The sequence below is a fragment of the Amblyomma americanum genome, chromosome 4, assembly GCF_052857255.1.
Source record: "Amblyomma americanum isolate KBUSLIRL-KWMA chromosome 4, ASM5285725v1, whole genome shotgun sequence".
Lineage (NCBI taxonomy): Eukaryota > Metazoa > Arthropoda > Arachnida > Ixodida > Ixodidae > Amblyomma > Amblyomma americanum.
Window position 1 is genome coordinate 65,956,758 of NC_135500.1, and position 288,358 is coordinate 66,245,115.

The 288,358-nt window shown below is 47.9% G+C and overlaps 5 protein-coding genes and 2 pseudogenes across 10 annotated transcripts; 1 reads left to right on the forward strand and 6 right to left on the reverse strand.

Annotated features, from left to right (window-relative positions):
* Nucleotides 1-21,926: 21,926 nt before the first annotated feature.
* Nucleotides 21,927-38,352, reverse strand: LOC144129543 (uncharacterized; annotated as a pseudogene).
* Nucleotides 38,353-41,382: 3,030 nt separating this feature from the next.
* LOC144128013 (high-affinity choline transporter 1-like) lies at nt 41,383-79,201 on the reverse strand. Its single transcript, XM_077661060.1, has 9 exons — nt 78,151-79,201; nt 76,563-76,670; nt 75,062-75,217; nt 70,421-70,569; nt 70,028-70,177; nt 69,011-69,140; nt 47,330-47,547; nt 46,240-46,955; nt 41,383-41,731 (listed from the first exon to the last, which is right to left on the reverse strand). The coding sequence occupies exons 1-9, from the start codon at nt 78,557-78,559 to the stop codon at nt 41,521-41,523; spliced, it is 2,247 nt and encodes a 748-aa protein (XP_077517186.1). The 5' UTR covers nt 78,560-79,201; the 3' UTR covers nt 41,383-41,520.
* A 25,682-nt stretch (nt 79,202-104,883) lies between these two features.
* On the reverse strand, nt 104,884-132,036 carry LOC144129544 (uncharacterized; annotated as a pseudogene).
* LOC144130147 (uncharacterized) lies at nt 111,075-119,542 on the reverse strand. The gene is made up of 9 exons (XM_077664158.1): nt 119,183-119,542; nt 119,025-119,098; nt 117,894-118,043; nt 117,389-117,476; nt 116,412-116,573; nt 115,630-115,845; nt 112,403-112,574; nt 111,829-111,914; nt 111,075-111,394 (listed from the first exon to the last, which is right to left on the reverse strand). Exons 3-6 carry the CDS (start codon nt 117,908-117,910, stop codon nt 115,633-115,635), a joined length of 480 nt encoding a protein of 159 aa, XP_077520284.1. The 5' UTR covers nt 117,911-118,043; nt 119,025-119,098; nt 119,183-119,542; the 3' UTR covers nt 111,075-111,394; nt 111,829-111,914; nt 112,403-112,574; nt 115,630-115,632.
* On the forward strand, nt 117,983-126,017 carry LOC144127658 (uncharacterized). The gene is made up of 4 exons (XM_077660605.1): nt 117,983-118,033; nt 124,162-124,480; nt 124,726-125,911; nt 126,014-126,017. The coding sequence occupies exons 1-4, from the start codon at nt 117,983-117,985 to the stop codon at nt 126,015-126,017; spliced, it is 1,560 nt and encodes a 519-aa protein (XP_077516731.1).
* A 661-nt stretch (nt 132,037-132,697) lies between the features above and the next one.
* On the reverse strand, nt 132,698-218,750 carry LOC144128014 (sodium-dependent phosphate transport protein 3-like). Of its 6 annotated transcripts, none has more exons than XM_077661063.1 (12): nt 218,477-218,750; nt 217,419-217,520; nt 208,583-208,833; nt 201,242-201,388; nt 200,003-200,158; nt 189,599-189,782; nt 189,225-189,364; nt 181,532-181,681; nt 175,693-175,822; nt 169,497-169,652; nt 161,013-161,098; nt 132,698-133,237 (listed from the first exon to the last, which is right to left on the reverse strand). In XM_077661063.1, the coding sequence occupies exons 2-12, from the start codon at nt 217,426-217,428 to the stop codon at nt 133,079-133,081; spliced, it is 1,569 nt and encodes a 522-aa protein (XP_077517189.1). In that variant the 5' UTR covers nt 217,429-217,520; nt 218,477-218,750; the 3' UTR covers nt 132,698-133,078. The 6 variants fall into 6 exon arrangements, with proteins under 6 accessions (XP_077517189.1, XP_077517187.1, XP_077517188.1 ...); XM_077661061.1 differs by lacking the exon at nt 132,698-133,237 and adding an exon at nt 141,445-148,429; XM_077661062.1 differs by lacking the exons at nt 132,698-133,237; nt 218,477-218,750 and adding exons at nt 141,445-148,429; nt 218,016-218,454.
* A 27,533-nt stretch (nt 218,751-246,283) lies between these two features.
* Nucleotides 246,284-279,580, reverse strand: LOC144128016 (uncharacterized). Its single transcript, XM_077661068.1, has 6 exons — nt 279,128-279,580; nt 263,897-264,025; nt 252,854-252,926; nt 250,996-251,158; nt 249,346-249,710; nt 246,284-247,804 (listed from the first exon to the last, which is right to left on the reverse strand). Exons 1-6 carry the CDS (start codon nt 279,292-279,294, stop codon nt 247,415-247,417), a joined length of 1,287 nt encoding a protein of 428 aa, XP_077517194.1. The 5' UTR covers nt 279,295-279,580; the 3' UTR covers nt 246,284-247,414.
* Nucleotides 279,581-288,358: the final 8,778 nt, after the last annotated feature.

Genomic DNA, 288,358 nt, shown 5'->3' on the forward strand with positions numbered 1-288,358 from the left:
AACAGGCAGGAGCTGAAATCGCAAGGCAACTCTGCAAGCGCATTACAGAATGACGCAAGCATGCATGCTGGCCGTGCTTAAAATGACATAGCTTTTGTTCCCATATCACCATGGTACATTCCTAACATCCTTCTGATAATATGCCACAGCAAAAGATGTCTCAAAAAGAATGAAGCTGGAATCGTAAATATATAAAATCTTTTTTATTCAAAATTAAATATTGCATGACACAGCGTCGAAAGCACAACCAGAAATCAATGCTTGTGTTGCCGCTGAAGTATTAATGAACCGTGAGTATTCATCTTATGCACTCGCAGGCACCCAGCCCAGCGCCGCAGGCGTCACAAGTCATGGACGAGCTTGGCTATTGCTCAGTACAAGGTTTGTCATGTACTTCAGTAGACAACAGCTTTCTAAGCATGGTGCAGGTGACAGTTACAAGCATGGTGAGACATAGCGTTTAAGCGTTGTTACAGGAAATGTGGTCATAACTATGACACTGTCAGTTGGCTAATATATCTGCTGATTTACACTGAACAAACTTGTATTTTTCAGTAAAACACCTCTGTTTTTGCAGTCATAACATTACTTTTATGCATTTATGGCCACATTGTATTGTATACTTGGCACCACATTTCAATGTATGCTACCTGAAATGGAAAAAAGTTGTCCGACCCAAAAATGCTCCTGCGGTAAAGTGAGGCATAAGACAATGCAACAGAAATGTGACGCATGTTCCAAGGCAGAGGTTTCTTCAGATTTCACCACAGGAAAACACAATGAAATTACACATATGCAGAGAACGAGGACCAGACAAGTGCGCGAGCTGCACCGCCACCAACACAACAAGCTACACCGCAACAGCAAGGTGGCCCAATCAGGCGGCCGCATGCGCTTCCACCTCACCAGCAAGACCACCCAGGCAGGGCCCAACAAAGGCACAACACGATCACCACCCTAATAAAACAAGGGCACCTGGCCACAACACAGGACCACCAGCTCCGGCAGATGACGGCAGATCTGGCACTCATTAGGGCCCACCTGGCAGGGGTAAAGTACTAAAGACTATGTTTGTTCAGTGTTTCCCTCAAACGGTGTTAAAGAACGCTTGTTGTCTTTGCAAAAAAAAGATTGAAAGCCTGCAGGTTCGCCAGGTCAACGCCGTCGTGCAGCCGGTGCAGGCCCTGCGGAACCAGGCGCCCTGTGAGAATGGTGGCGATCCATGAGGTGAGTTCAGAGGAACAGAACAGAGCACGACCTTGGCAGTCAGAGCAGTGTAGTGAGAAAATCTATGATAGGCCGTGCAGACTAAATTAAGGAGAGGCATTTTTGGCTGCTCAGCTCAAGGACGCAGGTTAAATACCGGTCACAGCAGCCGCGTTTCGATGGAGGCAAAACGCCGAAGATACTCGTCAGCTGTGTAATGACAATGCATGATCAGGAGCCCTAGGCAGTCAAAATTAATACAGAGACCTCTGCTACTGTGCCGCTTTCTGTCTTCCTGCTTTCATTTCCTCCTCCATCCCTTCGCCCACAGCACTGTTGAGGTGACCTCCCAGAAGTGGAATAGTTACTGTGTCTTTCCTTTCTATAAAAACCAAATTTCCTAGCTACAGGTGTTAAAAACATAATTCATGTCATATATGACAGACGACAGTCCTTGAAGGATAACAATGAATGATCTGAAGCGGAAAAAGAAAAGGAGAGAGCAGTGGCACATTAAGATGCTATATCAACCGTTGCACTGCTCTGACATTTTGATAACATGCTGAGCATGCATGCTGATAAAGCCAGTCAGGTGGCAACTCAATCTACAGTACAATGTGTAGCAGAGGTGTTGGCAATGTAGAAATGTGCCCTTGGGTTATAACCACGAACTTAATGGTGGCACTACTGTGCCATACAGAGGTGGTACATGTCACCAATAGAAGTAAAAACATTTCACGTTAACATACAAGTAAAATGTAGGCGACGCCTCAATACAGCAAGTGAGGTTCGTATAAGTGCAGCCAAGGCACTCCAATCGCTCAAAAGTGGCAATGAGAGTGTTTGGAAGCAACGCAAAGGTGGCAAATGCAACATGGGATACGAGGGCCACTATGACAGCTTTTCATGACATTGTGTTCATTGTGTGTTAATCAAAAACACCTATGCCCTTAACATCATTTCCTTCAATGAACAAGTAAATGTGTATACATTTCTTTCCTAGGTCATACTGCACCTGTAATGGCATTCGACTGTGGAGCACAGGCTGGCAACTCTTTAGAACTCTTTACATCTCTGATATATCGTGTCTTCCCCGGGACAGTGATGCGGAAACGGAATGAGATGTAAGGCTGCTCATTAAGGATGTGTAAAAACTACGATTATCATGCGAAACACATCAGTCAAAGTTCCTAGCATCAAGCCTTGGGAAGTCAAGCAAGTTGCAGCATTGTATAGTTGACCTCTGTTTCTAGACTGTGCTGGCTTGGCGTGCAGTGAAAAAACTGGCACAGCCTGCTATTGTCATTACAATAAGGGCAACATGTTCGCAATAGCTGGCAAAAAAGTCACAGAACACCGTTGCTAAGCGCAGCAAAATAGAGCAGTGTGCCATGCTGGTGGCTATATCGCTTCACATGTTGCAGCTAGAAAGAGAGGTGAGTGGCAGCCTTGTCAGGGTCACAACAAAGCTTTGCGCGCAACATAAAAAAGCAACAAGGACTTCGCTTCACGACAAACGGCTTGTTGGCAAATTATTGCATTCCCCACTGGGTACAAGCTTACTTGTCATAGAAAACAATGGCATAGCTAACGGTGCGCCCCCTAATCTGTTGATGCTACATTGGGTGTGTCACAAGGACTGGTTTTAGGAGCGCTGCATTTATTAAACTTTGTTAACAATCTCACCGAAGGGACCTCGTCTAATATATGCCATTTCCGACGTCCGTGTTACTCACAGATGTATCCGCAGTTCAGGCGATGCTGACATTGCGCAAAATGGTTTCAATTCTATGCCATCACACTCTGATAAGCGGGAAATATGCCAGAACACAAAGATGTACTTTTATATGCGCTTCACATGAAAGAGACATTTTCTGCTGCAGTACTATATTACTTCCAATTGCCTTCACTGTGCTCCTTATTTTAAGTAATTAGTCTTATATTTCTCTTCCTACCTCTCCAATTAACCCTGTCCTTTGCCGGATACGGTGCCACAGCTGGCAAAAGACAGGGTTAATAGGAGAGACACGAGAGAGGCCTCTGCCCTGCATGGAACAAACATATAGACCACTCAACTAACATGCTATAATAAAATCCTTCAAATGCAGCTAAACAACTGCTTCCCGGACCCTAAAAGAGTCGTTTTACCTTACAAATGTAAGCCTCATTTTAGTATATACACGTTCAAACTGAGACGCACATATGCACAACCGAAATAAGAAGCTATAACGCAACCAGAACTGTAGTGCGCGTTTTGTCACTGTCTACTATAATTTCAGCTAAAACATAACTATTAAAAGTAAGCGTGGATGACAAACCCTTGGGCAATGTTGCTGTAGCTATATGAAGTAAGTAGCTATAGGCATGGATAGATCAATGACTTAATGAATGAAGGCTGCAAGATATGCTACAAGTCAATGCTATATTAAGTTCGTGACTAGATAAAAGTACAGCGAACATTTCCTTTCCTGTCTTGCGCAAACACTTCTCTATCGGATGAAATTGCACTCTCAGAGAGATACCGTTAGCACCTTGCATCTTGTGTACTGTGCGTACCTTGTGACCTGCAGCGGTGCTGATGTAGAGTTAACATAATGCTCAAGTGGTTGCCAATGAACGGTAGCCAAAACACAACACACACGACACAGGCTCCATACTGGGGGCACTGAGTACCGGAAAAAAGTTGTTTTTTTTGCAGATGGATGGTGAATGCACAGGCTGTTCTCTTGGCATGCTGCATACATACTGACACTACACGGCAAAGATACAAACAAGTCCTTAAGATATCATTAACCTACAGCCCACATTTCAAAGAGCGTAGGATAGGCGTGATGCAAGGTCACACACATGGCCACAGTTTGCTCTAATGGCGGACGACGCCCACTTCATTTAACACTGCAATGCTGGCAAGTGCAAGGGCGACGACGGCCACTGCCACAATGTCGACTATGACAGAAGTTTCCCAAATGCTGCACATGCCACTGTAAAGAACACTGCATAGTATCAGCTTTTCACAACACTGCACCACCACACATATCTTCCCACTTGAATCACACAGCTTGAAGCTGTAGACTGCGTTTGTACAGCACCACTGAAGCTGAAATCCTTGCGGGGCACATCCTCTTGATGAAGACAACGCAATGAGAAGTAAGCAGAGGCTTCCTGCCGCAGGGAAGAAATACTATGAAGACGGCGCTCTGTGCTCACAGACACAACGAAGTATGTTGAAACAGAGCACATGATGCGGCACGAATATATTAAATAAATAGCTAGAACTGAGTTTTCACCTTAAACAAAAACTTTAAAATAAACAGTCCCACATACTTGTTGCCGTATGAAAAAAGTATGCAATAATGTCAATCCTTGCTTAAAGGGTGGCTGGTGCTGGCGATGTGGCTGGTGCAGGCAAGGTGGCTGGTGCAGGCGAGGTAGCTGGTGCTGCTGAGGCGGCTGCTGGCCGGACATGCAACGTGTCTACATACGAGGCTGGGGCACAAATGTCTGCAGTAGCTGGCCACGCTTATGTCTACCTGCCTGGTATAGAGCAGGAAAGGCACCGTTGTCATCACAGAGGTCTGTGTCACCATCAGGGTCATCGTTGTCAGGGGTGTTAAGTTGAGGCAGTCGTGAATATATGCAAACATTCTGTAACACTGCGCAAGCTGCAACAATCTTCGTTGTGACCTCCGGTTCGTGGTGCGGTGCGCGGTACCGTTGTAGACACCTGAACCGGCTCTTCAGGACACCTATCGTGCGCTCGACAACAGACCTCAGTGATGAATGTGCACTGTTGAACCGAGCAGCAGGACTGCCAGGAGCGTTTCATCCTGGAATAGGCGTGACCAACCATGGCTGCAGCGGGTAGGCGCCATCACCTGCAGGCCAATGAAGACTGACATTTTTAAAAATGCTTGCGCTCATAGGGCAACATCTGCAATTTGGGTGCATGAATTTTTCAGTCCATTATTTATTTCATCATTTATTACTATTCTCCCCTCGTTACAAAGGCCTCTATTTATGATACAATAATTATTGCTATCAATGTCATCAGCCATGATACAGGCAATTTGCCAGCCTGTAAGTTTGCTGTATACAAATGGTGACATGCACCTGTAGACATATCGGCTTTGAAGGAGAGCCTCAGCTATATCTGACCTTACATTTTCTGAGCTACAGCATAAAGAAATACCCCTTATTTTTCCACCCTTTCGGTTTACAAGTAAAAGCAAATCTGCATGTTGTGATATGTATGTTGGGACATAACTGAGATAGTACTGCTTATTGCATTGTTCACTCTTGAACATGAACAAATATTTTATTTTTTACTCACTCAATGTGGAGGGATAAGCATATATGAATCCTGTGGTATTTATGTTATTATGTTATGTTATTATGTATCTATCTTATGTTATAGATACCTTGAAGGAAAGCTTCAACTCTTCCTGACCTCCGATTTCCTCAGCGATAGTAGTTTCACTAATGCAACACTTTCGTTGACCCCACTGCTGACATGTGGAAACCCTGGATTTGCATTAATTTGAAAGCAAATTGCCTAAACTATGTGTTCACTGTACATTTGCTTAACCAGCTATATGCAACTGATGTCTGAGAACTACTGACTGGATTTAGATTTGTTCAGTGCAACTATGTGTCAGAACTTGTGTCAGAATTCACATACCTAGTAGATATTCCCCAGATTGGAGAAAATTGTGATTGCACAGTGCATGATGCACCGGTGATGCCCACCACACGAAGGAATCTTGCGCAGACCCTCGGAATGTAGCGTCAAGTGCCCTTATGCAAAGATGGGCATCACACACCTGTGAAGAAACATGAACAAATATTTTTTTTACCCGCCCTGTTTACAAGTGTGAGCCAATCTTCGTACTGTCATATTTATGTTGTGGCGTAGGTGTATATTTTGTGTTCCAATGAAACAACTTAAGCCGCCGTCTGTGTTGTTGTTAGCAGTTGCTATTTTTACATTATGCCATAGTTTTTGCTAAGAAAGACAAGCACCAAAACACTGACTTTCCTTCATTGCATTATCAACTGCACACTGGTACAGTATGTTGCACAACAGAAGACCGCGTACTAAAATCATAATACCAAACTGATTGATTGTGATGCTTGACACAGATAAGAAAAAAGAGGCTGCAACACTCACTGGACCGAGCACTCGGAATCTAATCTCACAGTGAAGTTGGAACACCCGCATCACCCACCACAACGTGTCAAAAAAACAATGAAGATAACATTGTACATGACATGAACTGTGCAAACAAGCTCATATTGTGTAATCCTTGTCCAAGAGCACCTTGTTTGTGCAACTCCCACTTCCAATGAACACTGTTCTGTCAGCAATGTGCAGTTGCAGGGCTAACAGGAACAAATGCATGGGCATGCAATCAGCTATGTGTGCAAGTGCCAGTCTACTACCTCTTTTGTTTCTGCCTTTCAGTGTCATGTTGCCAGAATATACGAACTCAGACGCAGCAAAATACAGAAAATCACAAAGGCTGCACTCCAGGCAGCTTGGAGGCTCCATGCATTGCATGTTTCTTTTTCCGAAGGCACGATTGTGCCATTTTTTTCTGCTTTCCTTTAGAGGCACAAATTTTGACCCGATTTCTCCAGCAGACCGTTCTCCCTTTAGTCTAATAAGACGTACAAGTGCACGCCGCAAAGAGTGCCGACGACGGCATGTTTCTGGTTACAGGAGACCAAAGGTCATGCACCGTAGAGCACCGCTACAAAGCTGATTGTTGTCGTTCTTACCACGATGACGTTCAAGGCATAGTACCCCTTGCGGCAGAAGTACGCCGGTCTGTTGACCTCGTCAGATGGTGCGGCTATGCAGACAAGTGTCCCATCGATGGCGCCAACGCATCCCGGGAATCTACTGTCCAGCAGCTCGAAGCCTTCGCGTGCGGTCGCCAGTTCAGTCGGAGAGCATGGGAACGAGACCCACTAGTACCCCAGGCAGTTCGGAATCGCGTCGGTGACTGCATGTATGCAGCGACTCACACTCGGCTGACTAACCGCTAAGTGTTCGTCACCTGCGATCATGCCCTGAAAACTGCCTGTGGCTTAAAACCGGAGCGCAGACAGCACCTGCTGCTCCACGGTGAGCACAGTTGCCGTGCTGACGCGCTGCCTCTCCAGATGTTCCCGCAACTCGTCACACAGCCACCTCAGCAAGTCCTTTGTCAGGCAAAAATGCTGCCTGAACAAGTCGTCGGGCATCTCGAAAGCGTCTCGATGCTCACGATAATGCCTGTCCGAGAGCACTCCCAGCCAGTCCAGTACGACGGGTAATGCCGGAAACAGCCATCGTCCGATCTTCTAGCGAACTTCTACCTAGTCCAAACGTCTTTTTTGTTGTTGCCTGAAATAGTGTCTTTGTCGTCGTGGGAGGGACGGTGCACTGATGATTCCGTAGTAACGTTTGCAAAGTTTTTGAAGCCGAAAAGTACGTAGAGACCTCCTGAGGCTCTAAATTTTTACCCTTCTTTGTATCGGTCCTTCGAACGAATAGTTACTATATAAGTTCCCTTAAAAAGCGGTTTTAATGTTTTCTACATTCAAAACAAAATTTACCTTGTCATAAATCATCACTTCAAATGGTTTATGGTGGATTTAACGTCCCAAAGCGACTCAGGCTATGAGGGACGCCGTAGTGAAGGGCTCCGGAAATTTCGACCACCTGGGGTTCTTTAACGTGCACTGACATCGCACAGCACACGGGCCTCTAGAATTTTGCCTCCATCGAGATTCGACCGCCGCGGCCGCATCACTTTAAATAAATTGGTACCAAACTGCGAAGTCAGGCGTATAATTCAGCGTTGTATAATAATAATAATAATAATTGGTTATTGGTGGAATGGAAATGGCGCAGTATCTGTCTCATATATTGTTGGACACCTGAACCAGCGTTGTATCCGCCATTTTCTTATTACCATAATCCAACCACCTCGCGGCTGTACCAAATTACGGCGGCCAAACGCGGTATTTTTCAGCAATGGTAGCATTTCCTTTGCGTCACTAAACGTCATTTTGACTTCACTGAATTATGCTTGCGTATCACGTGTGTAAGGCCGCCGAACATTTCCAGCTGCATACCTTTCCAGGAAGCAGGACGCCGGCACACGCGGAAACCTCTCCCCAGTATAAGCGAGAGCCCCCGAGTACATACGGGGAACGAAAATGGTAGCTTGACGCATAGACCTCCCCTTCCCCCCCCCCCCCCCCTAACGACGTGGGCTATCGCCGGGAAGGCAACCGCAGCGTCCCGCCGGGCCTCGTGAACCAAGGCGTATTCCCAGGAGGGCCGTGATGGACACCTGTCATGGCGGACAGGCAGTGCTCACCACGAATGTGGGAAGACAGGGGCGATCCTTAATCTGGTTTCCCGGAGCGACAGACAAACCCCTTCATGCTTATTAGCTGTGTCCCGCCGTCGGTAGCGCGGCAGCATCGTGGGCGCTTTCGCCCCCTCCTCTGTTGCTGACGGACGATGCGGACCGATGGTGGGTGGCGGTATGCCTGAGGCAAGGATTAGCTCCGAAGGGAGAGCGTGTGGATACTCTCACTTGAGAGAGAGTGGTGGCGTATTTGTTTTTTATTTAGTTTGTGTTGTTAACAAGACCCTGGGTTCGAGGCTAAGCCCAACCCAAGGGGTTGTCCCCATCTCTCATGTTATTTTTGATTGGAGAATTGATGCTTAGGGTGGGCCACTGAAAAAGATCGCCCTGAGTCCGTTGTTAATGAAGTGCTTAAAAGCGCATGTGAACGGATGCAGTCCAGTCTGAGCTGGGCCTCCATGCTTAGCATGTAACGTGTTGCTACTTAGGCTTTAACCTGCCCGGTCGATGAGTAAAGTAGCGCAGTTTGTTTTTTTGTAAATTCAGTTCTGCTTTTTCCAGTTTAACTCTCTGTATATGTATGCTGTAAATATATGCTCTGCTGTCATCATCTACAAGCTCGCCTCCTGTTCATCTTCCAAGCCGAACCACACTAGAGGAAGGGTTTTTGAACCATTCTCAAAGAAACGAACGACCTTTGAAATTCTACTACGAGATTCTCGTGACATTCCTCCAGCAAATCACATTATAGGAAGCAACCCTTCACAGTACGGAATCTTTTTCTCAATATAGCTAAAACGAGCCAAGTGTTTTCTTCCATGCAAGCTGTAGCTTCGTTTCCCTTCCACAGACACTTAAATTTACCAACCCGGCACCAAGTATAACTGTGCTAAAAATCAGTCTTCAAGGTCACGTCATTTTAACGTCACAGCAGAAAGCGATTTGGAAGCCTGACGGTTTCGCGCCACAAATTTTAAACTCGTGACTTGCATGTGATCGCCCTCTGAGCCAATCAGAGAGACAATATGGCGCCCAACGGCGGCCATGCGTGTCGAGAGTAGGGCCCCGGGTCTGGGCATTTTAGACAAACAAGCCTAGTGCATAGATGAGGCATCGAAGATAACCTCTGCAAAGTACACGAGACGCACACGAAAGGCAGGGAGCCGCAGGTCTTCGCCGTCGCCGCGATGTACTACGCCACTTACAATGCTATGCCGAAAATACCGCCCTTCTAACTAAAAAAGCCTATTTTTTAAAATTGTGTAAAACCTTCGGTGAAATACCCTGTATAGTGCGCTAACAAGGGGGCACTGGCCGGGCCGTGCGGTTGGCCACCGGTCCAACGGGAACCATATCCTACCGCAGTCAACATTTTCATTATCATGTCCGAGTCTGCCAGATGATAAGAGTGTAGAGTAAAACGTGTAGAAATTATACCTATTAAGGCGGTTGAATTCCCAACTTCTAAGCCTTGTTTCACGGAGCAAAGTACGATTTCAGCTCAGTGATGTTTCAGAGACTGGCTGCAGAGCGAAAAATGCTTCTACGAAATTTCACTGTCAAATCGAAGCTACTGGCGTTGTTGGTGTGGAATTTTTGATTCAGACTGTAAGCAGTGCAGTACAGAAGTGTCTTCTTTATATTTTCTATTTTCGCTGGAAATTCGGCATAGGAAAGCGGTACCGAAAAGTCTGGCGGGCAAGGCAAATTACTGTAGTCTTACCATGGAAATAAAGGAGCAGCTTAACCACCTTGGTCTCAATCATCGCTCGCTCTGCCTCGCATTGTACGATGTGCTAAAAAAGAAAAAATTGTTCTGCTTTCCAAAAAAAAAAGGAACACCTCTTGGTTTATTTCTGTCGCTGGTGAGATGTGTGACCACGTAATCACACGCCTGATTTTATTAACCATATTTCTAGAAGGCATGGCAGAGAATTGACACTCAGGGTTTGGGTAATGCGGAGCCGTGCAAGCAAAAAAATGACCGGCCGTTTAGCTTGGCGTTAACCACAAATTATCGTGTGCTGGCGCCATTAGCCGTGGTTTTGCATGGTTTACCTTGACTTTCTATACTTTCGCTCGACCTCAACTGGGCTACTTTGGTTGATATATCATATAATGTAAGTTTGCGTGATATTGCGTCATTTTAGAGCAGTACTGCGGTATAATTGGGTATTCCCTACATTCACAGATCCCTGGGAGTCCTGATTCCGCTTCCGACGCAGAAGTGCAGCGGTTAAGCTACGCGCCACTGCCCTGCGGTGGCAGGTGCTGCCATCAGGGGGCTTGTGAGACCCACGTTGTTCCTGAGAAATTTCTAGCGACTAGTAATTAATTGAACTGCCACGGTGGGCAGTCTGCGCACAGTCCGGCGGGCAGCTAGTGCTAACGTCACAACGTCATGTGATCAAGGTGGACCACTTGCTATAAGCAGGCTTCCGACAGACAGACAACCGCTTTTCGATGGAGTGGAAGCGCTAGGGTCCTAAAATGGCAGCCACAGGAATCGTTCACTCGAGACTCGGGGAGTTAGTGATTATCATTATTCAGCCCAAATGCTGCATTTTAGCGACTCGTTTGTTTTTCAAGTGGCATTAATAATGCGAGGAACACCTGCTCACGGTAAATTTCCTGTGCCTGCATGAGCTGCTTAGCACAGTAACAAGTGTCCGCGTAGTGAACGGGATTGCGATCGGAGCGAGTGCTTTTACGTCAAGGCAGCGAAATGTTCTCCTGCGAAAGCTCACTACGCATGCCGTGTTTTCTGAGCGCTGAACTGAACTTGGCATTGTGCAGCTAGCCGCATTCGTTGCCATGGTTGCAGTGACCGCATCCGAAGCGAGCTCACGACGTTGTTTCTGCTATGTATCCATCACTGATTTTGATCGCGGTTCGTGCACGTAATGTGTTTGAAAACTCACTGAAAGTTACGCTGCCTGCACTGAAATTACGCTGCCTCCAAATATGCAACGACGATTTCAGAACGACGACGCGATTATTAATGCGAATTCTCGACTGGGTCAAGGACATTCGCTAGAACAATCCAGGCTGCTAACAACCGTCCGTAATTACAACTGGCGTAATCCCGTTTTTCAAGTAAGTAAGATTACATACTTTACATCATTTGTTAGTTCTTCAAAATAGCATATTGCAAAGGTTTTACATTGCTGAACGAGAGAAAAAAATGATTGCACTCGCAGCGTTTTCCAAGTCATGCACAGTGGTTGTCACTGTAATATGTAAAGCGGCCTCCTTCCTGGCTCCTTAATGACAGCTCTTGCAAAAGACATACATTTAGCTATTCAATGTATAAGGTTCATGTGTGTCTAAACTGTGCATGCATTATAAATATCATTTTAGCACTCTGCTGTCATTTACAAACGCAAATGCACATGAAAAAATTTAGACTTTTTCAACCATTTGGAATATGCAAATTCAGCGGTAACTAAAGCAGTTCTGCGTTTCACAGAACAGTGACAAGGCAATAATACTGATTTATTTTTGTCGTGTTCTTCAGGCCACTATCAAAGCCAAAATATAAATAGCACTATGTGGCTGCAAAGCGGTCGAGACGTGCATCACTCGGCTAGTGTGCAGGACTTCGTTCTGCACAACGACAGCGGGCTATCAGCTGTCCTTTGGCAGTCTTCCCTGAGCTAACATTGCAGTTGGACAAGTCAGAATGCAGCACTGGAAACAAGTGCGGGAAATTCTGCTGGAGGTCATTCATTCTTGACATGCACAGAACTAGCTGGGACATAATCTGTGCAACTCCAAAGCATTCTCAAATGTCCCTGTGAATGCAAAACAAAGTGGGTGCGTAGTATTGCATAAAAGTTTACACATGCCGTCCTCAATAATGTAAAGATAATGAGATTTAGGAGCCAGTAAACGGTTAGATGTAGAAAAAATGCAAGAACCAATTTGGTAGGTTCACATCGCGTATATTCAGGGAAACAGGATCCCATGACCATATTTTCTGGTTACCTTGAGCAAACCCTATAATCTCAAACAGAATTTGTAAAATTGAATTTTTATTATGGGAGCTATGATGTGGCAGAATAAAATGAAACTTGAAACACTGCCCAAATCATACTTTTGTTACGCACTGGAATTGTCATCAAACTGCTTGCCGCACAGTGTGCGCAGTTTTGTGCTGACCCGTGAACTGTCAGGCACGCAGACTCCATTTGCTTACACACTATCTGGTTGCCAAACCATCTGGTGCAGCTCTGTGAATCAAGCCTGCGCCAGCCTCTCAGTCTACTACTACTGCCATCATAGCAGGCATGGACCGAGGAGGGCTGTCGTCCCCTACCTTGGTTTTCGTAGGGTTCGTCAGCCGCCTGGAAAGTGCTGCATTAAGTGTGGCTCCTGTGCTTGTTAGGGGGCCAAGACCGCTTAAGAATATTGCAGACCTAGTGCTAACAGCCATCACTTGCAAAAAATCCGCTTTTTGTGTGCTCGAAGGACATCACAGAGCCTCACAGAAGGGTCTTGCTAAAGGTTATTGTCCACAAGTTTATGAGGCCATTTTTGTACAATTTTGCCTCCGATCTGACAGAAGAGCACGCCAAGCGAAAAATGGTAAATGCCAAACCAAAATTACCCGCCGCGGTGGCTCAGTGGTTAGGGTGCTCGACTACTGATCCGGAGTTCCCGGGTTCGAACACGACCGCGGCGGCTGCGTTTTTCTGGAGGAAAAACGCTGAGGCACCCGTGCGCTGTGCGATATCAGTGCACGTTAAAGATTCCCAGGTGGTCGAAATTATTCCGGAGCCCTCCACTACGGCACCTCTTATTCCTTTTTTCTTTCACTCCCTCCTTTATCCCTTCCCTTACGGCGCGGTTAAGGTGTCCAACGATATATGAGACAGATACTGCGCCATTTCCTTTCCCCAAAAACCAATTATTATTATTATTATTATTATTATTATTATTATTATTATTATTATTATTATTATTATTATTATTATTATTATTATTATTATTATTATTTTATATTATTATTATTATTATTATTATTATTATTATTATTATTATTATTATTATTATTATTATTATTATTATTATTATTATTATTATTATTAGTTCTCTCGCCCGCCGCGGCGCCACTGCTCAGGGACAACTGCTCGCAGGGAAACGCCGCGACAGCTGCGACGGTACGCCCGGTGCCGAATGTTTGAGTGCCCTTTGTAGTTCGTCGTTGAAGACTGCATTTTTAAGTCGTCATCGAAAGTGCCGATTATGTCACAAATCACCGCGGCTGGCGGGAATTCCCCTTCTAGGGTATGCCTAATCTTTATCTATGATGGCTGCTAGCAGGATGCACGACCGGGCGAGCGGCTCTGCTTCAGGATGCTGCGTTAATGCGCCTTTAGCTTTTAATTTAGTTTTATACTCATGTATGCTTCTAGTTGCAGCGGATAACAGGATGCTGAACGAGATGGACACACACAACGCTACACATAGCCCATCTATGTAAATTATTGTAATTTAGAAACAAGAAAACGCATTAAATATAGGTGAAGTTATGTAGATTTTCTAAGCGCAACTGCATCCGATAAAACCAGAAAGTACTTCAACCAGCAGCTTGGCACTTTTATTGCACGGTCATACAAAAAGGAAGGAACTATTCACAGACGGAGAACCTTCCATGAGAGAGCTTTGTGACAAAGTCTCAAAAGTCGCTCTACTGTAGAATTAACATTCCCGGCCCAGTTAGTTATCAGACGTCGCAGCAACTTGCTTAAGAATATCTTGCAAAGCTCCTCATTGTGGGCACGATCGTTGCTTCCACAGATGAGTTGCGGGAACCGTGTAAAATAACCCGACCGCGGTGGCTGCGTTTTTATGGAGGCAAAACGCTTAAGGCGCCCGTGTGCTGTGCGATGTCAATGCACGTTAAAGATTGCCAGGTGGTTGAAATTATTCCGGAGCCCTACGCTACGGCACCTCTTTCCTTTCTTCTTTCACTACCTCATTTATCCCTTCCCTTACGGCGCGGTTCAGGTGTCCAACGATATATGAGACAGATACTGCGCCATTTCCTTTCCCCAAAAACCAATTATTATTATTATTATTATTATTATTAACCGTGTAAAGTGTGGAAGCAGTGCTGACATCAACAGCTTGCACAGGTTACTGCTTCGCCTGACCTCTGGCAGCTTCATTACCCGGTTAACAAAGATGCACGCGAGTTGACAAAGCTTGACCTCTTCCATTTTAGGGTACATCAACCCTCCATTGCCCATGTTTTTGATTAGCCCGTAAGCTGGTCCAGTCGGCTCCGGCGCCTAAAGCATAAAGCGCCGGAACATAAAGAAACAACTTGGCACTGATAAAAATGCTCCTGCTCAAACTATCATAACAGTATATACTATAAACAGTTATGCTGCACGAAGCATAATGCACAGGTTTCCTTCCAAGACCACTCAAACTAGACAAATTAACAAGGTTTGTGTCCAGATAGAGACAACTGTTCACACGTTTTCCTTACATGCTCTTGCAACGTAGCCAGCCAGAAAAGCAACTGGTGCTAACTCAAGGTCTGCCTCGGAACATAGCGTCATGAATCCGAGCTCACTGGGCAACTCCCTGGTAGCAAATTCAATGGCAGCTGGCAGGAAAGATGTTTCGGCATCCGGAATTGCCAACCTCAGAGGTGCCTCCGTTTCAAAATAAGTGGGTGCATTTCCACTTCCTACGGCTTGAAAGACACTAGCGTAATAACGTAGAAAAAAAAGAGTCAAATATGTATTATAAAATTTTTAAATGCCAATAATTTTTTTAATTTTTACCATTACTGTTGGCAGTTTCTCCGCTGTAAAAAACTGCAGTCCTAGCATCCACTCAGTCGTTGCCGCCACTGAACTGCTGAAGGCATATAGACAGTGATTCCACAGGGTGGCTGTTGGGCCGCGTGTCAAGACGTAGCGGAAGCTGCAATTAATATAATTACTTCTATAACACATTGATGTAAATAACGAAATGCTGAGCCGAAAAAAAAGTGACCTAGTTTATATGGTCAAGGAGATATTCAATCAGCGCCACTGTTGACCTTATTGTGAGAAGCGTCGCTTCGTAAGTCTCTTTGGTCATTCGCTTCGATCGGCCGCCATTCATCTGGAGATCTTCAAGGCAACAGATGAAATCTATCTCTAGCCAGGAGAGTCGTTCATCATCTGTGACGAAGAACGGTTCCTCATGCTTGTGCCCCCCCCCCCCATGCCTTCGCTGCACCGGTATCATGGAGGGCATACCATTTCGCAACCATCCTCATAAAGCTGATTGCAGCCGAGCTGTCCTTGAACTGGCCTGCATCAAGATGACAGTTTGGGTTCTCCTGAGGAAATTGGAGTGTAGCCCTTGTTGGCGCGTAAAATATTTGAGTGACCCTGCACACTTTCATTTTTTCCAAGTTGTTGGGTTCAACGTGTGCACGGGTAAGGAACCTGACTGGCTTGGCTAGCAGCTGTGATTGAATTTCAAAGAGCTTCTTTAAGTAGCAACGACCTTGGATGAGTGATTCGTCATCTGTCATTGCTCGCTCAAGAAAATTAGTGGGAATATTCTTTATAAGGTGATTACGATAAAGGACAAGAAGAATGGGTGGCTTGTCCGCAGACGGCTAAGTACGGCATGCACAAGCGTGCCATCTTCTGAGAGGCCTTTGAAAAGAGCTACGTTTGTTTGGTGGATATCGGTGACTATTCTTAATACGCGAAAACCCACATATTCGACTGCCTTCATGACTTCCATTCTCATTGTAGAGAGCTTGTAGTTCTTGAGGCACCGCGTGAAGAAATAGCCAACCGGTATGACACAGGCTGTCGACAGTCCTCGCAAAACGAAGCACAATAAGCGGTCTGCCACTTGAGGGGCTGTAATTGGTTGATCTTCGGGACCTATGTCAACAAGACCAAATATCTTGTCCACCTGTCGGTGGTATACAACTTTCTGAGCTATAGACAACTCCTCGACAATGAACGAACAGAAAGCTTCCTGCTCCACACTTAGTCATTCGTGCTCCACACGTAGCCGATCTCTTATCAATGAAGTAACTCCAACTTCGCCGGTTGAATGCCCTACTTAAGTTGGGAGCGTACCCTAGCACTACATAGGAGCTTAAAAAGGCCTCTGCTTCGAACGTGTTCATACCCTTACACATCAGTGACTGCCCCGCACACGTGCACAAAAAGCCCAAAGCGTGCGCGGCAGACACGAGTCAAACGCTGTCATTCACGCGCACACCAAAAAGTCCAAAGAGGGCACTGCAAACACAAGGAACAGAAGGAAAACGCGCTCGGACACGACGAAGCAAGGCGCGCTTCAAGCGTTCACTTCTGGGAAACCGGGCGACTTGTCCCCGAACAGTGGCGCCCTCACCGTAAACAGCGGTCGCGACTGCAAACTCCGCCGAGGCGCGCTCGCCCATTGTCGGCGGCGCGACGTGTCTGGCCGCACCTCGCTTTCCGCTTTGCATCAAGTGGCCGTGGTACTGTTTATCTCCCGACCTATAAAATGCGTGCAGTTTCATAACCAAGGGTTAGATCGGCACAAAACATGTCATGGCCTACGAGGCGCTTCAAGATCACTGCATTTTTCTGGTTACAGTGAAAACCAAGGTCCCCATTCAACTTCACTTTGCGAACCATTTGCCTAATATTGCCCGAACACCGCTATAGAAAAAAAAGAATCCCAAGAATTTTCTGAACTTTTTTCTCGTCACTTGTTATGCAAAACTTGTTCTACGAACCGTTTTGATCGGGGACCAAAGTGTTCATATTAAAGTGACACGACTCAAAATGAGTTGCTCGCATTAAGAAGCATCAGTTTCTACCATACTTTTTCTGGCAGAACATCAAGTGAAATGCTTATGAAAAACAGATGCTTGAGTTGGCACGTATTAAGAATTTTTACACTGTGTAGCACCGGTGATTTAATTGTGACAATGATTCTTGTTTCTAATGTCCTGAAAGCATGTTGCCACAACCTAAACCGCAACTACTCCCTCTGCGCAGCCCACCATCAGCTGTGTTCACTCGCAAATTCATCACGCAAATATTTTTTGCAGGCATGGGTGCACATACCCGGCAAGAAAAAACTAGAGATCACTGCGGCTACCCGCATTGGAAGAATGCGAAACCGTTAACGCCTCCTCGACACTGGTCGCCTTTTAAATTTGGCGCCACGGTTATTTTCTCGTTCACTTGATCAAATCGTTATCTATTAACTCTGATTATACCCTCGTTTCATGCTTAATTCCTCGTTCCATCCTCATTTCATCCTTTAATCAACGTTAATTCCTTAATTATCTGCTTAATACACTTCACAAATTAATTGGTTCTATAAATAACAAATTTATTCACAAATAAATCACTAATTCACAATAAATTTTCATTTTCTCACTTTCAATTCACCTTAAATCCCCCTTAATTTATCTTAATGTAGCTTTAACTGCAATTAAATCACATCCATTCACAATAATTCACAATTAATTCTCATTCGTTCACAGTTAATTAACATTTATTCACCTTGATGTTCCATTATTTTACATGTAAACAATAGTAATTCACGTTTATTCACACTTAAATCACCTTATTTCACATTAATTCACTCTTGACACTTTCTATAACCATTAATTATTGATTAGATTTCGATTAGCTGCACATTTTCTATGGTTTCATCTCAGTATTTATTTCAAACTTTCAAATTTGGCGCTACGCGTTGGCTCCGCCCACAGTTCCGGTCACGTGGTCTCACACTTCCTGCGTTTTCAAATTTGGTGCCGCCTTTAATATGGTCGATCCCGCCCACTTTCTGGACATCTTTGGCTCTAATAATTAACTGTTCATCCAATTTCGAAAAAAATTTTTCGGGCAACATCCTCACATCATCCTCTTTTGATTACAATCACTCGTTTGACGCTATCTCTTCTGAGTGCCCCACAACTTCCCTCGACACATTTTGTGCACACGATCCCCGCCGACATAGCCTAGTAAAGCTTTCGCTGTAATAAAAAAAAAATGACGCTCCCGAAGGGACACCTACACTGCAGACCGATGCTTTCACAGGTTGCATAGTGACACCGGCTAGTCGCAACCCGGGCACCCATCATCACAAAATTTACTGTACGGAGCACCAAGCCGTGGAAGACGGCGACGTTGCTGTTGTCGCGGCAGAGAACAGTCCGAAGGCCGTGCAGCCAAGATAGCGTTACGTCGAACACACGGCAGTTTTCAAACACATACCCATACAAAACGAGATCAAAATCGGTGATCTGTACATAGCGATCACTGCAATCATCGCAACGAATGCGACTAGCTGCACAACGCCAAGTTCCCAACATTAAGAAAATATGGCGTACGTAGTGAGGAGGTGCACATTTCGCTGCCTTGACGGGAAAGCACTCGCACCGATGGCAATAACTTTCACTACCGAACACTTGTTACTGCGATATATGCAGCTTATGCACGCACAGGAAATTCACTGTAAGCAGCTGTTACTCGCCCGTGTCCGCGATGGTCTTCGCAATAAGTATAGAACGCTTTAAGCGACCACAAACTGCTCTAAACAATTCGTAACATCTTCACCGCGTCTGCTTGATGACCGTTGGTCGACGCATATCGAGTATCCAACGGCGCCGCTTTCATAAGCCCTTGGACTCGACATAGTTTATGAAAATCAGGACCACCAGGTGGCCGGCGGAGAGAGCGGACGCACTTCATCTCTGCTCCGCGGATTTTCACTCGGGACGGCGGATTTTCGACGTGAAATGGACTGATACCACCCCTAATCGGTCAGTGAAGGTGTTCGGCACCCGTTCCCGCCATTTTCCATGCAATTTCGACCATTTTTGCCCGAAAAGGACTCTACCGCTCCGAGCCAGGCGCGGAACGCTAGGCCTCGCGTTGTGCCTAGCACAACAAGGGCCACCGCCGCTGCGGCCGCCGGATAGGCTTACGGCCACCGGCGCGTCTAGACTCTCCTCGCCTACGTATTAACCTAAGAAATGATGGTCTACAGCGTAGAAGGCGAAGAAATCAACCCCGAAGACTTCGCTAACGACCCGCGTTGGTCGAGAGCAATACAAGCCCGCAATGTGGTCTTCCCCAACCTAGCCACTTCGAATCCGGCTCTGAAGCAGGCCTCCCAAGCTCACGCACCCGCCGACCCGGCCACGTCGACGTCGCCCAATCAAGGCAAGACTATTTCTCCAAAACTTAAACGTCATGCTCCACTACCAAAACTCCCGGCTACGGATCTGAAAGTAATTTTCCGACCTGGTGGCGGATTGGATCTTAGGCAATGTAACGGCGGCGCGCTGCTGCCTATTATGTGCGCGGCTGTGAAGATCAACTGCCATGACGCCCGGCAGCACGACCGACTCAGAGTTAACCCACACAATAACTCATTCACAATCAGCACACCTGCCGAGATGCCTGCCAAAAACTACGTGCAGCTGCAGACGCTCCAACTGAACAAGCAATTCCCGGTAAAGGCTTACATCGCCGCGCCCGACTCTGCCGTACGTGCAATTCTCTACAATGCAATCTACAACCAAACCTAAGAAGCGATATTCAACGACCTCGTCGCACTAAACCCTAGCCGATCCTACACAATAGCAGACGCACGCCCTTTGGGCCGCACTAAATCAATGCTGATCACCTTCGTCAAACCAAGGAGGTTCCCCGTCTATAACTGCCACTCCTTCAAAGCCAAGGTAGTGGCCTGTTTTAACTGCTGGAGGCCGGGCCACCGGTCGGACGTCTGCCCGCAAGCTGTCAGCAACCGATGTCACAGATGCGGCGGCACCCATCCGGCAACTTCAACTCCCGCGTGCGAATCCAAATGTATCTTGTGCGGTGGCTCCCACTTCACGGGGTCCAAAAAATGCAGTCCGATTCCACCGGGCTGGCAACCAGAAATCCAACACCAATGCTACAACCACCACAGACAATCCCGCCGGGTCTTCATCCGCCAAGAGCACGACTAAGCAGTCCTGATCATCACACAGCCGGCTTCGGACCAACTCCAGAACCGGTTCCAGGTCCGTGGCACGGAAAAGCCAGCGCAGGAGCCGGTCCGCCTCCTTCCCGCCACTACCGGGACCAAAAGCCCAGCCCATGGACACACAGGTGAGCTGGAAGCCGGGACCTCCCTCGCTCTCTAAAGAGAATCAATAGCTCAGAGTACAACTCCGACAGTAGGGTTTAGAAATTGCAGAGCTCCGCCAACAATTACAGCTACTCCTCAGGCGAGAACAGCCTACAAAGAATTCGGTCCCCCCCAACGCAGTACAAACTATCACACCCAAGCAACTCACTCCTTCCCCGGCCTTCACCTCCTCCTCACGCGCTGCGTCACCTATTCACAACCCCCCAGTAAAGCGCAAGGCGCAAGCTGAAAACGGCCCCCACAACTCGGTAGACACAGCTGCGCTCACTCAGCTAACCTCGATAATTCAAAGCCTCGAACAAAGCATGAAGACCATTCGCACTGATACTGCAGCATGGATGGAAAACATTGCAGGCCGGATGACTGCCCTCGAGCGACGTCAAGGCGCACATGAAGCCTATATGGCTCAAATTCAGCCCCACATACAAGGACAATTCATCACCCAGCCAAACGGCCCAAATCTCATAGACCCGTCAGCCGCCCCCCAACATGGCTGCACAACATAGCTGCATTCGAGCGTGGCAGTGGAATTGCAGGATCTTCCGAGCGAAGCGCGACAACCTGCAACTTCACCTCCAAAACCTCTCAGCAGACGAGATACCTACAGTCATAGCATTACAAGAAACTCTCTGTAATGACAAGCTTCGAAACTACACAGTTCATGAGTCAACCAGCGCGCTGCCACGAACACGAGTAGCGACACTGGTTCACCGTAACTTTACCGCAATTGAGCACACTTTAGAGCTCGATGACATAGACGGCCTCCTAGTAGAACTCTCACCCCGCACACGCAAGGGCAGCAGCCTCTTCATACTAAACATATATTGCCCGCCAAAAGGCCCTCCGGCACCTCTTATTGCAGCAATGCGCTAGGCACTCACGCTCAGTGCAGACCATCCCATTCTGATAAAAAGCGACTTTAACGCCAACCACACGAGTTGGGGCTACAGTAAAAAATGTCGTAAAGGCACGTCGGTTTGGAATTTGATCCAGAACGAAGGCTTATCCCTGCTCAACGACATAGACCAACCCACAAGGATCGCAACAAGTATTCAACACAACACCAGCCCGGACCTAACCCTCTCAAAACACCTCCCCAACAGTCATTGGACAAACACGCAGCACTCGTTCGGTAGTGATCACTATATACTCAGCACCGATCTCAACCTCACAACCTTAGCCCAGGTTAGAAAACGACGCCTGGAGGTGGTGGAATGGGACAAGTTCCGTGAAATCCGACGAGACGTCCCAGACACCATCACAGACCTGGACACAAACGCTCACATAGGACGTGGCTGAGGCAACATCCACAATTCCTGACACCCCAAATGCAGAGACGGCAGGTAGTCGCTTACTACATCTTTGCGAAGCGCATGCCAGCCCTCAAAAAAGGTGGCTCGCTCACAAACACAATAGGCCACTCAAGCGGCGCATAGCCGCCTAGTAAAGGAGATTGAAGCCCATGCAAGCCAACTGGCACACCAGCAATGGGTCCAGTTTTGCGATCGTATGAGCGACAACCTCGGCCTCAAAATCGCGTGGACATTTCTTCGTTGCTTGCTCGAACCAGGAGGCACGAAAGCAATGCAAAGGAAAAATGTCAACCGTGTTCTGCACAAGCTCCCTCTACAGGATGACGTCTTGTTAACCGCTCTTAAAGCACAATACCTTACCACAACTCCACCTAGCGCGCTCCCTACTTACACCGGCGGCCCCAATCCTACACTAGATGAGGACATTTCTATATGGGAAGTTAAAGCCGCCATGGAGAAACTACGCATCACTTCGGCCCCGGGGGCAGTCTAAATCAACAAGATGCTTAGGAATCTGGACTAGCGCTCCATACAGGCTATAACAGACCTATTCAACAGGTGCTGGCAAGATGGAGCGCTACCAGCACAATGGACGCACGCCCGCATAACCTATATTCCTAAACAAGGCAGACCTCTAGATATAAAAAACCTACGCCCAATCTCCCTCACATCCTGTCTAGGCAAACTGTACGAACATGTGGTCCTGGAACGCGTACAGAACCATATCGACGATCACGACCTACTCCCCCACCCGATGATTGGCTTCCGCAGCATCTGTCCACACAGGACGTTATGCTTCAGATTTCGGAAGAAGCCGAAGAAGCTGCAATTGCCCTTGCGATCTCCCCCACCACTGCCACTCTCGTATTTACTGACTCAAAAACCACGATCAGAAACTCTGCAAAAGGGCGGACGCATGCCGTCGCCTATAAAATTATCAACTCCTTTCAGCCCTCCACTAGGCCCATTCAACTCATATGGGTCCCCGCGCACGCGGGCCATCTAGGCAACGAAGCCGCCCATGACGCCGCTCGAGCGTACGTCAACCGAGCAGGGCAAGCCGCCGAGCCTGGGAGCGCCCGTGACCGATTGATCACATACCACGAACTTTCACTCCACTACAGAAAGCAACGACTCCACTATCCTCCGCCTCACAAATCACTCACTAAATTAGAGCAGGTGAGGAGGCGCCAGCTACAATCTCGCACTTTTCTCTCCCCCGCCCTTTTAGCACTAATGCATCCAGGGCTGTTCTCTCCAGAGTTCTCTCCCGGCAAAACTGACGTCAAACGAGCCGGAAAACGAAGCGGAACACCTGGACTCCGAATTCGTCCAGGTAGGCCGATTTTCTCTAAATTTACGGCCGTTTTTTAACCCACCACGTCGGCGCCGTCGTTAAGCCTAACGGCGTCGCCAACGCCTGGCCTGGTGGAATTGGCCCTCCGAGGACAAGATGGCGACTTCCGCGCAAGAAGTGCGCGGCTACGACCCTGAGGCGATGTTGTGGACCTCGGTGCCTACCACCGGAGATTCAAATTCGACGGTTACTCCCGAAATTCGGAGTCAAGCTTTGCTTCAAGCGGCTGCACGCCGCTCCCAAGACAAAGCCCAGATGGCGGCGTTCGGCGCCGCACCGGCCGCCGGTTCGTCGGTCGGAAACGTGAACGCTCCCGCGACGCGCGCCACGGGAAGCAAGCACAAGGCGTTCTCGAAGTGGAAGCCGCGTCCGATGCCCAAACCGACACCTGAAGACTACGTCATAGTTATAAAGCCCAGAGAAAGCGTTTCTCTTCACGAGGCGTTCACAGAAACCGGCTACGGCACTGCCATTTCAGCGTACCTCGGGTTGAAACGGGCCCGCGCCATCTCCGTTCTACCCTCACGAGAAAAACCTCATCATTGTGCATACCCCGGACATCGAGGCGGCCGACCAGCTTATCGGGGACTTCGCAGTAAATTTAGACAATGGGTCGATCCCGCTTCGGGGTTACCTAAGACAAGACGGCGGCAACATGTGCCACGGCGTGATCGTGGTCCGTAACTCGGACACCACGGAAACTCCTAAAGACCGAGTGTGCTGGCGCGCCGGCACCATCCTGGAAATCCAGAAGTTCGGGACATCCAACAAAGCACGCATCACTTTCGCGGGTAAGGAGAAGCCCCGTTACGTACATTATGACAACATGGTCGTCTCTGTGAGAAACTACTACAAAACTATCCCGGCGTGCGGCCAGTGTGGGGTCGTCGGGCATCGCGCTGATGCGTGTCCAAACCTGCGATCGAATACATGTGGACTCTGCGGATTCCAAGCTCCGCTAGTGGAGGGGGTGCGGGCTCCTCACAACTGTGTTCCCCGGTGTTCTCTGTGCGGTGGCTCCCATGCCACCAACTCCCGTGACTGTGCAGCAAAATTCCGCACACCCAAGACGAAAAATAAAAAAAACGCCGTCCAAGAAGAAAAGCCGCTATCTTGGGCCTCCCGGCGATCAACATGGCCAGGAAATCTCCAACACCGAGAACCCACCTACCGGAGGTGCTGCAAAACAACCATCCAAGGTGTCGCCACCACACAGCGGACTGGCGAAACAGTCGACAGAAACGCGCGGTGATACCAGGGCCTAGGTCAACGCAGTCAAAAATGGCCACCAGGTGAGCGGTTCGGGTGGGGCTGCTTCTCTCTCCCCCTTTCCACTCCCTTTCCAAGGGCGCATAGCGCCGAGCAAGATCAAATAGCAGCACTCAGGGCCCAAAATGAGATGCTGCTAAAGAAAATTAACGAATTGGAATCTAAAATCAACCAGTCTTCTTCTGCCCCCTCGCCTCCCGCGGCTGAGGTAATGGAGAGTGAGCTCGTGGTACCGAAGGCGGTAACAAGTTTGGAGGCCGCATTCGAGGCCCGCCTCGGGGCCACAGAGGCCCGATTCGCCGCTATAGAAAATCAAATTTCAATGATGGTAAACGCCATCTCCAAATTGCAAGAGACAATACCCGCGATGATTGCCCAACAAATTGCGAATTCCTTGCGCTCCTCGCGCAGGCCCGGCGATCCCTTACCCGGCCGCCCTCACAAAACTTCCAGACGCACCCCCGAGGTAGCCGACGACGACAACTGCTCACTCTCTGGTATGGAGGATACCCCCCTTCCTGCGAGTGTTGGCTCCGGAGCAGTGTCAGTACAACCCCTCCTCAATCTAAATGACCATGGCGAGCAGCCCTAAGATCAGGCGCTCCCCAAGGACCAATTCGGCCACCCCCGTCCAAATTGTCCAGTGGAACTGTCGGGGCTTCCGTTCTCGCGCAAAGAGGGCGGATCTCCGACTTTACCTTTCAACTTTCGATTCTCTTCCCGCGGTTGTTGCCCTCCAGGAGCCAGGGAGTGGCGTCACCCTCACAAATTACATCCCCTTTCAGCAGGACCCCTCTTCCTGCGTCTGCGTGCATAAAAATTATACGGCTAATCTAGTTGACTTGGAACTTTACACAGAATATTCCTATGCGATGGTGACACTTCTTCCGTTCAAGAAACAAGATGCACCACTCCACGTACTCAACATAATACTGTTCCCCCAAATTCAAAAATGTAACGTTCGCAGCACTCTTTAGCCGCGCTCTAAAGGCTGCGGGCAGGGACCCCCTGGTGATTGTGGGCGATTTCAACGCCCGCAGTACACTATGAGGATACGTGCGTGAAGAGAAGCGGGGACGCAAGCTAGTGGAACTCGCGTCCACGCTGGGCCTGCATATCCAACGCGGCTGGGTAATTCCGTGACCCGGGATACATGTCCGGATCTCACCTTTACCAAAAACATTGTACACACAGAATGGATCAACACCGAGGAAACCCTCGGTAGTGACCACTGCCTTATCAATACCACCGTAAGGACTAAACCATTGGCAAGACCCCACGCACAAGCTCGGCTTCCAGACTGGAATACGTTCCGGAAAAACTACATCAATTCGGCGTCTATCCACGAACAAGGCTACCACGCGTGGGCACAAGGATTGGTTACACACCTTCGTTCGGTGGAAACACAAATTCAGCTCTCGGCGGCCACTCCGGAGGTGGACAACCACCTTCTGCACCTCTGGGAGGCGCGACACAGCCTCGTCCGCAGATGGCGCCGCCAAAAACGTAACAGAAAGCTCAAAATTCGTATCGCCGAGCTCACCCAGCGAGCGGCAGAGTACGCGGCCCAATTCGCCGACTCGAACTGGGTAGACCGCTGCAACACGGCGGCCAGACAAATGTCGAGCCGGAGCACGGGGCGCCTTTTCCGCGCCCTAATTGACCCGACTCAAACCCGCGCCGAGACACAAAAACATCTCCAACGAGCTATTCATAGCTTCGATGGAAATACATCAAAATTAGCATGCAAACTGCGCGACCAGTATCTTTGCACTAAGCAGGACCCCGGAGGACCCGCGTTCTCGTATGCAGGTTCAGAGAACGCGAATCTGGATCAACCGTTCCAGTTGCATGACCTCGAGGCGGCCCTAGCTAAAATGAAACGAGGAACGGCACCGGGCTGGGACAAGATAACTGTGAAAATGCTTGCTAATCTTCCCGATCCCGCCTACGAAACCCTCCTCGCTTTCATCAACTCGATCTGGCTTGGTGAGGCACCTCTACCAATTGAATGGAAGACCGCCCTGGTAACTTTCATTCCGAAAGCCGGCAAAGCCACAAACACAGACAACCTCCGCCCCATCTCCCTCACATCTTGCGCGGGAAAGCTGATGGAGACCATGGTGCGGGATAGGCTGTCTGGGTTTCTGGAAAATGAGCATACATTCGCAGACACCATGTTTGATTTCCGCCCGCAGAGGTCTGCTCAAGATGTTCTGCTTCAACTCGACCGAGAAATTCTCAACCCTGTCGAATATCCCTTCAACGATAAGGCAGTACTCGCCCTTGACTTGAAGGGGGCTTTCGACAATGTCCCACACGAAATCATCCTGCAACATCTCTCCCAAACGAACTGTGGACATAACACGTTTCAGTACATCAAGCACTTTCTCTCGGATCGACGAAGTTTCATCCGAATACAAGACGAAGAACACGGCCCATATAAATTGGGAACGAGAGGAACCCCACAGGGTGCGGCCCTCTCGCCATTAGTTTTCAATCTGGCCATGATGAAACTCCCGGCTCAGCTGGCGAAGGTCGAAGGCATCCAGCACGCGCTGTACGCCGACGACATAACCATCTGGGCCAAACACGGATCGGTTGGAGACATTGAGGCCAACCTGCAGCAAGCGGCGGAGATCGTGGACGCTTACGCCCGCCGCTACGGCCTTCAGTGCTCACCGTCCAAATCCGAATTTGTGCACATTCGCCCGTCGCTTCAGTGCGCCACCAAAATGGAACTATCTCTGGCCAGCGGCCCGATACCCGAACACGATGAGATTAGAGTACTTGGTCTCCTTATCCACAAACATCGACGGGCTGATACCACACTAGCAAAACTGCGCAAGGTGGGGGACCAGGTGGGCCGGATGGTCCGCCGGGTTTCCTACAAACGCGGGGGGTTACGGTGCAGAGACGCTTTGCGGCTGGCGCATGCATTCGTGACCAGTCGAGTCCTCTACTCGACTCCTTACCTCCACCTGCGCAAGTTTGATGAGAACGCCCTCGAAGTGATTCTCAGAAAGATGTACAAGCGTGCCCTCGATCTCCCGATCACCACATCCAACCAGCGTCTCATGGGCCTGGGGATGGTTAACACATTCGCGGAGCTCCGGGAGGCGCACTTGACAAATCAATACACAAGGCTTTCAAAAACGCCGTCGGGTCGCCGCCTATTAGCCCGACTACACATCCACCACCCAACACTTACGGAAGAGCGCGTACGCATTCCTGAAATCTGGAGATACGCCCTGCACGTACGCCCTCTTCCGGCCAACATGACACGTGACGACCACAGTGGCAGGCGCCTTGCGCGGGCGGAGGCACTGGCCCGTCACTATGGGAACAAACATGGCATCTTCTACGTGGACGCCTCAGGCCCTCACCGTGGGGGTTGGTACACGGCCGCAGTCGTCCACCAAAAAATCGTGGTGAATGGCCTAACGTTCCGAGCTCAAGATATAACACATGCGGAAGAAGTTGCCATCGCGTTATCCGCCGCAGACCAGCAGTCGCGAGTGATCGTCACCGACTCTAGAAGGGCTTGCAGAAATATTAAACAGGGGTACATTCCTCTCTTTGCGCATCGCATCCTTCAAAACAGTAACTACCTCGGGGCCCCCGCGTCTCGAACGATTGTTTGGGCTCCAGCTCATATGAGCCTCGAAGGCAATGAAGCGGCAGACGCCGCCGCCCGCGCGCTCACTCTCCGGGCAACGCCTTCAGACCCTTTGGATACGGATCCCGAACCCAATCCGGCCCTCACTTTTCGAGAAAGTACTGAATTATTCCAATTCGGCCATGCAATTTATCACAAGCCTTGTAAGGGCCTCACAAAGGTGGAGGAACGCACACTCCTCCGCCTTTACACCAAAACGCTGCTGTGCCCGGCAGTTTTAAAACACTTTGATTCTGCCTGTGCAGGAGAATGCCCACACTGTGCGGAGAAGTCTTCGGACATCTTTCACATGGTGTGGGCATGCCAGTCAACCCCGCACCTCGCCCCCAAACCCAACCCCACCCGGGAGGACTTGGAGGCAGCCCTGCTCGGCTGCTCGGACCTAGCAAGCCAGAAGGCCCTGGTCCACCGAGCCCGAGTCGCGGCGGTCGCCAATGGGCTCCTGTAATGAGGAGCCCACCTAGAGATTGCGAGAGGTTGCTCCGGCTACCACAAGCTTCCTCCCTGAAATAAAGTTTTTCACACACACACACTCCAGAGTGTACCCTATGCGGAGCCCCAAAAGCTGATTTCCATCACATGCTATACATATGCTCTGAGTTCCAGCCGCCATCAGAGTAACAACTCACTGACCTAGAGCGATGGGAGGTCGCGGTGTCCAGCTCCGACCCAGCTGTCCAAAAGCAGCTGGTGGGCTGGGCTTTGGAAGTTGCCGGACCTCACCGACTGCCGGCCACTTCCCGCGACCAAGAGCCAACCCAAGAATAGTTTAAGATATGGCTCAATATTTATTAAAGTTTACCACCAGCATGAAAATCAGGGTTCGAAAAACGGCTCGCATTCTCCCTTGCAACCACGTGTTTACAATGGCGTGGAAATACCGCGGCCGTACATGAGGCAGCCATTTTTGATGTCGACGGAAGTGACGTCGTGTCACGTGATCGTACTCCTGGGCGTTATCTGCTCGAGTGCGCCTACTGGATATGGTTTAGCAATACGCGACCCGGCACTCCGTGTCGACCCCATATCCGCGGTCTTCTCTGAGATTCTAGAGCATTTTCGCTCGCAACGCCGGCAAATACCCCCTGCTAACCATCGCCTCTGCCGTGAGGAGTCCGTTTCCCTCCACCAACTTCACACCGGTACCCACACTAACTCTGCGTGCTACCACCGCCTTCACCCTACCCGCTACCACGCCAATTGCCCTCTGATGCGGAGAGCATGCGACTTCACATCACACTGTCTGGGCCTGCCAGGACATTCGGGCTGCCCTGTTCCGAATGTAGCCGTCTGGGAGCGTGCCCTCCGGTTGCCCGACCTGGTCGATCAGTGACAGCTAGTTGCGAGGGCTGCGGCGGCCTCGAGTGCCGTTCCGATCCTGGAATAAGGGCTCCAATCTCAGACCAATATCCCCCTCACCCTCACCAATCAAGATATTGTTACGGATGAAAAGGGTTTATTTACAGATGAATGCTGGGTGGACTAGGGGAAACTGAGCAGGCATCCAAGCGAACGTCCTTAGCATGTCTTCAGCCTCGTCCTCTTCTATTGCGGTTTCCGTTCTACCGCGGCTACCGCGGTTGCTGTGTGGCACGTGACAATTTCCCCGGTTGCCGGCGACGCCCGTCCTCGAGCCAGTCAGGGTGGCCGACGGCGGTAGCCTTTGAGATGAACCAGTGTATTATAAAGAAGAAAATGATTTCGCATTCACAGCTGGTAATTATTCCGAAATGCCCTTCGCAAGTTTCCGGACTCGAGTTTATTACACAATAAGCGACTTTTACACTCATATCAGGTGTGTGTGCTTTTATTGGTTCCCACGCCCTGAACATGCCCATGGCAGCGACGAGAAACGACGCAAACAACGCGCAGACCGGAGGCGGAGCGCGTCTCTCTAGCACAGCAGTGCGCCAGCCAAACTGCGTCCATTGGGCATGCACAGGCAGGTCACACTAAAGGCTGATCGCAACTACGCATTATTAGCTTTTAGCACGACAGCATTAAAGCCGGCGTTCGGAAGAAAAGCCGTGTGCGTTGTCACAATAATTCAGGATTGGTCGAGAGGATTCTGACGTCACATGTTGACCCGTGGCATGAAAAAGATTAAAACGACTAAATTGTGACAATCAAGTTGCAGCAATGCTGAAATGTCGTTGAGGCATATAATGAAACTTCATTATGCTGAGAAGAAAACTGTGGTAATTATTAACTGAACCCACGACCCTCTGGTTGACAGTCAGAAACGCAACCCCTAGGCCACTGATGCACTTTTTGGTCTGTATTGCCAGTTTTGACAGTTTACAACAGATCACAAACATATGTTCTGCGATGCGCTCTCAAACATCAAGAGCGGACATGCATTTCACTCACTTGAGAAAATCAAAACTTTTTCAAGGAACACAACTCTTCCATCAACTCGATAACTTCATCTCCAAAGCTTAGCTCCTTGTACACTTCACGCAGCTTAGATACGTTTTCTTCGAAGTAATCTCGGACAGACCGCGCATCTTCCCCGCAGTCTGTACATTGCAAGACCACTGAGGCACGTGCGTTCGAATTGGCTAAAGGTGAGACCTTGTGTGTCTTGTCTTGTATCACGTCGTCTAGAATGGCTTCTGATATATGCTAATGAGCGCTGGTAATTAGAAAAGAGGCACTATTAAAGAAAGAAGCAAAAAAACCATAACGCTGTCGCGTCATACCCTTACGGTGGAGCTTAAGTGTTCCCCTAGATTTAGACTCAGTGCCAGCCATTGGCTTTGTTCCTAACGGTTTGAATTTTGAGCTGGACACACGTTAGCTACACTGAAATTAAAATGTCTTCGCGCTTCATGCCACTGGTAGGAAGGGGATACTTCTGAACTAACGAGACAGCAAAAGAGCGATATTAAATTTAAGTGCTAACCTGCCTTGCGCAGGTGCAGCCTGGTGTAGGAAGCATTGAATAGTGCACCAACGTATTTCTCTCCCTTTTGAACCGAAGTCAGAAAATCCTCTTTTATTGTAGTGTGCCGTGCACCACATCAGCATCACACGCTTTCCGTGAAGGGATCTCCACTCTCCTCACCCCACTCTCCTCACATTCGGCGTGAGGCCGAATGCCCAGATCGCTGAATTCGACCCGGTCAAGTAAGGCACGCCAGGGGGGGTTCCTGTTCAATGCAACCACGATAAAAACAAGCTTCGGAGATGGCCGAGTGTAGACTGAGGCATCGGCAAACGGAGCTTCTGTGAGCTTCGCCAGTGGCTCGAATCCAGCTCGGGGTTAGAGTATGTCAGTTTTGTTTCTTTTACTGCGGCAGCAGTGTAGCCTTCTTTCTCGGAACACCCGTAGTGCGGGTGCGCGTGTGCGTCAAATAAGAAAAAAGGACTCCACTTAACGCATTCAAGCAGTTCTCATGAAAATATCCTGCAGTGACTGGATTCTGCGGCGTCCTGGGCTCCGTAGTAGTAGTAATAAGGAAAGGAAAATGACATTAACTATTGCAATCTCGGTGCATACCTGAAATGCGCCGTGAGGGAAGGGGTGGAAGGAGGGACACCTGGAACATCAATCGTGTTTGGGAGGGGGGGGGGGATGCAGCCGAGGGGCATCGGTATGAATGCTGCACTTATGCCGACGCCCAAGCTTCCTAGGAAAGAACGCCAACAATCAAATGACGGTCGTCTCGGACGCCATGGACCCGAACAGCGACAGCGAGAGCAGCTATAAAGCACCCAAAAGAGAATTCAGTGTCGAGTAGTTCGAAAACAGCGTGACGAAGCCACCCGCAGCGTTTGGCATCTTGGCAGCTTAAGCTGAGTTGGTTAAACCATCAAAAAGAGAAAAAGGAATTGAATCAATATCCATGACCGGCAGTCGAACCCGCGGCGGCGCGAACAGATCTCCAGTAAGAACCGCTCAGCGCGACCACTCAACTAAGCTATCGCCGCAGCCAACACGCCTCGTGTTGAACTTCACCACACTCTCACGCTGTGCATTGGAGAGCGTCGTGTTCGTCAACTTCCATCTGCTGCGTCCCGCGGCACTGCCTGCTCACCGTCGTCTTCTACGTAGCACAAATTCGTGCTTTCGCTCTGATTCGAATGTAGTAAACATTCTCTGTAGTTTTTTTTTTTATTGGCAAAATCATTTCAGCGCACTTACATCTGGCTGCAGGAGCATATTTCTGCGTTCAATCATTATCGCATACCAGTAAGCGCATGTATTTCCGCACACAAGACTCGCTATTCTTTCCTTATTTCCGCCGCCTGCCTCAAGGGATGCCTGAATTCTGATAACAAAAAAAAACTGCAGGAATTTACACAACGTTATTTTGTAATAATAATAATATCTGGGGTTAAATGTGTCGACGCGGTCCGGGAGCTGTGATGGACGCAGCATTGTGTTAGAGATGACCCTTAAGATTAAATTAATGTTAGCAAATACGCGCTGAAGAAATGAGACGATTATGCACTCATGTGAAGGAAATGCAAAAGGATATATTTACAAAAACTTATTTACATGCCAAAATAGTTACTCGCGAATTCGCACCCGCTCGCGCACCCGCACCGTCGAGCATCGCACACACACACTCTCTGAGACACTCGTTCCTTGTCGTCCGTCTCTTCGCTGTGTCTCCTCCTAGCGCCGCAGGCTACCGCGCACTTACAATGCACCGGAAGCGCACACACACGCACACACTCACGCGCACATGTGCACGGGCCCACTTGAAAGCAGACGCCGCGCGGCTCTCCAGTTCGTACTTCGGGTGGCGGGGGCATTGCCCGCGACCCTAACGACCACACCAATTGGTAACGAAGCGGGCGACCATCGGTCCGGTCGCAGAACGGTGGGTGTCGCCAAGGACGCTCCCCGTACAGAAAGCACACGTGTGGGCACAAAAGCACGCTCGCTGCACAGAACGACACTTGCGGAAAGAAGAAACATGTGTATAATAAATGGCCCTTTCTTACACTCGGGCATTCTGACAAAACTTAACGGCCTCGTTAATAGAAGTGAACAAAACTGTACAACACACAAACACTTCGCAAACAGTCATGAAACATATACAGACGTATGAATACAACTAGAATAGAACGGATGCAGGCAGTAGACAAGTGGGTAAAATTAGTAGCACGCATCCATGGATGTGGCCTGAAAAATAGTTCAGCTCGGCACTGCGCGTTTGCGTTCCGAACGCCTGAGTGGCTGCGGGACACTCTCCACTTCTCTCGCAGTGTCTTCCTCTTCGGTGGATGACTCATCGTCTTCTAAGCGGTCTTGCGGGTGCGTTGACGTCCACCCCTTAAGCTGTGACACGTGAGCTGTAGTCGCAAAACGAGTATTCTTGCACTGATCGAGCTCTGTCACTCGATATGTATCAGAGGGTAGAGCCTGGGTTACTACCAACGGTCCTCTGTACTTACGCTGGGCCTTCGTTGGTTTCCCGGTCTGCTCAGGAGCCTTAGTCATGAACACGACGTCGCCGACATCGTAGAGACGTGCCGGGAAGTGTCTTCGATCATACGCTGCCTTGCTTTTCTCTTGCTCGGCGATGATGCGCTGTCGAACTCGTGTTCGCAATTCCTCGGGGTTTTCCCATTGGGCTTCGTCGCTGCCGACAATTCTTCTCAAGGCGGTGCTGTGGAACTCCGGCTGGTACTCGTACAGCATTTCGAAGGGTGTCTTGCCTGATGTCTTGTTTACGGCATTGTTGATGTCACGTTCTGCCTTTGAAAGTTTTTCGTCCCAATCGCGCTGCTTTGGGTCGCTCATTGAAGTTGCGATGACGGGCAGAACTGTCCGGCTTACTCTCTCCGCAAGGCCGTTTGCTTGCGGGTGGCGCGTCGAGTTAAGCACATGACGTATGCATCGTGCAGTGCAGAATTCCGCAAAGGCGCGCGACGTGAAGCAACTGCCTCTATCGCTAATAACTGTCCTTGGCAGACCTCTTTCGAGAACGAACTCCTCTAGCGCACGGAGCACATGCTTGGTTGATGTGTCGCGTGTAGCGATCAGTCTCACAAATCTTGTGAGGTTGTCGATGAACACAAGAAGGTACTGGTTGCGCTTCTTGCTTGGGACGAATGGCCCCATGTGGTCCATATGTATCACCTCGAACGGTCGTTTGCCCGGCGGAATTGGGTGTAAAAGACCTTCTCGTCTGCCAGCACGTACTTTGTTGTAAATGCATTCGAAACACTGCGAAATGTGCTTCCGGACGTAGTTCCTCATTCGTGGGAACCAAAAGCTCTCTTTGATTTTGGAAACTGTCTTTTCCAGTGCGAAGTGTCCCATCAAATCATGCGATTGCACCACAACTGCCTTTCGCATGCATTTTGGCAGTACGAATTTGAACTTCACGTTTCCGTCCTCTTCTATCTCTCTCACGAGTCTTCCCTCCCTCACGTTGTAACCCTTCGCTCTTGCCTTCTCTTCCTTCGTACGATCGCTCTCCGGTTTCTCTAGAATGGTTAGAAGCTCTCGCAGCTCTTCATCGCCTCTCTGAAGAACCATTACTTGTTCGGTAAGGTCACACGCCACGCACACCTCGAAACTTTCTTCTAGCAGGGAGTTCATCGTGTCTTGAGGAGCTTCCACAGGACCACGGCTGAGAGAGTCGACGTGGAGCATTCGCGTTCCCGGGCGGTGCTTGATTGTGAACTCGAACTCCTGGATCAAATCATACCACCTTGCGATTTGCGGCTTTTGGGTTCGCTGCGCGTTGAGGTAAACCAAAGCCTGGCAGTCGGTAACAATTGTAAAGTGTATTCCCAGCAGCAGCGGTCTGAGGCGATCCACTGCCCAACCAATTGCCATTAACTCGAGCTTAGACGAGTGGTAATTCTTTTCCGCGTCCGTCGTCTTTTTACTAACACAATAGCCGAGGTGCCATTTGTCGCCCTTCTTTTGGAGCAGCATTGCTGCTAGTCCTTTCGCACATGCATCGGTATGTAACTCAGTCTCCGCTTTCGGGTCATACAGCTGGAGTACAGGTTCACACATGAGCCCTGATTTGAGCTCCTGGAAACTTTCCTCTTGTTCAGAGCCCCATACAAATTTTTCTTCTTTCTTGGTGAGCCTGGTGAGAGGTTCGGCAATCAGAGCATATTTCGCGATGAAACGCCGAAAGAAGCTCGTCAGCCCCAAGAACCGCCTGACGTCATGAGCGTTTTTCGGTACAGGGAAAAGCTCTATTGCCTGCACCTTAGCTTCTCCGGGCTGCACCGTTCCCTCCTTGAGGCGAAAACCCAGAAATTCAACGCTGTCCTTAGCGAAGGCGCACTTGCTAAGTCTCAGGGTTAGATTCGCCCTTTTGAAAGCTTCGAGAACCTGGCGCAGCCGCACGAGTAACTCGTTCCAGTTTCGTGCCGGAGTGAGCACGTCATCCAAATAGCGCATTGCAATCGTACCCCTCAAAGGCCCCAAGACTCGATTCATCAGGCGCTGGAACACCGATGGAGCGTTTGTGAGCCCAAACGTCATCCTTTCGAACTGCCCTGTCTCATCAGGTGTTATGAAAGCTGTTTTGCTCTTTGCTTCGTCGCTGAGTGGCACCTGCAGATAGCCGTGAGCAAGGTCCAGCACAGTGTACAGCTTCGCCCCAGACAGTTTCTCAAGCTGTTCGTCCATGCTAGAGAGCGGGTACTTTTCCTTCAATGTCTGCGCGTTCAGGCGGCGGTAATCGACGACTAAACGCTTCTCGCCGTTCTTTTTTTGCACTAGGATCACTGGGCTCGCGTAAGGCGACGAGGTCTCGCTTACGATACCCTCTCTTTTCCACTCTCCAACAATCTCACGAATTGTCTCTCTCTCCGCGGCATTTGTTCAGTACGGCCTAACCGCAACAGGCGAACTTCCAGGTGACTCCGTGATGTCCATCTTAAGCACAGGAGTGTATCCCAGCTCGCTAATGTTGTTGGCGAAGCAGTCGCGATATTCATTTAGAAGGCCAAGAAGTTCAGCCTTTTGCTGCTTCGTTACTGAGGGCCCTACTTCAAGCTGCTGATCCTCGATTGGTCTGCGCTCTGTCGCAACGCAGAAAACCTTGGGCTCAGTTGCTTCGCTCTCGCTCACGCGGGCAGGTTGGTTTTGGCTGTCAGGTATCTCCACAACGTCAACCTCCATGACGCCCGAGTCGCCATCCCCTTTTCACAAGCAAGTCTTTGTCTCCGCTCGTGAAAATCGGCACACTAATCTCCCCTTCTCTCATGTCGACAAGAATTTCGCTTCCAAGTGTACTGAACAAAACAGGGCCTCACAAATCGGAATCTGATGATAAGGTTATCCAATTAATGGAGTTAGAGTGAATGACGGTCTCTCTAGTCGCTTTCACACGCAGTCTGGGCTCATTCAACGGCTCTAGGTGAGAGAACGGACATACACTTTTGTGCCAGAAACGCAAACAACCACCCAGCCTGGCGTAGGCCACGTAAGGTAGTTCTGTGTACGTTCTCCCGACAAGCAAGTCAACTGTCAAAGTATCGTCTGGCACTACAAGAAAAGGAACGTTCTCGCCTTTGACACCGTCGATCTCGAGGTCTGTGTAGCACTTGCCGATCGCCCTGGCTGAAGGAGTGCCTTAGCTGCCGAAACCGTAGAGGGCCGTGGCATCCTTCGTCAGCCTCGCACCGCAACGTGCAGCCGCAGAGGCACGCAGGAGGCATCCAGAGCTGCCGTTGTCGATCATGCCGACGAGGGTCGTCGTCCTGTTCAGCATGGCCTGCTTCAGTAGCGCTCCAGGGGCTATTTTCCGTTCGGTGTCGGTCACTGTGTTGGTCTCGTTGCTTTGGCTCATCGAACAATGACGCTGCGTGTGGCCGCTCTTCCCACAGCGTAAGCATTTCATCTCATGCTTTTCTTCTGGACAATCGCGGGAGATGTGTCCGATTCGCCCACAGTTGTAGCATTTGAACTGGCCTCTTTCGTTGGTCAGGGGTGGTCTCCTGTCCTTGCCAAATCGATCGTACGTAGACTTCCGCGCAGGTGGTGTTTCTGCAACCTGTTCGGTGGCCGCCATGAATTGCCTCTTCTCACGCGTGCCGCCAAACCTTTGCTCCCGCTCTCGGTCGATACGCTCAAATTCCATAATATCGTGGAGAAGATCGTCGTCGTCCTCGTGGGTGCGTCCAAGTAGCATAGTACAGAGCTGCCTTGAGCGGAGACCGGTCAGCACCTGCTCCCGGGTGTCACAAAAATCGAGGTTGGCCTCTCGACAAAGACGCACCTTTGAATGGAAGTAGGCTGTTGTGCTTTCGTTGCGCTTCTGTACTCGCTCCTGCATCTTCCTCCATCGTTCTGCCGCTCGTGTCTGGCCGCAGAAGGTGCGGCGGAAGTGGTAGTCAAAATTTTCCCACGACGTACTCAATTCTTTGCGAGAACGCAGCCAGTCCTTGGCAGGTCCCACAAGGTGGCACTTAGCAGTCTCCAACTTGAATGGCTCAGACCATCGGTGCAGTGTAGCGGTGGTCTGCAGGTTTCCCAGCCACTCTTTCGCCGACGCCGCATCGCCGCTGCCATCGAAGTCAGAAATATTCTTGCTGTGGTCTGATAGGTTGTTGTTGCTGCTGCCACGCCTGGCGCTCCTGATGACGCTGGTAGAGCGAGCCTTTCCAGCAGACTGGCCAACAGACGGTCTTTTTCCCGCATCGCGCTCAGGAAGTCGCTCACTGAAATGCTGTCGCTCACTTTTCCTCCATCTTGACCGTCGGTGGTGCCCGCTGTCGCTCCTGAAGGTGTCTCGCTCATGGTCGTGATTAACTACAGTTCGCTCTCTGGAATTCGCAGTCTCCAGTCCGGTTCGCGCAGTTACAATCCCACTTCTGATTAATGTTAGAGATGACCCTTAAGATTAAATTAATGTTAGCAAATACGCGCTGAAGAAATGAGACGATTAAGCACTCATGTGAAGGAAATGCAAAAGGATATATTTACAAAAACTTATTTACATGCCAAAATAGTTACTCGCGAATTCGCACCCGCTCGCGCACCCGCACCGTCGAGCATCGCACACACACACACTCTCTGAGACACTCGTTCCTTGTCGTCTGTCTCTTCGCTGTGTCTCCTCCTAGCGCCGCAGGCTACCGCGCACTTACAATGCACCGGAAGCGCACACACACGCACACACTCACGCGCACATGTGCACGGGCCCACTTGAAAGCAGACGCCGCGCGGCTCTCCAGTTCGTACTTCGGGTGGCGGGGGCATTGCCCGCGACCCTAACGACCACACCAATTGGTAACGAAGCGGGCGACCATCGGTCCGGTCGCAGAACGGTGGGTGTCGCCAAAGACGCTCCCCGTACAGAAAGCACACGTGTGGGCACAAAAGCACGCTCGCTGCACAGAACGACACTTGCGGAAAGAAGAAACATGTGTATAATAAATGGCCCTTTCTTACAATTGGAGGACTCTCCAGCTACGGTTCCTGAACGTGTGCTGGCACACGCGCTGCACATGCGCGTTTTTGCGTTTCGCCGCCATCAAAATGTGGCCGTCGCAGCCGGGATCGAACCTGCGACCTTGAGATTAGCAGCCCAGTGCCACAGCCATTGAGTCATTGTGGCGGAACTTATTTTGTATCTCCTCTCTGATATAACGAATGCATCCTACACTAAATGTTTCAAAATGTGGTTCGGTCGTTGCACCTTTGTTTCACATATTTATTGTATCATGTTAAAGGGAAGCTATTCGCACTCGGTACCTTATGAGTTAGAGCAGTGTTAACAGTTAAATTCGATTGAAAGTAACTGCATACATGTGAAAAAGACAAAAACGAAAGACTTCATATAAGACTCGTGAACGATACATTAGAATCGCCGAAAGCACAGCACCTAAGTGCCAATTAGATTTTTTTTATACGTCTTTATTTCTGCATAAAATAGGCCTAGCCTTGCGGCAGAAATGAGGGGCTTCATGGGGGTGGAGGTGGGGGAGGGGGAGGAGGGCCGGTCTCCACTTCTTCTTCGAAGTGGGGTGGTCCTGTGGGCGGCTCTGCGAAGAAACGGCCAGGCCCTTCTTCCCTGAGCGGGCACCGGCCTGGCACCATGCAGGAATGGGTCGATCCACCATTACTCATCGGATCATCGGACGCACTCCGACTCTGGCGGGCTTTTCTCCAATTAGATTTTTATATAGGCAGCAGACTTCCCCCCGTTTTGTCGTCGCACAGACTGGATGCATTCTCGCCCTGCAATGCGCAGACAGTTTTGAGAGGACAAACCTACGCGGTAGCGCATCTCATGTCTAAAAAAAATGCCTTGCTATAAAAAAATTGGGGCTGAGCAGAGTCCCGAACCGGTTCAGAAAGTTTCCTTAGAATCGTACCGGTTCGGGTTCAATTCCAAGATGACAAAAAAATACAGGCTTCGTTCGGCTCCAGTTCCGGGAAAAAATACGCGTTCAGTTCCAGTTTAGAGCTAAGGTTCGGTTCCGGTTCAACACCCTCACACCACGTGCTAAGTGTCTGTTGCACATACAGTCCTACTGACATAGTTTTCCAGCAGCGCAGGGGACAAAGGACGAGACAAGTGCACAGACACGGCGCTTCGACAGACACGGCACACCAACTTGCCCAAGCTTCTACAGTGTCCGAGTGCTACTGAGAAGAGGAATAACTCTTGGCAATGCCGGCAAACTAAGAAATTAGGCAAAAATTACGAGGACACCTAATCACCACTGTACGATGACCGTGCGTTAGCATTAGGTCTTATATGAACAGGTAACGCTGGCTTAGTGCTTTAGTGAGAGCAGGTTGCAATTTGCTGATTGGCCCTCCACTTTGCACGAAGCCGCAAGCTAGATTGTTCCTGAGGAAACCACTCTATATAAACAGCGCACATTTTAGTCCCGTTAGAGCTGAGGACTCGTTTAATGCATATGTAAATCTCAACAGCTAATATGTGCTATTAAAACTTGCATTTTCCTATTTTGCCTTCCGTTCCTATATTTCGTGCCATAGTACTAAATGTCTTAATTTTTGTATGCATTATAGTGTAATATTGATGCTGTATATCTACTATCAGCGTTGTTTCTCTTCTGCTTTACTGCAACGAGATAGTAATGTACCTCATATGTTGTTACGTGTACCTTTCACGTGTTAAAGTAGCAGCCTGTTTTTCTTACGTTCGCTACAGCCTTTTACTGGTCCCCTGGGCCTTTTTCAAGCTATGTGCGCAGCCAAGTTAGAAAAAGGTGGCTGGTCACCCAAGGTGACCAGCCAGATTTTTGATAAATTGCATTCATTGAATTTTCACATTCTTTCGACTGCGTGAGAACCTCCTCAGTCCACTGCAGTGCATCCTCAGAGTTATTTCCGTGGCAGCCACCCTCCGGCTTCTTCCCCCCCACCCAACAAGTAGAGAGGGGGACATGGCTCTCCCCACTTAGTGCGCTAGCAGCTATAGTGGCCATTCCCCGCGTTTGGCAGTTGTCTGAAGCCTTTCTGTGAGGTGCTCACCTGCCAATCGGGTTGTGGACAACCTGCGCAGATGTGTAAGCAACCCTGACATGTGATGTACACAACACTACAACGCCCGACACCGCCTTTTCTTCACGTTGGGGCTTCTACCGCTAAGTCATTATTTTAAATAACTTCCGCCTGGATCCCTGGGTCTGAAATTTCTACTTGCCCGTTCTAATAACCTGGCCGCGAGAAAAAACAGCCATTTGCTAATTTCTGCTGCCAAGGCTGCGCCTAAATATACCTAAGAATTAAAATAAGAGAAAGAACTCTTAAGCCGGGCACTGATTCGTCGCTCTCACTGTTGTCAGTACGCGTAATCCCTGTCGCCAAGTGCAGTCCCAAGTGCTGCGAATCATGCATCTACGGCTTCACGAACGAGGCCGAGCTGTCGGTTATAAATGCTATCCGAATCTAGGCGCTCAGCCTAACAATAATCATTAAACTGCCCGCAAATTCGTCGTATTTCTAGGTGCAAGGCTGAAACCAGCTCGGTCAGTGCTGGCTTTATGTCGACGCTGCGAGGCCACGAAGTGTCGAGCTCGCACAGGTTTGGGCACCGGCGGTATAGTTCGCCCTGTGCAAGCAAACGCGCAGGGTTAACACGACGACACCAGTACGCCGCGCACATTTTCTTTTATCATCGCTACCGCAACGCGGCGGCTTTCGTAATGTACGCTGCAATCGCTGCAGGAAGGGGGAGCCGCTCAGGCTTTCTTGGGCGGCTGCGCCTCGGCCTCTCCGGCGGCCGGCTGTCCGCGCGACGACACCGTGCCGGCGTCGGACTGCAGCGACTTGGCCGAGCCCGTGCTGGGGCGGCGTTTCTTGCGCTTGCGCTTCCCCGTGACATCGCTGCCTTCCTTGCTCTCCGCGCCTTGGCCGCTGTGCCGACTGCTTTTGGAATGCCGGCGCTCCTTCCTGTCAGAGAAATGTGGAACGGACGATTTGTCGACGCTTCTAGCTGCATGCAGTTAGAAGCTACCGCTAGCGAAAGGAACGGAAGCGCCGCGGCCTCGATCGTTACTGAGAAAAAGTGGTCGAAAGCTCGGAGCCAGCCGCAGCCACGCTGGCAGCTCAATGGCACCGGGCCTACTGTCGCCGACACATGCGCATGCGCGGATTCCTAATGCGACTTCAGAACGGGTTCAGAAGGGGTATACGCGCTTAGATGACAACCTGTTCGTGCTTACCCAATGTATAGAAATAGCTAAGGCGTAAAAGAGACTCTGTATTCAGCCTTCCTGGACAGAAGCGGTGCGTAAACGACAACGTGAACAGGGAACTCCCGTGGAACATATTAAAAGATGAAGGTATCGGTCATGAGGTCATTCATTTTCTATAAAGGAAATAACATGGGAAGGGATTAAGAGTACGACAACTGTCAAGGTACACAAAGGATTAAGGCAAGGTGGTCCTCTGTCACCGCTGTTGTTCATGCTTTATATGATAAATATGCAAAGAAGGCTGCAAGAAAGCAATTAAAGTTACAGTGTGTCGTGCAGATAAGGCGAAAAAATCGTTGAGCGACGGTTCCCCTGTTCAATGTATGCGGACGATTTTGTACTGCAAGCCGATAGCCTGGAAGATGTGCAAACTCTGGCTAATAGTTGTGGATATAAAAAAAGACACTGCGTTTCAGTTTTAACGCATATAAGTCAGGGCTGGTGATTTTCAGCGATTAAACTGATCAGGTGCTGACAATACAAGGCCATGATATAGCCAGAGTGGCTGAATACAAATACCCCCGGGTATGGGTGAACGAAGGAGAGGTTACACAGAAAAGCACGGAGAGTCTGTTATGGCTAAAGGGCGAAGAGATGCCGGGATAATGAAACATTGGGCATTGTGGGGGCACAAGCACAAAAACAGCACAGCGTAAAAACAGCACAGGGATGAACTATCATAGCCACTGCCACTAACGGTAAAGCACAACACATACGGCAGCGACCTTTGGAGTTAGCCAGTGCTGTTTTCATAGACTCACTAAGAGGAGGAGGAGGAACAAGTTTATTTAAAAAGAAAAATAAGACCTCAAGTGTGGGCTCCTACTTGTCCATGAGTCCGCGGGCCTGCGCCTCAAGGAGAGCTCTGTCCGCTAGCCATGTTTGGCCAGCTGGTTGAGGAGGGGGATGGGTTGGGTATGGAGGAAGAACTGCCATGGGTTGGGCGCATGCGCAAGTGTAGTGTATGAGGGTTACCTTGGCCATTCCACATTTTGAGCAGAGTGGAAAGGTCAAGGTAGAGTGGTAGTGATCAAGGACGTAGGGTGAAATGAAGCAGTTTATCTGCAGTTGCCGCCAGGCCACACTATTTTGAATCTAGTCTACTGTGAAGTGGTGGGAGGGTGAGGCGGCTGTTTTTGTAATGAGTGGTGATTTGGTGGTATGTGAGTAGAGCCCGCGAGGTCTCCTTCGTGGGTTTGGGTGTCCGACTCAGATAACAAATGTCCACTTTTTTCTTTCTGGCGGGCAATTCAATGAATAATGCTGAAGTTGCTCTGGAAACACAGATTCTGCGCGCTGACCATCATGGTGCTGAATTCTGGCAAATACGCCCGACGTGGGGCTCTGGGTCTACCACAAGTTCTTATTTTTCAAAACTCTCGCTGTCGGCAATAGAATCTTCAGAAAATGTTTTGAAGCGTGCTACAGGGTTCCTAGACAGCGAAAATATCAACTATGCGATGCTTATTTTTTACAATGGCAGGATTGCCGGAGCCGACATTTTCGGGTTGTTTGGTGTTTCACCAGGACGCTGCACGGTGCAGTGGTTGTCCGTGGCTGACTGACGGTTACTTTACTTTGTGGAATGGGCTGCACAGCAGACCTGAATATTCATGCATCAGTGTGCATATCCTGGGTGTAATTTTATAGTGAAGCTCTTTTTTTTTACTTCAAAGCCAATTATCTCGAAACATCGATCTTCACATTGGAAAAAGCTACATTTTTCGCTAGTTTGGCCCTTTTGTTCCGGAACCAAAAAAGAAAAACACGACCAACTCACACCCTAACAAAACAAACGTGGAAGTCCAATGAAGCAGAGATGTAGAAATGAATGCAGGGAATTTCGTTTCAAAGGGTGCTTATTGCCCGATCGGGCTTGAAGATTGGCAGGGTCCAGGAAAAAAATAACAAAAATAACGAATTGTTAATGTACCATGTTTTGCTTCAGTAAAGAAAGCAAGAGATCTGTCCGAACTAAAATACAGGCCTGAGGCGTTACTGACATTATCGTATAAACAACTAGAAACGCTACGCACCTTGCTCTAATGCCGTTGTGTGTTTAAATGACAGCTACGACGTTTAATGTTATTTCAGCGAATGTGTGCGAACTTCTCGATATATTATCAGCAAGTAGTGTGAAAAATAAAAAATGAAAAGCAAAAAAGCAGAACCGGCAGAAAAACACATCCCAGGATACCACTACGTTTTCCTGAAGCTCATTTGTTTTCTTTTTGTGCGTCTTTGAACTTTTAAATCTCTGAAGTTATTATATATATACACCTTACTTTCGTTTCTCCCCACAGGTAAGCTGGGCTAAAAGTTAGGCATCACAGTTGAAGCATCAGTACGGCGTCCACACAGGCTAAAAAAAAAACTACTTGCCTTTACCACTTGAAGCCTGCCACCGACCAACGAAAACGTTTGGTTTGGTTTGGTTTATGGGGGTTTAACGTCCCAAAGCGACTCAGGCTATGAGGGACGCCGTAGTGAAGGGCTCCGGAGATTTCGGCCACCTGGGGTTCTTTAACGTGCACTGACATCGCACAGTACACGGGCCTCTAGAATTTCGCCTCCATCGAAATTTGACCGCCGCGGCCGGAATCGAACCCGCGTCTTTCGGGCCGGCAGCCGAGCGCCGTAGCCACTCAGCCACCGCGGCGGCTCAACGCAAATGTAGTCTTTTCTAGATTGTTCTTCAATTTACTGTTAGCATCGCAGTTGCCACTTCCACAGCATGCGCCTTTCTTTGGTAATTGTCCGTGCTCGGCACTCGCGTACTTTGCTTTTCCTGATAACCATATTATTTGTTTTAATTTATGCAAGCGCCGCGAATTTGCGCGCATGGTGTAATATCTAGGCCTGACCTGATCAAAGCGTCCAAAACACGCTTACTTCAAAGCTGGCTGTCGTGTTGGGTGGCTTCCTTGCTTTTTGTCATATGTGTTAGGTCTGAGCACTTTTCATGATGCATGGCAGAGCACTTATGAGAACATCCGTTCGTGCCTGTCAGGTACTCGCTTTTCTTCAAATGCATTTATATAGACAATTTTTCTAATGTTCAAGTATGACAAGAAATGATGTGGACATGACGAACAGTAGACATCAACAGCATTTTCCATGTCGAAAACAGGACGTACACAGCGTTATTCGCGCACGAGCGCAGAAGGCAGGAAAAATTTCCATCGTCTCTACGAAGATTCCAGAGATGCTGCCAAAGAGCCCCACATGGCTACGAAGCGAACGTTGTGGGCTGTACACAGCTTAAATTGGGGGACCCGCTTTCGCGGCAGAAAACATTTCAGATAAATACAAAGCAGTGCTGGCTATTGTTCCTGAAAGTGGAGATTCCTGGAAGTATATCGAAGAATTAACACCTATTTTCTTCATTATATCCCCGCAGGCCTGCAAAAGAAGGGGCTCGACTTATGCCACAGCGCGGCCGCTATTTTTTTCCTGTGGAGCACTGTGAAAGGTCACCGGCGTGTCTAAAGGGATTAGGCAGTTTTACCGCACCAAATTAATCACAGCCATTTAGTTATTCCGCACTGCTGAAACTACACTGCTGTATTCTTGAAGCTAAGCACTGGACAACAAAGTGGCGCCCGTGATGAGAGCTGTTTCCAAATAAACGACGCAGATCATTTTCAACATCATCATCAGCAGCGCGACTACGCCAACTGCAGGGCAAAGGCCTTTCACATGTCTCTCCAATTAACCATGTCATTTGCCAGCTGCGGCCACCGTATCCCAGCAAACTTTCTAATCTCATCCGCCCACCTAACCTTCTGCCGCCTCATGCTACACTTACCTTCTCTTGGAACTCCAAAGCTTCTGAATCCCTATCGTACCCAAGGCACACATGCACAGAGCAACTGCGGATGTGATGTTCCTCGCATAAAAAACGTTTATTAGACCGGTAATTGAATACGCCAAAATAGCATTGCATCCTCGCAACGCAACCAATAAGGCGCAGCTTAAGTGTTCCCTGCAGTTTTGCTCACTGCTCGCCTTCCAGAAATAATTTCTGAACCCAGCAAGTTGCAGCTAAATGTAGCCGCTCTCTCTAGATATGAAAGACCCAGTCTTGTGGGCTGTCCCTAGTGTCCGTCAATGCAGTCACCATTTTCTTTTAAGCCTGTAACTCACTGCGTCCAAGTATGTTTTACGGACATTCAAAGGAAGCTGAAGCTGCGGGCGGCTTACGTGTGCATCGCCGAGTAGGCAGAGGTCGACATCTTTTCGGCTGCCGTGTCCTCCTGCGCCTTCGGAGGCGCAGGCGACGGAGTGGGTTCCGAGCTTGGCGTCGCCTCGTCCGGCGCCGCAGCCCGTGCGGGAGGAGGGCGCGAAGCCGGAGCCGCAGCTGGGGCAGGGACCAGGGCCGGGCCAGAGTCTGGTACCGAAGCCGAAGCCGTGGCAGCCGGCTGCGGAGGCGTAGCCTTCATGTCCGCCCCAAGGACCAGGGGCGACTTTTCTTCCGGCTGCGGCTGGAAGCATCGGAACAGGTCCCAGTCCAAGGACACGCGGCCGCTGGTGAAGAGCCACGTCGCGCCACCGGACACCGAGAGAAGCGTGAGGAAGCTGACGGCCATGGCGAACGTTCGGAAGGGAAAGAGCTGCAACTTCTGCTCGCGGTCGAAGAAGGGGTACTCGATGAAGGGCGGTATATTGAGGATGGACTCGCCGCCGCCGGCGCGCAGGACGCAACCCACAACGTAGGCGGCGAACGAGCCGTACGTGTTGACGTGCTCCTTGAGGTACACAACGCACACGAGCTGCGGGAAGAGGATGACGTAGACCAGGTCGGAGGACAGGTACCACAGGCCGTAGATGGACTCGGCTGTGAGCGCCATGAAGGTGGCCAGGGCGCCCACTAGCACGATGGACAGCCGCATCACTCCGATCACCTCCTTGTCCGTGGCCTGCGCCGGACGAAATGTGCCCTCTATACACTCGTGCAGTGTGCCTATGCAGTGTGCATAGGCACAAGTACTTCACGCGAACGCAGCATCCGGTGTAGCATATGCCCCTGGCGATTCCACTTCCGTGAAAAACAGCGGTTAGGCTATTGCGATGAATCGCTTTTCTTCTGACGCATGATGGTTACGCTTTCTTTGTCGTCATTGTTGCTTGTTGACTACGAAGAGTAACCTAAGTGCGACGGGGTGACTTGAGTGGCCGAATTCTAATGTGCTCATTCAGTTCTTGCCTCAAGAGCTTACGATAAGACGCGTTGTCCCGCGAAAGGCAATTCAACTTTTTTTATTCCGCGCCGCAATGAGCGCCGACCACGCACGTTCTGCCTGATGCCCAGCTTGTAGATGTTCCAAGCGAACATGGAGGCTGCGCTGAGGATGGACGAGTCCGAGGAGGACATGACCGCTGCCGACACGGCGCCCAGCCCCATGGCCGACACGAAGCCCGGCGTCAGGTACTGCAGCACCAGCGGCAGCGTCAGCGACGTCGCCTCACCCGTCAGTGGCACCGGCTTCGTGTAGCCGGCCTGCGTGAGGTCTGCGAAAGAACGGCTTCTCTGCAGTATGGTAAAGCACAGAACATACCACAAACTGAGGTATATATTGGTTCATTTGGTACATGTGCGGTTCAGTCGGTGATGTTCACACAACCAGAATGCATAGCATAATAGCTGTCCTTTATGCGGCGGCAGGATAGCGTCAGAACTGGTGCTGATGTGCCGCCGTTCAGAGGCTGGCGGGTTCAGCAGACACTGAACATATGGGCACTTGCTCGGTCTGTGCCCTACGGTCTGAACAACATATATCGCCTGCCACTGCCTCGCAAGACCAGTGTCTTCTAAGTCACGAACGACTCGAAGCCACTTGGTACCCTCGAGCGAGTTCCGTGCTTGCGGTACCTGCACGCTACCAGCAAGACAGTTAACCCTCTCCGCGCATTTCACCCGCCGTTTATGCAGCCACTATGCAGGCAACTTGTTTTGAAACGCTTAACTGGTTAAAGAACTGCACTCCGTCTTCATGTCAGTGGACCGCATCACCGAGTGCTTGTGGCACCAAGAGCTGAGGAAACTTCGAGCCGCCCAGCCCAAACAGCCCCCCACGACGAGGAGCGAGGTCAAGACCTTTGGGCAAGTTCATCTAGCAGACATCATGGATCGCATCCTCGGTCTTGGACCTAAGTTCGTCGCTGAGCCAAAGTTGAGTGCCCCGGAACAGTTGTCCCTTGTACGACGTGTGTCGCGATTTGCTGATACCAGTGAAGCCGAAAGGTGCATTTCGTAGGGGGTTGACGTGCTAAAGCGCACCCTGCCGTTTTGCTGTTCCGCAGAAGTCTAGTATCTTTATCGGTTCCGGCATATAAAATGAAATCAAATCAAATCTTTATTTTCCCACGTGCTACAAATGGAGGGGCTACGGAAAAAAAGCTGTCACTTGGCGGCTTGACGAGTCCGCAGCCCCATATATAAGGCAGCGTCTAAACCGCACGAGAGAGTGAACAAGCGATAAACGAATCAAGAAACTCGGTCAAAGCAAAATAAAAGAAAAACTCCTGAGCCAGATAAAGCAAACACCTTCAGCACCAAAGAATGAACAAGCTATAAGCATATCAAGACACTTGATCAACGCAGAAGAAAAGAAAAAGTCCTGAGCTAGATAAAACAAACGCCAGAAAAGACGAAATCACGTAAGTCAATCAGCAAACAGGTCTCGAAGTTTAACAGAGGAACAACTATATAAATCAAAAGTCAGTGACTGATAATAGTTTAAAAGAGATGGCAGAGAATAACACAAGCGCTCCATACAATAATTTAAGCGTGATACAGCAAACGTTCGTTTTTTCCACGTCTAGTATTACGACACTTCTCATTTCTTTCTAAATGTGCGAAGGCATCGAGGCTATGAATTTTTTTTTCACTTCATATTTAAACATAGCACTCAAACAGTAGCTGTATAGCTTGTGGGCTGTAATAACATGTCCACTGTGAAAGAATTCTGCAGTGGTTGCATTACTTCGTATCCTCCTTGCGCTCACGATTGCTTTTACTTCCTATTGTAAAATAAGGATGCCCAAACGGCCAAGATTGTCTGATGGACGTCTGATTAAGCTCCGCACATCCGAATCCGGACATCCGATGCAAGAACAAAGCAGATCTGAAAACAGACATCCAAACCCGGACGTCTGGTGGGCTCACGAGGGGTGTCCTACTAGTGAGCACCCTTTACTAGTGAGCACCCTTTGAGATGGAGACAGTCCTTCTACATATCCTTCCGTCTACAATCTGCGGCGCTCCGCGCGTACATTAAATCCACTGCGCGGACGGAATCTGCCCGGCGGTCTAACTGGCTGAGAAAAGGCTGCACTCAAAATTCCAGTGAGCGTTGTGCTGCATCCTCGACATCACAGGCTCCTCGATTGGCATGCCCTTTCTGCCCATGTTCCTGCCTCACTCTAGCCACAGAGGCAATGTCAGCCATTTTCTTGGCAGCTTGTTCCGGACAGCGCGACTGACATTTACGCAGACACAGCTACAACCCAAACCGCCCGCCAGATGCACGCATGTGGGCACATGCGCCTCAGCATCGAGGCTTAATGCATTCCAAAAGGTTAATTTGCGCAATGAATTATGATGGTATAGTGCCCCTGTATTCTAGAGCACTTTAATTTTGATCCATCATGTTCTTTTAGATTTATCGGATTCTTGCTAGACAACTTGAAACATGAATCCTTTGAAATGAAAAAAAAAAGCCCTATTATGGTTACGAACGTTGAAGTACAATTTGAAACACTTTACACACTTTTACACTTTATTTGTATTTGTGATTGCAAAAGAAAGTGCCAGCGTAAAAAAAAAAACCTCAACGGTAGCGTCACCAATTAGGCAAAAGAAGCCAAAGTCATCGCGAGCCGCGCTGAAGTAAACAACAAATATGGTGGCGCTCTTTGTGGCTGCGTGTTAGCGAGCTGAATTTGCAGTGTTTTTTTTTCGTCGTCAAGTGCTGTTCGCCGACGGTGTAGCTCTAGAGATTGACGAATGTGTATCTCGTGCACCTGTACGTGACATCCGTTTTCGGCAAAGAACATTCTACAACACAAGAGAAGAGCAATTTGCCATTAGGCCTCATTGTACTTTGAAGTAGGGCAGTCGTTAGTGAAGGGAAGCAAATGAGTGAAAATGCGCCCTGGCGCCGTGAACGAACACTGTTGACTGAAAAAAACTTGGAAGTTAGAAAAAATGTGCCTGCTCCGCATCGTCATCTTACGTCCGTACACCTAGCCTCGACTGCATAACTCATGTGGAATACGCGAAACGTGAGCACACTTCTCTGGAGCGCTCGAGCGGAGGAAAGAAAGCGAATTTTTTAGCTGAATTTCAGAAATAATATTCGCGCTTGAGTGCACACTGATAGGAATGCAACCCCGTGCAGGAACAAGCACTTCCGCTTCATGCTGCGTAAAGTTCCATTTAATTCGCTGTGCATGCCGCCGCTGGAGAGTTCTAGACAAACGTGCTCACCTCTTTACGTTGACAGATCACCGTGACTGTGTTTGCTGCGGTAACGTAATTTGCCGTATATGCATATTGTGCGTCTTGTTTTTGCTTCACAAGCAGCCTTCTCGTGAAAAAATTAATTTTTCGTTGCACCTATTGCTAGTTTGTTGTTCCTCATGAAAACAGTGGCCTGCCGACGTCCTGCGGCAGAAAGCATGCAGAATCCTCTTGATAACCTGATGTGCATGCTGCGCTACGATGGACTTCGGACGAACATCTGAAAGTCTTAACCGGAATAACAGTCGGACTTCCATCGGACGTCAGTGGCCGTGTAGGAGGTTAAAATGTTCAGATCATTCAGGCCTGCACTAGTTTCGCTTCTGTCATGGAAGTATATATGTAGGTTGGCCCCTCTACATTTGAGTACACTTGAGTGGATTTGACGTCGTACGAGTGAGTCCATTCAAGTGTGAGTGACTAGGGGACGGAAAAATTGCTGATGGTTTAGCTCCGGTTAAACCTAGTGTGTACGCTGACCCGAAGAAGGCGAGGCTTCGCTCTCGGCTTGTCGCTGTCCGTTGCTCCGCTTCTTGACGGCGTCGTTTGGCGAGCCGTTCCGCTCGTTGTTCCGGCGTCTCGGCCGCGCGCTTGGCATTCCTGGCATCTTGGGCTCGTTGTCGACACGCCTCATACCATGCCGCAACTTCATGATCCGTCGACGTGGCTTCCCGCAGTCGCCGTTGATGTCGGCCGCACTATACACGCGGACTTTCCGCTTCTTCACCCATCGTTCATCTGAAGAACGAGCGCTTCGCACCCACCGTTTTTAAAGTGGCCGAGCAATGACGCGCATCTGTAGCCCAACTGCGCATGCGCGACGCGAGCAGGAGGCTGCGGAATCTGCTGCGGCCACGGCGAGACTCTAACGTCACGCGCGGCGCACCCGTTTCTCGGCGCATGCGCAATAACGGCTCCGCCTCGGACCAGTGACCTTGGCTTTACATGGCGTAGTGAAGCTCAGGCTTCAAAAAATGCTCCCGGGTTAGCTTGATAAACCAAATTCTCACGGCGCCGATCTATGTCCGCCGCAGGTTGAAGGCCTGTACCAGTGATCGCAAACTGCCTCTGCTTTCGTCGAGTCCCGGTCCTTTTCTTCCAAGAAGTACCTCCATCCCTGTCGCCCTCGGAAAGTGATAGGTAATGCTGATCGCTGACCCTTGGTCGAAAGATAGTTTTTCGACTCAACTATTCGCTTTCGCGCGTACCAAGGTTTTACGAATATAAAACCCACAGGCTGGCGCTTGCTTTATTGCTGAGCGATTGTCCGACAAATCCACCGTGCCAGGGTCACATTATTGACACCGCCCATTCATCGTCGTCGTTCTACTAGAACCACGAGAGCGCGGAATGCGCACGCGAGCTGGCCTTAAAAAAAGAAGCCGAAGTGTCTGGCTGCGAATGCTCCGCTTTTGAGACTGCTACTAACGTCCGCTGCAGTCACCTACTTTGACGTATCCAACCGAGCTGTACCACCCGTGACATCTGGTGGAGGTGCTGGGTAACGCATTCCATGCCTCGGACTCCCCCAGCAAGCAGGGATTCAAGTCCTCGAGGGTCATCTGCCATCGAGGTGACGCCTGTACACCACGACAGCCGCCGGCTCCAAGGCCTTCAACCCGAGTTTGGGCTTCTGGAGTCTCGCTCAACCCAAGCGGTTCGTTCAGCGCCATCGTCGACGACCGTCCAGCCCGAAATAGGCATGCAGACGACGATTAGTTCACCTTCTGTTGTGCTGCAGCAGCCTCGGGAGCCACCGATCTTCCAAGGTTCTCCAGGCGAAGACCCGGAAGACTGGCTGGAGAAATTTGAACGCGTGGCCCGGTACAACAGATGGGCGGAAGACTCCAAGCTTCAACACGTGTTCTTTTCGCTGGAAGGCGCAGCTCCTACGTGGTTCGAGAACTGGGAGTCGTCCATAACGACGTGGAACGTATTTAAAGACCAGTTCCTGAAGGATTTCACCACGGTGATTCGAAGAGAACGGGCCGATCTGCTCCTCCAGTCCCGAACCCAGCTACCAAATGAAAGCATACTGGTATACTTCGAAGAGATGGCAAAGTTATTTCGTCGAGCTGACCCGGACATGACAGAGCAGAAGAAACTCCGGTACCTTATGCGAGGTGTCAAGGAGCAAATCTTTGCCGGACTGGTTCGCAATCCACCGAGCACGGTCGCAGAGTTTCTGTCGGAGGCAACCACCATGGAAAAGACACTCGATATGCGGTTGCGGCAATACGAGCGTCAACCTTTGGCCATGACTGCGGCAACCACGGACATCAGTAACACCCACATGCTTCGCGAAACCGTACGAGCTATCGTTCGCGAGGAGCTCCAGAAGCTGTTCCCGGCTACGCCGCCTGCGCCAACGGTTACTGCTCTATCCGAGGTTATTCGGGAAGAGGTGCAACAGGCGCTTACAACACCAGCTCCCTTTCAGCCGTCCCCAGTCCCACCGCAAATGACATACGCCGCTGTTGCTCGTCGCGCACAACCGCCCCCGAGTCGTCTTCAGGAAACCCCGGCCTCTTTTCGGCCGCCACCACCTGCTCGTCCTGCTCCATCGTATCCCCGTAAAAGTGACATCTGGCGCACTCCCAACTACCGTCCTCTCTGCTATCACTGCGGTGAGCCGGGCCGCCTGTACCGCAACTGCAGGTATCGTCAGATGGGCCTGCCGGGGTTCCCTGCAGATGCACCACGTCCGCAGCCTGGGCAGCGACCCAGAGAAATCAACGATTATCTGGCCGAATCTGCCGGTGGGACCCGCAGGTCGCCATCCCCCTGTCGTCGGTCTTACGGTGACTTTCCTCGGGGAAGGTCGCCAAGCCCCCACCAGGAAAACTAAAAGCAGCAACCTTTGAGGGGGAGGTTGCTCACCGACGAAATGTAACAGACTCTCCTACGCCGCAACTAGGTGGCCACCCGATGCCACGACCGAATGCCGTCCAACACCGTGAAACGCCGACTCGACGGGAATGCCACCTGACGTATCGAAATGAACCCGCGCCGCACCGCAGCCGTGACCGAACACCGCGCCGTACCGCCCACACGCCGTCTGCGACAGCAAACCTGAGCATTTCCCTCGACGGAACAGACGTCACTGCACTCGTCGACACAGGGGCGGATTACTCTATCCTCTGTGGAAACTTCGCCGCCACTCTGAAAAAGGTCACCACTCCGTGGATGGGCCCACAGATTCGTACAGCCGGGGGTCACTTAGTTACACCGACCGGGACTTGCACATCAAGAGTAGCAGTTCAAGGCGCAACCTACCTGGCAACGTTCGTTATACTCGAACAGTGTTCACGTGACGTCATTCTAGGGATGGATTTCTTGACCGAGAATGGAGCGGTAATCGACCTCCAGTCAAAGGCCGTGTGTTTCTCCACAGAGAACGCAATACACAGAGATCCAGACCATCCGACCGCACTTTGCATCCTGGATGACCGCGTCACCATCCCACCTCGTTCGGCGCCATGACTGTGCGGAATTTCGAAGGCGTCGCGGAAGGCAACCAGATCTTGCTTTTTGCCAGGAGCCTTGCTGTCGCCAGAGGAGTCGTTAATCTCGTCGACGGAGAAACAGAAGTGCTGATAACCAATTTCGGTGGTGCACACCAACATCTGTACATGGGAACCGTTGTGGCTCACGTTGATGCCATCGCCCATGTCCGCAGCACACCCAGTATTTCCACAATGTCGCTGTCGCAAGAGCAGAGCCCAGTCACTGGTTTCACCTTCGACGTCAATCCAGCACTCTCCCCGACGCAGCAACAACAAGTTAAAGATCTTCTTCTGCGCTACGGCGACATCTCGGTATCATCGCGTGTTGGACGAACTCACCTAGCGAAGCATCGCATTATTACGGACGATAACGTGCACCCTCTCCGACAGTCCCCCTACCGAGTGTCTCCCGCTGAACGCGACGCTATTAGCCGCCAAGTCAAAGAAATGCTCCGCGACGACGTAATTCGTCCTTCCCGGAGTCCCTGGGCAGCGCCAGTCGTCCTTGTGAAGAAGAAAGACGGAACATTGCGGTTCTGTGTAGACTACCGTCGCTTAAACAAAATCACCAAAAAGGATGTCTATCCTCTCCCCCGGATCGACGACGCTCTGGATCGCCTTTGTAGCGCTAAATACTTTTCTTCGATGGACCTCAAGTCAGGTTACTGGCAAATTGAGGTCGATGAGCGGGACCGTGAAAAAACAGCTTTTATTACTGCAGATGGCTTGTATGAATTTACGGCCATGCCCTTTGGACTGTGCTCTGCACCGGCAACTTTCCAACGCCTCATGGATACCGTCCTTGCCGATTTAAAATGGCAGACGTGTCTCGTCTATCTTGACGATGAATGGGCGGTGTCATGGGCGGTGCCACCCGTGACAATATCCGCTTTCTTAAACAAAGCTAAGTGAGATAACATATCTGAGAGGAAACATTTGAGCCCTTAACAAGAAATATATTTTAACCACGGGCTTACGATTTAGTACTGCTATGAACGGGATCCACACCGGCGATTAAAGCGAAGATTCAACGACCGGGATGACCACGTGGAAGCGGCAATTTCGACGCATCGTTGACCCACGAGGACCCCTGCGAAAAAAAGATATCTCCCGGGGAAGCAGCCGCTGGAATCTTTCCCACGCATAAGACCTTCTCTTCGCCTTAGCAAGAAGGCTCATCCAGTGGCTCTGGGCCTTGGTGAGCAGGCTCATCCCGTCACGCGACGCTATGAACTCTTAATTCTTGACTGTTTGTTCTTTCTTTCGAAAAATATGTGAAGAAGTTTCCCTAAGTGCCAGTAAACCTGTTTGTGTCTTCATTCCCCAAATTTCAGCTTCCATACTTCCTCATCCCTTCTCCGGCCAAAGAACGCTACCCTGCATAGAACCAACCGGCCATGCTACCCGATATATAACAGTACTCGATTCTGAAACATGCATAGCTTCTATCTGATTGGTTACTTTGGTCGCCCTAGCTTTCCTACACACAATATCTTAGAGCGCAGCTCTGAAGCTCGCCTTCGTGGGTTGAGCTGCGTCGCCGCCGTCTGTGTACCCGAGTCAAACCATAAATAAATAAAATTAAACATTGCCCAGACCGGGGTTCGAACGTGGCACTGCGAACAGATCACCTTCGCTGGCCACAGCACGAGAGCCCTCGGCTGTCGCCGCAGCCGACTACGCCTCGTGTCAACCTGCCGCACACTCTTCTTCTTCTTCTTCTTCTCCTCAAGTAATATGGCACATACCCACGTGGGGGGATTGGCCAAGGTATAGGGTAGAATGTCAATGAAGCATTTGCGCGGGGAAGGAAACGTCAGAAGACTGAATCAAGATAAAAAAAAATTGGGAAAAATAAAATGAATTCAAGAGGTATGAGTCATCCGGAATAGAATCAATCTAGCCTTTTTTGGACATGCGAAAGAATTTTGTGTATAGCTAACAGGATAATCGATTAGTTGCACTTATGTAATCGTGAAGGTAGCCGCATACACTGCTTAACGGGAATCCCTTGGCACTCGCACCGAACGATAGAAGAACTGTAAGAGACAGAGGCAGTCCTAGTCTCGAAAGAGGAACCTCCAGATATTGCTTTCTCTGAACCGCGAACCGCCGGCAAGAGAGGAGAAAATGATCGATTGATTCAACTTGCCCACATGATACACAAAGGTTTGTCGCAGCGAACCCGCACCTGCATAAGTACAAGTTTAAGTGAGGGATTCTACATCGCAGGAGCGTCATGGACACGTCACAAAGCCTTGACTTACACCACCGGATATTCCATGGGTACTTTAGGTGTTGAAAGTCCACGGTATTCAGCAACGGATCACTCAAAGTGGCTGAAATATGTTGGAACCGCTGGAAACGTGAAGCTGCTAACAGAATGAGGTGAGGGACGGGATATATTACAGGTGCGCTGAGAGCTGACCTTGCCAATAAATCAGCCACCTCGTTAAAATAGACGCCTGAATGCCCAGGTACCCAGACCAAACGGATCTCGCGCACTGTGCTCGGAACAAAAAACCTAAGTGAACGAGTCAAGAAAGATTTTTCCGAATTTTGGAGAGAGACAATAACTGAAAGGCAGTCTGTGAGAATAAGAACCCGTGCGACATGTCTGGGAATTTTGAGAAGAGCCAAACCAATGGCCAAAAACTCTGCGAAGAATATAGGAGTATAATCAGGGATACGAACGGAGTAGCTCCAATCTAGATCCTGCGAATATATGCCAATCGCCGCCTTCTCACAGCTGCCGGAGGCATCAGTGGAGAGAACAGTATGATGTGGAAAATTCTGTAGGTGTTCAGAAAGAAGACCATTTAGGGTATGTGCGGGCATATGCTTCGCATGGGATGGGAAAATAAAGTCGTAATAGAAGACGGGATCAGCCTGCGTGTCAGCAACTCGTTGCAAGGAGATCAGGTCAACCTGAAGCGGAGCAAACAGATTCTGCGTGAACCTAACTTGCGGAAGCTGATAACGTGGCCAGTGATTAGTCAAAAAAAGGTGTGGTTGGGATACAAAAATTGGAATACTAACGCCTGGGGCCGGGTCAAAAGACTTGAGGAAAGTACGCACTGTTAGAAGTTGGAAGCGGGAATAGAGGTTGGGGATACGCGCTTCCAGATAAAGGACAGCGTTGGAAGCTGATTTTGGGAGCCCGAGGCATAGCCGTAGGGCACGTCTTTCCAGTAAGGCTAATGGCTGCAGCTTGTAGTTCGCGCTACCAGAGAACAAGGGGCAACCAAATTCCAGAATCGGTCTCATATAAGCCTTATAGAGCAACAGTAGCGTGTCACGACGCATGCCAAACTTTTTATTGCCAACTCGGGTCAAACGGCCCAGTGCACGTTCCCCTTTAATAACATTATTCTTAATATGGTGTCGCCAGTCCAAATTTTGGTCATAAGTAACACCTAGGTATTTAACCGACTCCACCTGCGGAATTGGAGTGGAGCGGTAGGCTAGCGAGATGTACATAGGAGCGTCGGGTGGAAATACCAGCACGCCGCATTTGCTGACATTAAGTGATAAATTGATTTGGTCCAACCAGACTTCAAGAGCATTCAGATATGCCTGCAAATACCCGTAGAGCACATGAATATCATTTGCTGATGCGAAAAAAGCTATATCATCTGCGTATACATAAACTGTAACGTTAGGATGAATGGGGATGTCCCGAACTAATATGTTGAAAAGCAGCGGAGAAAGAACAGAGCCTTGCGGCACACCTCTTGATTGACCATAGGTATTAGAACAAAAAGATCCGTCTGTACAGAAGAAAAATCTATCTTTTAGAAATTCACAAACCCAGGCGTAGAGGTAATGCGGTGGTTGTAGTTGAGCAAGCTTGTTAATGAGGACTGTGTGCTCCACGCTGTCATAGGCCTTCGCAACGTCAAGCGTCACCAAGGCCGAAACTTCTCTCTGGCGCATTGAGAGTCGTATTCGGCTCTCGAGATCCACATGCGCGGACCATATGGAACAACCGCGACGAAAGCCAATCTGTGCGGGGCTGAGGCCGTTAATATGATGAACATGCTTTGTGAGGCGACTGTGTACTACTCTTTCTATTAGCTTTACTAAATTTGAGGTTAAAGCAATCGGCCGAATATTGTCTAATTGAAATCCATTGTCTGCATTTTTTAAAAGTAAAATTATTTTCGCAATTTTCCAACTGTGAGGAATCCAAGAGGTTTCCAATGACGCATTTACTATATCTAGAAGGTGAGTTGGAAAGTCGTGCGCTAAAATCTTTAACATGCCCACAGTAATCCCGTCAGATCCCGGAGCAGCAGAGTGCATCGAGGAAACAATTTGCAGGAGCTCCGACACGTCGACCTCAGGATAGTCCGAGCTGGGGGTGAGAGTGTGCAAAGGTTCTGCTTTCTGTACCTGGAAACGTAAGGCCAGCCCCTGCGCGATGCGTTCAAGGTTTTGCTTAGCCTCCTGCGGAGACATTACCATTGACCTTATGCGATTGGAGGCCGGAGAGCTGTTATTCTGCGCCATGAATCTATAGAGAGCCTTCTTATTCTGGGGTTTTGAGAGATACGTGTTTAAATTTTGATTATAATCCTCCTTTGCCTTTTTAACAGTTCGTTTGAAACATGCAGAGAAGAACTTATAATTTATCCAATTAGCTGGGCTCTGATTATAGGAAAGGCTTTTCCAGGCTGCTTTTCTACGACGATAAGCTTTCTCACACTCCTCCGTCCACCAAGGAGACGGCTGTCTGGCAGGAGCAGTAGTGCACACCGAGAATACAGAACTCTCAGCAGCATCTTGCAGAAAGGTAATTGTCCGCTGAGCTCTTTGTGCTCGACCTGAGCTAACTATGGAGGGGAGTGAGGCAGATATCAATTTTTTGTACATAATGTGGTTTAGAAATTTCATGGTTGCACCACCTTTTCTGATAGGCGAGGATATAATAGAAAAGGTTATTGGAAAGTGGTCACTAGATGTACCTGATTCTTCAGTTGACCATGCAGATACGCCAACCCCACGAGATGCTAATGTTAAATCTATGATTGAACGGGATCCTCCACGCATAAAGGTGACTGCTCCGGAATTACAGCAGCGCACTGCATTCATTGACATCCAGGACCACAGAAGCTGGCCGCAGGAGTCAGAGCGACTATCCCAGGCACTGTGGTGCGAATTAAAATCTCCTGCGATGACTGTGCTGTTTGCGCCGCTCAGTAAGGTGTCCAAACAGTCTGTCCTGTGAACACCGATTGGGAAGTAGACGTTAGCAATAGTGACTTTGGCGCACTGTGGAAGGGAGATTTCAACCGCCAACAACTCACAGTCAGGGCGCATAACTGTCTGCGAGATTGATGCCCGGTGACATATTTTCGTAGAGATCATAGTTATTAACCCACCACCCCTGCCATTAACGCGATCTACCCTGAAAACACGAAATTTTTTAAATGTGAATGATTTAAGTGGTGAGAGCCACGTTTCTTGTAAAATCACAATATCTGGATTATGTTTATGAAGAAGTAATTCAAGATCCGGTAAAGAAGAAAGTACGGAGCGACAATTCCACTGCATAACTTTTAGACCCGCCATGATTATCGACTGGTTAAAGAGGCATCAACAGCCTCCTTCAGCACATCAGTCTGGGGAATTAATTTGGGGGGTCCTTTCTTTGCTTTGACTTGCGGAACAGCTGACTTCGAGGGTGAGGAAGAAGCTCGACGCTTCTGGGAAGTGGTGAGCATTTCAACGTCCATACTACAAGGATCTACGTGAGCGACACTGTCAGGAGCGCTGTTGGCAGGCGGTACTTGGGGCACGGTAGGAGGCGACATGGAATGACTCTTACTAGCAGCACTCGGGAGTGATGCCGGCGTAGCCGCCGAAACATGTGATTCAGTAGGCAGAGATTGGCCAGCAACAAGTTGAGATAGAGCCTCGGTGAAACTGCCCAGCATTCGCTCAACCACCACAGAAAGAGCCTGTTCTACTGAGGACACTATTGAAGTAGTCAAACTTGACGGTATATCAGCAACAGAGCTTCGCGCACGGCTGGCATATGTATTACCCCTCCGATCCAGAAGTGCATAAGCATCTGCTCTGGAACATCGTTTCGCTTGAATGATATCGAGCAGGCTTTGTTCGTCGGCTCGTTTCGAGCAGTTGACATCATCAGCTGAGTGGTTGCCCTTGCATAGGCAACACTGGGGCTGATCAGAGGCGCAGCTGTCATCTGAATGCCCTTCTCCACAAACCCGGCAGCGGGTCGCCGACTTACACGCTTTACCACTGTGACCGAAACGCCAACAGTTGTTGCACTGAAGAGGACGGGGCTGCAGAGGGTCCACACGATACACTATCGGCCAAACCTTGAGTTCAGAAGGACAGGAGGAACCAGCAAACGTAGTGATAACTGACTCTGTCGCAACACGCACACCATTGAATTCTCTACTGCACCGGTAGACAGAAAGAACCCCCACACCTGCATCCTGAAACTCCTTCAGTATATCCTGCGGGGAAGATGCTGGGTCCACGCCACGAACAATACCTTTGGAACATGCGAGCTGTTCCGGGATGAAGGCTTTAACCGCTAAGGACTGAAATATTTTGCACTGGAGCAGGTCTGTGACACAATCAATGTCAGCGGACCTGCAAACAATGCCTCTCCGGCCGAACGGTCGCACCTCAGAGATCTGGAGGTAGTGGGTAGTGAGAGATCTTAGCTCCTGCTGAAGGACCTTGGGGCTTTTCATCTTGATCGTTCCCTCACCGATCGGCACGAAAGCCACAGGGATGATGTCAATTCCATTTTTACGAAAATTTTCTAGCGGCAAGCTTTGGGTGGGCAAGCTGGCAAACCAGGTTGCCGTCCCTCCACCCGGGGAGGTCAGCGACATACCTAAGCCAAACGCACCCTCAAATGCACATTAACCTGGCCTACAGACCTAACCTGAGACCTGGCCAAATCCCCCACACAGAACGGCCTCACCAGAGATGACCACGTAGGCACCACCAGGGAACCACAGTTGGCCGCACACTCGCGCCCTGTGCATTGCTCATCGTCGTCGTCTATTCATACTGCTATCGAACTAATGTACACATTCTCGCGCGCTGTGCATTGCACATCGTCGTTTTCATCAACTAATTCTACTACCGAGCTATTAGACGCTTTTAGCATACCGGAGACGTACAACAGGAGACGTATACCAGTTTACCTGTTTTATCTTGCGCATGCGCAGTGTGACATTCCGTGTGTGATACGAGGATCCACGTTCGACGGCGCGGCGTAGACGGGGAACCGTGACAGCGGCATCATCAATTGCCCAGCCATGCTCTTTGAGTGACGACCGGAAAAACCGGTCCCGCCGCCGCCCCGGGGAAACAGGCTTTGTCCTCCCCAATTTCCGGTTGCATTCCAGGACAGGGGAGCTGTCAGCGGGCCAGAGCGCGCCGTACCACAGCCGACGCTATGCGAAACCGCGAAGACGACATTCTTTCCCTCCCCCCCTTTGTCGTGGGCTATCGCCGGGAAGGCACCCACAGCTTCCCAGAAGGGCCGCGACGGACACCTGTCATGGCGGACAGGCAGTACTCGCCAAGAATGTGGAAAGACAGGCGCTAGTGAATTAGCTCCGAAGAGAGAGCCTGTGTATACTCTCACTTGAGAGACAGTGGTGGCGTTTTTGTTGTTTATTTAGTTTGTATTGTTAACAGACTCTGGGGTCGAGGCTAAGCCCAGCCCAAGGGGTGGTCCCCATCTCGCATGTTATTTTGGATTGGAGAATTGATGCTTTGGGCGGGCCACTGGAAATGACCGCCCTTAGTCCTTTGTTAATCAAGTGCTTAAAAGCGCATGTAAACGGATGCAGTTCAGTCTGAGCTGGGGCTCCATGCTTGGCATGTGATGTGATGCTGCTTAGGCACTGGCCTGCCCGGTCGATGAGTGAAGTGGTGCAAAGTTTGTTCTTTTGTAGATTCAGTTCTGCTTTTTCCAGTTTGGCTCTCTGTATATGTATGGTGTAAAATTGTGCTCTGCTGTCATCATCTACAAGCTCGCCTCCTGTTCATCTTCCGGGCCGGGCGACACTGGAGGAAGGGTTTGTGAACCATCCTCGAAGAAACGGACGACTATTGAAATTCTACTGCAAGCACGCTCAGGACGACATCGTTCGCCAAGAGGGCCTTCAGCGCCGAAGCCCGTCGGCGTGCAGCTTCTGCCAGCAACCGCTCGAGCCCAACTCCGGAGCCACTCCATCGCCCCCATGAAGTCGTCGGCACGTAAGCTCGGACGCCCCAGCCTCTGATGTATAATCTTCATCATGTGTAATTATTGAATATACCTGGCGTAGACGGGGAACCGTGACAGCGGCATTGTCGAACACTCAAAGTCACCCTGGGGAGCACCAGCACTATTGGTGGAAAAGCCAGATGGCTCGTATCGATTGGTAGTGGACTACCGCAAACTAAATGCCGTAACTCGCATCGATCCATACCCCATCCCCAATATACAGGAGACGCTTTCTCAGCTGGGCTCTGCCAGGTACTTCACGGTAGTGGACATGGCGGCGGGATTCTGGCAGATAGCAATGGATCCGGCAGAAGCCGAGAAAACGGCATTCAACACGCCCTCAGGGCACTATGAATGGAAAAGAATGCCGATGGGTCTGGCCAACAGCCCTGCTGTCTGGCAGAGAACCGCTGATGTTATCCTGGCAGGTCTTCTGGGGAGGCTGTGCTTCGTGTATATGGATGACATTATCATATACAGTGACAGTTTTTATAACCATTTGCGCGATATTGAGCAGGTTTTGGTGCGACTAAGAGCAGCGGGTCTCAAGCTGAAGCCCTCTAAGTGCCAATTCCTCAAAAACGAGGTGAAATACCTCGGGCACGTTGTTTCAGCTGACGGCGTGCGACCGGACCCTGAGAAACTAAGGTGTGTCTCGGATTTTCCATCCCCGACTAGCGTCCGCCAGGTCCGGCAGTTTCTCGGCCTGATCGGTTACTACCGAAGGCACATAGAGGAGTTCGCCAAGCTCGCTAAGCCGCTCACCGCCTTAACAGCCAAAAATGTCGCCTTTCGCTGGGACGAAAACGCGGAGAATGCTTTTGGGGCCCTGAAAGGGAAGCTAATGAGTGCACCGCTGTTGCGCCACCCGGATTTTAATTTGCCCTTCGTTATGGCCACAGATGCGTCAAAGTTCGCAGTTGGTGCCGTGCTATCTCAGGTTATCGAGGGCAAAGAACATCCCGTTGCTTTTGCTAGCCGACAGCTGAGCCCCACAGAGCAAAAGTACGGAGCTACGGAAAGGGAGTGCCTCGCCGTTGTCTGGGCAGTAAAGCACTTCAGATGCTACCTTTACGGCCGCAAATTCAAGCTAGTCACAGACTGCCATCCTCTGAAATGGGTGATGAGTGTCAGGGACCCTAGCTCGCGACTCGCTAGATGGAATCTACACCTGCAGGAATACTGCTTTGAAGTTGAGCACAAGTCAGGAAAGACGCATCTGAATGCTGATGCACTCAGCCGCACAGCTGCCGTGGCAGCTATAGATGAGTTTGTCCCCGTAGTCGACCCCGCCGAATTACGCACAGAGCAGTGCAAAGATCCGGACCTGAAGCGAATAATCGAAAGCTTAGAGGACGCACCGTCTCACCCCGAACAGCTAGGTTATTTCATTGGCAAAGACGGCACCCTGTGTCGGCGCACGAGGCCAACCAGGAAAGGGAGACCAGAGAAAACCGCTTGGGAGAGAGTCGTCATACCTCGGTCGTGGACAGAAAGGGTTCTTCGCGCGTTTCACGATGCGCCATGCGCCGGTCATTTTGGCGTAGCGAAGACACGCAGGCGTGTGGAGCGTTTGTACTTTTGGAGGGGCATGCGACAGGATGTTAGAGACTACTGTGCGAAGTGTCATTCCTGTCTCGAAAGAAAAACACCCAAGGGACGAAGACCAGCTCCAATTCAGCCGTTCCCTGAGGTTTCGGCTCCCTTCGAGCGGACAGGTATGGACATAATGGGCCCATTGCCCACGACCACTTCCGGAAACAAGTACATTTTAGTATTTGTCGACCACCTTTCAAAATACGCGGAAGCGGTAGCACTCCCAGATCAGAAGGCAGACACGGTTGCAAGAGCATTTGTCGAACAGATCGTGCTCCGACATGGACCCCCGAGGCAACTCTTGACAGATCGGGGAACGAACTTCGTGTCGCAGCTAATGAGGAGAGTTTGCGAGCTGCTTAAGATCGCTAAGAAGCAGACAACACCGTACCATCCGGCTTGCAACGGCGCGGTGGAGCGACTGAACCAAACCGTGGCCGGGTTCCTGTCGCATTTTGTTTCGCGCGACCAGCGGGACTGGGACTTGTGGCTCCCGTATGCAATGTTTGCCTACAATTCCGCAGCACACGAGAGCACGGGCGAATCGCCATTCTTTCTTCTCTACGGCCGAGACCCGGACCAGCCTAGTGAAGTGCCAGAGGGCCCCCGTCGTGTCCCATACGCTTCACTGGACGACTATAAGGTTGAGCTAGAATCGCGCTTGCAAGTGGCGAGGGACATCGCAAAGGAGTCCTTAAAGAAAGCGGCGAAGCGCAGGAAGGAGGTGCACGATCGCAGTGCTAGAGACGCGCCGTTTAATGTGGGGGACAGCGTGTACATTGAAAACTGCCAAAGGCAGATTGGGCTGGCTCGTAAGTTCCAGACGAAGTGGAGAGGACCGTGCGAGGTTGTCGAGAAGCTTTCTCCGGTAAACTTCAGAGTCCGAGACGTGAACCGGCGTTTGATAAGGATACACGCCAATCGCCTCAAGTCGGCACCGGTTCAGTATTCACGAAATGAGGAAAGGGAAAGCGCGGATTTTGATGGGGACAGAAGTGAAGCGGAGCGCGCAGATAGTTCGCAAGAAACGCCCTCTCCTGCATTTGTTCGGCAGGCGCCCGAGGTGACGGCCGGAATGCCACCGGATTTACTTCATGCATTGCTAGAAGAAGAAGCGCGCGAGGTTGCCGCGCAGATAACGCCAGGAGAGGCTCCTGCCACGAGCCCTCGCAAGTCCCAAAGCAGACAAAGGGGCACAGACTTATTTAGTATGACTCATGAAGGCCGATATCCGCTGCGAAATCGGAAAGCTAAGTCGGACTAATGGCGTAAACAGAGCGGAGTTGTGAACTGGTTAGAATTGTGTAATGCCGCAGCTCATAACATTGCTATGTGCTTATGTGTTAAGTTATCGGAGTTGGTAGTTAAACCTTTCTGTCATTAAGTAACACCTGCACAGGAGAGCATGCGGAGCGCATGCAGAACCTGCCCTACTTCCTTTCGTTATCTATATTTTTGTCTGTGCCGTGATCGTGCTAGAAGTGGGAGCTCCTTTGTAACTGTGGTAAATTTATTTTCGTCCAGTTTGGACTAGAAAGGAGAGGCTTGGGTGCTGAGTTTCATGTTTATCTGTAAAAGAAGATCAGTGCTGCCCCTGGAGACGCCAGTATTGACAGCGGAGGCATATGGTGTTGTGCAGTGGTGTTGAGTGCAGCGAAAAGTGTTTTGTCGGACGCACTGTGCGAGGCGATTCAGAAAGACAAGGGGAGCTGCGTGGACTCAAATGTTCGGAGAACATTCTTCTGGAGGGTGAGCGAGTGTGACATTCCGTGTGTGATACGAGGATCCACGTTCGACGGCGCGGCGTAGACGGGGAACCGTGACAGCGGCATCATCAATTGCCCAGCCATGCTCTTTGAGTGACGACCGGAAAAACCGGTCCCGCCGCCGCCCCGGGGAAACAGGCTTTGTCCTCCCCAATTTCCGGTTGCATTCCAGGACAGGGGAGCTGTCAGCGGGCCAGAGCGCGCCGTACCACAGCCGACGCTATGCGAAACCGCGAAGACGACATTCTTTCCCTCCCCCCCTTTGTCGTGGGCTATCGCCGGGAAGGCACCCACAGCTTCCCAGAAGGGCCGCGACGGACACCTGTCATGGCGGACAGGCAGTACTCGCCAAGAATGTGGAAAGACAGGCGCTAGTGAATTAGCTCCGAAGAGAGAGCCTGTGTATACTCTCACTTGAGAGAGAGTGGTGGCGTTTTTGTTGTTTATTTAGTTTGTATTGTTAACAGACTCTGGGGTCGAGGCTAAGCCCAGCCCAAGGGGTGGTCCCCATCTCGCATGTTATTTTGGATTGGAGAATTGATGCTTTGGGCGGGCCACTGGAAATGACCGCCCTTAGTCCTTTGTTAATCAAGTGCTTAAAAGCGCATGTAAACGGATGCAGTTCAGTCTGAGCTGGGGCTCCATGCTTGGCATGTGATGTGATGCTGCTTAGGCACTGGCCTGCCCGGTCGATGAGTGAAGTGGTGCAAAGTTTGTTCTTTTGTAGATTCAGTTCTGCTTTTTCCAGTTTGGCTCTCTGTATATGTATGGTGTAAAATTGTGCTCTGCTGTCATCATCTACAAGCTCGCCTCCTGTTCATCTTCCGGGCCGGGCGACACTGGAGGAAGGGTTTGTGAACCATCCTCGAAGAAACGGACGACTATTGAAATTCTACTGCAAGCACGCTCAGGACGACATCGTTCGCCAAGAGGGCCTTCAGCGCCGAAGCCCGTCGGCGTGCAGCTTCTGCCAGCAACCGCTCGAGCCCAACTCCGGAGCCACTCCATCGCCCCCATGAAGTCGTCGGCACGTAAGCTCGGACGCCCCAGCCTCTGATGTATAATCTTCATCATGTGTAATTATTGAATATACCTGTTTGTTTAAACTGAGCCATACGGTGTCTCTTTGCCTCTCCGTCCCGTGTGGACCTGCGCATTATGGGGGTCATCACAGCAGTGACATTTTTGGGGTGAGGGGGAGCCACTGCGCGTGCGTAGCCGGCATCCGTTAAACCGGTATACGTGTCCAGCAGTACGTCTCCGGTATGCTAAAAACGTCTAGCATTGTTGGGGTGAGGAGGAGCCACTGCGCGTGCGTAGCTGGGATCCGTTAAACCGGTATACGTCTCCAGTAGTACGTCTCCGGTATGCTAAAAACGTCTAGCATTGTTGGGGTGAGGAGGAGCCACTGCGCGTGCGTAGCCGGCATCCGTTAAACCGGTATACGTCTCCGGTAATACGTCTCCGGTATGCTAAAAACGTCTAGCATTGTTGAGGTGAGGAGGAGCCACTGCGCGTGCGTAGCCGGCATCCGTTAAACCGGTATACGTCTCCAGTAATACGTCTCCGGTATGCTAAAAACGTCTAGCATTGTTGAGGTGAGGAGGAGCCACTGCGCGTGCGTAGCCGGCATCCGTTAAACCGGTATACGTCTCCGGTAATACGTCTCCGGTATGCTAAAAACGTCTAGCATTGTTGAGGTGAGGAGGAGCCACTGCGCGTGCGTAGCCGGCGTCCGGTAAACCGGTATACGTCTCCGGTATGATAAAAACGTCTAGCATTGTTGGGGTGAGTTGGAGACTGCGCGTGCGTAGCCGGCGTCCGGTAAACCGGTATATGCCTCCGGTAGCGTACCAGAGACTATACCGGTTTGCCGGACGCCTGCTACGCACGTCCAGTGGCTCCTCCTCACCCCAACAATGCCACTGCGCAAGCGCTGGAGGGGTCCGGTAAACCGGTACACGTCTCCGGTAGTACGTCTACGGTATGGCAAAAACGTCTGTTATCGTCGCCTGACGTATCGACGATCCATAAAATCTGAACAATGAGCCTACAGTGACCGATACACCCACAAAGCTGCGCGAAAATTCACATTAGGGAGATTTGTAATAGTCCTTGGAACTTTTTCAGTTGCAAAGCCGGCTTCAGGGCGCTAAAGAGTGATAAAAATTGAGGGGGACACTTAAGCCCCGCCTTGAGTGTATGACACGATGCCGTAATGGGCTAATTAATGCTTGTATATGCAGAATAGGTCATTCTCGACTTCACATTCATAGATCCCCGAAAGTCATCATACCGCTCCTGGCGCACTGGTGTAGCGGTTATGTGATGCGTAACTGCAGATGCTGCCACCGGTGGCGCTTATGCAACCAAGGTTGGTCTTCCCGAGTGAGAAATCATTAAGATAACTGCCACCTACAACTGCGTTCAGTTTTCTCGCAATCCGATGGACAGGCTGTGATGACGCCACAAGGCAACGTGGCCTATTGGCCCACCCGGTTGCTCCTCCGGGGATTTTTCGCTCACAACGTCGACAACGAAGACACCTACAACACCGGATTTTCTTAATGAAAGCTTTAACGGTATCGAGTTAAAGATACTTAACACGACTATGCAGATCTAGGTCTGCGTAGTGTACAATCAACCTGAGTAGTTTTCTAGCTTTTCAACTGGCGCATCTTCATGTGTGATAAAGACAGCGTCGAATGGGTCATCAACGAAAGGCCCCTGGAAGGCCTGTCAGCTGCCTGCAGCGCTGATTTTTGTATATCTGCCTCACCGCCACAGCCTCAGTGTGGCATTGATTGCGTTGGGGGATCGGGATTTGTTGCAGCACTTCGTTCATGACCGCATCCTCTACTTGGTACTCGATTTCCGACTTGAAATAACATTACTGGCTTTCGCAGCCTTAATCCGTACGGCAGAATTAATATTTTAGCATCTCGATTTGCCACCAGTAGTTTTGCGTCCAATCAGTGCATCAGCCTTTCTTGCCCATTGGGTGCAACTGCTCGTCCTTCGTCGTCGGTCTAAAGAGGAGTCGGCTGCGGCCCATGGCGCTTTTCTAGGCGCCAGGTGTCAACACAACCGTGAAAATTGATTTAATTTCCTTTACAGAGATGCTTAGCGCAGCAGGTACGACTAGGCTAGAAGCTTTTCCTCGACGCGCGGCCCTCCACCGTATTTCATCTCCCCATCCCTGCATGCTCTCTCTCTCACCGCACGCGGCATCATGCTGTCGACAGTCGAATGTTTTGCCCACCGCACCGACCGTCACCCCTCCAGCGCTCCAGTGCAAAGTGCAGCTACTTACTTGCCGCCTTGGCAACGGCGCCAATGATGACGGGCGGGATGGCCATGAAGAGGCAGCCCAGCGACGCCATGTACGACAGCAGCTCGGCGCCCTCGGCCGTGCGGCTGGAGAGCACCCGCTGGAAGTACACCTGCGGCCGACCACAAGCAACGTAGTAAGGGTGCGTGGACGCTTGGCAAAGCACCCGGCACCACTTCGTTCTACGTTATACCTATACGAGAGATATATGACACGTTATATCTCTCGACCTCGGAGATAACCAACCTAAGCACACCACGACCACCAAATGCTGACGCATTCGAACGATCCATCGCGAGGATTGCCTGGGATTTTTTCTCAGCCCATTCGCAAAGGAATAATCATTATGCTTATTGCATATTCATTATTCATGTTCGAGTAATCTCCTATTAACGAGAACGGCACGCAGTAATGCTGGTAGCGAAGTACCGTCATTTTTGCAGAAAAACCAGGACTTTACGTTCTCAGCAGCGATAAAAAACGGCGGCGGGTACGTGTCGGCTCATATCGGGCCACTGCTAGGAGTTTCCACAAAAACGCGTTGTGCATGTCACTAATAAAATGCATAATTCGAGAGGAAAAACTTAGCTAACCTCGTTGTGAGAGAGACAATCCATTCCTCAGCCTCTCCTATCTCCTTCTTGAGTAATCGTCTGCAGCGCAGTATTAAAGTACAGTTGTCACGGCTAAGACTTTGATTACTGGTGATGTTGCTTTTTGTAAATCGTGACAAGTATTATGCCGTACGTGAGTTGGACGTTTAGAATAAAAATTGGAAAATGACCCGAACAAAAATAAGTGAACAAGAACTCGCGGCGGTGTTGAAGCACTGTGAAGGTGAAACAGTGGCGTTGTCGAAGTGCTTCACCGAGGCATACCGCAATATTTTGAATAGTATCGTTAAAAAGCAGTTGCTCCATTGGCTTTGGTCTTCTACTGCACCATGCCGCGGTTTAGTAATGCCACCAGCGAATGTCCGAAGATTAGGAGGTCCATTACCTGCCAGGGCACGCCTCCCATCATGAGCAGCAGCATGGAGTCCCAGTAGATGCCGAAGTCCTTCCATTCGACGCTGCCCACGAAGTCGTTCTTCGGGTAAGAGATGGGCCCCACCGCCTCGTGGAACATGGCGAACGGCACCGAGAGCCACTGCACACCCAGACACCAGCGAGCTCAAGTTCTTTTTGAGACGAACACAGCATACATGTCCTCCAAGTGTCTTATTAGTGCTTTAGGCACGAACAACGCGGGGTCGGTATCCTCTGCCATTTATGTAGCGTGCGTTTCATCATCACGTGCCGTGAGGAAAGCAGGCGCGCTGAAAGCTGTCTCATAGGCAAGGTGCCTGGCATATGCCTCCTAGCACTGCAAGCCAGAAACGCGAGGACGCACCAAGCCGAAGAAAATGGCCAGCAGCTGAATGACGTCCGTGTAGGCGACCGAGTAGAGGCCGCCCGTGAAGGTGTAGAAAAGGGCGATGCAAGCCGAAGCGATCACAGACTCGGTGCGCTCGAAGTCCATGATCACCTCCACGGTGGCTCCTGCACATGGCCCGTCGCCACCGCTCCTGTAATCCTGAGCTTTCTACGTTGAGCGTCCGCTTCTTCGCTCAGCACCGAGCCGCATCGTGATCAATCGTGAAAAGCCAGGAAGGTACAAAAGTGTGCTCACTGAAGCGTCGACGACAATGCAACACGACGCAATCGGCGCATATGTAAGAGCGTAACAGGCATCTATAACATTGTAAAGGAATAACCTTCACATGCAACATGTACACACGAAGCTCTAACATGGAAGGAAACGGTGAAGTTCCCAAATAAGAACTAATTCTGTTGTGAATTTGGAAATGCCTCAACAAGATTAAAAATAAGTCAATGGAAAGAGCACGCAAAAAAATCAGCCGGGACGGCAGCGGCCGGAGAGAATGCTTAGGCTTGTCTTCATCCCGCAGTCACGCCTTGTGCCGTGCGTCGGCGTTTACATGAAAAGTGTCATCGCGCACGTTTTGTAAGGCTCAAAAAAGCCGAGAACCACTAGTCTACAGACTAACACCATGTTACAAACAGGAGGGGGGGGGGGGGGGGAGATCGCAGGCGCCGGAGCCGGCTTTGAGTAAAAGGTGTTGTTAGGCGTGTACATGTAAACAAAATTTTCAAAGCAGTTTCCTCATTTCACAGTGCACCTGTTATGCCGTACCGTTGTGACGAAAAACGGAGCAATCGCTACAACTATAGTGTACCTAGAACTGAACTTCAAAGATGAAACGCTATTTCTAAGGTAATTCATTTTTAAAGCACCATGATACGTGCACGTAGAGCCTTCCTCTTCGCTGGGGTATGGGGCGGGCGAAAACATTCCAAAATATGTTTTCTTGTTTCACAAAGAACCCATGGAATCGGCTATTCGTGAACAGTTGGCGAGTGCTTGGAAGAAGAGTGTGCCAAAGTATGGTACGTCATTTCAAGCCGTCCTTTTAAAAAGCAACGATAAATGCGTGTTGTAAAGCCGGGCATACCCCTCAAAAGGCGCTCTAACCGCTGGGGGTTCCTCCGAGTCGAGTAATACCACTGACACACGGGACTTCTTCACGGCCTTTGCCGTAAAGTTGTCTTATTGCACTAAAGGAAGAAAACCGAAAAGGAGCAGCGACGCTGCTACACGGTTAATTGAACGATTAATAACTGGACGCCCCACTCCAGTTGTAACCAACACAGTGCTGTGCGCGTGTGTGATTTAATTCCTCTAGAATGAACTAATCACGCGCACAACCTGGACACATTTCTTATTGTGTATATAGTTTGTACATATTACTTCTCCCACTATCCTTTCTTCCTGTCCCCTCACCTCTTTCATTTCATTTCTTCATACTGCCTGCTGTCCTTTATTTCCGCTGCCCCAGCTCAGGTGCTTCAGTATCGATGGCAGATGCCGGGGCTAGCAAAAATCTTTTCCTTCCTTTTTACTATTATTTTTAATAAAACCACTACAACAACAAGCTGCTACACGGCAAATCCAAAGGAGCTAGAACGCGGCCTCCGTGAATGCCAAAAGTCACCGCTGTGTGTGAAGCGGCGCTAGTAACATTATGAAATTAAAGCAGACGGTAGCACTTCAGCTAAGAGGATAATAGTTCTTTTGTTTATGTTGTAAAAAGTAGCTATCACGATAATAAACCAGCGTTCTGACGGTGAGAAACAGATATTTTGAAACAAAAGTTTTTTTTTTTTATCGTTCCCGGTCCGACCACGATATGCGCACTTTTCTGTTCGGCTCCTCGTTGTGTGTGAGAAGCGTGCTTTGTTGCTTATGTCCTTGTGCATATTTTTAAAAAAAATTAGGTTGTGCCTGGTTAGCTTGCTGCCGCAATCATGAGCGACAAATCGCAAGACGTTACAACGAAGTGTGCAATTGCCATGAAGAGCAAACGAAGAAAAAACAGCAAAGCGAGAAGCGCAAGCACGTGTGTGTCGATGCGGCTGCTGAAAAGCGTTCAAGTCCTTTCTTAGCAGTGTAGATGTCTTAAGTCATAGCCTCCTCTACGGGAAGTGCACTGTAACGCAAAATTAACCATTAAATAAGTAAAATTAGATATTTTTCACGTTTTAAAAACTAAAAATTGCGTCAATTTTTTATTCTTTGAGCTCTCTAGCTGGCGCTGCCGCCTGGGCTGCTCCTTTAAGCAACTTTAAGGCCGCTGATGGCCGCCTTTGCGGCTACGGACCTTTTTCGCAAAGGTCTCGGCGCTTTGCCGTATAGATGCGTGTCACGCGCCTTTGTAGCAAAGGACCTTAATTCATAAGGCCTCACAAGTGCCCGTGTGACAGGGGTATAAGTTTCTCGCGTGGTCCGACATGCGGCCGCGTGCTCTGCATTTTATTGCTAATACAGTCTTTCAAACTAAACAGATAAACATGAAAACACAAAATATAAAAACATGAAAACGTGAAAAGCTAAACATGAAAACTAAACATGAAAACGCTGTCCGAAGCTGTCAATCACGGCCCGCTTCCCCCTTCGACTGTACACCGTCGGCCGCGTGTTGCGAGGAACTGCAGACAAAGGGAAGGACATCTTCCCCTCTTCTCGTGCGTGGGGAATATTCCAGCGGCTGCTTCCCCGGGAGGCATCTTTTCTCGCAGGGGTCTTCGTGGGTCAACGATCTGTCGAAATTGCCGCTTCCGCGTGGTCATCGCGGTTGTTGAACCTTCGCTTTAACCGCTGCCGGTCAATGAATCTTCGCTTTAATTGCCGGTGTGGATCCCGTTCATAACAGCATACTCGATTAAAAAAAAAAAACACCCGGTTGATAGAGCGCTTTTGGGGGTAGTCCGGCTTCACATCAAGCATTCATCGTAGCGTTTTAACTGGTAGCTTCGAAATGACGTAGCATACTTTGTAACACTCTTGAAAACACTCACCAACTGTTAGCGTATGGCCGAGCCCATGGGATACTCAGTGAAACGAGCAACAATTAGGAAAATTTTGCCTGCATCTCTTTCATTGGGTCGGGATCCCGCCCTGTGCCCCTATATACAACGTGTTTTACGTAAGACGACACAATTTTGTAGCGATAGCTACATTACGGTAGCTTTTCGAGCCTTCAGCATGGCTGCACCGCCACGCTGTCATGTGGTTGGTCACGTGGTGCGGAGCAGCTGCCGGCGGTGCGGCGCCATGGCTGATCGCGTGGTTCGTCACGTGGGCGGTCACGTGACCAAGTTCCACACAGCCAGCTGTAGATATCGCGTCACTCCAGGTTTAACCAGAGCTAAACCACCGCCAATTTTTAAAAAATACTTTTTGAGATAGAAGAGCGCTTTTTCACAGCATAGCATCTTCAACGGTATGGCACATCTGAATGCAGCTAAGACGTGCTAATTAGCAGGCTTGTTAACTAATATTGAAGTTCAATTTTTGCCTATTACTCTTAGGCTCCTTAATTACTTTGAAGCAAGGAGCCCGCCCCAAGTAATATCCATATCAGCTTTTAGAATCTCGAAAAAGCCGTTACCTTCGGCGCTCCGGACAAACAAACTTTGACCACACCGCGCCAAAATACATGCGCTTTCAAGATGGGTGCAGGCAAGGGTGCACATAAGTCGTCGAAATACCCAAAATTTGTTGGGCCACAGCGCAGAGGGTAACCACGTTTTTGAAATTCTGAAAACTGCAATCAATAGTACTTTAGGTGGCCTACGCAATTCTCAATGATTATAAGCCTAACGTAATAGTTGGAAAGATAACTATTCAATAATAGCTAGGCATCCTGCTAGCTATCATTAGAAGTAGTCTGATGTACTACACCACTGACAATGCTGCGCAGAAAAAAGCGCTCTTCTGACTCATAACGCCTATTTTTTAAAACTGTAAAGTCTGAGGTGGAGCACCCTGTGCATATATAAGGACATGACTCCCACGCGCACATATCGCGGCGTTTTAAAAATATATCGGCTTTGAAATGATGTTTCATACTCTCACCTTCAGTTCTAGAATATACTCAGCATTTGTTCACGAAGGGCTACCTCATAGGTTCCCTGCAAAATCGTAAAACTACAGTAAAAACTTTTCTTTAGATGTATTCCTTTGGGGCGCATATTTTTTTACCTGCAGTAGGCCCAGTCGGTGACCGCAGCTGTGCACAGAATCTTCCGTAAGACACAGATCGTTTTTCGTTTGTAGTTTATATAAAAAATAACCTTTTCTGCCAATTGTAGATTCTCGTCTATTTCGTCAATAAGAAGATAGCGAATATTCGATTTATTCCATGTAAGTTGTAGTGCCCACGGGTCTTGTTTGACTAAATTTTTTACAGACAGTAGCGGCTCTCTCGCTTCTCACCTTAGGGCTTGCGTGCGCTTTTCTTTTATTGCACTCTTCATACATTTTAAGTGCGGCACTAAGTTCTACCTATAAAGACATTTATGAACTCTTTCTCCTTAAGAATGGAGCTCGCTGTGCATCTTGCACTGCACCGCGATCCCGACATGCAGTGCCAGAAAGCAAGCATGCGTTCAGTGGGAGTGGTGCGCGTACCCAGGGCGGCCAGGATGGCGGCCGACCAGAAGACCTCTCCGCACAGCGCCGGCAGGAAGAGCAGGCAGCCCATGCGGGCGCCGAAGTGCTGCTGGAAGGGGTCCAGCATCGTCTTGTAGCCCGCCTTGCGCATCTTCACCGCGAACAGGTAGCCGCCTGCATTGGGCGGGTGGGTGCACAGGGTTACCACTATCATCTTCAGTGGCTGACTAGTAACGCCCCCGACGACACAGTCGACTGGATGTCATGTGGATGTACTCCTCCATGTAGGCAGTTATTAAATGCAGCGCTGTCACCGGGTCATATTATTGCAGACGGAGAAACCTTGTACGATCGCAAAGTGCCGAAGCAGTGTTTACTTTCTTGTATATGCAGTCTGAATTGAGCTCAAAGCTAGCACTATCGACAGTTACATTGGTGCGCGACCGTTAACTTCCTGATTAGCACTGATAGCGCTAACAACACGTGGAAAGGCACAGTCAAGGAATAACTGAGCAGTGATAGTCGGGCCAAAGTTGTCGTTCTGGGCCACATTTCCAGAGCCGTTTAGTTGCTGTATTTCTTCGGTACTTTGTCAACAAACATTCACAGTGATTCTTTGCAGGCTTCCCTCAGACGACAGAAGCTGTCGATTAGCCTTCTCAACGCTGCATGCGCCGCCTGCAGCCTGAAACTTATATACACTTAAGAGCGATATAACACCATCCGATTCGTTACTCTGTCTGCTAAGGCGCATCAACAATCGTTTCCAATAAATTGTGCTGCTCATTTTGTCCTCTGGTTTCGTGACCTCATTGCCTCACAGAATGACCGCCATCGAAGGTTCGTAAAAATCAACTCTCTGGGGTGTGCAGCAAGGAGAGTGCATGCGCGAGATCGGACACCTTTCACTCTGCCCCCTTGTAATGCAATGTAGCAGCAGACGCAGCAGCAAATAATCTCTCCTCTGTTGCTGAATTAACTATGAGTCTGGTGGCACAGCGTTAGGTTATTGGCCGAATAACTTACAAGTTTGCGCGACTGTCGTGTTTGCAATTCCTGCAGGTTCATCTCTCCCCGTCACTTCTCTTTTGCTTAGATCAGAAATTATGACAGAACTCACTCAAGGAACTGCATGGATATCACGGCCCTGATGTATTCGAAAATAGAGTTCAGTGCAGCTGAGCGATAGAACAGCTATGGCTCCCTCCATCGGAATTAAAATGAAGCTTCAAACGCGCATTAGACGAAGCTCATTTGAAGCGGAAGAAATGCGGTCACAGAGGTCGAGTGCCACGGCGACCGTTCCGTTCCCTTACTTAGTCCCGACGTGACAAAACAATGCGTGCCTTTGCACTCCACACGTCACGTCAAAAAATAAAGCAAAACCATTTTCTCGGCTAGTTGATATGTCGTTGCCTTTCAAAAAAATCGCCTCTTTTGGGGAAGAAACTGAGGTGGTAGATTGCGCCTGAAAAGTAAACATTTTCCAAAGACATCAACGCCTCACCCGTACTCTCACCTATGAGCAAGCTGAGCGCGTAGCCGAAGGGTGCCTGGCACCATGCCAGTCCGCTCAGGTATACCACCTCAGCGGTGCCGTTGATGTAGCCGCCTCCCACCCAGGTGGCTGAAACAGATGGAAGGATGAATCACTCAGACAGTCTGTGTCAGCGCTGGAGTAGGTCGCGGGGAACCCTCGTAACAGCTCAACAGATTATTGCACCTTTCGTGCGCTCGGACTTTCACAAGCTGCAAGCGCATTTCTGAGGGGATTACATCAATTTTTGCTCCCCGCCACTTCACTGCTCCAGCGCAGGCGGGACAGAGACTGTTACGCGGCATGATTTGAGTGACGCGATTTGATAGACGTCGCTGTAAACCCTCCGCAGGCGCGCGATTTTCAAATGGCGCGATAAAAACTCCCAACTTTGGTTTGTTTATGGTTTATGAGTGTTTAACATACCAAAGCGACTCAGGCAATGAAGGACGCCGCAGTTAAGGGCTCCGGCATTTTCGACCACCTGGAGTTCTATAACGTGCACTGATATCGCACAGTACACGGGTCTCTAGAATTTCCCCTCCATCGAAATTCGACAACCGCTGCCGGGATCGAATCCGCATATTTCGGGCCAGCAGCCGAGCGCCATAACCACTGAGCCACCGCGGCGGCCTGCTCCATGTTTGTTGAGTCACGGCGGAGAGGTTAACCGCGTTTTAGAAATTCTAAAAACTGATTTGGATAGTACATAACGTGGGTTACACGCATTGCAGTAAGTAAGCAGCCCAACAATGGTAGTTAAAAAGTTCATTATTCAAAATTGTTCAAAAACAATGTTAGAGCTGTATTCTGATGCATTGCAACGCTGGAAATGCTATGCAAAAAAAGCGTTCTTTCAACTCAAAAGCCTATTTTGGGAAACTGCAGAAAGCCTAAAAGGAAACCATACAAGTGCGGCCAATGGAGGACGCTGCACGTTGGAACTTTTCTCAAGCGTTCCGTAGAGAAAATAGGAAGGTTCATTGAGCCGAACACACACCAGCGGCATTTGCTAGCCTGGATATTTAGCATAACTATTAATTTTCGCTAGGTTACAAGTGACAAGAGTTTCAATAGAAAGGATGCATTCTGTTCAAGGGTGAGAGGAAAATTTTCTTGCACATTTGTAATTGAAGTGCCCCATTGCTTTAGACAGGAAACATCTAGATGAGGCCAGATAACTAATTCATGACTATGCCGCAGTGCATGAACAAAGCGATAACGCTAGCATGCGGTAAAGCCGCGACGCTTAGCGTAAAGAACTTTCCGTTTTCGTTTCTTCCTTTTCTTAAATTCCGAGCACATGTAACACATCCTTGCCGAATCCTCATCTGGAGCCTAGGTAGGCTATCCGAAAACTCTGCCTTGCTATGAGTCGCTGTAAATGCAACAAAACTGTTTCCAAGACCAGCTCAGCGTGCGCAGAACGTGTCGCTCGTTCTCCGCAAAAGCCAGCTATAGAGAAGGAAAGGTCCCCTCCCCTGCGCCGGGGCGCTTTCCTTATCGCCCGTGACTTCGTAGCCTGAAAGGCTATAGCATGGCAAGGGCCCAAGCAATCGAGAAAACTCACCGGTCATGGTGAACACGCCGACGAACAGGCCGATGTTCCTCCCGGCTAGCATTATGTTGGACTGCTCGCCTATGCTGAGGGACCCGGTGCCGCGGCGGGGCGCGTTGGTCTTTCGGCCAGCCCAGATGCCCACCACCAGGATGATTATGTAGAAGAATATGATGGACAGCAGGCCCGGTATGTTGATGGCCATCGCTGCGCCTTGGACAGGTACGCACTCTCGAGACGGGCAATAAAGAAAAAAAAATCTCTCGAAACGGGCAGGCACTGGTGCAGGGGCAGCGGAGGACGTGAGCTGCACAGTAGACAGCAGACGAATATGGCGGACGGCCCACTCGGTCGCTCGCGGGGCACCCGCAGCCCGTGCGACTTCTTCCTCTTTTCTCGGGCGCAGGCAATCGGCCGACATAAATCAGAAGTTGGCATGAACGCCGAGGGGATAAGGCATCTTGTGAACTTCCTACGGAGGCTTCACATTGTCTTGTCGTTTTCGGGCTTGTCTAGTGCCGCGTTTCAGCATTTTTTTTCCTGAAGTACGAACACTCCTCCTTGGTAGAAATGAAGAATGTGTGTTTCTATCCGGCGGCAATGCTATGACCCGCCATCTAGCCCAACAGTAAGCGCTGAAAGCGCGAAGTTCCCCTATCGCCATTTCCCAGCCACTTATGCTCCGCCGCCATATATACACAAGAAGTCGTGGTTCTTTAGTGAACGCTTTATTGTGCATAAATATTGGTCTCACTTGAGCGACATGTTTTTAAGCAAGCTGCCACATGGTGCAAAGATTAAATCCAATCGGTATACTTTGCAATCGCTTAGACAGCTGGTTTCACTGACTTCACACAATCGAATATGTCAATAATTGGGCTACATTGTTAGTTTTAAATTAGGTAGAAGAAGACAAACTGTGTAGAAACAAAAACTGGGGAGACAGGCTTTGAATAATTCTTTGTATGGCCAATATTCTTCACGGCTACGTGCCGTTCACCAAGGGTACAACAACATCAAAACCTGGCCGCAGTGGGAATCATTCCCTGGCTTCACTTCTTCCAACTTCTTCATTTAGGCCAGAGCCGCAAAATGGCGCACATGGCAGCTCTGCGATGTCGCTATCACGTGGTTTAGATGCCGGAAAAAGTTTCGCTGCTCGGTTACTGCCACAAAAGGGACTTTTAGCATAACGGAGTAATATACCGGTTCACCGGACGCCGCCTGCGCACGCGCAGTGATAGGGGCGCTGCCAGGCGGGCCCACTGCGCGTGCGCAGTCGGCGTCCGGTAACCCGGTATACGTCTACGCTTGCACGTCTCTGCTATGTTAAAGGTATGTAACATTAGCACACATGAGGGCACAGTGCAACCTAAGCGGCAGCGCCTGCAGCGTAACAAAGCCAACGGTCACTCTTGAGCCAGCTGCTCTTGAGGGCGCACACAATGCGACCATATTGAGCTACTTCGCCAAGACAGCCCAGCATGCGTATACATAAACACCGACCTGTAACCTGCGCTATACGCAGTGCCGCTGCTTTGCCGGATGTAGGTGCAGTACGGTCCATTGTTAAAGGGAACATGAGATCGCGTGCCCTCCGCTCTTCGCTGCCGCCGAAAGCCGGAGAGCGGGCGGCATCGGGCGCATGCGCAGTAAGAACAGTCAGCTGTGCATACTGCGTATGCGCTTTAGGCCACCGATTCTCGCCGGCTCTCGGAGCAGCGAAGCGCGGACGCATGTTCCCTTTAACAGTGGACCATACTGTATACACACCACAGGGATGCAACTAGACAAAAATTTTTCAAAGCAGCTTTCCGATTTCACACTACACGAGGTCATCCCTTCGATAACAAAGCTGAGTACATCCTAGAACAGAACATGCAAGTATGGAACGACATTCCAAAGCGCCGATTATTTTGAGTCACACAAGGGTAGGGGTACCAGGCGGAAGCGCGCGGCCCTAGAAACAAGTGTAAACTAAACTTTTCAACTAAGCTAAACCAAACTAAACGAGGTGATTTTTTCCTGCTCGTTTTGCTTCTGCCATTTATTGCAGTTTTTTCCTGCTACCTGTGTCTGTTTTGATTTCCTCTTTTTCCTTTTTAACTGCCGCCTCCCAGCTATATTGTGTTCCCTGCCTAACTTGCCTGGGGCTGCACTTGTTGTTGGTGGCCTCGATATTAATGACGTATACCCACAGCGAGATTAACCACGACCAGGCAGTGATTACCATTTTTTTGGATTGGATGCAGCAAAAATGATATGAGATCAGAAAAAAGGATGAACTCAGATTCAGCGACAGAGATTTTTGACGGTGGTAAAGGACCTAATAGACATAAATTTGTGGGAAATAAACAAAAAAGGGCAACAGAAATAGAAATATCAAAAATAAAAAAGAGGGAAATAAACAAATAAAAGGGAAAAATTAAAAATTACGATGGAAGGCGTTTTGATTCAAAAGGAAATTTTAAATGGCGGATCAAACATTTCTATTGCTGCGTCCAAGCATATCGTCAGAAGACAGGAAGAAACTGAGTTCCTGGAATCGAACTTCTGGCAGTCGCCTTCTTAATGAAGTAAAGCGGCGACAATAGAGAAGAAAGTGATCTATTGTTTCCGGCTCGGCACAATATGGGCACAAAGGGGAGATCGTGAAACCAGGTAAAAATTTAACTGTGGAACACGACAACGTAAGCCCGTGAAGGAAACTTTGCAAGATCACCAAGCTTTACTCGAGTACTCGAAGGGAACAGAATGTGCTGAATATCATCTAAGGAAATAAGCGCTGATACAGCAAATTGTCGCACTAAAGGGTACTTACGAAACCGGGCCGCCGTAATGTACTCACGCGTCAGTAGGAGATCAAAAACAACCATTCATAGATGCCTTCAATAAACCATAATCAAATTCATTGAAATCAAGGCCTCTGTGGACAGAAAACAAACTTATTCGATTGGAAAACAGGAGAGATCAGAAACTTGAGCATGTGAAATGACTCTAACTCAGTAGACGCGGATAGAGATGCGCATAAGGACAATCAGTCCGTGATTATTAATACCGCAGAAAAAAGAGTTGGACAACTTGCACAGGGCATGAACCAATGCTAGAAACTCAGCCAAATAGATACCGGCAAAAACTGAAAGACGCAGAGGAAAAGACCAGTCAAGGGAATAGGACGAAATGCCCATACCTGCGTTTTCTTCACACAGTGAGGCATCAGTCGCAATTGAAACATGGAAGCGAAACGTCGTCAAGTAGTCATGCAACATAATATTTAGCAAATGGAAAGGGATTAATTTGTCATTGCGTGGATAGATATCATCAAAGATGACGTCCACATATGAGTTGATGGACCGCACCGCAAGAATTTCAGATATTCGTACATTTAATGGTTTGAACAAGGATTGAACTAAACAGATCTGGCGGGTGTGAAAATAGAAATAGAAGCGTTGTATTTTGGGAGAATTGGTAACCCATACTTTCTTGTACAAAACTGCGCACACACCTTTTAATGTGTTCCTCTTTATGTCCTGTTTTGTGTGCGCGCAATTATTTCCAAAAAAGTGCGAAATCGGGACAATCCTACACGAAAGAATTCCCCTGGTTGACCAAGGAAAATCATCTGGGACACATGCAACTTCGAATCGCGTAACCTTAACAACGTGCGGACCGTCAGAAGGCGAAACCTTGCGGCAAGAGATGGCACCCGTGCCTCAAGATGCAAAACATTGTTGACCACAAATTTAGGAAATCTCAAACAAAGGCGGAGTGCTTTTCGCTCTAAGAGCAGGAGAGGACGCAGTTTGTATGCAGTCACTGAAGAGAATAAAACGCAGCCGAATTGAAATTTGAGGTGGATATACATTTTATAAATCATTAGAAGAGAGTGTCAGCGCGTGCCGGAGCAGGGGCTCCTCATCCTGCGCAGCAGTCCGGCGCCCGAACCCCTTTCGCAGCAACCTGATCTATATGTGTCCGCAGAGAAAGAGAGGTGTATCTAACCCGAAGATACTCAACAAAGCACACTTAAGGAATCACGCGATGCCAGTAAGCAAGCGAGGTGTTTAAGTGATGGAAAATCGGGAAAATTAGCAACGTCCACACGTTTACAATAAGCAAATGTGGATACCAGACAACCACTGGTCAAGGGCATTTAAATATGTTTGTAACGACATGTAAAACTAATGTCGGTCATCCGCAGCAACAGAGAAAGCTTTATCGTCAGCATCACGAGTGGTCGGAATGGAGCTGAGTAAGAGATTGAAAAGGACTGGAGAGAGAACTGCACCTTGGGTAAAACGTCTAGACTGAACAAATTTGGAAGAAGATACCGCGCTCTGAAAACAATAAAATTCCTTGTAGGCCAGGAATACTGACACCTATGACACATATTAAAGGGGATGTGAAGGGGGCTCTAATAAAGTTGCGGCATGCACGGGATATTGAAGAACGCCGCTTCACGAATAGTGTACAGCAAGAATTTTTTAAATGTGCTCTGTAGAAGCTGAGTTATCTGTAGCTAAAATTTGAATTCAAGTGTCTTCGCGCCTTTCCCTCTCCTCTCGTCGCTTTTTGCACGGCCGAAGGTAGGCGCTCCTTCGCCGACCCCCCCCCCCCCCCCCCCCTTTGGGAGCGAAGCTTCCCGGCCCGCCGGATCTTCTTGGCCGCGGCCACGGTAGCTGTCTGACGTCTGAAAGAATGGAACCAATGGCCACCTCTCACCATGTCTACGCAGATGCGGGGGACGGAGGAGGGCGCGAGCATGAAAAAGTCGGCGGGAAGGGCTCGCCGACTTTGACGCGGGATTGTGGGTCGTCTGCTGCATGTAGAAGTGTATTATTTAGCTCTGGTTTTCATGACAACAGTGCAGTGATTAAGTTAGTTAATGTGCTCTCCTCGGAAGGCGAGAGCCCCTTTAACTTGGAAACTTCAGGGCAAGGAATCTGTGCAGCAGGAGCCCATGCTCTACACTGTTATAAGCTTTACTGATATCAAGAGTAACAAGCGCAGCATATTCATTACCACAGTGATCTAAGCGGACGCGGCTCTCTAGGTCGGTATGCGTACACCTTACGGAGCACCTCGGAACGCCAGTCTGGAACGGGTTCAGCAGACCATTTTCAGTAATGAAAGGCATGACTCATCCGTACAGCGCATGTACTACTAATTTCACTATCGTGGTTAAAGAAAGTGGTCTTATGTTGTTTAAGACAAGCCCTTCGGCTTGCTTGCTTTTTAAGCACAGGGACATCTTATGAAAGACGCCCGACCCTCAGAATAAATGGGGTTCGTATAGAGGCGCCAAAAGATCATAAAAGCATTTATCGAAAAGAAAATTAATCATCGAAGAGGTGACACACTTAGGGCCTGGAGCCGCAAAAGGTAACCGGTTTAAGATTTGGGAGAGCTCAGAATGAGAGACTTTGACCCGCTTTGAAGAAATAAGTGATTACCCACTCTTGGGGGGGGGGGGGGCGGGAAGAATAGCCCAAAAGCCATGTATCAGGCCTCTACTAACTTCCTCTAATAACTTAGGGACCAAACAGATGAGGGAATGTTGTTAGCCGGTGGCAGCCTTTTACTAGATCTCAGGAAACGAAGCAACACTTGTCTGTTTCCTGATCTAGAGAGATAGTCATGACGCTTTTCATCATACTCTTCTTTTGCACAAGTGACTGTGCGCTTAAAGGTAGCTTCGATAAACTTGCAATCGATTGAATTGCGAGGGTATTAGTTATGAATTAGTTTCTTCCAGGCTGCGCCGCCTATAACCCCTCGTACATTCCGCGTTCCACCAAGGACTCGGTTATGTGCCTTTACCAGCCCGCACTATAAATTCCGATTGCTGCTGCGCCCGATAGCCATGACGCTTTTCATCGTACTCTTCTTTTGCACGAGTGACTGTGCGCTTAAAGGTAGCTTCGATAAACATGCAATCGATTTAATTGCGAGGGTATTAGTTATGAATCAGTTTCTTCCAGGCTGCCTTTCGTCGCCTATAACCCCTCGTACATTCCGCGTTCCACCAAGGACTCGGTTATGTGCCTTTACCAGCCCGCACTATAAATTCTGATTGCTACTGCGCCCGATTTATAGCGGAGCAATTACCTAGCGCCCTGCCAGCACCAGACAAATTCGGTATGGTTTTTAGTTCCGTAGTGAGTGAGCTTTTTTAATTATCATAACTGATGAGGGAGCACCTGATTCCGCCGATAGAGGTCCCCGGACACGCAATTCCGAAACTTATTGGAAAGTGATTACTATTTGTTGTAGATTCAACTGAAATCCAGCAGGAAACTGGTACCCCTAGGCTGAAGAACGTTAAATATAACACTAAGCGCGATTGGCCTCGAAGAAAAGTTGAAAAACCGGATTCCAAATGATTAGGCTGCTTATACAGGCCTAGTCTCATAAGCGAGAACCGCACTGATCCATTCTAAGTCCCCAAGTGGAGTGACAAAAATTGAAAACGCCGACTAGCAACACACGCGATCTGCTGATAGTAAACAATCCAGAGGACATGAACTCCAGATGAGAAAGAAACACTACCATTTGTTATTTGATGAAATGCAAGTGTAGAAAGATCCTGCAGAGATGTGTCGCACTGAAAAAGCAATTTGCCTTGGAATAAACATGAACCAACTCGCCCCCAAGCAAACGCTGCCAGAATAGAAAGATCGACAGCCTGAACTTCGCAGTGGACCTCCACACATTGAAGCACTAAACTTACCGCCGCGGTGGCCGAGTGGTTATGGCGCTCGGCTGCTGACCTGAAATACGCGGGTTCAATCCCGGCCGCGGTGGTCGAATTTCGATGGAGGCGAAATTCATGAGGCCCATGTACTGTGCGACGTCAGTGCACGTTAAGGAACCCCAGGTGGTCGAAATTATTCCGGAGCCCTCCACTACGGCGTCCCACATAGCCAAAGTAGCTTTGGAACGTTAAACTCCCATAAAATAAAAAAATACTAAACTTACCCTATCACAAAATTTGGACCAGACTAACCACAGAAGACCACCTCCCCTCGATAGGCGTTCAATCCTGTAAAGTCGATAATTTGCTCATATGAGATTCCGTTTCCTTAGATAAACAGGTTTCTTGAAGTGGTATAACATCTGATAAAATTCAATTTGAAAGACAGATCAAATCAGAGAATGATGATTTAATTGAATGGCAGTTCTACTTTAACACTCTCGGAGATCCTAGAGCAGCAGCAGCAAATGCCTTTTCCAAAATTCTGCTCTTGATGTTTGTACCTAAGTTATTCTTTTTTTGTTTTATACTGAGGGCTAGACTATCCAGCAGCATTCAAATGAGACCGGCTACGTTTTCTGGCTCGTTCATCGGGCTCCACAATGTCGACACCCTCAACAGGTGCACATGTTTTCACTTCTGAATCACAAGCTGGTGACGAGCGCTCTTTTTGCGTTTGCACTGTAGAAATAGCAGACCTGTCCACACTCTGAGCGGGAGCTGCCGCAGGATCCATAGATGACACAGGAGAGGCGTTGGCGTTTAGCTCTAGAGAGGACATCTGAGGCACCATGACCTGAGAAATGCATGCAGTGACAGACTCCACCAAACGCTCAATGACATTCGCCATAGCCTTCACTACTAATGCTCCTATAGCTTGAGTCAGGCTGGAATCCGGCATAGTAGTTTGCCACGCTTCCACATTAGAGTAACCATATGCCCCTTTAACAACCGCAGTGGCCTCGCGCATAAAGCAACGACGCTTGTCAAGAATCTCCACCACCTGTATATCCTCAGCCCTCGCAGGGCAGTTAGAATAAGTAGTACAGTGGTCACCATTGCACAAACAGCATGTCTCATCTTTTTGAGAGCATTCTTCACGGGCATTGCTTGCACTGCACGCACAACACCTGAAAATTGATCTGCAGGCGTTGGAACTTGGCCAAACGTCCAAAAATTGCGGTCGCAGTGGCTGTGAGGAAAACTGATCCACCCTACAGAGCAGGGGCCACACCTTCAACTCAGATGGACATGCTGTTCCGGCAAAAGTGGCAATAGCCGACTCTGCTGATAAGTTCACTCCGTCAAATACCCGTGTGTAGCGATGGAAGGAAATCACCTCTGCAGGGGAGTTTCTCAAGCAACGACACCGCGGACTAGTCCTTTAGAGCACGCCAAGTGCGAGAGGAAGTGCAGCGATGGCGTAGAGGGGAAGCATCTGCCTGGAGTGCGCGAGGGCCAGGCTTAGAGTCCCGGTGCCGCACAATTCTCCACCTGATTAAAAAAAATGGCTCTGGTTTAGCTCTGGTTAAACCTGGAGTGACGCGATAGCTACAGCTGGCCGAGTGGAACTCGCTAAGTCAGCCTTTCGCCGCTCCGTTTCGCTGGGCGTTCCTTCTTCATCTTCGCCCCTGGACGTGAATTCACTCTCTCCCCCTCCCCACTCGGTTTCGCCGGCAGCTGCTTCGCACCACGTGACCAGCCACGGCGCCGCCACGCTGAAGGCTCGAAATGCTAGCGTAATGTTGCTATTGCTACAAACTAACCCCGCGTGTCGATGGAATTGTATAACAAGGCCTGCTGGGGTGTGGCCCGATCTCGGTGACCAGAACCGACAACGCACGCCCTCATCAGAACACGATTTGGCCACCCTGGTGTAGGATTTGACCACAAACTCCTATACGACTAAACCAATTAGCCCTCGGCCCTAAGTCCCCAGCGGCTGCGGAGCAACTGACCAAGACGGTAAAGATGCGGAGGGTGCTAAGAATCTCTGGCGCTGGGCAGGGTGCCATTGGAAACTGAACATAGCAACGTTTAACGCTAGAATTGTAATCAGTGAGGCAAGGTTAGCAGTTCTGTTCAGGGAAATAGCTAGTATAAAAGGGATGCCATAGCGCTGGAGATGTTAGGACAGATGAGGCGTATACAGTGCTAAAGGGTGGGCACGTACAATGCAATCGCGGATTAGCAGACAGACGAGATCAAGGTGTGAGATCCCCCATCAATCCGAATATAGCTGGCAACACAGAGGAATTCGTTTTAAGGGGAGGGTGGCAAACTTAAGAGGCACAAAGTGACGGTGGTACAGTCTTAAGCCCCAACTCGATGGACAATTCCGAGGCGTACACGCGAAGCGCCTACGCGCACGAGCGTCTGGAAAACCGGTCTGCGCATGCGCGAAGCGCGAGGCGCGAGTTGTGCGCGAGGAGGGCGCAGATATCTGGCAATGTCAGATATTTGCGCCTCTGCGCGCGCCAGCGCGCGCACTCGCCGGAAGGGGTTTGCTGGTTTCTGACCGACGTGCACCAGAGAGCGCAGCTCTCCCAACATCCGGTACGGACTTTTTCGCGCCGTTTCCTCGGTTTCGCTTGGTTCACCTATGGCTGCGGCGATGTCTGAGGTTATAAATAACGAACTACTCATTGCTGCTGTAGAGAGGCGGCGCTCACATTGGCTGGCAAGCGACAGGCTGCATAAAAATAAGAACGTGAAAGCAGCACTTTGGAGAGATGTGGCGGAGGATGTACTACCGGGAGCACCAGGTAGGCATACACTTCGCTCATGATGAGCACTTCATGGTTGAAATGTGCTTGAAACTTTTCGCGCTACAATTGTGCAGAAATCGTGGACCTTGTACAAAAGCGCTGGAAATCGCTGCGCGACAAATTCCGCCGCCTGTACACGGCATGTCAGTTGGGGCGGAAGAGCGGCGCTGGCGCGGACGACATCGAGCCCACGGACTTCGTGTGGGCACATTACGAGCAGCTGTTGTTCCCCAGGGACACGATGGTCACCAGGCCGTAAGTTCATCAATATTTTTATTCCCATAACGAGCTGTTCGCTTTAAGGAACACAAGCAGTGCCGTCGTTTGCCGTGGTGGGAACGCTGCATGCGTGAAGCAAGCGCTATTTGACGTGATGCGATTACATCCGAAGCAAACGTGTTTTTTGATGCAGGACTTGTTGCAAAATGCGGCATATTCTGTGGCAAAGCTGCAGCTGCGCGTGGTGTTGGCAATTGCTCCAGGTCATAAATCCAACACAAAGTCTGCAAATGCACCCGACACAACCACCCTGTTGCTGCTTGCGCCGCTGAGCAAGAAAAACGCCGAGCCGCCGTCACACTGGCGGGAGCTAACGATAGATGTATGAAAATCAGGCACTTTAAAAGTACGCAGACTTCATATGCTGCCTTAATTGCTCAGTATTGTGTATTCTTAAACAGGCATTTTAAACAAGCATCTTGTGTTGCTTACTGGGCTTTTCATGCAACTTGAATGCCACTGACGTCCACACATTAAAAATGCAATCTCGGCATTTATTTCAGCCACGAGAGTGTTGTAAGTTTACAACATAACAGGTGGAATTTTTGCTACTGTATGGAATTCTTCCTTTCCGCGTTTTTTTTTATAACTTATATATGAGGTATTATTTTCATCCGAGGTTGAAAATCTGTTAATTTGATCGTTTTCTAATGATTTCATCTGGTCCCAGAAGGAAGCCTTCTGGTTTGCTGCTGGTTGAAATAGCCCCTGTAGGGCACAAACTATTTTTTGGCTTTAATCTACTGGTCCCAAAAGGAAGCCTCTGGTTTGCTGCTGCTTGAAATGGTTCCTGCTGGGAGCTTCTGGTTCTGAAGTGAGATCTACTGGCTACTACTGAAGTTTTTTGTTGTCGCATTTACAACTTTTTTCTGTTGTATATGTTGTAATGGTGTTCCTCAACGCACATTTTTTCATCAAAGTCTCTTCGAGGCTTTCTGCTATACATTGCATAAATAGTGCTGAAGTTTAATGAGAAAACTATGTTTATTAACTAGCTGTTCCCCGCTAACACCTGTGGGATGCCCTTAATGAGGGTGTATATAAGCATGAGCACATTAGTTTCAACCAATGTGACTGTAAGTTATGTGTATTGCCGCGCTTTGTTGCTGGCCTTGTTGGCACTCAATTGTTATGATTAAGGCTGCGTGTTCTCACTATAGGCAGATCTGCGTGGTCCTGCACGGCAACACATTTTAGTGTAGGTTGCTTCTGTTGTCCTGAATTTTTGGTGTGTGTTTATTGTCATTGAGCAACTCTTTAAAAAAACATTTTGTAACTTGTCAGAAAGGGATGAAATCTAAGGACATAATACACGGATGGTTTATCCAAGTAAATGTTCGCGCTATCAGCAGTTACTGGTTCCAGCAGCTACAGGGAATGTACTAATAAACCATTTGAACTGGGACAATAAAGAATCCCATTTGGACATTTTCACTGCAGTCCTATCTCACACTTGTAGATGCTTGTAAAGACATACCTGCAGCTCATGCTATTCTATTTGAAACGATACCCTGTTGCTCAGATTCCAGTTCATGATCAGGAATGCCAGGTGGCGGAAATAAATGCACAGATTTCATTTTTTATTTGTAGCTATTATGTGGTTGTGCGAATTAACATGCCAACCAGTATTGAAACTGTTCCCTCGCCATGAAATGCATGTGGCAGGCCGTGTAGATACGTTCAGCCAAACAGAAGTGCTGAAACTATGTTTGAGAGCATATCAGCTCCATTATTAATGAAGAAAATGTGACAATTGGGAATCCACAACAACACTTTTATGATGCAATGATCATAGCTTGACTCTTGGCTGATTAAGCAGTAAGTGTAGATCATGTTCAAAATATCACAAAGCAGCATGACCAGAAATAAGATTAATACCTTCAGCCTTACTTGCCTGTACACTTCAAATACAAAGCCCTCACAGTGAAATACTGTTAAAATGAAGAACTAGCATATGAGTTAAGACCAAGAAACACAGCAAATGGCACTGTAACATACAAAATACATTTCACATTGAAAGAAAATAACACCGCGTTGCACTGACTGGAAGCATTTAACACATCTAATATGCGACTCCAACACAAATGCTCAACATACCGTGTGCACCCAAAAGGCCTCATGAAGGTTCCATGTTTATGCATATTCATGTAGGAAAATTGGACGCTTTATGTGTACAAAAGGAACACCACTGTTTGCAATGTGCTTTGTGCATTGCAGATAAGATGTTTTTTTTTTATCATGTGCACAGTCACAGCTAAGATCTACGTGAGATTCCGTGGCACCAAACAAGAGACCAAGGCACAAGTGCTCTTTACTTCCTTGTTTCGCGCTATGGAACGGCACGTGAATTACCCACTAGCCTGAACCCTCACACTTCTAAGCTAAGGATCGTAGGCAATGTTACCAGTGGTTCATCATTATTCACTCAAAACCTCACTGCTTAATCAATCAGACAGGAGTGCCACGTTAAAGTGCAGATTTCCTGCAGCTATACAGATACTGTATAGACAAGCCAAGGTGCTGCATAATATGCTTAATGTGTAAGACAACTACTAAGTGCAATCAATGAACCTGCATATTTTATTTTCCATACATTGTGCACCAACTCTACACATATAGTTCTTTGGGTCACCACTATGCATATGTAACTCACATGTATCAGATTTTGTTTCATATAACTTCCAGTTGACAGGAACGTCTTCCTGCAACCAAGCAGTTGAAAAATGGCAGCACTTTTGTTGCATTAACTGCTCACCAAAACCTCAGAGGGTAGCACAAACACTGTGTCACCTTTATACTACTATTATGGTAGTCTTCATGAAGAGGTCAGTAGTAGTAATGCATAGCAAAAGCAGCCAAAAGATGAAGCGGTGCAGTGCACGAAACAAAAAATTTGGGCACATAAGTAGGCAAATGGCTTAGAGCAGTTTAAAAATTTTACAATAATGTATACAGGACTTTACAAGATAAAAATGCAAAAAAGCTAGGATATACAAGACAGTATTCTCAAAAAATGGTATGCAAGACACACGAGGGAACAGCATATGAGGATTCCACCGTATGTACAGCTATCATGAGCCAGAATAGGGTCAGTCCGTTCTGCAAATATCATTGCATGACTTCAAAATGATGAATGAATGTAAAAACACTCGTTAAACGTATATCGAAACATTCTTGCAAAAAGTGACTTGAAACACGCAACTTCATGGTGCATATACATGTACACTCTCATATACAGGACGTCAGGAAACTACAGGCAGCAATTAAGGGAGCCAGGTCCAAATGTCATGCCAGGAGCAAGCAGTACGCCGGCGTACCAGCACAACAGTGCCCCAGAGCCATCAGAGACCATCATTGAGTTGGAGGAGTGGCGCCTGGACTGCGCATCGCAGGCGTCACTCGTGCACGAGGTGGTGACTGACGAGCCACTGCCATCACGCCACGAGTCGCTGCCGTCACGCCACGAGTCACCTGCGTCGAGCCAGTCGGTGCCATCCCTCCAGGCACCTGTTGGCTTGCTGGAACAAGAGGCATCAGTGCTGCAGTCATCAGCGCCTAGACAGAACAAGCGAAAGAGGAGAAGAGAATGTGCTGATGATGCTCTGGCTGAACACGTCGGAAAATTCGCAGATGCACTGCAGACCTGTGACGGACATGACGAGTACGACCAATTTTGTCTTTCAATGGCCAAAATGATGAAGCGCGTGAACAAGAATCAGCAGATTGACCTGCGCGTCAAGCTGCTACAAGTTTTTAATGAATTTACTTTTGAATGAAGTTGCACTTTTTGGCATCTTTCTTTTGGCTCTAGAATATGCTTAAAATTTATGCCACAGTGTGAAATTACGATGCGCGAGAGATTTTGGTCAGGAACATATGTTTGGTTATGTGCCTGACACAGGCTATGGGATTCACGAGTATAGACAATTCCTTTACCCCAAAGAAAGAACAGAGGCCGTGCGTTTGATTGCCTAAGCACATTATGCGTAAAGAGGCGTCAATCTGTTGCGCAAGCCTCACAAAATCGCTTTCACTAGCTTTATTTTGTTCCTTTTCAGTTCACTTTCGTCAAATTCGGACTGTCCTTGGCTGCATTTGCTTGCTTTTTTTTCTTTTTAAGTCCTCAGGTGCTACAACCCGGCCTTCCTGTGCCGTGCACCTGCATTGCTAGGGGTTCCCTACTCTTTTGGCCACGTCTTAACCATTTTGTTTTTGTTCTGGTTTCTCCAGTTGTGACTTATTGCTTTTATCTGACTTTTTTTTTCTTCGCATTTTTCAGGATATGCTTTTGAGCATTTAGCACTGTTTCGTTTGCCTTAATTGGTTTCAGCTCTGTAAGCAACAGCTGCTCCGGTCTCTCTCGCCCTTTCATTTTTATTTTTTGAGAGGACCATTACAAGGCTTAAAGGGTAGCATGTGCATTTCGCCAACCTATAACACAAATATGTGTCGAAATGCTTCTTCTCAGAATGTAGAACTCAAGCTTTACAAACCTCAATGCTATTGCCAGTCGCTCATTTGGCTCCAGGGGCTCTCTCACAACATGCTGCCGTGTGATGTCTGGCAAAACAAATCCAGCACTTCGTCAAACAGCACTGGAGTCATCCGGAAACACTTTCGGAAAAATTCTTGGTCACCTTCACGCATGCGACACATCTGTAGAGGGAAAATATGTGGTTTGTTATGCCAACAAGTAGAAACCAGACAGCATGACTGCAATACACTGTGATGCGCTATTACAGCACAAATATTGTGGGTGGTTTCTGTGACTGAATGAAGCAGCCTTGTTGTGTACAGTGTCTGTGAAAAGTCTTCAGGGTCAAAGATTTTCAGTTCAGTCGCACAGTGGAGATATCACGATGCTATTAAAGTCCAAAGGGCCTTGAAATGCTAGGTTTCTTCTGATTGGAGAGAAGCTTACTTGTTGAATTCTTCACTACAAGAAGCATTCAAGGGACATTGATTGCACAAGTGAAAGTTGTGGCCTGACGACCTGAGAGCGTGTGCATACTATTTATGCCAGCTGAGTTATTGAAGTTTTTTCAAAGCTGCATCTTGTCAAATATCAGTGCTGCCCTTCTGCCTCACTAGCTTTATTATTTCAAAGTTGCATCTCTGCGATGCAGGCACTACGTTTCTGCACGAGCAGTGCAGAAACAGCCAATTTTCCATGCCCCTTGGTTCTCCTGACACTGTTTTGCAATAGCGATGTGCCCCAGAGACCACCGAGAGGAGCCCCAACTTTCGGAGACCGCGCTTATTCGTCAGTTGCCAATGTTCGAATACACTGACGTGAAACTCCTTTGCCTTTTTTATGTATCTCTGTTGGCAACGAAGAACTTTGGAGCGTACTTCATCCGAGTTGCTTCACATCTCCAACAGTGGATGATAGTTGACCTCCAAGTGGAACTCAATGCTTTTAGGTAGATAGATAAAGAGGAGGAGGAAAAGACAGGGAGTATATATATATATATATATATATATATATATATATATATATATATATATATATATATATATATATATATATATATATATATATATATATATATATATATATATATATATATATATACTCTTGAAAGCGTTGAGTTCCACTTGGAGGCCAATATCATCATCCACCATATATATATATATATATATATATATATATATATATATATTTATGAAGGGAGCCAACAGTCACCGAAACCAAGGTGCATAGGGGAACGTTAATTTTTTTTTTTTTTTTTAATGTGTTATGCTTATCAGTAGGATAATAATTCTTAGATTAATAAATCGCTTAAAGAAAATTACTTATAAAGCAGCAGAAAAAACAACCATGCCGCCGGTGGGATCCGAACCCACGACCTCCGAATATCGCGTCCGGTGCTCTTACCAACTGAGCTACGGCGACGGCTGTCCAATCTGCTGCTCTCGTGGGTATTTATGTTTACTGGGTGTAAGCGAGCCTTGAGAGTGTTCACCAGCGCCACCCTCGACCATAGCGGCGGACGTAGCACGTCCTGTAATACCGCGAGCGTGACGAAGAACGTCATCTAACGGAGAGGGCGGAAACTGTGCGAGAGCCCTCTTATACTACCTTTTGGCATTAAGACTGCCAGAACCGAGACCCTCGTTAAGCTATCAGCAGACAAGTTAAAGGAAATGAGGGGCCCGTTTGACAAATTTATGAAGGGAGCCAACAGTCACCGAAACCAAGGTGCATAGGGGAACGTTAATTTTTTTTTTTAATGTGTTATGCTTATCAGTAGGATAATAATTCTTAGATTAATAAATCGCTTAAAGAAAATTACTTATAAAGCAGCAGAAAAAACAACCATGCCGCCGGTGGGATCCGAACCCACGACCTCCGAATATCGCGTCCGGTGCTCTTACCAACTGAGCTACGGCGACGGCTGTCCAATCTGCTGCTCTCGTGGGTATTTATGTTTACTGGGTGTAAGCGAGCCTTGAGAGTGTTCACCAGCGCCACCCTCGACCATAGCGGCGGACGTAGCACGTCCTGTAATACCGCGAGCGTGACGAAGAACGTCATCTAACGGAGAGGGCGGAAACTGTGCGAGAGCCCTCTTATACTACCTTTTGGCATTAAGACTGCCAGAACCGAGACCCTCGTTAAGCTATCAGCAGACAAGTTAAAGGAAATGAGGGGCCCGTTTGACAAATTTATGAAGGGAGCCAACAGTCACCGAAACCAAGGTGCATAGGGGAACGTTAATTTTTTTTTTTTTTTTTTTAATGTGTTATGCTTATCAGTAGGATAATAATTCTTAGATTAATAAATCGCTTAAAGAAAATTACTTATAAAGCAGCAGAAAAAACAACCATGCCGCCGGTGGGATCCGAACCCACGACCTCCGAATATCGCGTCCGGTGCTCTTACCAACTGAGCTACGGCGACGGCTGTCCAATCTGCTGCTCTCGTGGGTATTTATGTTTACTGGGTGTAAGCGAGCCTTGAGAGTGTTCACCAGCGCCACCCTCGACCATAGCGGCGGACGTAGCACGTCCTGTAATACCGCGAGCGTGACGAAGAACGTCATCTAACGGAGAGGGCGGAAACTGTGCGAGAGCCCTCTTATACTACCTTTTGGCATTAAGACTGCCAGAACCGAGACCCTCGTTAAGCTATCAGCAGACAAGTTAAAGGAAATGAGGGGCCCGTTTGACAAATTTATGAAGGGAGCCAACAGTCACCGAAACCAAGGTGCATAGGGGAACGTTAATTTTTTTTTTTTAATGTGTTATGCTTATCAGTAGGATAATAATTCTTAGATTAATAAATCGCTTAAAGAAAATTACTTATAAAGCAGCAGAAAAAACAACCATGCCGCCGGTGGGATCCGAACCCACGACCTCCGAATATCGCGTCCGGTGCTCTTACCAACTGAGCTACGGCGACGGCTGTCCAATCTGCTGCTCTCGTGGGTATTTATGTTTACTGGGTGTAAGCGAGCCTTGAGAGTGTTCACCAGCGCCACCCTCGACCATAGCGGCGGACGTAGCACGTCCTGTAATACCGCGAGCGTGACGAAGAACGTCATCTAACGGAGAGGGCGGAAACTGTGCGAGAGCCCTCTTATACTACCTTTTGGCATTAAGACTGCCAGAACCGAGACCCTCGTTAAGCTATCAGCAGACAAGTTAAAGGAAATGAGGGGCCCGTTTGACAAATTTATGAAGGGAGCCAACAGTCACCGAAACCAAGGTGCATAGGGGAACGTTAATTTTTTTTTTTAATGTGTTATGCTTATCAGTAGGATAATAATTCTTAGATTAATAAATCGCTTAAAGAAAATTACTTATAAAGCAGCAGAAAAAACAACCATGCCGCCGGTGGGATCCGAACCCACGACCTCCGAATATCGCGTCCGGTGCTCTTACCAACTGAGCTACGGCGACGGCTGTCCAATCTGCTGCTCTCGTGGGTATTTATGTTTACTGGGTGTAAGCGAGCCTTGAGAGTGTTCACCAGCGCCACCCTCGACCATAGCGGCGGACGTAGCACGTCCTGTAATACCGCGAGCGTGACGAAGAACGTCATCTAACGGAGAGGGCGGAAACTGTGCGAGAGCCCTCTTATACTACCTTTTGGCATTAAGACTGCCAGAACCGAGACCCTCGTTAAGCTATCAGCAGACAAGTTAAAGGAAATGAGGGGCCCGTTTGACAAATTTATGAAGGGAGCCAACAGTCACCGAAACCAAGGTGCATAGGGGAACGTTAATTTTTTTTTTAATGTGTTATGCTTATCAGTAGGATAATAATTCTTAGATTAATAAATCGCTTAAAGAAAATTACTTATAAAGCAGCAGAAAAAACAACCATGCCGCCGGTGGGATCCGAACCCACGACCTCCGAATATCGCGTCCGGTGCTCTTACCAACTGAGCTACGGCGACGGCTGTCCAATCTGCTGCTCTCGTGGGTATTTATGTTTACTGGGTGTAAGCGAGCCTTGAGAGTGTTCACCAGCATATATATATATATATATGCACTAAGTGCCTAGCATTCAGTTCAGATGGAACATGACTGCTATTTTAGTCCCATCAAACAGCAACTACCGGCACTGCAGTTCCACCTGTACCAAAGCCTCCATTCCTTTTTGGCACTAACCCCTCCCACCCACTCCCGCTGTTGAATGTCACTTCTTATGTTAACGGTATGTGTGGACACCACTACAGAGCATTAAAACATGTATGATGGTGTATTGGTAGCTGGCTTTTTTTTCTTAACCATTACACCTCCAATCCAAGCAGTTATGTTTGTTTCAGTTTGGGTTCGTTGTCACAGAGTGGCAGTTGCTGTTCATTTTGGACACAGCTACAACAGCGGCGAACTTTTCTTTCTCACAGTGCACAGCCGGCAATGTACCTGCTGCTGGAATTCCGTCCGCACGTACCACTGCACAGTACCACAAAATGTAGCAATATTTGCTGTTGCGTGGCTTTAACCTGTTAGCTAGATCACGTCCGCTGTCGTTACGGGACATATAGGTGACTGCACAGTGTAGACGCAATCAAACCATTGATGATATAGCCCCACGGGACAAAGCATTCTTCTTTGCACAAGGTGCAGTCAAAGGCACATTTTCCAAGCAGATTAATGCAGATAAGCCGACCACCAGACCAGGGGGAAAGGATCTCTGTACCCAGTGTATCATAGTGGGTACCCGGCGGCACTGGCGACCGAACTGCGCGCCTACGGCATAGGGGTCGGATGTTTTAACCACTAAGCCGCCGAACTGTTGCGCTAAATGTCTTTTCAATACTCTACACGGCCCTTTTACACTTACAGAGGAAACGAAGATACTTACCGTAGGGTGATATCGGCCTTCTTGCCTGCGCGCCACGAACACGGGCCGAACCCACCAGCGGTGCCTCCTCCGCTGGCGACGCTCCTGCTTCCTCCTCACAATGAGCTGAAGTGCTGTTCTTATCACAAGCAGTAAAACTCGTCTTCGTGCACACATCGCTGGCATTATTGCAAATAATGATGCTTGGAGGGGAGCGCAATACCGAAGAGCTGAACTGGGATCCAAGCGATGCTATGTCGATGGTGCTGCAGATTACGCAGATTACGCTAAACACCGAAGAAAACTGCGAGGCGATGTGTGCGCGTTTGCATAAAAACCTATTGTGCAAACTACAATTCAGTTTATAAATAGATTTACTTCTCCTGCCGCTTTAAAAAGCTAAACGCTTCAAGTGGCAGTCGAAAAGTTTCGGCCGATTTTAGCCTATGCAGTCTAGCAACGATACGGCAGCGCGAGCGATACGCGAGAACAAGCGCGCGCCAGCAACTGGCCATGGAGATTCGCACCGCTTTCGACGTCCGTCGCGCCGCGCCGCTAGGCGCGTAGGCGCTTCGCGTGTACGCCTCGGAAGTGTTCATCGAGTTGGGGCTTTACGCGCCTACATACAGCCATTATGACAAAATCGTCGAAAGCTTCTATGAAGACGTGGAATTGGCAATGAACAAAGTAAAAACATAGCAAATTGTACAGTCGCGAGTAAAAAACATTAGCACGATGACGTCACCGGAGCGGCGAAAATCGCACCAAGCGGCTGGCGCGGCGCCATACTTTGCGAACGCACCTGGCACTTTTGTTATCGGCGTGTTCGTAACCGCGGCGCCGAGCGTTGCTCTGATGGCACGTCACTAGTGCTAAGCCTTTTTATTCGCGACTGTACGTATGGCTGACTAAAATGCAAAGGTAGGAATGAAGCAGGCTGGAGGCCATGAAGTAGGCGACTATGGCATAGGCTCTAGGAATAGCAGGGGGGAGCTATTAGTAGAATTCACAGAGAGAAACAATTTACGGATCATGAATGCCTCTTTCCAAAAATGAGAGAACGGGAAGTGTACGTGTTAGAGCCCCAATGGTGAGACTAAAAATGAAATCGACTACATACTATGCGCTCGACCTGGCTTCGTTCAGGATGTGGGCGTCCTCGGAAAGGTGCGTTGTAACCACCACTGAATGGTAAGCTCTCGAATTAGCTTCGACATGAAGAGGCAACGGAAGAAGCTAGTGAAGGGGAAGTCCATTAACGAGGTAGCGGAAGGAGGGAAAATAGAGGAATTCAGGATATCACTGCAGAACAGATGTGCGACTGTAGCTTAGGAAGACGACCTTAATGTTCAAGTTATGAACGATAATCTTACAACTATCATTATGGAGGGCGCAGCAGAGGTAGGCGGTAGAGTGGTTCGACAGGATACTAGCAAGCTCTCTCAGGAGACGAAAGATCCGATTAAGAAACGCCAAAACATGAAAGCATCAAACACATAGACAAAATAGAACTGTCAGAGGTATCAAAGTAACTCAATAAGCGCAAATTAACCTACATAAGAAAGTTTGATATGGATAGAATCGAGCATGCTCTAAAGAACGGAGGTAGCCCAAAAGCAGTGAACAGGAAACTAGGCGCGGAAAGAGGGCAATGACATTAACAGTATGAATAAGATAGTTAATGTAGCTGAAGAGTTCTACACAAATGTATACACTAGCCAATGTAATCAGGATGTAAATGAGATAAGAAGTACCAGACAGCAATGCTTCATCCCCTCAGTAACGAAAGAGGAAATAAAGAAAGCCTTAGGAGCAATGCAAAGGGGGAAAGCAGCTGGTGAGGATCAAGTAACAGCAGATCTGCTAAAGGACGGAGGGGAAACTGGCCACCCTGTAGAAGCAATGCATTATGACCTTGAGCGTACGAGAAGCTTGGAAGAACGCTAGCATGACATAATCCACAAGACGGGAGATGTCAGCGACTTGAAAAATTACAGACCGATCAGCTTACTGTCCGTTGCCTATAAGGTACTTACTAAGGCAGCCTCTAATAGACTCAGGAGAACCCTTTACTTATCTATCAATTGACCAGACAGTCTTTAATAAAATAATACTCGACAATACACCGTATTCACAATACGAATCGGGTGATACATAAATGTGCAGAATATAACCGACCCCATCATAGCCTTCATAGATACGAGGAAACATCTGACTCAGTCGAACGCTCAGTAGTCATGCAGGCATTGCGGAATCACCGTGTGGAAAAACCTTATGTAAAAATGGTAAATGATATATGTAATGGCTGCATAACTAGCTCCCGAAGTTCTCCATAAAGTCAGCAGTAAAATTCCAGTAATGAAGGGTGTCAGGCAGGGAGACAGGGTCTCGCCAATGGTACTCACCGCCTACTCACCGCGGGGATAAGAGGTACTAGAGAATACCTAAGTAAACTGCGATTCATACCTTGCTAACACTGCTTGACACACTCCGAGCAGTTTGGTAAATGTAAGCGACTCTCTTTTCTGGGATACCCGCTGAATTGACAGGCAGCCGATTTAAACGCCATGCCCGCTTGAGCCCGGCGTTTTTCGGCCACACTTTCAAACTTTTCACTCGAACTGAATTTAACAAGCGTAGTGGCGGAACTGAGTTCAGCTTTCGAATCTCCAACCATATGTACATACTCTTCGTGGGTTATACGTTTGGGAACCTGAAAAGTGCGTGGTTCAAGGTATTTCCCCCAAGCAGCACAGATAATCCGCTCAATGTTGGGAACGTACGGCAAAGGCCGCTCCTACAAATCACCAGGGTGATGCCATCATCGTCATCATCAGCCTGGCTACGTCAACTGCAGGGCAAAGGTATCTCTTATGCCTCTCCAATTAACCCTGTCCTTTTCCTGCTACGCCCACCGTATCCCCGCAAACTTCCTAATCTCATCCGTCCATCCAACTTTCTGCCGCCCCCTGCTACGCTTGCCTTCCCTTGGAATCCACTCCGTTAACTTTAAGGACCAGCGGCTATCTTGCCTTCGCATTAAATGCCCTGCACAAGCCCATTTCTTCTTGATTTCGACTAGAATGTCATTAATTCGCGTTTGTTCCCTTGCCCACTCTGCCGCTCCAGGTATCTTAACGTTACACCTATCATTTTTTTTCCATAGCTCGCAGCGTTGTCCTTTACTTAAGCTGAACCCTTTTCGTTAGCATCCGCGTTTCTGCCTCATAGGTCAGTACCGGTAAGATACAATTGTTCTATACTTTTCTCTTGGGGGCTATTGGCAGAAATGTAACATACTTTAAAATTTCTGCAACCCTACACGAGCATGCAGGACCGCCAGTTGGGAACCTTCATAACATATCACAACGCTTTGCAAGGACCAACGAACGGCAACATAATGGAAGCCCTGTCTGCCGCTGTCGACAGCTTCAAACAACGATGAGCCGGAGTGCTTGGCTGTTTTTGACGCAACCCATTTAACAGCTAAAGAAGTTTCTCGGGAAACGAAACGCGACTCCCATCTAACAAGCGTTTTAAGCTACGTTCTTTTGGGATGGCCAGAGCGTTGCCTTGAAGAATCGCGACCGTTTTTTTCTACGCAGAGATAAACTGTCTGCAGAACAAGGCTGCTTAACTTGGAGCAATAGGCTGATCATTCCGGAAACTTTTCAAGCATATGTACTCTCGCTGCTGCATTAAGCGCCCCCAGGAATGACTCGTATGAAGATGCTGGCAAGGGCATACGCCTGGTGGGCTCCCCTCGACAAAGACATAGAAGAAACTGCTCGGCATTGTCAAGTTTGTGAAGTACACGTTCAGCAAAGTCGGCTGGGCCTCTGGAACCTTGAGGTATCCAGGAAAAGTTTACGAAAGGGTTCACGCTGATTATGCTGTAAATGACGCTATAAACCTGCTAGTCTGCTAGTTTTGGTAGACGCGTACTCTAAGTGGATTGAAGTGCTCGCTATGAGATAAAAGACAACCGCCAGAGCCTTGGAAAAGCTGGACACACTGTTCGAAGCCTACGGCTTCTCCCAATAAATTGTTACTGACAATGGCCCTCTAATCACTTCGTATGACTAAGGAAGGTTCATGAGGAACAGGGGTATCAAACACACAAGAACACCTCGTGCTGCTTCAAATGGTGCTGCAGAAAGGCTCGTAAGAACGACTAAGGAAGCTCTCCTAAAACAGGTTCTCGAGCGATGAAAATGCTGGAGTCAAGTGCACAATACAAGAACGTTTGAACGAATTTCTGTTTTTTCATAGGAACACCCCGAACTCGATGACCTCGTGGGCACCTGCTGATGTTTTCCTCTGCCCCGAATTCCACTGACCCTTCTGAAACAAGTTCTGAGGGAGACATGGAGGAACGTCGGAAACGAGACACGGAACAACGTAATGAACAAAGAGGACCCGCGGAATCCTTCTCCGTCGGTGATGGAGTCTACGTGAAGGCCACACAAGGTGAGCCTGTGTCATGGCAAGAAGGTGCTGTTAGCCCAGTTGTTAGCCCCAGTCACATACATAATTAGGGTTCAAAGTCGACTGCAGTTCACTCATGTCGATCACTCGCGGCCAAGACAAACTACTATGTGGACAGAAGCGATAGGTCTAGAAAACTCAGAAGTTCCAAAAGGCCATTTTCAAGACTTCTCTTCTCCAGAGGTCTTTTCCACATTTCCGAATCGTGGAAGCGAGGTGCAAAGCCCACCTTCACCAAGAGGAGATCCAGCTCGGGTACCCTCACCAGAGCCAAGGGCGTCCGATGACGAGCAGACACCAAATACGTACCCTAACCAAGACCACCGCGAGATCCAACAGCAGTTGCAGGAACAGAGAATCCTGAGCTTAACAAGGCCCGTACCAGCCTCACCGCAGATGAGGAGCCTAACCCTGCACGCAACCAGTCATCAGTCCCATTAGAAACGAACAGAAGGGGATAAGAAAATACGATGAGAAAAGGAGTATAAAAAACGCCGAACAAGACTTGTGGCAGACATTCCCTCAACATGTGGCACAACTCGAAATAAAGGCAGCTACGCGCACTTCGACCAAGTGGGACGGCCTGAGAAAGCATACCTAGGCAATTGAGATTGTTGTGAGGGGAGGAAACGTGCTCAGGCAAAGGCTCACAGAGTGAAAAAAAGGAAAGAACTCTGCGGGGGAAGATACCTGCTTTTTAGGTTCATGGAAGAAAAGTATTTCGCGTCGCAGGGGCGGTCTAGGGTATCGTCGATGCGGGGTAGGGGATAGACATCTTTCTTGGTTACGTTGCTCAATCAGCGGAAATCAAAGCAAAACCGAGGATTACCATCCTTCTTCACGAGAATACGACCGGTGCTGCCCAGGGGCTCTTCGATGGCTGAGTGACATCATCGCGCAGCACTTCCTCAACTTCGTGCCGGATGGCTTTGCGTTCGCCCGTCTAGACACGCTAGGGGCTTTGGCGCAGAGGTGGGGTTTCTTCATCGGTTATAATGCGACGCTTTGCAAAAAGTGCTCCTCGGTATTTTGATAAGGCAGAAAAGCAGCCGCTGTACTCTGAAGGCGGCTGGGGATCTGGTCTTGTATGTGCCCAGGCAGCGCTGGGTTGATGTCGAAGGTAGGTGCTTGGTCTTGAGAGAGCGGTTCTATTCCAGATGAGTCGAAGAGGCTGAAGGTAGCCCATATGTCGGTAATTTGATCGAGAAATGCAATCGTCGTGCCTTTGTTGAGGTGTCTGTATTCTTCACTAAAGTTTGTCTGCAGCACATCACCTCGGTCACTGCGAAAATGGGCGATGCCTGTTGCGATGCCGATACCTGGCTCCAGAGGCAACTTCATGTTACCATCTACGATGGCCTCGAGGTTCTTGGCTTCCGTTGCACCTATGGTGACCACGACGGTTGAGCGGGGTGCTACGCTCACTTTTTCCTCCAGGACACTAGCGGCAGCTTGATGCTCCAGGGCTGTCATCATCGAAGAGATGACTTCGTCGAAAGCGCGATGAGCATCGATCGTAGATCGATGGCCGCCTGATGCTCACTAAGGAAATTCATGCCCAATATCACGTCGCCGGAACATTGCTGTAGTACTACGAAGGTCGCAGGATAGGTGTCCGTTGATGGTCACTCGCGCTGTTCATCATCCCGATGGTGTAATAATGTGGCTTCCTACAGTGGGGGATTTGTGGGCCGTCCCAAGCGTTCGTGGCTCTCCACAGCTGTGCGGTGAACGTTCCATTCATCAGTGAATAATCGGCTCCTGTGTCCGCTAGAGCGGTAACTTTACGGCCGTCGATAGCAACTTCCAAGTCGGACTTCCTGGCTCTTGGGTTGCACGTCGCCTTCGGTTCTCGGTCACGGCTTCGGTTTGGTTTATGTGGGTTTAGTCACAAAGCGATCCACGCTATGAGGGAGGCCGTAGTAGAGGGCTCCGGATAAGTCTGAACCACCTGGGGTTCTTTAACGTCCACTTACATCGCACAGTACACGGGTCTCTAGAATTTCGCCTCCATCGAAATTCGACCGCCGCGGCCGGGAACGAACCCGCGTCTTTCCGGTCAGCAGCTGAGCGCCGTAAACACTGAGCCACCGCGGTGGCCGGTCACGGCTTCGTCGCGTATGTGAATAACGGGGAGGGCGTGACATCGGTGCTTTTCTGTGGGGCGGTGTCACTCAGAAGTCGGACAGCGCCGTGGTCGAGCTGCTGTTTGTATGCGGCGGCGACGTCGTGGGTGCGGCGTCTTCATGCGGCGTGGTCGCTAGAGGATCTTTGGCGTTTCGCTAGTGAGCAACCTCACCTCCTAAGGTTGATGTCTTTATTTTCCCACACGCTGACTTGGGGACCATCCTGGTTCCGCGGCTGCTTAGTTGCGGTGTGGCGACGCGAAGCGCAAGCCTGACGGCGATGGTGAGCGGGAAAGGCGGTTCGGCACATGTCTCGACGCGGGTATAGTCGTCAATTTTTTGCGGGCGTTGGCCGAAGCGTGGCCGTGGTGCATCAATGGCAAAACCACGAAAATCGATACATCGGTAAGGGCAGTGGCCAACGTTTTTAGATAAGGACAGTTGGAAAACAGCGGCTGCGCGCCAGGAAGCAGAGAGAACCTAAACAATTGCCGTCTAGGCAGTGGCGCTGCGGTCGCTTTGGGATGGGCGCGTCGTCTTTTACTTCCAGCTTGAGGAGCGTCATAAGATTGTGACTCGCGTGCGTACAGAAACGTATTTATAAGGAATACAAACGTAAGTTGTGCCTTCATCTCTTTTGTATTATTGAAACAAGACGGCTTAGTAGCCTTTATAACCATAAACATAGCCGGGCACGTTGAAGACGCGTTAGCAAACAGCTTATCACATGCGTATTAATACGCATTCAAGAAGTAAAGCTACCGTGCTCACAGTATCGATCACTTATAGAAAATGCCTCAACCACAAAAACGATTATATTTTCATCTTGACACATTAAAACAATATAAAGTGGCTGAAGAAAAAATGAACAGGGCGTATGCCGCAAGAAAAAGAAAGAAAAAGCATTTAGTGTCTTTTTATGCTTTTGCCAGGTTTCATTTACAGACACTCTACTTTTAGTGATGTAATCAATAGAGGGAAGTTTTCAGCTTTTAACATTTCTTTTGCTTTCCTTCTGGCAGATGCAACAACTTCATATCGGAAACGCTGAACTTCTTGCAGCATCTTTAGTAGCATAGTGCATGCGTAGTATTATGTAAAAATGCAGAAGCTCTGCAGTTTTAGTATACTTGTGAGTGGGGCAGCCAACGCTTGTCACATCGCAGTCCTTGAGCGAATCAGAGGGGCCAAAAAGTGTCGGAAAAGAGGCGCTTCTCTTGCAGCATAATAATAATAATTGTTTTTTGGGAGAAAGGAAATGGCGCAGTATCTGTCTCATATATCGTTGGACACCTGAACCGCGCTGCAAGGGAAGGGATAAGGGAGGGAATGAAAGAAGAAAGGAAGGGAGATGTGCCGTAGTGGAGGGCTCCGGAATAATTTCGACAACCTGGGGATCTTTCACGTGCACTGACATCGCACAGCACACGGGTGCCTTAGCGTTTTTCCTCCATAGAAAACGCAGCCGCCGCGGTCGGGTTCGAACCCGGGACTTGCAGCATGGGCGAATTCATTTCAGTTGTGCGGAACGTGCTGTAGAGTTCCCATGACGGCTTCTTGAGGCTCCCTTTCTTGAATTCTCTCTCTAGGGTGAGAAATGCTTCTGGGCATTCTGAACTTGCAGACTGAATGCTACTGATGCACTCATGACAGTTATCATATTTGACCAATGATTTTACGAGGTAACGATACAAGTAGTATATGACGCAGTCCTGGGCTGCTGGTGTGCAATATCCATTATCGGGGCAACGCTTTCCCTGACTGGAAGATGCAAGGCGCAAGAGTGGACAGGACGAACGAAGAACGAACACGGACAAGGCCCTCACTGCAACTGTAGCTTATTGCACGAGCTCGCCTTTTATAGCAAAGTGCAAGAAAAAAGCGAACAAACAAAACACACGCATGACTGTGACGATAGCTGTGTCGACTTCAATTCATACGTTCGGCCAAATACAAAAGTTCTTTTTTTGTCAAACATACAGAGGGGGTGCTCACACATACCTCACCTGATATTTTGATTAGGAAGGGTTCAACTATTTCTCTGGTGTCTTTATGCTTACTAACGACACGTGCATTGGAAAATTTGGGAGTACAATATTTTCACCCGCTGCAGTGCGCAGCAAGGTGGCCTTCCATAGCTACTTTTTGCACGTCGTTATGATGCTCAAGCAGGCGTTCGTTAAAGCATCTTCCAGTTTGTCCGATATATTTTTTTGCCGCAAGACAAAGGAATATTGTACACAACCCCTACCTCACACGGTACAAAAGGTTCACCGTGTTTTTTATGGGGCAGCGCTTAAGTGATGCTTCTTCAGAATTCACCTTCGCGCACAGTCTACTGAACTTTACAGGTGCAGAGAACGAAATTTTCACGCCAATCCTGCTTGCAATTTTCTTCAGATTGTGGCTGACAGCATGCATGTACGGAAGGACGAATGTGTTCGACAGCTACGGGAGTGCCTTCCGAAGAAGCCCTCCATCTCCGTCGCCCGGATCTCCGCTCACTGCGTGGGAAACGTTCACCTACCACAGCACGTCAGCAAGGTCCTCCGCCAGGGACCAAAGTTCGCGCTTGCACCTAAGAAGTCGACGCCTGACCTCGCCTTGGTGAGGAGGATCGCCCAGTACAGCCTGGACTGCGAGGGTGTAAGGTTCGTGTCAGAAGGCATGGATGTGCTAAAACGGACTTCGTCTCGTGTTAACCACAAGGCGTTGAATGACACTGTAGTTTGCCTTCGAAGTGACTCGTTGTCGTTAGTCCCTTCTGATAAAGAAGGGGGCTTTTGTTTGTTGTCACGAGGAGACTATAAAGTCAAGGAAGTAGATGCCATAGATTCCACCTTCCTCAGGAAGCGTTTTTTTTTCCACAGGACAAGAAGGCCCCAAGCCTCTGCAAAAATCTAGAACTGAACGCCCTTTGCTGTAGTACTGAATCCTGTAAAAAGCTCAGCTTGAACATGTTCTCCTCAAAAAACATAAATCAGTGTCCCTTCAGAGTCATCGTTTCTGAGAATGGTTGCTGGCAAAAGTCGGTAGCATCCTTCCTACAGTCAAAGCTAAAGGTTTTACCAATGGACGATCCTTACAGTATTAACAACTATAACTAACTGGTCACATTTTTAAATGATAACTGTAAGAAAGGCTTTCATGGCTTCTCATTGGACATTAAGGATCTGTATTACTCCCTCCCGGACAAAGGACTACTAACCTCTGTAGAGGATGGCATTGACAATTACAGCGTTTTAAGCTTTTAGAACGAAACTGGTATCACGGTTGAAAACTTTTTAAAACTGTTATCGCTGTATCTCACCTCTATTTACACCAATGGGGGTTCCATCTATTTTCAAAAGCGAGGTAAGTGCATTGGCTCGTGCCTTTCCCCAGTTTTGAGCAATACCTATCTTTCTTTTTGCAATCGAAAACTTTCTATCAGCCTAGCAGGGTTGAGAATCGCAAGAATTTTTAGGTACGTTGACGATTACATGGTCTTGCTGGATGGTTACAATGTTTGTTCTGCTGCCACTGCTGCTATTGTTTCTGCGTTTAAAGCTCCTGAATATGCTTCCTAGACCTCACCCTTCGTTTCTCAACCCATCATGTCTGCTGGTGCTATGAGCCCAGAGCCAAAAAAACCGCTCCTCCCCTATAATTCTGCTCATTCCAAAGTTGTGAAAAGGGGCATCATCAGCCTGTGCTTTAGGAATGTCATTCAGAAGTCACGCCACCACCTTCAAACCCATAGTTTTGAAAGTCGTCTAGCGTCTTGTAACTGCTGGATACCAAGAACAATTGTTGTCCGCTGTGGCCTGTAGTATGTTGAAGAAGAAGCGTCAGGGAAGGGAGTCCGATCAACGAGACAAGAAGGAGGAAGACATTCGTCCTTCCGTACATGCACCCTGTTAGCCACAATCTGAAGAAAATTGCAAGCAGGATTGGCGTGGAAATTTTGTTCTCTGCACCTGTAAGCTTCAGTAGACTGTGCGCGAAGGTGAATTCTGAAGAGGCATCACTAAGCGCTGCAGTTGAATAGTTGAAGCCTTCCTAATCAAAACAGCAGGTAAGGTATGTGTGAACACCCCCTCTGTATCTTTGACAAAAAAAGAGCTCGGGTGTGAATTGATGTCGACACAGCTATCGTCACAGTCATGCGTGTGTTTTGTTTGTTTGCTTTTTTCCTGGCACATTGCTATAAAAGGCGCGCTCGTGCGATAAACTTCAGTTGCAGTGAGCGCCAAGTCCGTGTTCGTTCTTCGTTCGTCCTGTCCACTCTTGCGCCTTGCATCTTCGAGTCATACACCAACTCGCCCAACAGTTTATTCTTATGAGCTTTCCCTGACTTGTGCGGATGCGTAGATTTCAGCTAACCTCTCCTCAAGGGTCTTCTGAAGCTGCTCACGTGATGCAAGCTGTTCCTTGCTCCCAGTCTTCATCGTCTCTTCAACAGTGGCAAGAACGAGTGTTTGCTCTTCTAACACATTGCCGCCAACACAAGCGCTTATCGGTGTGTACAAATTAGTCTGTATATGTGAGAGAAGCTTGCCAAAGTAGGGTCGTCTTCATCACCTCCGTAGCTTTTGGTCAACCCCCCAAAAAACTCTGAAAATAAGATACATGGCATTTTCATTAAGATAAAACGTACAAATATGTCGTGCATCGAGCATTCGAAATCTAAGGAGATTGAAATTTTTCGTAATATGCGGAGTTTTAACTCACGGGACCATTTTCAATATAGTTTCTGTATATTCCGGATGTTCGAATTAAGTAAGTTCGACTTGACGAGTAGACTTATGATAGAAACATGCAAGAAATTGCATCCTTTAGTACTGTTTACCTCTAAAGGATCCTGATTCAATTTTGCAGTAAGCACATACGATGTTCCTTTCGATAAAAGATCTGTTGCGACGTCCGGGACTGACGCAAGAGTAACACGAATAGATTCAGTGGTAGGCTGTGGGGCAAGCATAGTAGTTCCTAGAGTAATGTGGTTCCCCTCAGTCATATTTAGCGCATCACGGAACTTCTTAATAACCTGTAAAGTGAACCAGTGGACAAGATCTGTTCACAATGTTAGAGAAAATTTGCATCCATTTGCCACATATTTCGTTTATTCTTACCTACATTTCCTTCGAGGAGAGGAGCTAGTTATCTCAAACCGAGGCAGTTTTATATTGTCACTGAGAAACGGTTGGCGTAAACAGGGCTGGTTTACTTGCTTTAATTAGACGCGCAAGGCAGCAGGCAGCACGAGAGATGAAGAAGACGAAGCATCTATCCCCGAGATGGCTCAAGGCTTGCCAACTGCCATTAAATGCAGTTTAGCCGCTGTATGGCGCCACTAGAGTAGTTAGTAGAATAGCATTGCTCCCCCTCTCTTGAAGACACCGACTCGGTGTGGTAGCAATTGCAGGCAGGACCACAAGGGTAGTTGCACGTGTCTGGCGTGTGGTGTAGGCACGCGCGAGGGGCTAGCGGGCGTGGTACGGCTTCATCCGAGCGACGTGGACAACTTCGGAGGTCGGCCGTCTAGAAGAGCGAACTGTTCCTTAACTTGACTGAGCTGGCGGAGCACCTCGTAGGGGCCAAAGTATCTGCGTAGAAGCTTCTCAGAGCGTCCCCTCATGCGGATTGGGCTCCACACCCAGACTTGTTCGCCGGGCAGGTAACGCACATTTCGGTGGCGGAGGTTGTATCGCTGAGCGTCGTGAACTTGCTGGTGCCGGATGCGCTGTCGAGCGAGTTGGCGGGCGGCCTCAGCGTAACGAACAAATCGGGAAGCACCCATAACAGAGGGGGTAGCGCTAACTGGAAGCAGCACTGCATCCAGCATGGTTGTGGCTTCGCGACCATGTACTAAACGAAATGGAGTGAAGCGTGTCGTTTCCTGGACCGCAGTATTATAAGCAAAGGTGACGTAAGGGAGTATGGCGTCCCAGTTCCGGTGGTCCGCGTCGACATACATAGAAATCGTGTCGGCGATCGTCTTGTTGAGCCGTTCGGTGAGGCCGTTCGTTTGGGTGTGGTATGCGGTTGTTTTGCGGTGACTGGTGCCGCTTAGGCGCATAACCTCCTGCGTAAGGGCCGAGGTGAACGCTGTTCCCCTGTCAGTTAAAACGATGGTGAGTACACCGTGACGAAGCACAATGTTTTGAATGAAAAAGTTAGCAATTTCATCAGCAGTACCACGGGGAAGAGCTTTAGTCTCACAGTATCGGCCGAGGTAGTCAGTGGCGACCACAATGTAGCGGTTGCCCAGCAAGGACTCCGGAAATGGGCCGAGTATGTCCATGCCAACTTGGTGGAAGGGAACCTGAGGCGGATCAACAGGCTGGAGTAGGCCGGCTGGCTTAGTCGGCGGCGTCTTGCGACGCTGGCACTCGCGGCAAGTTCTTACGTAACGTTTCACAACTGCAGCAACCCTTGGCCAGTAGTATTTTCGCCGTATTCGTGCCAAAGTTCGACAAACACCCAGGTGACCAGAAGATGGGTCATCATGGCTCGCCTGCAGGACTTCGTCGCGAAGGGCGCACACATGCATGTGCCGGATATGCATGTATGGTCACCATCCAGACATGCCTGCAGTAAAAATTCAATACAGAAAACAATGCTGACCACTTCGGTAGTAACATACACTTCGTTCACAACAAAGGCGATAATACACATCATACAGCACCTGGCCACATTTTCCTCATTTTGAGGCATGTGCGGCACAGGAAGCCTTGTATAATATGAGTGCAGGCATAGCTCTGGTATAGAAGCGTAAATGCCGAAGACACTACTATGAATCACCATGTGATGTTTGCCTATGACCACTAAGTAATTTATAATCGAATTTTTTCTGTCATGTTGTTTCAGTTTTAGCCGAACTATGGCTCAAAGATTGCTTTTGTGTCAACTGAGGCATGAAAAAATGTCCATTTAATAGCTGCTTCGTTTTAATTCACTGCTGTGCTGAAGCAAGCCTTCCTCAAGAGCTGGAATGACAATAAATGTGGAAGCAGTGATTATATTGCAGTTTTTTTCATGTCTCATGCGACCTGTAAGCACAAGTTGATGTCACAGACCTCATTCGGCTGATGAAACCGAAACAGCAGGAGAAAGAAATCAGATAAATTATTCAGCAGTCATAGGAGAATACCAGGTGGTAATCCATGTATAATAATGCCTTACACCCAACTACAAACAAGAAAACAAATACCCAAAAGTTAGGTGTCTATACTCCTTTATCACAATGCAACAACATAGCACAGAAAATCACCTCGCCTATATTTTACACACTTTTTGCAATCTTGTTCAGAAACTTTGTGGCCACCACTCTGGGTGTGGTTAGGGAAAGCCCAAGAAACAGGCGTTCTAACACAACAAGCGTGTTAAATAATTTCCGCTCGTACTGGACATTAAAAAGCCAGTAGGCCGACAGAACAGCTGCCAGTCCCTCCTCCGCGTTCTTCACCCTGAACAACTTCTCGCGGTCCACCTCCTCAATCCGCCTCCTCAATCTCCTGTCCTGTGAACACGATGCACGGTGTTGCAGGAACGCTCAAGTCCTGTGGTAGCCAGAAAATATTGCATTATTAGAAACAGCTCATGAGGTATTAATTCATTCTCATCTCTCCATGCATAAATCACCCTTTATAAAGTTATCTGTACGTTATACACTTTTTTAAAGCAATACAAAGAATGTTAACAATACAAATGGCTTTTCTGATATTTATGCATGCAATTTTAGTTTATGCACAATGTTAATTTTTGGACCCCAACCAGCAGCACTCATTTTTTAGATGACAACTTTATTAGTTTTATTTATTTATTATATTTGCTAATCAAATTTCCACCATTATACTAGAGTAATTGCACCGATATTAGAGGCTTCCCCTGTTTGTATCACAGCAAAGCTCAGAAAGGTCTTTGACCAGTGTTTAAGCAAAGCTCATTAGTACTACACACGCATTCTAGCAGCACAAAATCATAAGAAACTTGCCTCCTCTTGCACAAACAAGGCTGACAATCCGTTTAGTTTCTTTACGTTTGCAGATAGTATCCACAGAACTGCAACCGTTTGGATGTCTGCAAAAGAAAAACATTTAAGGGGAACGCTTGATTGCACTTTTTTTACTTAGTATTTTCCTAAAGTTCCCTAAATATGTGACAAAGGCTGTTTTGAAAGTGATTCACTTTGTAATCTCCTGTGCCCACAAGCAGCGGAACATTGCTGCTAGGTTAACACAATCTTATTTATCTCCGTTGCATCCTGAAGGTCATTCCCACAGGTCTAAAAATATTGTCCAGTGCTTGACATAGTGCACAATGTTCCTTTTCTACACACGTAATTGTGCTATACTACACCAGTTTTTTTCCATTCCGCACACCAAGCGACATGCCACCAAATTCTTTCCATTCATAGGACAAGATACGAGTTGCAAACCTCGAAAGAACCAGGCCTTTAACCACAGATTACTGTACTGCTAAGCCTATAAGATGAAACCCTGCAAAAATAATCTGACATGGAGTGTAGGTTTGAAATATACCAATAAAGCCTTTGTAACTCTACTCACGTCGTGTTCGCAGCCTCTCCGGTGCCATTTCTGCGGCACTTCGCAGAGAATCCAACGTGCTTGCTTCACAAGTAATAAGTTTCATTAGCGCCAATTTCATAATTTTGTTAATCCCCTCTGATATGCAGGCTGAAGGGTTGATCTTTGTCATGGTTTGGAAGTCGCTGCAAAACTGAAAAAGAAAGTATGTAAAAGTGGTTACAACAAGACCCAAACATATACAAAGTGGTGATTTTACTTTACAATGGCATCTACTGAATATAAGCCAAGGAACTGACGGATGTAAACAGTTCATATGAGCACTCTGACATCACAAAATACTAACACCACCTAATGTCTTGAGGTGTACTTGAAACTGAAAATTTCGAGTCACACACGAAAGAAAATTAGAAGATACGGTGCTGACAGTTTAATCTTGGAACAAGCACAGCCTTCATGACACACCTAATGAGTCTTTTGCCCAAATGGATTTTAAAACTAGCTTTTTCACATCAATTTTTCGGAAGCAGTACCTGAGTTTTTTGTAGTATAACAGAACATGCGTCCACAGAAGAGAGGTAAGACCTAAAGAAATTTTGGAAGCTAGGAAAAAAAGCAGTTTTGTTTTCATCCCCAGAAGAATACAAAATTTTGGGGGAAAAAACTACTATAAAGGGCATTTTCAATCCGCAAACTTATCTCGCAAATCAGAAATAAGTAAAGAATTTTGTTACATCAAAACAAAGGTGCTGCAAAACCTTTTCCGGAGAAGTTGTTGACATAATGCATACAAAGCAGTCGACGCAAATCATGACATCAGTCTACCCGGTATGACGGCTGAGTGGCTTTAGCGTTCGGCCGCCGATTCCAAGGCAGGGAGTTCGATATCGGCCGCTGTTATCGTATTTCAATGGAAGTGAAATGCGAAAACGTCCGTCCACCGTGGGATGTGAATGATGTTAAAGAATCCCAGATTATCTAAATTAATTTGGAGCCCTTCGCTACGGCGTCCATAGCCTACGACTTGCTTCATAATGTTCAATCTCTCATTAAAAGAGTATGCCGAGCTCACTGAATCTGCTTTAGTGGAGAAATGCAAAAGCATTGTGCACTACTGCTGTTTCTGTTAGTGCGTTTGTGTAACTTAGTTTGCAGTGGCCACCAAGCCGCACACCATTCGGAGCTTCTCCGTGGGTCAATACATATATTACCGTATTTACTCGAATGTAGCGCTTTATTCCCGGATTTTTTCCCCTTAATGTCTACCCTCGCGTTATAATCGAATACCGCGCTTGGATTGGTCTAGAGCAGTGTCACTGTGCAGCCATTTCAAAGCAATCAGTTTGGTTTTGGTTTCCGCAGCTTTGCGATCTTATGCTGGTAACATGGGTACCACGGAAGCCAAGTCCTCATCCATCCAAAGTCAAAGCATTGGTACGTTGTTCTCTGTCATTTTTTTTGTGTTCGTTGTGGCATTGCGCTGAACGCGTCGTCACGTCTTTTCTTGTAGCGACTCTCGTTTTAAAAAGCGATCCTGTTAGCTGAAGAGGTCGGGAATTCTGGGGCAGCTAGAATACTTGACCTCAACGAGTCAACCATCCGCTCATGGTGGATGCAGCGGGAGGGCTTTTAAAATGTGAGCCTGACCGCAAAGGATTTTGTGGGCCTCGCCACGGCCATCACGTCGAGCTGTAATAAAAAGTGGCGGGCTTTATTATCGAGCAGCGCAACCGTCTCAGGGGGTCAGTGTCGAGCTGATCCGTTGGAAAGTTAGAGACGTTGCTCGGGAGATGGGAAGTTTAGAGCATCTCGTGGATGGGCCCAAACGTTCATGAAGAGGATTGGATTCTCCCTGTGGCAAACAACATCGATACGACAGAAGTTACCACTTCGATAGCGAAAAGGAGGACTCCGAAAGCAGGGAAGATGAATAAACATGTTGGCCACGATTTCTATTAAAGGTGCTTTGTTTTGCGTCCTTAAGCCTCACGTTACATTCGTTGTTTTATTTTTTCCCGCTAGGTAGCATGTAAAGTCACCACTCGCGTTACATTCGAGTAAATATGGTATATGAACAAATGGTCATTCTCTATACTGAACGTTCATAGACGGCGGTGAGTGCTCATACCACTACCAGCGCACTGGCACAGTGGTTAAGCAATGCGTCAATGCACTGGCGGGTGGCTGTTTCTGCCACAAGCACTAGTAGGGATCGTGTGACCCGTGTTGCTCTACAACTATATGAGTGCACACTTTCTGTTGCGGAATTCGACGCATAGAAAACACTGTCATGAGCCAAGAAATGCTTTCACATTAAAAAATGGCAGTCGTTTGTTCGGCTAGGCAAAGTTGAAACAGCATGGTACTTCGAGCTGCTTTTATTGTGATATGGTTCGTTTTGTTTCACTTGGTTTTGCATCTTAAAACTTTGCCACACTAAGGTGTGTGTTGTGTGTCCTCCTTCATGGGTTACCCCGTCCCATTACCGTCCAAGCTTACAACCTGGTTACCACATGCATGGCTCTTGCTTACTATGTTGTTAGTACCTGCCCAGTGATTACTACTTAGTCACCGGATTGTGTGACAGCATAAATTACCATTGTGCGTCCCCCGCTGGAGGTAATGCAGCGAGACCTGGCTTAAGAAACAGAACAGCTACATGCAGGAACTGCTAGTAGAAGTGCAGTCATTAGTCTAACTACAGCAGTAACAAAATTATTACATCACTATGACTCATCAATGGATTAAAAAATGTATGCTTATGCACCTTTTCTTGCGTTAAGGTACAAGAGCACGTACACAATGCTTTGTATGCATTCTCCTGAACACCTGTAGAGCAGCTCAGTGTGCACATTACTAAACTGTGACCAGTTTCTGCACAGCACAGACAATGTTGAAATCAGGAGTAACCAACACACGACTCTAGTCAGCAGTTGCTTGCTACAATGACGTCATGATGTGGATGGTTGCAGGCACTTGGCTGATTTCCAAACAGCTCATTTAGACCACATTTTACAGCGTATAGTGAGGTGGTACTGTGCTGAAAACTCAGCATCGAAATTTTGGCATTTTTTCTCCAATTTTCAATGGTTTTTTCAAGGCACTCTAGTTTAGCGTGCATTAAAAATTAGTTTTCTGAGCAGTGACAAAAACTCCATTACTTTTTCAACAAATGCTGCCTCCCCAACCGAGCAGCCTAACAAAATGTAGATGCTGTCTTTCGAACATAGCAGCAAGAGTTTACTTACCCTTTAAAAGTTCATTAAGTAGGGGTATCTCTCCTTTGCCTCTTTGACTGTCGACGCTGATATATCAGCAATCCTGCGGCGGGATGTGAGCGACATCCTTTCCAGCATTTGGCATTCTTCCTCTGGAGAGGCTTTTCGGCACTCAGCCATGAGCCACTGTGTATGCATGACAAAGCTGGCCTCATCCTCTCCAGCAATCGCAGAGGTCGCAGCAGCCTGAAAGAATCAACAGCAATATAACTGACTGTGACATAAATAGACGTGTGCTATGCTAGCAACCATACAGTAATGTTTAAGCGGTACTGTCTAAAGCTGGTCTCATTAACTGTGCTTTTATGCAATTCATTTTCACAAACTCACAACCACCTAGACTTTCATGGGTCACGAAAAATGCCAAATAGTTATATTAACACTTGGCCTAGCTCCCATCTGCTAACTGGCATCCAGCCCACAAAGTACTGTGGCCGAATACCAAAAAATTTTATTAGTACCCCCAAAAAAAGGCCCCATTAAAAGGATACCCTTGCGTTTTGTTACCTTTTTGCTGTTTTTGATTTATGGCTCTTACTTTCGTCTGACTCTACCGATCAAAAATATTTCGATACCAAATAACAACACTAGACAGCTCAAAAATAAACACTATTACATTCTGAGCATAGAAAAATGTAAATATTCAAGGCATTAGCAAATAAAAAAATTGTGCTCTTTATTACTTTGCTACACATCATCCTCTTTTCAAAAAATTGAAATCAAAATGTATTTTACTGCAGAATGCCCCTCACCAGCTTTCGAACTTTGTGCCACTCAAGCTCCATTGCGCCTGCTGCCTCGCTGCATTTTCTCCGGGCTGCAAATTTTGTTCGGTTTTCACCTATTCTACCGTCGCTAGGGAGAACCCTTCGTTGGTTTTTAAACCTGTAGCGCAGAGCTACCTTCCAGGAGTCCTGGAAATTATGAGCAATAAAATTCAGTGCATTCAAATTCACACATCACTTATCACAAAAGAATACGCTGAATCCAATATTCAATACGAATGATAGAGCATGCAACTTCGCCAAGCAGTGGCAAAGGGCGCAATTTTTCTATGCACTGAAAATGTTGTAAAAACTGCGGACCAAAGCTTCATCAGACATGCATCTGAAGATACCAAGAGAGAACAGCCAGAAAATCTATGGAACCTTCATCGACACAAAAGGCGAGACCTGTGTCAGCATGCCTTCAATCACTCTTGAAGAAGAAACTGCTTCTCTGAACTCTTAAGCTCCTTCGTCTCAGAAATCGTCACACTCCCTCGGACCATGTGGTGTCCATGATCTTACTTCTTTCTGATTGGTATCTATTGCAGAGGCAAATAAAACCAATTCCAGATAGTAGTCACTGCATGTTTATCCTTTTTGGTTCTCAGTGCTGCTTTGTCTTTTTTTTTAATAAGCCAGCTAGCCGAAACTGGCATTCTCCATCAGAAGCAAGTGCAGCTACCGTTATCTAGAACAGCACACATGATAATGGAGAGAGAAAAAAGGAAGGCAGGTCAAATGCACCTCAATAGAGTTTCACTCCCAGCACTGCAAAATGGGAGGGGCTCTTCACTGTCATGGAACATGAATGCTGCAAGCTGCAAACATGCTGCAATTTCATGCAACAGTTTACTGAAAGTACCAACTAAATAACACCGTTCCTGTATATATTAAGTTGTCAGGATGTTCGCAAAATCTTAATATCCAGCTGGCTGTCACAAGTAAAATAACAATATACTTACAGCTCCACTTCCTACAACGTCTCTCAATTGTGGGTAATTTTCTAGCAAGAGCGAGGTGACTCTTGTGTAAAAATGACGAGTTGGGAACCTGAAAAATATTGACAATATTAACATTACTACAATCCACACAGAGATAGTTTATGGCTTTAGCTTTAATGCACTGACCATGAAATATTTGCGTAAGCATGTTTTCATAGTTAACATCAATGAATTTGCTAAGACAGTGTGCATTTCTAGCTAAAATTATCCAGAAAATTTCCATTACTAATTATAGGGCCATGAAAATTTTCTACAAATTACCAGAGTTTTTGAACTACCCGACTTGCAATTATCAAAGTTTTACTCATTCTCCCAAAAAGTAGAGAAATTTACAAGCATGGTGGTTAAATCTCTACACATTACTTATAACAAGAATTTTGTAAAATATATATTTAGTTCTGACTTATCTTAACTCAGCATTGATTGCTAACCTCACAGCTGCCAAAATTGGAGGGAATTTACTTACAGAGTGCTTTTCTTCATTTCTAAGAACAGCAGATCGACAATTTTGCGGAACGCTGCTGAAGAAAGTGGGCTGCCATTGTGGATGCTCTCATGGAGGCTCCCAAGAGATGGCAGCTTGAAGTTGTGGCCATCGTCATCAGAGTGTGAAGGCCTACAAGAAAGCTGCAGTTTAGAGCTCAGTTCTCAACAGACTGCTGCAGATACAAAAGTATCTGTGCCTTCCGTTGCTGATGGGGACACAGAGAAAAAAAATTCACGTTGGCTGTTTTACTGCACTCTAATTGTACACCTTCTGCATAAGATTAACAATGTCTGTGCCAGCCAACCCCAGCAATAAATTCACTGTCAAGGTTCCAGAACTCTAGTATAGACATTAGGGGGCACTGAAATGTATATAAAATCAGCAATGAACATTCGCATGGATTTGTTGGACAGGATTCTTTTCAAGTTTGCATCTATTCCAACTGCAACAACAGCCAAGGACATATTGGATGCCTATGTGAAGCGTGTCGTGCTTTGGAATATTTATGACAATCGGACTTTAGGAATCTTAGTGTTCTTACTCTGAAAAAGGCAGTGTTATTATGAGAAAAGCAGAGTTACATCCAAGCAGAATCTCAGTGATGTAATGACATCTTCAACAAATTTCGATATGATTCGAATTCGTAAAATTTCCTACGAAAAGTGCAGTGTGTAATTTCAAAATCTGAGGCGTAGCGAACAGTCTTACTTCAAACTGTGGACAATACAAACATGGGAGCGGCGAAAGCCCCAGTGAGCAATGCATTACCCTGGCATCAGCACCGCCGTCACTGCTAGTTGAAAAGTGCGCATTGCGAGCACCGAGAAACTGGGCAGCAGACATAAATGCTGTTAGCCATAACAGATAGGTGCAGTTTCATTTCCCGTGCTGCAGTTTATGGCTCGATTGTTTCTGAACCCTCTTTTCCTCTTCCCCCTCTCCAACACGGAGTAGTAGTTTGATATATAGATATGCACCACCAGGCCGACCTTTCTGCTTGTACGGTCAATTATCCTTTCTTTACAACATGGCTAACAGGTGAAATAAATATTATTTTGTGATCCTGCGAGAATCATTATTGGATTATACTGTACCACTCAACGCACTTACAGATTGAAGGACACATCAAGGTGATTTTCGTGGGTGTCTCCGCCACTCGCCACAGTACTGTCCGACAGAGTGTGCTGCAAGAAAAAACAAATAACTCATTCATGAATTCGAAACTGAGTAGAGATTTCATTGAATATGTGACTACCGAATCCAAATACCTCTGAAGATGTCGGTGCACACTGCTGAACATTGACATGTGCACGCAGTTTAACCTTTGATAAGTCGGGGATACTGTCCTCAGGACCTAGATCGACGTACTCATCAAATGTCTTGTCCAGAATCTGTAAACGGTAAATAACAAGTGGCTTTTATACTGAGCACGAATCTCAGGAAACTTCATGCATGGAAAGTTCATGCGGCGAGGACGGCCGTCACTTCCTCCGTTGCCTAGTGCAGCAAACTAACGTAACTGTGAAACAGCAGAGTTATGCATTCAGATTGAAAAACAGCCCAGTAATGTGCCCTGGATTTATTCTGATATGAGCAAAATCACTAATACGCATTTGCATGACGAGCGATCCTCCACCAACCACTAAAAGAAATCAACAAAGTGGATGAAGCGCTTGTACTGGGCATGAAATGCATTTCACTCTTGAGTGTGCGAACATGTAGCCCCACAAGAAGTGTTTTAGCCCTTCATTACTGACAGGCATAATTCTATTTTCTTTTTTTTTTTCAGCTATGCTTCACAGCCGCGGAAAATAGAATACTATGTCTATTGCGGACTATGCATGGCATCGGCGATCACAGCTAAGCTGCACGGCGCGATAACTAAGGCGAAGCCAGAACAAGTAGAAGCAGCAGTATGGCAAAGGGCTCACGTGTAAAGTCCGAGGGTGACTGCCTGACTAGCCACACTATGTACAAGTAGCATCTCTGGGCGAAAATCGAAATTTTGGGAGGCTCGGAAAAAAAAAATTCTGAGGCCACTAAGTCTGCTTACGTGCAGGAATGCAAAAACAGGGAACTTTCTAAAACACTTTTTTTTTTCATGGCACCTGTAGGCATGCATTTTTTGTTTTATTTTTCATTTATTTTTAATTGCGTTATTTTTTCTTTCACTTTTTTATTTCTTTCACATATTCATGTTTTTTGTTTAGCGTTTTAACTTTTGATTTTTTAATTTTTACAAATTAACGATTAATTACTAATTCACTAATCACCCATTACATAGTAATTGCTAAGAGTACATGGGTTATAGCAATTATGTCATGGATGTCGTCATAGTGTGACAGATTTCGCAGGCGGACGGACAACGATGAGCCATTCTTTAATAAGCTACGAAGCAAGAGACATGGACAAAACGCTTCGACGGCAACGCATCGTAGCTGACCGCCGTCGCCCTGAATCATGCACACAGGTTTCGGCCCTTATCAATTTAACTATGAAAGAACGCAAAGCCCGAAACGCGATTGAGAAACCTGAAAAGTTTACCGCCTTCGAGTTACTGTTTATTTCAACTATCGCCAGAAATATTAGCACAGTTCAGCAATGCCTGGTCTCGTGAGGCCAGTAACAAAAACAGAAACACTGCTGCATGTAATCCTTACGCATTAGTAGCGCAAATTAACACGAAGGGAGAGTACAAAGTGCGACATGTGCTCTTACACAAACAAATGTAAAAGCTGCAGCTCGGCCCGCAGCTGACAAGCGGAACACGACACGTACCAGACGCGAACATTTCAAAAAATGTGGTCCACACGTGCTATGCCATGCTTCTCTTAGTGATGAAAACACTATCCGGATTCGAACATTTGGCGAAGAGCCTCAGTTGACAGTAATTCCGCGTAACGCTACCTTACCGGGTGCCACCGCGGTGGCTCAGTGGTTATAGTGCTCGGCTGCTGACCCGCAAGACGGGGGCTCGACCTCTGCCACGGCGGTCGCATTTCGGCGAAATGCTAGAGGATCGTGTATTGTGCGACGTCAGTGCGCGGTAAATGAACCCAAGGTGATCTAAATTGTCCGCAGACCTCCACTATGGCGTCTCACAAACTCGGTCGATCGAGTGCAGCAAAGGAAACAAAGAAACACGTGCACTTGCCTGGAACGAGTACGACGCCATGTCGAACTTGCCGCCAAGAACCGGGCATGCGCCAACTGCTTCTTTGAGTGCGCTGATGGTGTCACCATCAAGCGTATACGTTCTTGCTGCACCAAGGTCTGGTACGCTAACTAGGCACCGTGGCATCGCGAGGCAGAATCGTATACAGGCACTTCCAAACAACACACTGACAGATGCAGCAACCTGATGCGGCGTCAGCGCGCGGGAAATAACACTGGTCATGTGACCTTGGCAAAACGAGAGGTAGTCGCGATACTTGTCACACACAGCATGCAAAGAATTGCAGCAGTTTAAATCAACTAGAAATTATTAAGCTTACACCGATGTTTTAGCTATCTATATATCCCGTAAACACAAAATTTCCAAATTTTTGTTTTTTAAATTGTCAAAAATACTTTTTATAATTACTCCCAGGTGGCGCAACAAATTTAAAATCTCTAAATTGATTGACACGTTAGGGACTAGTTTGTGTCTTTACTGAGAGGAGTAAGACTCCCAGTAGACCTTGCGAAAGCGCATTAGCGATGGTGACCGCTGGCGAGGGCCTCTCCGAAGTGCTTGCGTTACGTTATGGGTTGGTGCGTTGTGCTCGGTCAGTGTTGTCGGTGGCGCAGGCAGACTTGAAAAGCAAAGGCGATTCGAGCAGTACCTCCTCAGAAGGGATATAACAAAGGTAAGCGTCATGAAATAGTCAACTTTTGCTGCTTTTTGCACTGAAGCCATTTCGTGCGACCGCCATGGAGCCCCCCCCCCCCCCCCCCCCCCCCCCCCCGACTTTACTCCGCGCTTCCCGCGACGACGCCGCGAAAGCGCTTCAGCAAGCGCCTTCTTGCCCTCTGCCTCTGGGCCGAGAGCGGGAAAGTACCACCTAATTAGTGGCAGAGGCGGCAGTCGCCCGCACCGGAGACTGAACCTGCATGTCTACCGAGACCGCAACCCGAGCCGCTTGTGCAGCCGTGCCGCGCTGCGGGCGCTTAAGGCGCGCTCACATAAGCGGGAAAACGCGCAACGCAGGACGTTTTCCGCGTGCCGCTTCCCGCACAAGCCGGTTTTTCTCCCGCGGAAAGCCTGCTGTGCCGTCCCGCAGAGCGATGGGTTCGGTACCCATTTTTCCCGTGCCGCTGACGAGAACAGCCAATGGGCGCCGACCGTGAACCGTGACGTCGGTCCCAGTTCAGTGACCCCGTCGGCGGAGGCGGAGGCTGCGCGCGTCCGGCCGGCCGGCCGGGCACTCGGCGGCTGCTTTGCCGACGACGACGACGCGAGAAAAGGGTGCGCTTTCCAGTCTTCTCTGGTGTCACGTGACTATCCCCTTCTCTTTCTGCTCGTTCGGGTCCTCCCTCAGCGCCTCCTCTCCCCACATTCCAAGACAACCGCAGCGAGAAAACGCGCGCAGTGTGAGCGTCATTCTGAGGAGCTGCGAGGCAGCGTCGACGTTGACGCTGTGTCGCTGCGGGAAGCTTCCCGCTAGTGTGAGCGCGCCTTTACTCCTTTGCGGTGCGCGTTGCATCGTTGCCGTGAGCGCTTGTTGCCGAAGGCTGCGTGCGGGAAAGAGAGCAAAGCCACCGTCTGCATTCCCGGCTTAGTTGCAGACAACCATGAGACGGTCGTAGCGGAGCCAGTCGCGACACTTTACAACTTATAACGGGCATATTCTGCGCCAACCTTCTGCCACTAAAGACATTTCGGCCGCTCATGGCAAAATATAGTGCAGCGACACTTGAGCGCTCCTGAAATCGTCGCGCTTCTGTTTGGAAGAAGTTTAGGTTTTACGAGGGCATTTAATGCGCAGATTTGATGCGGTAATAACGTGCTTATCTTATTTCGCCCTTACCTGACAATTTTTTTTTCGCGCGACTGTCTTGAGAGAGGCGCGTAATACAACTTTGCCCTGATTGATAGCAGCGTGAAAATTTAAGGGCCTCCAGAACGGAGGAGCTTCACTGATGGTCCCACCTTTCCGTTTCTGTGTTTGTAGCCAGCTTGGCAGTACAAGCGAGTTTCGGCAGTGTGACTTAAAAATGAAAGTTAGGTCTGCCTTTATGCGAGTAAGTACGGTAGTAGGTAAAGCATTTTGCTACATTGCAGCACAGAAAAAGCAAAAGTAAATGTAAGTTACGCATCGCTCTGTTAATTTTATTAGTGTATGCAAGTGTTAGCATGCAATGCTCATGTGAGGTTCAGTCTTAGCTCAGTCATGTTGTGCACGATTTCGTTATTTGTATGACACTGGTGAATTTTTTTAGCAGACTATTACTACATGCATATGAAGGAAGTTGGCTACCATCGCAACCAAGGGAAACATAGCCAGATGTTTTTCTTAATTTTTGTTGTGGTGAATGGGAAATATGTGGTGGAATTTTCACCTGAAACATAATTGATTGGAAAGTAGAAAAGATGATCAGGTGCTGTTGGGAGCAGGTGGGCCCATTCCTTATTCTGCAAACGTCACAGGAAATGTTTGCTTGTCTTTTTTGCACTATGAGGCATTTATAGAAATGAAGATGTGATTAGCACTCGGTCACAGCAGCTTGCTCATGGTTCTGAGAACAAATATATAGCTGATAACAGGATTCTGCTTTGTATTGCACTAACAAATTCATTCTTGAAAATGATTTGCTTCCATGGAGGTTTCTAATCCATTCCACGAAATGGACTGGAGTTTACATTGGCAAGTCTTCTTGGTGACCAGCATAAGCCATTAAATTTTTTTTTTAAATCAAGCATTTGTCTTTTCAGATGCCAGGAATCCGCTTCTTTCGTTGTCCACGATGTGCCTGTCACCAATTCTCCTTAAGGACACTCTTTATGCACCTTCGCATTGCCCATGGCCATGAGACAAATTGGGTGTGTGGCTTGAGTGGCTGCATGCAAACATTTCGCCACTTTTTTTCATACAAGAAGCATGTACACCGAAAGCATGCTTCTTGCATGGGAGAAAAGTATTCCCGTGGCATTGTGCAGGTGGGAATGGCACGAAGCATTACAAATGCAGCACCTGATTTGCCTACATATCATGAAGAGCCCTTAGATGTGCAGGCCAAACAGCATGACTTCAGTTCAAGTGACTAGGGTTATCAACTGGCAAAGCTACTTTTCAAGTGGAAGGAAGGAAGGCGGCTACCTGAATCCACTGTGCATGAGTTAGCCAATGATATTATTGATTTCGTGGAAACCATTGCAGACCACCAGCAAACAGAACCTCTAGACGGGCCAGCCATCAGCGTAAAAGAAATTTGCAAACTGCAACTTGACCAGCTGCGGTCAAGATCAGGCCGAACAACCTATTGGAAGACGCATTTTCCATTTGTTGAATCCCGTACAGTAGTGTTGAGTGGAAATGACACCATAGAATACGTTCCCTTCTGTGAAGTGCTCAAGTGCATTCTTGAAGGCGGCTGCGTTTTTATGGAGGAAAAACGCTAAGGCGCCCGTGTGCTGTGCGATGTTAGTGCACGTTAAAGATCCCCAGGTGGTCGAAATTATTCCGGAGCACTCCACTGCGGCACCTAATTCTTCCTTTCTTCTTTCACTCCCTCTCTTATCCCTTCCCTTACGGCGCGGTTCAGGTGTCCAACGATATATGAGACAGATACTGCGCCATTTCCTTTCCCCAAAAAACCAATTATTATTATTAACATTCAGAACTTTCAAATGAGTTCAGCAATGACTCCCGTACTGATGGTTACATGTGTTCAGTATTTGATGGAAGTGCTTTTCAAAACCATGAGTATTTTGCAGGAAATACAAGTAAACTTTGCTTGCAATTGTACAGTGATGAGTTCGAAGTCTGCAACCCACTGGGCAGCAAGAGGGGAAAGCATAAAATGACAGCTGTCTACTTCTCAGTGCTAAATTTTGATGCAAAGTTGCGGTCAGCATTGTCAGGTATTCACCTCGTACTACTTGTCAGAGATAAACATATAGCCACTTATGGATTTTCTAAGATTCCTGAGCCATTCATTACAGATGTGAAGATACTAGCAAATCATGGCATAACTGTGAATAGAAACCTTGTAAAGGGATCTGTCTTCATTTTCACTGGTGACAATTTATCTAGCCACAGAATTGGAGGCTTCAAATGCACATTCAGCCAAGGAAGAATTTGTAGGTACTGCATGGCTTTGCGGACCGAAACTGACTACAAACACTTGGAAGGTGATTTTGTGCTTCGCTCACCTCAAGGGCACAAGCACCACTTGAGTATGTTGAGAGCAGGGCTGCCAACGCTGTCATTGTATGGGGTTAAGGAGCCAAGTGCTCTTTTGTGCCCTGGCTTTGATCCGACACAACACCTTCCACCAGATATAATGCATGACCTGCATGAAGGAGTCCTACCATTTGCCCTGCGGCATATAATATCTGCATTAATTGAAGAACGCTTCTTTTCACTCAGTGATTTGAACAAAAGCATTTCAGAATGGCTTTATGATCCACATGACATCTGCAACAAACCAGAGGCCATTGCTAAGCCATATCTTCAAGGAAAAGCAGTTTTGAAGGCGTCGGCAACACAAGTATTTTGCCTCTTTCGCTACCTAACCTTTTTTGTTGGGGACAACGTTCCTTCAGACAATGCAGTTTGGCAGCTTTACCTACTTCTCCGAGAAATTGTTGACATTATCATGAGCCATAAAATTCCAGTTTCACATATTGCCTACTTGCAAAGAAAGATTCATTTCTTTTGTTTTGACTTCAAGGTACTCTTTCCATCAGCATCACTTCCATGTAAAGTGCACTACCTCATACACTACCCTTCATATATTGAGAAATTTGGACCATTAAGCCTGCTATGGGCTATGCGGTTTGAGGCCAAGCACCAGTATTTTAAAGATATTGCTCGAAAAATACGGAACTGGAAGAATCTTTCTCACAGTCTTGCAGTGAGGCATCAGTTCTTGCAGAGTTTTTTTATTCGCTGCAGGTGATGACAGTATTCCCCGTAATATAGGCGTGAAGAGTGTGCTGTACGAGCACCTTGAATCCCTTGAATCCACGAACACATTGGTTGTCAAATCTGTGATTGTTGATGGCAGGACATACAGTGCAGGATGCTGCCTTGTCAGAAGTGTTCCAGAAGATAGTCTGCAAGAATTTTTACTTGTGTGTCAACTATTTTATGTGAACAAAGTGTTAATGGTTATGGCTAAACTGCTTGAGACTGTCTGTTTTGATGAGCACTTCCATGTGTATGTTGTCAGTGCCATAGAAGAGTACAGTGTTCTGACTTCATTTTCGGAGTTTGACATAGAGCCGTTGTACATGCGGGAACACAAGGGCCGGAGTGTCGTAAGCACTCGCCATTCATTGTTCTGAATCTTAATGAAATAGCACTTGCTTGTGCAAAACTGGAACATTGCAACATTAAACTGCATTGTGTAACTTCATTTGTTATGTGCACTTTTTAGTTGCCTGCATCCTAGTTTCCAGTTGACAACTGACTCACTCACGAAACTTCACTAACCACATTATACGTGCAATAATGGCTGAGATGGCAGCTTTGTTAGATTTTGTGAACCCATCAAATCTGGAAAGAGACGCTTTACCGTCCACTGTGCAAACATTTATTGCTTGTATTTGCTGCTGCTATAAATATGCATGAGTAATATGCACACATAATTGCATGCTTTTCAGACAAAAGGGAATGACAAAGCAAACTGTAATATTTTGCAAGGCGAATAAACGTCTATTTTGTACAAAGGATATTATCTGTAGTTGACGCCGTGTTATTGGTTTATATATTTGTTTATATCTTGGTTATATCAATCTGTACATTAATAAATATCCCCCTTTCCATGTACACCCTTGTCAGCCCTTCAGCACCCATTAGTTGTAGCACCCTTTTTGCTCTCTCCTTTACACCCTTCTGGTAAATGCACCCTGCTGGTAGGGTGCTGCGGCCCTATAGGGTGCTCGAAGGGTGTGAAATAGGATGTAAATTTATGGCGCACCCTTTTTTACACCCTTAAGGGTGAGAACTTGTTTAGTGTGTAGGCACGACGAGTAGATAGACAGCTTTTGTTGGACTGTAGTTTTTCTTATACAGGACGCCGTCATGTAAACAGAAAGACGACAGCCCGCGCGAAAAGATTCGCGGGGGAGACTGAGCGCTTCCTTCTAGATACTCAATGAGGGGCCGTAGTTCGCTGTCGTCCCTTTGGTGTTGAGTGAGGATGGACGTGGAGATGGCACCAAGAAAAACAGTCGTCGTCGGGGTCAGCTCGGTTATTCTCGATAGGAGCACGAGACAAACAGTCGGCATCACTGTGCTTCCTACCAGACTTATAGACGATGGTGACATCGAATTCCTGAAGTCGAAGGCTCCAGCGTGCAAGCCGTCCCGAGGAATCTTTGAGGTTCGCCAGCCAACACAGCGAGTGGTGGTCGCTGACGACCCTGAAAGGGCGGCCATATAGGTACGGGCGAAATTTTGTTACTGCCCACACAACGGCCAGGCATTCTTTTTCGGTGGTGGAATAGTTCGCCTCAGATTGTGACAATGTGCGGCTCGCGTATGCGATTACACGTTCGAGACCATCCTGCCTCTGCACAAGGACCGCACCGAGACCGATGTTGCTGGCGTCTGTGTGTAGTTCAGTGTCGGCTGACTCGTCGAAGTATCCAAGGATGGGCGTACTTTGGAGACGAGTGCGGAGGTCTTCAAAGGCTTGCTGTTGCTCCAGGCCCCAGAAGAATGGTTCGGAATCTTTCGTGAGTCGCGTGAGGGGCTCAGCTATCTGGGAGTCCTGCACAAAACGCCGATAATAGGCGCAGAGACCCAGAAAGCGGCGCACACTGCGCTTATCGGTAGGCACAGGAAAAGCAGCCACGGCAGCAGTCTTATCGGGGTCTGGGCTAACCGCTTTAGCGCTCACGATGTGGCCCAGAAACTTCAACTCTTCGAAAGCGAAGTGCCACTTTTCGGGCTTCAGGGAAAGACTGGCCGACCGAATTGCTTCGAACACAGCGCGCAGGCGTCTCAGATGCTCTTCGAACGTGTCAGAAAAGATGACGTCATCCAAGTACACGAGACAGGACTGCCATTTGAGATCGGCAAGAACGGTGTCCATCATCCTCTGGAAGGTTGCAGGAGCCGAGCACAGGCCGAAAGGGAAGACCCGGAATTCGTATAAACCGTCCGGTGTAATAAAGGCGGTCTTTTCCCGGTCGCGTTCGTCCACCTCGATTTGCCAATAGCCGCTTCGTAAATCTAGCGATGAGAAGTACTTGGCGTGGCGCAGCCGGTCCAGGGAGTCATCAATACGCGGGAGAGGATAAACATCCTTTTTAGTGACTTTGTTTAAACGTCTGTAATCAACGCAGAACCGTAGGGTTCCATCTTTCTTTGCCACTAGAACAACAGGCGACGCCCACGGGCTTGTCGACGGCTGTATCACGTCGTCCTTGAGCATTTCTTGAACTTGGCGGCGAATGGCATCGCGCTCCTTCGATGAGATGCGGTAGGGCGGCTGACATAACGGCCGTTGGTTGGCGTCAACTATAATTCGGTGCTTTGTGAGCGGTGTCTGCCTAACCTTTGAGGTCGAGGCAAAGAAGTCGCAGAAAGACTGGATAACGCTTTCCAAGCAGCATTTCTGGTTAGTTGGGAGGTTTGGGTTCACGTCAGTGTTTATGGGAGTGGTCGGTTCCTCCACTGATGCCGGGGCTCCGGACAAAGCGTGCTGTCCCGCGAATTCGTTGAGTTCCTCGAAATACGCAATAGCTGTTCTGCCAGGCAAACACTGAGGTTCACAACCAAAATTGGTCACCAAGAGTTCGGTTCGGCCCTTGTCCAGTTCAACAATTCCTCGAGCAACACAGACTTGCCGACCAAGGAGCAGCGACATGTTGGTTTCAGCAATGCCACGAATTTTGGTGCTGTTATCGCACTCTACAGTAACAAACATGCTGGATCTTGATGGGATCAAAACGTGGTCGTCACAGACGCATAACTTAGCCCTGCAGGCTCGGTGTCGTCATCTACCGGACCTTGGGTAGAAAACGACACGATTAGCTCCTGGAGGTTGATAGCGGCACCGTACTCTTGAAGGAAATCCAAACCGAGTATGAGGTCTTTGGAGCACTCGGGTAACACAGCAAAGCAGCCAGGGAAAGTAACACCGCGGATCTGGATTCGCGAAGTGCAGACACCGATCGGAGTTACCACGTGCCCACCAGCTGTCCGGATCTGCGGCCCAGACCAAGGCGTCAGAACCTTCCTCAAGACCGTGGCTAACCGTCTGCTCATTACCGAAAAATCGGCGCCGGTATCCACGAGTGCGGTAACGTCGTGGTTGTCGGCGGATACCGGAATTTCGGCGGAGGCCAGTAGGTCGCAGCGCGTCGTCGAGGTCGTCGGGTCAGGTCGTCGTCGGTCGGAGCGTCGCGGCGAATCGTCGGGTGGAGGCTCTTGACTCGGTCCAGTAGCGGCAGCCCTACCCCTTAAGGACGCCGTCTTCAGTTTTCCCGACGTGGGGACGTACCTCTGAACTGGCCAGAGGATGACGGGCGGCCGGGCGAATAGAACCGCCTTGGGGATGGCGATCGGGACTGGCGTCGCTGCGAGGTCGAAGATCGCACGTTTTCAGCCAAGTACTGTTCGATATCCCGTGGTCTTTCACCGTAGCGTGGTCGAGGTGTGTCAGGTGAAAACCCCCTCAAACCCATCCTGCGGTAGGGGCAGTGGCGGAGGATGTGGCCGGGCTCTCCGCAGTGGTAACAGAGCGGCCGATTGTTTGGCGTACGCCAAACTTGCGCTTTGCTCACGGGGGGCCAGAACTCCTGCGGCACGGAGGGTGCTGTTGCGATTGGCTCCTGCAGGTATTGCACAGGAGCGATGGGGGAAAAGGCACGCATCGCCGGCCCGGGACTTCGTAGCGCCTCGCTGTACTTCATAACGGAGGGCGCCGGGTGTGGAGAGGGGGGTGGCTGCACAACTCGTCGGATTTCTTCGCGGACCACGTCCGTAACGGCAGCGACGCTGACCTGTGGAGCTTCAAAGCGAAATTTCGCCAGTTCCTCGCGCACCAGGCTTCTTACAAGCTCCCAAAGGTCATCGGCGGGCAGCGACGTAGGCGTGTACTGGGACTGGGAAGCGGCTGCAACAGTAGCCTGACGTCCGTAGTGGGCGCCCCGTTCCTGTAAAGAGCGCTCGATACTCATTGCCTCCTTGGTGAAGTCGGACACTGTTCGTGGCGGGTCACGGACCAGTCCGGCAAACAGCTGCTCTTTTACGCCACGCATTAAGTGGCGCACCTTCTGGGCTTCGGGCATAGCAGGGTCGGCCCGATTGAACAGTCGGGTCATGTCCTCGATGAACATCGCGACGCCCTCGTTCGGTTGCTGTGATCTCGAGCGCAGGGCGATTTCAGCTTTCTCTTTTCTTTCGCTGCTGGTAAATGTCGCTAGCAGCTCTCGAGGAAAATCCTCCCAGGTGGTAAAGGAAGCTTCGTGGTTCTCAAACCACGTTTTGGCCGAGTCCTGCAGCATAAAGTAGACGTTGCGCAGCTTGCGCTCGCCATCCCACTCATTGAAACCCGCCACTCGGTCAAAGCTGGCCAACCAGTCTTCGACGTCCTCGAACCTGTCCCCGTGGAACGGTGGCGGCGATCGAGGTGCGTGAAGGACAAATGGCGGGGCACTCCCGGAGTGCTGACTTGTCTGGCTAGCCGCGGTGGATGTCATGACCCTTACCGGCGCTGTCAGTTGGCCGAACTCGGGTTGTAGGCCTCGCAGGCGGCGGCTCGCCTTGTGGACTGGTGTTGTAGCCACGCGTTGAGAGCTGACGTCAAAGGTGTGCTCGAGGTCAGCGTACATGAGCCGTCACCCAGCACCTCCACCAAATATGTCACTGAGAAACGGTTAAGCAGGGCTGGTTTACTTGCTTTAATTAGACGCGCAAGACGTTGGAACGCGCAAGGCAGCAGGAAGCACGAGATGAAGACGAAGCATCTAGCCCCGAGATGGCTCAAGGCTTGCCAACTGCCAGGAAATGCAGTTTAGCCGCTGTATGGCGCCACTAGAGTAGTTAGTAGCGTAGCAATATTTAAACCATCAAATAAACTGTTCAACATGAAGGTGAACTCAGCAGTGCCACCAAAGTCTTCCAGTCCAGGCTGTTTGAGCCGCTGGTAGACCCTTAGCCCGACTGCAGTGCTACGGCTGACTAGCTATAAAGCAATAAAACCAGCGCTTCAATGTTTGTCGCAACCGCCAAGTAGTCGTAGTTCCACTGCTGATTTGGCATGCGCTTCAGCACATTTACTTACCAGCACAGCCAGCCGGTCATTCATTTTTCTCATATAGTCTGAGCTGACATGCTCTCTTGTCAGCTTAGGCACCACGCGTAGCTGCTGTTTTCCGTCAACCTCCTGTAGTATCCAGTAGTGGTCAAAGTTGATCTTGTGGTCACCGATCTGTAAGTTTTAAATATTGAATAAAATAATCGCGTCTAAATATCAAAAATAGTACTTCGATAACCTACGTTGAATATTAGTTAAAACAAGTCTTTTGCTCACCATTGCGTACTTATCACGAAGAAGATGGTTCCTGGTGCATTTTATAATGTGCGGAACATCACACAGGAAGTCCAGATGCTGGCCAGGTTAAGACGGCTGGTCCACTCTGTGCTTCGGGGCATACAACTTGCCTGATATGCGAAACTGGGACCACATGGTCTTGTTCGTGCTGGCTCCATCCCTTATTACAGCAACAACAGCACTGTGCTTGCGAAGTTCCACAATGGCCTCCAGGCGACACCTTCCCAGGTGCTGTACGTTTTGCCGCAAAACTCACAATAGGCTGAACCGTGGAGTGGAAGAGGGGCACGAACATGAAAGCAAGTGTGTGATCAACAGCTGTAGTTGAATCGTGGCCATCGCCATAATCCACAAACCCGTCAATTTTATTAGTGTGCTTGTTGAAAGCAACAGCTTGCCGCACCTTCATTTCGTCCAGTATTAATGTTCCGCAGCGCTGCACACCTGTTCTGTCTTTCATGAACGCTGCCACACTCGCGAGAGCTACCTTATTAAAGCTGAACTCACAGGTCATCCCTTGCATGATCTGTCTCAGCCGGGTGGTTGTTGGAAGCGGCAACGGCTTCCTCTTTACCATGAGTTTGTAGGCTCTCGGACTTGAAATTCGTAAAAGCATGCATGTCACGATCTATTCGGACCCATAGCGCCTTCCCTTAGGCGTTTTTGCTTTTGAAGCTTTAAATGCTGCGCGAAAGGTGTCCCGCTGTGCATGAGGTATTTTTTGCAATGCTTTCTCCAAGTCATCTGGAAACAACCGTGAGAGCGGGTGCTTTAGAGTGTGAACATCCGTCTTCGCCTTTTCACTAAAGACAGTTGCCCTATGACTCTTTTTCTTAGGCTCTTAATTACCGAGTGTGTCTTGCATTGAGACTTCATGCCTTTTTGCTAATCTCTCACCCTGAACTTTTTCATTTTCTTGCATGCAGTACACAGGGGATGCTCAGAAAGAACCATGCATTTCTTGCTGTGCCAAACACCATCAGATTCCAAAGCGGTCGTTAAGGTTGAAATGCCGGGAAAAACCTGACTTTCACACCCGGTGCAAACATTCAGGAAATCAATGCAGTGAAGGAACGTCGTCGCGTCTTTTAGGCTCGCAAATGCAATTTTCGAAAGACTTTCAGCGTAGCTCCTTTCCGGCACAAGCACACCTCGTGCGCTGACATCAATAGACAAACTGTATCGCACAACTACATCTTTTTGAACTAGTGCAACACCTTTGCGCTTCTCCAACTTGTAGATAACGTCATCAGCCGATGATCTTACGGAGCGTGTCTCAAACGTTGGTGTGTTTTGCAGAACAGAAAACCACGTTACATTCTCCAGCGTGCGTTCGTGAGCGGCGCCCTCAGTATATTCGGCGCTCTCCGGAACGTCGAAACCGTCTTGTACTCCCCTTTTACTCTGGCAGGCTAAAACTTCGGCACAACGTATACTGATTTAACTTCCGATTATTTACTTTTTGTATTCGGTGATTGTGGCCTTGAGATATGCGCTGGACTGTTGGAGAAAATACATGGAACCGCACCCTTCTTCAGCGTCCATCTGCCTCGAGGAATCCTAATGGTTTGACCTTTAACGTGTTTGAAGCAGGAGCTGATGTACTTGATCTGAAAATGAAGATCACACACACAAGTTTTGGAAGTGACCTTGAAGCTTTTTGCGCGGAATTGCTTCTGTCCATGCCTTCAAAACTTTAAGGTCATTTGGAGGCTTGAAAAATGATTTGTCGACGACAGCACTAAAACAGATCGCTCTAGAATATTTGCATGAGAAACACGGACGCCGACTGCACGTATACACCGATGGCTCAGTGACCCCTTCCAGTTCCTCGGGCTCCGTAGTCATCCGCTAAGGACCATAGTTAAGCAAGTGAAAACATCACACCAGACTTCATCGACTGGTGCAGAACTTACTATTCGTGTCGCCATTGAGCATATCAGTGAAGAAACACCCCAGCAATAGTTTTTCACTGACTCAAAGGGAGCCCTCCAAGCGTTACAATCTGCTCTTCGTCATGGGTACCATGAAAAACTTGTTGCGGAGATCCGAGAGCTCCACCACACAGCCATCAACAAAGGGCACGATATTGTTTACCAACGGCTGCCAGGACACAGCGGCATCGCAGGCAACCACCGCGCCAACAGCTCACCATGAGGGTGATTGTGTGTCCATCCTCATCTCGAGAGCCCACGCAGCGGGTAGCATTAACACCTCTTTTTGGGCTAGCTGGTGCATACTTGAATTAGAGAAAACCTAGCGCCAATACCATGCAAACCACAAGGACGAACGACGACGAGCAGCGGGTAGGCTTAGACCACTATCGCGGGACATCAAGCTTGCCGCGTGGAACTCAGGCCCATTCTCGCATTCGCGTTTAAAAAAACCTTGGACCCAGATTTGAAGCCTCGGCTTCCATCCGGTCTACCACTACGTGAAGCAACTTTGTTGTGTCGTCTGTGGCTTGGTGTAGCTTTCACCATGCACTACTCCTTCTTATAATAGGTATGGCTGACAGCCCTGCATGTGCCATCTGCGGGCGTGATGAGACTATATAGCCCACATTCTTTTTGAATGCCCTGCCTACAGCGCCGAAAGACAGTCTCTCTGCCCTGCACTGGAGCGTCTAGACGTGCGCCCACTGACGGAAGCGAAGATTCTCGGCCACCGGACGCGGCGGTGAAGGCCTCCAAGGCAGTGCTCCGCTTTTTGAGGACTTCTGGCCTGCACGATACGCTGTGACTTTACTGAGCGCTGTGACATTGCATAGTGACTTCAATTTCCTGCTACTCTCTTTTCTCCTTCATCTTATCTCCTCACCCCTTTCCCCCGTACAGGGTGTCAAACCGGCTATTCGTCTGGTTAACCTCCCTGCCTTTCTTCCTCCTCCTAGCTGAAAAAATGCCCCTTCTCAGAACTTCTCTCTCGAAACATATCCGGCTCAGCATCCCGGTGCACTACACGTCGGCACGTTCCGAATCCTCAATGTCGCTTCCCATCATTTACTTTGTTATACAGTAGCAGCAAGGATTCGGTGTTAAACGCACAGGAAAAGACAAACGATCGACACACCAGGGGCAGAATCCACGAGACGGTTTGCTTGGGAATCAGCTCTTACCCGCTGGCCACCGCGCGCAATTGACCGCGTCACCGCGTGTCGTCAGCCGGCGACGCTTTTTGCCGGTCAACGTTGTCAGATAGGACCCTATCTTAAAAAGGTGGCCGGTTCCAAAGTGAACTACTTCGTGGATTCGTTGGTTCGACCCCAGATGCCCAACGGTTAATTCCGAAGCAAAACCCACCGCAGCTCGTCGCCTATGGGAAGCGCCCGAAGGCTTGCAAGCCGTCAGCCCCGTCAGCATTTCGAACGAAAAACAGATGGAAAAGGACTGAAGGCAACTACGAAGCAAAGCTGGCAGCAATACCGAGCATAGCTGAGCGGTTCTGAAAAACGTGGCGGGAGGGGTTTGTGCTAAGAACAGGACAACGTTTGCATCAACCACACTGAATGAGTGGGAGACGGGAGTGTTATGGACAACCGATTCATAAACACCTAGAAAGAGCGGGGATGGCGACATGGTAATGCAAGGAGGACGCATGTTGCACTTCAAAACACGACTGAGAACAGAAGATTAAAAAAGGGGTGCGTCACAGCCGGAAACTGGCATGCAAGAAATACGCGTATGTAAGGAATAAAACGCGGTTCTCGTCTCTGCCGTTTTCACATCGAGGTTTTAATTGCATTTCAACAAGTTTTATCGGAGCACATTAAATACGCGTCGGCAAACGGTCGTTGACATATGCTCATGAGATGCACATTCAACAAAATAGACTGCTTTCAATAGCTATCGCTTTACTTAAACAACCTGTTGCAACTGGCATCCCCATTATGTTTCTATCTTGAGGTGTTAGGAGAGGAGGGGTACTGAAATAAAGGGCGTATTGGCCGGAAAATGAAGAGAAATGGTCTTATTTTTTCCTAAGTTTCCGTTACAGCGAATCGATTTACTGAAAACTGCTCAAGCTTCAAATAATCAAGAATACACATCTATGAGCAGTTCCGTCTCATACCGTATTCCGATGTGGGTGTTTGTTTTCAGCTATTTAGCGCTGCAGCCTACCTTTAAAGAAGGTACGCACGCGCGAGAGCATGGCCGAAGGAAGCAGAAAAAGGTGAAGAAAGGAGCACGTGCGAAAGGTAGCGGTCTCTCTTTATTGGTTTTGTGAGAAGCGTTTTCTTTATGCACTATTATGGCCAGGTTCTTCAATCGCGGTTTTCTTCCATGCATGATAGCATACCAACAACCTGACATCTCAAAGCTACAGCTTTAAGTTTGAAATTCTGTAAAAATAGTGTTTTCACTCTAAAAGCTGGCCGTGACTTCCTATAGCTGTGCAAACTTTCAGGGAGCCGATGTGATGAAATGTCGCGCTCCGTTATTTAAGCTTGAAAGCTCGTTGTTAGGGCTGCTTTAACCGTAACTGCATGCATGTCGGGGAAAATATGCCTCTTTAGCCGCTTATAAGCCACTTTTGGCGGCTAATAAGCGTCAGATTCTGTGTTTAACGAGGTGACATTATAAAGTAGATGGCAGTTTGACCTCAGGCCTAGGCTGCGGAATTCAATAGGAGTTGGAATTACTTCTGAAAATCTCACAGTTATTCTTATATTCCTTTACAGAACTGGTAAATGAAGCTAAGGACATTTTTTTTTAATACAGCGACTTTCTGCTGTAGTCGGTTCTGCGAAGTGAGCGCTATGGGGCCCTCACGTTTCTAATTTTAGTGCTGCAACTGCGGCCTCTGCCGCAGCGCAGAGAGGCGCTCGAAGCGAAGTTGAGCTTTTGCACTTCACATCGAGAGTATGACCAGGAAGGTCGGCGTCAACGGTCAACAGAGATGCGGCCCGCGCATGGCCGAGTAGACTTGCAAATATACTTTGCACAAGCGCGTATTACACAAGCGAGGAACCCAAACTACGAGGGGGTAAGCGGCACGTCGTGTTTCTCCGATTCTGCCGCGTGGAACCGCGGAAAGAAGTTTCGGCCGAGATCTACAGCCAAAAGCTCAACCACGAGCATCCTGGCCTCTCGTACACCAGGTGTAGCGCGCACGTGAACGTTGCAGTATGTAGACGAGCGCGGCTTGAAGCAGCCGTGCCCGGCGCAGACGATGCGAGGCGCCAGTCAGCGTTGGCCAGTTATGCAGCAAACTGTCCATGTGACCAAGCGCAGCCAATGGGCGTAGCGGCGGAAAACAGAAAACAAAGAAAACTAACGTGTTAGTGTCAAAACCCTAGAGATGGCGCTCGCGTCTCTTTGAGATACCTGTACATAAGGAATGTTGACACGAAATGGAGAACGCGAACTAGAAACTTGACAAGCAAATATCTGGATAACAGTAGGGGGGGGGGGCAATCAGCAATTATCGGTTTAAGAAAAAAGATTAAAGAAACAGAGAGAGCTCGGTGGAAAACAGGGATGCTGACGAAATCGGCACTGGGAACATACAGGTTCATTAAGCAGGAAATTGCCAAAGAAAATATCTATGATAATTGTAAGGGAAGTTCTTTGTTGTTTGAGGCCAGGACGGGAGTTTTTCGGATAAGACATATAGTCAGGTAGCACGAGATAGGCACCCTGTGCTTTGCGTGCGGAGAGGAGGAAACGGCTGAACACTAGATACTTTTTTGTAAAGGGCTTCACCCTACAGTGCAAAGTAGCGGGGCTGATTTATCCAAGGCGTTGGGGCTTAAGGACAGTGAAGGGAAAGTACATTTTAAGCGGGTAGAAGTGACCAAGCGAAGGTTATCTGATTGGTGGCTAAAACCAACACAAGAGTAAAATATCCCTAGTCATATGGCTAGGCGGCTTGAACCACCGCCCGATTTAAAGGGTTCAGCATCCGTCCGTCCGCCCATCCATCCATCTGATTAAAGCGGCAACTGAAGTGGGGCCGCATCCCGGGTGAAAGTTTTCCAACTGTTCTTATCTAAAAACGTCGGCAGTGGCTAATATGGCCGGCCTCACCGCAGTGGCAGCACAGCGGGCGGTTGTCGCAAGTGCTCCAGGCATCGCATTTCGTGAGACTTGAGCGCCGCTCTTGTTGAAGCTGATGACTGCGTACTGCAGCGACGTAGGTCACGGCTTGCGCTTCCGCTCGAGGCGTCGATGACGGGGAGCCAAGCGCATGTTGCACTTTTTCGCCATTTCCGCGAGGGTCGCTACTTTAGGCTGGTCCGAAGATAGTAGCAGGCGACAGAGCTCTTCCTGTACACTGCCGCGGATGACATCCCGCAGGTTGCCTCCGAATGCTGTGCCATCCGAGAGCTGTTGAGGTCACTTTGAGCGGTCAAATGGAATGGCGGGCTTGTGTTTCGAAGGTTTTCTGAATGGTGGCCGCTTCGCTAGTGAATTCAGCGACGGTCTTCACTGGATTGCGCGTCAGACCAGCGAAAAGTGCTTCTCTAATTAGCATCTCGCATTAAAAGCTCTACCTTCTCAATTCAGTCATGTGAGTATCGGCGCGTCGGAGAAGGCGCTTCGATGTCTTCTGCGTATGCGCTCACTGTCTCGTTCGGTTGCTGGATGCGTGACTGTAGAATCAGCTGTGCTCTTTCTTTCCTGACGATGGTTGTGAATGCCTTGAAGAACTCTCATCATCCCTCTTTCCATACCTTTCTATGCCCTGAGGCAATAAACATCACTTATAAAAAAATCGTGCCTTACTTTCATCTCGTCACCCGAGTTGTAGAACACAGCCACACGTTCTGCACTCGCATGCGGTTCGGTAGTAGTCCGTGTTCGGATGGCAGATTTTGGGGACGTCGGCTGCTCCGCAGCTCCTCTTCAGTTGGGATGGCTTCGGTGGCTTTCACGGTGTCTGCTTCGGGGCGGCTCGGGCTGCTTCGGCGGCTGGCAGGGGAGGAGGTCGTCAAGGACATCCGGGACCCAGCACATTCACCAGATGTCATGTAATGGTGACAGCAGTCAGTCAGTCGAAAAGACAGCCAAGAGGGCTTCCAAAAGGAACTCTTTAATAAGCCGACACGCGCCTAAAAACAACTGAATGACTCCGCGACAGGCAGCAAGCGTGCTCGGCGATCGTCGAACAGAATGCCTGTCGCTCTCGGTCGGGCTCAATTTAAAGTTGACATCGAACTTTCGAGATACGGCGTGCAAAGTCACCACAATAGTCTCGAACAAATGAGAACCGGTTCCGCCTGTCTGCGATCATTCGAGATAAATCCGGTCGCACCTTGCATCCCGGACAAAGTGATAAAGCTCGTGCGGGTTGCATTGAGCATGAACAAGTAAACATTACAACGCTCTGCGGCATTCGAAGTTTCAAAATACTTCGACTTCTAGGGTCGAGCAGCGGAGCAGTGCAAGCCTCTGTTCATCAGTCCGTAATAACGTACTTCGCTGTCCGCATTGCAGTCGTCGCCACCACCGGATATGTTGTCGCAAAATCTAATCCAACGTCCAATCCAACCTCAGGAGCGCCAAAATGGCGTCGAGCGCGGAAAACACAGCACGGATGACAAGGCAATTTCCTACGCCACACACAGTGAGAACAGGTAGGTAAACATTTTCCCCAGAACCAGAGTAGTCCTTCCACCTGCCCAAAAAGATCATGGCCGCGCATATTTCATCAGTACAGGCCCAGCGCCGAGTACCGCTTGTACAGTGTGGAGTCTTTTCTCCAACCTCAGCTCCACCACGCCCTAAGAAATTATGCAACAAGATGCTGCCGCACAGGTGGCCGGCTGCTCATGTAACTGGCTACCAAATGCCAGAAAACGAACTGTCTGGTGGAAGCAGCGCTGCAGACACCTTGTACTCTGCATTGATCAAGACTGTGTGCATTTCGTCCCCGCAGTTCACACAAGCGAAAGGTTCAACAGCAAGCAGTGCGGTAAGCAAAAGATGGCAGATGCTTCCGCAGAACATTTTGAGCTACCTGCATCCCAATGGGCACTGGAACTCGCTTAGACGTCCTCTGGACGTCCATGGGACATACAAGCGTGTTTCAGTTCCCATTGGGATGTTCTTCACGACAACGTCGAATTGTTTGACGAGTTGGGGGTTTAACGTCTCGAAGCGACTTACGCTATGAGGGATGCCGTAGTGGAGGGCTCCGGGTAATTTCAGCCACCTGGGGTTCTTTCAACGTGCACTGACATTATAAGGTAGACAGGCCTCTAGCATTTCGCCCCCATTAAAAACCAACCGCCGCGACCGGAATTGAACCCGCGTCTTTCAGGTCAGCAGCCCAGCCGTGCGCACTGAGCCATCGCGGCGGCCCACATGGCTTCGCTGTCGAAGCCCTTGCAGAAATTACACGATAATTTTAATGAGGTTACTGTGTGCTTGTAACAAGGTTAGACCTTTTATAGCAAAATGCCTTCAATGTACCTTCGTTCCGGCATCGATGCGAGGCGCGCTACTACGTACGTACGGTGCATATTCCATGCAGTGCACGAGACGAATGTTCGGCGCTTTGCAGAACTGCGCCGCTAGCGTGGGTCCACCCCATTCTAGCCAATGTGCAGCAGGACATATCGCTCTGATAATGTTTTGTCCTTTCTGGTGCGGACTACAAGCATACAACTGAGCAAGCAGCGCTGAGGCACCGTGTGGTCGCGGTTCCAGGCCGAGTCCAGTACAAGTGAGCACGTGATCGTAACAAATGTCGCAGGCAGTCATCGCCTCTTGCTCCCAGCAGAACGCACTGCGCGGGCAAAATTCTGCGCACATGGAAATTTCAGGTCACTTTTTCTAATTATCGGCTGCTAAGTAGGCTGGTGCAGCCCTCACGCAAGTATACATGGTAGCCAGGCAGATTCAAATATTAATACGTAGACTATTTGCTTATCGACAGCTAAGACATGCAGCAAATAGTAACACCCTATCAGGTTAATAGTTCAGCTTTAGAATTTCGCTAGGGCCTCAATCACGAGCTGAGGTTTTACTGAGAACTGAGACTGCATGGCGGCCATTTGTTTAGAGCTAACGGGAGTGTTATTTTACCATACCTTTACAAATTATATGATACATCTGTAGGTTGTCGAGGGCAGACACCGGTCCGCTCACCGTAGGCACCCGCTTCAGTTGGCCGGGAGCAGAGTCCTGTGGGAGAGACTGCCCCGCGTAAGACTGTCGCCGCGACTTTTGACTCGATCCAATGGCGGAAAGTCGCATAAGTCATGTCAACATCTGAAGTGCTTTAGACGTTCGAAGACCTTTAGCTACGAAGCTGCAGTACAGCAAAACAAAAACATAATATGTACTGTCACCACAGTGGCGACATTATACTGCAGTCTTTTCTGTGCCGAAGCAAGCGAAATCAGAAATAACAGCAGCAGTGCCAGTGCACATTTTGAACACTGGAAGCCTACACCGTCGGTCAACTTTTTGTTGCTGGGCTTGCTGAGCAGCATAGGCCAGTAGGAAAAGTAAGGAGACAGGCTTTTCTCCCCATGCATTGGGAATGGGTTGTTTGTTGTTCGTGCTAGAGGTGCAAAGAGGTGAAGCGGAGAAGTCCGAGAGACTGTGCACTTCCCGTGGCATGGGTACAAAGGCCCGTCCCTCCCCTTTCTTCCTAGGCTCTGCTGCAGTGCCACAGAAAGCCAACCTTTGTCTGTAGACAGGCCACCAGTGGATGTGCACAGGCTATGCATGCACATCAGAATATGGAACAAGTGCCAACAAATCTATCTTCAATACAGTGCCTAATTCATGGTTTCTTCTGACGTTCTGCAAATGCTCGACACATTTTGTGCATTTACAGCAGTTTAAAAATACCAGAAAAATGTACCCCTGTTTGTTACAGACAAGCACCCCAACACGTTTTCCCTCATGCAACGTTTTTATTTCATTCACCAGGCTCACATTAGTCGGATAAAAACACACATAACTGTACCAATGAAGCCAGCTACTGCTAACAGTGGTTCCCCGAAACACTTCCAAATGACAAATTTCCGGTATTGTCGACTGCATGTCTGAATTCGTGCTCGTGTAGGCATGACCGTACATCAGGCCTTCCTATTTTTTGTGTTCATCATCTACTTGAAATTTTGACCAAATATTTCAAGCAGCTTGAGTGCGAAGAGTACAGACGTTACTGGGACCCCAAATCAGGCTGACATTTTGCACTGCGCAATAATACTACAGTGAACCAGAAGAGCAGCAGGAAACCAGTGCCAGTGTGAACATCTCAGGCTTTCACTTTTACACAATTTTTTGGACTGATCAATACTCTGTAACAGATAAAAAGGACCATTTAAATGTGGTATTACAACAGCATGAAACCATAAGTATTAGTTGAGCTTGGATATATAGAATACAGATTATCCCCTTGAAAATCCTGTGTAAAAGTATATAAAAAAGTCTCACAGTATGTCGAACCCCAGTATCACGAGTAATTCGATATATCATGGTTACTGTCTTTCATTATTATTTGCATGGTAGAGCATTTTTGTGTCTAATTGTTCATTTTCTCAGAAAACGGAATTATTCGAGGGAGATATTTAAATTGTAAAACTGCAGTAGTATATTTACAGAACACCAGCTATTTGCCTCGTGGCAACACTTGTAAAGCCATTCATTTCAAAGATCTAAAGCACGTTACATACAAATATATGCCTTAGAAGCGTGGCCGTGTGCCACAAAGCATACTCCAGAGAGCCATGCCCGATCAAACCTGCCTAACTCCTCTGTATAGTGAATGTGACAGGGCAGCTAATGCTTCCACTACTTACAATACTATCACCGGCTGCAATACCCAGGTGACCAGCCTCAAAGCAGTGGTGTAGGCCTTGACTAAATTTAGGTATGCTAGTGACACATTCTGAATGATGCAAGAAACCACGCTCTGCACACATGAATGTGAACAAAATATTTTTGGATTCATGTTTTTACCATGCTCCACTTTCTAAATAGCTTGGTTCATGTTAAAAGCCTTTTTCAAAAGTTTAGAGCCCAGAGGTTTGTTTCTGAGCCACATCATGTGGCTCGAAATGCATTCCCAGCATTCTAAATCTTCCGAAGGTAAGAAGATTTCTACTCCTGCCCCATCCGATGCGTAAGACTTCCATGAATGCTAAAGGGGCCCCACTATATGGCTTAGAAGCAAACCCCCTGGACTCTAAACTTTCGACAAAGGGTGTACATACACAAAGCAGCTTTAAGGTGGCTTGTACATGGCACTAGTTTTACTACTTCACCTCTCACAGCTTCAAATACCAGGCACAGCTCTCCTGTAATCATTAAAATGCTTCTCTCTCTCTCACAGCTTCTACAACACTGTGCAAGGAGGAACCATTCCACCATAGCCGCAGTTCACCGAAATGGTGTCTGTGACAACACCAGAGGAGGCCAGTTAAATGCTACACAAAGTCCATCCAAAGCCTTGCAGTCTATGAGTAAACAACACTGTAAACTGTATATATAGAGAGCAATAATTATGAAGTATGATTGTCAGCACTCCACAAAATGCTGAGCGCAAGAGGAAATGCTATCTCCAGGCTTGAGCAATATGCTTTCCTTTTAGGCCAAGAAAATGCACAAAATCTACAAGAGGAGACATCAGAAAAATGTGACTCTGGGATTGGACAAACACTAAACGCAAAAGCCTTGACGATGCATTGCATGATCACCTCAGTGTAAAATGCATTGCCACAAGGTTATCAATGAAAACTAAGTATTTCCTTCAACACTCAGCACTGCTTGCAAGTGAATAGCTTGGCATTACTGGCAAAAAAATGACACTGCAAAACAGCAGCTATCAGGTGCATGCTTTGACAAGGTTCCACAAAAGTTTTGCAAAAAGATGCATCATTGATCCAGCATTTTTCGTGTGTTACACAGTGACTATAAAATTCATTATAGAAAGCCTCACATGAACTGAAATATCAACAGAAATCCCCTGATGGATTGAAGTTAGAATATGGACCCTAAATTGTCTTCATTATGAAAATTTAGAGTGCTAACTCTGCCATTACATAATGCATGCTTTGATCCTTCTTGTTACTCTATAAGATTGTCACCAGCAGTACCTGTGACACACTTCAAGCATCAAATGGAAAAAAGCAGTGCTGAAAATTCACTGACTCAGATGCACTCCAAGCTTCCTGTCACAAAAAGCAAAGAGCAGATTTTATGCTATTCATGCATGATATTTTATAACGGCTCTGAAATGCATTCGAAAAACATTTAAACCAGCACAACTCTGCACACAATGCACTAAACTGTGCTAAGGCACTTGACAATGTGTGATGACTAGCAATACAGCCTCAACAATATATACAGAGGCAAGCTAGCATTTTGTTGTTCAGAGCTTGCCTTTTATGGGTGTTACACAGTTAGCTTGTAACAAAGTTTTGGTCCTGGCAGGTGCTGACTGGGATGTATTAAAATCACCCCTTCTCACAACAGTTTGCAGCTGACAGTAAGTATAATTGCAGAAAACTGACATGTACTACATGTATAATAAAGGTTTTTTCATTCCAAATGCTAATGCACGTAGGACACAGTGCACAATGAACGGAAAGGGAAAAACTTTCAGTTCAGCAGAGAGATCCTTCAAATGATGTGGCAAAACTCCATCACGATGAACTTTACCTACGTACCCTAGTCTGCAAACACGAAAACTAAAATCTAGAGCAAATGCACGACAAGCCTTCCGATTTGCATGTGGAATGCTGCAGGTACAAGCTAGATAGACTGAGCAGCAGTGCTTAGCATTCCCAGCTGAGTCGACAACCAAATGGCATTATGAACCCACAGAGCATAGATTTATGCTGATACTCACAAGGCACCCTCAAATACACACCTTCACAATTCAGAAAACATTGCACAGGTTATTGCATGAGCCAGTGCCACAACAAAAAATGACTCTGGGCTTGTTCAACTTCTCTGATGAGACATTATATACAGGAGCAGGCTTGTTTAAATGTATCTACTACCTGGGTCAGAAGATAAGACTGATAAGCTCCTGATGACAATACATATTACAGATAACCTGATGCATGCTTTTTCTTAAAAGGGCTCAAATAATGGTTCACACCATATTTTAGTCTTTAAGTGCATCTCCTTGGGAGATCATCATGTAAACTTTACTCTCCATTTACAAACACAATTTAAATCATCACCCCATTGTAAGGTAGCCATAAGCTAGTTGAAGAAAGAAAGGTACTCAAATGTTGACAAGCAAACAAAAGATATATGCAGAAAATAACTAAAAAGTATGAATCCTACCAAAACCGACAGGCGGGAGTTACAACAGTGCATTCAGTCAACGGCTTCAAAACACAATGTCATTCAAAAAGACACTATTATCCAAGGCAAACAAACAACTCCATGATTTGACGATTCAAGGACAGACACAGGAGACAAAGCAATAGCAAGTGAAGATTCAACATACTCACATGATGTGACTGAAGATGTTTGCACGAAAATTTGGCATTGTGCAGAGAGGTGTACAAAATGGAACATGCGCCACAAATGGTTGTTTCCTTTATAGAAGAAAAAGCATGGAAGCTAGCACACTGAATAACCATGTTCAATAAGTATGGAAGCTTATTTGTGGTTAAGATTCCGTACAGACCAAAATTTGTGCAATGAGCACAATGTACCATTCTAAAACAACTTGAACACTTCTTTTGACTCTTGCTCGAAAATACCTTCTTATAACCTGCCAGTCTATGAGACAATAACCGCGCAACCAGCACAGCAGCCACAACCCCTTTTCTGGAGTACTAGTAGTAGATTATTTTGGCCACCACAGATCACTTTTAAAACACATACTCTAGCACTGCCAGACTTTTAGAAAATAAAATAAAATGCTTTGCAGTGACCTCCAGGCAACATTATCAGGCACAGCCAACACAAAACAAAGCACTGAAACTCAAATAGCACCAAAAGAAGAAAGTCTAGTGGAATCCTGAAAATTGCGCGGAAAATTCAGTCCGCCTCACGTGAAAAAATAGTTTCAAGTATCGTGTCAACACATCACAATAATTAACATACTCCTTTGAAGTCTTCAGCTTGTCACTAGTCTGAGGCTTAGCTGGTTTGAGAAGCCAAGCACTTTGTTTAAAAGTGGCAGAGAAATGCTCGAATAAATAAATAAACAAACAAACAAACAAATAAACAAACCACACTTCTTTCAACAATGCTGATTCTTGGGCTAGTTGGTACTGTTCACTCATAATGGCAAAGCCTTTAGTGCAAAAAACGAGCACTGTCCCGTCTTCGTTTAGCGTTTAGCGCCGTCCCGTCTTCCTCTCACGTCCTTGTTTTTTTGCGCTAAAGGCTTTGCCATTATGAGTGCACACTTCTTTAACTGCTGCTTATTTTCTGTAAGCTACCAGCCAGCAACGGCAGCAAGACATGATGTTTGGCAACAAAATGATTGTACACTTACTTCTTGGCACTCATGCGGGCTGAAAAGACATTGTGGGCATGATGCACCCCATCATGGGGTGCATGCTTCTCATCTCCTTTACAACTGTTTTCCTAAATGAGTGAAAAGAGTACCTGTTGTTTTTTCTTTTCATATACTTGGGTCACTGTGCATCAGACATGTCCACAGCTGTCACAGTCCCCCAGTTCTCCCATCAGACAGAGCTCACAGTCAAAGCAAGTGCAACACTTACCTAGTTTCGCATTTTCACAAAAGGTAGCAGCACCTGCTGCTATTACTACACACTGCCCAACACAAGCGAGACAACGAATGGAAGATGACTGACATGAGACTGTAGTTCTGCAATACACATAAGCTAAGAAGATACGAAGAAGAGACTTAGAACTCTCTCAGCTTGAACGGGTGGCCAGCTTTAAACAGCGATAAAAAAAGGGATAATGTGGAAGCCAATGCTGTGAATGATGTGACAGTGAAGAAAACGACATTTCCTGCTGAATGCACTGCCAAAAAAAATTAAAAAATACATACACTCCACAACAACTTTTCTTGGCAATGGAGCCAAGAAGGTTACAGAGCTGAAACATGGCATTTCTTCGTACGCAGTGAATATTGTCCCCTATATTATTGCAGTTATTAGTTCCCTCTTAAAGTATATGTTGGTAACACATTACTTAAGGCATATTTCCAATATAAACATGCATTTCCAACATTAGAGGGTCACGATAAAAGAAATACTCTTTGATTACGGGCTGCAATCATAGATGGTGCCAGCTGCTCCTGCAGCAGAGCGAAAAAACAATTAGGTAGCATGCAAGGCAGCTGTCCAGTGGCGCAAGGACACAGGGGCTCCACCCTATAGTACCTTGCCTCCCATTGCCAAGCGTAAATTAATTACATGGCACACTTTAGGGTGTCTACCATATGTCTGAATGGCAACTGGGATCAAAACCCTTGAAGAGAATATTACTGCCACTATAGATGTAACATGTGCCGTGAAAAAAGTTGTTTTACGGCTCAACAGGAAGGCTCATAGCACATATCCATGACTTGCTGTCTGCAAGTCTCCAAGCAGCCCTTTCCTGTCTAAGAATACAGCCCAACTCACCCAATGAAAAGTTTTGTTGCAAAGAACACACCATGTTTGATTCACCACTCTGGGGGCTTGCTGCACACAACCTACTGGCATGCCTGCAAATTTTTGCACCACCAACGTAGGCAAGGACATGCGCCAAAGGTCAATGACAGCAGGTTGTCGATGTTTATCCCATCTTCTGCCAGACAGTAAGTTTCAGGAGTTACATTGTAGTTCACCCGAGTCCACGGTACAGAGCGTGGTGTTTAAGGTCTCGAAGTTGCAGGTCAGAGACACTTTAGTGGGTGGCTCCGGTGTAATTTCAACCACCTGCGGTTCTCTATCATGCACTGACAGCACAAGCCATGGTGCATTTGAATTTCGCCTCCACAGAAACGCAGCTGCCGTGACTAGAATTTAATGCCATGATTTTCGGCTCAGCAGATGAACACCGTAAACACACAGCCATCATATAGCAGGTTGCTCCCCAGGCCCCTGGACCGCATGATTGAGGATTGCATATTCTCAAGACTGCCCACTCATTGGACAACATGTTCTTTGTAGCTCAGGCCCACCCAGGTAAGACTACCTTGGGAAGCCAGTAACATCACAGTTTATGGTTATGAAAAACTACAATGCCAACACCAACTCCATTTAATCTAAAGAGAACCCCCCACATGGCCAGAATAAAAGTGAAGCGAAACAAAGTGAGGCATCAGCAAAGAGGCACAGTGGACACAGCCTTCTGCGATATATCTACAAGTCTGTACAACACTTACGCATGCAAAGAAACAGCAATACATGTCCACTTTGAAGAAACTAGATGAGGAATCCCATGAGATGACTGAAATCCACACTCTTGCCTAGCCAATGCCGTGGCCTCTTTGCAATGATATAATAGCAGACAAGATGGAAGAACAGAATATGAAAGTTGCCTGTCCTTCAAATGCTTTTTGCACTGCTTCACCAGTGTTGGGCTGTGTGCAGTAAGCACAGCAGTAAGAACATCAGATAATAAGCTTGCGTGAAGCCTTCTTCAAGAGATCGTGTCCTTTGAGCTGGGCAAAGCTGGCGACCCCAGTAGTGCAACGCTGACTTCTGTAACACCCTCTTCTGCGGCTGCGGCTGTGCCGCTGCTGCAGTCCCTTGTAGGTATGGATGGTCCTTTACCAGTGGTGCTCACAGGGTCCGCCCAAGGTTGCCGTTTGGCTGAGCCAAAGAAGGCAAACACAACACCACCGGCAAAGCTTATGGCAGCCGAGAGGTAGAAGATGCGCGCCCACTGCACTGCCTTGTCACCTTTCTGAAACAAAAAATAAGGAAGGTTAAAGAACACTCCATGCATGACTGTTCAAAGAATTTCTAAATGACATAAGTGGGCCTCTTCAATTTACCCGCGTCTGGCAGCCCGTGGGCTGCCTGCGGGCTGCCGGAGCACGCCGCGAGGCGCTTGGTTTTCGCAGGCTGCTCCGTGCACTTCCGGTGGCTGCCCAGAACACGTTCGTTTTTCTCTGGCTGGGTGGTTTCGGGCTGCCAGCCGGCAGCCAGACTCGCCAGGATGATTTTGTGCTGGCAGTGCTCGGGCTACTAGCAGACAACGGAGGGGTGGTATGGTAGCGGGAAGTGCGCACAGCCATTTTTATGTGGACTAGAAGGACCGCGGTTCTTCATGCGATGTTGTGTGTGATGCAGGCGCTGGTTTCGACTAGGCCACTGTGCATATAGTCTGTGTCACCTGCAATGGCGCCTTTTGCGATAGTTCTCGCTGTTTATTTGCTTTGTGTACGTGTGTGTGATTGCAGTTTGATCGTCTCACCGCCTCGCAAGCACAAATGCTCGCTTCATATTAAGATCGCATATAGCTCTGATTCACAAAATATTTCGGCTGTTAATTTTGTGTGCCCGGCTGATATTGCGATGGTGTTCGAGGGCTTTCACAAGAGCGGCCGCAGGTTCCAGCTCCGAGTACGCGCTCGAACGCGCACATATATGCATGTGCTGAACGTGTTTGGAAAGGCGTTAGTTGAGCGTGATGTAAGAGCTTATAGTCTTCATTACGTTCTGCGCAATGCAAAAGCGGATATGGTTTGAGAAATGCTCGATTGATTGAAACATGTCCTTTATTAAAAGCCTTCACGAGCACACTGCTCGATGCATCTCTGCGCGCGCATATATGTGGCCACATAATAGCTACCACTTATAATTAAGGCAGCCGACCTAGCTAGTGCTGATTCTGTCGTCACCGACTGTCGTACAGCTTGATGCTCAGGCCTTCTGCCCCAAATGCTTAAAATATCTGAGAAAAACCATACGCATAAATCTCCACGTTTGGCTCATTAAAGAGATAAAAAGAATTTCCCAGCGAGGACCATCCTGCATGCACACGCAGTATACGTGCGGCGTCAACACGCAAGGCCGGATTGTAGCGCCCTTCATTCGAGTAAAGCTGTGGCATTAAAGATACAATACGCAGCTAAATTTGTACAGGACACCCGCTTGTTTTAGACGAACGTTCAATCACCTCATCGCTTAAATTTTGTTGAGATTATGTGTGCATTCCTTGCCGGCAGCAAAAGCCAGCGGCTGACAGACTACAGTTGAATAGAACGTATCCCATTTCTTTTCTTATTACAGCCTTCAGGAGTTCACAAACGTAGAAATCGCAATGATCACAGCGCGGAGTAAATCACCATGCAAGTCTGCGGTCATACCAGTCATACTTACTGTGTAGTAAACAAACGTTCATGCGATAATGTGAGAGTACGGCGTGTTGTCTGATGAGCAATGCATGGGCAGTTTTTCCCTCTATGGTGTCAACTGAAAGACATTAGGTTGCGATTGCTCATCGCATGCTTTTGAGGATTTCTCGACGCTCACACAGCCCATGGCACCGAAGGCACACGCTAGCATTGTCGCCACCGATGTGTACCGGTGCGAGCATGGTCATCTGTTTGTTCTGCAGTCTGCGGCAGCCCTCAACAATTTCAGGTCATTGTTTTCGATCTCAAGCAGCCTATTTGTGCCATACGCATGCGTAGCAACGAGACGCAGCAGAATGCGAAGCAACGGAGAGCATCTGCCCTCCCTCCGTGATCCGTGTATAGCTTGCCGCAGTGGTTGCTGGTTGGCTGGTTCCGGTGGCTGCCAGACCATGTGACCATGATGCCGTTTCCTGTCAGGGGCGAACTTGCTGGCAGCCAGCGGGCTGCCCGAGCACGGTTAATCGAAGAGGCCCAATATAAGGCATGTTTCTCAAAGAAAAAAAAAGTGGTAGGGTTTTCACATAGTTAATCCGAACAGGCATGCGAAAGCATGTGTTTAGCATGGTTGGTTCAATGTTCTGCTTTGGTGGGTCGTCAGCATGTCTGGCGATGATATTAGTTCGATAGTAGTATTAGTTGATGAAGACCACAATGTGCAATGCACAGCACGAGAGTGCACATATTAGTTCGACAGTAGTATAAATTGAAGAAAACGATGATATGCAATGCAGAGCGTGAGAGTGTGTTGAAGTCTAACATGAGGTGTGATCGGCTGCCGCGATAGCATAGTGCTCTTGTGCGGTGGCCAACGAAGCTGTGGGTTTGAATGCCAGTCGTGGAAATATTTATTTACTGATTTATGGTTTGGCCAAGGTACCCCTCAAGGTGAATTCACACAAACTCTGTGAGCCGGTTAGACCTCATGAAGTAGTCCTTTCAGACTACAAATTAACTCAAGCTTCAGTGTGACATGTGTCTTAGTGACATTGGTTGCAAATGAAAAATGAGCTACAGTCGTATCAAAGGCCATTAAGTTGGTCAAGGTTACTACCGTAAAATTCCGAGCAAGCGCTCCCACTCCCGCAAGTCGAAATTACTGGCAATGTAGGAGGGGGGCGCTATCCCGGAACTGCGCCGAAATTCAAGATGGCGGCGACATTTTCTCGCCAGAAAAAAAATGCGCAGTGCACATGGATTTAAAACGTCCTGTCATTATTTCACGCTCGAAGTACTCGAAGAATGCATCATCCACGCTTTCACTAAACACCAGCGTGCCGTTACTCAACTTTCTTCGAAGTTTTTCTTTCCCATAGGCTTGCTGTAGCAACTTCTCGAAATTCTTGTCCCATTTCCATATCAGTTTACGGTCAAACTTGAAGTCTCGAAACGTTTGGCAAACATTCCTTCCATTTCCCCAATGCCATTGTATGACTAGTATGACCTCAAGTTTCTTTGCCACTGTGCACGAATGCATGGCCCACTTGACGACGCTAAAACAAGACAAATGGTGCGTGACGAATGGGCATGTGAATGGCTTGGAAAGCATGACTGGATTGGATTCTTGGACTGGATTGGGCAGGCCAGAGTTGCCTGGGGATATTCTAGTTCACTGTAGCCTGGGCGCAGTGCGTGATAAGGGTGCGGGGAGGGGGGGGGGTGCGGAAATGTGAAATTAACAGTGAAGTTAGGGGGGATGGGGGGCCTTGCATGGGTGGGAGCGCTTGTTCGGAATTTTACGGTATTTATTATCAGAGGCCAATTTGATTCAAGAAAAGGGCACTATTTATATAAGTACAGTGGCATCTTTTTTGGGCAAACTCTGTTAAGGCGGGTGCTTTTATCAGCCGAAGTGAGGACTGCTGAAAATTTCCCACGCACAAGATGTAAAATGAAATCCTTTCAAGGTGTAGCATCACATTTGTGTGCACTTGTTTAAAGGGATACAGACACCACATTTTCTGTTGCAATTTTTTTACAGCGACAACTGTTAATTAATTAAGGCCATGTTTTCCTTCATCACTGGAGTTGTAACACATGACATCATGACAATGCGCCACACTGACAGGCCACAATACCAATCACTGACTGGTCTGAACACAACGAAGATACTCATGATGTCACCAGTTCCCTGCCTCTCTCTTTCTACCCCTGTCGTTGCTGCATCTGCCATACCTGATGCCTCCTTTATATGGATGGATGAATAACTGACAGTGAGTGATGCAAACCTACCCTACACTCCTACCCATTTCCCCCACACACCTCTACACCCCATGACTGGTTACTGCATGCCCAGCTACCGCAATGCTCTCAGCAAAGGTGCTACCCCTACTGAGAGTTAATAAGCTAGCATTGGAATTTTGCACCGCCCTGTCATTGAAATTCACGTTGTCACAGGAGAAAACGTCCAGCGAATTTTTTATGCTCGGATGCTACGTGATGCATTATTAAATGTAGAACACCACGTAGAGTTGCACTACACCTAGCAAAGAATATGAAGTTGAATTCCTTCTCCAATGTGCACAGTTCCAACAGCTACAACATCATACGGATGATGTCGTGTGAGGCATGCGAAAACTGCTTACTCACTCTCACCCCAGCTACTGAACCAGGGTACCGCGAGTACTGGAACAAATTAAATTGCAAAGCTTTAGCTAAGTTAAATCTCCACTTAATGGAGTTGGTAAAATCCACAGTTAACTTTGTAACACAGAAATTTCCCTACACTTAAATCTGCCTCCCAGCATGCTGATTTGGTTTGGTTTGGTATATGGAGTTTAACGTCCCTAACCGACTCGGGCTATGAGGGATGCCGTAATGAAGGGTTCCGGAAATTTCGACCACCTGGGGTTCTTTCATGTGCAATGAGATTGCATAGTACACAGACCTCTAGAATTTCGTCTCCATCAAAATTCAACCACCACGACCGAGATCGAACCCGCACCTTTCGGGCCAGCAGCCCAGCGCCATGACCACTGAGCCACTGCAGCAGCCCAGCATGCTAAGGATCAACCAAAAACTTGAAGGAACATTTAAGCTCTCTATTAAGGGTATGTCCAGATACAGTAAAACCTCGTTAATTTTAACTCGATTAATTCAAGATTACAGTTAATTCGAATTGACTCCGGGCTCCCGGCACAGCCCTGTGTATTTTAATGGGAGAAAATGCCCGATAATTCGAACAAGGTGGCATCTGCTATGGTTAATTCGAACTAGGAGCCCCTGGCTGACATGCTCCGCGTAGATAAAAGTTGACCCATTATGACTACAACGCGCTGCAAATTTGCTAGAGTTGTAAAACATGGGAAAGAAAAAACGCCAAGCACACAACACTGCCCGAGTCCGCACTCCGGTGCATGCCGAAGCAGGTTTTCGCTGCCATTGCATCAGCCCGTGCCGCCAATGCTTCGGCACAAGCCGTTCCAGGTTTTCGTTGTGCCGCGGTCTGGGGCACTATCCCGTGGTGTACACAACGCAGTACAGTGGTACGGGCGCCGCCGTCCGCCGTCATGCTTTTTGTTGGTGCCGCGAGCTATGTGGACAGCAATGTGGAGACGTTGGAGCCCTTGAGTGACGCCGATATAATTGAGGCTGCATGCTGTCAGTACACGTCACAAGGCTCACGTACGGTGAGCACAGCCGACAGTGACGAGTCCGACTGCGACGACAAGCCTATGCCACCCCCAAGTGCATGTAGTGCATGTGAAATAGCGGCGACGCTCGATGCTGCAACATGCTACTTCTCTGCCAATGAGAACTCGGATGTTGAGCTGGAGCTCTTGGGCAAGCTGCAAATGATGCTGATGGAGTCTCGGCAGAAGTGCAAGCGATTGCACATCACTGAGTACCTTTAATTTTGGCAATCCTTTTCCGTAAATGAACATGTTTTAGAGCATAAATAGCGTCATATATTCCAGCACTCGCTGAGCAGCTCGCGTGAGTAGTGAGAATGCATTCTAGTACCTGTTTCTGGCATGTAACTGGCCGATCAATTTATTTCATTTACCGTTAGGACCGCATGAATTTAATTCTCAGAATTGCCTGCCACAAACGTGTAGTAGCGCCTAGCTCGTGATAATGAGTCTAGATGTGACTGCTTCGGATTCAGCCCGCGCGGTGGGGCGTAATGACAGGTCATTCTAGCGCCCATTCGATAATACAAACTTCGCTTAATTCACAACACGATGTGGGGAGGTGTTAGAATGAATATTAGGGGACGAAAGCTTGTGTCCTTCGCCTCCGACCGTTACCTTCAGTGCCTACATGACGGCTCCCCAATCTATACTCGAGGGACAACTTACAGTAGCTGCCTCCACTTGGCTTTCGTTTCTCGATGCCTTATCAGCAACGTCCGGTGGTTTTCGGATATTGAAACCTGCGCAAGTGACCATATCCCTACATATCTGATCACTACTGGCCTTTCCACATGCACCTCTGCCACACGCATGCGACGCATTGATTGAGTGTTTCAAGCACTTATGGAAGATGCTTGCAGAGGAGGTTCCTCCAAAGGTTTTGAAGGGAAAATTAAGGAGGCCATGGAAAACGCGACACGGTTATTCACCCCAGTTACAAAGTACACGGAATTTGATATGGAATTGCAGCGCCTGCGATCACTGCGACGGAGGGCAGAGCATAGATACCAATGCACAAAGTCAAGGCTTGACCTCAGAGATGCGAGCAACATGCAAAAGAAAATTCAGCGCAGAATTCAAGTCCTCCAGGCACAAAGTTGGAGGTCATTCTGTGAATCACTTGATCCACGGAAACCTTTGTCACGCATCTGGAATGTCGTTCGTCGCCTCCAAACATCCCCCCGCCAGCTGCACCCATTAAAGTCTCTGGCACTCTACCAACGACATGGGGAGGTCGAGGTTGCTGAAGATTTCTGCGCTATGGCAGCCGAATCATTGACCCCCTTCCCTAATGCAGCATTGCAGCGATGTTCCCACTTCTCGGGATTCTCGAATGAGCCTTCCCTTTTCCGTGGAGGAACTTGATGTCGCTCTGGCTTGTTGCAGACGGTCATGATCGCCGGGACCTGATGGTGTGCCATACGCTGCACTTGCAAACCTTGCACAAGAAGCTAGGCGTGTCTTTTTGGAGTATTACAAGAAATCATGGAATGAGGGCACAGTTCCAGACGAGTGGAAGCCCAGTCAGCTAGTTCCGCTCCTGAAACAGGGAAATCGCCACATGACCTGACATCATACCGTCCAACTGCACTGGATAGCTGCATTGGCAAAGTACTGGAAAGGATGGTACTTACGCGTATTTAGTAGTATCTGGAGCGCTACCATATATATCCGGCTATAATGTCCGGGGTCTTCAGTTGACAACGTGGTCGACCTGGTGTCATCCATCTAGCGCCAAAAACATTTGAAGTGCTTGACCACGGCATTGTTCATAGATATAGAGGGCGCATACGACAGTGTAACTCACCAGGCTATTTTGGACGCTCTGGAAGCTGCCGAGCTTGGTGGTCACGTATTCTGCTAGATACGTAGTTAGTTATCCAACAGATCTCTCTTTGTGCAGACTGAGGATGGCCCAACATCCCATTTCACTTCCCGTGGAGTACCACAGGGTAGAGTGCTTAGCCCAATGCTCTTCGACCTTACACTTGTCGGGCTTGACGACATACTACCACAGTCGGCGCAACTCTCAATCTATGCGGATGACATCTGTATCTGGGCAGCTGGAGTTACGCGCCCACAAGTTGGAGCAAGACTTCAAAAGGCGTCAAGTATTCTTGCGGCCTACCTCCATCTGCAAGGCTTACAGATTTCAACCGAGAAGTGCTCACTTGTTGTCTTTACACGGAAGAACATGTCTCATTATACCGTATGCATAAACGGCACAGCAATACCCTACGCAAAGAGCCATCGGTTTCTGGGAGTAATCATCGACCGAAATCTATTATGGAGCCCCCATATTTCATATATGAAAAAGAGACTGAGAGCGATTTCTCACATTCTCGCCTTCTTTGGGGAAAGTCGTGGGGAGCGTCAGTGCAGTCGATGATGCAGCTCTACAACGCCTTATTCATGGGATTTCTTCGCTACAGCCTCCCTGCACTTAAAAACATTCGAAAAACAAAACATACGAAGTCCGCAAAGCGTTCAAGCTCAAGCTCTCCGGACTTGCCTAGAATTGCCAAAATGTGCCTCTATGGCCGCACCTGTACTCATCGCCCAGTAGCATCCAATCCCTACCTACCTAACAGTTGACGCACTGAGGGCACATTTTCAACACATATCCCAGGTTCCCTCTCACCATCTTGCCAATCTACCCATTACCAGGCCGCGTACATCGTTTTCAAACGCCATTGATGCACATCGCGCCATTTTGCCGTCCCAGTTTACACCCGCCTCTAGACCGTCCTCGCCACTTTGGAGCCTGCACAATCCCCGTGTGCTTCTTTCAACACCTGGCAACAGGAAAAAGATCGACTTATCGCCGATAGAACTAAAACAAGTCACTCGTAAATATTTCCATGAGCACCATGCAAACCAGGTGCACATCTACACCGACGGCTCAGTACCAGTTCTTCGGGCTCCGTGGTCATCTCCACAAGGGCTACAGAAATTAGAGTTAGGATAGCTCACCAGACTTCTTCGACTGGTGCAGAACTCACTGCTCTTCGTGTCGCCATTGAACACATCCATCAGCAGCGCCCTCAGCAGTGGGCTATTTTCACAGATTCCAAAGCTGCCCTCCAAGGCTTACAAGCTTCTCTTCGCCGTGGAGTCCATGAACAACTCGTAGCGGAAATCCAACAACTACATCACTGTGGCACAAATAAAGGGCACGACATTATCTACCGGTGGCTACCAGGACACAGCGGCATCGCAGGCAATCACCATGCGGATGAGGTCGCATGAACTGCTCACCACGACGGCAATTTTGTGTCTATCCCCTTTTCGAGATCAGACGCAGCGGGCAGGCTTCGCGTTCTGGAGCAGGACATCACCCTTGCTGCGTGGAATTCCGACCAATTTTCCAATTCACGTTTAAAAGCCTTGGACCCAGATCTGAAGCTCCGGCTTCCATCCGGCCTACTACGACGTGAAGAAACTTTGCTGTGTCGCCTGTGGCTTGGGGTAGCTTTCACCAACCATTACTCGTTCTTAATCGGTATGGCTGATAGCCCTGCATGTGCCATCTGCAGGTATAACGAGACTATATCCCACATTCTTTGTGACTGCCCTGCCTACAGTGCCAAAAGGCAGTCACTCTGCCGTGCGCTGGAGCATCTAGATCCACGCCCACTGACAGAAATGAAGATTCTCGGCCACTGGCCGCGGTGATCGTCGGCAGTGAAGGCCTCCAAGGCACTGCTCCACTTCATGAGGACTTCTGGCCTGCATGATAGGCTCTGAGTGTACCGAACACTGACTTTTCATAGTGATTCTCCTTTCTCTTTCATTTTTTTATCCCCTCACCCAAGCGTGGAGGTGGCAGCCGTCGGACGTTGGGTCCGTGCCGCCGTGACCTCACTTGGATCACCGACGCAAGCCTACTGCGTTCCTTGCAAGCGTGGAGGTGGCAGCCGATGGACTGAGGGTCTGTGCTGCCGAAAGGCACTCTTGGATAGCCTGCTTGAAGCCTTCGGCGTTTCGTGACGCCGTCGATGAGACCTGGCTATGGTTTTCCTGCCGCTGCCAAGTTCTTTTGGCTGTTGACTGGAGACCACCAGCGTCTTCCTGCAGTTTTCTCCACTCCTAATACCACCCGGCTCTCTTTTGCCGCTTCTGTCGACGCAACGCAACCCCACCTCATCTGGGACGCTCAGTACCTGGTTAACTCTTTCCTTTATTCTGTGGTGTTGTATACTTGTTGAGTGTGTGTTTTTCTTGTTTTCATTTCCGTTTCATATTGCCCCTTTCCTTTAAATTATAAATACGGCTTCGTTTTGTTTTCTCTGATCTCTTTGTTGTTTTGTTCGAATCTGCAGGCGGAAGCGTTCCCCTTGGGAAAGTCGGGGACGCGTTACCAATTCGCGACAAAGCCTCCTCACACACGACGCTCCCGCTTGTAAGGGGTGTGATGCAGTAGCGATGGAGTTCTAGCAGTACCGTGTTGTACACTGAAGGTGGCTGGGGTGGACCCTACCACTTTTCAACAGTTCTGCTACGACACTCCCGACAGTATGCATGCAATAAAGCATTTATGAAAGTATGAAAAATAATCATAGTCGCACCATTCTCATTTCAAAAGCAAGCAACCATTGCGCAGTCTTGCACCAAAAAAATATGCCATGATGCATGCAGTTCTTGGCAATTTTTTGGGATGATTCGATAATTAGATTTATTTTTTCTATCCTCTGATGTTGGAATTAACGAGCTATTACAGGCATTACAACGATCAAGCCGCTTCAGGTCTTTCCTGTCATTATATGTTCTAAAGTTAGTCATGTCTTATTTTTCTAACAATAACAATGGTATTTTCATGGTACTTCAATACTCTTATAAGTGGGTTTGACTGTAGTCAAGTTTTAACTATTACTGATAGGATTGCCATTGGAGATTTGTAGCACGCCATTAGTAACAGCCATATCAGTTTTTTGAATTTCGAAATCTCGATGCTGTGGCTCAACTCTTCTGGCATGAGCTCCGCCATGTCACTTTGGTCAACTATATGCTGGAAAGCCCACTTGCAGAATCTTGCATGACGCTGCCGAAGAAGCATGTCGAAGCATCACAACAGGGCATGAAGTCATGGAGAAATCCAACCTCTTTTGCATGGTGCATTTAACTCGCACACCTCTTAAGTGGGTGCAGTGGTGGTCCACCCATTTCAAGTTCTGGAGCAATTTTTGGAGCAGAAAAACATTCAATATGGAGCCTCTTTGTATCATGACGATAATTTTGGAGCAGCCCGAGTGCAGCACGAACGGAATAAAGGAGTCACCCAGAAGAGTTTGTTACTAACAAGATCAGATTCAGTCATGTGCAGCTAGCAAGGAAAAAAAAAAAAGAATGGTGCTCACAAAAAACAGTGACAAAACATTTTATTAATGCTGGCACTGTATCGCACACAAGTTCAGCCAAGCCTGCTTGACTAGAAGTCCAAAGGACACATTCACTTAAACCATTCTTTTTTTCACGTTGCCACTATCTCAATGCTTCTTGGAATTTTTTACAAATTCATCAAGCACGCAAAGTGAATCAGCAAGGCTGAAATTTCCTTGTTCCAACAAAGCTTGATCTTGTTGGACCTTCTTTAAGCTTTTGTTCTTCAACCCAGAAGATATGACTTCTTCAGCCCGCTTCAGGGTTCACTGACATGCAACCTTTTGATGCAACCGACATGATGCGTGAACACGAAGCAAGGTAAACTCCGGAGAGGACCTCGCTATCCAAGCTGCACGGCAAAAAATGAGCCGCAAGTCATGCACTTTTGCAAGGACTAGTGGGAGTCTTTGGCCGAAGGCGCAGCCAATAACACTGGGCGCAATGGCGTCGTCTGCTGCAATGCCTGCTGCGCATGTGCAAGCGCGCTGAAACGGCAGCCAAGTAGGGGGGGAGCAGCGGAGAGCCGGCTTCAAAAAATGACTTAACCACGTCTCTCGAGTTCTTCCCTTCCTTTATGTGCGCGAATGAACTGGCTGCTAAATTCTACCACAAGCCAGCCCACCCTGGAATGCCAACTGCGGAAACGTCTTACTAGGTTGACAACTGAAAGGCTGAATGGTTCCGAAAATAGTCATTTTCCCGTGACCGTGCCTTTTTTTTGGCGCAGCTAAGGCGCAATATTGACCAATTTGCCGCTTTTGGAGCAGACTGGAGCAGCAAAATGCGAATGTATCAGAATGGTGCAAATGGAGCATCTGGAGCACCACTGTGGGTGTAACGGCATCCATGAAAGCGATCGGAGGGCCCATGTTGCTAGGCAATAAAATAGCCTGGCTGTATAGTTTCAGTTTCTATGCATCGCCGCTCATCCGTGACGATGGCAGCTGTCAGCTTGCGTATTCACTGGTTGACCGAACCCCGCTCCGTGCGTCGCCGGTCATTTCCTTTTCCTTTTTAGAAGCAGTCTCACCCTTCCGATGCAAATGTGCACTCGCCTCGCTTACGACCACATTGTTCTTCCAGCATGCCAAAATTGTGTGTTCATCATGGGCTTGGAGCCTTCTTACATGGTTTCACCACATTTTAGCCTTTTATGGGAGGGAGGGGGGACACAAAGTGCATTTTATAAACTGACCTTCAAATATAGCTTAAGAGAACTTCTTGTTGGTCTACAATGACCTACAATGACCTTCAAATAATCCGGCCTTTTCTCCCGCTCCACTGAGTTCCGCATTGATGAGGTTTTACGAGCCTCCATGTTATTTTCCGTCACCACTCGTGTAATTTTATGGATTTAATTCTGTATGATCACCTAACAGGTTGGGTACTGTTATACTGTCTAATAAAATAGTGTGCATTTCTGTACATATCACGTTTCTTTTTATATGTTGCTGAGTAAGTTTAGTTTTATTCATCTTAACTGCAAAGACCATACACTATTTGAAATAAATACAAGTGATAGCATTTGCCTGTGTATCATTTTTTGAAGACGATATTTCAAGCCATTTTTTCTTCATATTCGTATTCGATTCGAATTCCATTCGCATCCCAAATTTCAGAATTTGCGCACCTCAAGTTAAGTTTCCCAGCTGCTTGGTTATTTTTTTTTTCCCCCGGTCCCATGAGTAATGCAATAGCGGGATTGTACTATGTTATGACCACTTCACTTACTGTAAACATCTGGACATAACAAACGAAAGGCACGTGACGGTCATATTTGTTACATATGGGCTTGGCTGTGTATGCAAGCTGAAAGCTTCACACCTTTACATTTAGCATTCTACGTTCCAGATGATGAAAATATGCTGTTAGTGCCAATTTGTCTTACCCTTCCTATTAATTACGATAATAAAACCTCTAAATGTGACTGTGAGGTGGTGGCGCTTGTTCTTCCTATTTCAGGCACCACCTGTCTTCACAAAACTTCCTCAGCAGCCTCTTATGGTGAGTTTGGGCAACAGCCCTGGTGCCACTGTTCATAAAAATTTCCTGTTGCAACAAGTAAGCTGAAACAACATGGATCAAAGAGATGACTGAACAAAGCACTCACTGCAGTCGACGATATCAGTCCGGCAACCAGGGGAGCCAACACCCCTGTGGACTGTCCAAACGTTGTGATCATCCCATTTAATGTGGCTGCAATACAAAAAGTGCGGAAAGTCCCGTTATGCCAGCTTCATCACTGCAGTCACCTTAAGCCACAATAAGATGAATGTGGTGCATCTGTAGAGAGATTCAAGCATAGCTTTTATGGATTCTGGTAAGTGCAAAGTATGTAACTGAATTTCGTGATGCTGTTTGAGTTTTGGTTTCAACAACCGAATGATGGCTGCTACATGTAAAGTGCATTTAGGTCACATGAGGCATAGAAAAAACTGCAAGAGAATCGCTGATACATGCCACATTTACATGATTGTAAGTAGACCTATTTTTTTTTTTAATTTGAAAATCCGAAGTGGGGTGGGGGGGTCGACTTAAAATCGAAACGAAAACATCGCACTATAAGTAAAGGCGAGACAAGCGAGACATCAGGCATGCTACAGCGTGGTTGCATTTTTGCTGCGCGGCTCCGTCGCATCGCGCTCTTGGTGCTGGCCTTGAGCAGATGCTATGTCAACGCGCAGAACTCTGGCATCCCCACCCCACGCGCGCGGGCGGCAGCCGATGGGGGCTATCGATAAGCAGCAAACCGGCATGAGCCCACTCCCCACAGGTGGCTCTAGATTGCATCTGCTGATAAGCAGCGGCGGCCCAATAACGCAATCACGTTCTATGGGAAGCTCAAGGATCCGACAAGTTTTTTTTTTACTTTCAACCGCACGCTCGGCGCACAAGGGAGCGTTGATAGTTGATGGAAAGGCCGCTGCTGTTCAAATCGAGGTGGCACCCCCACTCGGAACGGCAGCAGTGCCAGGGAATGTCGGTAGCCGACGGAAGAGCCGACACCATTCACACGTAATTTCTCTTTGGCTCTGATGCCTTTGACTGCTGCCGGCCGTGTTCCACAAGTTTTTAGTGCAGTGCTTCGTCAGTCACTATTTGTGCTCCAGGTCCGGCAAGCAACCAGTGCGTGTTCACGGCTACATTCAAGATGGCTGCCATTTTTTACGCTGAAGAAACGAACAGTCGTGTCCAGGCCCGCAAGTTTGACATTCGCAACGGGTGATACAGGTGTGGCAGCTGCAGCGAGGTAAAATTTTCAGCTGTTTCATGCGATGTCGTGATGTGGCTGCTTGCGAAGTGTGGGATTTCGCTGCATGACAACGTTAGAACGACGTGTTCTGGGACCGCAGTAGCGATCACGAAGGCAGCACTAGTGAGGACGATGGTGCAAGTGCGGACGAGTAGTCCAGTGACTAATACATTTTCATTTTGGAATATGCCCACGGGCGTGCCCGCGCGCAGCAGCCGATAGCATATGGTGATTAACGGCGGTCGCTGGATAATGCTATCGCATTCAACTATTCAAGGCCAAGCTTAACAACCTCGTAAGTTTTTTTTTATTTTTCGGAAATGTGGTTTGGGGGGGTCGACTTATACCCCTGTCACACGGGCACTTTCGATCCTCATTGAGTCAATGCTCATCGAACTCAATGCAGATCGACGGTTGTCACACGGCTACTTTCAAGCGCAATCGAGCTCGATCCTGCTTGACTCGATCCCGATTCCTCAAGAGTGCTTGAGGTTCCAAGCACAATCGAGAACACTCTCGCTCTCATGAAGCTATAAAAATAAACACAAGTTAACAAAACCAAAGCACAATTGTTGTTGTTGTAATTGATTAAAATGTAATACAGAACACTTTTCAGGTACTACGCCTGCTTACATGCAAACATTTGAAAATAATCTCTACACCACGCTCCAAGCTTCGCCGTCAGTGTAAACAAAGATGGCGCCCTCCTGCTCGTCGGCGCGGAAACTGGAGTGAGCGCGAGACAGCCGCTCTCATCGACTGCTGGCAGGACCGCCTAAATAATTTGCGGCGCCAGAAGAGAAACGCCGCAGTCTATGCAGAAATCGCGGAGGCGTTGCGGGCCCTTGGGTTGCATCGCACAGCAGCAGAGGTGTGCCACAAAAACCAAAAACCTGGCGCAGATACGCAATGTACCGATTTGGCTACGGATTTGGCTGCCGCTGCCCCCGACTGCACAGTGTTGCCGGACATCGCCTTGTTATGGCTGTCGGCGGAACATTTGGCGCCACCTGTCACACATGAGGGAAACTTCTCAATGAGCATTGAAAATGCCCGTGTAGCACCGGATGTTTCGAGCGTGCTCGAAAATCTCGATGCAGATCGAGCTCAATGAGGATCGAAAGTGCCCGTGTGACAGGGGTATTACATTCGAGTCGACTTACAGTCGTGTAAATATGGTAATTTTAATTCACTACAATGCTTAAACCAACCTGCTTCAAGAGCTGGAATGACAACAACATACCAGCAGTTATGTTAGTTTCTCACATGTGTCACATGACCTAAGCAGACCTTACAGGTCACAGCCTTCATTCGGTTGATGAAACCGAAATAGCGTGAGAAAAGTTCAATTACATATTATTTTATGCCAGCAGGCGACTACCACGTGGTGATCCATGTATCCTAACATCTTATGCACCAGTACAGAGAAGAAAACATGCAAATAAAATAAGATCTCTATAGTCTTTAAAGAGACACACTGTGCCCCTGTGCGAGCGTTTAAGTGCCAATTTGTATGCAAAACTACCACTGCCCTGAATCTACTATACGCCAACTAAATTAAGAACTGTGTTGCATTCCGTTCTGACTTCATAGTACTTCACGATGGTTCTTAGTGTTGTAGCGGTCACTTAAAAAAAAATGGAGGAGAAACTTAAGCTCCATCTTAAGGGTACGACGTGATCACATTAATGGGTTAATGCCCATATATGCGGAACCAGTCATTCTCTGCTTTGCATTCCAAGATCATGGGGAGTCTTCATTCTACTCCTGGCACAATGGTGCAGCGGTTAAGCGATGTGTCACTGACCTAGCAGGGGGCTGTTTCAAACATAGCCACCTGGCGGGGCTTGCGAGACACAGGTTGCTCTTTCCAAAAAACCTCTTACAACAAATAATTAATTGAACTGCCAGCTGTCATGGTGGTCAGTTTGTTCACAATCCGGTGAGCAGGTTTTGATGACGTCAAAAGGTCATTTCTCTGGAGATTTTTTGCTCACGCCGTTGCCGTAGCCGCCGGGTTTTCTGCTGAACGGGACCCTTAACGCTATCGCGTTAAATGCTTCCTAGCAGTAGTGGTACCAGTTATCTGTTTTTTTTTCTGACCAGAAAATTGATCAACTTCATCAACCTCTGGTGTTCTTGTTCTGAACATTAACGGCAAGAACTCACAATGGCCGCCCAACGTAAACAGTGAAGACAAAATGGAACCATTACTTTCAACGACTCTCCTCCCTGCCTGTTTTCTCATGTTAGCTCTCGCAAACTAATGATCATATGAATCCGCATGCACTTAAAAGCCCTTCGCGAGTTGGCAAACCACTCTGGTGCATCATTATGGGTAACTGTAATGAACCCTACTGTTAGGCCGCGCTTCACCCTTCGCGAGTTGGCAAACCACTCTGGTGCATCAATATGGGTAATTGTAATGAACCCTACTGTTAGGCCGTGCTTCACCAACACGTACAATTTTTTTTATTCCCTTGGCATGCGGTCACTGCAGGCCTCCGGTCTACGCTCCCCCCCCCCCATACCCGTGTGCCTCCCCCCACCCCCGCAAGCAGTGGCAAAGCCGCAGGAGGAACTGGCTGATTGACCACTGTGACGGCCGAAGACACCTGGCTTTGTTAAGAGCGCCAAGAAAGCATGCGAGGCGCACACAACGAGCACATGGCGCCGCTTGGTCTTAGGCAGCCTTCCCACTGCGGCAGAATGCGAACCACCTCGCATTTCGCGATGGGCCCCCTTTTTTTCTTCATTATTTTTTTCTGGCATTCTCGATGGCACCGAAGCATCGCGGTTCTCCGCTGTCTGACATTCCTGCGGCGAGATAGTGGAGCCAGTGCTTCCGCCAATTAGCTGAAAACAACTTTTCATCCTTCGAAAGGCGACGTGCGGGTGCGGCAGGGAAGGGGAAAGCATCAAGCAATAAGGAGGAGAACTCCTCCCCCCCCCCCCTTTCCCCGGGGAAAGGGTTTTCAGAATGTTTTCTGTATGCATTCCTTTTTCTTTTTACCCAAGCCCTGGGCTCGATGTTGGGCCCAACCTTCAGGGGCTGTGGCTACCTCCATTGGTTATCGAAGGTTAGGGTGGGCCTCAAATATGACCGCCCTAACTTCTTTGTTTGCAAAAGCTTTAAAATTGCATGTAAAATCATTAGAGGGCAGTCTTGTCTAGTTGAGCTAGAGGCTCCGTGCAGTGGCACGTAATTGTACAGACCTAGACTCTAACCTCGGGTCGATGAGTAAGGTCTTGTCGAGTTTCTCTGTGTGAGAGCTTTTCTTTTATGTTACAGTTTGACTGTCTGTGTGACTCAACTTGTAACGCAGTTTGCCCTTGTTCATCCTGTAAATATATTTTCTCTTTGTCTTCATCATCTGGCATCGATCATCGTCTGCTCCTTCAACACCGTCGAATTCACGTTTGGAGAGGTCCTGTGGCCCTCCGAAGAAACGCTAAGAAACATCATTGAATTTACTGGTGCAGTCACGACAGTATTCGGCACCCTTACAAAAGCAAGCAAGAAGACCTCGGGCGGCAGCAGCAACCAAGGGACGGCTGTGCGAGCCACCTTCGAGGACGACCAGCCAAGGCGTAACATTCGGGCTCTGCGGTACAACCTGCAGCGACGCTGGTGCCGGGTGAGTGGGATTTCTCGCGTCTGGTCGAGGTTGGCTTGGCTTGTGTTAGGGATTTGAGGGTGTAGGCGTTTAAGATCTCGAGATGCATGCCGCAGCGAGATCGAGTTCCCAGTATGCTCTTGCAGATACACTCGAAATTGAAATGCGTCGGCTCGAATTAGAAGAAATTGAAATTCAGCGGCTCAAATTCGAATTCGAGCAGAAGAAACTTTAAATCTTGTGGGAGGAAGAGAGAATAACGAAGGAAATCACGCGGCAGCTGGAGGGCGGCAGGCAGGCTTCCGCTGCGCCCGACTCAAAGGCGCAGCGCAGGTCAGACCTAGGCCCCGTTGCCGTGTGCTCTACCGCAGGCGGCAACTTGTCTCGCTCCCAGACGGAGGCTCAGAACGAGCGTCGGAAGAACGTTAGGAGCTCATCGCAGAGAAGAGCAGCGGCTCGCGACGCAAGGCCGCAGGCGCATTCGGAGAGCTTAGTGGCAAGGGGTGCAGCACAGATAGAGGCCGTGACATCACTCGAGACACTGCATGGAGGCGGCGGGCAGTCAGACGTTGCATCCGTAACTAAGGAGCAGCGGCGGCCAGACCTAGGCTCCAGGGCATATCCCACAAGTACGGTAGAGAGCGACCCCTCCCGGCATTCGACGAGTCCACAAAGTCAGGACGAGCGGAGTACGGCCAGCTCTTTGCAGCGATTGACGGAGACTGACAGCGTAGTTCGCCAGGCTCAGCTCGAGCAACCAGCGTCACCAGAAGACGAGCTCAATTGCGCAATTAGCACAGTGGCGCAAATGGCAAATTGCGAGGAACCGAAAGAGGTTTCGGAACTATTTCCAGCGATGCCGCCCCACCAGTTGCCGCCGTCCTTTGAAAAGACAGTCGACGCTGATCTAACCGCGGTGAGCGCGGAAGAGCAGAAGCCAGGAGCGAAAACGGGCACTCGAGAAGAGAGCCTGTTATACCCGGCATGTCGCTCAGAACCTTGCAACGAAGGGCAGCCGTCGGAGGTTGGCGGCAGCGACGCAGACTCCGCTGTCGGCGGTCATGTTTCTGCACAGCGAGCTGATAAGGCAGAGGGGATGTGCGACGCGCCATTATTTGAGATCGCGCGAGAACCCCAGGAGAGCAGCTGCGGGAGAAAGGGAGTAATAGAGAAGGCGCAGACGATGCTCTTCCAATTAGCCCCTATTCCAACAACCCAGATCAGGATAACAGCCAAATAGATATATTCGCGGCAAAATCGCTGGTCAGTCACGAGAGCAGCTTCACAGTGCGTAGCCCTAACAACTCGCTACCGCTAGTGGGAAGGTGCGAGTGTGAACTAGTCTTGCCAACGGCGTCACCGTCAGGGCAGAACCAGATCAGGCAAGAATGCGGCAGTGGGATACCACATGCACCAAAGCACCCAATTGTGCTGCAGCGGGAAAAACGCGGTGAGTGCGCAAAGTCGGCGGGCCGCCTTTTTGCACGAGAAAGCCAGAACATAACCTCTGTTGGGTACTATGACGAACAACTTTACCAGGCAGCACCGACTCGCGAGCTGCCGCGAAGGCCGCGCACGCCGTACCGCAGCACTGGAAGCCCTGCGATCCGTATTTGGGACAGATCGCGAGGCATAGCCAGGCCAGCCACGGCCAGCGTGAACGTTCCCGCTCACCTAACGGGGGACGTGCACGGAACTGTTCAGCGCCGTCAAAAATTGTTGTAGACACTTGCACGACAGTGGACTTTGGTGTGCTTCTTGTGCGTGGGTGTCCTGTGTGTAACTGTGCTGTGCGATGGTTAACGGACTTGTGCGCCGCTACCAAACTGTTTTTTTATGTTTGTGTGTTGCGTGTCAGTTATTCTGATGTGACACTTTTTTGCCATGTCGTGATTTGCATGCCGTCATGTTCCAGTGTTGTGTATTCCTTTATTTTTTTCTTGCTAGTGTGTCTGGCTATAACCCCGCACCAGCGGATTTGTGTGCCGCTGTGGCAAGAAGTTGTTATCGCATGAGAAGCTAAGCTTGCAGGCTTAGGTTATTGCGGCCTTTATTTGGTTTTGCACAAATGAGCGGACTACAAGCTCATTTAGCATCTTAGGGGAGACGTGTAAGGCCGCGCTTCACCAACGCGTACAATTTTTTTTATTCCCTTGGCTTGCGGTCCCTGCGGGCATCCGGTCTACACTCCCCCCCCCCCCCATACCCGTGTGCCTCCCCCCACCCCCACAAGCAGTGGCAAAGGCGCAGGAGGAACTGGCTGATTGACCACTGTGACGGCCGAAGACACCTGGCTTTGTTAAGCACGCCAAGAAAGCATGCGAGGCGCACACAACGAGCACGTGGCGCCGCTTGGTCTTAGGCAGCATTCCCACTGCAGCAGAATGCGAACCACCTCGCATTCCACGATGGGCCCCCTTTTTTTTCTTCTTTTTTTTTCTGGCATTCTCGATGGCACCGAAGCGTCACGGTTCTCTGCCGTCTGACATTCCTGCGGCGAGCCAGTGGAGCCAGCAGTCCCGCCAATTGGCTGAAAATTTCATCCTTCGAAAGGCGACGTGCGGGTGCGGCAGGGAAGGGGAAAGCATCAAGCAATAAGGACGAGAACTCCTCCCTCCTCCCTCCCCCCCCCCCCCCCCAACCCCCCTCCCGGGGAGGGGGTTTTCAGAATGTTTTCTGTATGCGTTTATTTTTCTTTTTAGCCAAGCCCTGGGCTCAAAGTTGGGCCCAACCTTCAGGGGCTGTGGCTAGCTCCATTGGTTATCGAAGCTTAGGGCGGGCCTCGAATATGACCGCCCTAACTTCTTCGTTTGCAAAAGCTTTAAAATTGCATGTAAAATCATTGGAGGGCAGTCTTGTCTAGTTGAGCTAGAGGCTCCGTGCAGTGGCACGTAATTCTACAACCCTAGACTATAACCTCGCGTCGATGAGTAAGGGCTTGTAGAGAGTGTTTCTCTGTTTGAGAATTGCCTTCGTCAGTTACAGCTTGACCGTCTGTGTGACCCAACTTGTAACACAGTTTGCCCTTGTACATACTGTAAATATATTCTCTCTTTGACCTTCATCTGCACATCTCCCTTCATCACCGCCGAACAACAACGTTTGGAAGGGTCTGCACCCTTCCGAAGAATCCAACGGACCATCAAAAAATTACTCCTACTGTGGCTGCTTTCAATCGGGCTGCACCACACGTTTGAAAACCTCAATCGGCAAGAAGCATTCACATAAATATTGTGTCACATTGCCTATGTGGAGGCCCACATAAATATGTGTAATCTCTGTCAAGAGACTTCAGGCCACTAGGTTTCCTTTCCTGCCATGCACTGGAGCATTCAAAGCATTCATCAAACTGTAAACTTCCGCAAGGTGAGGAGTACCCTTGTCTAAGCCTTTCAAGGCCCTTTGGTTTTTAAGGGTGGCATGAGGGCTTCACTACACGGCTCAAAAGCAGACCATGTGGCCTGAAGACGCTTGACCAACATTGTACATTTTTTTTCTTAGCATCCTGCCACTTAAGAAATTTCTCAGCTTTATGGAAGTTCCTAATCCTCACAACTTTGAGTGTGGAAATAATGAACGAACTGATGAGTGAGTGAGTTAATGAAAGAATGAACGAAACTTGTTACATATGACACACAATACCTGTGCAGCCATTACAATGCAGCAACATGTGTACAATAACTGAACAAAAAAATGAGACTGATAAACAACTGCAGTCACACACCTGAATACATGGGGGCCACATCAACAACCGCGGCAGCGTTGCCCGCAGTGAAGGCACCCAGGGTGACCTTGCCAACAACGAGCAGCGCCAGCACAACCCAGCAGTTGGTTCCCACCACGGTCAGGCAGAGAAGGCACAGTGTGGGACCAAAGTTGGCTGCGGGAGCCACACATCGCACGAAACTCTTAGGTCAAGTACCCCGTGTAATGCCTGAAATATCCTGCAGAGTCACAGCTTGTGAGATCAGTGGAGTAACTGTGCTCTACAAACATTTCTGAAAACAGTGTGATTTAAGAAATCTTTCCCAGGGGCAGCCTTTGTGCTTTGCTAAACAATGCAGTTACTGTATATACATACTATACTCACGTAATGAACCCGCCCCGCACTTTTGTCGGCAAGAATTTACTTTTTTTTTCAGCCTTAAGCCTTTTGTAGCAGTTCCTCAGTTTTCGCTGCCGTCTGCAGCGCAGACCTTGGCAGCACGCTAAGATGCTGACCGCAGCCAACATCAGCGAGCGTGCGCAGCGCAGACCTTACCAGCGTGGCAAGCTGCTGCTCGCTGCCGACAACATTATGTTTTTTTTTTTAATATTTTGAGGAGAGCTCCTGCCAGAGGGGTGGGGGGTGCTGCATGCTCTGCAAACTTCGTAAACTCTGCAAACTTCTCGTAAAAAATGCGCGCCTGACCTTCAGGGCCCCTGTTCAGCACATTCGCGTTATTTCGCCGCCACAACTGGCTGGTGCCCTCGACTACCACTAAATTGCTGGATCGCGTCAAAGTGAACGACACGACACGAACGCGTCTGACCGCGTGCGTTTTATGACGACGGAAGAAGGGACGGGGGTATGATATGAAATCTCTAACATTCCACAAAAATTTGTTGAAACTTTTTTTTCCCGCACAATGATCCTCCCCCCCCACTGATGTCAACTTTTCTGGAAAAAAGTGGGTTCATTACGCGAGTATATACGGTAGAATACGAAGTTGTTTGATGAACATTTGAAAAATTTATTTCTGGGAAATGGCTGACCTGAGTAACATATCAAGGGCTTTCGCTGACAAACCAGAAAAACAATAACAATGACATGAACAAAACAAAAATAATTAAAAGGAAAACAGACAACGTACCACCGCATTTTCAATGTGGGTACAAATAATACTTTTGAGGTCGCAAGGCAGAGGGTTTGTGATTTGAAATCGGCGAGCTCCATTTTCTAAATGGTGCTTGAGCATCTTCTCATCAAATATATTATGCCCCTATGGTTGTGAGGCACTGTATCAAGATCAGGTATCTGCTAAAATTTTTGCTCATTAACAACGGTGTGTTTGGTTTTAATATTTTGCAGAGACAATAATAACTACTTGATCGAGACACTTTCGTTTCACTTCATTTATTTAAACTGTCCAGCCCTGATCAAGAGCCATTTAAGCCAACTAGTTCCTTGTCTGCTCTACTATTTTACAAATGGGTTCACTGCAAATGGCAGAGCACAAAAGAGCGGACAGCAAAAGAAGGGTGAAAAAATTACCGCATAATGCAACTTATAAGTTGACTCCAAATAGAAGTTGGCGCGCCAACTCTATCCAATTGCTGCCCCCAAAAAAGTTGGAACTAAAATATAAGTTGATGCATACCCACACGGTGCACGCACCGCTCAAAGCAGTAAACACACAAAAATGCAATCGCAAAGACAGCAGTCAAGAGACAAATGGAAATCAAAGGCGATAATCCGGCATCCTCGCATGCAGCCCGGCTGAGTAGTGATAAACCCAACAACCCGGTAGTTTAGGATTCGAATTCCAGCATGACACATGGTCTGGACACTGCCAAAAGTTTGCCCTCGGGCTGTCTACTGTTCGTATGGAAAGGAGAGTGCTAGCTCGAGCGAGCCAGATAAACACGTGCAATTTGAATTTTTGCTACCGGAACCAAGGTTCCTCAGTATTCCCAAGCGACTGAAGGGTTGGCAAGGTTGTTCCGGCCCCTAAATCAGGTAACACTCATTCCCCCAATAACAATCGCAATATATCACTCACAAGTATTCCATGTAAAGTTTTGGAGTATATGTATATTCTCATCTCGTCAATTGCCTTGAGTCTAATTTTTTCTTTGCGGCTGAACAACACGGTTCTAGAAAGACGTTCTCATGCGAAACACAACTTATATGTTTTACTAAGGACCTATTTACCCATGCTGACATGAGCTTCAATGTAGACGCGTTTTTGGACTTTGCAAAAGCTTTCGATACTGTTTCACATGTTCTCCTAATTTTTAAACTTAGCATGCTTAACACTGATCCAAATGTACTAAACAGGATTAAAAGTTCTCTATCAAATCGAACTCAGTACGTTCCTGCTAACGACTGTTCATCTCACATTTCCGTAACATGGGGCGTACCCCAAGGATTGGTACTGGGACCTCTTCTCTTCCTTATCTACATTAACGACCTTCCTAAATGCATTTCCCATTTATCTATCAGGCTTTCGCAGATGACTGCATCGTTTATCGCAAACTAACTGACCACACTGATTCTATTAGGCTTCAAGATCTTACAAGCATATCTAACTGATGTGATAAATGGTTCATGCAACTAAACGCTAACAAATGTAAAACAACGCATGTATTGCGATGCACTAACATCACTGACAACATGCGCACTTACTTTCTTCGCGACATTTCCCTTGAATCCGTCAACTCTGTGGGGACCTGCCATGCAGCCCCCTGTGTTTGCTTTCCCGCGAGGCACCGTGCAGCAGCAACCTCACCTCGAGGAGGAACGCATTCCCTTGTCAGTTACATTAACTGGCAAGGGAGGGTGCCAGCGTCGCTGCGCGTGAGACTGCTGAAGCCCGCGCGCGGGAGAGGGGGCATGAGGTTCTTTGACGGGGATCGTCGGCGCAAGCGGACGTGTCACTCGCGGCTCCGCTCTTCGCCGGCGGGGCGAGGAAGTGACGGGAAGACCCGGTCCCGTACTCGTCCCGTCCGGCCTTCGGAGTATCCCTTGCCCTAGCGTGGGTGAACATTCGCTCGGAACCTTGCTGGCGAGTCAGACGACTTCGATTCATTAGCGTACCTTGTTGCTAGCTGGCATTATTATTGCTGTAGCAATAAATGCATGTTTGTGTCAGCCAATGTGTCGTTCCTTTGTTGCCTCAGAGCAAGGCCCGCTGTGGTTGGCGCGCGCTCGGTAGCGTATGCGATCACGGGGTGGGGTCCGGGCGGCTTTGAACCGTGTCAGCCGTGATTAAGCGGGGAGAAACTATTTATCTCCCCAAATTCAACCCCACATCTAGCGCCCAATGTGGGGCCCGCTCTTGGAACATTGGACGACTGTCGGTTTGGTTCCAGGAACGCTTTGTCTGGACTTGACAAGTGCTAGGCCTAGAGTGAATTTTGATCGCTAGGACCTGCGGCATGCTTTTTTGAGTGCGAGGTGTATTGCTCTGCAGCATGTTTGAACTTTTCGTCATGCTCAGCACATTTTTCCCTGGAGTTTCTTAGTGAGAATCACTTGGTCCACATCGAGGGAGCGCGAGGCCTAGCGCCCGCGGAGTTGCCGAGCCCGAAGCGAGCGAGTATGGAAGCCGCATGGGTGGTCCGAGTTTCTGTATATATATTCTCTACTGTCTCTTCTTCGACTCTGGGAGTCGCGGCTCCGGGAGCCGGGTGGCCTGGGGCTGCGGGTGCCGCTACGAGCTCGCTGGTATTGCAGCTCGGCACCGGGCGCTCCGACACCGTCCGATACGGTGGGTGCCGACCGCTCAGAAGCTGCTTTGTGCAGTGAGCAGGGTAGGACCACGCCACAAAGCTGATGTCTCCTCGCGGCTGCACGCACGTAACCTGTTTTGGGTCTTTGTTGTGTTCACGGTCGTTGTCGGAGTGGTAGTTAGGCCTAATAATTTTCGGAGCTGCCTGCACCACGTCAGAAGAGGCACGACCACCGGACCGTGGTGTTGAGAGGGGGCGCAGTTTGCTGCCCGCCCGTTTTTTTTTTCGTAACCTCGCACGAACCGAGCAGTCTCGTTCAACTCAAGAAAGGGCTTTGTTCACTCGAACTTTGCGTTTGCACAGCTGCCGACACGTTTTGCTAGCGAGTTAGGCAATGTGCTACAAGGCCCTTGTGGATGCCGTTGCCCCTCCTGTGACCTACGTTAAAGGCACGCAGAGAGCGTTTCGGCAATTTTGCAGATCCGGTGGAGCCACCCAGGCTTGCTGTCCAGTGCACATCGTCTCGCTGCCACCTGCTGCGACGGAGCGGCCTGTATCCTGTTCACCGCATCCATCCGGGGCAGCTTTGACGAGACCAGTCAGCAGTCATCTCCGGCTGCTGCTGCCCTGGCGACTACTGCAGAATTCTTGCCTGCAGTTTTCCACCAGCCTTCTATTCGCGGGCCTGCGGACATGGTAGTCCGCGGGCCATGCGAGTCGTCCCAGCGGAGACCTTCACGCCGCCTTCGGAGCACCGCGGAAGTCTGCGTGGACGCTGTCGGCGTGACCTCCACTGCGAGGTGTGCCTCAAGGACTTGAAGACCAGGAGACTCCTCCATAGCATGTACTTGCTGGAGCGTGGGTCTATTTAAGGTTGGGGGGATGTGGGGACCTGCCCTGCAGCCCCCTGTGTTTGCTTTCCCGCGAGGCACCGTGCAGCAGCAGCCTCACCTCGAGGAGGAATGCATTCCCTTGTCAGTTACATTAACTGGCAAGGGAGGGCGCCAGCGTCGCTGCGCGTGAGACTGCTGAAGCCCGCGCGCGAGAGAAGGGGCATGAGGCTCTTTGGCGGGGATCGTCGACGTCCGCTCGCGGCTCCACTCTTCGCCGGCGGGGCGAGGAAGTGATGGGGAGACCCGCTCCCGTACTCGTCCTATCAGGCCTTCGGAGTATCGCTTGCCCTAGCGTGGGCGAACATTCGCTCGGAACCTTGCTGGTGAGTCGGACGACTTCAATTCATTAGCGTACCTTGTTGCTAGCTGGTGTTATTGATGCTGTAGCAATAAATGCCTGTTTGTGTGAGCCAATGTGTCGTTCCTTTGTTCCCTCAGAGCAAGGACCGCTGTGGTTGGCGTGCGCTCGGTAGCATACGTGATCACGGGGTGGGGTCCGGGCGGCTTTGAACCGTGTAAGCCGCGATTAAGCGGGGAGAAACTATTTATCTCCCCAAATTCAACCCCACAACTCATACAGATACCTAGGTGTTCATATTTCACATAACCTATCATGGCATATGGACGTCGAACACATCATTAATAATGCCAACCGGGCTATTAGATACTGATGTCGAAATTTCTTTGCTGCGCCTCTGCCGATAAAACTATAACACTCTACAAAACATTAGTGTAGCCAAAGCTACAATATGCATGCACAGTATGAGATCCCAGTGAAATCACACTAATGAACACGCTTGAATCCATTCAAAATCGCGCAGCAAGTTTCATCTTGCCTAACTATTCCCGTCACGCCAGCATTACTTCCATGAAAAGCACCCTTACCCTGCCGGGCCTTTCTTCGCGCCGTAAATGTTTTCGACTTTGTCTTTTCCATAGAATGTATCATCAAAACCCGGTATTAAAGGATAATCTTTTTGCTCGCCCATCAAACATATCATCCTATTCTGACCACATGTTTAAAGTTGCTGTTCTATTTTCCAGAACAGAAGTGTGTCATAATTCATTTATTCCTAAAACCAGCGCAGACAGGAAAGACCTTCCTCCCTCGATCGCTGCCATTTCTGACATTAACAATTTCAAGACCGCTGTGTTTTCTGCCGCTTTGTAAAATAATATTGCATAACATGTACTGTTTATTTTAGGTACCTTACCACTCCTTTCTGTAATGCCTTCAGGCCTGGAAAGTATACGAAGCAAATGAATAAAAATTTACATTCCAATTAACAATATTTTTTTCAGACATGGAGCTTTACGCATCGTGTCAGGAATGGGCACCAGAAAGGGGCATGTACTCCCCATGGCTCGGACAAAACCATCTTAGACCCACATATAAGTCAACCCTCCAATTTCAGATAGTTGCTTTTGTCAAGAAAGGTCGACTCATACGCAGCAATACACGGTAACACAAGAAGGCTAAAACAAACTTGAATGACACCAGTTCTATTGGGCCACACACGTCAGCAAGGAAAGCCTCAATGCCCGCAACAGCATGCATGAAAGTGTGCAGCATTTTAGCCAGAGCCCCCTCACCAGTGAGTTGAAAGATTTTTCTAACGAGGGTGGTTTCCAGGCCACACCGGAGCAGGCAGTCCGCAAGCACACCGGAGCCCAGCATGGACACGATGGTGAAGGCGAACACGAGCGAGCTGAAGTTGGCATTCTGGGTAGAGGGAACAGTTGGCCCAGGCCAGGTCAGGCAACAACACGTGTGTGGAGGACAGAGACAACAGTGCCGAGAGCTCGGCACTGCCTGGTGATGTCACACCTTTTCTTCCAGTTGCTGTCAAAAAGAAACAACTGCCTTTGATAGCTAAAAGTGCAAGAACCGGGCCTAGTTGGTTGATTTCATCAGTGAAGTGTATAGCGCATTGCATGTATGAGAACTGCCTTTGACAAAGCTTGTTTACTGGATGCACTCCCACACAACGCACAGTGCAGCCAAACACGCTGGCCCAGGTACACAGAGTCCAAGGCTTGGGCTTAATAATTTATACCAGATAACTGCCTCTAGAGGCACAGGCCAGCAAAGTAAAACGCAATCACCGCATCACTAGCGCAAATCAGAAAAGAAGTGGTGCAAGTTGGCAGACAGTGCTATACAAATATGATGCCCAACATGACACTGACCAGGTTAAAGTCACCAAGGTTTTGACAGAAATTCCGGTCTTTAGATTAACCTGCTTGTTTATTTTTGGCACATAACAAAATGGTGCTGTGTCAGTAAAAATTGCATAAGGCAGTCACCCAGTGCAAAGGCAAGCAAGAGGAACACTGGCACACACCATCATTAAAAGGACATATCACCGACAGTAGAGATCAGAGTAACCGGCCTGTTGCCACCACAATTTGGCAAACACTTATGAGGGTCACCAGATCAGTGGGTCAGGCCACCGCATACACCTATTTTTTTTTTTTTTTCAGCAGGTTAGATCGCAAACATCAACAGCTGATCCGGCGTGCAACATGGAATGAAACCCACTTCTTTCAAACTTGGATGCCGCAAATTACTGTGTAACAGCACAATCTCAATACAATCATGGCTGATATGAATTTCGGTACGATACTGTTATGAAAACGACAACATGGGCAGTGGCACGGGGTGGAGTGCTTGCGCTGGGCCCACTGGCCATTAAAGCTCATCTAATCTTGGCATCATGCCATCCTGTTCTTTTGCTTGCTACCACGTAACATCTTGGCCGAGGTGCTCCCACTCATTTTCATCCCTGCCCTGCAGTTTTGGTGCCTTTCGTCTGCCTTCATCATAGGCTGAGCATACATGAATTCCACTGCCCACCGCTCCAGACTGACTTGATCTGACCAGATCCAGCTGCTCTCCTCAGCCTAACCTCCCCAACCCTGACCACTCGACCCGATGACGAAGCAAAGACCCAACCCTGATGACAAATCCAGATGATCTCACGATGAAGCAGTGCCACAACGACACCAAACAAGGTGGCACCCCTGACCGTGATGTTCAGTGCAAGCATGGGCTTGGCCTTCGGCTTGTGTCGACTGCTGGTCATCAAGCGCCGTAGAACAGAATTCATCTGATCAGCTCATTCATTGTGGTGGTAAGCCTTGCATGCTCTTATATCCTTTCCTGACCATCCCCACTGTCATGCCATCCTTCAGAATCCATGCATTTCATTGGACCAATTGCTCTGTAGCCCTGAGTAGTGTTATGAAGCAGACAACAACGACGCGGGCAGTGGCGTGAAGCGCGGCGCTCCCGCTGGGCCTGCTGGCTCGCTAGCCATTAAAGCTCATCTCATCCTGGCTACATGTCCTGTACTTTTGCTTGCCACTGCGCAACAATATATTCCCTGGCCAAACTGCGATGTGTACAACGCGCAGAATTTCGAGTGTTCTGAACACTCTCAGCGCGTCTCTGGAAGCAGCCCCAACTGCACCTCTCAATAATAAGTGCTGCCCTCGTACTGCCAGCGCTACAATCACCAGTAAGTAAGTAGCGCGAAACCCTACTGGTGGCACACAGTCATAAATAAATACCATCAGACATAGATATATTTGTGTGAATGCATTTTCTGAGCTCCAGGATACTAATTTTATGATCATCATTTTATCATATTATTTTATGATGATACGAACCTGAGATAATATATATGTTTTTTGCTACCCTGTCAGATTCATATCATCGAGATTCTACTGCACTGAACAACTGAATTGCTTTCTAGAAAATCCCATGTTATAATATAGCAGTCCTGTCACTAGAGCGAACTCCCATATGCCTGCACATTCCATTTATCAAATCAAGTGCTGCACAGCGCCTTGTAAGGTGGGCTTTTGCTCAGCATCAGTGTCATGTAGGGAGCCTTGCCCGAAATAGCTGCACTGAATATGAGATACTGACTGGGTTTGCCAGTTGAGCTTAACATAAGATGGAAACGAAACCATCTTCGTGGCGTGCAATACATTTGTTGAACGCACCATGGTCAATTCAGGGGCATGGCTTCTTCTGCCAATGTTGATTGCTATCTTATGAATGAACATCTCACAGATGTTAGGACGTTGAATTTATTTTATGCACTTGCGTTCTAATTTCCATCTTAAAAGCTTCAAATCAATTTCAAACCACATATTTAATGACAAGAAAACTAACAGTTGGATGCATAAATGTTTTCATTCCCACATTAAGATAAAGAGACCGAAGCATATAGCGCACACTGTGCTCTTTTGCCCTCTTTTTAAGGCACTGATCCTGTAGATGATGTTAACAAGTCTCCACAGGAAATATGTTCACAATTTTTTCTACAACTAGAACTACAACTGAATTGTACATGTCTTGTTTACATGGCAACCCACATTTTCAACAAATTAGCACAGGCCTGGTATACCCTTCAGAGTGATAATGCATTGAATGGGGGTATTACAGCACAAAATTATATGCACCCTGCCTTGTACAATGATTTGCAAGAACGGTCCGTGATAACTTATAAGAAGCTGGTGGTTTAACATCCCAAAGCGACTCAGGCTATGAGGGAAGCCATAGTGGCAGGCTCCGGATAATTTCGACCACCTGGGGTTCTTCAATGTGCACTGACATTGTGCTACACACAGGCTTCTAGCATTTTGCCTCTATCGAAATGTGACCACTGTGGCCGGGATCGAACCCGCGCCTTTCGAGTCAGCAGCCGAGTACCATAATCACTGAGCTGCCGCAGAAGCTTATTAGAGACTAGCAGAGCGTTTTAATGGCAGACGTCATATCGAACCTAGTTATCCCAAATCAGAATTAAGGCAGAAATATGTGCAAAATACAATCCAGTGCATGACTTGTTGCAATGACTACTTGGCCAGCACATCAGAGCAACACTCCATGCATAGATATCTGTATCAAGTAGCTCTCATCTGGCCTTTTTTTGCACTAGCTTTGCTGCCAAAGGTGCAGAGGAAATCAGCCGCACCTTCACATCAATGTGAGATCATTGCGCTGTTGATACACTGGCAATAATTATACCATTTATGAATAAACAAGGGGTAGATCCAAAGTGCCTTCTAGTGTAGCTTAGGCACAAAGAACGTTAGGCCAAGCAACATCTAGCATATAATGCACTATAAAAACGTTGTCTACCAGCATGCTTGCAGGCAGCACACCACTGCAAGATGTGCTTTGCCCGAGTAGGTGAAGTCTTGCTTTTGCGCAGCAAGCGAACATTGTGATAACATTTTTGTCCTTTCTGGTAATAACATCTAGTACACGTGCCGCTGCAAAATGGTGAAGAGTTGGAACAGCTATATTTCAGACACATCATCCAAACAATTGACATCAAATGCGTATGTTCCCGCTTAGCACGCAACAATACGAGTGTGAGCAGGTGTTTTGCCAACACTGAAATGCTTTCTGGCAGCACAGCACGAATTCCCACAGCATGAAAACACTAGGGTGCTTTTATTAGCCAAGGGGCAAAAATTGCCAGTGGCTTAACTCAGCAATGCCAGGTTATACATAGCAAGAGGTATGGTATTCCCTGGTTACGTCTACTTGTTTTGCTCGTCGTCATGACTACGTGTTAAACATTAAAGACGAGACATGTGGTGAAGGCGGCACGTTATTCAACTTTATTGACTGCTAGAAAGACAGCCCGGTGATCCGTAAAGTAGCACGCGGCCGTCTCGATAGTTCCCACACAGTACTCTGACATGCATGCCACTACTCACCAGTGTCAAGTCCGTCTTATGCCACAGTCGTTCACATACATCACACGCAACGCCAAACGGGTTGTTCATGAAGTTCGCTTCAAACGCGCGCGTGGCACTGGAACTTTTATTCAGCTTGATCACGTGGTCAGTCATGCGACAGCCCTTCACATCCTCCCCTTCAGACATCTCCATCTCTTCGCTCCGGTATTCCAGTAGGGCCAGGGCGCGCTGCTGTTTTCGCTCCGCGTCCTGGCGTCTGCGCTTGGCAATGTGCTCTTCTCTCTGCTCCGGCGTCTCTGCATCTCTCTTGGCCTTGCGCCACTCGTTTTTCCTTGCCTCGACGGCTAACTGCCAGGTTGGGGTCCGACGACTTGAGTTTCTCCTGTCTTCTACGCCACGCAGCATCTATCCCGCTCTCCTTGTTTTCCATGACAGTGGTTACACAGACGTATCATCCCCCCTGCTTTATACGATGCCGCGAACCCTCCCCCTTGCGCATGCGAGACTCCTCGGTGATGCACACATGCGCAGTAGACCGCGAAACTCCTTGGTCGGAGGCAAGCGGCGTCTGCTCCGCGGTCGGCGCGGCGCACCAGTTGCGTGGCTCTGACATCATTCAGCTCCTCACGCATGCGCAGAACTGGCGAAGCGAGAGCCACAGCGAAACGGCAAGACTGCAGGTAATGTAGCTCTCGCTACAAAAAATATAAAGTAGAACTCTACTTTTACATTCCCAGGTGCTGCTTTTTGGGAGCTACTCCTGCTGTAGCTTCTACAGAAAGCGATGCAATACAAACTCAGCAGATGCACGACACCTGTGCCAATGTTCTCGTAGGGTACGCTGCGAATATTACCTCACGCCACTGCTTTGGGCAACGTGAAATTTTTTTGCAGCTGTTTGTGCAGTTTTTTCACTGCTGCTGTGACAAGAGTACATAGGACTAAAGCAGCAAAAATGTGACTATGCTGTAACATACCTGTACAGTGCATGGGCAGTGGTGTATGAGGTGGAGTTGCATTGGTTGGCTCTGAGGCTTTTGTTCTGTCATGCACTTTATTCTTGTTACTAGACCTTACAAGATGCAATTTCTAGACTCCAATAGACGAGGATTGTGTAGAATTAAAGTGGCTGCCGCGAAGACAGTGCAAAAGCACGCGCCACAGCTTTGCCTGCTCCGTGCATTCTCCCTTTGTGCTACTACACCTCCCTTCCAGCAAAGCTGCTCAGGCTGACACAGAGCCATCGCAGGGCGTTTCGGATGTTCTGCTCATGCAAAACTATCGCAGAAGCCACAAAGCCTTGCAGATTGCAGAAAAGTGTGTTGCACTACAATGAAAAAAAAAAGAAAAGCAGCAGACAGCGAATTTTTTCACGCGCTGTGTTCAGCTACTATGTTTTTTGGCTCGCATGTGTTTTTTCTGTAGTCCCATGAAAAACCTAAGAGTGGGGTTCTACTGTATTTTAACACACATAATAGAGGGTATGTTTGTTACATAGTGCAATTAAAGGAGATTTCCAATTTTTTAATGCACAAATTGTAAGAAAGTTTCATGCAGTCCAATATAACTGGGGTTGTACTCTACATATCCAAACCACAATGCACCTGATAGGCTAACTATGGCAGCATCTACCCCTGAGCAAGTGCTGTGAGTGGCTAAGTGAGCTCAGTTCCCTCACTTCTCAATTTCAACTCGAGTGAGCTCGGACCTCGTGCAGAGAGAGCCCCAGGACACCTTGGACATAGGCGGGCAGCTTGGTGAACAGCAGCATGGAGACCCACATGTTGGTGAAGCGGGCCACCACCAGGGCCCAGACGGGCACAGATGTCACCACGGCCCGCCACGGCATGGGGCGCTTCTGCAACATTTACAAAGGCAAGCCACCATCAGAACTTTACAGGCCAAGTCACGCACTGAAACCAGAATAGTGTGCAGTGGAGCTGCTGCCATGCTCCCGCTAATGCAAAGATCTAGAACAGGGGTTCTGAACCTTTTCACTTTTTGAGGTCTTCACAAGCTTTAAAATAGTTCCAGCAAATCCTGTCATCCTTGCCCCAGTGTAGACAGGCATTTAATGGAGTGCATGTCCACAGCCCCCGAAATAAATTTACTTTAATCCAAATCGATTCAGTTTATTTCTCTAGTAGGTGACTGGATTGACTCCAGGGCTCAGGAGATAAGCACATGGATGTATGTTTACAGCAGGAAAAATTTACAACAAATTTGGCACCAATAATTTCATGTTGAAGGACAGTCAACACAGGATGAAAAAACATGAACGCACACTGAAGTAACAAGTTAACAAAATTGATCAAGAAAATTAAATCAATATGTAGAACAGAACAAACTAGACAAGATATAGCTTAATTCCACTAAAAAAAGACCTTGAACCTTTTTGCTTTAAGCCTACCTGGTGCATGTCTGAGCTGATTGAGTATTAATGGAAGATTTTGTCTGGAACCAATGAATCTTGGCTGATAGGGTGCAGTGCCGTATTTACATGATTGTAATCGACCTATTTTTCAAAACTTGAAAATCCTAAGTGGAAGGGTCGACTTACAATCGAAACCAAAGCATGGCACCATAAATAAAGGTGAGACAAACGAGATATCATGCACATTAGAGCGTGGTTGCATTTTTGCTGCGCGGTTCTGTCGCATCGCTCTTGGTGCTGACCTTGAGCAGCTGCTATGTCAACGTGCAGAACCGGCATCCCCTACCCATGCGCGGCAGCTGATGGCAGCTGTTTATAAGCAGCAAACCGGCACCCCACTCCCCACACATGGCTGTAGATTGTGGCTGCTGATAAGTGGCAGCGGCCCGATAACGCATTCGGGTTCTACCCTTAATAGGTGTCCTCCAAGTTTTTTTGTACTTTCAAATGCGCGCTTGACGCTCCCCTGAGCGCCGATAGTTGATGGAAGGGCCACTGTTACAATCGCGGTGGCAGCGCCACTCAGAATGGCAGCAGTGCCGGGGAGTATCGGCAGCCAATGGAAGAGCTGATGCCGCTCACGCATAGTTTGACTAGTGCCGGCCACATTTCACAAGTTTTTAATGTAGTGCTTAATCAATCGCCATTAGTGCTTCGGGTCCGGCAAGCGACCGACGCTCGTTCACGGCTACATACAAGATGGCTGTCATTCTTTATGCCGAAGAAACGAACAACTGCGCGACGGGCCGCAAGTTCGACGTTCGCACCGGGTGATACAGGTGTGGCAGCTTAAGCGAGGCAGAATTTTCGGCTGTTCCAGGCAATGTTGTGATGCGGCTGTTTGCAAAGTGTGGGATTTCACTGCACGACGACGTTAGAACGACGTGCTGTGGGACCGCAGAAGCGATTATGATGGCAGCACTAGTGAGGACAATGGCGCAAGAGTGAACGAGTAGTCCAGTGACTAACACATTTTTGTTTTGGAATGTGCCCACGGGCACATTCGCGCATGCCACTGCCTACTGATGAGCGGGCTATCCTTAATGAGCACACTCAAGAGTGCACTTATGGCAACCGGAATTCAGTTCAGCAACTGGCCACTCCGAATTTAATTCCAGTTTGCATGTGGGGCATTCGGAATATCCAAAATTATGAACATTGCATGCAACGCATTCCACTCAGTCAATTTTACAATTATGTATCATCACAAAATTTGTGCCGTTAAACCTGGATGTAACGAACCTCCATATAGTGAATTCCTCGATGTAATGAAGTTTTTTAATTCCCCAAAGCCACTCCCATTGAAGCGCGTGTATTTGAGACCTCCATGTAATTAACGTGTTGCGGTGGTTGACCTTGATATAACGAACCCGCAAAACCAACTATCGGTTAGTTTGTGCTGAGTTATGAAATTTGACAGATGAATTTCAGGACAATAAAGCACCAATTGACATGAGAGGAACGTCAAGAAGAGACAGCAGCTAAGACAATGCGTCGTGCTCCAGTGCCATCGGCTCATCTCCGTTGCTTTCACTTTTGGAAAGCGACACCATGTGGCATTGCAACAGTTCATGCTCAGAAGGGCTGAAAAATGATGAGGCATAGTAAAAACGAAATGGCATAAGCAATGTGCGCCCATCACTGCCGCACGGTCCCTCGCGTGATTCCGACGCCGATAGCTCTCGCACGTCGGGAGTGGGGATTGTGGAGAACGCCAGCGATGATGCAAGGAGAAGAGTCCGTTTCCTGGGGCAACAGCGGTGGGCAGACCGAGAGAGGGAACATGCAGGAAGAGACATGTGCCTCCGTGGCTGGTCTACGGCGGCAACGGCGCCACTGCGCACGCTCTCTAGCTCAGCCATGGTGCCCCCAGCTCTTCCACTCTCCCCACCCCACTCATTGCGGCATTGCGATATCCACGGCGGAGGTGGCGGTGGCTGCGGCGGCAGTTGCGTTATCAGCACGATAGCGGAACATTATCGCCATGTTTATATGACTTCGAGTAACGGGGCTTTCTGCAAACATTTTGACAGTGATGTCACCTACATTTAATTATCTTCGTTTCCATTCTGCATTGCCATTTCGAGTCTTCTCGCGAAAACTGCATGTAACGAAAACCTCAATAAAACGAAAAATCTCGGACTTTTTCCGACTTCGTTATATCCAGGTTTCTCCGTATTAACAGTGATCATATTGTCAAGATTCTACTGTAGCTGCAAATGCTGTTTCCCAGCTGGAAGTGGTATTCCAGCTGGAACCAAAAAGTGCTCCAGACAAACACTATTTCCGGTTCCACAGTCCAGCTGGATGTGGAAATTTTAACCCAACAATGTTAAAGGTCTCGTTTGGCGGGAAACCTGGCCTAGGTGTGACTCGAAAATCTTGACTGATCGAGAGGATAGTGACGTAGAAAAACAGTTCCGCGGAAAAGAAGAAAAGTAGTCAAGCGGAATCGAATCACTGTCTTTTGGGACGGAAGCCGGTGCCGCTACTTTAAGCCGCACCGTAGGCAAATTACATTATAGAAAGAATTAGTTAAGGTCACTAATTAACAATGCCAATTAATATGAATGATGACGTGTGATAAATCAGTATGTCATGGCAACAAGTGTGTCGATGTCTGCAAAAGGGTGCACCAGGGGATTTGTCACATATATTAAGGAGACTAGATTTAATTTTAAAGGAAAAAGGTGTGAAGAAGACGACGCGAATTAACCGAAGAATAAAGAAGAGGAAGAAGAAGCATTCGTTGATGTGGAGAGAGATGATTCGTGGAAAAGCATTCGGTGAGGTGGAGAGAGATGATTGGTGGAGAAGAGAAGAAGACGACGACAAGGCTTACGTGGACTAACACCGAGGCTATAAAAGGGCGAGTGAGAGCGAGGCACAGGGGGCGAACAGCAGAGAAGCGGAGGCTCCGGCAGGCCAAGGACACATCGGCTGGAAGAGAGCGACGCCGGCTACTGCTCTGGTGAGCTCGCGTTCTACGACATCGCATCGTGGACATCCTGCCGTGCCTGAGCCCGTTCCGGAGAGTCAATAGAGGACGATACCACCTGCTACGGCCAGGGGTGTCTCCAGCGCTGTTGCCACCCATCCGGGTGGTGCCCCCCAATGCCAACAACACCGGCATCACCTCCACGGGCGCTTGGACCGGGAGCTTGCATGACACAGCCACCGACACCGCCAGCAACGCCAGCCCAAGCACGTCGAACGCCGCCTCGACGCCGGCTACGGGATCCATACAACACCGCAGCCGCACCGAACCAACCGTGAGCACGAACGCCGACCACGAATAGTAGAACGCTAGTAGTAGACGCTGGTAGCAGTGTGCCCTGGTCGTGTGTATTTATAGTCTTTGTGTTTTGTGTTAGTTTTGTGTTCTAGTGTGTGCGTCACGTAGGGTGTATTAAATGTGCGTTTGTGTTGGTACACCCGTCGCCTAGTTCATTCTTTCGGTCCGAGTGTTCTCTGGAGAGATCCGTGACAGGATTCTCAAGCGACGCAGGGACCCTTTAACGCTATCAGTGGTGATCCAGCCATTTCAAGTTCTGGAGAAATTTTTGGAGCAGAAATATATTCATTTAGGAGCACCTTTTGTACCAGATTGATAATTCTGGAGCAACCCGGGGGCAGCATGATTGGAATAAAGGAGTCACCCAGAACAGTTTGTTACTAATGAGATCAGGTTTGGCCATGTGTAGATATAGGAATAAAAAAAAAAATGGAAGACAGGTGCTCACAAAAAACAGTAACATTTTATTAATGCTGGCACTGTCTTGCATGCAAGTATAATAGAGAGAGACGGGCTAGTTGGTGACTATTAGTAGAATGCATCTTGAAACCACGCAAAAAAGACAAGAGACGAGGAAGAAACCGAGAGGACAGAGCACGGACGCACGCAAGTTCAACCAAGCATGCTTGACTAAATGTCCAAAGGACACGTCCTTGAACCATTCTTTTTTTCAAGTTGGCACTATTTCAACGCTTCTTGGAATTTTTTACAAATCCATCAGGCTCGCAAAGTGAATCAGCAAGGCTGAAATTGCCTTGTTCCAACAATGCTTGACCTCGTTGGACCTGCTCCAAGCTTCTGTTCAACCCAGAAGATGCGACTTCTTCAGCCCGCTTCAGAGATGACTGAAATAATGCAACCTTTTGATGCAACCGACATGATGCGCGAACATGGAGGAAGGAAAACTCAGGAGAGGCCCTCGCTATCCAAGCTGCACTCCAAAAAGTGTGCCGGATGTCATGCGCTTTCGCAATAACTATTGGGAGTCTGGCCGAAGGTGCAGCCAATATAGTAACATTGGGCAAAGCAGCGTCGTCTGCTGCAAGGCCTGCTGCTCATGCGCAAGTGCGCTGAGACTGCAGCGCCAAGTAAGGGGGGGGGGGGGGGGGTGCCGGCTTCAAAAAATGTGACTTAACCCCTTCTCCTGAGTTCTTTCTTTCCTCCATGTACGCGAATGAACTGGCTGCTAAATTCTACCGCGAGCCAGCCCACCCTGGACTGCCAACTGCAGAAGCATTTTAGAAGGATGCCAACTGAAAGCCTGAATGGTTTAAAAAATACGGGTAGTCGTTTTCCCATGACTGCGTTTTCCTTTTGGTGCAGCTAAGGTGCAATATTGATCATTGTGCCGCTTTTGGAGCAGACTGGAGCAGCAAAATGTAAATGTATCAGAATGGTGCAAATGGAGCAGCTGGAGTGCCACTGCGCTATCGTGTCGTACTCTTAAGGTGAACTTAAGTGTCCCCCAAGTTTTTGCTCATCTACGAAGGCCCTGTCCACATGCCAGTGTAACCTGAGAGTGGCGCATGCAGATGTGCACCTGGCAAATTGACTGAGCTACTTGCTGCTATACAATTGGTAGTGAGGCAACTGCACATGCAGTCTTGGGGTGCAGGGCACTGCTGTAACACTTTCGCCAACGACTGCAAGTCAGGAATAGCTTTATGCAAGTGTTTGATGTAAAATTGGAATGATACAACCTTTGTCCATAAAGCTTTGAGACTGATTTATTTTCTTCTCTAGAAATGATTCCCCAAAACAAATGTTGGTGCGTATGTGTAGCACCATCTTTTCGGGCTAACCTGAGCTATTTATGTTAATTGCTGTGGCAGGCACTAGATGGCACTACATGTAGAAAAATACGTTGTCACTAGTCGTCTGCACATTCTACTGTGAGTGAATGTGGAGATATGGACGTCCGCCTCGAACAGCGTGTAAACATAAAATTCTGTGTGAAGCTTGGCAAGACAGCCACACAGACGTATGCTCATGCTTCTTCGTGACGCTTACGGCAATGAGACATTATCGCGGGCGCGAGTTTTCGAGTGGCACAAGAGGTTCGTTTCGGGGAGAACGTCGGTGGAAGATGACACAAGGCAGAGGCGCCCTTCAACCTCACGGAATGAAAATAACGTCGCTGGGATCAAAGAAATCGTACAGCAAGACCGCACCATTACAGTCCGCATGCTTTCAGATGCTCTCGACATTAGTAAGACAACATGCCACAAAATTTTGCGCGAGAACTTGTGGAAACGAAAGCTGAATGCCAGACTTGTGCCGCACTCCCTCACACTGTACCAGAAGGACACACGGGCATCAGTGAGCTCTGATTTGCTCTCCGAGGCAGAGAAGGATGCTGCATTCATCGACAGCATCATTGCTGAAGACAAAACGTGGTGTTTTCTATATGATCCTCAAACAAAGAGGCAGAGTGCTGAATGGCAGTCCACAAGCTCTCCGGCGTCGAGAAAGGTGCGGCGACAGAAGACCTAAACAAAGATGATGCTGATAGTTTTTTTTGATGCCAGATATGTCATACACTATGAGTTCATCCCACAAGGGCAGGCAGTGAATCGGGAGATTTATATCCGCGCGCTCCAACACATGCGTGATGCACTGCGACGCTGTCGCCCTGACTTAAGGGCATCTAGACAATGGAGCCTTCTCTGCGATAACACAAGGCCGCACACTGCTCTCAGCATGACAAAATTTCTTGCCAAGTACAGCATTACTGTACTCCCCGTCCACCATACTCGCCTGACCTCTCTGCATGCGATTTTTTCCTGTTTCCTCGTGTGGACAGCCCTAAAAGGTCGCTGGATGAGGAGCGTGGAGGCCATTCAAAACGCCACAACAAAGGAACCGGCAGCCCTGCCAAAAGAAGCGTTTTCCAGCTGTTTCCAAGACCTCAAGAAGCGTCGGAAGCTGTATATGGACTGCAAGGAAGACTATTTCGAAGGGGAGTTTCACAAATGATTTCAATGTTAAACGCATTTTTTTAATGGACTCAGTCTCTGAACTTTACGGACAAAGGTTGTAACTACAGACTTGGATATTTGTTGCAAGTGGACACATATATCTGCTTAAACATGCTACAGCATCGTTTAGTGAAATACACTCGTAAGGCTCTGACAAAAAAAACTGGACAAAAGGGTGAAGTACTTCCAGGCGGCTACTACTGCCTTGCAGATTAGGCAAAGAGTCAATGACATGGTTTCTGATATAAACCTGATGCCTAATTTTTGCCAACATGACCAATGTTTTTCAAAAAAAGATAATGCCGTAACCACTCCATACTAAATAAGTAGACTCCCTAAGATGAACTTGAGGGGGCCACAGATATTTGTCTCTCCACAAGCATCCCCAAAAAGAAAAACTGGCCATGCTGTCAAAATATTTGTTAAGTTCATCTTAACAGGAGTCCACTGCATCTTGAGCTATCGGCCAAACAATGCTGCTCTTCTTCTCTATATCAATGCTGCACCCATCACTAAGTGGGGCGGTCAGGAATGCAGTGAAGCTATGCCGTCACTTCCTCACCACCAAGAGTCGAATGTCTTTTCATTTTTCTTTTCCCCAACAACCAACTGAAAAGAAGAAACAAAAACAGCACCACTGAAACACGACAGCATGAGAAAAAAAAAAGAAGTGAAGACAAAGGCTGCTCCTCACCGCATTGCTGGCCTTGAGTGGGCCCGTGCCATCGCCTGCTTGGATCTTGCGCAACTCCAAGGCTGTCACCTTGGGGTCGCAGGCAGGGTCATCAAAGGCCAGGAAGTACCACAGGGCCAGCCACAGAAAGCCCAGCAACCCTGTTGCAAAAGCAGGACAGTCAATTCATTCGTTTCACTTGCTCACACCTACTATTACCACGCGGGCACAACGTAACCACACCCTCATTCCCACAAGGCATGCTTGTGGCATCAGAATGTTTTTCCTTAGGTCAGAGGTTCTCAGCATTTTTCGTGCCCTTCCACAATCGAGCTGGAAGTCAAGCCTACATGTCACGTCAACTTCTGCTACTGCTCCCTGCGGACGGGGCTCACCGGACATGTAGAAGGCAAAGGGCCAGCCTCCGGCCACCGATAGGGCTGACAGGTGGCCAAACATAAGTGTGGCCACAACGATGCCCATGTACCGGCCACAGAACAGTAGTGCCACAAATGTCGACCGTTCCCGCTGGGGTGCCCACCTTGCCACCAAGGCCACTGACGATGGCATGCTGAGGCCCTGGACAGAAGACAGGCCATTTCATTCAACCACCCCAACCGTTTTGTTATATGGAGAAATTTATTACCAAAAATGTTGAAAAAATAACTAACCCACATACTAAGTCAAATTAGCATAATGAAGTCTGCTGTTGCTCAAGATATAGTATTAAGTGCTGGTCCTCATCAGCTTGACTACGACCACTGCAGGGCAAAGGCCTTTCCCATGTCTGTTAAATTAATTAACCCTATCCTTTGCCAGCTGCGGCCACCGTAACCCATCAAACTTTTTAAAGGAGCACTAAAACGGATTCTGAGCTCATTTTTTTACCGCGGGAATCAACCAGCAGGCTCCGAGCTTTCGTAGAAACTTTGAATTATTGTCCTCTGCGACCTATTTCCCTATGAAACCGAACTAAATGTCCTCGCTTCCGCCTTTCTTTTTTTAACTCACATCCGAAAAGAGGAGGAGTCAGCCAACGCATGGAGTTCTTCAGACAGCCGCATAGCGGCTTTCCACTCTGCCATTGGCGAAGTGATCAGTAGCAATCAGCGAAAGCAAAGAGTCCACGCATATTTTTATTTCCGTGTGCCTAATTTGTGGCTTTGTCGTCTGCGAATGCAACTATTTATTCATGGAAACCTAAAAAACAAAACACAAAGTAAAAGCGAAAGCGAAGCCGCTGTGCAACTGGCTGAAAGGAACTCCATGCGTTGGCCGACTCCTCCTCATTTCGGAGGTGCATTCAAAAAAGAAAGACGGGAGCCAAGACATTTAATTCAGTTTAATTAGAAAATCGGCCACACAGGACAATAATTCGAAGTTTCTAAGGATGCTCGAAGAGTGTGGGTCGAGTTTTCCCAGTAAAAAAGGCGATCTCAGATTCCTCTTCAACACACCTTTAATCTCATCCACGCACCTAACTTTCTGCCGCCCCCTGCTACACTTACCTTCTCTTGGTATCCACTCCGTTAGTCTTAAGGACCAGCAGCTATCTTGCCTTCGCATTACATGCACTGTCCAAGCCCGTTTATTTCTCCTGATTTCCACTAGGATGTCATTAACCCCGATTTGTGTTCCCTCACACACTCTGCTTGCTTCTGGTCTTCTGACCAATATTAAAATGCAGAGAAAGAGCACAGTGAGTACTTTAAAATTTTTTTCACTAAGGTGTCGCGACTAAGAGTGGGTTACTTCACTGAGGAAGCTCACTAAGACGTCTCAAGTGTGCACTGGGATGGCAGCTTTCCAGACTCTCAGTGGCATTTTGATTACTTTTATCGACCATCATTGAAATAAGCTCATGGCTCAGAAAATGCTGAATGTACTCAAGCATGTCACCAGGCAAGGTTACAGTGAATGTCTTAACGAGGACAACCAAAAAGAGGAAACAGGGGAGGCTTTGTGGGGAATGTTATTGATCTCAACCTTGGCCCATTTACATGCATTCGTGACATTGTCTTCTAAGCTTTCCTCTTCTTTATTGGCAGAACTGCTCATCTCAATGCCATTACTGCTGCCTTTGCTTCCTAAAACAACTTAAATTTCGATGTCTGAATCATCGAATTATTTCTTTGACAGAAATAAACTATTTGATTGATTGATTGATTGATTGTCATCGGAAGAACACTATGACAATGACCACGATGACAACAAAAAGCTTCTTTTCCTCAGTGCATGCTTTGGGCCAGCAACATATGCATCGCCTCCAGTGGAAACCATCTTAAAACCCAGGTTACCATATGAGGAGCAGGAGCAGCAACAGAAGAAAAAGAAATTGCTGCAAAAATCGGTGTATAATACAAACCCAAAAGGCGCAAATTGGGGATGGAAGGACATGAAAGTGTTTCATCCATGTATAATATGAGTGCGAAGAACTCATCGAAATCATTTATTTGCACTGCATTTTGCGCTTTAGAGATCATCATTTACAGATTAAGTGTCTTCCAAGAATTCCTTGTCCGAGATAACTTTCCACAGAGACTTCTCTTCAGTACTGCCGAGCACATTTGATATCCCTCACTTCTTGAAAGCACAACTGACAAGTTCCTCAGGAATACTGGCCCAAGCATCTGCAATCCAACTGCCAAGTGCGGCTGGAGAGAAAGGATTTCCTTACCTCATCCAGTGCTTATAGCAGCCCTTGATATTGTGCTGATCCTTAAAAGCAGCTGGATAATGCTCTTGTCGGTCCCGACAATGTATGAGGTGAGATCATCCTGCTACAGATAATGCGGGCGTCTCAAGGTCAGCAAGATGAAATGGTGTGAAAATTCAAACAGCCAACAAACACCACTGGTAAATAGCACCTCCTCTAACTTGAAGCCTGATGGTGATGGAGCTAAATAATAACGAAACTGGAACTTTGGATTTGGGCTTAAAATTGTTTGGATCTGAATATAGCATGAGGTGGAAATTTGACATGCTAAAATCTGACAAAAAAAAATTATAGTTGATTTGCATAGTTAGGTAAAATACGAATTAGGTGCCCTAACAGTTTGGTTTTTACTTCCGTTCCGATGTTCAGATCCAGTGTTCATGGATGGCAGTTGTTCGGATAGTGATAATGGGCTAATGTCCATACATGCGGAACTGGTTATTCGCTACATTCATAGATCTCCTGGAGTCTTCCTACCTATCCTGGCGCAGTGGTGCAACAGTCAAGCGATCCACCACTGCCCTTCTATGGCAGGTGCTGCCATCGGTTAATTGATCAGCTGCCTGACGCAATGGGCAGGTTGCAAGGAATATGTACAGTAGAATCTCGATCCTACGAATCTCACGGGGTCACAAAAAATATTAGCATCATCTGAAATTCGTACCATCCAGAACGAAGAAAAATTTGTGCGCAGACTTCACGCAAATCTATTTTCGACTCATGGGATTCAATTATAGCCTCACGCTGCCGCTGGCTCGTGACGACAGCGATGTAGGCCAGCACGCCGCTGCCCACTGCTCGCGGTGTGCACCATGCGCCTGGCGATCGCAATGTCGCCAATGTGCAGGCAGCAAGTACTTGTGCTTGAGGGTGCAGTTGAGGCCCACACATTTGTATAATGCGCAGTGCGGTAGTGTGTTGTTCATAACATCCGAATTTCTGCATTTTCGAATTTCTGCGAATTTCTGGTGGACAGGTGAGCAGCCTAACAGAAAACAGGTCAGAGCTGCGATCTGCCAGAAGACAAATCACCTGAGTTGCAGACGAGTGCCTCTAGATCAAAACATTTAAAGGGAGAAACTATTTTGTGAAGACGAGCTACACATGCCCAAAAAGTTTTGGGGGTGGCTTGGCAAGGACGAGCTGTGCTCATCCGAAACATATAAGTGGGTAACGGACACCAAGGACAAATTGAAATTGGTCTGTACAGATAGTCTGCAGCCTACCAATGACAAACAGTACTATGACAAGCTAGAAAGAATAAAAAAATAAATGAAATACAGGCATCCCCACTACCAGCTGTCTGTGCATGCAAACTACGGTCACGTCAAGACATTTTTTTGGATGCAGATCTCAGAGGCTAGCCACACCCCCATTTTCTTCTGAACGGCGACCATGAAGGCCTAGGCATGAAGCATTAAATGTGTTCTTTGCTGCCAAGCAATTACGAAAGTAGAAGCAAAGAGTGAAACAACCAAATTTTACTACAAAAAATTAAAGATGCATGTGGAAATGCAAAAGCATTTCGGGTTCCGTTGCCTCCTGTTTCTTACCAATCATTCATGAAAATTTAATTAGCTGATCAATTGATGTAATTAATCAAGTACCAAATATGTCATATATTCAACTGATAATTATTGGTTAATTAATTATTTATTAGCTCTATTAGTTATTAATCGCTTTCATTAATTTCACTGCTGGTTCAATTATGGAGGAATTACTAGTAACTCACCAATTTCATGAATTACTTGGAGAAATTATGAAAATTAATTGCCTTATTTATTTAATTTGGGTAGTAATTCAGTCATTTAAACTTTCCATTCAATCATTATTCATCATTACAAATCATAATTGCACTCTTACTGATGGTCGACAGTTCATGAGGACATGCTCAGTCCGCAGTTCCTGTTCACAGCCCGTGGTGACATATCCTGTCTATGCCACTCATGATGCAAGGAATGCTTTCGCATAAAAAACTCTTAGGTGATCCTTGGTGGATCGTTTGAATGCCAAAATTCGTTACAACTGAGGTTGACACACTAAAGTTCATTACATCTGAAATGGTACACTTAGGTTCCCTACATCCGAGGTTCAGGCATGAAAATTCGTTATATTAGAGGTGCCTTACTTAGGTTCGTTATATCTAAGAGCAAAACAATTTTACAATTTTACAACAAAAAACTCTTAGGCCTCAGTGGATCGCTTGAATGCCAAACTTTCATTACATCCAAGAATGATACACCCAAGGTGGACACACTAAAGTTCGTTACATCTGAGGTTGACACACTAAAGTTCATTATATCCAAGGTCGTACATTAGGTATGTTATATCCGAGGTCACCACAATTTAGTTATATCCGAGGTGCCTTACTTAAGTTTGTTATATCTGAGGAAACACATGAAAGTTTGTTACATCTGAGATTAACATAGGAAAGTTATATTTTATGTAGCATATTAAGGTTTGTTATATCCGATGTAGTGTACTAAGTTCATATAGGTAGTATACTAAGTTCGTTCATAGCCCGGTGGACAAGTTGCCACCTGCCACTAGCTACTGAGAGATGGCAGTCGCCATTTCCGCTTGCAAAGACCTTTCTAATGCCAACGGACCAATAACTGTATGCAACAGTCCTCAGTGTCCCTTTCAATAGTCCCACTGTTCATAGGTATAGCTGGCCAGGCAAGGTGCCATTAGCCTAACAGGTTTGAAAACTTCTCAGCAAACAACTTTACCTTCTTTGTACCTAAAACTGCACAAAAGCCGCATTTATGCCCATTTTTGGCGTTGGTATACTCACCTCATTTGTCTGGAATAACTTAAAGATTGCCAATGTGTTGCAGACCTGGCCAAGGAAGGGCAACTCAGCTGTCCAACTTGGACAGTTCTCAAACTGGGTTCTGCGTTTCGGGTTCACAGAACACCTAGGTCCATATGTGTTTCAACCTCACCTTTCTCTTTATCCACTTTATTTTGGGACTTATCATACTGTAATTGCTGATACCTGACTGTTTCGCTGTAATGCCAGTCACTGTGAAATGAATTTCGGCATTTTTTATTGCCTGCGAACCTGCACGCCCCTCTACTGCAAACAAGTTGGGCAGCAAAGGGTTCCTGTACACGTCCCGACAGCCACTGCAGATCCTTGAGGCCTGAACGATCGGGAACCCGGTCCAGCTGGTGCACTGCCCCATATGCAGAATACGAAGGATCGAACTGACTGCACAATAAGCAGTGTGTTCTTTTCTGTATCTTCCTATCAGGTGTTAATGCCAATCCAATTAATGGCTTGGCCCTTTTCCATAGCCAGGTTGGCAATTCCAGTTGGCTTCTCAATGATACAAACTTAAAAAGCCAATAGCATGGGACTCACCCTGTTCTATGCCAATTACCCTGGTCTGGTTGGAAAAAACTATGTATTTATACATGATTTTAAGCCAACTCAAATGTAAGTCAACCCCCGATATCCCATGTCTATGTATTTACACGATTGTAAGTCGACTCGAATGTAAGTCGACCCCCCATATCCCATGTCAGGAAAAAAAATTGGCAGTGGCTTAGCTCAGCTAGGCCAGGATATGCGTAGCGAGAGCGACGTACACACGCTTAGCCATTCGAGGTTCATTCTTACGCTGATGGGCCTCTTCACGTCAAGCAACGATTTTGTGGTCATCCGAAGCAGCTTCTCAAAGCTGACGAAGATACCATATGCAATACACGCGCTCACCGCCAGCTTCTTCACCCATGGAGCACCTCACTAGCAATGCGCATACCCTCAGGGCTTTTATACGTCAAGCTCTATAGCCACGCAAAACTGCAACGCCAACAGAACGACACAGCTGATTGCCATGGTAACGGCACATGCATGGTAGTGAGGCATGTCGTCATGCCTCACTGCACTTGTGATATCTGTTGCTCAAACCAGCGCCTCTCTTTCCATCATTCTTAACTTTACTAATCAACTCATTTTTTTCTTTGAGGAAAGGAAACGTTTTTGATGAAAGGAAAGGGCACAGTAGCTGTCAAGCATTAGTGCAGGGTGGAGACCAGCGCCACATGAAGCAGGGAACACCTGTGGAATGGTGTAGCTGGTTGCCATGGTAACGGCGCATGCGCAGTACTGGCTCCGGCTGACCATGCGAAACGCGGCTGTGACTAGCGTAGTGTAGCTCTTGCTACAAAATTTGGAGGTCGCTTAAGCTTCGCCTTTAATGGCATAATGCGATAACATTATCCGGCCGCTGCCGCATATCCTCAGCCGCTATCGGCTGCCGCATGTGGGCGTGCCTGTGGGCACATTCCAAAGCTAAACCACTAACTATCCTTTTGCAGTTATGCCATACATGCCGAGAGTTGATGACTATAAGTTTTCGTTTCCGCCTAAAACAATTATAGAATGGAATAACCTTTGTCGACGCATATTCGACAAAACATGCTCACTTGAAACCTTTGTAAAAGGGCTAGAACCGTGTTATATCGGCTGATTATACCATTCCCACCCAGTAACAGCCCGCAAGGGCTAACAGTATTTGGAAATAAATAAATAAAACGTAATAGTCACTGGACTATTCGTCCACACTTGTGCCATGGTCCTCACTAGTGCTGTCGTCGTGATCGCTGCTGCAGTCCCACAGCACATCGTTCAGCGAAGTCCCACACTTCGCAAACAGCCGCACCACGAAATTGCGTGGAACAGCTGAAAATTTCGCCTCGCTTCAGCCACCACACCTGTTCCACCCGCTCCGAGACGTCGAACTGGTGATCTGGCGTGGAGTTCGTTTCTTTGGCACATAGAATATAACAGCCATCTGAATGTAGCCTTGAATGAGCATCAGACACTTATCAGACGTGGAGCACAAATGACAACTTATGAAGAAGTACATTAAAAACTGGTAAAACGTGGTGGGCGGTTGTCAAATGCGTCAAAGCCAAAGAGAAACTATGCGTAAGCGGCACCGGCTCTTCCGTCAGCTACCGACACTTCCCGGCACCGCTACCGTTTCGAGTGGTGGTGATGCCGCGATTGTAACAGCGGCCCTTTCAACAACTATCGGCACTTCCTTGAGCGTGGAATGTGCAGCTGAAAAGTAAAAAAAAAAACTTGGAGGACGCTTAAACGAACTATGCAGTAAATTAATTGAGGTTACGTAAAGCAGAAGAGAGATAGGCATTCCACCACTCGTCACCCCAGTGAAAGAATTTTTGAGCTAGCATCAATAACAACGAAGATATAAATGATTAAAAATTACGCTCCTGCTCTCCCCCCTCAGCTCGTACACGCGGGGCACCAGACAAAATAAAGAAAGCAGGTTTGGAACAGTGCTCCGCCCATAAATACGTCATCCACTCAAGTTCGGTTAGCGACTTGCGGTTGCACACCCGGCACCCCAGCAGCAGCGTCGGCAACGTCTCTCCGGTCTCTCGGGAATGACATGCCTCAGTTCAGCGTGTGTGTTTTCTACTGCCTGAGCTGTGTGTGTCATGCTACAATATGCCACCGAAGTCACGCAAGAGCTGTACCACGAAATTCAAATTATCTGCTGTCGAGTACACTATCGAAAACAGTAACCAGGCTACAGGACGCCATTTGGACGTCACCAAGAAAATGATTCACGTGTGGCGGCAGTCGTCCAGCAAACTACAGGCGATGAAGAGTGGGAAAAAGGCTGACCGTGGAAAGAAGACGCAGTGGCCTGAACTCGAAGGCCGGCTCCGCAAGTGGGCTCTTGAAAAACGTGCTGAAGGTAGGGCACTGTCGACCGTGCAATTACATCTGAAAGCACGCACATTGACCAATGAAATGCGTGCCACCGGTTTTGTTGGTGGGCCATCATGGTGTTACAGATTTATGCACCGCAAAGCATTGTCAATCAGAGCGTGAACGACAATGTGTCAAGAGTTGTCAGACGACTTCGGAGAGAAAGTGGAGAAGTTTCAATAATTTGTGAAGTCAAAAGTTTAAAATACTAATAACATCACTGACAGCCACAATGGAAACATGGATGAAGTGCCTCTAACATTTGATATTCCTATGTCAAAAAGTGTTGCGCAGAAAGGTGATAAAACAGTTACAGTGAGAACAACTGGGCACGAAAAGTCTCACTTCACTGTCGTACTTGCGTGCTGTGCCAACTGCACAAAGCTGCCACCGATGATAGTTTTTAAAAGGAAAATGATGCCAAAAGAAAGCTTACCACCTGGCCTTGTTATCACAACTAACGAGAAGGGTTAAATGGATGAGTAAATGATGAAAGTCTGGCTTGAAAAGTGCTTTTCGAAGCGCCCGGATGGATTTTTTTCATGCTCGGAAGGGCCTTCTGGTCATGGATGGCATGCGGGCACACAACAGATCTAACGCTATGACAGATCAAGGAAGAGAAACGCGCCTCTACAATAATATCCGGCGGCATGACCAAGGTTCTGCATCCTTTGGATATTTCCATAAACTGCAGCTTCAAAACTGTTCTGCGGCACAATTTTGGAGGTGTGGATGACAGAAGGTGAGCACAGCTAAACTGTAACTGGACGCATGAGGCGCGTATTGCTTAGCGAAGTGGGTCCTTGAGGCCTGGAGTGCAATTACAGTGGCAATGATAGGATTCCGCAAGGCTGGCCTACTAGGTTCTTTGGTGCCCAAGCACAACAATGATCAGACCGGTGATTCTGAGTGCAAAGAAAATGTTTCAGCAGCGCTGCCGCCAGAGAAATCACTGAACTTTTTGATAGCGCGTCCGAAGATGAAGCCTTCGAAGGCTGAGTAAAAATAAAGTGTTGCTGCTGTGCATATGCGAGTTTTTCTGGGGGCGTGAGTGCTGCCTCCTTTTTTTTTTTATTACTTCACTTTGCATAAAGACTGTTCTCACAGGCACGGTGCATTTTGCGATGGTCGCGTAAGCATGCATAGTGAAGTCTCATTGCCCTAACTGGGTAAACAGAGGTGCGTCTTATACATCAGAAAATACGGTATGCAGCGGAAGACATAATGCTCACATTGAACACACACGCTATAAAAGAGCATAAATGAAGGGGACCAAACCAGACTCACTTGGCTTACCCATTTGACTCGTGCATAAGTTCTGTTAATGATAACGCTGATATCGTGGCCAGGTTATATAAAGGATCACCACTGCTCAAGCAGTTCAGTTTAGGTTTCCGCTTCCTGCTTCTTACTGTTTCACTTTGTTTTCCTCAGTATTTTGAAACACCATTAAAAAATTTGAAAAAACTGACCTCTGAGAAATGTAATGCCGACTAAAAATGTTCAAGCAGCCTTTACAGTGGCCCTTTGAGGAAGAGATTAGGAGTGACACCAGTGTGCATGTGGGAACAACATGCTAGATGACGACACTGTTCCACCAAACTCCAGCTTTCAAAGACAAGTTACAGTGCCACAGTGAAGTGATCTTCACCATGTACTTTGTAGGCACATTAACGTCAGTGCAAAAATGTAAGCATGGTGCTTAAACACATGGTTCGACAGGAGATGACCCATATGTGAGATAAAAACTATGGTCTGTGCTTCTGCCACTGCCATTTCTGCCAAACAGAAGTGCTAACTGGAGCCTAGGTAGCTTTCGGCGACCTATGTGGTTATTTCGAATTTTGTGCCAAAAAAAAAACGGCACTGTTACTGTGGTGCTCTGTACTGTGTACCTGCCAAAACTGGACAGGGCGTCCCATGAAAGTGGGAACTACACTGCCAAATGTGGTGGCTACAGAACATGGCAGTATGGCAGTTTGCAGGCAAGGAGAATGGGAGCATTCTGCCTCCCATGTTGACGATCGATGATGAAGATGAATTTTTATGGCGCAAGAGCATCTGTGGCCAAAGAGCACCATGGCACAGGGTTTCTTTTCTTTTTATCCAGGTGGGGTCAAAGACCCATTTCCCAAGCATTTCACCCTAAAGGAGTCGAGCACCAGGCAGGGGAAAGCTTGTACCCAATGTATCACCGGTGGGTACCCGGTGGCACTGGGGATCGAACCCCGCACCTCCCGCATGCGAGGCAGATGCTCAAATGACTAGGCCACCGCTGCAGTATGTTGACAATCGAGCTCCAAGAACTCAAAGCACAGCCCGACTCACATGCACGAGACCCAGGAGTACACGATGCATGACCAGCGGTGCCACACCCAGTGTTGCCACCCATGGTGTGGCTGAGGTGAGGCCGGAGGATGCGAGCAGCCCCACCAGCAGCGTCCACTTGGCACTGAACCGTTCTGCAAGCCGACCGCCCAACACCTGTGCAACATGTGACAGGGGCGACTATCCCGTCAGTCAACTAGGCAAGTGGTGCCAAATCGCGACCTCCAATTATAGAAGAATTACATATCATACTCAAGTTATTAGTGCAGTCTGATTTCACGACATACATGGCATATTTCACACACGGTATTGGCAGTGAAGTGAAGACTCCTCTGAAGATGTTTGACCTTAAAAGACCATGCAACCAATTGGGTAGGCAGTGCAACTCCTTTCATTGTAATGAAAAAACACTACATTATGATGCAAAAAAAACAGAAACGCTTACTAAGCACACAGTGCGACATCTGCAAGTTTCAGTAATGTTCAGTGAGGGGTGCCGATGCCAAAGGCTGCCTGCACATCAGTGATGTGCCAGAGGTTTGTGTAAGAGAACCACTAGCTTCACTTGCCCAAGTTCTCTTTATTTTATACTACAGCATAGAGAGTACTCTTTGCAAATAACCTAAGAGTGGTCATAATGAATCAATATATTATTCCCCACACATTAGAGCAACCAAGATAAACACCCACTCACCAATGATAACAAAGGGATAATCCTCTCAATTGTTTTATGTTTCATAGCACTCTATTCCACAGAACAGGCATGTAATTACTGTACATTATATATGGAGTGAAGAAAGAAGAATATAAAAGAAAAGTACAATGCCAGAGACCTTAGTGCCTGTATGCAGTGAAAGCCTTTATAAGTAGATTTATTGATACAAGAAGGAAGATCAGAATTGTTTCAATAAAAAATTATTAATGAATGAGCTAAAATGACAAGCACTGGTGCCCTGACATACGCCTTCCCGTTACTCTCCCATAGCTCTGCGACTTCCATCAAATCCTTGCCACAGTGACTCTGCCCCCCCCCCCCATCCTTTCCCTCCTCCATGTGGGACTGCAAACAGCACCCTAACATGCTCTACTTGCCTGCATTTGTATTCTTTTATCCAGTCTCCCTCCTTTTTTTTTTTCAAAGACTAATTTCTATCCCAGGCAGATGAGTCTTTAATCCCTTGAGCAGCTCCTCACATGCTAGGCCTTTTTTTTTTTTTTCAGAAAGCCACACAAGCTCACCTGGGGTGTGATTACTCCGTAGAAGTACGCTCCTAGGATGACGCCTTGCACTGACGGCGACCATGAGAACACAGGCGCTCCTGTACCCTCGCTACTCCTGCCTTCTGAGGGTGAGGCAGGCATGGTGGTTGTGAAGATGCCAACAACCTGGACAAAAAAAAAAGTTAAGATGATTACTGCGTGGAACTATTAGTCACTCAATCATTCTCCTTGCTAATTGGACAAGGTCCTGTAGTTTTCACAAGCAAAGTAAGAAATTTTATACACCACTACATCATTAAACACCAGCATCTTGTTATATTTAGCTTAGCTGTAAACACACTGCCTGCTAGCAATGAGCCCGATACTTGCTAACATACCATAAGCAAAGTACTGCTGAAATCTAATAGGCAAACAGTCTTCAATAGAGTGGCACTGGAAACATGAAGGCACGAAAACTTGCTCATTATAAATGGTGAAAATCACACACTATATGCATATAAAGTGTGTTCCGATAGCATGGCCTATTTTAACAGCAAGTGACAGAGAAAGAACTGCACTTCGTAGCAAGAGAAACCGAATTGTTTCTATCTACAGTTAAAAAAAATTGCATAAATTTAGGTGCAAACAGCATGTCCTACTGGCGTGGCAGTTGAATGCTGAAATTAAAGCCAGTCATTAACCACACTGTTTAACACTTTCTCAGCCATCAATGTATCAATGTCTTCCTTAAGAAACAAAGGTAAGGCAGTCTCAAATATTTAGCACCAGTATGCGCAATAGCAGGTGCTGATTAGATAACTTCAGCAAAAAGTGTTGTCAAGAAAAAAAAACAATTTTGATACTGTAGCAATTTTAAAGGACTGAACGCATTCTCTGCCCGTATCGCGAAACTGCTATTGAAAGTAAATTCGTGCACGCGTGAGTGGGGTTCCCTTCGAGCGGCTCTGGTGCGAAGCAGCCTCGCAAACTCAAAGTACAACCGTACTCCGTGAACACAAGCATTATTCTGATGTACATGATAACGCATACAGCAAGCACGCAGGCCTGCAGTGGCGGGGCGCAGTTTGTATAAACACAGACAGGCGAGTCCACATTCACGGGAGATCGGCGGTGGAGGGGTTTCGAGGGTGCATGGCTCGCGGGTTCTTCGAAACATCGGGTCGCCGTTCTCACACTACAAATTTTTGCTACAGAGCCTACTAACCAGTGGGCAGAGTTTACTTCCCAATACATGTGGCAACACTGGCAGTTCATGAAGGTTCCAAAAAACAGTGTAGCACTAGGGTGGTCCTCCATGGTTACAGAAAAGGTGTACCATATTTACACGTTTGTAAGTCGACCTATTTTTCAAAATTTGAAAATCCAAAGTGGGGGGTCAACTCACAATCGAAACAAAAACATCGCACTTAAAGTAAAGGCGAGACAAACGAGATATATATCAGGCATGCTACAGCATGGTTGCAATTTTGCTGCGCGGCTCCGTCGCATCACTCTTGGTGCTGGCCATGAGCAGCTGCTATGCCAACGCGCAAAACTGGCATACCCTCCCCGCGTGCGCGGGCAGCGGCCGTCGATATGCAGCAAACTAGCATTCCACATGTGGCTGCTGACTGCGGTTGCTGGTAAGTGGTGGCGGCCCGATAACGCAATTGCGTTCTACGGGAAGCTCAAGCGTCCAGCAAGTTTTCTTTTTACGCACTCGGCGCTCAAGGGAGCATTGCTAGATGATGGAAGGGCCGCTGCTCCAGTCGAGGCGGCACCCCCACTCGGAATGGCAGCGGTGCAGGGGGGTGTAGATAGCCAACGGAAGAGCCGACGCCATTCATGCGTAGTTTCTCTTTGGCTCTGACGCATTTGACTATTGCCGGCCGCGTTTCACAAGTTTTTAATGTAGTGCTTTGTCAGTCATCATTTGTGCTCCAGCTCCAGCAAGTGACCGGCACTTGTTCACGGCTACATTCAAGATGGCTGCCATTTTTTACACTGAAGAAACAAACAGGCGCGCCGGGCTGCAAGCTCGATGTTCGCAACGGGTGATACAGATGTGGCAGCTGCAGCGAGGAAAATTTTCAGCTGTTCCACGCGATGTCGTAATGTGGCTGTTTGCGAAGTGCGGGATTTCGCTGGACGATGACATTAGAACGACGAGCTGTGGGACTGCAGCAGCGATCACAACGGCAGCGCTAGTGAGGGCAATGGCGCAAGTGTGGACGAGTAGTCCAGTGACTAATACATTTTCGTTTTGGAATGTGCCTAAGGACACGCCCACGCGGGGCAGCCGATAGCGGCTGGCGAGAAATGGCGGCTGCTGGATAATGTTATCGCGTTCAACTATTCAAAGCCAAGTTTAAACAACCTCAGAAGTTTTTTGTATTTTTCGGAAATGTGATTTGGGGGGGTCGACTTACATTCGAGTCGACTTACAATCGTGTAGATACGGTAATTTAAATTCACTACAATGCTTAAACCAACCTGCTTCAAGAGCTGGAATAACAACATATCAGCAGTTATGTTAGTTTCTCACGTGTGTCACATGACCTAAGCAGACCTTAGAGGTCACAGCCTTCATTCGCTTGATGAAACTGAGTGGTGGGGCGCAGTTTGTATAAACACAGACAGGTGAGTCCACATTCACGGGTGATCGGAGGGGTGTCGGAGGTGCATGGCTTGCGGGTTCTTCGAAACATCAGGTCGCCGTTCTTACACTTCAAATTTTTGCCACAGAGCTTACTAACCAGTGGGCACAGCTTTCTGCGTAATACATGTGGCTACACTGGCAGTTCATGAAAGTTCCAGAAAACAGTGTAGCACTAGGGTGGTCCTCCATGGCTATAGAAAAGGTGTACTAGCTCTCCATATACAGGGATCAAATTTAAATGTGAACATCAAAAACTTGAGGGAACACTTAAGCTCTGCCTTAAGGGTATGATGAAATAGTGTTAATGGGTCCCTTCAACGGCCTGTGGTTCTCTTTGCGTACCAATTTGCCTGGGTTTCTTCCTACATGGCCATATATGCTGAACTGGTCAGTCTCTAATCTACACTCGTAAATCATGGGCAGTCCTCATACCACTCCTGACACAGTGGTGCAGCAGTTAAAGGGAACATAAAATGGCTTTTTTGAGAGTTCGAAGTTATTCAAGAATTCAAATCTATGAAGCTTGTAGGTAATGTGTGCAAAAAAGTTTTGCGCTGGCATTTAAGCTGCTGACGCAATCACTGATTAAAACAGCAACCATGTTCAGGCTTCTCCTCAATGCGTTGGAGGAGTGCAGGGAAATTCTAGGTGACACCATTGTTGTCGAAATTTTAGATGTCCACTGGCTTCGCCTAGACGCTTCCGGGCATTGTCCGATGCCACCAAACAATGCTTCATGCGCTTCACCTTCGATGGAAATTGTTTTCTTCCTTGAAACAACTGTTTCTTCGCTGTAAATGTTGCTCCGCCGTACGTTAGGTCGTCATTGGGGCCCCTGCCCGCTGCTGTGCACTACAGAGAAGCCTGAATGCTGCCGCTGCTTTAGTCGGATATTGTGTCAGCATTTCAAATGCTAGCACAAAAAGATTTCGCGTGTTTTCCCTGCAAGTTTCATGCAGTCGGATCCTTTAAACTCATCAAATTCCAGAACCTTTTCAGTTGCTCTGTAAGCAATGTGCCACTGTCCAGGCAGTGGCTGTTTCAAACACAGCTGGGGCTCGCAAGACCCACATTGCTCTTCCCGGGCAACCTCTCGTGACCAATCGTGAATTTAAGCGCCACCTGTCATGGTGAGCAGTTTGCGCACAATCTGGTGGGCAAGTTGTGATGATATCACAAGGACATGTGATCTAGGTGGCAGGTGGACCACCAGCTTTTTCGCTCACAACACTGACGACGATGACACCAATAACGGATTTTCTGCAGAAAAGGGGGTCTTTACGCTATCATGTTAATAGTAAAGCTGCATTTCCCATGCAAGACACTTATTTCCATGCTACTTTTTGCAATGCTTTCAAGTCTGGCCGACAAAAATTTAACCACACTGAGTGGCTAATAAGCAGCCCGTAATGGAGCAATGACAACATCCAACAACAAAAGTAAGGGACCACGAGAAACATTAAATTGTGAATAGCTCCAAATGACATCCATCATCAGTCCTGGCTACGCAACTTAATTGCCTGTTCCTGGCATTACATAAAGTATCATTTGACTGATCCAAGAGGGTAGGCCAAACATTTGAGTTTATTTATTTCAAATACCCTCATGGCCCAGCGGGCATTATTGAGGGGAGTGGAACAAGAAACACAGTCCCAAAACTTGTAACTTGTAACTCGAAACTTGTCTCAAAATTCTCTACACTACTGAAACCAACGATCAAACCTAGGTTTGATTTTTACACTGCCCCAGACAAAGCACGGCACGAAAGGCAAATGATGTACACTAAAGGTCAGGTAGATCAGGGTCATGGCCTGGTTTTCCAACAGCAGTACACTGACTCAAATACATCTCAAATAACGTCTAATGAACGTGCGAGCAAAATACAGCAGACATAAGCATCAGAGAGAACTCACAACCTTGTGCTGAGCTATGCATGTCACTTCACACGCATTTGTCAACACCCCAATGTTTTCATTTATTCATCTACAAAGCTGTATGGGTCAGTGTAGACTGGAGAAGGTTAAAGACACAAAACTAAACAAAAAAAGGAATAATAGTGGTGCTTACAGCAGTTTAGATGGTATGTTGCAAGAACAAAAAAATAAACTGCAGAAGGTATAGAATGATGACAAAAATGAAACTGCACAGAACTGCTTCCGACATTTGATCTTTGCTTTCCCAGAGAATACGGAGCAAATTCTTTGTCTGCTGAGTTCGAAGAAGCTATCGCAGGTCTTGATAATTTGTAGAACTAGTTGTCCGAATTTCCACGTGCTATTTGTGATGGGACAGCAGCAGATGACGCGTCCATAGACGATGTTGAGGCCACGGAGGAGCTTGCGGGCAAAGACGTCACTGCCAATGTCACGGACAACCAGGACACCACTGATGCAAACTGTGACGGCAACTTGAAGGAACCGGTGCCCACGTCCTTCGGATTGCTCTATGCACTCAGCATGCTTTATTGCTGATGTACATCAATAAGAGGCTGCGGTCTCTGCTGTTCGCCATCCATCGATAACAATGCAAAACATTTTCTCTACGAAGCAATAACAATGAACAAAAAAAAAATCCATGACTTTTTCTGTAGGTAATCTGCCTGCAATAAGTGAACATCATGGAAATATATTTTTTCGATCTCAATATTTTCGTATTATATTAAAGTTATGGCTTCATTTATATTGAATTATACATTATATCAAACTCGTAGGCATTTTTCTGTGAGTTAGATATATGCAGGTTCCACTGTACTGACGAGCTTTCAATGTGCAATCACCAGGCATGTCACAGATAAGAACAACCCAGAACAAAAAGATAAAGCAAACGGCACTTCCTTATGTTCATAATGCTTTTAGTTTTACACACAGCGAGTCTCACAAACATGAATGGCCTCATAAAACTATGTTTTGTCAGATAAGACATTTGCCTTTGCAGAACATGCTCTTATCTAGGCTTCCAGGTGCATGGTAAAAGCGCAGCACCTTCAAGCTCTTGACAATGAAGAAGCAACCTTGAAGATATATATGGTGCAGTTTTCATGGAGTGACCATCACTTGGATGGTAGCAGCTTAGGTTTGGTGATTACCATACACCGTTTAAAGGGACAGTGAAGTCGTCTTTATCCAAATATTGTTTGTAGTAAAAATTGATCCTCTGGCTCCTTATGACCAAGTTGACGTTTGCCCGGCAGTAACTAAAAAAAGCATTTAGCAGCAAGAAATCATGACGTGCTTATCAAAAAAGACAGGTTGCCACCATTTTGAAGCCAATGGCAGCATGCATTAGCCTGTGGAATCTGTGCGCCAGAATTAGCCTACAGTTTACTTGTAAAATTCACCAATAATGGCGACACCTTTTGTTCTGGCCTTGCATGGCCCAAAAAAATCATGTTGCCATCAAAATGCAAGCTAGCTTCAAAAGCCAGACAATAAGGCTCGGATTGGCCAGTTTTCCCGAACACATCATGCACGCAGTGGCAGAAAAGATGCTAGTCGACTTCCAACCAAGAAGAAAAAGTGCCTCCTGTAAAGATATGCAGAGCTGTATTTTTGCGGTAATACCTTATGTACACAAGGTGCCACGCAACTTGGAAAGAATAGCCAGGAAAGCCAGTGTGCGAGTCGTCTTCTCCGCTCCTAATAAATTGCAGTCTTTGCAAGAGAGTCAACTGTGAAAGACCACCACCTGCCGAATGCGAGAAGAACCATGAATTCCCTTATGTGCCATGCTGAAAAAATGTAGTGTACAAAATTAAGCTATCCTGTGGGCTATGCTACATCAGACAAGCAGGGAGATACGTGGCTTGGAGCCACCCCCAAAACTAATTTTGCTGTACATTGGCTTGAGTGCAAATGCACCCCAGCCTTCAGCAGGACAACTATTTTATACAAGCACGAAGACCAATGCACATGAGAAATAGTTGAAGTATTCCTGATTCATCAAGAGCAAGACAAGTGCGTTAGCAAGCCATCTCTTGCACTCATTCAAAAAGAAATTGATTACCTCAGCGGCTAAGTGACAAGTGGCAGTTCTACTTCTTTCCTTTTGTTGATGAACTCAATCAGCGATGCAATGCCATGTGTTGATTGTGTTTAGGTTCTCCTCTTTATTGTGCCATCATAGCAAAAAAATCATCAGTCGTAAGTCAACGCTCGTGTCTGTCTGCTCCTTTATTCCTGTCTATTTTGTGCAGTACCTTTTCCTTTGAGTTTATGTACCATGTATTCACTTTGCAAGCCTGGAGTTTCAAGCCATTCTCAGTGCAGTTTACATGAGTTCTGATGAATTCAGGTCTTTTAAGTTACTCTCGACGACGAAAAAGATGTTTAAACATGAAATGTGCATAAAGAGAGTATGTACAATCAAAACACCTGAGAAAAAAGTTCTGCGAGAAACAGCCATAATAGTATACCAAACACAACAAGCAAAAACCTCCAAGCATGCAAGATATTACACATCCCAGTCCTTATCTGTGTGATGCGTTGTCAGCAGATGTTTCCTTTACTTGTGGCTTTCATAAATACTCTTAAATTTAGAACTCAAATGAAGCGTCAAATGGTTATCTACTAAGCTTACTGTACAACAGAGACAAAGTGCTGTGGTTAATCTGACAATGTTAGTAATAAAAGCAAAAAAAAAAAGCTGCCAAGCTTGTTAAGGCAAGTGAGATCACAGTGGACACCAACACGTGCAAGCGGAATGCATGCTGACCGCACTCTCACCTTGGATTCCTCAATGTCCCTTTCTGTGGCAGTGTCAGATGAGATCGGCTGTTCCAAGGCTGTGTCATTGTCGTCCTGCAGCCAAATGTCGTCACCAGAAATGAGAGCAGTTGCATTGGTGGCATTATGCACGGCAGTCACCCGATTCGTCATGGCCAAAATGGCGATGCCCAGGTCAAATTTGTGCGTCGACAAGATGGTGTTGCCGACAAAAAGCAGGGCAACAAGAATGTAGCGCCCTGGAACACGACCTGTTGGAAAAATAAAAGAAAAAGCCATCCACAGCAGCATTACACACTGTAATAACGAAGTGAGAAACCAGGGCTGGTATAATATGGTTCTTAAATGGTTCCATTTCAGTTTTGTATTCAAGCACATTTTTGCTGTCTGAACAGACTTCACACTGCTACAATCGCTGTGTTTTGAGGCAACAAAAAATTGCCAACATGCAGAGGAGTAGAGTGCACAGTGACGCTAGGGATTCTCAATGGCTGTTCACTACATTCTCTACACACATGATCTGCCTTTCTTGCAGCTAGCGAATGTTTATTACTGAGCCACGTAGGCTACCTGCCATGCAGACCTACTTTCCTCAATATGCGGATACACTGTCATGCAAGAGCTGCTGCATGGTGTACTATCATACATAGAAAATGTATCCAGGAAAATTTGACCCCTTACTGTCATGTGCAGGTTGTGTTGCTCAAGAGAAACTTACATATGCATACCTAGAAGGCTATGGAGTCACAGGTTTCTGGGACATATATATCGACTCTGTGCCAAAAAAAATTGCAGAATGATTATAGTAACACAAACTGACTGCCAGATTATGGCAAGCGAAGCAAATGTTAGTTCGATGTCTTTGTTGTTTGGCACATGCTGCATAAAAACACCAATAACACGAAAAGCACTCAGTAAAATAGCATACACCACAATAAAGAAGCTGATCAATACACTTCACATTAGCTTCATTAGCACGAAAAGAAAAAAGAGAGTTTAAAAGGACGTCTTGCTGGGCAAGCTGGTAACTGTACATCTTTTTGGTTACAGGCGCAAAAACAGACACAACACAAGGTAGAAAGACGGGACGGAGCGCCACTCACAACTGATTTATTTAAAGGCAACACGGACAAATATATACCATTGTACACGCAAGGAATGCTATCATCTTCAAAGTTGATATGATAGCGAACAAGTGAAAAAATTGTTCTCTGCCTTATACAAAGATATCGACGTGTCGCTGATGCACATGCTTCCTTTATTTGCAATAAAAAAGCTTCGATTATATCCCGCTTTTGTGTCTTTGCTTTTTGATAGAATTCTATCAATTTTATCAGTTTTATTCATGCTAAATGTGATTTAAACATAACTTACACATCACAGCTATCGTTCAGTTGATAAAATTGAGACCAAAACAGCACGAGAGAAAGAATTCAATTATAAATTATTTAGTGGTCATAGCGGAATACCACATGGTGACCCATGTATTCTAATGCTGTAGGCAACATTACAGAGAAGAAAGCAAGAACTAAAATGAGGTGTCTACTGTATAAATGCATGTAAGGGCCGCACCTGTGTATGGGCCGCACCGTTTTCCAGAAGGAAATGTTAGAAGAAAGTAATATCAGTGTACGGGCCGCACCCAAACTTTCCACAGGACCCATGCGAAAATAGCTTTTGAAATGCACGCGCCGTGGCCTCCGAGATCAGCTCCGGCTGCGAGCAACGGTGCGCTTGATCGCAGAGGCGACGCACCCGCACAGGAGCTTCCAGGTGCCGTCCACGGATGGTGCCAGAGGCTGTGGCTCATTATCATCATCATCAACTTTTTCCTCCGTACACAAGCTCCCACCAGCTCCCACTATCCTTATCGGCATCAGCATCTATGTCAGCATCACCAGCTCCAGCGTTTTGTGGCTGTCAGAGGCACGGGAGTTGTGGTTCACCATAGTTGTGACTTTCGCATGCTGCCGCCGAGCGTTGTAGTTTTAGCAGTTTTAGCACGATGGGCAAGCACCCACGGATGGAAGTTTGCTGTCGAAAACGGCAAGCGTGCAGCGGGCAGGAAATTTGACGTGGCCGAGAAATGCGCTTGACAATGGTGGAACGGATGCATTGAAGAACACGAGCTGCAAAAAGCGCGCTTCTCGAGGCATGCCGTGCAAGTTTTCCGAACTGAAAGAAGAGCTGCTCAACGGCTACTCGTTGACAGCGGACGTACTGCGCGGCTTCTTGTGGGATGAGCATGCACCAGAGCATCCACAGCACAGCTAGGGTGGCTAGAACTTTTTAGCACAGCACCAGCTCGGTATCGGAATACACCGCGAGTGGCGATTGAATGTAGAACAAATGCTGCTGATTTCCTGATTGATGTTTTTTTACTTAAAAAATTTTTTTTTTAAAATTGCGTGTATGGGCCGCACCCCGAAAATTGGCCCCCAAATCTGGAAAAAAAGGTGCGGCCCTTACATGCGTTTATACAGTATATTCCTTTAAGGGCCCCAATCTTCTGAGGTGGAAATTTTTAATTCGGCAAACTCATAACAATCTGCAGTGTTCTGTGTGAACATAAACAAAAAATGAATATATGTATGTGCCAATTGTCAAAACATTCCCCACACACTTCACATGTACCTTCAGTTTTAGTGAAATTGGCTGCAGCAATTCAGCGCAAGGTAGCGCTTTGTGTTCTCAGTTGCCTGACACAGTGTCCCGCCCCCAATACCTGAAGATCTCCGACAATGTCCCAGTGTACACTGCTGCACTTGCTGTGCTGTGTTGACCAACACAGCCCTTCAAAAGTTTAGCACCTGCCTGCTGCTCACTTTCACATGCTTGCTCAGCCGGAGCAAGCATGTCACAGCTTCAGCAGCACTTTTTACCAAATTTTGCACCGGATTCCGGCTTCAGAAGAAGTCAAATGATTATATTAACCCCGTTCCCATCATTGTGTTGTTTCTACTGATGCCTGCAGCAAAAAGAAAAAAAAAGTGAATGCCGCACACACAAAATTGCATGGAAAATGCAGATGTGCATGAGTTTCCACAGGATCATGGAAAACCAGGTGCCCTACACAGTAGTACTTATTTTCTCTCGAGGAACGGGTGTCAGCATGACCATGGTTCACAGTGATGGTCAACAACATAGGAAGATTCACCTCTTGGGCACTCCTAACAGTGCAACAACAGAAGCGCCCATTCGAGTCATGAAGGCTCTAACTTTACTGTATGCTCTTGAAAGTGGGCCTGAATACTGGAAATTGCCTAGCATAGAGGCAAAGGTTTAAGCAGCAAAAAAATATTTCATTCATGTTTACGAACAAATATCATATCTTTGATGCCACAATCATTGCAAACAAAACACTGATGCAAATTAGAACCCCAGGCCTCAGAAGGATAGCATTTATACCACTGGAAGATTGCACAGAAAACATTTCAATGAGTTGCTGTTTAAACCTGTTTTTAATAATAACAATAATAATAATAATAACAATAGGTTTCTTTGGCGCAAGGGCATCTAAGGCCAAATAACACCAAACACAAGGTTACTGGTCGGCTCAGGCTAAAATATAGCATGTGTTAAAATGAGCACCAAGTGTATAGAGCCTAAGAGTGAGAGATTACAATGATGATTACGGTGTGTTAAGAAGGTGTATAAGTCAGATGCAGTGGCCTAAAGTGGTGTAAGCACCTAAAAAATGTAGTGAGAGTTGTTACATATAAAAGATGAAGCAAGGTAGCCTCAACCACAGTCCTTTCTTGAGAAAGAATGGTGAGGCATCTGGCAGCTACAGCTAAGCTCAGCCTTCTTAGCAATGAGGAGGGGCTGAGGTTATTTGAAATAAGAGATCTCTTGCAAACAGCTTAGATGACTTAGAAATCCTATCCAATGAAAACATGCGATCATTACCTAAAAATAAAGAAGGGTGCACTGGTATTCTAAATATGTATGTTTCTGGGAAGGGCCGCCATCTTTCAATCTCCGATCTCGGGCCCATGATTAATATGTAGACAACTGAGGTGTGGGCTACACATCTCGTGCATTGTGGTGTCGGTGTATCCTTTAAAAGATGTATGTGATGTATGTATGGCCTACCCTCAGTCTGCAGAGAGCAACTTCTGTGAATCTATTTTGTTTTTCTGTGGCATACCGTCCAATCCTTGGTTGGTTTTATTGTGTGCAGTTTGTTCTGTTTTTTCGTCCCAGTCCTGCTGCCACTGTTTGCGGAGTGCAGTCCTAATGTGTGGCTAGAGATCCTGGTATGAAAATTGGTTTACATCGACACGACTCAGTTCGGCAACTGGCGCAGCAAGCCTATCAGCTTCCTCATTTCCATATATGCCACAGTGACCTATTACCCAGCGTATTGTAATTTTAAGGTTCACTGCACGTGCAGGCATCAGACATTTCAGGAGGGAATTCATTACAGGGTTTTTGTAGGGTTTCCCAGAGGACAGGGCCATAACCACACTTAAGGAATCTGAGTAAATAAAAGAGGCTGACATTTTCCTTTGCAGGATGGATCCAGCAGCCAAAAGGATACCATGACATTAGTAGTAAATATACTAGTGTGTCTATTCATTGTTTTTATTTCAGAAAATTGGCAGCTGTGAACTGCACATGAAACTGAGGAAGTCTTGGAGGCATCAGTGTGAAACTCTGTGCACTGATACTTTGCTTTTACGGACAGGAAATGTTGTTTTATGCCACTTGGCAACCTACGTTTGCCAACCTCACGACAAGGTGTATCACAATCAACTGGATGCACTTCCCAGGGAGCAATTATATCTTTAGAAGAAGTCGGCAGAATATTAGAGACTGGTATGTCTTGGACAAGTGTGGCGGCTATGGGTAAAGGTCCCCGGGATTTCAGATGGTCGGTTTGAAAACAGCTGTGTACTGGTTGCGTTTCACAATAGCGCGTTGCATGGATGGTCAGCACGAGATAATACCTTCATAGCATATGTTACACTTGCGAATTTCCGCCGTTGTTCAAGTGACCATTGGTCTGCCTCAACGTAGAAACTGGCAATTGGGCTTGTACGGAAAGCACCAGTAGCCAACCGCAGACCCAGGTGGTACACAGCGTCGACCATTTTTAAGGTGCTTTTTCGTGCTGGTTCGTATACTACTGAGCCGTAGTCTATACATGATAGAACTACGCTATTTAGAAGACTCAGCAGACAGTCTCGATCTGTACCCCAAGACTGGTGGGACAGGATCTTTAGAAGGTTCATTGATTTCATGCATTTAAATCTTAGCTGCTTAATGTGTGTGATCAATCTAAGCTTTTCATCTACTATGACACCAAGAAATTTGTGCTCTTTTTGGAAAGCAATACTCTGCCCGTTAAGTGTGATGCCGGGTTTAGGCCTAATGCCACGTTGTTTTGTGAAGAGTAGGCTTAAAGTCTTTGATGAGTTGAGTTTAAACCCGTTTTCGTCTTTGATACTTTGTTCACTCCTAGCTGAATTTGCCGCTCACAGGTGGACAAATTACATGACTTGTAACTTAATTGTACATCGTCCACATAAACGGAGTAGGATATGGATCTAGGCAAGACGCACTTTAATGAATTCGTTTTCACTATAAAAAGAGTGCAGCTAAGAACGCGGCCTCGAGGAACAGTATTGTCTTGTGAAAACTGCTTAGGTAATGAATTCCCTACCTACACGGACCCTGAATGTTCGTTCAGATGGATAACTTTGAATGGTGGTCAGCATATTTCCCGAGATCCCAAAGACGAACAGGTCACGGACTATACCATAGCGCCATGTGGCATTGTATACTTTCTCTAGATCAAAGAAAACAGATAAACAGCGTTGTTTGTGCACAAAAGCGTCCCTTATGTAAGATTCGAAGGTCACGAGCTGGTCAGTGGCTGACCAGTTAGCTCTGAATCCAGCTTGGTGCTGGGCAAGAAGACCATTGAATTCAAGGAAATGCACAAGACGGCAAGTGACCATTTTTTTAAAGAGAGCTTACACAAACAGCTTGTCAGCACAATTGGCTCAGAACTTGTCGCAAGTGTGGCTTCTTAGCCTTGCTTTAATACCGGGATCATAATCACTTCTTTCCAGGCTTTTGGAAGATGCCCAGCAGCCCATATATCTTATTAAACAGGCACAGGACAGTTTCAAGGGTTTCTTCATGCAGGTGCCTGAGCATTCCATATGTGACCCTGTCAGGGCCTGCTGCTGTTGAGTTTCCACAAGTGCCTAAGGCAACTTTTAACTCTTGTAGCTATTGTATCCTCCTATTGATGGCCTTTTTTTTACAATAGGTTTCAGCTCTTCAACTAACTTGTATCTCAAGAAGGAATCTGTATAATGCATGAGCTAAAAGTGTATTCGAAGTGTTTGCCTAGTGCATCACCAGCAGTGCTAACAAGAGGAATTGGATGTGCACTAGCTGTGCCCTTTATATGCTTTTAGTCTACTGTTAACTTTATGTGTATCTGTGTAAGGATTAACAGAGGAGAGAAACGACTGCCAACTTTCCCGTTTGGATATATGACGAGTATGCCTGCCATTTGCTTTAGCTAAAGTTCATTAAGTTGTAAGCTGTAGGATAATGGTGGAATTTTGACCATGCATTATTTTAGTTCTCACGAGCTTTCTTGCACTGTGCAGTCTACTATAGTTTTCGTTTGTTTCGTATTTTACGTGATCTCTGTGGAATGGATTTCTGTGCAGCGTCTATAATATGCAGTGCGATGAAGGATATACCTATGTCTGTAATTGATGAATAGGGCAATGCTGAAGCAATTTGTTCTTTTAACTTCCTAGGATTATTTACCCTTGAATTCATATTTTCCGTGTATTTTAAAGAAATGGGGAAGTGGTCGCTTCCATAGAGGTTATTGATATCAGCCCACTCAGTAGCTGCCAAGAGCAATGGAGAGCCAATAGCAACATCTGTCACTGTGTATGAGTTGTGTGTTGCATTAAAGTGTGTTGGTTCCCTTCTATTGAATATGCATGATCTAGACAACAATAGGAATTTTTCAATTAGCGTACCTCAAGAATCGGTTCTAGCATTTTGCATAATGGGTGGTGTGCGTTAAAATCGGCAACTAACAGGAACGGCTTGGGTAGCCTGTCAATAAATTTTTTGAATTTATCTATGGGCAGGCGATGATCTGGTGAGATATACAGGGAACGTATGGTTATTACTCTGCCAAAAGTTAGCGCTCATATTGCCACTGCACCTAAATCAGTAGCCAGTGGAAAACATTAAGAGGGAAATGAATTCTGAACCACAATAGCAAAGCCACCTGATGAGTGGGTACTGCCTTGCCTATCCTTCCGGTATACTACATATTTTTTTTAGACAGTTTGTATGCGTTGGGTTAAAGTGCATTTCCTGCAGGCAAAGTGTGTTTGGCTGATATTGTGCAAGTATTTCATATATGTTATCCAGACTGTCAAGTGGACCTCAGCAGTTCCAGTGCATAATGCTCTCGACCATGCTATGCATTTTAAAGTTTCTGATTAAACCTGTTTTTGATCACAAGGATGATGTGATATGATCACAACATCTTTTTATACCAACACAGCCCCTGCCTACTCTACTTTTTTTAAACACAATAAGCAATAGGAATAGGTTACATACAAAACCCTTTGTTATGTTCTAGAGCCCGGATGCAAATTCCCGTTGTCACCCTGCCATGAAGAAGCAAACTGAGGCCAATATTTCGTCAAAAAGACATCTTGCTGAAAATGTGTGCAGTGGCATATAGTTTGCTAATAACAAGTAATTGCTGCCAGTGTTTTCAACAGTCAATGTAATTCAAACAGCCTGAATTTTCAAATGGCTTCTAAAGAATTCAATTTCTCCCTATCATATATAACCAAAACAAGGTACCCAATTTTTGTGCACCAAATGCACACATATAAAATACAAAATGTGGGGTCATATTTCAGCATGCTGATGGATGAACAAGCAGATGCATTAATTTTTTTCACATGCTACATACAGTGTTGTGCGTTTTTATCGTGAAGACTTTAAAAAGTTTCCCCGCCTCAACCGCTGGCTCATTTGCCGTGAAACTGCACACAGAGCTTACGTATTATGGTAACTTTTGTATCGTAGCAAGTTTGACAACGGTACTTACTTAGTTGAGCCGTGCATGATGCGAAAACGCAATCGTCTACGTAGAGATCGGCGAACCAAACCCCGCAGACGACGTTTTTTCGCTGAGCTGCGGCAGTGGCGCCATCTGTTTTTGGCAGTCGAAAGCGTCACAACAAGGCCGCCGAGGCGAGCGTTTCGAGAAGCGCGGCCCTTTGAATATGCCGTTCCGGCCGTTTCGACTGCTTCAACCGAAGCAGTTGCAACAGTTTCGGCTAATTGAGCGGAAAAAATATCAGAACAACAGATTTAAAGAGGCTTTACCTTTCAAAGAATATCGTTTGCAACGCTCGTCTCGACGGCATTGTCGTTACGTTTCCACTGCCAGATGGCGCCACTACCGCCCTTCAGCGAAAAAGCGTCGTCGGCGCGTTTTGGTTGCCGATTTCTACGTAGACGGTTACGTTTTCGCATCATGCACGGCTCAACTAAGCAAGTACCGTTGTCAAACTTGCTACGATACAAAAGTTACCGTAATACGCAAGCTCTGTGTGCGGTTTCACGGTAAATGAGCCAGCGGTTGAGGCGGGGAAATTTTTTTAAGTGTTCACGATAAAAACGCACAACACTGTATAGTACACATAATTCGACTTACACAGAAGCTTTGAAAGGGCTGACAGGCCAATGTAAGAACACCGACAAAGAAAGATGCATAAACAAGAGCTAATTGCGCATGCATTATGTCCCAGGTGCTTCAACTTACATTTTGCCATTATAGAGTCGCGCAGGTTTCACATGTAAAACAGCAGACGCTTGCGAACCCGGATAGGCGTCACGCACGAAGCAGAGGCAAGTCATAGGAAAACTGCAAGAAAGAAAATACGTTTTTTTCATGCACGTACTCATTTGACGCACCGATGAGAGCAGGAAGGAGGGAACCCTGACGCACTTCTCGCGCGATGCCTGCCGCGAACGGACGAATACGATTTGTAATTTTTTTCCTCTCTTCCTACCCCTGAGTTGGTTTCCTCCTTTCTGAGCCGATCGACACTCGGTTATCTCGAGAGCGGTTGACGCAGATAAAAAATTACGCACAAAGCGACGCAGCGACCGGGGTCAGGCAGCTAGAGACAGGAACAAACGAACATTAAATAACATCACCACATCAGCTGTTTTGTCGGCCGTCACTGAGCCGGAGTCAGGTAAACGAAAACACGCGCGCTAGGCACGTGTCGGGTCGATCAACCTCCGCGACGACTCAGCAACACAACCGCGGTCGATCTGTATGCGCGCAAAAAAAAAAAATGTACTGCACGTACACTGCATGCCATTACTTTCCACGGAAAGGTGATGCGCTTACCTGCTCCATTCTATACGGGCGCAACTCGCAAGTAGGAAAACAAATATGCAGCGTCCCACACACCAAGTGCAAAATCCGTTGCATATAAGTATGCGCGATCGCGTGCTACACTAGGCGGGAAGCAGCTGAGTGGCTGAACCGCCTGATAGAATCACCGCTGTTGTAGCGGTGTCGACAATCACAGCGTCGTCCGGTCCAAGGCGGCACGCGCAGCCACAGAGCGGCAGTCGCTCGGCTGACAGGATGAAGCGAGGCAACAAAACGTGCCAGGCAGGTTGGAGTTGGCAGCTGCAGCTGCCGACAAACAGCACGCTTCTTCGTAGGCTGTTATCAGGCCTCGCGCTCTTACATTGCACCAAGCCAAATTACCGCGACAAGGCTATCTCAGCAAGCAGGCTCTTGAGGCCGTCTCGGACTGCACGTTTTGCACTATGACCACCGTGACCATGACGCTTGCTCACGTGCGATGCGTTGTGATTCCGCGCGGGCGACGGTTAGTGGCCCAAGCTTCTTGACAGTCCGTTTCCGTCCGTCAGTGCGTTGCTAGTTCCTCGACAGGCAGTGTCGTGGTCGCGGCCGTGGTAGTGGCGAGTGTTGGGAAACGCGACACGCCATGAAGCTGCCTCCAAATATGCACTGCAACTACGAGCCAAGAATGCTGAAATCGGAATTCAGTCGCACCACTCACTCCGCTACGGTCGACAACACCAAGTGTGCCCCCAAAGAGTACAAGGAAAGAGAATCGGAAAGAGGGAAAGCTAGTCATCACCATCCTCCTTTCGGCGCTTGACGACAAAAACGAAACCGAAACCGTTAGGTTGGTTTCGTTTTTCGCACGGTTTTCGCATGTTCCTTGTACTGTGTCGAGTTGTTTGTGGTGTGAGTATAATGTTTATGTGTTTGCGTAATGCATGGCAGGAATTAAATGAAGACCCCTTATATGAAAAAAATAGATTATAGTTTTTGTCTTTTCAGGCTCAGCTATGTGAACGTCTACAGCGTGATTCGTAGGGTGCGGACCGCCCCCCGGCCGTCCGCCGGATGTAGAACAATGAATTTTCGGGCCGCTCCATCGGACTTTACTGCACTTCCTTCGAGTGTCCAGTTTGTAACTATATATGTAAATAATACTTCATGCCAGCAGGCACACTGTCGCAATAATGAAAAAAAAAAAGAAATCTGCTTCGGCGTGACGTCAGTGACGGTCGATCTTTCATGTGCATTTGCGCGAAAGAACTAAAACGCGGTCCGTGAAAGAGAGCCAAAAACAGCCGCGTCGTTCCGCTCAGTTAACCCACTGACACAGCCAGCATCGGAACCAACACTAGACGGGATCGCGAGGCCGGAGCGACGGAGCGGCTGGGAGCGAAGCTACAAACCCGCCGCACTCGTCAAGAGCGAAGCGGCATTTACCCTCAGATGATGCCCTCCGACCAACGGCGTCGGCCGATTTTCAAGAGGCCGTGATTAAGCACTGGCTGTTCCCATTTAATCTGCCATCTCCTGTGATTCCAACGAGATCAGTCAAGGGGCAGAACTGGTCGACGCGATTGGCTGGAGGGGCTTCTTTGAGGGGATTTGGCCGCTTCGCTCTTGAGTTGCATCCGACTGTTACGAGTGTTGTGATTCCCATTGCTGCTCCTCCCCACAGACACTGCTAGCCGACCGCAGGAGCTTCGCCGCCGGCTTCTCCCCCTTTGGATGGACGGATGGACGAAAGACAGGAGCGTTCCCTTTGAAACGGGCAGGTGGCAGTCGCCTCCATGCTCGGCTTTTTTTCTTTATTTCTGTTTAACTGAATTGTAAATTGGTCGTAAAATTCGCCAATTTTTTTGGATACGTTTTCAGTCCTACACTTCTAACCTTATGTCACTTCTCTGCTTTTGAGCCACCAATCTTCCAATCGCTTTTTGCTAATTTCCACCGCAGATTTATTTACATCACTAGTGTTATCTCTAAACACTGGGACCTCAGGAAGAGTGACTGTGCCTGCATCGACATCGGGATGGATACCATCACATTTTAGTATGAGGTGTTCTATTGTTTCTACAGATTTACCACACACAGCACATGTGTCATCATATTTGTATCTTTTTATACATGCGCGTTCGAAGGCACCCCGACCAAGCTTCGAAGAGGAGGGCACTGCCTCTTGAGTTATCATAAAACGCTTCCTTCCTGATATGCCTTTTCCAGTTTCTGTAGTCCTACACTGTGCTTCTTTTCCATTGAATTAATCTAATTTTTACCTTCGGCGTTTTATACCTGTCCTTTAATGCTATTTGTTTCTCCGTCCTACTGTCCTGCATACTTGCTGGTTAGTTTCCTAGTTCCTTTCCGCCATTTTGAGCCAACGCTCTTTCTGTATAGGTATTTAAATACCTTAGCTACCCACCTGTTATCGCCCAATTACCTCAGGCATTTTTTATACAATATTTTACTCTGAGCTTCCTTATACTTTAAACGATGTCCAGCCCATGTCCCCCTGTACTGCCTCATTTGGGGTTTTGCCATGGGCACCTACTGCTAATCGTTCAACAGCTCTCCGATTTACTTCTATTGTCGACGCAGCCTCTGCCCTTACGCACAAAAACGTATTCCAGAAAGTAAGCCCTGGCAGCATTCTTACTTTCCAAATACCTCTCAGTACTTCATATTTGTTGAACCCACGTAATGCCCTATTTTTTCATTATCCCGGCATTTCTTCGCCTTTTTTCCCTAACAGACTGTTCGTGCTTTTCCGTGTATATCTGTCCTTCGTTTACCCATACACCGATATATTTGTATTCGGCTACTCTGGGTATGTCATGGCGTTGTATTGTAAGCACCTGATCAGTTGAACCATTGAAAATCATCACACCTGACTCAGTTGCGCTAAAACTGAAACCTAGGGCGTCATCTTCGTCTGCAAAATAATTAACCACAGTTTGAAGATCTTCATGGCTACCTGCTAACAGTACAATATCGTCCGCATAAATAAAACCCGGGAGCCGTTGCTCAACGACCTTGTCGCCTAATCTGTACGACAGATTATAACCTAGATTGCTTTATTGTAGCTTTCTTTCCATATTTATCATATAAAGCACGAACAGCAGCGGTGATAGAGGACAACCCTGCCTTAATACTTTGTGTATCTCGGCAGCTGTCGTACTTTTTATTCTTTCCCAAGTAGTTTCAAATTTGATATCTCGGTATATTTCCTGCAGGAAACCAATTACCTCAATATCATTTCCTTCATCTTTTAATATGTTTCGCCGAAGTTCCATTTTCACATTGCCGTATGCACCGCTATGTCCAGGAAGGCAAATTATTCCAACACGGAGGTCTCTTCAAACACGGAGTCACTTCCAACAAGGAGCCTCTTCCAGCACGGAGTCACAGAGCTCTGTTTTCCGCCTTAGCTATTTCTATGCACTGGGTAAGCACGAACAGGCTATCGTCTAAGCGCCTACCCCTTCTGAACCCGTTCTGAAGTTCCCCGAGTAACCTATTACTTTCTACCCATGACTGCATTTTTAATTTCACCGCCTGCATTGCCATCCTGTATATTACTGATGTCACCGTAATCGGTGGGAAGGATTTTATGTGCGCCCTATCTCCTTTCCCTTAATAAATCAAATTCATTTTACTCTGGCTCCAACTGTGCGGAATTTTCTTATTTGTTATGACTGTCTTCGTTGCTTTTACAACGTTTCCTTGCTTCTTGCACCAAGTTCATTAAGCAGCTTGTTTGGAATTTCGTCTATCCCGGCGGATGTGCATTTAGTTAAGACTGGTCAGATCTAAACTGCTTTATATTGTGCTGCCCTGTGTTGGTCCCTCATTTGGGGAGATTACCCTGTCGTCTTTCCTAAATGACTGAGCTATAACTGACGCAATGTAGTTCACGGCGTCATCTCCCTCTGAACATTTTCCCTCGGCATCGTGAATCTGTTCCTGCTTTCTGTGGTTCGCTTTACCCAGCTGCAGCTTATATGATTCCAGAATTTTCTTGACTCCCCTTTAGTTGCATCGCGAACTTCTGCCAGCCAGCGATCAGAGGACTGATTTATTTTAGTCTGGACGAGGACCCGCACTTGTTTCTTTTGTCGATAAGATTCCCATTTTTGGCCTATTTTTTCTTCAGATAACTGCGCCCTCTTTGCTTCTCTGTGTTCCCGTGATGCCAACCGTCGTTGTTCGATGGCCTCTCTAATTTCCTTATTCCACCAACTTTGTGGCTTCCTCATTCCTCTCGAAATGAAATCTAAAGTCTGACGAAAACTCGTCTGGTCGGGTAGAAGATTCATGTATAAAGAAAGGAAAGGAACGCCGACCAATGGTTGTTGTTAAAACGAAGACGTGTCGGCTTCCATACGGAAGCCTTGATCACCTTCCATCAAGGCTTCGGTATGGAAGCCGAAACGTCTTCGTTTTAACAACCTTTCGTCGGCGTTCCTTTCCTTTCTTTATACATCTCTTTATTCTCCGGCGGTTTACTCCTTTTACTTCTGTTGTGTCCCCTGTGCTGTGTCCCCTTCTTTCGTTCTGTTCTGTGTCAAAAGTGTTCTTTTCTAACGGCCACTTGGCCCTCTTCGCGCGCAGTCGCTACCGGGCCCACCCGAATCATGTTATGAAACGTTGTGAGCTCCCACATTCCAAGCATCTATTCCCAACCTGCATCTGTTACATCCTGGGTGCACCCTGGTGGCATTAGTTCTCGTTGACAGGCAGGTGAACGCAATGCAGTTATTGTTATTTGGAAGGGGGGGGGGGGGGTGATAAGCCTGCCTGCGCTATTCAAGTCGGCAGTTTATCACCTATGCAAATGAGTTGTGAATGAAAAGTGCATGCTCTTTTTTCGATTAGACCAATTTTTTCCCTTTCCCCTCCTTTTTTATTTTGGAAATCGCACTATGTTGAAAAAATTATTAATAAAGACATCCACATCCCATGATAAAACAACGGAGGTAAGCATGGTGCGTCTGCTATCACTGACCCATGGCGGCGGCACCAACAGCGGCATTCGTTTTGTGTACGTGCGGGAGCAGTCTGGAAAGGGCGATCCTGCAAGCGCCTGCGTCTATTCTGCTGGTATCGACACTGTGCCATGACAAGTCGCTCACGCACTAGCCGGTCGACGATCGCACGATAGTTAAAAAAAAATGGCTGGACGTACTCTGTTTTCAAAAAGCATTGTTAAGGTGGCCGGATAACTTTTTGCCGGAGGAGAGCACTTTCCTTGCAAAACGCGACACGACAGCTCACGAATTAAACGGGCTTAACCGGGCTACAACGCAAGCGATACTAACCCTTCCACGCTCCCTTGGCACGCCCGAAGAAAAAACCCTGGCTGTCGAATGCCGCACCAAACAAGTTTGGGTTGTGTTGGGCATAATACCGCATAAGCATCTAAGGCCATGATGCGCCAAGCTCGAGGTGTAAGAAAATTGTTTTCTGCCGAAGTTTACAAAGATGCAAGCAGGGAGTTTTATCGTAGCTGAAATGCATCAGCGTGGGCATATGTCGCCTTACCGTACGCCTGCTGGGCACGAGCAGGTGCGGAGCCAGGTAGGGCTAGTTCGCGTGCGCAGCCGGCGTCAGATAAAGCGTTATTCGTTTACGTGTCTCCGCTATGATAAACGCCTCTACTCTTCAGTTCTCGATGAGACGTATACGTTTATCCCTCGCGTGTCGTTTGCGCTGCGCTACAATGCACTGTCACGACCCAGCTGCAGACACGACGTTTGACCAGCCGACGACCCCACAAAGAAGGGTGCCTCGCTGGGAAAGTGCCTTCGTAATTTTCTGACTTCTGGCTCGGTGAGATTGACCTTCCCTTTGACTGGTTCGCCTGGGACAGCGACCGACGACGGACAGACGACAGGGGAATAAAGGAACGGCGCCTTCGAGTAATTAGCCGTATCCGGCAGGAGCCGGCCCGACCGGAGAGAGCTCGCCGAAGTTGAGACCCGCGGCGCCGCAAGGGCCACGGGTGTTTTCGATGGACACGGAGCCGCTTGCAATGCGGTTGCTACACCGTAGGAAATAGCAGCGGACTTGCAATTTCTCCTCGCCAGTTCCCACGGGTCGACTCTGCGACGAGTGACTCTGCTTGGTGTGAAACTTTTCCCAAATTGGAGAAATGTGCTTCGTGTTGGATTGGCCACCGCCTGATGAAAGGGCGGGACCTTAGGGGATTTAAGGAGCGGGCTGAGTGAGAAAGGACGCTCTGGGCCCTGGCGACAAGGCTCATCCAATCGCTCGACGTATGAACTCTTAATTTATGACTGTTTTCTTTTCTTCATAATGTAAATAAGTTTCTTCAAAGTGCCGTTAAACCCGCTTGTTTTCGTTTTCCCAAAGAAGCGGCAGTCACTTCTAATTTTTTAGTTGTGACGTTGGTATGCCGCGTAGGACTAGCAACGTTTATGAGACCAACACTCACGACAAATATGACCCAAATTCCCAGTCGTGTGTAAAAAAAAATTGTTACGAATTATGGAGGTGCCTTCAGCAAAACGAGGGAGTGTGTAGGAAAATCAACGGGGGGCAGAACTTAGCCGATTGTTCTAGCGACCAGCTTATTGTAACCGGCATCTAAGATTTTCACGACTTATTCGTGTGTGTAAATTTCATTTTTAAAGAGACAAAGAAATGAGAAACAGGAATTTTGTGGCTGAAACTCAGTTACTCCTTTCCCAGGTGGGACTCGGCGTTTAGGCAGGCCTGATTTGAACACGTGTTTGCACATGGTATCTGAGCCTGTACAGGTTCTGATCATTTTTCTGGTAGAAATCACCAAGTGGTGTTAAGATGGTACAGAAAAAGCAGATTAGATGTAGAGACTGCGAGATGTTGTGAACTTGGATGAAACGACGTTTGATTCGGTTGAGCGGGCGGAAGTCCATGGCGTTCATGTGCAGATGTTGCGTACAAAGCACTCGACAGGACAGGGGTGACGAGGAAAACGCCACACTGTTGCGTCACTGCGTGGATGCCCTAGAAAGACAGCTTGAGGTGTAGACTGCGGAAAACCAAAAAACCTGCGAAAAGTGGGCAGAAATGGAGCAAAACGTGGCCGCCAACGCCACTGTAAACCGCAATGGCGGACATGCCAGCGGGGAACATGTGCACGAGACCTGCACTGACGCGGGCAACCTAGAAAAAATTAGGTCCAGTGGCTATGATCACGAACAACTAAGGAGTGTGTCACGACGCAGCTAACGTGGTAAAGCGTGAGGAGTGCCACCGAAGGGAGCAGGGGAACGCGCCGACAAGTGGAAAGGCTCTCAAAACAGCGTAGCGCGCGAGTGTTGGGTTCCTCGGACTAAGCGAGTGAGGAATGGCTTGTTTTTGGAAGTCGGTCGGTCTGAAGCACGAGACGACGACAAGACGGCTCGGCTGGACCGGCGATTTGCGTTTTTTTTCCTAACCTTCTAGCTAGCTAGCCATAGCGGGTAACAGCGACGCGTGTGTTTGATGTTGTGTGCTTTTCTTTTGCGCTGTGCCATCTTGCATCTGAAAGGTGGCGGGAAAGTCACCTGTTGGCTGCTAAAGAGTAAGTTTTAACGGAAATGCAAGGAGATGAGTGCGCGCGATGGAGAGCGATGGAGGTTGGTGTGGGGCAGCCGGACACATCGGTCGATGGCCGGTGGTGGTGCCGGGGCCGTGGAGTTGAAAACGCGACCTCCTTGAGCGGCGGCTGGACAGGTTGGCCGTGTGGGGGCCGACGGTGGTCCGGAGTCGCGGAAGTTTGAGGTTTTTCAGAAAAGGGTTGTAGCGCCGAAAAAGACAACACATAGCAAGCGAGACGGGACAGGCGCAACTTCCAACTGTTTATTCACCGCGAATGCGAATGAATATAAGGACAACAATCAAGACTGGTAGCAAGAACCACACATGTCCATAGGAAGGGCCCGAAGTTCAGCATCGAGCCAAAGATTGCGGGGCATGAGCTACTTTCCTTGAATCGAAGGATTTCCAGTAAAGCTGACCGGGAGGACCAGGAAAGGTGTTTGCTAGAAGGCGTGGACAGCCTCAACAGGACTGCGCCCTTCATCGGAACTAGACATGAGTCGACCACCAAAAGAGTCAATTTCTTCGCCGACCAGAAGCTGCGACTCACTCAAGCAGACAAGCAAGGCGCATTCGTCTTCATACCGTCTGGTATTTATACAAAACACATATAGATTTTTGCATGACATATACAAAACACATATAGTTCCTGCAAGAAAATGGGTCTTCGACTTTTAAACTATTAAGATGTCTTAGCAGGAAATAACTAACATGGCTCTGCCACGCCCCCTTTTCACTGACGATACTGTGATGACCCCCATAATGCGCAGGTCCACACGGGACGGAGAGGCAAAGAGACACCGTATGGCTCAGTTTAAACAAACAGGTATATTCAATAATTACACATGATTAAGATTATACATCAGAGGCTGGGGCGTCCGAGCTTACGTGCCGACGACTTCATGGGGGCGATGGAGTGGCTCCGGAGTTGGGCTCGAGCGGTTGCTGGCAGAAGCTGCACGCCGTCGGGGCTTCGGCGCTGAAGGCCCTCTTGGCGAATGATGTCGTCCTGAGCGTGTATGCAGTAGAATTTCAATAGTCGTCCGTTTCTTCGAGGATGGTTCCCAAACCCTTCCTCTAGTGTCGTTCGGCTTGGAAGATGAACAGAAGGCGAGCTTGTAGATGATGACAGCAGAGCATAATTTTACAACATACATATACAGAGAGTTAAACTGGAAAAAGCAGAACTGAATTTACAAAAGAACAAACTTTGCACTACTTTACTCATCGACCGGGCAGGTTAGTGCCTAAGTAGCATCACATTACATGCTAAGCATGGAGCCCCAGCTCAGACTGGACTGCATCCGTTTACATGTGCTTTTAAGCACTTGATTAACAAAGGACTAAGGGCGGTCATTTCCAGTGGCCCGCCCAAAGCATCAATTCTCCAATCCAAAATAACATGCGAGATGGGGACCACCCCTTGGGTTGGGCTTAGCCTCGAACCCAGAGTCTGTTAACAATACAAACTAAATAAACAACAAAAACGCCACCACTCTCTCTCAAGTGAGAGTATACACAGGCTCTCTCTTCGGAGCTAATTCACTAGCGCCTGTCTTTCCACATTCTTGGCGAGTACTGCCTGTCCGCCATGACAGGTGTCCGTCACGGCCCTTCTGGGAAGCTGTGGGTGCCTTCCCGGCGATAACCCACGACAAAGGGGGGGGGGGGGGGAGGGAAAGAATGTTGTCTTCGCGGTAGCGCATAGCGTCGGCTGTGGTACGGCGCGCTCTGGCCCGCTGACAGCTCCCTTGTCCTGGAATGTGCCCGGAAATTGGGGAGGATAAAGCCTGTTTCCCCGGGGCGGCGGCGGGTCCGGTTGTTCTGGTCGTCACTCAAAGAGCATGGCTGGGTAATTGATGATGCCGCTGTCACGGGTCTCCGTCTACGCCGCGCCGTCGAACGTGGATCCTCGTAGCACACACGGAATGTCACAATACACCTTAACGGTTTACCTTCCTTATGTGTTTTGGCGGTAAAAAACACATTTAAGCTATTTCCTTTGCAAAGCCGAATACCTTTAGCAATTCTGTCCAAGCCAATATTTTCACCCAGAGAAACCGCATTATATTTCAGCTTGCGCAGTTTAACCACGGTCTTGCGGAAATTCCTGTGCACAGCCTCATGTCATGCAAAAACTATATGTTTTGTATTGACGTTGTTGACTAGTTCTATTCTATCCCACAGAGTGAGTTGTTAGCCGCTGTACAGTCGTGCATTGTAAATAATGGGGTGGTTTCCTTCCAGAACGCTGCCGGTGTTTCTGCTGCGGACTTGGCAATGATAGAGTACTACTTGTCTTGCACTGTGGTATCATATGAAGAACAGCTGTTTGTTCAGAAAAAAAGGAATTTGCATTGGTTCTTGCGGGGCTCCTGTGCTATGTAACATCTTTCTTGCTCAGATGGACAGGTCATTGGCGGAGACTTTTGACGAAGCCAAAGTGCTGAAATGTTTTCGATATGTTGACGATTTTTAATTATTTTAAAGAAACAGGTTTCATCATCTTACCCACAAACAGTGGAAGAAGTTTTATGTGGTTTTAAACTACTTAGAAAAGGTTTGGAATTCTGCCATGAGCTTGCCCAAGGCAATAGATTGCAGTTTTAAGACATTGACATCACCCTTAAGACCAACTTAACGGAATAATGGCGCTGATCAAGTGACAGGACAGCAGGAGAGTACAAACACACACAAGCGCCATTATTCCGTTAAGCATGTCTGACCAACTTGCCCAATCCTTTACGCTTCTTAAAGACCAAAGCTTTTGCTGGAATTAATGCCCTGTGATTCTTCCCATTCAAAGACAGTAAAGCGGGCCATTGCTCAGATGTGCCTGGAAGCGTCACTGAAGAAATCATGTTTCAAAGCTTTAAAACCCAGATTCAGAAGTTGGAAAAAGCAGGCTTTCCAACGCCGATCTTTAGCGGAGTAGCTGAAGCTTTGCTGTGAAAATTGAAGAAAGAACGTAGTAAAAAAGGTGACCAAGATGAGGGCACCAAAAGCAAAAGTAGACTGGTTGTCATCCCGTACAACCGTACGGTGGCGCACAATTTGAAGCATGTGGCAACAAAATATAAGGTTCCTGTGGTTTTTTCTGCCCCAACGAAACTGACTGCCTTGTGCGTTAAAACTGATCCCAATAAAGTAAACAAAACTGTGTGCAAAAAGAGACATGCAGATCCGCTTGTTAAATGTGCCGTGGGAGTCGTTTATCACATTCCTCTCACGTGCGGGAAGAAGTACATCGGACAAAGCGGCCGCTGTATTAACGACCGATTAGCAGAACACAATCGGGATTTACAAAATGGTACTGGTTCAAATTTCCCCAATCTCTGTAAGGCCTGCGGAGAAGAAAGATTAAGTGTGTAGTGTTGTGATCGGGACGCCTTGCCTGGCATTCCAGCGAGGCGCTCGATGCGGCGACGACGGGCCGGGAGTTGCGTATTCCACGAAGCGCGCCTGAGACCCGACTCGCGTGGGGGAGCTGGGGAAGCCAACAGGATTTATGTGTCCGGTGACAGCCCCGCCGAGTCCACTGCGTCTGCGTGTTCCCGAGTTTGGGTAAACAACCCACCCGCGCCGCTTTCGAAGCCGTTTGAAGATGTACCACGCTTCCAAAGAACTCCAAGTGCGTCACTGTGCTGTGTTCGTCGACGACCGACCGGCGAGAGGGACAGTACGGCAGCCCCTTTGCAAGCCACCGTGCTGACGTTTTGTTACTGTTTCACGTGATGTTCTCCCCACTCTCCTTCTCTCTCTCTCTCTCTAAATGGGCTTGGTCCCCTTGTTACACAAGTTATACCCCTGTCACACGGGACTTCTTCTCGGCCTTTGCCGTAAAGTTGTCTTATTGCACTAAAGGAGGAAAACAGAAAAGGAGCAGTGACGCTGCTACACGGCAAATCCAAAGGCGCTAGAACGCGGCCTCCGTGAATGCCAAAAGTCACCGTTGTGTGTGAAGCGGCGCCAGTAACATTATGAAATTAAAGCAGACGGTAGCAGTTCAGCTAAGAGTGCATTCGTTTATGTTAGAAAAAAGTAGCTATCACGATAACAAACGAGCGTTCTGACGGTGAGAAACGGATATTTTGAAATAAAGTTTCTTTTTTTTTTTTCATCGTTCTCGGTCCGACCACGGTAGGCGCACTTTTCCGTTCGGCTCCTCGTTGTGTTCGAGAAGCGTGCTTTGTTGCTTATGTCTTTGTGCACACAAGCAAACTCAAAACACGCACTCAACAAAGAGCAAACGAAGAAAAAACAACAAAGCGAGATGCGCAAGCACGTGTGTGTCGATGCGGCTGCTGAAAAGCGTTCAAGTCCTTTCTTAGCAGTGTGGATCTCTTTAGTCATAGCCTCCTCTACGGTTAAGTGCACTGTAACGCAAAATTAACCATTGAATAAGATAAATTAGATATTCTTTACGGTGTCAAAACTAAAAATTGCGTCAATTTTTTATTCTTTGAGCTCGCTAGCTGGCGCTGCCATCTCGGTTGCTCCTTTAAGCAACTTTAAGGCCGCTGACGGCCGCCTTTATTGCTACGGAACTTTATCGCAAAGGTCTCGACGCTTTGCCGTGTAGATGCGCGTCACGCGCCTTTGGGGCAAAGGACCTTAATTTCTAAGGCCTTACAAGTGCCCGTGTGACAGGGGTATTAGGCAGTTAGGCTCCAGAAATAAACGGAGATGGTTTGAAGAACTAGCTCTCTTTCCTCGAGGCCTGATTAGCGCACGGAAAGCCCAGCTCCTTGCAGCTCCGGTCCTAAGCCACCGCACGGTCACGACAGTAGCAAGGCTGAAAGAAACGAAGGTTTTAAACAGAAGTAAGGACCACACAGCCCGTGAACTGGTGGAGGCCTTCTATATTAAAAGCACCTGTAGTGATCGTGTTAGTGCCCCATCTATCACCATTGATAAGAATGAAACTGCTCTTTTAGATACACGGGGGTGAGATACCTGTGTGCTTCACTTAACTTTTACCAATTTGTTTGCAAAACCCTCGCGCGCATGCGTGGTTCTTGCTACCCATCTTGATTGTTGTCCTTATATTCATTCGCATTCGCGGTGAATAAACAGTTGAAAGTTGCGCCTGTTTCGTCTCGCTTGCTATGTGTTGTCTTTTTCGGCGCTGCAACCCTTTTCTGGAAACATGCACCAACTAGCCCCCCAACAAGTATTACTCAGTTTGAAGTTTTGTTTTTATTTAAAGCGGAGAGGCCGAAATATTTCGGCATATATGTAAATCAGTTCTGTACATATTGTAATAAATAACTTTTTGAGGAAAGCCTTCCAAGTGTGAACGTCAGAAGACCTGCACACCTGTCTGAAACTCACCAGTCGCGCAGTACGTCCCCCGGGTCACTCACGAGACCCGCACTATACCACTCCACGTCAAATTTGGATCCAATAACATCGACAAGGGAGGGAAAAATTCGTGACTAAGTGTCTCAGAAGGAAGCAATGCATAGCAAGGAGAGGGGTGTTGTGTATTCTGTCTTTTTTTGTGGAAGGGAGAGTGCGTCTTCCACGAACGGCATCGTTTACTACTGCCTGTGTTTCTCGTCGCCCGTGTGCCCTCCTTTGAGTTTTGTGTGTGTGTTTCCTTCGCACGTGTGCGCGACGGGGTGCCATTGGGGACCGGAGCAGTGCGGGGACACTGCCGGTTTTTGGAGCGCCGGTGTCTGGCCCGGGATCGGGTTTCGACGGCGCCGCCCGGGAGGCGTGCTGGGCAACGAAACCGCCGGGTGCAGCTGAAAGCGGCCGGGCCCCTCGGACTCTCGGCAAGACAGTGGCTTCTTAGACGGCAAAGGAGAGAGACGTTTGTGTCGGGTGTTCCGTCGGACCACTCTTTGTGTGTCCGTAAAGTCAATACAGTTTTCCTTGTCTGTTTGTTAAAGAATGCGTCTCCGAGTCGCCACTGTTTCCTGAATATTCACCGTCGCACGATTCGACTCTCCCACATTTCAAGCAACAAGGGGTGTCACCGCTGTGGCTCAGTGGTTATACAGCACACGGCTGCTTACCCGAAAGGCGCGGGCTCGATCTCGGCTGCGGCTGTCGAATTTAAACGGAGGCAAAACTCTGGAAGCCCGTGCACTGTGCGACGTCAGGGCACGTTAATGAACCTCAGGTGGTCGAAATTTTCGGAGGCCTTCACTATGGCGTCTCTCATAGCCTCAGTCGCTTTGGGACGTTAAAACCCTATAAAATAAAACCTAAAACAAGCAAGGAGAGGAACAGTGAAAAGTCAAGAAAGGAAGTCAATATTAGAGCCAGGAGTAATTGTCATTATCATCAACCTGACTACACCAACTGCAGAGCAAAGGCCTCTCGCATGCCTCACCAATTAACCCTGTCCTTTTCCAGCTGCACCCACCCTATGCCTGCCAACTTCCTAATCTCATCCACCCACCTTACCTTCTGCCGCCCCCTGCTATACTTGCCTTCCCTTGGAATCCACTCCGTTACCCTTAAGGAACAGCAGTTGTCTTGCCTCCGCATTACATGCCCTGCCCAAGCCCATTTCTTCCTCCTCATTGCGACTAGGATGCCACCAACCCGCGTTTATTCCCGCACCCACTCTGGCCGCATCCGATCTCTTAACGTTACACCTATCATTTTTCTTTCCATAGCTCGCTGCGTTGTCCTTAACTTAAGCTGAACCCTTTTCGTTAGCCTCTACGTTTCTGCCCTATAGGTGAGTACCGGTAAGATATAGCTGTTGTATACTTTTGTCTTGAGGGATATTGGTAAACTGCCACTCATGATCTGAGAGAACCTGTCATATGCGGTCCAACCAACTCTTATCCTTCTAGTTATCTCCCTCTCATGATCCGGATCAGCAGTCACTGCCTGCTCTTTACTACTTCCAGGACCTCGCTACCAATTACGAACTGCTGTTCCCTTGCTAAACTGTATAACAGTATAACATTATATACTTTGGTTTTCTGCATGCTAATTTTTAGACCTCCGTTCTGCTCTGCCTGTCTAACTCGTTGGTCATGCTTTGCAGTTCATCTCCTGAGTGACTCTGCAAGGCAATGCCATCAGTGAATCACAGGTTATTTAGGTATTCTCCATTAACCCTCATCCCCGACTGTTCCCAATTCAAGATTCGGAATACCTCCTGTAAACAGGCGGCGAATAGCATTGGCGAGGTCGTGTCTTCCTGCCTGACGCACTTCCCTAATAGAATTTTATTGCTAACTTTATGGAGGACTATGATAGCGGTGCAGTTGCTATATATATCTTTCAGTATTTTCACATATGGCTCTTCTACACCCTGATTCTGCCATGCCTGTGTGACTGCTGAGGGGTCCACTGAGTCGAATTCTTTCTCGTAATCAATAAAGGATATCTAGGAGTTGGTTAAATTCTGCGCATTTCTCTACCACCTGATTGATAGCGTGAATATGATCTGTTGTGGAATATCCTTCACGAAAGCCTGCCTGATCATTTCGTTGATTGAAGTCGAAGGTTGCTCTGACTATTAGCGATTACGTTAGTAAATACCTTGTAGGCAACGGAGATTAAGCTGATCGGTCTGTAATTTTTCAAATCCTTGGCGTCTCCTTTCTTATGAATTAAGGTAATTTTAACGTTCTTCCAAGCTTCTGGTACGGTCGAGGTCATAAGGCACTGCGTATACAGGCGGCTAGTTTTTCTAGCACGATTTCCCCTCCATCCTTCAACAGATCTGCTGTTACCTGATCCTCCCCAGCTGCTTTTCCCCTTTTCATTGCTTCTAAGGCTTTTTTTACTTCCTCTTTCGTTACTGGCATAATGACACATTGCTCTGCTCTACTGTTTCTCTCATTAACGCTATGATTAAATTGGCTACTGTACAGGTCTTTGTAGAACTCTTCGGCTACGTTAACTATCTTATCCATGTTACTAATGGCATTGCCCTCCCTGTCTCTTAACGCATACATCTGGTTTTTTTCTATGCCTAGTTTCCTCTTCACCGCATTTAGGCCACCTCCTGTCTTTAGAGCATGCTCGATTCTCTCCATATTAACTTCCTTATGTTGGCTACCGCCTCCCCCCCCCCCCCCCCCTTGCGCTTATTTATTAACTTCAATAGCTGTGCTAGTTCTATTCTGTCTGTAGGGTTAGAAGCCTCATGCTTTGACGTTTTTTGATCATATCTTTCGTCTCCTGAGATAGCTTGCCGGTATCCTGTCGAACCATCCTACCGCCTTTTTCTTCGGCGCACTCCTTAATGATGGTAATGAGATTATCGTTCATTGTTTGAACATTAAGACCGTCTTCCTCAATTAAATCCGAATATTTGTCCTGTAGCGAAATCCTGAATTCCTCTGCTTTTCCTCTTACCGCTAACTCGTGAATGGGATGCCACTTCACTAGTTTCTTCTGTTGCATCTTAAAATCTGGGCTAATCCGAGACCTTACCATTCCGTCGTCACTACAACGCACCTTTCCGACGACCTTCACATCCTGCACAATGACAGGGCGAGCGCATAGTATGAAGTCTATTTCATTTCTAGTCTCACCATTGGGGCTCTTCCAGGTCCATTTCCTGTTCCCTCGTTTGTGGAAGAAGGCATTCATGATACGTAAATTATTTCTATCTTCCAATTATACTAATAACTCTCCACTGCTACTTCTAGAACCTGTCCCATAGTCGCCTACCGCCTGGTCGCAAGCCTGCTTCTTTCCGACCTTCGAATTGAAGTCGCCCATCATTACAGTGTACTGTGATTTTACTTTGCCCATTGCCGATTGCACGTCTTCATAGAAGCTTTCAACGATCTGGTCATCATGATTGGACGTAAGCCTGCACCACGTTCAGGTTGTAATTCTTATTGAGCCTGATTACGATAGCTGCTACCCTCTCGTTGATACTAATTAACTCCTCTATGCTGCCAGCTAAATACTGATTAATGAGCAATCCCCCACCTAGTTCTCGTCTATCCGCTAATCCGCGATAGCACAGTATGTGCCCGCCCTTTAGTAGTGTATACGCTTCACCTGTCCTCCTAACTTCACTAAGCCCTATTGTCGCGCTCCTCGACGCGATGTGCGTCATCGGAGCCTTAGAAACTGCTAGTTCTCCTGCGAATGCGCCGGCGGCGGTGAAGGGTGGACGCAAGCAGTTGGGCCAGCCGCGCATTCTGGCGAACGTCGCTGCGGCTCGGGTTTTCTTGAGAGCGGATGGGGCGGTGCGCGCCTTGTATTTCATCTGGACCTGCAGCGCTTCCCACGAACCTTGGAGCGTCGACGGCGTCGGCACGGATGGCTCAAGTGGTTCAGGTGCATCTCGCTGTGGCTGCATCTCGCTGTTTACGCTCTTCGACGCAACGTATGCTGCCCGGGCGTAAGGCGATTCAGCGCTCCCCGCGCGGCTGAAAATGTGAACAACAAAAGCTTCCGGCGCTGGGGCCTCCCACGTGACATGAGCGAGCGCGTAGGGACCCCGTTCCCCGGAATTAGACTCGTGCATCTGGTACTGGTGCACGGGATCCCGGCCGCGGACTCCGAGGCTGAAGCGCATCCCGCTGCGGCTGTTTAGCCTCTACGACGCAACGTATGCAGCCCGGATGTAAGGCGACGCCGCGTTCTCCGCGCGGCGGCAGGGGCGATCAACAACAGCTTCCGGCGGCAGGACCTCCTACGTGAGATGAGCGGCGTGTAACAAGAACCCCGTTCCTTTGGATGAAAGACTCCGCATCTGGCACCGGGGCACGTGATGCAAGCTGCGGACTCCGGGCGCTGCGTAGTGCATGACGACCACGAGAGCGTGAGAGGGGAGTCGTGATTGGTGCAGTGCGTGCGGGTGCGAGGAGACACCGTGACGAAATGGCTGGTTTCCGCCCAGAGACATGGGCCTCACTCCTGATTGGTGAAACTGAATGTCCTTTGTCTGACGAGGCTATTTAATCACTTGTCTTGGGGATTTGGGGAGGAGAGATCGAGATGTAATAAACGAGTGAAAACCGTTGGTCGACCGTCCTAGCAGTCCTCCAAGGTGCCCGGCAGGCACACCCTAACAGACCGCCGGTCAGCGAGTTGGAGCACGGCGGGGCAGGGGAGGACATTTTCGAAGGCCTGAAGCGCAACAGACCGCCGCCTCTCGGTACGAGCACTGCGGGTGAGAGCTGGGAAGTGGCTTCGAAACGTAACTGCTATGAAATCCTCTTTAATGCCGCTAGTTCCTGGAACAGCACTGCCAGACTAGCCTCACTGGATAAGGTTCTAGCGTTAAACGTTTCCAGGTTCAGGTTCCAATAGAGGCCTGCCCGGATCCAGAGATTCTTAGCCCACTCCACTGCGTCGCAGGTCTGACCGCCGCCTTGGTCAGTTGCTCCGCAGGCGGTGGGGACTAAGGCCGAGGGTTAGTTGCTCTGTTCATAGAGCCAGTAGGGGGAAATGGCAAGACCACAGTCCTAGTGATAACACCAAGCAGGTGGAGGAAACTCGCCGGGAGGGAGTAATTAAGAGCTGCTTATCGCTGGTGACTCCAATGTGAGAACATGCGCCGAAACTTTAACGGAGTGTGTAAAGTGGGATTGGTCAGTAGCACTCGATATATTCCCGGGGATGAAACATGATAACTAGCGCTAAAAAAAAAACACACGGGACCGCGAAAAAATAACGACGAAGCGTCGGTATTTTTTCGCAGTTACTTGTGTTTTTTTAGCGCTATAGTTATCATGTTTCAGCCAGTGAATCGAAAGCACGAACTAGTCCGTATTTTTTCTTTAATCCTTCCCGGGAGGGCGTTAAACACCGAGCTAGCAGAGACAAAAAGCAAATCGTCGGATAATGATGCAAGGCGTAACCCGGAAGTGGTAGCGGTAGGTCTAAATGATGTTTTCAACGGTCATGCAGCAGAACTAGTTGAACGATTAGCGCAGGGACTTGAGGATATACGGGCAGTAGCATCGCAGGTGCATATCGTGGAGTGAACAGTGCGGAAGGTGCGAGGACGGAACAAAGAGGTCGAGAGGGACATGGTAACTGTTAATCTAGAGATCAGGAGGTTAGACTTGAAACTGGCAGAAATAAACAGGGAATTGCAAGCAGCAGGCGTTGGCAAAAGTTACGATAGAGATGGCATTCCTTTTAGAGAAAGGTGGGAGTAGAGATCGGCTTGCGCCTGGGAACTCCAGTTGTCGGAGTAGGTGGCAGCGAAGGATAAAATTGGCTGAGCCCAGCAAAATGACATACTGGGAAGATCAGGAAGAAAAATATAAACATAAATTGGACACCAGGAACTATTACTTGAACATGCTAGGAGGCAGACAGAGAGTGAAATGGCTAGAAATATAAGAAAAGTTATAGGACGAAGAGATAGGTGTGTACGCTCTGTGCGAGACACATCTCAAGGATATAGATGGCCGATCGTTTGTCGATCACTATATATGGGAGCGGTGCAACAGAACAACCGCGGAGAACGGGGGTGAGTTGATATGTCGTTACATCAAGGAAGAAATTGGCAAATCATAAAAGCAGCAAAGAACATGTCCGGGTGTCAGGAACAATTGCGTGCTAAAGAATGTGGCTAGGGGTGGCCTCTTTATTTACAGGGGGCAATTGCAGGCTAGACAATAAGGATATCGTGAAATGTCTGAATGTCGATATAACACAGCTCGGGGACGGTGGCGAAATAATTCTATTGGGTGATATGACTTGCCACATTGAGGATCTGGATGGATACACAGATGGTAACGGGAAGTTAATGCTAGAACTCTATGGGTAGCGCAACGTAGTTATTTTAAATGAAGAACCTAAATTTGAGGGGCAAATCACCTGGGAATTCCGGAACAGGCAGACGACCATTGACTACTGCCTAACATAGCAGGGAATGTATAGCAAGCTCGCCAAAAAATGTAAAATTTCCAGGAGGGGAAGTAAAGTTGGAAAAGTGATCAACGACGCATAAGCCTGCATATGAGGCAACTGATTCCAATAGAAATGCAGGAAACGCGTACAAGGAACGCAAATTTAAACCACGGACAAGTGCCGCTAGTAACAGCAGGTGTTGAGGAAGCATTAGAGAAACGCTCGATAAAGAAGTCAGAATGTAGTCAGTTATAACGACTCATCCGTACGAAAATGAATCAGGCAGAAATGGCAGACTGCTAAAAGTGGGCCAAGAAAGTTGTGGAATCGTATAAGATGTCTGGGCAAGAAGAATTAAATAAGGCGGAAACTGATTCAAGATGCTGAGGGAAGCTGTTTAGACGACGCTGTGAAGTCCATTACAGCATATGTAGCAGAGCCACTGAGGAGCGACGGTAGGGTCATCTTCCTTAATGGAGAAGCAACACATAGCGGCATTATTGAGGGTAACAGAGGGCGCAAAGGACGGGGACGAAAGAGGGAGGAACCGCAGGACGAGCCAACTCGCCCGTTTAGCAATAGCACAGAACAGCATAACGTAAAGGGGTATTTAGCATTGAGCAATCTTAACTGGAAAAAGGCAGAGGCAAATATTCCTAAGTAAACAACCGCGGGGATAGAAGAAATTGCAATCAAGCTAATTAATAAACATAGTCTAACCAGCAATGAAAAGAAAACATTGTAAAAACCGCTAAGCATTGGAAACAGTCATATCAAATGTATTGCGCACAGCGGATGGTAAAGTACAATGAACTTGTTTTATAAAAAAGGAAAAATAGATGGCTGACATCAAATACTTCTGAGCAATTACAATAGCTTCGTTGAAAGGGTGGCAATGCTTGGCAGTGAAATTGAAAATGCAGGCACGGATAGAAAGTAATAAGATACTGGGAGTAAACTTCAGAATGGGCTATTAGCAATGGGCGCGTCTATAGATGATAGCCTGTTCGTGCTTACCTAACCTATAGAAAAGCTGAGGCGGAAAACAGGCCTCTATATTTAACCCTCCTAGAGACAAACGGTGTGTACGGCAACGTATAACTATCGAATTAATGTGGAAGTTCAAAGATCAAGGTATCGGTCATGTAGTAAAGACAAGTCAGAGAAAGTAACACTCAAAACAAGGGAAGCAAGAGTTTCAAACTGCGATTAGGTAGGTGGATTAAGGAAGCTGGATTAAGGTACCTGGATTAGGTATAGCGATTAGATAGCTGGAAAATATTTAAAAAATTTTAGCTCGCGTAGCCACGTGCTAATGAATAACGGAACCTCGATAGGTTTTCAATATCATTTCGCTTCATGATTTATTTATTTATTTATTTATTTATTTATTTATTTATTTATTTATTCATTTCAGAATACCGAAGGCCTATGCGTTTTGCTCAAGCAGAGGTGAAATTTATGCATTCTGCGTGGAGAGAAAAAAAATGAAAGGCTACATTAGCAGCAGGTAAACAGATGCTGAAGTTAACTAACAAAATCTTTTTGCGACAAGAATACATATGGCGGTATTGAATTCCGGTCTTCCCCTGTTCCGAGGAAAAAACTGCAATTAAAGCTTAGATTTAGCGAAAATGGGAGCAAGTGAGTGTTCGTGTATATTGCGAGTTCTTTTCATTGCAACGGTCTCAATGCATTCCGCAAGCTTAACTTTAATTTTTATTTTTTTGCGTTTGAAAAGAAATGATAATCTGCTAATTTTTCTACACCGTTCCGGTGCTGAAATGTTTTTTAGATGCATTAATTTTCACGGGGAATCGGCTATTTGCCAAATATATACCTGCAATCTATCCTGTTGATTCTTTCGAGCTGCATGTCCTTTTTTTTGTGTGTGTACGTGTTCCATACAGACGAAGCGTATTCGAGTAAAGATGGTAGACAAGTATTACAGGACAACTTCTTAACTCTTAATTTGCACAGGAGCAGATTTCTTCTCAAAACCCATAACTTTCGCGACGCGGATGCACAGCTATTAGCAGGTGCGTGGCGCAGTAGAGGCAAACTCCAGGAACAACGTCAGTCGCGTGGCAGGCGAATGACGTCGGAGTTTGGAGTTGGGCAATTTCGTATGTCACATCGGTCGCCTGATGGACCACGCGGTAAGGGCCAATGTGCGGGGACAGACACTTTTCAGAGAGCCCGATGCGGCGAGAAGGGCCCCACAAGAGGGTGAGACATCCCGGAGGGAAGTGGACGTCCCGATGGCGGCGGTCGTACTCCTGCTGGGTCTGGGATGCAGAGAGGCGGGGGCGGGCAACTTGGCGCGCCGTGTCAGCTCGTGCGGTGGCGTCCTGTCCGTACTATGTGGTCGAGGTGACAGCGATCAGTAACACTTTAAATGGAGCTCATACGGCTCATATCTCTTTGAGTCTAGCGCATTACGCGTAAAAGTTTTAAACTTCTTCGTCTGAGTTCCAGGTAATGAGGTCCGGATTGAGGAGCGACTGCTTTTCTAGGCTGGCCAGAAGGTCCGGGCCAAACCCATTCGGGTTGTCATACCGACTGTGGTCAGGCTCGCATCGAGGGGGTGCCAGCATGTTGCTGGCTGTAGTATGAAGCAAGTCACACTATTTTTGTATTGCGCTTATTTACATAATTGGTCTAGATTAATTAACGAAATTCGCAGGCAATGAAGATAGGCGCAAAATTCTAATGAGAAAGTTGCAGAACGGTCCGCAAAACGTCCGACTGAAGAGTCTCTAATTTAATCTATTACGGCTTAGCTTTTCTTCGCTCACTGCAGAATCCCGCGAAATACAAACAAATATCACGTGACATGCCCGCTTGCGTACCGGGATTGCAGTGCTCTCGAACGTTCTGCACATGATAGAACAAATCATTTAGCCCGGTGCGCTGCCGCTTAAAATGCAACAGGGCAGCGACGCAGCATCTAGCTGTGCAATTCACGCCAGAGGTATGCTTCCCTGGCGGTGGTTCATAATAGCGATGAGCAGACGCAGCCCTTCTCGTTTGAAACTGGCGTAACTCGCCTAGCCAGTGCCTGCCTCTCTGCCCTGTCACCTTTTAAGCGGCAGCACGCCCGGCTAAATGAGATGCGCAAGCGGACATTTTTTATTTGCATTTCGCGTGCATCTGCAGTGGGCGAAAAAAAACCCAGTATGCAATAGATAGAACGTTAGAAAAGTTCCGTTAAATCGCCCATTTTGCGGACCGTTCAACAACATTATCATTGGACTTTTTCGACTAACTTCGTTGCTTGCGACGTTCGTTAACTAATTTCGACTAATTATGCTATTAAGCTGAATAAAAAAATTGTGTGACTTGCTCCATACTATAGCGAGCATTGTGAATTTGGTCATGTCATCTTAGAGTTCCGCGGCATATTTTGAAACCGTGGCTAAAGTTAGCTGCGACACCCTGTATAGCGCTGTAGTTTCTCGGTTGCACGCGTGTACCGCTCTGAAGAACGATGACGCTCAGTGTGGCTTCATTGTGGAAACATTGTAGTTGCTTTTGCCTTTGCGTGGCATTGTAGCTGGGAATGAGAGTTTATGGAGAAAACCTAATTTGCGATTCGCCAATGACATTGCTTTGCTGAGTCACTCAGGAGATGAGCTGCAAAGCTTGATAAATGCGTTACACGAGCAGAACAGAACGCTAGGTGTTAAAATTAACAAGCTGAAAATCAAAGTGATGTTCAGCAGTCTCGCAAAGGAACAACAGCTCAAAATTGGTAGCGAGGTGCTGGAAGTGGTAAGGACATACGTCTACTTAGGGCAGGTAGTGACAGCTGATCCGGATCATGGGAGGGAGACAACTAGAAGGATAAGATTGGGGTAGAGCGCATATGGCAGGTTCCCTCAGATCACAATTGGCAGTTTAATTACCAGTATCCCTCAAGAAATAAGTACACAACAGTTGTATCTTACCGGTACTCACCTCAGTGGCAGAAACGTAGAGGCTAACGAAAAGGGTTCAGCTCAAGTTAAGGACAACGCAGCGAGCCATGGAAAGAAAAATGGCAGCTGTAACGTTAAGAGACTGGAAGCGGACAGAGCGAGTGAGGGAACAAACGCGTGTAAATTACATCCTATTCAATATCAAGAGGAAGAAATGGGCTTGGGCAGGGCATGTAATGCGAAGGCAAGATAACCGCTGGTCCTTAAGGGTAACAGAGTGGATTCCAAGGGAAGGCAAGTATAGCAGGGGGCGGCAGAAGGTAAGGTGGGTGGATGAGATTAGAAAGTTGGCAGGCATAGGGTGGGCGCAGCTGGAAAAGGACAGGGTTAATTGGAGAAACAAGGGAGAGGTCATTGCCCTGCAGTGGGCATAGATAGTGTGATGACGACGATGGTAAGCTACGCCTCCGTATTAACACGCAACCTGAGGCAAGAATGACATTTTTATTGGCAGTATGCGTGAAATTCACGATGACGGCTTTTTAATTACTATTGTGTTCCTTGTTAACAATATCACAGACAGAAAGCGTTGTCTCTTGAGTTAAGTACCGCATATGCGGCTTCTTTTTAAATGCTGGTCACCTCGAGTACCATTGCAAGCAGCTTAATGTGACCTACGTATTGTTCAGTGAAGACTACGCTATTATGCCGGCAAAAGAGATATCTGATTTTGAGGCCCGCCAGCACTTCGTCAGCAACGCACTTGGACATTTCTGGCGCTGAGAAAAGCCCGAAAGAGATAACCTTAGAGCCAGAAGTCCGTCTTCTTTTATCTAACCTGTTGGTATCGTAATGCACGTTCGAGAGTGCGATAGCAGAATTTAACTAGATATGTACAGTCGTGGGACAAAGTGGGGAGACCACGGATCCAGGCGAGGGAGCGGCTGCGGGGCCGCACCGCGGTGCTGCTCTCTCGCCGCGCACGCTCGCTGCGAGAGTGCCCCGAGTGACGACAGACTTCGCCCTTGCCCTCGCGCGGGTGCTCATCACGCTTGATGAATTCCTAGTGCGGCGTTCGGCTACTCTGACTGCCGCGACGAAGGGGAGCGCGCATCGCAAGGCGCCTAAAGACTCTGAAAGGAAAGTAGGGCGAAATGCTACCCCCCATTTCCGGCGCGCCTTGGCGGTTACGTGTCGACGTCGTGCCTGTATGTTGGAAGGCACGTGAGGCTTCCACTCGACTCCCGAATCATTAGGTAGAGATGAATACATAGAGGCGTAAATTGCAAGCCACTGTGGACCCTCGCTTCGAACACCCCCTTTAAATGAGTATTAAAAATGTTCGGCACTCACAGGCCCTTTATTGCCATGTGAAATAAACAATCTGAACGTAACATTTAACTAATACTTGGTGAAGTTGCCATTAACGGCAATTACGCCAGCAGATCGTAGAACACGGACACGGAACAAATACACAGCATGAAGTTACTCGGTTGCTCCACTGACTGCAATTGCATGATCATACGTTACGATGGACAACAAACGAGGTGTAGCCATTTTTATGATTGCAGCACCGGGACTAAAAATCGCCATTGAAAATTATAGAATGACTGAATACGATACGCCATTACATTAGGTATGTTAATTGCTCCTAATCTTGACTGTATCACTGGTAGCAGCAACTCGAAAACAGCTAACAGGAATGCGAGAGAAATGAGCAGTAAGTAGTAATAGTAAATAAGTAGTAGTAGAAGGGAATCAAGTCCTCGTTAGGGGCCGGTTGTCATTTGTAACCATTTCACTGCCAGTCCCTTACAGATGCGCTAAATTTGGGCAAAGAGAATTCTTAGCCTTGAATAACCGTGGCGGAGATGCGCTATATTCTGCATGGTCGAGCTTTAAACACGGCCCATATATAAATGCGCTTTAACGGCACAAGCTGCCTACAGATTCCAGCATTTTAATAGCGAGACAGGACTTTGGTGAAGCAAGGCAAGGTCGTTTTATCAGTCGATCTCAATCGTGAGGCACTGTCATGGCGAAGGTTCTCACCAAGTTTCTGCACTGTCGGAACCATCGTACGGCTTCCACTCGCTGCCGGTCTGTGCCTTGCAATCATGCCCCAATTTGAAGGCTATATTAGCCTTTGTCTCATGGCGAAAGTGTCACGGTGAAAATGCCGCCGCCAGTGCCAATTGACGAAAGAAGAAGGGTAAATGAACTCAGTCGCCAGGGCACTTCTCAACCCGTAATTTATGTTATTACGGGCCATTCGCTTAATGCCGTAAATCGCAATATTCATGCATGTCGGTGTGAAGGTGCACGAATTGCCGACGCGGAGCGCAGCGGTCGGCCGAGGCTCACGGATGGAGAAACTGATAAGTTTATTGTCGCCGCAGTTGTAGCGGACCCGTTCCTTAATGGACGAGGAATATGCGACCGCTTGGGCCTTGAGGTGTCGCCATCGACCGTGCGACGACGTCTCAACGAAAAAGGTTTCAGGAATAGCGTGGCGGCTCAGAAGCAATACTCCCCAGGCAGCCCATTCAGCGTCTCAACTTTGCAGAAGCGGTGCAGTACTGGACGGCAACCGACTAGAGGGAGATCTGCTCTCTGACGAGAGTACTTTCTCCAGTCGGTGGGACCAGCAACGGCACGTCTGGCACCCGTTTAACTGCAGGTATGTGGAAACCGCCTCTCCAAAACCGAATATCCAGAAGGGCGACTTCTCGTAGAGATCTCTTACATAGCGTGCGCATGGCACAATGGGCTGTATATGCTCAGCACAATTGCGTGTTTAATATTGTTTCTTCATACTGAACAGTAAGCTGTTTTCTATCCGTACCATTACGAACGCAAACGCATTACAAACCTTAGCAAATGTCATAGGGCTGACCACTGACCTTATTTTTAGCGCTCATCGACCATAAATAACTTTACTCCAAAACAACTTGAAATTATCAGTATCGTGCTTCCTTTCGGAGCTGCACATCTGTGCTTGCCATGTTGACGGTCCATCAGTACGGTATCATTGTGTTTCACGTTCTCTTTTTCAAGACCAGCACTTACCCAGTGCATATCAACTTGTAAAAAAATTGATAGTGTGACGGTGAACCTGTCAAATTTCATAATTTTGTTTATCCAGGACAATTGTAATCTATCTTAGTGCCTTTATCGGCCTAGAGGAATCGTGTGTTACCTGGCTGACTTTTTATCTTTACGTCTCTGTCCACCTTCCTGTGTTGTAGCCCGTGCAGACGACGGGCATCCTGTCTAGTGGAAGGTGCGCTGTCAATGTCTCGAGTGTCATAGGCAAGGATGGTTGGGCCCCATTGAGCGCATCGAGAGCCGCTTCGAAGCCTCCACGTAGAATGTCATCATTCAAAAGGAATTGGTCCCCTCCGTGCTTGGTGGCCCCTTGAGTGACGGCTGCTTTTTTTCCAGCAGGATAGTAGCCTTCTTCACACAGCTCGCCTCGTGGGCTCACTGCTGGAAGAGCTGGGCATTCGCACACTGGAGTGGACACCAGTAGGTGCAGATCTGAAACCCATCGAAACCTGTGGGGGCTGATCAAGAATCAACTCGAGGCATGGGATCTTAGCACGGCCACAGCTGATCAGCTGTGGACTGCCGTAACACAATAGTAGCAGACTCTTCGTGCTCGCCCCGACGTTGTGTCATCACTGTATCATTCGATGCCGCACCGAGCTGCTGGTGTGAATGTCGTTAATGGCAACTTCACTGAGTATTATTAGTTCAATGCTAGGTTCAGGTTATTTCTCACAACAAGGAAGAGCCTTTCAGTGCCAAACATTTTTAATACTTATTTGAATGCCCACAGTGCCTTGCATTTTACGCCTCGATGGATTTGTCTCAGCCTAATGATTCAGGAGCCGAGTGGAAGCCGCGCGTGCCTTCCAACAGCACGCCGACACAGGCACGGCATCGAGGCGTAACCGTCAAGGCGCGCCGAAAACGAAGGCATATGGGAACAGTTCGCCCTATTTTACCTTCAGAGTCTTTAGGCGCCTTGCGATGCGCGCTCCCCTTCGTCGCTGCAGTCACAGTAGCCGAACGCCGCACTAGCAATTCATCAAGCGTGATAAGCACCCGCGCCACGACCCGCGCGAAGGCGAGGGTGAAGTCTGTCGTCACTCCGGGCATTCTCGCAGCGAGCGTGCGGCACGGGACAGTAGCGCCGCGGTGCGGCCCCGCATCCGCTCCCGCTCCCGGAGCCGTGGTCCCTCCGCTTTTGCTCACTACTGAACAGTCTAGTTCGCGAGAAAAACAAACGAACTCCAAAAAGAATTCATTTCGTGCGCTTTATAATCGATTCCATTTGTATACTGATAAGTGCTCTTTTTATAGTCCCGTATTTTGCCGTTTTTCGTTACATTTATCCCACTACTCCTGTTCATGCAATATCTACCTTGCAATGTTATTACGTTTTACCTGTGAAGTTTTTCTTGCACTCAAGTTTCGTATTTATTTTCTTGAATTCAATTTTCCGTTTTATATTCGTATATATTACTTTGGTAGTTATATGATTTTTCCCCCTACTCCGTTCCCTCAAGGCCTGTAACTAGTTGCTTGAATAAACAACTAAGTGAACAATACTGGCTCATTGTGAGTAAAATTAAGTGTACATTGGCTTAGGCGTGCACATATCTCTCCATAAGGAATAACAATGTGGTAGAAAATTTGCGGCCCGTCTTCCCCACGTCTGTTACGGGGGCCATTGCCCACGGTACCCTCACTCCCCCTCTGCGCACGCCTATGGACATTGATTGAACCCAGCGATGTTTTTGGTTATTGCACCTTCATTATAATGAGTATCCTCTTTGTCGCGCGATGTACGCGCTATGCTAACTTCTGCAGCTAAAATGGACCGAAAATGGTGAAACTGCAACATTCCACCAAGAGGCCGAAGATCCTTTGAAGCTGCGTCCACGACGCTGTGTGAAAATGCATTCCTGTGCTCTTGTTAAAGGTCAAACCATTTTTATTTTCGAACAACCATTCAAATATCACCCACAGTTATAGCGCACCACGAATGCAGTCGTCATGCGGCACACAGCGCACTCTCTGGAACTCTTGGGGTAGGCTGTCTTCACTGAAGCACGTGCACAGAGAACGGAGTGCCAGCGAGGCGCGGTGATCCTTAGCCTCGAATTACAATCCACTCGCTTTTCTTGCGCACTGTGCCTGTTAAATTAAAGAGACAGCGAGAAATCGGTCACGCCCAAGCAACACTGAAGGAAGAAAAAAATGAGAATATAGCGATCAACTGGAATGGAGTTATGTGGTACTGGGCTTGCAGCATGAGGACGTGAGGTGGCATGTTGGTGATCCAGAAGCGCATGTCATGCAGGCCAGGCTTCGCTCTTTACTCAGTGGCCACAAAACGATGTATAGCGACTCCCGACTTCGAAGTCCGCGCCTGCGCGAAATATCGGGCGAGAGAAGCCAGGCAGTATGAAAAAGCAATGTTTTTAGTTCTTCTCACTGCCACGAAAATGGATGCAGTTGTTGACTTATGTCAGTGCTCCATGGACTCAAAAGTAGTCACCTTAGTGACGCAGAGACACGCGCTATCGCTTACTGGGTACGTGACTGGATACTTTCTTGAGGTCTGCAGCAAGGCCCGCTTCTGTAAAGGATACCTCGAACGTTCGAAGCTCGGAAACCATTCGACATCTGAGGCCAGCAAACCCACTGAAAACGCACTAACAGATGATCTTGGCTATTTCAAAATGTATTGTGGAGTCTGGGAGCGACTGTGAACCGGGGTCACCCCTACGAGCCTAAGCGGCTCAACGCATTTAGCATACCGGAGACGTACTAGCGGAGACGTGAACCTGTTTCACGTACGGGAGATGCGCATGCGTAGTGCCAAGCGCGTGGCCGGGTACGACCACTGCCCGTGCGCAACAAGGCGTATGTAAAACAGGTATACGTCTCCACTAACTCCATCAGGCCTTCACTCAATCGCTAAGCAGCCAAAGACGCACGTGCGCTGTGCAAGTGCCTACGCAAAGGGAAGGTCGTCGCCTGTCCAGCGGTCAGTCTCGTCCACGGCGCGAGGTCTGGTACGCGTCACTGTCCTGAAGCGGTCCCTCAGCGCTTCCAGAAGTCGTCCTCTTCGCTCAGGGCCACGTAGTAGGCGTCGTTGGGCGCTACCGTCGCCGTCGCGTTGTCCAGTGCTCCCCTGAGGTCACCGAGGGCTGCGCGAAGGCCCGTGGCCGTCTCGGCCATCTTCTGCAGCATGGGCGGCACCCTCTTCTCGAGGTCGGCCGCGGCGCGTGACGACAGCGACGCGGCGGCTCTCAGTGGCTCGTACGCGTCCTCGGTGAAGACGCGCAGCTCCAGCACTCGGGCGGCGGCCGCGGACTCGGCCAGCTCAGCCCTCAGGTCGGGCAGCTTGCGCGCCTGCGCGTCCAGCGAGTCAGCCAGCTCGGAGACGCGTGAGAGAGGTACCTCGGTGTCTCGGCGTACGTTCTCGGTAGCCTGCACGGAACAAGGCCGTTTGAAATGTCACTGGAAAAAAATTAGCTGTGGCTTAACTCGGCTATGCCAGGATAAACGTAGCGTAAGCTACGCTGAACCGCTGAACATCAATTGCCGCTGAGCAGCAATTTCGCTCTCCTTCTCCATGGCTATACCACACTGGCAAACGCCCTGCTATATGTATACCCCCACTGGTACCTCTGCGCATGCGCACAAAATGAGAGGCGCTGTCAAGCGGCTCCGGCGCAGCGTAAGACTTGGCTACTGCGCAATGAGGCGCGCAGTTGGGCACGCGCCGGCGCCAGTGCGTGTGCCGCGGCTATAACGTCACTCCTCTGGAATGCGCAGACCGGCGAGGCGCGCGTGGCGGAGGCGGCTCCGGCGCGCCAGCTGTGCGCCGTGTGACGTCACTGCTCCTCGCACATGCACAGCACGGCTCTCCAGGAGCCACGCGAAACTGCTCAACCTCGGCCAGTGTAGCTCACGCTACAATATACGTCACTTACCTTAAATAATAGCTATACATTCTGTTTGGCGCATCATAGCCTCAGTTGCTTTTGCGCCAATAAACTTAGTAAAACTAACTTAAATAATAAAAACAACGACGAGTTCGACACGTGTGACACAAACATCTTGCTTTTAAGACCCACCGTGAGAAGTAGCCTTCGGGTTAATCATGGCCATCTGGTATCGTGAATCCTTTTTTCAGGTTTCGTATTCTCGGAATGCGGCTTTCGCAGTCGGAAATGGAACTCCAGAGCTTTTGCCAAGAGTCAAAATTCCACAGCCTTTTAGAAAGTGCTCTAGGAATTTGTCTTGAAACAATTCAGGAACGAATGAAGAAATTAAACTATTTTTGTCGTTTAAATACTGAATGCCTTTACTGCATGAATGGATGGTGTCAATGGCAGTAAGAAAGAATATGGCCATTGATATCAGCCGAGATCATCAGTAGCTGTGGGAGCTGATTTATCAATCTTCGCGGTAGCCGCCGCGGTGGCTGAGTGGTTATGGCGCTCGGCTGCCGGCCCGAAGGACGCGGGTTCGATCCCGGCCGCGACGGTCGAATTTCGATGGAGGCGAAATTCTACAGGCCCGTGTACTGTGCGATGTCAGTGCACGTTAAAGAACCCCAGGTGGTCGAAATTTCCGGAGCCCTTCACTACGGCGTCTCTCATAGCCTGAGTTGCTTTAGGATGTTAAACCCCTACAAACCAACCTTATCAATCTTCGCAGGGGATTGCTTGAGGTAAAGATCTCACTGACGGTAAGTGCAGGCTTTTTATAGATTCGGTTTCGAGAAAAATATAAAGGCTTTCATCTCATTGAAGATGCAGGCATAAATGAAATGCATGCAGATTTCGTAATGCGCTTTCCAATTAAGAGTGCTTGTCGCTTTGACCCCAAATTAAAAAGGGGAATTAAGTACGTCTTGAGAAGAGAATCCTAGAAAGTGCATGCGATATCGGCAGTACTAACACCGTGAACAGTGCCCTTTTATTCCTCTCTTTAAGAGATTTCACAGTCCGGCCGGTACGAACCTGTCTGAGGTGCTTGGCTATGTTGGTGCGCGTTGCTCCGAACAGGTCGAAGATGCCCCGCACCTTGTCCTGGCGCCTGTGCGCGTTGGAGCCCGCCTGACCGTGGAAGGAAGAGGTGCCGGAGACAGTCGGGGACCGATGGTTGTTCTTGAGTTCGACCGCGTGCAGGGGCCTCACGCTGGCCACGCCGCCAGCTCCGGTAGAGGGCGCCGGCTGCCGCTCCCAGGGCAGCAAGGTTGGCCGCAGTAGGTGTGCAGCGCCGCCGCCGGCGACGCTTGGCGTCTTGCCACCCACGATGACCGGCCGGCTGGTCTGGATGTTGACTGCCGGCCGCGCGTACAGCACGCCGCGCTGCTCCAGCTTGGCTGCACGCGCGACGCATGACTGCTCAGAGCGTTTGAAATGGCAAAACTAAAACTTCGGGTTTTCTTAACCACACTGCTAAAGCAGAAAATGCGATAGCATTTAGATTGCTTGCTGTGGTGTCTAGAACGCGGGTCGGGCGTTCTTGCTATTTTCCCACCAAAATTTCGGTTCCGACCTGTTCCATTGCCTTTAAATGGTATGCATGACTCATCACCTTCCATACTGTTCGAGCACTTTTTATTACATTTTAATATGCGATTGTACTAATCAAACCTAACTAATCAACCTTACTACACCAACCCATCAACATTGATCCATTTTATGGAGTGGGCCTTCTTCAAAAATTTCGGGGGTGAACCTAATTACAAATTTTGTGAGTCCACCTGCCAAGGTAAGCAGATTGATCAAGATTCGGTGGCCAGGTTGTCACTTTTCACGGTGGCCCGGTTGTGATGACGTTACAAAGCCACATGACCTCTTAAGCAATGAGGATATGATGCACTGCAGGTTATGATGATGTCACAAGGTGGAAATGAAACGCACTCGAAATGAAACGCAGTGAGCAATCGTGTGCAGGTGTTGATCTCTTGGCTGGCTCGAGGCCCTGTGGCTGCATGGAGCGCCACTTCAAACAGACTAGTACCCGAGTGGAACTGGGCGAATGAAGGCGAAGGCGAAACGCCGCCTTTTTGGGCAACCGGGGTTCACAGCGCTTCAGTTAAAGAAATGGTGCTCTGATGACCTGCTTGTGGCGTACGTGGGAAACGGGGCCATGATGGCGAGTGCACCATTGTGGCAGCGCTGGCCACACCTGTGGTGCGAGCGAGCCGTGCGCCATCTCTAGGTGCCAGCATCATCTACCCTGCGAGCAACTCGAAGTTACATTTCCATCAGGACTGAGACCAGGGTCTGGGCAGGTTATGCGTTGCGCTGGCGATTTCTGAGGGCATAGCAGACATGCGAGTTGCCGTGCCATTGATATGCTTTTGAGTAAGGGAAGAGGGGTTCCCACGTCAAAGGTATACGCTGTCCACCGTCACCGCTGCCAGAAGTTCAGTTTGGCCCGGTGAGGGAAGAAGGCCTCGAGTTTCTTTATCAGGCAACGCACCATGCTTCCCGCCCAAGTGAAGTGACTGCTTTAGGCCGTTCGTGAAGTGACTGCTTTAAGCCGTTCGTCTACATCTTGCAGTGCTATGACAGGAGGCTATACTGCTTGCAGGCCTCATTGCCCCGACTCCCACGGTGTGTGCTGTAAGCCACAGAGAAACCAGGCCTCGATCTTACCCATGATGCGGTCCGAGCTGTGCGTGGTGTAGTTACGCAGGTCTCCCAGCATGTGGCGGAAGAAGCGCTGCTCGTCCCTCAGGTCGCGCAGCTGGTCGCCGATGGAGGCCAGCTCGACGGCGGAGGCCGCACCCGCGTCACCCGAAGACGCCGTCGCACAACCCTGCGCACGAATCATCATCATTTATTGTTCCTTAAGGGCCCCTGGCTGGGGTATTACATAGGGGGGAACAAAATCTAAAGTACAATGGGATTACACAGCCATAAAATAAGGCGAACAAAAATTATAATAGCGCATTGCAAAAGGGCGAAACGAACAATGTGGTCATCCGGCAATACAAGTAAAATAAAAAGTTAAGCACATAATACGCCTACGGGTGAAACAAGTAATTCGTGTAAAAGAAGGTTAATAATAGGTGGTGCTGTGGTACATGGGGAGGAGTAGAGAATTGCGGCTTTTAACGCACGCACCCAAAGGGTTCCTGCAGGAGCTGCTGCGGCTGGTGATTTCTCTATATCCCCATTATACTTACTCTGTACATGAACAGTGATTTTTCAAATCATTATTCTTACCCCTTGGCCTAGTCAGACTCTAATATTTTTCAAATCACAATTGTGAGACGGACAACCATAGGTTTCAAGTCACCTTTTTCCCTGAGTCCCATGGCAGTATAGGTGTGTACGAAGAGAAGCTTTGTTATCGAATCGAATGCGAATTGTTTACATAAAAAACATAATCGAATGGGAATGAATAGTGATAGAACCGAATCGAATACAAGTCGAACATTTTCACGAATACCCGCGATTTGTGCGAATTTTCTACAAAACGAGCAATGGCGTGAAACAGCGAAGGCGCTGCGGTACGGCTTACTTATGCAGTTGTAGCTACAGACGGTAAAAGACGCAGCACTGGTGTCCACTAGGCAGTCGAAATACGAAATAAGCATAGTGACTCTATTACCGTGTTAGAGAAATGCGAATAGAAAAATTACCTTTCGCTATGACGGAAATTATTAAACTAGCGTCAGATCTCAGTGCACAAGACGGATGAGAGCTACTTTTGAGCCACAGTCTACGAGATCGGGTATCGAGGCAGCGTTTCTTGAACCTGCCTGGGCCCTGCCACGTATCCACGTATCGGAAGCCACGTATGAACCCGACAACGAATTCACCGAGTTGCAAGCCTGAACCCTTCAACCTGTGCATACCGATCGCGGCAGCATGGTACCATGCATGACAGCGTGGTCGCCGAATTAAGAAATATAGCTGAACAAAAATACTGGCATCCTTACTTGAAGTTGATGGCAATTATCGGAAAAGTGTTTGAAAACGTTACAATCTACTCAGTACGTCTCGAACAGTTTTGAAGATGCACGATTTATTTTTTTCGACGAATAGAATAGAAACAGATTCGATTCGCTATTTGAAATATTCTAATATTTGCGCGCTCCTACGTGGCAACACTGCTCTTCCTGTGGGTAAGCCCTGCGCACTGACGGGGACATTAAAAATTGGAACGGCCTCACTTACGAGAAGGAAATAATATCCGAGAGGCTCGGTGTTTTAAGGAAGCAAAAAAAAATATGGAGGCAGAAATATTTAAAATGCCGAAAGATTGCTGAGAGATCATCAGCTTGAGAGCTCTAAACGCTTGCTGCCGTTGAAGCCTTCTTGGTTAGAACTCGCATGTAAACTAATCATTTCAACCATATTTAGCAGAGACTTATACTAATGAGCGGCCATCGAACGCTTTGACCAGAAGAGGGTCATGCCTGAAGAGATCACCTCAAGTATCTCGCCAGTGGTGAGTGGTGCCAGTTACGAAAAAAATGTTCGTTGTCTGTAACAGCACACTCACCTTGCCTGCGGGGTAACCAGTCGGCCTAGGCGGAAAGCGCGTCAGCGGTACCCCACCGTTTTCGGCAGTGTTGCTGTGGGGAAAGGGGAGACAGAACACATACGCAGATTGCAGGCTTTTTTTCAGCTTTAGCTGTTTGTTTAAAATAAGCCGTTAGTACAGCAACTTCATGCTTGCCACTGCACCGAAGAATACAGAAGCAGTAAAAAAAGACTCGAGATTAAAATGACCGCAGCGGTGGCCGAGTGGTCTGAGCATGTCCGCCTCGCATGCGGGAGGGGCGGGGTTCGATCCCCAGTGCCGCCGGATATCCACCGGTGATCTAATAGGTACAAGCTTTCCCCTGGCCTGGTGCTCGGCTTTTCAGGAGTGAGATGCTTGGAAAATGGGTGTTTCACCCCACCTTGAGTAATCGAAAATGCCTTGTGCCATGGCGTTCTTTGGCTGCAGATGCCCTTGCGCCATAAAAATCAATCCTCATCATCATCATCAACAACTGGCAGCCAACATGTACTAAATTTCGCTTGGACCAAGGAATGCCACTTTCCAGGCGTCATTTTCTGGACGGGGTAACTTAACGGCTTGTGAAGCAACGCTGCAGATGCGTGAGGCGCGCAAAGGTATTTTTTTGCGACTCAACTTCACCTCAGGCGTATAGGCATTATGTATAATGCAGAGAACATTAAAACTTAACGTCAGACATTCAAATGCAAGTGCTCACGTGCTTCTGTTCAATTACCTTTTCTTTTTGCCCAGAGTTGGCTGCATACAGCACTCACGTGGCAAATGACAATAGTTTGTTGTATTAGGGAAAAGCGGATTATAAACACTTTCTGACGTTCAAAGCCAACGTAATCGAGAGAGCCAGAGAGCGGGCCCCCTGGACAATGTGTCCAGTGTTCCGACATGAATCGGGGGATCATTCTCGGAGTGGCCGTCACATCCCGAGGGTCCGTTGCTCAATATAGATATCGCTCTCATTTATTACCGGAAGAGTGTGACGCTTGCGATAGCTTATTCTTTTTTTTTTCATACCGATAGGAAGAGCACGAAAAACAGGGCAAGACAAGCGAGAACAATGAGCGGTGCCAGTTCCTCGTGTGCAAGCAGTCACCGTATTACGGGTTATTACAGCTGCAGCGGTTAGCAGCTCGTAAGCGTACGGAGTGAGCTAATTATGACAGCACAGTGAAGCAATTAGGCAGCTGCGCCCTTCATTCCCAGCCCTAATTTCACCAAGAGTCGCCGCAGTCGCAGGAAAGCCTGTGCCATGGCTAACTGCTGTTACGTGGTTGCACTGGCGGCTCTCTCTTTGTGTTCAACTCTGCGTAGAGTTTAAGGCGGTGCGCTAAGCGAGCTTGTGAGTTGGCAGTGCGACGCAGAGTGCGAAGGGTGTGAGACAAAGAGATGCGCCGCTTAGCGGTTTTGATGCGAAGGAAATGTGCGCCCTCCGCAGCAAAGCTGGAGCTCTGCTTAAAGCGCTCCCTTTCAAAGGCGTTCGCTGAAGGCAAGGAAACTGTCAGTTTTTCTGATTGCTCAATATAGCGTGGACACGTAATCAGCAAAACTGCAGACTTAGACGACTCTTCTTAAAACAGACGAAGCAGCTGCAGAGTATAAGCGCTGTTGAGGGCCACACATTTTATACACACTAATGTTGCAGGGCACCGTTCAATGCTCGCCCTGATCCGTTCACACGGAACGTCCGTGACAAGTTCGACAACTTTTCCGGGCAAGAAATTGTCCTAATTGTGCGCACCGACGGATAAGTGCGTTATAAGAGTTTGATTCCGGCAAGATGCACCAGTGTTCTTAATACTCCTGGCTCACATTAAGTGCGTCGCTCCTTATAGTCTGCAGGAAGGCAAACAGCCCAGCGATTTGGTGCGCGGGGTTGAACGCCTTTATGAGGGACGGTGTAGTGGGGACCTCCGAATGAAGTTCGACCACCTGGGGTTCTCTAACGTGCGCCAACGTCACGCAGCCCACGGGCGCCTTTTGAAATTCTCCTCCATCGAAATGAGGCCGCCGTGACCGCAACTTCGATGCCACACTCTATAGAGAAAGGAGTAAAAATAGAGTAATCTGTCAGTACTCCCTCCTTTGTAAAAATAAGTGCGCTAGAGGACATCGTACTCTCTTTTCACTACCGTGTAGGCGCATTCGTGTGTAGAGTGCACAACCATGGGCTCAGTGGCCGAACGACGATGCGACTGATCCACCGGGGGGAATGCCGCTGAAAGTGGCTGAACAGAAGCTATTGCGGGTGTTCGACATAAAGCTGTGTTCGTCGTGGTTTCAGGGGAAAAAAAAAGCTCCGTAACTGAGTCACCACGCAACACTATCGAGCGCGCACTGTTAGCGGTTGGAATGTGAAATGTTCGAACAGCAGCCCGCGGCACGGAAGATCCGAGAACGAGACGAAGAATCAGTTAATTTCGTTTAACTTTCTTTTTGACTACTATTCGTTCGTTCTTCCATTTTCTTTATAGTTTGATGTATACGGCTGCATTATCTACTGTGTTGCTTCCCATGCTCAGTATTCAGTGCAGACACTCATTTTTTAGGACTCTCTAAAAATGTTTGAGACCTTCTTAACAACTTGGTATCGAATAAGATAGTTTTATGAAACTTCGTTTACTGTGTTTGTGGAGTTCGCTGACCTTTCCGCGAACTCGTTGATATTGTGTCCGCAGGGAAGGCCGCTCCAGTGGGGTCGGAAGTCCCCAACAAAGGGGCCCGTCCCGTCCCTGCCTCCCCTTCGTGCGGCGGACGTCCTCGTTTACGCCGCGCCGTCACGGGGATGACCCGCCGGGAAAAACGCTAACCATGTACAGCTGTCGACATGTGGTTGTTAAGGGGTTGACGAGGTTCGGGGGCGCACGAGATACGGCTGAGTATTAGCCGAGTGACCGGAAACCCACTATTCCCGTAACGACTGTGTTCGTCTCGTGCGGTGTATTCTGTAAACACTTTAGGGATCGTTTTGTCGCGTGTGCGAAAGAGATAGGAAAGTGGTAACGGCTGGGCCGTGGGTGCCGTGGGAGAGGGTGGTCGCGTTTGTGCTGTTTGTCTGTTTGATAGCAACCTCTCCTTTCCCAAATGTTTAATCAGCACTCTTTCCCCAATCTGTGATTAGTTGGCGGAAATCCTTATTTTCCTTTCCCTGACCACTGATTGGCGAGCTGGGTCGTTTGTTATCTTATTGGTTGCTGTCCTCGCTAAGGGCGGAGACAGAGGGTTTAAAACCAAGCGCTCTGGGTTGAGCGGGGGCTGAATTCGTCTGATCCACGATTTAGTCATGTAAATAGTTTTCTCCTTGCTTTGTTTCTTCTCGTTTTTTTTACCTATGTTGTAAATAAATAGTTAACCTTCTCCTTTCCTTGAGTAATGTGAATGTTTGCGAGTAGAACCACCGGGTAATCAAGAAACCCCGATTTCATCATCAAGTAGTTTCCTCTCATCGCCACCGGAAGGGGAAACTCAACTGTGTTCATGAATTTTTATTACAAACTACTCTATGTAAACCTTGTGAAGTGCAATTTTTAATCATGTGCTTGTTGTAACCATTTCAGTTTTATTCAACCCCCCCCCCCCCGTCCCCCTTTGTAAATCCCTAAAGAGCCCTTGGGGTGTATAGATAAGTAAATAAACAAATAAAATTTACGTGCATAGACTATCTCAATTCAAGCAAAATTTTATTTTCACCATCTCGCGTCTACTGGCAGCTTTGATAGTGAAGGAGGACAAACAAAAAATCTAACGAGGGCTTAACAAAGCCTGCACTCCATGCAGTACCCAGCAATTCTAGACAAAAGCATTTTTCAACGAAAAAAAGTTTATGAACGCAATTTTTTTTCATAAATTGTAAGATTTCACTATAACAATTAGTATTGTGAGCGCTTTGCGCGAACTTTCACCTCTTTCATCTGTATATCCCCATCATCATCATCATCGTCGCTTGCCTGGGCTCCGGGGAGCGCGCGCTGTGTGCCCGGCTGTTCCCGAATAAAAAGACGCCTGTGCAAGTGGTGGCTCACAAGTGGTGGAGGTGCTATTCGTATCCCCTGCCTCTCGCTTCGGACCCGTCTTTCGCTCTCCCTGGAGCTCCGATCAGGCCGTCTTTTGCGTCTGCAGCCCTCAGGTATGGAGGAAGGCAACGGAACGCGCTCACCCCCGTCGCCTTCCCCGGCTGCTGCGGCTGCCCCAGCCTGGACCATCACCAGCCGTCAACGCGACCCTCAGGACTTCGCCGGACTTCGTGGCGACGACGTCAATGACTGGCTCGACAACTACACCAGGGTCAGTACGTTCAACCGGTGGGATGACTCCCACAAGCTGCTGAATGTCGTATTTTACTTGACTGACGTCGCAAACACGTGGTTTCTTAATCACGAAGATGACATCGCCGACTGGCCTACATTCACACAGCAGCTGCGGCAAATTTTCGGCACGCCGACAGGCCGTTCTGAGCTAGCCAAGAAGAAGCTTGCCGCGCGGCTTCAGCAGCCTGGGGAGTCCTACACCTCTTACATCGAGGACGTTCTTGCTCTTTGCCGCCGCGTTAGTGCTGACATGCCTGAGTCGGAGCGCGTTCGCCACATTCTTAAGGGCATTGGAACCGTTGCTTTCAACGCGTTGATAGCCCAGAACCCCTCCAGCGTATCTGCCATTACCTCCACATGCCAGCGCCTGGATGAGCTGCAGTCATGCCGCCTTGAGCCAGACCCCAGTGATGGCAGCGTCCTCGTCGATGGGAACCTCCGTTCATCATCCGTGCCCTGATACGCGAGGAACTCTAAAGGCAGCCCACCACTCTCGGCCCTCCCACCTTTAATATCCCGCCTGCTACATCTGACTTGCGGAGCGTAATCAAAGATGAGCTGGCCGCTTTCACCTGCCTCGTAGCCCCTGCCACCCCTCAGACACCTTCTCGCCCGCCCACCTATGCCGACATTGCCTCGAGGCCACCCGCCCCGGTCCCTACGTCTACTCCAACGCCTGTCTGCGGTTACGTGGCTGCCGTGGCTCCGTGTCCTCCAGCAACGCCTTATGCTCCAGCCTGGCGTACTCCCCGTCCTACTTGCTACTACTGCGGGATCCGCGGTCATGTCTCACGCGTCTGTCGCCGGCGACAGCAAGATGAACGACGCGGTTATGCTGCTTTCGAACGTGCACCTCTGCGCCAGCCTGATACTTCCACCTCGCCGTTCTCCCAAATTTACCGTCGCTCCCCCTCGCCTCTAATCTCCCAGGATATCACTCGGTCCTCCCGTTCTACTCGCCGCCGCTCCCCTTCACCTTTTCGCCGCTCATCACCTCTTCGTCCCGCCTCGCAGCCCTTCGCTCCTAGCCCGGAAAACTAAACGAAGCAATTTTTGGAGGGAAAGCTGCTTGCCGTGCGAACTCTAAAATTCCTCCTGACCGCCCGTCGAATATGTTGACAGTGTGTGTTGAAGGGGTGTGGGCTCAAGCTCTCATAGACACGGGTGCCGCTTTCTCCGTCATTCACCTTGCCTTGTGTTCCCGCCTGCGCAAAATCACAACTCCATACACCGGTTCGCCTCTCCGTGGAGCCAACGGCACGCTCATCCACCCCACTGGCCAATGACAGTGTTTTCATCGCTAACCAGCGCTATCATATTGAATTCGTTATCCTTCCATCCTGCGTTCATCCGATAATCCTGGGGTGAGACTTTTTGTCGTCGTCTTCTGCCCTCATCTCTTGCAACGACCGCCTCATCCACATAGCAGATCCAGACTTGGCACCCTGGTCTGACTGTTCGCCACCACGTGTGGTCGCTGCTGCCGACTTCGCCCTGCCCCCTGGCCGTGAACAGCTCATCCTTGCAACTTCAGACTTCGCTTTTGACGGCGATGCCTTAGTCATGCCTTCGCCACGCTGGACCTCCCAAGGCATCGCTCTTGCCTCTTGCTTCACATCTTTCGTCCGTGGTTGCGCGGTCATCACGGCGCTGAACACTACCAGCCAGTCCATGTTACTACCCATGCTACTATTGGTTTCCTGTTTGAGGGTAAACCTGTCCCTCTCGACACCGACCCGATTTCATGTGCTGTGCTACCAGCTGATACTCCCGCTCCGTGTTCTTCTTCTGCGCTCGGAGCCGCCATCAGCGCTGACCTTACGTCTGAGCAGTCGACAGCCTTACTAGAAGCTCTTATGACCCACGAGAACTTCTTTGATGTGTGCACGTCCGCTTTAGGCCAGACTTCTGTAACGTCCTATCGCATAGAGACGGACGGCCCAGCTATTGTACGGCGCCGTCCGTACCGCGTTTCCGCATCTGAGCGCAAGATCATTGAGGACCAGGTTGCAGACATGCTTTCGCGCCACATCATTCGACCGTCTACAAGCTCCTGGTCATCTCCTGTCGTTCTCGTCCATAAAAAAAGATGGCTTAATTCGTTTCTGCGTGGATTACCGTGCCCTTAACAAGATAATCCATAAATATGTCTACCCGCTCCCTCGCATCGACGACGCGTTGGACTGCCTCCAAGGCGCTGAGCACTTTTCAAGTCTCGACCTCCGCTCAGGCTATTGGCAAATCCCCATGCACGAATCAGACAAGGAGAAGACCGCATTTGTTACCCCGGACGGTCTTTACGAATTCAATGTGATGCCTTTCGGACTGTGCAATGCCCCGGCCCCATTTGAGCGCATGATTGACACCGTGCTACGGGGCATGAAATGGAAGACCTGCCTTTGCTATCTGGACGAGATTATCATCTTTTCGTCCGACTTCTCCCAGCACTTGCACCGTCTCAACGCAGTTCTCACGTGCCTTGCGAAAGCCGGTCTTCAATTAAATACCAAAAAGTGCCACTTTGCCAGCAAAAGCATCAAAGTACTCGGACACATCGTTAGTAAGGCCGAATCCGACCTGATCCTGAAAAAATTGCTGCTGTCCTCAGTTTTCCTCGCCTCCAGCGCCTGAAAGAACTTCGCAGCTTCCTGGGCTTAGCGTCCTACTTCCGCCGTTTCATACGTAATTTTGCATCCATAGCGTCCCCCCTCCATAAACTATTGACTTCTGAGACGCTTTATCTGTGGTCCACTGAATGCGAAGAGGCCTTCCAAGCCCTCAAGCAGGAGCTGACTCCCGACTCCTGAAGCAGGCCTGACTCCCGGACTCGCGCTGCGGCCCCCTCAACAACGTGCCCTTCACCTCAGACGTCCGACCTCCCTCTGGATTGTGTACCCATTGTTGTTGCACCAGTCGACGTCCACGCCGATTTGCCCTCCCATCAGCTGGCTGATCCATACTGCCGCACTCTCATCGATTGTCTCCGAGGCCAATCAGCGGCACCCAACAGTCGCTCGCGCCGCCAGCTTCGCCAGTTCAGATTTCAGCACGGCACACTCTACCGCTACACCTACCACCCTACGAGTCACCGGTGGGTTCCCGTTGTGCCTCGCTCCCTTCGTCTTCAAGTTTTGCAGGCTTACCACGACGACGCCTCTCCCGGTCATTTGGGTCACCTGAAGACGTATGACCGTATCAAGAGCCGATACTTCTGGCCTGGGCTCTCTACTAGCGTCGCCAAATACATATCCTCCTGTGTGTCTTGCCAGCGTCGCAAGCGGTCAACATCCGTTCCTGCCGGCCTCCTACAGCCTCTTCCTTGCCCATCCGTGCCTTTCGACACCGTCGCCATCGACTTGTTTGGTCCCTTTCCCCTTACGCCAGCTGGCCACCGTTGGGTTGTCACCGCCATTGACCACCTGACGCGGTATGCTGAAACAGCCCCGCTTCACTCCGGTGCAGCTTCTGAAGTCGCCGACTTTTTCTTGCATGCGATAGTGTTGCGCCATGGTGCTGCTCGTGTCCTGATCAGCGACCGTGGGAAGACATTTTTGTCCCATGTGCTTGAAAAGGTCCTCCGCGCCACCAACACTGTCCACAAGACATGTTCTAGCAACCATCCTCAAACCAACGGTCTCATCGAGCGCTTTCACCGTACCCTGTCTGGCATGATATCTATGTACATTCGGCCTGACCATAAGAACTGGGACAACATTTTGCCCTTTGTCACATTTGCCTACAATTCCGCAGTTCAACGCACCACTGGCTACAGCCCTTTCTTCTTGGTTTATGGCCATGTTCCATCGTCATTGTTCAATACCGCCTTCTTTTCTGCTCCCGCATCTCCGTCTGCGTCTCTGAGCGAAGAGTTCGCTTCTCGGATGGCATATTGACGCCACCTCGCCCGCGTCAACACGGAAGCCACTCAGCAAGACCGCAAACACCGCTATGACCTGCACCACCGTACGGTCTCCTTACGACCCGGAGATGAGGTCCTCCTCTGGACACCCGTTCGCTCGCCTGGACTGTGCGCAAAGTTTCGCCAGCGCTTTATCGGACCTTATCTTGTCGTCCAGCAAACATCTCCGGTGAACTACGCCGTTGTTCCCTCGCACCCCGTCATCGACCGCCGTCGCCGCTCTCAAGAAGTGGTTCATGTATCGCGGATGAAACTCTACACCCGTCGCCCCTCTTCTATTTAATCCGCGGCCAGGATGGCTGCTTTCCTGCCGGGGAACTATTCGTGTGAGCGCTTTGCGCGAACTTTCACCTCTTTCATCTGTATATCCCCATCATCATCATCGTCGCTTGCCTGGGCTCCGGGGAGCGCGCGCTGTGTGCCCGGCTGTTCCCGAATAAAAGACGCCTGTGCAAGCGGTGGCTCACAGTATATCCACCGATCTCCCGTTGGCAGGCTTTCTATCCTCATCGATTCCCCATTGGTTTTCTATGGGAGACCGAACTGTTCAATGCGAGTGATGGAAAAACTTAAAAACTTAGTGATGGAAAAACTTAGTGATGAAAAAACAGATTTTGCTATGCATCGCAAGAATGAAGCATGACCTTAAATATTATAACAGCACCTTAAAATTCTTGAATATTCAAAATTTTTGTCCAAGAAAATTGGGCATAAGATAGCAGAGCGACCCAAAGCTGACAAGTTGCGCAATGTTCAAGAAATGGCAGGAAAAAAATACATTTCTACAAAAGGTAACTACTAAAAAAAAGCAAGCAGGATATCATTAACCAGCACACTTTTGCTTCACGAGCTGGTTGCCAGGAGAAGATGGACTTCCCCGCATCGTCGTCATGGTCTTGTATGGCTCGCGAAGTTGAGATCTCTTTCATGTGACTTAGGAGGATAGATGTGCAGGCCAGTTGGTGAGACATCAACAGGATATGCACCGCAGCAGACACAGGACAGAGGGAGGTGACGACACAGGGTGGTCAACTCCCTCTGTCCTGTCTCTGCTGCGGTGTATAGCCTCCTGATCTTTCCTGCGTATATTTCAAAAAGACTGCCTATTTAATACGAGTCTCATTGGGAAGTGGCCCAGTGCCCCTATGACTGTGTCGATTACAGTGTATGCAAGGGCAAGGAATCAGTGTTGATTTGTTGTGCTGTGCTGCGTTACGTGTCCAAAATGCGTACCTATATACTGTATGACATGCGCAATGTATTTGCTGCCCTTTTCTGCACTTTATTAGAGAAGATAAATACGCAACAAGAAGTCTTCCAGAGTAAGTTATCATAACTGGTGCAGCGATGCTAATCCTGCTTGCCATTTATTTACATTAGGAGTATGATGGCCTTTCCTTTTCTTTCCCATTTAATCCGTTAAAGACAAACATTAATATATTTATTACTTACTATTTACAAACCCTAAGGACCCGGAAGAGCTTTAGGATGAAGGATTGGTTGAATAGAATATAACTAAAATGTTCGGAGTACAAACAAATAAATACAGAAATATTTATTATTTACATGCCCCTAAAGGCTAATACCCAACATTTGTTCATGTGCACTTTCTAGATAGTGTGCCGAGCGAATGGCTTTGATCAACGATGGTCATGTTAGCAGCAGCTGCACCTTGTGAACGCATATGTATGCGTTGTCTACGTCCTCAACGCTAGCCTCGGGAGTGGTTTTGACGAAGAGTGAACTATCCGAGGGATAGTCCCGGTTTATTTAAATGTCGTATAAAAGCTTTTTCTTTATGTTACAAAAACGGGGAGATATGCACAAAGAAGACAAAATTGACGGATCGGGCAAAACCAGCCAGTCAGAGACAGGCAAAGCCACCCGTTAGTGGCTTCTCTATTGTCCCGTCCTTTTTTGCGCAGTTCTTGTTCTCATGAAGCCGCCACACGTGTGCATTTTTTGGACAGCGCGTTTTAAGACATGATGAAACCACAAATCAGGACCATATTTACGAACAACGCTCGATGTTGTAAGTTTATGGTTCTATGCGCAAAATGCATTCCATAAACATTCTTCGCCATTGTGTTCACTATCGTTTCTCCTTCGGAAGAATTTCGTTTAGGGCTGGGGAATGGCAGTTACCCTGGCATCCTTAAATTCCTTCATGGCCACCCTGGTAATTGGTCAGCCGTGCTCAAGCTGCACATCCATGCTTTTGGAGAAAAAACGCTCAAATGGTCCAAAAGTTGCCGTGGCAGACTGGTGGAGCACAAACCATGGGTTCACTTCTTTAATATTATCTAACTATTCCCGCTACGACAGCATTACTTCGATGAAAAAGACCTCCATGCTGCCGGACATTTCTCTCCACCGTGAAGATTTTCGGCTGTGTCTTTTTCGCAGAATTTGCCACCATAACCTTCTCCAAAACGATCACCTTTTTGCTCGCCCTTTGCACATTTCATTCATTCTGATCGCATGTTTAAAACTGGTGCACAATTCTCGAGAACTAAAATGTATCACGCTTGTTTTATTCCGAAAACTAGCGCTGACTGGAGCCACCTCTCTTCTCACCATCGCTGCCATCTCCCACGCTACAAACTTCAAGACCGCTGTACTATATGCCATTTAGTAAACTTATTGTTTTTTTTTGGTCGTGCATAAATGTTTTTGTGATTTACTATTTTTTTTGTAACGCCTCTTGGCCTGGGAAATATGCGAAATGAGTTAATAAAAAGCTGCACATTTCTGACCGGGAGAAAAGTTCGGTGCCCTTGCGGACGCTTCGGGGCTTACGTTTCTCTGAGCAGCGCCCTCTCTAGGCGACCGATGGCGATGTCCATGCGGCTCAGCCGGGGTTCGAGGAGAGTCACTTTACTCACCAGAAGCTCCACTCCGTAACGCAGCTCGGACAGCGTCCGCTCCCTGCAAAGCAGAGAACAAGCAGACGTTGGAGACTTGCTTCTATTGTAGCCATCAAGCAAGCAACCTTACAAGACGATACTCGGCTAGAAGCTAACTACGGACTGTAGAGTTCGTAGTTAAGAATAACCATCGAGAGACAGGAACAAAAATACGAAACTGGCGTGGCGCTGCAGTTTAGGGAATACTTGCGTGTCCAACAATTCTGGACAAAATCGTTTTTGAACGGCAAAGAGTTTCTGAGCGCAATTCTTTAACTTTTTGCAAAAATTCACAATACCCATTAATAAAGCCGGAGATGCTCTCGTCGGCAGGCTTCAATTGTTTTGCTATTAACGTTTTTGCTATCGTCAAAAGCGTCCCATATTGGCTTTCTACGGCAGTCTTAACTAGTGGACGCGATCGACGGAAACACTTTAAAAGAAACACTTTGCTACATATCTGAAAAACGGACCCTTTCCTTCAATATTTCTATACCAGTATCTTAGTTTTCCAATATTCAGAATTTTTGTCCAAGAATGTTGACATGTTACAGGCCGAAATCTGCAGAAATGCCGAATTCAGCCGTGATACCGACAGAACACATTTGAGGCGTGCTTACAACGCACTACCTCGAAGCCAGCACACAAACATCGCACTGCAGATAAACAATTCTATTCAGGAAAGTTTCAACCAAGCAGCCGTTTATGCAAGAACACGAGGCGAGAACAGTGGACCTGCTGTCATTGGACATAACGTGACTAAACGATGTGGTGCACTTTGTGAATTCCGAGGACGGCGCACTTTTCGTGAAAAGTAAAATATTCTCCAACTTTGGAGGCATTGTTAATTTTGCAAATTTCTAATAGAAGAAAAAATATAAGAGGACGGGACAAGAAGGAAAAGAGGACAGGAGATGGCCTGAAATAGTGGAAGTGTACGTTGAATATCTCTATGTAAAGCTGGTGGCTACGAGCGGATGATAACACTGTTTCGGTTTATGTCGATGTCCTTTACTGAGACCGTGTATGATACACTTCTCTGCTGCGTCCACTCACAGCGGACACATACGCCAGTGCAATTAATCCTCGCAATATTATACGATAGCATAAGAGCCCCGCTGGGACGAAAAGTCGGGGGTGACACAAACTTCCTACCTGCCAAGGTCGGTGCACAGAAGAGCCAGGTGTGACCAGCCACCTGTCCCGATAGGCAGGTTGGAAAGTGCAAAATATAAATCCCCTCTCTTGGAGAGGAGGAAGTGACCGGGAAAGTGGCTGCCGCTGGAAGAACCCTGTCACCTGCCAAGGTTAGTGCACGATGCGTGTGACAATGCATGGAATGTGAGCTTTGATGCACGGTGGCAGATGGGGTCATGCATGACAGCTCACAACGCGGTTCTTATGCTGTCGCATGTCACAACTCAAGGTAATTAAGGTTCTCCAAGTTTTTTTAGATTTTCCCTGCCACTTAGCCCCGTGTCGGCTACAAGCCCACTGAGCGTCGCCTCTTCACGTCTCCACTCTCTGTTTGAGAATGTTCTTGTGATTTATATTTATTATTTCTGAGACGAAATTACAAAATAGAGCTAATTCGTGGCGCAAACAAGTCTGGAAACGCAAGCACTTTTGCCATATATAATGCTAGTACTGCACCTTATTTTCTAATTTCCAGACCTAGTGCTTCTGCAGGGAAGTCTACAAGCGTGTCCCTTAACCAAGCCATGTTCGTGGCTCATAACGGTGGTGAAACGAAGCCTAAGATGCTTGGATTCCATCAACGTCTGACGGGTTGGGACACATCTGATTTGCTCCTGCGAAACCTTGGGTCTTGCCTCCCTGTGAAACCGTACGCTACAACAAAGTGAACTCTTACAAATACCATGCGCATGCAGTACGCAGTCACTCTTCTGTTCTTCCCAGAAGTGAAGGAACAACTGGGCTAAAAGAAAAAAGTCTCCCTTTTTGGGCTCACACAGTGGGACCAGCCAATACAGTTTGTGTGCATTGCGGATTTTTTTCCTGTTGAGATAAGAGAGTTTACTTCAGCCAAAAGCTGGCAGGTGAAAACAATAGGTGTTCATTCCATTTCACAAAACCATACATTTATAGCCCTAATTAAATGTTTCGCACGGCCGAATATTAATATTTTTGTGCGAAAAAGAGGAAAGATATAAAAACTGGTGGGCAAACTAATTCGAAGTTTTGGGAAGAAACAAAAAGAAATGTTCCAAGTTAGCGAACATGTGAATTTCAATACCGCAGCAGACGCGTGAGCAGTGGCATGGTTTTCAGCCTTCCTTGCAGCAGTAGAAATGAAATAAAAATTGCGTTTACGCTCCAGAAGGCTAGCTTTTAACAATATTAGCAGCAATGCAAATTGGCTGCAGTTAGCCCGACCGACATCACTTAATCCGCTTCCTTTCTTTTCTTGCTTTTAGTAAATGTAAATATTAACTTAGTACGTCCAGTAATGTTGGGCAGCATGATGCACGTGCAGTCGTCCACTGACCTGTCTAGATCGCTCGAAATCCGTGCCGCCTGCGCTAATCAGCGCGGAGAGCGACGTCTAGCGGCAGCGTCTGGTTCGAGATAGCGCATCTCTGAGCATGGCCTACAGGGTCTAGTATGGTCTGAGCATCGGACATGCGCTACATCGAACCGGTAGCTGCGGCTAGGCGTCACTCTCCTGGCTGAGGAGCGCAGACGGCACAGAGTTCGAGCGATCTCGACAGGTCGGTGGACGACTGTACGTTACACAGCAAGACAGTTTTCGAGAGGCGCTTCAAGCGTACGCCGCCGAGGTAACGGCGCTCTTTCTGCTCGCACGCATTCCGCGTTCATATCGCTGCAGGTGCGACGTGTTTTTACGCTTGTCATGCAGGCGCATAGCTAGGTATCGATGTAATGTTTCGGCATAGGTTTCTGAGGTACTGGCGTTTTCAGTGACAGCCTATGAAAGCTCAAAGCGACCTCCGGCGTACGTATTTTGAGTCCTGCTATAAGCAAGTGCGTACGCTGTCAGTGCACGTTATAATGATCCCCAGGTGGTCGAAATTACTCCAGAGTCCTCCACTACGGCACCTCTTTCTTCCTTTCCTCTTTCAGTCCCTCCTTTGTCCCTTCATTTAATAATAATAATAATAATAATAATAATAATAATAATAATAATAATAATAATAATAATAATAATAATAATAATAATAATAATAATAGTAATAACAGTAATAATAATAATAATAATAATAATAATAATCAATCCATTTTTTCGGTGCCCAGGAACAACCCATAGGTCTTGGCGCTGGTACACCATTCACACGCACAAAATGTAAATTTATTTCACTACAGAGGAAGACACTCAGGGGAGGTAATGCAGCAGTCAAGGCGATAGAAAAAAGACACATAAACTAGGCGTGACAGCAAGCATGAAGCAAAAAAGCGAAAACAAGAAAACAGCGAGAGCAGCGGTAAATGAAAACAGCTAGAACAGGCAACAGACATATAGATAACTAATGGAACAATAAACAAAGAGAATGAACACAAGAACGACCGATAACAGCCAAGTACAGCATATAAAAAATACAAACAAGAATAAAGCCAATACTAATATGAACGAATAAGAAACCTGTGAAATACAAGCTAGAAATACAATCATACACAATAAGAAATGTAATTAGTTAACGCGTTACAGACAATCAGGCGTGAGTACACAGTATTAAAGATAATAACAAGTAGACGTGATGAACAATTAAGGAGAAAAAACAACAACATAATACCGGTGCAAATGCACAAGTGTAGTAAAGACAAAATGCATGAAAGGGGAAGTTATGTAATAGAAAAAGAGTGCTCGAAGTGAAACGTCACGGACATCCAATGTAAAGGAAGGGAGAGAATTTTCGAATATATTAAGGTGAGGACAAAGAGAATTAAACAACTTTTGCATTCTGTCCAGAGGGGAGAGGGAGTGCAGGAGCGCAGAAACTTGGAATGGTCTGAATTCCCTTATGCTCTTTCGCGGTACACGCAAAAGGATACGCGCTAGGAGCTGAGGACATAGAATGTGACCATGAAGAAGTTTATACAAGAAAATTATATCTGCCCTCACGCGACGGCAGCTAAGAGAAGGAAGCTGCAGTGAGTTACTCCGTCTGGGACGAGAGCTTGAAGTTTTGCAAGAAAACCGATGTTGAAATATGCGTAAAACTTTTGCTGAACTCTGTCGATTTTTTCACAGTTCGACTGGCAAGTGCCGTTCCAAACAACAGACGCAAATTCCAAAAGCGGCAAGCATATGGAGAGGTAGAGCTTTAAGAAAGGAAGTGGGGCTCGAAACTCTCTCGAAAGCCTGCAGATGAAGCCGAGTGTACGCATAGCCCGTAGAGCAATGCATTTTGTATGAGAGGAGAAGCTGAGGCTACGGTCGAAAAGTACGCCGAGGTCATTAATTTCATCAACCCTGGGCAGCGGCCTACCATTCTCAGAATAAGAGTAGAGAAGACTGTGCGTTTTGCGCGTAAATGAGACAACCTTGGTTTCAGATGAATTGAGAGTGAGCCCATTTTTCAAGCACCAATCAGAGAAGGCGGATATGTCCGATTGCAATGACAAGCAATCATGAAGAGTATGTATTGCCTTGAACATTTTTATATCGTCCGCATAAAGGAGAAACGAGGAGTTTTTGACCACGGAGGAAACGTCATTGATAAAAACAGAGAACAGAAGTGGGCCTAATACCGAGCCCTGAGGAACTCCGCTGGTTGGAGTGTAAACAAATGAGGTCTGTCCATTTACACTGACAAAGCAGGACCGATCAAGAAGATAGTTGCGTAGGAGGGCTACAATTGAAACGTCGATCTCAAACAGCAGAAGCTTTTGAAGAAGTAATGAGTGAGTAACAACGTCGAAAGCTTTGCTCAAATCACAGTACACAGCGTCTACCTGACTCCTCTGAAGGACTTCAGCTGATGTATACGTCATAAAAGTCACAAGGTTAGTTGTAGTAGAACGACCTTTTATGAAACCATGCTGATTATATATGATTACATTTTTGAGGTGGAAGGAAAGTACTTTGTGCAAAGCTAGTTCAAAAAGCTTAGAGGTTGCACAAAGAATAGAAATGGGGCGGTAGTTCGAAACATCAGATTTGTTTCCTGATTTGAAGACAGGGAAAACACGCGCCGTTTTCCACACGCGGGGAAAGGCAGAATTTTTCAAACAGTTATTAAATACCGTGATTAAAACAGGGACGAAGGTGCTACTGAAGGCTTTTATTATGGCGGCTGGAATGCCATCAGGTCCAGGGGACAAAGATGGTTTCAAACACTTAAGACTCTCACTTACTAACTTCTCGTCAAGCAGAACAGAATTAGGTGCGCCAGCTGGAAGGCATACGGAATCGCAACGTGGAGATTTGTACACGGAGGAGAAGTGTTGAGCAAAGCCGTCAGCGACATTCCGAATTTCATTCCCATGAGAGTCAACTAAGTGAATATGACTGTCAGATTTATTCGAACGCTTGCGAACGTATCGCCAGAATTCAGTAGGACGATTAGAGGCACTATTCTCTAAATATTCAAGATATGACTCATGATTACGCTTGTACAGGCGTTTGCAAAGGGAACGCAAGCGGCGAAATTCATCTGCCCATGTATCCAGCCCAGGGCGTATCACTTTATGGTGGGCCCGCTCCTTAAGTTTCAGCGCTGTTCTAAGTTCCTTGGAAAACCAGAACGGAAACTTGCTGCGAGTAGGAGTGTGCAGAGGTATGTACTGGCGCATACCACTGAGAACTATTTCAGTGAAGCGACTGACTTATTCGTCAACATCGCTGATTTCGTTTAAAACGGACCAGTCGAGAGAAGAGAAAAAACCGAAGAGACCAACATAGTCGCCAAGTGCGTAAGCGAAACGGGGGGAGTTCCCCGCACGATTTGAGTTAGCAGAAGGTGGGACAGAAACCGAAGCCGTTATTAGAATTGGAGGATGAAATTTGTCACAGCGAGTAAGTGAGATGTCCGATGTCGAGACTCGAACATTTTCAAAATTAGATAAACAAATGTCAAGAACATTACCGCAACAGTTTTCAATTAAATTGTGTTGCTGCAAGGTGTTAAAAGCTGTGAAATCTAAAAGCCGGTTGCACTTACTAACTACGTAATGATTGTTGTGTGAATATGTAAAGGTATTCCAGTTAATACCTGGAGTATTAAAATCCCCTAAAATGAGTAGTTTGTGCTTGCTATGAGAAGTGATAACATATTCTATAGAATGTAGTACATCATCGTAGGCAGGAGGAGGCAGATTAGGGGAAATGTAGAAAGCTGCCAATAAAAGTTTTTGATGTCGAGTTAAAGTGAGCTCTAACCAGACAGATTCTTCGATGGTTTCCAGGTCAGAACGCCGAACGCACTGCACGGAACTGTCAATAGCAATGAGCACTCCCCCTCCCCTTTGTTTAGAAGCTGATTCAGGGCGGTCACTTCGAAAAACAGAATAGTTATTAGGAAAGAAGTCACCTGAGTTAACTTCGCTAGACAGCCAAGTCTCAGTAATAATAATAATAATAATAATAATAATAATAATAATAATAATAATAATAATAATAATAATAATAATAATAATAATAATAATAATAATAATAATAATAATAATAATTGTAATTGTTTTTTTTTGGAAAGTAAATGTCGCAGTATCTGTGTAATATATATTGTTGGACACCTGAACCGCGCTGTAAGGAAAGGGATAAAGGAGGGAGTGAAAGAAGAAAAGAAGAAAGATGACATAGTGAAGGGCTCCGAATAACTTCGACCACGTGGAGATCTTTAACGTGCACTGATATCGTACAGCCCACGGGCGCCTTAGCGTTTTGCGCCCATAAAAACGCAGCCGCCGTGGTCGGATTCGAACCCGGGTCCCTTCCCTTAATAATAATAATAATAATAATAATAATAATAATAATAATAATAATAATAATAATAATAATAATAATAATAATAATAATAATAATAATAATAATAATAATAATAATAATAATAATAATTGATTTTTGGGGAAAGGAAATTTCGCAGTATCTGTTTCATGTTCTGAACAATTATGTGCATCCATAAGTGTAGAGGACACGAATATCTTATCTGCAAGAAAACCCGGGGTCCATCATGGAACTGCACTGCGGAGCAGCCAAAAGCACTTAATAGCGCTTAAACACACGGACGGAAGAAAGAAACAGGAAAGACGCCGTCAGAGGTTGCTTCGATGGTCTTGGAGAGGAACACCTGTTCAGGTAAAATAACGAACCCCTCCACCTCCACCCATTCTTTTCAGCAGTTAGCAGATACAAATGGCTCCCTTCAAATGGGAAATTGTTTTTTCTTTTGGATGGAAACTCTTTTCTTCCAGAATTGGTTTTCATCAACACATCAACGCCATCCGCGATACATCTATCTGCTTCTCCCGAGGGGTTGGCTATATATAGTGGTTGGCTATACTCTGCGCATTTCCTTATCACCTGATTGATAGTGTGAATGTGGTCTATTGCCGAGTAGACTTTGGGAAAGACTGCCTGATCCTTTCGTTGATTGAAGTCTAAGGTGGTCCTGGCTCTATTAGCGATTGCCTTAGTAAATACGTTGCAGGAAACGGGCAGCAAGCTGATCAATCTAATTTTTCAAGTCTTTGACGTCCCCTTTGTTATGGATTAAGATGAAGTTAGCGTTATTTCAAGCTTCCAGTACGCTTGGTACTGGATATGCATAATATATCTATGACGTTCTGTGCGCGTCTATCTAAATTTCGCCAATTTGTTTCTTTAACAACATACTTTATTGTTTTTATTCGCATCATTGAAAAGAGAACTGCATTTGGTACACTGTGATGTGCTTCAATAAAGAAAATGTGTGAAATTAATGGGTAAAAACATTTTTACGCACACCGCACTCAAACTGCCTGCTTTCGTCTGGTAAGGAGTTAAACAGCCAAATACAGGGAAACCACCGAGGACACTAGCTCCTGGACGGTGACCTTCAAGCACAGGCGAGCATTTGTTGGCCATGAACGCATGTTTCCGCTTTGCGGAAGCCATTTCCTTGGCTGCCGTCATCGTCTCTTGTGCTTCGACTCCAAGCATTACACACCTGGTTACATGCTACACTTCACCGTGGACACTGGCTGCGGTGAATAACCGACGATCCCATACGTTTTCTCTCCATTAGTAGTGCGTAAAGGTGGAATGAATGTTGACTGGTTTACTTCCGGCTTCCCCTTGTCCAATTACTCAAACTCGCAGCCTGTGCCTTCCACTGCTGTGACCTACGTGCTTCTCCGGTAGCTCGTACACTGGTAAGTAACTTGCTTCAGTGTATAAACGGCACAGCAATACCCTTTGTAAAGAGCCGTCGGTTTCTGGGAGCAATCATCGACCAAAATCTATCGTGGACCCCCCATATTTCCTAAATGAAAAAGAGGCTCGCAGTAATTGCTCACGTTCTCGCCTTTCTTGGGGGAAAGTCGTGGGGATGCGTCAGTAAGGCCGATGATGCAGCTCTACAAAGCCTTATTCATGGGATTTCTTCGCTACAGCCTCCCTGCACTTGGAAACGTTCGAAAAACAAACATACGAAGTCAGCAAAGCGTTCAAGCTCAAGCTCTCCGGACTTGCCTAGGATTGCCGAAATGTGCCTCTACGGCCTCATCTGTGCTCATCGCCCAGAAGCATTCAATTCCTACCTGCCTAACAGATAACACACTGAGGGCACATTTTCGACACATCTGCCGGGTCTCCCCCCCCCCCCCCCTAGTCTTGCCAGTCTTCCTATTACAAACACCAATGATGCGCATATACCGCCATTCTGCCGTCCCAGTTTGCACCCGCCTCTAGCCATTGAACACATCAATCTGCAGCACCCTCAGCAGTGGTTCCAATTACTCAAACTCGCAGTCTGTGCCTTCCACTGCTGTGACTTACGTGCTTCTCCGGTAGCTCGTACACTGGTAAGTAACTTGCTTCAGTGATAAACAGTACAGCAACAACCTCCAGGCGGGAAACTATCGGAACCCACATTGGCTATACCTCCTTAGCATAGACGGCAGAGAACACGATAGATGTAAACAATGATCCCAAAGAGGGACACTTTACCGAATAATCTGGCAGTGCCCCTACTCACCTGGGGCTGCCGTAAACATTAATAATGAGCAAGCCTTGGAGTCTCTCCTTCGAAGCTCGAAACCCGAAGACCCACTCGAAGCTATCTACCCGGCGACCGAGGCCTCGAAGAACCAAGCGGTTTACCACACAGGCCTCTAGGCGCGGAGCCCCCCCACTACCTCCCAGGTCCGCGTACCTGAGTTGGGAATGGGGGGGGGGGGTACCTCTTCGGTGGGCATTAAAGTTTTCTCTCTCTCTCTCAGTGATTCATTTTCACCGATTCCAAAGCTGCCCTCCAAGGCTTACAAGCTGCCCTTCGCCGTGAAGCCCATGAACCACTGGTCGCGGAAATCCGACTACGTCGCTGTGCCATTAATAAAGGGCACGGCATTATCTACCAGTGGCTACCGTGACACAGTGGCACAGCAGGTAATCACCGCTCGGACGAGGTCGCGCGAACTGCTTACCACGACGGCGATTTTGTGTCGATATCCATTTCGAGATCAGGCGCAGCGGGCAGGCATCGCGCACTTGCGTGGGACATCACTTTTGCCGCGTGGAATTCAGGACAATTTTCGAATTCACGTTTAAAATTGTTGTACCCAAATCTGAAGCTCCGGCTTCTATCCGGCTATACCACGACGTGAAGAAACTTTGCTGTGTCGCCTGTGGCTTGGTGTAGCTTTCACCAACCATAACTCTTTCTTAATCGGCTTAGCGCTGCATGTGCCATCTGCAGGTGTGATGAGGCTATATCCCACATTTTTTTGTGAATTACCTGCCTACAGCGCTGAAGAGCAGTCTGTTTGCCCAGCACTGGAGCGTCTAGATCTGCGCCCACTGACGGGAATGAAGATTCTCGGCCACTGTCCGCGGCGATCGCCGGCGGCGAAGGCCTCCAAACACTGCTCCGCTTTTTGAGGGCTTCTGGACTGCACGATAGGCTGTGACTGTACTGATCGCTGTGACTGTGCATAGTGACTAATTTCCTGAAACTGTCTTTTCTTTTTTGTCCTTTCTCCCCTACCCCTTTCCCCCGTGCAGGGTAGCAAACCGGCTATTCTTCTGGAAACCTTCTTCTTCTTCTTCTTCTTCTTCTTCTTCTTCTTCTTCTTCTTCTTCTTCTTCTTCTTCTTCTTCTTCTTCTTCTTCTTCTTCTTCTTCTTCTTCTTCTTCTTCTTCTTCTTCTTCTTCTTCTTCTTCTTCTTCTTCTTCTTCTTCTTCTTCTTCTTCTTCTTCTTCTTCTTCTTCTTCTTCTTCTTCTTCTTCTTCTTCTTCTTCTTCTTCTTCTTCTTCTTCTTCTTCTTCTTCTTCTTCTTCTTCTTCTTCTTCTTCTTCTTCTTCTTCTTCTTCTTCTTCTTCTTCTTCTTCTCCTCAAGTAATATGACACACACCCACGTGGGGGGGATTTGCCAAGGTATAGAGTAGAATGCCAATGAAGCATTTGCGCGGGGAAGGAAACGTCAGAAGACTGAATCAAGATAAAAAAAATATGAAAAATAAAATGAATTCAAGAGGTATGAGTCATCCGGAATAGAATCAATCTAGCCTTTTTTGGACATGCGAAAGAATTTTGTATATAGCTAACAAGATAATCGATTAGTTGCACTTATGTAATCGTGAAGGTAGCCGCATACACTGCTTAACGGGAATCCCTTGGCGCTCGCACCGAACGATAGAAGAACTGTAAGAGACAGAGGCAGTCCTAGTCTCGAAAGAGGAACCTCCAGATATTGCTTTCTCTGAACCGCGAACCGCCGGCAAGAGAGGAGAAAATGATCGATTGATTCAACTTGCCCACATGATACACAAAGGTTTGTCGCAGCGAACCCGCACCTGCATAAGTACAAGTATAAGTGAGGGATTCTACATCGCAGGAGCGTCATGGACGTTGTCAGGGTGGAACCAGCGGAACACAGACGCAGGACAAGAAAAGGAGGTACACACACCACAACGCTGGTCTGAGGCAGCACCGAACAACGTTCAATTCAGGCACTGGCAGCAATTTAGCCTTGCATGTAAAGGTATGCGAGGGATGTTCTCCTTTGCTTCACCGCACGAGCATTATCGGTCGGGGGAGAACAAGACGAGAGCGTGAAATTCTTGAAGCGTTTCTAATCAGGAAAAACAAGGAAAAGTGTGTCAGCGATCCCTCGGTTTTTATCACGGATAAAGAATATAACTTTCTTTTATCTTAATACAGTTGTTCCCTTCATCCAGAGTGTGCGCTTGCGCAGGGAATCCTTTAAATGTGGTGGTTTTCTTCGAAATAAATCAGTTGCAAGTCCAGCGTTGTGGTGTGTGTACCTCCTTTTCTTGTCCTGCGTCTGTGTTCCGCTGGTTCCACCCTGACAACATTATGAACCAACTAGCCCAGCAATTTACGCTCCTGAGCGTCATGGACACTTCACAAAGCCTTGACTTACACCACCGGATATTCCATGGGTACTTTAGGTGTTGAAAGTCCACGGTATTGAGCAACGGATCACTCAAAGTGGCTGAAATATGTTGGAACCGCTGGAAACATGAAGCTTCTAACAGAATGAGGTGAGGGACGGGATATATTACAGGTGCGCTGAGAGCTGACCTCCCTGCCTTTCCTCTTCTTCCTCCTCCTCCTTCTCCGGCTTCAGTTTCGAAAGCCAAGTATGTACACAATGTGTTGCTTCAGATTCTACGATCTCGGACTTCAATTTTCACGTTAAAAGCCCTTAACAACCCTTCGTTTTCCTTTTAATTTGTTAAACGTGAGTACGCGGTGGGTCAAGAGCACCGAACAGTGGATTGAAAGGAACGCTGTGTGCGTGCGTGTGCATGTGTCGGCTTTCACTCGGGATTTGTTTTGCGTTCCGAATCCGAGTTCTACTGTGTGGTTGATTGCGGCGCAGTATGTGGGTCCGCCTGTTATAATGTCATCTGAAAGCAGAACTTCGAGAAAGCGCATTAACAAGTGAGCGGCGCGTACGTCAACTTAACGTCGCGGTGTGTTCCTGGCGGAAGAAATCGTAAGAGTGCAACACTGGAGCGAAAGTACTGCATTTGCCACTGCGGCCGCCAGATGTAGACCCCGAACACGCAAATAAATGGTAACAATCGTAAGCTTACATCTTATTAAAATGTAGTGAATGAAAAACACTGAACCGGGAAATAAGCGCTGCATTATAATCAATAAATTGTTATGGCACACGCTGCACTTCGAACCAGGCTCTGTATCGTGCTACATAAAGTGAGCTCCGGCATCGCGACCAGCACATAGCAAGTCTGAAGTGACCGCGAGGTGATCGCCTGATGATCACCCCAAACGTTTTTCACTCGTAGCTGCGTTACGAGGCGGTAGAATAAATACATACTCGTCAGCTGCATTTAGGTTCCGTCATTTTGCTTTCTGAATTGAATGGGAAACCGAGGGACGGCCGCGCCAGGGCAAAACTCACTGCAGGCGCAACCTGACGAGACCACTTTGATCACACAAGCCTTTCTTCGGTGAAAAAACAAATACATCATCGTATCGATCTGCTTCATCGACCTCTCCATCCTGTTCTGTCATTTTCATGGGAAAGCAAAAGGTACAGAAGCTTTGAAAGAAGCGTAGGCCTAACAGACGAAGACAGATCATATAAGGCGCAGAAACGACGGTACAAGGGTGCAACTTACAACTTATGCAGGGTTATACACGGCTGTCAGTTTTTATATGTCTTGTTATTGTTTTTTTTTCAGCAAGTATGTTTTTTTATGTTAATTCTTTCGGGTTTCGATCGCGACGTTAATCCCTTTTGACGATGCATGACGATGTTCTGCACCTGAGAGTTTCTTCTAGTGCGAAATCACTACTTCACGAGGTCAAACCGCGTCACCGGTTTGCGTGATGCTTAACCTATAGGGTGACCTTGCGCAAACCATGAATAAGTAAATTTATAAATAAAATAAATATTGCCGCGACAGGGACTCGAACCCGCGGCGGCGCGAACAGACCACCTTCGCTGGCTACAGTACGAGAGAACTATGCTGTCTCCGCAGCCGACTACGGCTCTGTTTATGTTGTTTTTGTTCCCTTGGTGACATGGCACATACCCACGACGAGGAATTGGCCAGGGTTCAGTGGGGAGACCCCATAGAATAGAGTAAACTGGTGTCAAGCTAATGATTGTGCCTTGGGTGAAATTTCAGAGTAATTTAAAAGAAAAGGAAGAAATCAAATATCGGGAAAGAATATCTGTGAATTAAATAATTAAATATATGAAAATACCAAAACGCTCTTTTGAATGCGGAAATTTTGGAAACAATTTGCAAGGGAGTCTGCCGGTAGTTGTTATGCAATTGCGGAGGTATTCGCAATTTTGATGCAATGCAAAACCCCTGGCGCTCTCGCCGAAAGAGAGGAGGAGGGGAACCGACAAAGTGAGACCCAACTTTGTAATGGGAAATTCTAGGTGTGATCTGCTCTGATGTGCAAATCTCCGCCAAGAGATTAGGAAATGCTCGAATGTCTCAACTTCACTACAAGCCGCACAAAGGTTTGTGCGACTGAACCCGCATCTACATAAGTAAAGATTTAAACGGGGAATCCTGCACCGCATGAGTGTCATCGCTACCTCACACTGCCGGGTTTCACATGCACGAGCCTTCCATGGGTACACGAAATGTTGGTAGTCAACAGTAGAGAGCAAGGGATCGTTGAACGTGGCGGTTATAAACTGAAAATGCTGAAATCGAGTCATGCCGAAAAGAACAAGATTAGGGACGCTACAGGCAACAGGTGAATTTAAAGCTGATTTTGCGAAAAAGTCTGCTGCTTCATTTTGTAAAATACCGCAGTGGCCTGGTATCCAAACGAAGCGCACCTCTTTCATTCATCCAGGAATAAAAAACTTTAGTGAGCATCTCAAAAAAGCGTCACACTAAAATTCACGCTTTGAGCGGCGTGGCGGTATTGACAGATATGTGTGCTGCACGCGTTGGCGTGGATAACGTTGTGGTAGAAACACGGCACAAGAGCAATACGCGTTGCCGTTGACAACATTGCTGCAGAAACGCAGCACTGGAGCGTAGGCCGCCGGCGTACATTGGGTAAATTGGAATTGAGGATGAAAACGTTGAAGACTGGCCCTCAATGTCAGTGGAAACCTCAATCGCGCTTTCAGGTACATGGCGGTGGTGTCCACCTGCAAAAAAAACTGCGTTTTCGCACAATATTTCTTGCATAGCAAAGCTAACCCACCAGCCAATTTTTAAAATCTTCGCCTCTGCATATCGCTCCAGTCCACTTTTTTGTCTGTTAAAATTTTACCCAGACACGCCCACCTGCTTCTTTTTGTTCCTGCTTATTCATTTTTTGCGACGAATGTTCTTCAGCCGTTATAAAAACATGCCTTGCTTAATGTGCGTGATTAAAGTCGTGCCCATGGCATATTCTTTCTGTTCCTTTTATGTCTCTGTATTCGTTTATTAATCGCACACTTATACCAAAGATAATGAATCAACTATCCCTACTGGTACAGAAGCGATAGCTTTCTCATTGCTTTCGTGTTCAGCTTAGCGACAGAAGGGGTCTAGCCCCAATCACCGACAGTATTTCTAGCACCGTGGATTAAAATTTAGGATGCTAACGGTGAAGACTTATGGGTGCGTCACAGTGTTCCTACATGACACAATGCGCGTAACGCGAGAGGACCGAAAGCTGCCTCCATTCTTCTCCCTTCCTGATGAGGGACGGCAACTATCTGCGTTTATCATGCCCTTAGAAAACGCATCCACAAGGGTGCAGCTCAGTAGACTCACTTTTAGCCAGTATTACTGATTCCCATGGCAGTTAGTATTTCTTCTGCCCTAGAGCAAGATGGTTGATGGATCCAGAGATCCTGCCGGTATTTTTACTTACGTTCTTTTCGGTCACTACATAGGCAGACGCCACGGTGCACGGAAGCTGTTAGACCAACCTGCAGCCGCGGCAACCACGGTAAGCGCAGTGAAGGCGCGTGTAATACGCACAGCGTCTGGCCGTCCGCATGCTTGTACTCGGTGCTCCGCGTCGAGGGCTTGGGGCTCGAACCAGGGGCCGAGGGCGCTGGCGTCGACGGCGCTGCCGCGTCCACTGCTCCGCAGCAGGTGGACAGAAGAAGCAGCGAGGCTGCGGCGACCGCCGAGAAGCCACACATGCTGACGATGTGAACTGGCGACGAGGACTCCTGCTGCTCGACACTCGCAATCCCAGGGGAGGAGTGGCTGCAGGCGCGGGACGCGGAACTCTTCTTCTTCCAGCATCGCCGCCTCTCGGGAGACGTTATATACGCGCGGGGCTGAGAGAAGAACGGTGACCTTGATTCTCGCCGGTCCCCTGTCGCCTCCGGACAGCGGTGGGTCCTCTCGCCACCTTTTGTCCGGCCGCCGGAATGGTGCTGCCTCGCTGTCACCGAAGGCGGGCGCGCAAACCTCACTGCGCGCTCTTTCTGCTGCTCCTTTGTGCATTTGCATTTCCCAAAGGAGAGCCGCGTGAAGTCGCCGGGAATAGGAGCGTGCCGGGCTGTTGTTTCCGTGCCAGCGACTCCGTGGAGGACAACGATCTTCTACGGCATCGTCCCCCCCCCCCCCCCCCCGCTCCTGCTGCATGCCGAGATTCGTCGTGCGATAAAATAGAATTGCAGGTGGTCCGAGTGAGTGTGACACGAGCACGGCCTACACTTCTCGCCCCCTCTCCCTATTACACTCTCTTCACTGAGGTTCGGGGACGTCGGTGTTTCCCCGCCGTGGCCGTGAAACGGTGTCGTGTGATCGGTTTTAAGGAGGGAACTGAGAGAAGCTGAGAAATCTGCAGGAAAGCAACTCGTTTGAAACAAGTCTACTTTAGTGCTTAACCGGTCCCCGTGCTTAGTGGGACGCTAGTCACGGTTAACCAGTCTCTAACCTAAGGCGAATCACGCTGGTGGACATTGATTTATGCCCCTTCCTCCGCACCCGTCGTGCACTACCCCCAGGAGGCAGATTGATGCCTCAAAAATTGCCTTTTTTTTCAACACGAGAGCTTTAGTACCCCTATGTCGGGAAAAAAAAACTCTCAGGCGTCGGCGTCGGGGACCGTTTTAAGACTCGCAGCCGAAGCAGCCGGCCGCACCTGCAATCCTGATCGGCCACCTAGGGCACGTGACCTTGTAGCTTCATCACAGGCTGCCCACCGGATTGTGTGCAAACTGACCACCGTGGCAGGTGGCAGTTAAATGAATGGTTGGTCTCGAAAGGTTGCTCGGGTAGATCACCCTGAGTCTTACAAATCGCACCGGTGGCAGCACCTGCCATCGCAGGGCAATGGCGTATAGCATAACAGCTGAACCACTTTGCCAGGGGTGGTGCGAGGACTCCTAGCGATCTATGAATGTAAACTCGATAATTACCAATTCCGGATTGATGGACGTCAACCCATTAACGCTATCGCGTCATACCCTTAAGGCAGAGCTTAAGTGTCCCCTCCAGTTATTTTTTTTTAAATCCCACTTATTCTGTAGCTACTGCATGGTTCACTTTCTGAACAGAAACACATGTGTCCATAGTGCTCTGCGCAATATTTTTCAACACTCTCGCTTCCATCCCGTGAGGGGTGATGTGGGGCTCGATGTGGAGGTTTGGACCAATTGCCCGATTATAGTATAGCCAGGTGTTGACATATATTGGTTGACAATATACGCAGTAAAATTATGTTTTATTCTCATGCAACTTTAATGCGACAAATGCTGGAAAAACTGATATTTCTCACTTTTTTCACGACTCGACTCTAGGATGGCCGCTAGCGTACAATTGAGGAAAGAACTCATAATAAATAAACAAAAAGTTTTGAGCGGAAATGTTCCTAAACGTATGAATGTATTAAAACATTGTTTTTATTTAGAAAAATGATCACACCTGCATAAAACAACGAAGAGCTGAATTCCTTGCATTGTCCTTGTCCAGGAAGTGTACGTAATGCTGAAATAACACGTTATATGTACTGTATACGGAAATATGCTTTTCTAGATCTGAGGTATAGCGAAAGAACGCGGTGGAATAAAGATAAAAAAACGTAAACTCGGACGTTTACCACCCCGAAGTAATACATGGGCTTTGAGGGACGCCGTAGTGGAGGGCTCTGACTTAAATGCGACCGCCTGGGGTTCTTTAAGGTGCAGTGAGATCGCGCAGCACACGGGCGCCTTTGGGTTTCACCTTGATCGGAACGTGGATCCCGCGACCGTGACTGAACCCGGGTACTGCAGATCAGTAGCCGAGCGCCATAATCACTGAGCCACCTGAGAAAAAGAGACTCGGTGCAAGTCTAAAAAGGTTCCAATTGCATTTTAAGGACCAGTATTTTAAAAACGAAGCTTAAAATTGCCTAAAAAAGTTGGTTTCTTGTCGAATATTTTCTTCATAATCTCCAAAAGTTTAAAAATTTATGTGTTAAAAATTACCTTTTGCACATGGTTTATTACTCACAGTGTTTGATTTTATTAGACACTGATTTTTAATGAAAACGCTCTAAGCTGCAGAAGCATCATTTTTAGGGTTGTGTTATAGGGTCAGCCACCTCTCGTGACTAAGACGCCGCGGTGGCTCCGTAGTTATGGCGCTTGGCTGCTGACCCGAAAGACGCGGGTTCGATCCCAGCCGTGGCCGTCCGGATTTCGATGAAGGCGAAATTCTAGAGGCCCGTGTACTGTGCAATTTCAATGCACGTTAAAGAACCCCAGGGGGTCGAAATTGCCGGAGCCCTCCACTACGGCGTCCCTTACAGCCTGAGTCGATTCGGGGCGTTAAACCGCATAAACAAAACCTCTCCTGATCAGGACACTAGTGTGCTGCATAAGCCTAGAGGTCAGCACTCCTGGGGGATCGTGGAGGAATTCTGCTGGGCCAATGAACATCAAACTCTGCATTTAAACAAAACATTCAACCTGCGTCATGAAAAATACTCGTATCTCGACCGGCATGCCACTTTGCACTCGATGTTCGTTTCCTTTTCCTTGTCTGCTCTAGTATTCTACGCCTGCGTTTGCAGTGTGAGAGTGCTATGACGGCTTCCAGTTTTCACAGCATTCACTTGCGAGTCAACGGCCGCGGTGTGTTTTCTGTGTGCCCAGTCTGGCTGGCGCTATTTCCTTTACTTGCGTCGTTGTTAGTATTTGCGATTGATTGCCATCATAGGAAGTCCATGTGAACAGAGGGGTGACCATGTGCCGAAACGGCTTCTGCAAAATGTCTCACGCCTATTGCTTCGCTGTAGGCACCTCGGTAGCCATTTAGAGAATTGTATTCGTGGGATATAGACGAACACCGGTATACGACGTAAGCACTGCTGTCACCGGCTGGAGTAACGGCGGGGGGTACGGCCTTTAGCAATGCATATAAACAGAAGTTTGTAATGTATTTTTCTTATTAAGTAATAGACAGACAGACAGACAGATGGACATACAGACAGACAGACAGACAGCAGACGGACAGACGGACGGACGGACGGACGGACGGACAGACAGACAGACAGACGGACAGTCAGACAGACAGACAGACGGACGGACGGACGGACGGACAGGCAGACAGACGGACGCACGGACGGACGGACGGACGGACGGACGGACGGACGGACGGACGGACAGACAGACGGACGGACGGATGGACGGACGGACGGACGGACAGACAGACAGACAGACAAACAGACGTACAGACAGACAGACAGACAGACAGACGGACAGACGGACGGACGGACAGACAGACAGACGGACGGACGGACGGACGGACAGACAGACGGACGGACGGACGGACGGACGGACAGACAGACAGACAGACAAACAGAAAGACAGACAGACAGACAGACAGACAGACAGACTGACTGACTGACTGACTGACTGACTGACTGACTGACTGACTGACTGACTGACTGACGGACGGACGGGCGGGCGGGCGGGCGGGCGGGCGGATAGCCACGGCGGTGGCGAGTGCTACCTTGCCTTGTGAATTAAGGCAGTTATTTTATTTATTTCCAACTTTTCCCGTTTTCGTTGTTTCATACTAAGTATTTTGTAAGTTCTAAGTTATATTATTTTGTCATCTGAGGCGATTCGTGCAATTTCTGATCATTCTGCTTTTACTCCATCAGTACTCTAGTCTTCTCTTGCTTGTCTCTACTGCTGATGAGTTAATTTCGCTTGCCCTATTGCTAAAACCCAAACTTACTGGAAGGCTCACCTTGTCCTCTTTGATATCTGGCTGCATAGCTTTGCAGTCTACTGGAACGTGTTTTATATTTTCTTTACTGTTCCTGCATGCCACACAAAAATCATCTCCTTGTTCGTACTTGATTCTACATTGACTGGTTCAAAGCCAAGCTGATCTAGCCTGTAATAGAAGGGCGCTGCTTCTTGAATTATCAAACAGGTTCTCAGTCCAGATTTTGCTCTTTCCAGCTGTTAATCACGCAATGATTATTTTGTCTCCTTTTTTTTTTGTCTCCAGCTAGCAGTCTGGGTTTCGCGGACTTCTATGTTCGTGATGACTTCCTTTTCCCGGTTATTTCCTGGGTAGCATGTGCTGAGCTTTCTAGTCCTTTTCCTTCCTCGCCTTACCGTGTTTTTAGTGCAGCAGTACGTGAGAACTGTGCTTCCCGCTAATTCTCATCTATGTTTCTTAGTATCACTTCAAACGATATCTTGCTTTGTGCTTCCAGCACCTCACAGGGCGACAACTAATACCTCCTGTACAACTTCGCTAGTTGTCTTTCAATGAGCCCCTAGACAAAGTATTCTCACCTTTGTTTGGTAAATGATCATCACCATCATTTGTTTTCCCTTAAGAGCCCTGGGTTGGGCATTACATAGGGAGGGGGGGGGGGAGGGTGTAACGAGTAAAGTATCCACGTGGTGATATAATTATAAAGCGCAATAAAAAGCTGGGAGGAGAGGTTACTTTATACATTCTTATGGACCCGTGGTTAATGAAAAGGGAATACGGAAAAAAAAGACGGAAAGAGCACCCATGCGATTGATTTCTGCGATTGATCTCTACTCTTTGCAGCAGATCGGATTTCAAACACAGCACAGCGTTTGTAAATGGCAGGCCCCCGAACTGTCACACCCTTTCACAGTCCTCGCATTAATTCGTGTCTACTGTATTCTTATAGTGGTTTATGCTTCGTTATGGCCGCTTTCCTTCCTTTCATCTTGAGATGACTTTCATGAGCCTTAAAGTATTCCATTTCTTAATCAACCTTTGGAATCCGCGAGCGCACCTATATTTGTAAACACGGTGTTGGTCTATAGTCAGTGGAAGTCGCTATAATTAAACTGCAGTATTGTTGGTCGCCTTGCGGAGCATGTAGGCGCACATTTTATTTCACGCTGATTAAAGGAAAATAATCTTGAAAACGTTACAGGTAAGGACATGATTTCAGCCAAAATTGTTAAGTGTGAAAATAAATTGCAAGTAGAACATTTTTTTTTCAGGGAATTTCATGTCAGGGAATTTTCTTGTAGGGGTGACGTCTTGCGTTAATCTTTTTTTTTTGTTAGAACTGTGTGAGAATGGAACAGTTCAGCATCAAGCACTTTGAATATTTCGATGAACAACGCTTTTTAACACTCTTTGAAATAATATGTAAAGTGACAGTTTAAGTTTGTAGCCCCCCTGCTGTAATGCCCTACGGGCGATGCAGGTATCCAGAAAATAAATAAATAAATAAATAAATAAATAAATAAATAAAAAATAGGAATTAGGTATGCTCCGCACGACTTCTCCGTGCCTCAAAGAAAACACGCCTGGAACTATCTACGAACGCTATAATGAGGCCGCTCTTGCGTGCAGTCACAAGCACTCCGCATCAGCATAGCTACGCCTATACGAGTTGGCGTCACCGCAGCGGCAGCCTATAATGGTTTGAGCATCCATCCCCCTTCGATCCCAGCTGTGCCGCCGGGTACCCACCAGTGATACAGTGAGAACAAGCTTTCCCCCTGCCTGGTGCTCGGCTTGTTTAGGGTGAAATGCTCTGCAACAACACCGGTGTTTGGGCCAGTTGTATTGATCCACCTTGAAACACGTTCGCAGCGCGAAAAAAAAAGAACAGGGACACGAAGAAAACACACACGACGTATTCGTCCTCTATAGTGTGTGTCTTCGTGTCCCCGTTTTTTGTTTTCGTGCTGCGGACGTGTTTGCTAGGTGGATGGGTCTTTGAACCTACCTTGAGTAGACGAAAACACTTTGTGCCGTGGCGGGACACAAACGACCTTGCGTCATAGGAATTCATCATCATTAGAAGTTGATTCCAGTGGCATGAAAAGAGCGCTAAGTGGAATGGACTGCTCAACACAGGCGCTCCTGACGCGCACACTTAGGAACTCATGCGCTTCGTTCTGGGCGTGGAGCACAGGTTATTCCATCTCCGGATTGCCCTCGACAACTTCCGTTTAGAAGGTGCAGCCTCTCTCGAACAGATTAGAACTTAAGTAATATTTTCCACTTATTGGTTAATTTAGTAAGCTACCATTGTCTGCTGGATTCAGGTTATCGCCACCATAATTGTGTGACGTCACGTCTGACACACACGAAGCTCTTCTTGAAACTGCCGATTCCCGTTGAGCTCGGTCCAGTAGAAAATAAAAGCACTCGCGTTGTAAACTTGTGTGTGGGCGATCCGAAAGGTGGAGGGACCCGTCACGATCGTTGCGTCTCTAACTCGAGCTGATCTTCGCATCTAAAAAATGAAGTTTTTCATGTCAGCTGGGACAGTTCAGCTTTGTCCATTAAAGTCAGTTGTATTCCGATTCATTGGGCTGTAAGCGGGAGGACTTCAGATAGGACAAACACTGCGAGAAGAAAGAAATATAACAAATACTTGAATGGAACCACGAACACGCCGTTCTCAGAACATTTGAGATCACGCAGAAATATCCTGCTTCACTTATTAATCTCATATCACGCAGGTTTAGGCGCATTGCAGGATAGTTTTCATCCGCGTGTTTTAGTGCTGCACTTGAACTAGTTCGCCAACGTGGTTTGTCATATTCCTCACCTCTCGTGCTCCGCTCAGAGATTTGACGGCGTCCACTATCTTTTTTTCCTTCTTTTCACGTGTAGCAGAATATGAGGCAACTGAATCGAGACGAGTCGACGCGCCCCCTATCCTCCGGTATCGTGCGCTGCCTTTCGGGGGGGGGGGGGGGGGTTAAACAACAGCGGCGTCATTCGTCGGCGCACGGGAGCCGCGCGGTTCCGCTCTGGCGACCAGGAACGACGCGCGAGTCCGGCGAGGCGGGAGACAGCGGCCGATTGCATCAAGTGCGCCCAGCCACGCGAGGAAGCCGAAACGCGTCCGCCGAGCGCTTTTACTGGGTCAGCCTCGGGAGCTTCGGAGGAGCGCAGCATCTTTGCCGTGGCATGCGTGTGGATCACGGCGCGTTTGTTTTGGATAGGGCCCGATTTCCAAGGTCAGTGACAAGCGCTGTGCGAAGCTCCCAAGTCGCCAGCGGCCTATGAGTAAACTGGTCTCACCTTCGACAGAACATGCAATGTTCTGAGACCGCTCTTCATTCAGCTGTTCAGAAGTGCTCTTGTGATTAGGCTTAACGGCGCCACATTGGAAGTGTCTATTAGTTGTCTTTACCTCTTTCTTGCCGTCTAAGTCCAAGCGGTAATCGGCATACTGCAGTTACTAACGGTGTAGCAGCCATAGCAACACCTCCAAGTGTGGCGTGTACGTCCATCTGAATTTATCTGAATGCCCTTCTTCGTGCATTTTAAAACAACGTACAAGGTTTGGAAACGCTATTTTCTGTTGCCCCTTGTTGGATGATTGCACAACGACAGGCTTTCTAGAGCGCGTGAGTGCCACAGGGATCGCCACCATAGCGCGTGTTGTTCATACGGATGTGCTGCCTTCGAATTAATCTGAGAAAGGCGTCGTGAAGAGAGCATAGACTTTTCCCAGACGTGGTGTGAACGACATCCTTTCTGGTGCTACTTGTGAAGATGAAAAGCAACAGAGTGTCACGGAATGCCGCTTTGCCAGAAGGGCACTCTTGTCACGGTTCGCTAAAGGCGCTGCCATCGTTTAGTTTATTTCCGTGTAACAAGGCCCGAGGAAACGCACAGGCGGGGACGGATAAATTATGATGTCATTCAGCTAACATCCCGCCTCGAGCGAAATCTAGTAGGAAACACCACTGTGTTTTGTATAAAAAGAGTACACAACTCAGACGTCCTCATCAGCACGTCTGAAAGCCTCTCTGTCCTACAATTTTCTTTAAAATGTGGATTATTTATTAATACGAACCAACAATGAATCAAGCGCGGAAGAAACTCCCCGATTCCCTGCCATTCTCGCAGGCGAATACGTGAGACATTAAAGGAGCACTGAAGACAAAATGAAGGCCTGTGTCGATAGGGTAGCGCGTTGCAATAACAAGGAGCCCATTATCACAGAGAATGGAGCTTTTATAAGCTAGGGAAGAGCAAAAAAATCGAAATACAGGTGGTGCCATCATTGCCTGATTTCGCGAATAAACTGCTTGCGTCGACACCCATTTTTGCACACGGCTCCCAGAGACAAGGGTATACCGCAATTCACACCGAAGCGGTGGCAACAAGACCTGCTCGGCGTGGACGTCCACAGTTTGAATCGACCGTCGGGAAAATTCTTTTATTAAATTTCTCCGCCATGAATGCGTCGTTTGCCGCCGGACAAACGTCAACATTGCCAGAAAAAGGCACATAAGCTCTTTTTACTGGGAACAATAACAGCATCAAAACCATGCCCCTTCCCTCCCCTTCCCGCCCCTCCATTCACCCCTTGAGCGCGACCACTCCAAGGTCCAGTCCAACCACGTGACTGCATAAAGCATGTTCCCTCTAAAGCTCCTCAATTGAGGGGGGGGGGGGATAATAAGTTCTCCCGATAGCAGGCTTCCTGCCACACCTAAGAACCTACTCGGAACTCTGCTTTGCAGCCTTCCGCTTATGTCATATCCTATCTGAATATATAGAGCGGAAAATTCGCCCGGCCGCAGAGGATAGCGGTTTTTGATGTAAGCTCTGCCAGGTGGTGCTTGGTGCAAGGCAGACTCGCTGCTTCGATCAGTGAGATGACAGTCAGGAGTTGCACTGCGAACTAATGAACTCTTAATTAGTTGTAGATGCTGACTGTGCTGATCTGCCTTTAAGTACCAGCACGGGAGAAAGTGTGATTTTGGTGGTAAAAATCTTCAC

Bases quoted from the DNA above. Each gene is read 5' to 3' on its own strand.
- LOC144128013 (XM_077661060.1), bottom strand. From the start codon at position 78,559: ATGTCGGCCGATTGCCTGCGCCCGAGAAAAGAGGAAGAAGTCGCACGG. The intron at 76,671-78,150 runs GTGAGTTTTCTC...CATCTGTTTCAG, and splicing joins CGGCGTGTTCACCATGACCG to CCACCTGGGTGGGAGGCGGC. The intron at 41,732-46,239 runs GTAAGCCGCCCG...TTTCTCTGACAG, and splicing joins GCCTACTCGGCGATGCACAC to GAAGGAGCGCCGGCATTCCA.
- LOC144130147 (XM_077664158.1), bottom strand. The intron at 116,574-117,388 runs GTAAGTATATTG...CATAATTTCCAG, and splicing joins ACGTTGTAGGAAGTGGAGCT to GACTCCTGGAAGGTAGCTCT. The intron at 115,846-116,411 runs GTGAGGGGCATT...TGATTCTTTCAG, and splicing joins GGCACAAAGTTCGAAAGCTG to GCTGCTGCGACCTCTGCGAT.
- LOC144127658 (XM_077660605.1), top strand. From the start codon at position 117,983: ATGGAGGCTCCCAAGAGATGGCAGCTTGAAGTTGTGGCCATCGTCATC. The intron at 118,034-124,161 runs GTGTGAAGGCCT...TCAAGTGACTAG, and splicing joins TTGTGGCCATCGTCATCAGA to GGTTATCAACTGGCAAAGCT. The intron at 124,481-124,725 runs AAGGCGGCTGCG...ATTATTATTATT, and splicing joins AGTGCTCAAGTGCATTCTTG to AACATTCAGAACTTTCAAAT.
- LOC144128014 (XM_077661061.1), bottom strand. The intron at 201,389-208,582 runs GTGAGAGTGCGG...TTTTTTGTCCAG, and splicing joins GGGACATTGAGGAATCCAAG to GTTGTTGGCATCTTCACAAC. The intron at 148,430-161,012 runs GTGAGTGCTTTG...TTTTTGTTTCAG, and splicing joins GACTGATATCGTCGACTGCA to AAAGGTGACAAGGCAGTGCA.
- LOC144128016 (XM_077661068.1), bottom strand. From the start codon at position 279,294: ATGTGTGGCTTCTCGGCGGTCGCCGCAGCCTCGCTGCTTCTTCTGTCC. The intron at 264,026-279,127 runs GTGCGTATTACA...TCTGCTTTGCAG, and splicing joins CATGCGGACGGCCAGACGCT to GGAGCGGACGCTGTCCGAGC. The intron at 247,805-249,345 runs GTTCGTACCGGC...TGTTCCGTGCAG, and splicing joins TAGCCAAGCACCTCAGACAG to GCTACCGAGAACGTACGCCG.